This window comes from Carassius auratus, chromosome 6 (assembly GCF_003368295.1).
Source record: "Carassius auratus strain Wakin chromosome 6, ASM336829v1, whole genome shotgun sequence".
Taxonomy (NCBI): Eukaryota; Metazoa; Chordata; class Actinopteri; order Cypriniformes; family Cyprinidae; genus Carassius; species Carassius auratus.
The window spans coordinates 7105031-7309869 of record NC_039248.1 but is presented as its reverse complement, the minus strand read 5'-3'; the positions used below and the strand labels follow the sequence as shown (position 1 = coordinate 7309869).

At 37.1% G+C, this 204839-nt stretch overlaps 8 protein-coding genes and 1 long non-coding RNA gene across 22 annotated transcripts; 5 read left to right on the top strand and 4 right to left on the bottom strand.

Moving 5' to 3' along the window:
* Positions 1-1851: 1851 nt before the first annotated feature.
* Positions 1852-9128, bottom strand: mcm6 (minichromosome maintenance complex component 6). The gene is made up of 17 exons (XM_026259183.1): positions 8921-9128; positions 8443-8589; positions 8099-8209; positions 7505-7754; positions 7177-7342; positions 6950-7095; positions 6718-6868; positions 6021-6162; positions 5785-5926; positions 5430-5537; positions 4824-4979; positions 4602-4730; positions 4204-4365; positions 3322-3457; positions 2573-2761; positions 2294-2433; positions 1852-2178 (listed from the first exon to the last, which is right to left on the bottom strand). The coding sequence occupies exons 1-17, from the start codon at positions 9019-9021 to the stop codon at positions 2056-2058; spliced, it is 2499 nt and encodes an 832-aa protein (XP_026114968.1). The 5' UTR covers positions 9022-9128; the 3' UTR covers positions 1852-2055.
* Positions 9129-11164: 2036 nt separating this feature from the next.
* On the top strand, positions 11165-18920 carry LOC113088357 (uncharacterized). The gene is made up of 3 exons (XR_003285948.1): positions 11165-11418; positions 18283-18381; positions 18500-18920. It is a non-coding gene; the product is annotated as an uncharacterized LOC113088357 (long non-coding RNA).
* An 8787-nt stretch (positions 18921-27707) lies between these two features.
* cxcr4a (chemokine (C-X-C motif) receptor 4a) lies at positions 27708-29426 on the bottom strand. Its single transcript, XM_026259182.1, has 2 exons — positions 29298-29426; positions 27708-29201 (listed from the first exon to the last, which is right to left on the bottom strand). The coding sequence occupies exons 1-2, from the start codon at positions 29310-29312 to the stop codon at positions 28134-28136; spliced, it is 1083 nt and encodes a 360-aa protein (XP_026114967.1). The 5' UTR covers positions 29313-29426; the 3' UTR covers positions 27708-28133.
* Positions 29427-33927: 4501 nt separating this feature from the next.
* ical1 (islet cell autoantigen 1-like) lies at positions 33928-50519 on the top strand. 6 transcript variants are annotated; one of them, XM_026259152.1, is made up of 17 exons: positions 33928-34060; positions 38118-38159; positions 38691-38728; positions 38815-38986; positions 42234-42306; positions 42590-42713; positions 43967-44165; positions 44258-44383; positions 44483-44581; positions 44668-44753; positions 45407-45453; positions 45563-45631; positions 46062-46310; positions 47374-47625; positions 47738-47833; positions 47941-48057; positions 49149-50519. In XM_026259152.1, the coding sequence occupies exons 3-16, from the start codon at positions 38715-38717 to the stop codon at positions 48054-48056; spliced, it is 1722 nt and encodes a 573-aa protein (XP_026114937.1). In that variant the 5' UTR covers positions 33928-34060; positions 38118-38159; positions 38691-38714; the 3' UTR covers position 48057; positions 49149-50519. The 6 variants fall into 6 exon arrangements, with proteins under 6 accessions (XP_026114937.1, XP_026114922.1, XP_026114957.1 ...); XM_026259137.1 differs by lacking the exon at positions 33928-34060 and adding an exon at positions 37099-37193; XM_026259157.1 differs by lacking the exon at positions 33928-34060 and adding an exon at positions 37240-37399.
* Positions 50520-51947: 1428 nt separating this feature from the next.
* On the bottom strand, positions 51948-58752 carry fam117ba (family with sequence similarity 117 member Ba). Its single transcript, XM_026259181.1, has 8 exons — positions 58122-58752; positions 56843-56995; positions 56328-56411; positions 56124-56234; positions 55260-55403; positions 54020-54245; positions 53816-53936; positions 51948-52664 (listed from the first exon to the last, which is right to left on the bottom strand). The coding sequence occupies exons 2-8, from the start codon at positions 56861-56863 to the stop codon at positions 52376-52378; spliced, it is 996 nt and encodes a 331-aa protein (XP_026114966.1). The 5' UTR covers positions 56864-56995; positions 58122-58752; the 3' UTR covers positions 51948-52375.
* Positions 58753-59504: 752 nt separating this feature from the next.
* On the top strand, positions 59505-83603 carry LOC113093312 (bone morphogenetic protein receptor type-2-like). The gene is made up of 13 exons (XM_026259124.1): positions 59505-60509; positions 73702-73857; positions 73937-74107; positions 74370-74477; positions 74582-74673; positions 74818-75045; positions 75779-75893; positions 77307-77467; positions 77594-77741; positions 77824-77960; positions 78063-78232; positions 79275-80494; positions 81762-83603. Exons 1-13 carry the CDS (start codon positions 60434-60436, stop codon positions 82022-82024), a joined length of 3045 nt encoding a protein of 1014 aa, XP_026114909.1. The 5' UTR covers positions 59505-60433; the 3' UTR covers positions 82025-83603.
* A 718-nt stretch (positions 83604-84321) lies between these two features.
* Positions 84322-165637, top strand: LOC113093263 (dedicator of cytokinesis protein 9-like). 9 transcript variants are annotated; one of them, XM_026259097.1, is made up of 55 exons: positions 107675-108284; positions 116660-116776; positions 118845-118934; positions 122145-122227; positions 126324-126393; positions 129877-129972; positions 131038-131172; positions 133016-133190; positions 135612-135667; positions 136422-136496; positions 136585-136725; positions 137108-137314; positions 137856-137978; positions 138310-138392; positions 138481-138603; positions 139594-139673; positions 139834-140024; positions 140224-140289; positions 140495-140587; positions 141046-141157; positions 141388-141506; positions 142491-142577; positions 142692-142784; positions 142871-142986; positions 143081-143150; positions 143262-143387; positions 143490-143561; positions 143913-144059; positions 144220-144303; positions 145202-145313; positions 146115-146293; positions 147258-147365; positions 147446-147557; positions 147671-147789; positions 149104-149218; positions 149303-149369; positions 149474-149521; positions 151918-152054; positions 152510-152616; positions 152710-152847; positions 153295-153477; positions 153742-153855; positions 154233-154448; positions 154683-154740; positions 155729-155835; positions 156457-156579; positions 156707-156820; positions 157976-157981; positions 159346-159492; positions 160556-160766; positions 162117-162307; positions 163384-163484; positions 163577-163715; positions 164485-164492; positions 164595-164708. In XM_026259097.1, coding segments are annotated over exons 1-55 (6183 nt in total). In that variant the 5' UTR covers positions 107675-108092; the 3' UTR covers positions 164596-164708. The 9 variants fall into 9 exon arrangements, with proteins under 9 accessions (XP_026114896.1, XP_026114871.1, XP_026114889.1 ...); XM_026259111.1 differs by lacking the exons at positions 107675-108284; positions 164485-164492 and adding an exon at positions 84322-84816 and having other exon boundaries at positions 151987-152054; positions 164595-165637; XM_026259086.1 differs by lacking the exons at positions 107675-108284; positions 164485-164492 and adding an exon at positions 84323-84816 and having other exon boundaries at positions 164595-165637.
* Positions 165638-166687: 1050 nt separating this feature from the next.
* Positions 166688-177030, top strand: LOC113093248 (solute carrier family 15 member 1-like). The gene is made up of 22 exons (XM_026259056.1): positions 166688-167210; positions 167406-167490; positions 167625-167766; positions 168411-168530; positions 168718-168817; positions 169657-169747; positions 170073-170156; positions 170266-170348; positions 171303-171389; positions 171488-171577; positions 171692-171736; positions 171841-171873; positions 172037-172125; positions 172212-172293; positions 172525-172644; positions 174629-174757; positions 174911-174957; positions 175043-175150; positions 175318-175432; positions 175526-175663; positions 175738-175845; positions 175954-177030. The coding sequence occupies exons 1-22, from the start codon at positions 167148-167150 to the stop codon at positions 176182-176184; spliced, it is 2190 nt and encodes a 729-aa protein (XP_026114841.1). The 5' UTR covers positions 166688-167147; the 3' UTR covers positions 176185-177030.
* Positions 177031-177165: 135 nt separating this feature from the next.
* LOC113093232 (serine/threonine-protein kinase 24-like) lies at positions 177166-197007 on the bottom strand. The gene is made up of 11 exons (XM_026259055.1): positions 196320-197007; positions 192423-192653; positions 187676-187732; positions 187338-187446; positions 186058-186215; positions 185668-185853; positions 185309-185454; positions 181910-182027; positions 181758-181820; positions 178761-178906; positions 177166-178093 (listed from the first exon to the last, which is right to left on the bottom strand). Exons 1-11 carry the CDS (start codon positions 196359-196361, stop codon positions 178054-178056), a joined length of 1296 nt encoding a protein of 431 aa, XP_026114840.1. The 5' UTR covers positions 196362-197007; the 3' UTR covers positions 177166-178053.
* Positions 197008-204839: the final 7832 nt, after the last annotated feature.

Here is a 204839-nt window from a genome sequence, read left to right as displayed (position 1 = left end):
GAATAATTGATTGATTCATTCAGCACCAACTGATTCAATCAGGAGCCAAACACCATTGCTGTGTGCACATTTATGTGCACCATTAATGTTCGGAGACACACAACGGTTAACTTAGCTTTGGCTTCGTTTGGAGTTGAATTCTGTCCAAAATGTAAGTTTTTTCAATATTAACTTATGTTAATATTGTGTGAACTGGTGTTGTACACAAGCAATATTGGTCTAAGTTTCAGCATGGCTGCGATTATGTGGCCTGCAGCTTTACCACGCTTATGCTGATACTAAGAAAAACAACATTTTTGCTCATGTAATATCACTTAATAATTCCTCAGACTGATGGGATTCCCTGAAATAGTGGCATCTAATCAACCTACTACATGTGAGATTCGGAGTCTGAACAACAAGATTAATTTATCAGGGTTTCTGCAGTATTTTTAAGCTCAAATTTAAGACCTTTTTAAGAGCTGCACAAATAAAATTTATACCATATGAGCAGGGTTGGGCAATGCCCATAGTACCGTATTAAACTGTAAAAGCATAATTTACAGTACAGATTCAAGTTTTCACAAAAAGAAAACATTTAAAAAAATTGCTAAACGTTACATTTCAGCCTTTAAACCATTTTTAAGAAAACAGATGAGTCAAAAGTATTAAATCTTATATTAATTTGAACAATTATTATTGATAAATCAATTAAATAATCTAAATTCGGGATATGCGATAATGACAAAAAATGACATCTGATCATTTTCTGGGATTTTATCAAAAACGGTAATTAGATAATATTTTGCTTTATAGTGTGTGCTGATATTTTATCTCTCATTATGCTAATAGCTGAAATCCTGGATTTTTGGATATTCTGTGTACTAAGTTCACACCAATAATAGAATGTAATCATTTCCAACTAGTTTTATGGCCATTTTTTACCTTTAAGCTATTTAAGTTTGCACCATCTATTGAGTCAATTTCTTGCATTTGGGCTTTTACCAAGTAGATTAAATCAGTATCAACAAAAAAAAAATTGTTTATCTTGAACGGTTCTTTGCATACAGCTAAATACAAGTAATGTCCACGTAAATTAATGCTACATGAATCTCCTCAGTGCCTGCCAAGCTATCATTTGGTAAGGCACCAGTAATTCAAATTTGTAGCGGTGGTTTAAAAATATTTAATTAGTAAGGTAATAACGTACAGTCAACTTATTCAGATGTATCACGTTTATAAAGTGAATTAATCAATCTTATGTTCGCACGTTTACCTACCTTGCAAAGTCGACCTCATCAGGTTCCTACAGTGCGCCGCCATCTTTGTTGTGTAAGGAAGAGAAGCACGTTCACGTGACACTGACGAGCATTTTAGGGACCGCGTCCAATCCAATGCTAAATAATTTTATATTCATTTGTGAAAATACCCTCTTAAGTTTTTAAAAGGGATGCTGATCTTTAATTTAAAAATAGTTAATTTTAGAAATTAATGTTCTGTAAATGCATTTTTCCAACAACAAAAAACTAAATGAAATTTAGCCAAAATTAGCAATGTTTTTCTATTTTTTTTCAGTTTGTATTTTTATTAATATATGGATATTAATACAAGGGATTTGAACGAAAAATTTCTACTGACAACCGACATCAGTGATCTCATTTGTTTTAAACATTACATGTTTTTTAGCAAATAAACATGTTATTATTCATTGCATAATGAACACAACTTATAATAGAATTACACTTTGACAGCACTTAACAAAACATGATAAACTATATATGCAAGACACTTTATGCATGACAATTTCTAACATTTTAAAATGTTCTAAAACACTAGAATAAAAAAAAACATATTTACAAAAAAAATTTTTTTTTTGAAAGGTCACAAATCCTCATAAAAATGAGAATGGTTATAACCATCCTTACGAAGCAATGCAAAAACATTGTGGGGAAAAAGCTAAAAATTTACAAAAAGAGAAGGGACTGAAGAAGCACACCCCCACTTTCAGAATGCCATCTATAATAACATCCCCAACACTTTGAGTGAATACAGCAGAAAATGTCAAGGTCAAAAAGTTTAGTCATCAAAAGTGTAGTTGGGGTTGACCACCAGCGTGACGTCTTCCTCCTGGGATTCTGTTCCACTGGACTCCGCTGATCCTTTCAGCCCAGACTGTGTCAGCTCAATCAAAATGTAATCCTGATGAAGAGAACAGACAATACATATTATAACACTTCATGCAGTCTCTACACAACATATTCACAATAGAGCTTACACATAGAGAGATTTAAATCAAATGAAAATGTTTCCTTACATAGTGAACCAGTCTGTAGATAATTTTCTCTATCATTGCCTTCTTATTGATGAGTTCCATTTCTGAATCAATCTCGGATTCGATTTCCTTCAGATACCAGTTCACTACTTCACTCTTCTTAAGCGCAGTCTCGTCCTCGGCTAGGAGAAATGGCATAATGCAAATTAGATTCCTGCGGGCTGTGTTGTGTTGTCTGAGCATTTCATGTTGTAGTTTGTGTTAAAAGTGCATAATAATTGCTGAAATTACAGTTTGTTATGACTTGTACAGAGTGCTCACCTTCCTCAGCGTGACGCAGATGTAACACCAACAGGTTAGAAATACGTTTATACTCTGCAAATGACAGTCGCAGTGAGGGTTTGGCGCTTTCACCATTGACCCCGTGACCGTTAATACCATTTGTATGCTCGTGACCATTCGCTTCTCCATTAACATCTCCATTCACACCGTTAGGTGCATGGTCATGGCCTAAAAACAGCAAGAAAACAAAGAAGTGTGGTTAAAACAGTCATAATTTTTTACTCTAAGGCCCACTTTTGTTCAAAACAATATTCAAGTCTAGGCTTATATGTACATCTAGCTCTTCTGTTGTAATAAAAGAAACACTGTACATATTTTTTAAGGGTTAGTCAACCCAAAAATGAAATGCCTGTCATCATTTAGTCATGTTATGTCAAATCTGTTCAACTTTCTTTCTTCTGTGGAACACAAAAGAAGATATTTTGAAGAATGTTGATAACAAAACATTCAGTTTCAGTTTCCCAACATTCTAAAAATATATTTTGTGTTTCACAGAAGAATGTATATCTTACAGAATGTATATCTCAACATTACGGTGAGTAAAAGATGACAGATTTTTCATTTTTGGATGCACTATACCTTTAAGAAAGAATAATATGCCTAAATTTTGAAGACATATTGGGGCACCCAGTTAGAAGCATGTTGTACTAGACTTAGATTGATCAAAATGACTTTATTTAGAGGCTGAATGAAGTGTTAACACGTCTAGAAACAGAGAATGACTTTACCATTCATCTGATTGTCATCTCCTTCCTCCTCCATGGCCTCCTCTTCCTCCTGGTCCAGATTAATATCGGGAGTCTCGACCCGAATAATAGACTTGTTCAGCAGCCTGAAAGCCTCTTTGACATGCTTTGGCTGAACCTAAAAGATAGAAACAATAAAACAAAATTAAGGAATAATTGGTGGCATGCTTTTGAATTATTGAAAAATAACGCACACCCTAGATGGTAATCTGCGCCTCAGTTGTGTTCAGCAGCAGCGTCTCTTAGTAAAACTGTATATTTAACTGCTTTAAAAACAGTGATGATAGCATCTTACAAGTAAGAAATGTCTTGTAGCTTTACATTTGCAGAAAAGTCAACTGTGGGGCAACACTGAGAAGAAGTTTTTACTTTTCTCTGTGTGTCTGTACAGTACAGCATGCCTTCCATTGATAACAGGTAATTCAATTGGAAAAAATGGAAATTGTCTGTAAATTTTAACCTATTAAAGGCTAGTCATACTTGTTTGCTTAGTGAGTGGGATTTTTGGTTCATTTTCTTTTATAGGCTGAAAGGACCTTTGTACGGAGACCCACAAATGACATGTAAGAAAAAATAAATAAATTGTGCGCACGATTTACTAATTCGTGCCCTCAATGTACTAAAACGTGCACACGATTACTATTGTGTTCCCTCTAATATTTTTTCCTGCATGTCATGTGTGGGGCTCCGTACCTTTGAAATAGCTGAAATCATTTAGTGAATAGATATGGTTTTTTAATCCTATCAACAGACCTGGAATTATTCAATAGCTCATCACAATAAACAAACTAATATTGATATTTATTTTAGAGATAAGATAACTAAAATCATTTCAGAATTCTCTTTTTTTTTTTATATACACACCTCATCACAACAGTGCATCCTTGCCATGCTCTCAGAAAGACGAATCAGGCTTTCCAGCTGCCGTACTGTGATCCTCCAAGCTGATTTAGTGACTCCGGAGCCGTCCCGCTGTCTCAGTCGCTTGTACTGCTCCACAATGAATTCCTCAGACTCCTTTGAGATCTGATAGCACACACACAGATCGAGACACAGTTAAGAAATACCTGACATCGTGACAATGTAACAGCTTGAAGCCAAATACAAGTTCATACAAATTTGTAAACTAAGTGTCCAGGTGAGTAGATCTGAGCCAAATGCAAACAAGGAACCTTTTTGGTTCAAATCTACCTGAACTTCCAAATATTTTGTGGCCAGTGGGAGCATCAGGAAGAATGAAGATAAGTTGTCCTGTCACTCACCTTTGGTTTGAACTGGCGAGCAAACAGCAGGTATCTGCGGATCTCATCTAGACTGTAGACACGCTCGACAGAATTCTCAATTCTGGAGTGGAGATCCACTATACGTCTGGCAATGGCATAATCAGTCACCTGAAATAAAAGACAGAGGCATTTACTAACAACATCTAACAACATCATCTTCATATGCTGTTGCATTGTTGGTCAGAACACACAAACGCATACCTCATTGCAGTCATCTACCAGGATGAAGAAGAGATCAAAACGTGACATGATGGGTGCCGTCAGGTTGATGTTCTGCTTGAGAGATTTGGAGCGGTCATAACGTCCGTTCACTGGGTTTGCTGCAGCCAAGATGGATGTGCGAGCATTCAGAGTGGCCTACAATTTGACAAAATTAAATATTTTACGGTACAAGCATAAAATATCTTAACAGATAACAGTGTTCAGGGGTGTGCAATGAACTGGTAGATAAAACTGGTCTATTGCACTTACACTGACACTGCAGTGTTACATTGTCAAAACTATATTATTATTAATATTCTCAAAGTTAGTATATTTATGTAAACAGTTGGTTAGGTCTTAATTTAATGTTAACAGCTACATAAAAAAGATGTGCAAGTATATTAGATTAGTGCATTTAGTCTTAAAGTGACAGCAGCCTAATTTTCTCATCAATCCCAATAAATGCATTATTATAGGTCTTTAAATCCAAAGTAGGAATTTCCCAGGCCTAATCCAAACTGTTAGTAAAAATATATCCCAAATGCACTGATGAAAGTTTAAGCTAATATGTAACCTATAAATCTGCATTTTAATCTTGACTCTCACCTTGACCCCGGCTTTGGTGATGGAGATGGTCTGTTGCTCCATAGCCTCATGGATGGCTACTTGGTCTCTCGTTTCCATCTTATCAAACTCATCAATGCAGCAAACCCCCTATGGACACCAATGTCAAATCAATAGGGATTTAAATTTATGCATTTAGCAGGCTTTATTTTATTCAAAGTGACTTACATTGCATTCAGGCTAACAATTTTTCCTAACATGTGTTCCCTGGGATTCAAACCCCCAACCTTGCACTTGCTAACACAATGCTCTACCATTTGAGCTACAGGAACACAAAGGATTTCAGTGACTCAGACGTACAGGGACTTTACACAAATCATTTTTAAAGATAACTCACATTGTCAGCCAACATGAGTGCTCCGGCTTCAATGACAAACTCGTGTGACTCCTCATCTCTCACAACAGCGGCTGTGAGACCGGCCGCGCTGGAGGCTTTACCGCTGGTGTAGACCGCACGGGGACTGAACTCCTCAACATGTCTGAAAAACAGCCAAACCGGGAGAATTAATACATAATTACACATAAATCAAAAGAAAATGGAAAAACACTCTTTACAAGATAAACTAGTTTTACTTAAGGAACTGGCTCTTGGCTGTGCTGGGATCTCCAACGATGCAGACGTTGATGTCTCCTCTCAGAGATGTGCCCTCCATGGTGGTTTTAGGAACCCCTCCGAACAACATGAGCAGAATCCCCCGCTTTACCTCATCATTACCTGACAACAACAGATTTCGTATCAGAAATAATTGAACTGCATCATACAATGTAAAAAAATCTTTAGTCAAGACGACCTAAAATCGAAATCCATTTCGATGACTAAATCAACACAACTACAATTGGTTACACCGCTAATGGTTTTTTCAAAGGACAGATCAAGGGGTTTCAAAGAGTAAGTTTCCCCAAAAATGATCGGTTACTCATCCTCATGTCATTCCAAACCCATAACATCTCTGTTCATCCTTGCAAATAAAGACATTCATAAAAAGTTTACAAAGAGAAATCCACACAAATCAAGCGATTTCATCCAAGTCTTATGAAGAGACACATATAGACATTGATCAATGGGTAACTAATGACTTTTCATTTTAGGATTAACTATTTATTCAATGTAACAACTTCAAGTTTTCACTTTTTTCCTATGTTTATTTATCTGCATTATATCGGCCAAACCACTTTCCTGTCACTGGCCACTTACCACGAATATATGAATTCATTTTGTTAGCATCAATTTGTGTTTGTGCTCAACATATCAACGTTTTAAGTGTCTAACCATGAATGGTAGGGAAGAGGCTGGTGCAGAGGTTGTGGTAGAGGTTTTTATCTTGACTCATCTCAAACACCTTCTCCCACTCCTGTACCGTCATCTGTTTCTTGATACTCTCCGCTGTCTGCTCCTCATCCCGGATCTCCTTACCGCCAAACTACAAACAGAGACATCCCATTAAAATAATCTGGAATAACAGAAACGAGGCCTCCATGCCTACATCGGGCTTGACTCTTACTCTGGGATTGGTGGGGGCTACGTGGCACGCCAAGAAAGCAAGTTTGTAGGAAAGTTCTCTGACACCCAGCGCTTTAAGCCCACGGAGACCCTCATTCTCGTAACCTTGCACCCCAGCTGTACGAGAGCTGGTCTCAGAACGCACACCTGAAACAAACACAATTAATACTCAGACGTGCAACCACTGTATAAACATCAGTGACGGCTGACTGGATGAGGGGTGTGTACCTGGTGTGGACAGCTGGGATACATCTGGCACAACAATGAGGGAACCAATAAAGTCACATTTATCACCAGCCTGTGCCGACTCCACAGCCTCGGCCCGCAGAATCACCTCCATACTACGAGGTATGCAGCCCCGTGGCAGCTCAGCCTGTGTCTCCTGGATACGCACCTGGAATTAAAAGGAAGTAAAATGTCAAAATGCATTAACAACTCTTTAAGAACAGTACAGCAGTCGAGAATTGCACAGGGCTAGTATGATGAAATCTCAACTGAATAGGAATGATTATTAAAAATAACATTCTAAAATGATATGGTTTTCTTCCCGTCGTACCTTCTGGAAGTCAATGAATTTGGATTTGTTTGTATCCAGGAGAAATCGTCTACGGTTGTTGCACACAGGGTTGCGGCAAATGCTTGGCTGAGTGTATTTAAACTGCTGCTCCACGTCTTTTATCACTCCCTGACAGTCCAAACACAGGAAGGTGCCGCTCACCAGCTCAGGGTGAACCGGGTGAGTACGGACAACCTGGGCACTGATGCGCACAAGTGAGCCAACCTTCATCATGGACAGCTCACGGATCCTGCAGGAGCCCAGAACAGGATTGATTAGTTAAGAAGGCATGTGTTCAAAATAACAAGCAATTGACTAATCAGTTTGTAAGATATACAGCAAGGATAGGCAACTCCAGTCCTGGAGGGCCACTGTCCTGCAGAGTTCAGCTCCAACCCTAATTAAACACACCTGAACAAGGCAATCAGTGTTTTCGGGATTACTAGATATATACAGGCAGGTGAGTTTTTATGAGGGATGAAGCTAAACTCTGCAGGATAGTGGCCCTCCAGGACTGGAGTTGCCTATCCCTGATATACAGTATTTTAGTTTTAAATGATTCATTAGTCACACTGTCTTCAAAATTCTCTTTACTTGTGTCTGGTTGGTAGATCCTGGAAGGCCACATAGAATTCCTTTGAGATCGGAACTTCTCCATGATCCCGAGCAAAATTACGCACAGCACGGCACAGGAAGGGGTAAAGTCTTAAACAAAACAACAACAAGAAAAGTTTTGCTTTGTACACTTAGTTCGTCAACAAAGTTTAAGCAGTTAAATAAAGCAGTTTTTTGTACTTATATTTAAATGATAAGATGAATATAGCAAAGTATATGGTGACTAAATTAAAAAGCAATGTATGGAAACAATTTACAATATAAATAAATAAAAATAAATAAATAAATAAATAAATAAATAGGGATTTTCTTTTTTTTCACACCTATAGAACTCTTCCTGGATGGCGGTTGCCAGTTCTTGATTAAAGCCCTCCAGGTCGGTGAAACTGACCACGAGTGTGTTTCTCTCCGGCCGGATCAACTCCTCTGCGTCCCGCAGGTACTTCACTTCTCCATCACTGTTCTGAAACCTGCGGATCGGTACACAACAATATAGTGTACAATTATGAGTACGACCAAAATGTCTACAAATCACACGAAAAACATTTTTTTTTTACATTAAAGCAAAGATAATACATGTAACACGTGCACGGGTGTAATGTTCATGCGAACATATAAATTCTACCATTCCATATAAATATATTTGTAGTTTAACATGAAATCATAAGACTAATGTTAGTGTACAAGCGTGCAATGTTTCATAGGAAATATTGTAATTATGCTAACGTATACGGGTTAACGTTACCCATCGTGAAACTTTCATAATACTGAGGAACAATAAGAAGAACCGCATTTACTCACTCTTCCAAAAAAGCCTGGAATAATTTTTGGCATTTTTCCGCCAGTTCGTCCTTGATCATCTGACCAGCATTCGTATTTGTTCCTTGTTCCACAACATCCATTTTTGTAATTAATTGTTACTACGAAGTTATAACAATAATGTTCTCCCTGTCCCGTCAAACACAAGATGCACACGAGCTTTTTCAGAAGTTTTCGCGCGAAATGCTGTACCATGTGATTATTTTCGCGCCACCAGGATCCAATCAGATTCTCGCTTTTCGCTGCTGCCACAATGGCCAATCATTCTCGAGCTTTCTGTTAGGGGGGAGCATCATGTTTAGGTCTGACAGTTTTTTTAAATAAAGATTTAAACAATAGAGAAATATCAAAAATTTAAAATAGGAAAAATATTTGTTAAAATGAAATGATAAAATAGGGGTTACTCTAAACGGGCGAAGCGTATCGCCTTAGAAGTTTGATTGATCAGTTAACGTACAGTATCAGACCCATATAGTGCAAAAAAGTATAAACAATAACCTTGCTGTTTTAACAACCCCATTATGCACTTGTAATAAAGTGTCTAAAACTTTAAATTGGGAAGTTGTTGCGTGGCATTATGTATAAAAATGTTTCAGAGCGACAGTGTCACGTGATACATGTTACTCTTCTCTGCGCAGCTGAGATTGAGCCAATTATGGTACTATAATCTTACTACAAATAGTGTGAGTACTGAATGGGGCATTATTTAGCAATTTTATAGAAATTTGTATTTATATATTGTGGTAGTATTGTTGCCACGTTTAAAACCTCAAAATACAATAAACTGGCAGAAAGTATATAGCAAAACAAATATTTGTAACAGTTATTTCAGACATTACTTGCCATCCGCCGTTAATTTTTCACTGGTCTCGCTTCTGGTCATCTGCTCATTTAATGACTTAAAAAAAAAAAAAATTATTCTGTCTGTTACTTTTCAACATGATTTCAGCTTATTTTTCTTGTTGGCTCACTACAGTTTGTTTCGTCAGTTTTAATGATGTGCCTTGTGTTAACACTAGATGGCACAACTACTATATTATATGTAAACAGCCATATTTTTAGTCAAGCCAGCAGATGACGCCAGAGAGTTATGCATACAAATATGCCAAACATGCAATATAAATGAAAAATGTAATGTTATAAGGCAACATTAAGTATTTTTTTAAAATGTGATTGTTTTACTCACACAACAGCTAAAATCATAGGGCTTGTGGTAAAAACACTTCAATATAGCTTTCATTTTAATCAACAAATATTATATCATATTTAACAGATGATGAATAGATTGATTTCAAAATATACCTGTCAAGGCATTACATACTAAAACATAGCAACACCAAATGAAAGTTTCCCAAAACAATATCTAAATAACTATTAATCTAGTAATTATCAATTTCCAAAAGCCAAGCCATCTTCATAGAATTAAGTCATTTTAGTCAGAACTAGACATACTTTCTTGGGAACAACATAACAGATAAGTCATGAACAATACGGTCAGAAACATGCAAAAGTAAATTTGGTAAATTTTGCCAATGTTGGCCTGTTACTAATGATAATATAACTATTAAAAACATTACATTAATATTCTGATTTGAGGTTTTTAGAAATACAATCATTAAGGTTTTCAATCATTCTGAAACTACTTTCTAAAGTCGTTCTTCTCGACAAACTAATAGAGGTAACAGATGTTGTTGACATGTTTCTGTTATCAGATGTTGTGTAGCTGGAAGACTTTGTGGACAGATATCTGTATCTGAACCTGATAAAAACCACTTTTGCTGGTCGATCAACTAAGAACATGTGTATGAACGTTTGTGTCTGGGAGAGTTTTTAGTGTCTGTTAGGCGTATCCTGAGTTGTGGTCTCTATAAGTAGGTGTCTTTGTTTTTGTGGTTTCCGTCACAGCGGTTGATTTCATCCTGTGGCGGCATTTTTAAATTTAAAAATCATACTTTCATTGGTAGACAGAATGAAGACATGCAGGCGTCAAAGTAACACTTAATCAGCACATTATGTTTATTTGAATGGTTCAGTTCATTTGTAACCTCTATCAGTTTTTCTCTTTGTATGAGGGTGCATGTGTGTTTATGTGCCTTCAGCGGGTTTGAACCCAAACTAGTTTCTTTTTTAAATTTTTTTAAAAAAAATTTTTTGCAATCAGTAAAATCAATTCGCTTTAGACGTTACTCATTAAATATGATAAACATACGCTAAGGCATTGGCTGAATCACCACACACACCTGAGTCAGGTATAGCGTTAAGGCAAACGGTGTCTAGACGGTTTTGTCTGCAGGGCGTCTTCAGTACATCAGATGTTTTGTAACGTTTGGCACAGGAGTACAAGGACTTTATTGCATGCTTGCAGTTGCCAGTGTGTGCATAAGATATTGCAATAGTCAGAAGATTTATGTCTTTCACAATCCTGCACACAGCAGCATAACTGCCAGATCTCTCTAGAGTGAGGACAAGTGTTTGTCAAGGTTTGTAATATTTTAAACAAGTTATGACAGATGTAATTTTGAATGTCATAACACTAGAGAATATAGAGTTGTTGTTTTTTTTTTTGGTTGGTGGTGTAACTTTGATCATGTGTAGGCGCCCCCTCCTAAATGACGTTAGGTAGACAAAAGTAACTTGTTTTCTGAGAGATGTACTGAAGGCACTCTAGTGTTCTTGTGACTGCTTTTGTGAGAAAAATGCATTATGACTACATTATGATTTTTAAACGTTTAGACTAATATGTACATTTTTTAAAGTTATTTTTACGTTTTGCAAGTGAGCTTTGACAGGTATATAAAATGGCAGTGATGCATGCAGTGTGTAAGTTGAATTGTCTTGAATTTTTAGTTAATTTCGGAGAAAATCAGACCAAATGTCTTTCATGACCTGTGCATCTATGCCATCTACATCTAAATTTGTCTCAATGTGGTGATAGATGTTGATTTATTGATTTATAGATTTATAGATGTTGATGAGAAAAAAAGATACAGATACAGTTTTTACCAAAATTGATATAAGAAACACAAGAAATGAATACAGTTATTCAGTGTGGCTGCAATAAATTGATCAAAAGTGACAGTAAAAAATATATTCATCAAAGAATATGAAAAAATGCATCATGGTTTCAACAAAAATATTAAGAGGCACAACTATTTTTAACATGGGCAATAATTAGAAATCTTGTGCACAAAATCAGCTAATTGAAATGATTTGTGAAGGATTGTGTGACATTGAAGGCAACCATCACAGGAATAAATTTCAATTTTAATATATTAAAATAGACTTTTAAAATACTTCCCAATATTACAGATTTACTGTTGTTGTTGTTCTTTTTATCAAATATATGCAACATTGGTGAGCATAAGATACATAAAAATATTGTCTACATTTTAAATATATTTTCTAAAAAATAATAAAAATAAAACAAAATACTGGTAAGAAATATATTTGCTTGGCAAATTTTCTTCATTTACTGACCATAAAGGCTTGGCTAAAAGTAGTTTTTTGCATAAATATATCTAGACAAATAATGCTGCCTTCACATACCTCCACCAGAAGCAAGAGAGCAGAGTACAGATGTCAGAGGTCAAAGGTCCACACAAAAAAAAAGGGGTCACAGGAGCACTTAGAGCTCCGAGAGCTGTTTGAGGTCAAACAAAGTCTTTCGGTTAGAGTTTCCAAAGAGTGAAAATCCAGCAAGGATTTAATGGTGTTGCTTGCAAAAGCAAAAACCCCATAATCCTGTGTGTTTTAACAGGCTTCTATAATCACACAGGCTACAGATACCTGTAGGGACCTGCATGTTGAATTCATATAGGTCATGTGTTTGGGGTAGGTGTATTTGCACACAGTATGTGCACTTGTATATCCGGGGGAAATGTGTTTTTAAGCATGGGAATAAAATGGCATGTCTGTCTGTGTCAGCACCTGGATGTCTTAGCATCCCCCTCTCCTACTGTTTTGTATGTTTCTTGTTGTTTGTTTTGGGTAGATCGGTGGGAATCTCTGACTGAGCTGGTCTCTCATTAGCACATAGTGAGAAAACGAGTCCTTGGAGGAAGACCATTGTGTCTAGCAGCATGTGTGTTTGTGCGTTTCACACAAAGTCTGACAATTCATGCACTGTCAGTGCAGGCAGGGAGCCCATTTATCCATCGATTCATGCTGTTCTCTCTGTCTCTCACAGAAAGGGAAACGTTTGGGGGCTATTAGATTCTGTATTGTTTTTGAAAAAGTCTCTTATGATCACCAAGGCTGTATCTATATGTTCAAAACTAGTAAAAAACAGTAATACTGTTTTTATATTACAGTTTTAAATAACAGTTTAACTGTTATTGTGTTATATAAACTGCTATTATATTACAAATTATGTAAACAGCCATTACTTAAGTCTTCACATGATCCTTTAAAAATATTGTAATATGCTAATTTGGCACTCAAGAAACAATTTGTCATTGTTATCAATATTCAAAATAGTTGTGCTGTTTAATATTCTTGTTACTTTTTAATGGACTCTTTGATGAATATACAAAGAACAGAATTTATTTGAAATGTAAATATTTTGAAAAATGATAAATGCCATTACTGCCATTTTTGAATGCATATTTTAATGTTGAATAAATTATATTAAATATAAATTTCTTAATAAAACAGCATACTGAAAAACTACTGACTTTTTAATGACATTTCAAGTAATGTTCTTGTATATTAATTTACAGTGTTATGAATATGATGTTTACATGATACAATATTTTGATTAATGCAGGCACTTGTTATTTGTTTACATGACATGCATAATTGATCTCAAATGTGTATAATTTCAAATTCATATAATGCCTTTAAATTTCTTAGTTTCTTTGCCACCATCGTCAGTAATGGAGCTGTGACTTTTAATCTTCCAGTCTTGCATTGCTCAGGTGAATATAACTTCACAGTGGCATTGGTTGAGCCAGTGTTGCTGTATAAGGTAGGTCCGGATGCTCAAACAAACACATCAATGTTGTGATAGCACCCCAGAGCCACACCTGTAGGGAAATCAACTTATTAATGGCTTCCTCGTAGTTGTAAAGTATTTTGACATTTAGAAAAATTACACACTTCACCTTTCAATTAGGAAAATCCGGTAAACCCCTCGCCCTCCCCATTTTCCCATGGCTGCCTCAGGTATACCTTTAAGGGTTTGTTTTTGTTGTCGTGTCTTTTTGTCAGAAGTGTCTTTTGTTGAAGTTGGTGGTCTTTGTCAAGGGCGTAGAGTGCATGCTGCCGTTGGTTTCATGTGGACGTGTGAAAATAGATTCAGTCAATGAAGGACCTTTTTTCCCACCATTGTTACCCTAGACTCACAGGAAAGCCGATCACTGTTAGGAAGCGCAAACTGTTGCTCACTTACCATTGAGCTTGACCATGAATTTTGAATTATGAACACAGGCCCTATAACAGTGGATTAGTCAGAAAAAATAAAACATACCTGTTCATAAACCTATTTTCCAGTTACTTTTTTTCTAGGCTTTTCGCAGCAGCCATTTTCTATTGGTTTTAAACAAAATGCATTCGATGACTTCACCTTTCTATTTACATTCATTATTTTTTTTCTCTCAGCCAAAACTATATGTAGCCTACTTGCTAGTGTTGGGCGATATGCTCCATAGTCATAGTGTTCCTGAAGTTCAATTGGTAGAGCATTGCCTTATCAAGCGCAAGGTAGAGGGTTTGATTCCCCGGGAACACATGGTAGGTAAAAATTGATAGCCTGAATGCACAGTAAGTGGCTTTGGATAAAAGCGTCTGCTAATTGCATAAATTAAATTTTAATTTAGTCATATCGTCCCATCGTCAGCCTGTGTGATCGCAGAGACATGATATTATAATGCTAATTTATTTATTTACTTACTTAGATTCATAGTCAATGAGTGAACCAACTCCAGGCTAACGCTAAAAGCAGCCTAGTGTTGGTTTAATGTAATATATTAACTAAACTTTTCTTTTTAGTCAAGTACCACATGGATGTCATGAAATATTTGTAATATTACGGATTTTTGTATTTATCATGATCACAATTGAATAAAACATTGAAAGTTGCTAATGCTAGCATTTCCTTAGTTAGCCCAGAGCCATATAGAGAGATCGCTCTGAGTTAGCCTAGCTGCAGAAATTGAGTAAAGAACATTTACATTACCCAGGTCTAGCGCAAGTTCATTCACTTTAAAAAAACACTCCTGTTATGATCAATGAAACTATCTACACTGTATGATGAATAATTATACTTACATCGCACGTACATCACACACGGATTGTTGTTTATGATGAGAGAATTGGCAAATGCTCACTCAACAACAAAACTCCAGTGTTTCAGCGATGACTCCTCTGATTGGTCACTGCATTCAAAAGCTCAACAGATTTGTGTGTGATTGATTATAACGCTGTAAAAACATGTAAAAAGAAATATGATGGGACAAATACATGCAAATACATCAATAATAATAAGCATCTTTGAAATTGTCAAAGGCATTAGCCACATGCAGGTGATCTCTGACTGTCTTTGATACACGATACTGTAACCTACCTAACACATAGCTACAGGCCAATTTGAACATTTCGTTTTTTCTAAATGTCAAAATGCAACATAATAGAACACTGAATAACGGCCGTTTCCCACATATTGAGTTTATTTCCAGTCCATAGTGATATTTTCTGTTGTTTATCTTTGTAAACATTCGGTCTCACATCTTTAACAGCGTGTCGCTCATTACACGCCATTCTAAAAACGTGACGCACAAATTAAAATAAGTTGAACTTTAACATCTCAAGACTTTGCTTTCACATTTGTTTCGGAGAAAAAAACATGCTGTGTGTGTGTGTGACTGGCACCCAAGACATCAGTTTGCTAGATCAGATGTAGCTGAACGCCTACACAGGCATTAGTTTTTCATTTTATCTATCCAAAAGGGCACGACTTAAGAATAATTTTGTACTGTAATGTAAGCAAGGACCATGTAACATACTGCAGTGAATTCTAGTCGAGAGCTGTCATTCTTGATTTATAAAAGAACATTGTATGCCATCTGTTGTTAGTTTTTTTTTTTTTTAGGTTTTCATTGTTTTATGAGAATGGATTGTTTTGACTCATGCATGACGTGCTTTGGTAGTTTTAGTGCATTCTGGATGTGAAATTACAGCTGTGCAAAGCTGGTAAGGAGGACTGTGTGAAGAGTTTTGTGATTGTATCAACTGTAATAAGATTCGGATTTGGTAAAAAATGTAAAGAGTAAGAGAGGTTTTTTTTTCAAAGGTGAAGCTCACATCTTTCACACACTTATATACGTCATGAATACACTCACCTCTCCAGATGTGTTAAAACCACACACACATATAGACGAGCTCATACGCTCGAATCTCAGGTGTCTTTCAGGATGTTGTTGGACTTTTGAGGACATCCTCCACACATCATGAAAAAATGAGTCGATGAATGAGTCAACTGTCCCTTTGGTTGATCAGTGGCTTTGTAGAGAGACAGATGAGAGGACCTGACCTGGAAGGAAGCTATTATACAGCATAATCATATTGTGACGGACCCATTGTTGTATTTTTAGCATCCTGCAAACAAGTAGCCTGTGCGTGAGGGATTGTGTGTTTGGGTTCCAAAGGCAACCTGTTTCACACAGATGTCTGAGCTTGGATGTTTGGTTGTTTGTTTGTGTGCATCAGTGTGTGTTTTGAAGCATATTCTCTGTCATTGTATCACAACTGCATATGTGTTGGACCTTTTAACTTTCCTGAAATGAAGCGGAAAAGGCTTGTTCCTGTTGTGTTGCAGGCAGCTGCAGTAAACATTCTAGAAATAGAGGCTGTTGTTTGGATCAGTATGAAAGCAAGGCTTATACGTGTACACATACATGTCTGTTTGAGGTTACATTAATCATTTTATTTGGTGAAACTAGTTTGTTGCAGAACTTCAGTCTAATTCCTTCACATGGCAAAAACAAATCGTCTCACAGTTATACCTTTTAATTTTGAAATATGCCAAATTTAGTGTTTGGTATGAATCAAAGATTTATCTTTACTTTATTTAATCAAAATGATGGGATTTATCACTGACCCCTTCTGAAATCACCTGTCCTCAGACTTCATAACTCAATTATTATTATGTTATACTTTAAACTAATGTTCAAAAGTTTACGATTAGCATGAAAAAAAAAAGTGGATTTAAGAAGCGTAACTGTTTTATTGATGATAGAAAAATATTGATAATACAAAATGTTTCTTCAGCATGTTTCTAAATCAACATAATAGAATGATTTCTAAACATTTGACAATAAAGACATGAATTAATGGCTGCTAAAATTCTACTTTGCTATCACGGGAATAAATTACATGTTTCAATAAATTACAACAGAAAACAGTAAATTAAAATTGTAGTAATAATTTACAATTTTACTGTATTTTGGATCAAATAAATGCAGCCCTGGTAAATGGCAGGTCATATTAAACTGCAGATTTCTGTAATTTAACAGCCATGTAGATACATATTTTTACATAAAGAAATATTAAAGTCCCAGTATTCTAAAATATACTTTAAATACATTGTGTACTTCTGATCAACGCTAAGATTTATTAAAAATTTTTTTGAAATGCCTTTATTATGATGGCTTTTACTGCATATTTCACCTGCTATGAGTTCACACTAACATTTAAAAAATAATAATACATTTAAATAGTTGTTTTTATATTTCTTCTGTTAACCATGTCAACCTGGTGACATAACCTAAACAAATAATAATAATAATAATAATCATAAAAATCTTTGGGATTTCTAACATTTATTTTATGTCATTTCTAGTAATTTCTTCCAAAAACATCAACCAAAATTATTACTGTATTTAATTATGTTTGATGGCAAAATATGGTTATTTTGTCTAAAACATAAGATTTTCTGTTAGATGGTGATAACTGTCAGTCAACTTGCATTTATGTATGAAAGTGAACCCTAGATTTGTCAATATTTGTAATAAATACCCATATTTGACATGACATCTTTATTTTAAAATCGAGTGTTGATATATTGAACGATATTGATGGATATGAATGAAAACGTTTAGAAAATGTAAGAAGCTGCAGACAGAAAAACATAGCTGAATACCTATTAACATGTAAAAAAAAAAAATCGCTTTTTGGTTGTTTTGTCCCAGTACTCAAGATCAAGTGCATGGTTGTATGTGCCAGGCTTCAATGTGAGCATTTTAACGTCTTCAGTCATCATCTGACTGTTTCATGAAGTGTCGGCAGACAAAAAGATTAGTTGCAAAACATTTGGGACTTGATGACTTTATGACCCCTTGTCTCCTCAGGTGAGAAAAGGGGAAAAAATGCATTAAGGAGCAGCCACCTACATACACTTTAATCAAGCAGGATTCCAGAAACAAAAGCAGTGAACAGTGTCCTGACAGGTCTGTCCCAGTCAATACAGGTTTGCTGGAATGCACTTAAGAATTTGACTGTTATGATGACTTATGTTGTGCTTGTGTGTGTGTGTGCTTGTGTGTGTGTGTGTATTAACATCAACAGTACAAACTTCTTTTCTTTGTCAATGGAGCTGACAGAAGATGCAGTCAGACTGACGGACGTCTCCAGAAGGAAACGAGTCGGGGAACACATACCAGCACGTAACAAATCTGCAATCTCTTTGTAGAGTTATGTTCCATAAAATATAAACAACTTTATCATCTGGTTCTCACACCATCTGTGTGATGTCTGCACTGTACGTCATTTATTGATCTTTTTATGATACGCAAAATTAAGTTGGATTATTTTACTTGAGTCGTGTGTGTGATTTCTTGCGCATGATCAATGCAAGTCAGTGGACTCTAGAATGTCTCCTTTCGTGTTCCATAGTAACAATCAGTTTTGGAAAGATAAGCAAATAATGTAAACGATGACTTTTTTGGTTGAACCATCTGTTTAGTCTTGTCCAAAAGTGTATACTGCATTTTATGAAGAACCCATTTATTGGCTGTCTATATATATATATATATATATATATATATATATATATATATATATATAAAATATAAAAAAATATATATAATATAAATATATATATAAAAAAACATGTATTTAGACATGATACAGATTTTTGCATACTATTCATAGAGGTGAGGGCTGAATGCATCAATGGTTGTTAACCAGTTCTTTTCTTTGCTCTCTGTGCATTTAATTCATGAAACTTTCATAAATATATGAGTAAATTGCGAATAAAATGGTCTTTTCTCAAAACTCACTTTTGCAAACCTTAGATCTTATAGTTAAACTGTATGCTAATGATTTCCAATCACTTGTAAATATAGTGCAAATAAACATGCATTAACAATTAGCATAATCCACACACATGAATTACAGCTACTTGCATTTAAATTAATTATATTTCAAGTTTTGTTCCACTTTATTTCTTTATTGCATAAATGCACAAGAAATGAATTGTTTATTGTTAAAGTGTTAGGTTGCAAAAAAATTCTGCTGCTTTCATATTTATTTTTGATACAATGCAAGTGCAAAGCAGTGCTTGTAAACCTGTAAACACAATGACTTGCTGATATCCCTTCCAGTAGAATGGGCCTTTGTTTGAGGGAACACAAACCGAACCCTAAACACAGGAATCACAAAACAATAAGCATCCTCCAACTGTAACCTCCTCCTCCTCCCTCCTTGCCGTGCCACCTTTCCATTTAGACAGCTGGATTCGGGGGGCTGAGGAGGAGGAGGGGGAAGCCTCCATCTTTCAACCCTCTCCTCCGTTTACTATGCCACTATCCTTCCTTCTTCTCTTTCTTCGGCTAAGCCCTCTCTTCCTCATGTAGCTCAGCCGAGGCTGGACCGCAACAGGAAACCGCCAAAAACTTCTGAGTAAACTTCCGGGTTCTATTTCTCCCGCTTCCTGATGGGAAGTCTTTTCTGAATCAGTGGGAAAATGGTTTTCAGACCTTCACCCAGCATCTCAATGGTCAGATTCCTCTGTAGCTTTGCCCACAAAACCATTGTGTTCCACTGACATAAGGGGAAATGAGGGTTGCTCATATAAACATGATTTTGCTTTTGATTCACACACGCTTCTCTGTAAACTGGGCCGTCTAGGAGAAAGAGCTGCTGAAATGATTTATTCCTCCCAGAAGAGGTGTGAGGAGGTCAAATGACCGCATGGCTTCGTCTTTCATTCTGTTGACATGCGTGTGCACTCTCAGCCTTTATCTTTGCCTCCAAGGGAAGTTCTTATTATAAGCGGGAATTAGATTTACAGAGTTACAAGTTGAAAGTTCTCTGGTTAATTAGACACAGTGTCTGGGATTAATGGACCAATGGGGAGCACTAAAGCCACGAGGTTAATGACCATCATGTGAATGCTCAGCAAGAGAAGCTTTTGCTTTGTCTGATTTCCATATTTCAGTTTCATACATTTTATGTGTGCTTTGATTTCTGAACGTTAAAACATGTTTAGATGTGGTCCACTGAAATTTGAACCCTGTAATGAGCTAATATGTTTTCCCTTATATTTTACCGTTTTTTTTTTTGTTGTTGTTTGCTTGTTTTGAGACAAGTCTTGAACATTTACAGGCTTGAACCTTGATAAATATAAAAGTCTTCCAACTTTTTCAATATTTTCCCCATTCTTTCCCCCATCATCTTTTTTTTGCCGGTTTTCAAAATCCCATCATTTATGAATTTTATTGTTTTACCTTTTGAGACTTTCAATCATATTAATTCATAATTATTCATTAATAATGATTAAATAAATATAATCTATTTTTTAATACTAATACTGATTAAAAAAAGCTATTGAATTATTGCATGAGTGAAATTAGCATATACCATTTCAATATATATATTAAAATATTATATTTCTATAGTGTGAAAATTATAACTTTTTTTATTATTATGTACACTCATTTCTGTGTTGTTATTTCCACCCTACAGCTCCCTATTCTGGCCTTAATAAGTTGTTTTTAATAAGATTGTCATGCTTGCTTACCAATGAGAAAAGTGCATGCGATGTGTGAAGAAAACATCCCCTTTGAACAAAATATTTTTTATAGTGTGCTAATTCCAAATGTAATTCAAAAGTATGAAAATATTTGATTATTGTGTACTGTATATTTAGGAAACATACAATTCTAGCTACAAAATTAACCTTAGAAAAAGTAGTCTGCTATTTTACAAACGTCATTTTCACCACAGAATGCTGTTAAACACTGAAATGCTGAAAAAAACTGTTGGTGTTGGGAATTTCCATTACTTAAAGAGAGAGAGAAAGAGAGAGAAAAAACACAGTTCCTCTGAAAAGTGTTAATGAAATAAGCTAGTGAGAGTGTGATATTTTTATTTTCTAAAAGTCCACCGGGTCAAAATAGTCCATTGTTGAAGAAGCACAGTGGAACTGAATATGTTTTTGATTTCTTAGTCATGCTCGTCACAAAAAACCTGAGAAAACATGTGTTGTGGCCCTAAATTATGTGCTCTACTTTATAGCAGGTGATCTCATCCCGCCAACTCAGAGTTTTATTGCCATTTCTCTCTTACGTAGTAGGACTGACAATAAATTATCCTTAACCTGACATCACAGTCCCAATGCAGTCTTACAGTCAATTCAACAGAATCAACAAAAAGTAGGAAATTTAATGTTGTGAGCAAAGTTAGATGCATGTAGGCCCAAATGAGGAAGTTTGTGTATTGTGGGTATTCCCCGTGTTAAAGGGCTGCAGGTGGAGAAAGAATGTAAGTGAGTCCACTTGTGTACCAACTGGTGCCTAAGCACCTGCCCAGCTGTCAGTACAGTGTGTGTGTGTGTGTGTGTGTGTGTGTGTGTGTGCACGTGTCTGTATGCATGTCCGCGTGTGTGCTAAGTGAATACTGACCCGCTCACTTTGATACAAGCTCTTCTTTCCCCTAATCACTTGACGAAATCCTCCTCGGACCCTCTTTAGAAACATATCGTATTTCTGAGAGGAATGAATTAAGATAGTAATGAATTACAAAATTACTTCAAATGAATAAATCAGAGGAGCTGTGGTGTAAATAAACAGGTTAAATGAAAGTCCCCAATACTGGTACAGAATATAACATATAATTAAACTTGAACATTCGTAAACACACATGCACATCTGTATATACCACATCTAATCCCATCATTCATCTACAGCCTTTAAAAAGGGCAGCTGCCCTTCATCAAAACACACATCCCACAAGATCATATTTCCAACCATAGCCCCGGGTGAGAGTCGAGGTGCTCGTGTTTGCTGAGGAATAAAGGTTTAGTGGGTGAAGACAAAATAGTATTTCGGTTCTGGCATAAATAAGATGCTTTCAAAGAACCAAGCCGACTTTCTGCATTTTCATCTTTGACAAAAACACAAGTTAATCAAAGCTAATCAACATTCCAGAGCCCAAAAAAAGAGATCATTTCCTGTCTGATCTCACGCCAACACAAATGAGGAGGGTGGGTCTGCTTTTTGGAAGATAACACCAAGTCCTTTTACTGAACCAGTCAATATGTGGATGTTTTTGTTTATTTTTTTTGCCAAGTTTTATATGTCAGCCAGCTATTCATGTTTTATTATTATATACGACCCATCAGTACATTTGATACAGGCTAATATAAATCAAACTCTGTACATACGCATGCTACACCTAAAAAAACATAGGAGTGCTTCGATGTAATGTTATTTATTAATTGATTATTTTTATTAGCATTTTCTTATTATTTTTATGATATTATATAACAGTTATGTTAATATTTTAAATAAGTTTCTATTTTTTAATTTTCTGTTTTCATTTTAATCTAGGTGAAATTTTAGTTGTGTATTTTTGTCAGTTTTATATGTCGGCACAGTTTGTTACGCATTTTTATTTCAGTTTTAGTTTCAGTTATTTTAGTACATACAGTTAAGCTAATAAAAAAAGAGATTTTTTTTATTTTATTTCAAGTAATGAAAATGTGTTTTTATTGATTTAGTTAACTATAACAACTATGTTTGTATCGAACATTACCAGTTTATTATCACAAGGTATTTCATTATAATATCAACATAATATGCGCAGGTTAAAAAGCATTTCTTACTCTGTCATATATCAGCTGTTATCTGTATCACCTGCTAAAAAATGTAGTATTGTTGTTCTAGAGTGGTTTGTAGTCAGACCCCATAAGTATTTTCACAGCGGGGGCTGGCGTCCCTTTGGGTTTTCGGCAGGAAGCTGCCTTCCAAACAGCCACTTCCCTTAAAATAATACACATTTATCCATTTATCGCATAATGGGCTTTTGGTTGGTGAGATAGGAGAGATACTTGTATAGTGTTATGCTTATGTGTATAGTATCATGGATGTACATGATGACAGTGTGTGGGAATCAGAGTTTGTTCAAGTTATTTCAGAGCTCTTGCTCTTAATATCTGTCCGACGTCTGTTAAATTGCTTACTGATACAGTAGCATTTGTTTGGTCATTGTTCAAGCCCCCTGGAACTGCGATTCATTTGTAAATGATCTTGGTTTGACTGACCTATGTGGCTCCAGTCCTTTTGGGTAAACATGCTGAGGTTTTGGGGGTCAATGGGGTCGTAAAGTGTCTCTTTGCCCCACTAGGGTCGATCTTGCAGGAACTGTGAGTGGCCGCTAATGGTCCTAGACATGATCTCCTTCCTGCGCTATGGATGTCAATAGCTTTACCCTCTAACCCTCACCCTGCTCGTAAGTGAAAGAACACATGCAGAGCTGTGAAACAAAGCCCACAGTGGGGTTTGTGGACACTTTTACTCAGAGTTACAGGAATTGTTTCACCTTAAATTACATAATTTACTAATTTTCTTTCTTCTGCAGAACATGAAAGAAAATAATTTGAAGAATGTACAGCTGCTGTTTTCCATGTCATTACTACTGAATTAAACAAGTGAGGCCAGATTGGCGAACAAATCACTCAGAATGATTTCTGTGAACAGATTAATCGTAAGAATGAAACAGAAAAATGTGATCCTGGACCTCGAAACCAAACACAGTCACAATATTGTGTGGAGCGAGAGTAAGCGCACGACAAAGACATTTCAAACGATCTTTTAATAGAAACCCACAGACGAGCTGTTACTCCGACATAAACTCCAAACATCAACGTAAGCAACATTTATAACCGGCCGGGATGGAACGGAAAGAATTTATACAAAGCAAGAGAGGGACTAATGACATAAAACACAGGTGAACAGAATGAACTAATCAGGGCTACTCAGGAAAACTAGGTCTAAAGATGAGTAAGGTAGGAGAACAGGAACCCAAAAGTCTATATCTGTGACCCTCATAAGTAGTATGGGTATATTTGTAGCAGTAGCCATCAATACATTATATGAGTCAAATGTATTGATTTGACATTTATGCCAAAAAATCATTAGGATATTAAATAAAGATCAAGTTCCATGAATATATTTTGTAAATGTCCTACCATAAATATATAAAAACTTAATTTTTGATTTGTATGCAGTGCTAAGAACTTTTTGAACTACTTCAAGGGTGATTTTCTCAATATTTGTTTTTTTTTTCCTTTTTTTTTCACCCACATATTCCAGATTTTCAAATAGTAGTATCTCTGCCAAATACTGTTCTACCCTAACACACTATACTTGGTTTTACCTAAGAAAGCTTAATTATTCAGCTTTCAGATGATGTATCTCAATTTCCAAAAATTGACCAATATGACTGGTTTTGTGGTCCAGGATCATAAATGATTTGTTCACAAATTGGACATTTCTGCTTTCTAACGAATGAGCCGAGGAGAGCTAAATATCAGATAATAACAAGGTAAATTGGCTTATTCCTCACATTAAGTTATAATATGGCACCAGAAGATTTGGTATATAGGACATGGTTCATTTGGATTATTTATGATACTTGTAAGTGTTAATAGTTCACCAAAAAAGAAAAGAAAATGGTTATTATTTACTTACCCTCATGTTCCAGTTTCTTTCTTTCCTTTTTTTTTTTTTGTAGAAGACGAGAGGACTTTCTGAAGAAATAGTCGGTATTTCCCTTGCTATTTCAATGTTAGGGGACTGGCTTCAAAAAATTTACAAAACGCCAAAAACTGAAAAAACCTATCTGTAATACTCATATATTATTATATGTATATAGAAATCTATATTACTCATATTTTTTTATGTTTTCTGAATTCACTGAAAATATTCACATCTCCTTCAGTGAGCTGTTAGCTCAAGATCTGCATTTGAGCTGAATTAGATCCAAATCGGTGAGTTTTGAGAAATAATCGCTTTGTGAACTAAACCACTATAAACAGATTCATAGGAAAATTTGATTTTGTTCATGAATTGCTACTTTTCTAATGGATTTGCCAGAGCTGTGTTGATGTCAGCAAATATCATTTTATATTTTGGCCTAATTTTGAATGCAGGACATGGGTCATATAGGTTATCATAATAGTTTTATGCCAATGTTCTGTCTTTATGAAGCCTTAAGATATCATTTACCAAGAAAACCGTCATCATTTTCTCACGTTTATGTTGTTCCAAACTTGTATGACTTTCTTTCTTCAGTGGAATGCAAAAGAAGACATTTGGTAACATGCAGAATATGGCATTAATATGTGCTTTTAAGTACTTATATACAGCTTCATGCTAATAAGCAACTAATTCATATTGAATAGTTCCTTGATCTAAGTGTTACCAGACATTTTCGCCATCAGTTTCTGGTGAGCATTGACTTATGTACAAAAAACAAAACAAAAAACACTTCTCAGACTGTTCTTCTCTTACGTTCCACAGCAAAAAGTAATCAAACTATGCCTTTAAAAGTTCCTTCAGTTTCTGCAATTGCACAGAAAAGAGCAGCCAGTGCAATTGTTAAGAAACTCGCATTTTGTTATCCAAGGAAATTCAAGTCCAACTGGTTTGGAATGACATTAGGAAGAGTAAATGATGTCAGAGTTTCCATTTGTGAGTAAACAGATATTTTTTATTATTTAATATTACTCAAGATTTGGGATTTATACACCGAGAGATTACTGGATAGGAGGGCAGATAGATAAACACTCACTCACTTTCTTTATCTGTCTATCTCAATAGAGTGAGATATATTCAGATTGACAGGGTGAACTAGGGGGTTTAACAGCGAAATAAATGACCAGCTCTTTAGGAATATTCACTGACCACTCTCCTTTCTTGCAGCCCCCGGGGGAACAGAGGCCTGATGGGGCACTTAACACTCTCAGACATGCAAATCTTTCACACTCTGCATTAGAGCCCATTACTCTGACTCAACGGGCCGTCCAGTCACCGGTGTTAGTTTGTATTGTCCTTACGCATGGATTTAGCTTCTCAATGGGTCAACTCTCACACATTTCCACCTCTTAACACGGTGGCCTGGTTAGCAGCTTTGGCCATGCAGAGGTTACAGGCTCTTGTTTCTTCTAGCTCTACACTGCTGTGCACTTCTCTAATACTTTCTCGTTCCGTAAAGACCTCCTGTGGTTTTATTGTGGTTCATCCTCACCCCATCTGAACTGAATGCCACTGTCATGGATCACGAGTAATAAATGTGGGCTGCATACATAAAATCCACACAAAAGGATTTGCAAATTATCACTGTTCTTTATGAGAAAGGTGTCCACAAATGGGCAGCATTAACTATCCAGTCATCAGCATCATGAAACCATATAACTACAGTGAATCAACAGAACATGTTATTATATAGACAGTCTCAAAAACCGCAAAAGAAAGAGGTCTCTTATGCTCAACAATACTCCATATATTGTGCTGTACAATCATATTACATTAAAATAAAAATTCAGTTTGAATGTCTGAAAATATTTGTTTATTTCTGTAAAAGCAATGCTCCGTTTTCAGCAACCATTGCTATTTTCAATATAGCCATTTGTAATAATTGAACACCAAATTAGCATATTAGATTATTTCTGATAGATCAAGTGACACTGAAGACTGGAGTAATAGCTGCTGACAATAAAAAGGATTCGATTATTTACTGTTTGTATTACCCATATACATACGTTTAACATTTAACACACACTTTAACTCTAACTATTCTTGTCTAGCAACTGTGATTGTGAGCATGATCTCCTAAACCCGAATAGTGGGTTTTTACCTAAACTTCTGTGTGGTAACACACTGAACCAGTTTCATATTATTGTACACCATGCAAGATTAGATTTTGTGGCTCATACAGGCTATGTGTAAGACGGTCAATCATTGCCAGAGACATGGCAACATAGTTTTGCTACGACAAAACCCAAATAAACACAATATCTTTAAGGGTAAAAGTGCATTTGTGGGGGGGGGGGGGGGGGGGGGTTTAGTAGTAAACAGCAAGTGAAGAAGATTTGAACAAAAATTTAGAATGCTAACCAAAACTAGATGGCATTGCATGACTGCACTTTTTTGCATATAAGAAATTTCATGTGTGTGTTTGTTCACGGTTGAATGGATTCCGCAGCATGTTGGGGATCCCACCAAGAGGTGTTCCGTGTGTTTGGTCAGACCTGAGAGAGTTTACATCTCAGGGAATCCCCATTATTGACATGTATGCATCAGAGAGAGGAGATCACAGACTCCACATGCTTGAATAGCTTTGGATAAGTAACAGCACTCACCACAACGTCACATGTCTCTTTGCAAAGTGAAAGTATAAACTATGGGCATTGCAGGGGAACTCCATCATCATGGTCTATAAAAATAATGCTTCGCAGAAGTGGTCAAAAAAAACAACACACACACACAACTTTTTTTGATTAGCTACTCAAACATTTTATTAGGAAGACTTCAAATTGCAAAATCAGCTTTTAAAAACTTGAATGGACCCTAATTCATTCCTTTTATCATGTAATAAATAAATGCAATGGTCTACATAAGTGCAGAAAAAAAACATAAAAACAATCTATATACATGATATGTACAGTAAACATCTTGCACACTATATCAACACATTTGTATGTTCACAATACCTCTTCTCACTACAAAGAAAGATTTTACAGTAATACTGGAAGCAATGCAGTATGAGATGCCATACTGACAGATATTTACATTCTAGCAACTTTTCAATCAGCCTCAGTCTGTATTCTTCCTATACAAAGTAAATACAGCTGGTACTTTCATGCCATTCATCTAATATTTGGGAGCATATTCAGTCCAAGATGAGCGCGCTTGTGTTAACTAGAGTGAAAGCTAGAAGACTCGGATTCCGTGGATACGGATGACATTCCTCCTCTCTTCTTCTGCAGAATTTTCAGACTGGACCCCCGGCTGGGAGATAGAGCGCTGCGGGCGGACTTCTTGAACTTCACCCCCAGAAATGCGTAAAGAATGGGATTGAGGCAGCAGTGAAAGTACGCGAGAGCCTCCGTCACGAAGATCCAATTTTGCAGACCCTGCTCGAGCTCGCAGCTGTGGGGAATGACCTCCAACGTCATCAGCGTGTCAATAAGGATTCCTCCGCAATAGGGCAACCAGCAGACGAAGAAACACACGATCAGAACCACGGTGGTCTTGAGCGCCTTGCGCTTCTGCGTGCCCTTGGAACCGCGTGACAGCTTGGAGATGATGATGCAGTAGCAGATGAGAATCACGAGTCCGGGTAACACGAAGCCCACCAGGATGTGCTGGAAGCGGAAAGCGACCATCCAGGTTGTGAAAGACTCCTCTGGGTAGATGCGCTCGCAGAAGGTGCGGATCGAGCTGCTCTCCGCTTTGGCGAACACCAGATCGGGAACGGTGAGGAGCGCGGCGGGGAGCCACACGCCCACGTAAATGATGCGATTGGCCAGAAGTTTCCTCGGAACTTGGCTGTTCGTGGCGCGCACCACGGCGAGGTACCGGTCCAGGCTGATGAAGGCGAGGATGAGGACGCTGCTATATAAATTCACCGTGTAAATCATATGCACGGCCACGCACATGAACCCTCCGAAGTACCAGTCTTTGGCCGCGTCCACGGCCCAGAACGGCAGGGTGAGCACAAACAGAAGGTCCGCCACTGAAAGGTGCAGGCGGTACTTGTCCGTCATGTTTCTGGATTTTTTCTGGCAACCCATTACCAGCACAACCAGTCCGTTCCCGATAAGACCCAAAACAAATATGATTCCGTACACGGTTGGAAGAAAGATAATCTGGAAGTCGTGACTGACATCCACATCGCACGGAACCTCAAAGTTGGCTCCAATGTCCCCCGAGCCGAACTCAGAGTTGTTATCATTTGATAAATCATCGTCAAAGACAATGTGCTGCGAAAAAAATGAACGGGCAAAGTTTAAATACATTTGTAATTATTTAAATGCAATCACAAACTTAAATAAATAAATAAATAACAGTTGTCTTACTTCGTAATATGCCATCTTTAAAACACTCCTCCTGTACTCTCGGTCTCCAGTAATGCTGTGGCAGTGACTTTCTACAGTGTTCTGTGGAGCTCAGAAGATTTTAAATACCCCACTCTCGCGCGGAAGCTCCGCCCCTCACAGCACGAGCTCTAGCGTGGACTCTGCGCTCGCGCTCTCAGATGCATCTGCGCCGTCCGCTAGCACTCTTTTCCTGTTTTCGTGTTCATAGTTTGATGTGTGTTTGAAAAAAAACGACGTCCTGTGACGAAAATCTGTATATCAGCTGTATATCTACAAAATCTTCGCACAAAACCGGTTTACATTAACCACAAAACCAGTCATAAGGGTCAATTTTTTTTAAACTGAGATTTATACATGATCTGAAAGCTGCATGAATAAGCTTTCCATTGATGTATGGTTTGAAAGGACAATAGGCTATTGCTCGGCTGAGATACACTATTTGAAATCTGAGGGTGCAAAAAAATCAAATATTGAGAAAATAGCCTTTAAAGTTGTCCAAATTAAGTTATTGGCTATGCAAATTACTAATCAGAATTAAAGTTTTGATATGGTAGGTCATTAGAAAATACATTCATGGATTTTTAGTATAAAAGAAGAATCAATAATTTTGATCCCACAATTGTTGGTTGTTGATTTAAATACACCCATGCCACTCATGCTTGCAGGGCCACCATAAGTGTTTGGTAATGAATGTCAGTCAGGTGAATCGTGAGACGTTAAATTCCCAACGAAGTGGCTCACTCACTTAACACTTTCAAACACCTTTAAATGTCATTCAGCCAGAAGATTGCACACACACATACACTTGTGAGCTGTGAAAGTGTTGTCATACTTTGAGGTTGGTCTGTGAAAAGTACACACAAACACTTTCCATGTGAACAATAAATGAAATTAAATCAGAAAATGAGGGGTTTGAGCATAGAAACATACTGTATGTTAATCCGTTAAGTGCTGTTTATGTTTTGCATACACAGAATGGCTGTTTTATCACATTGAGGAGGTGCTAATGTGTGGGTGATCAGATAAAATCACAAAGGCAGTCGGAGTGATCTCAGATCATACAGTTCTGCCTTTTTTCAAATCACCCAAACAGCAAAATTAACTTAACTCATTTCTATGCATATATGCTGCTATGTTTACATGTATAGTGGGACAACTGCATACTGAGTTTTTTACAGTTAAAGAGTTGGATTCCCATGCTAAACATGGACAAAGTTTCAAAAATTTAGTTGTACGTTTGAAGGAGTATTTTTGGAACAAAAATACTCCTTCCGGTTTGTCACAAGTTTTGCTCTGTGTGACGTTAGATGGAGCGGAATTTCCTTATATGGGTCCTAAGGGCACTTCTGCCGGAAGAGCGCGCCCACCCGTAGAGTAGAGCAGAGACTTTCACTGATCAGAGCGAGAGCGAAATGTCACAAAAGAAGTGTGTTTTTGGTTGCCAGGGCAAGACAACCCTGCACAGATTACCAAAAAAAAAACAGCATTAAGGGACCAGTGGATGGAGTTTATTTTTACAGAGCATCAACGGAGTTGTGCAAGTGTTTTTGTTTGTTCCCTGAATTTCGAAGATGCTTGTTTTACAAACAAAGCCCAGTTTGACGCCGGAATTGCATATCCTTTATTTCTTAAGGATAATGCAGTGCCAACGAAAAAGGGTCACGATTGTGTGTTGGAACCGCAGGCGGTGAGTAAAACTGCTTCAAATATCTCTGTGTTGTTAACCTAAGCACATCAAGTAAACAACATGCGATGTTGTCATCAAACTGCACTTTCCACATGTACACCTAAAAAAAAAACAAAAAAAACAAAAAAAACACATAAAGTGGAACTTAGTCATTTTCCGAAACGCTAAGCAAATATATACAGTTTCAATAACTTACATACCATATAGAGACGTCCTGCTGTAGTCGTTGCTGCTGCTGCTCTTGTTAAATTTCAGCCTCTGGATCTGATTCTGGATCATAAATATACGGCTGAATCTGACTGTTAGCCATGGTTTGTTTTGGATATTTTTTTTCCTCACGGTAATGTCACAGTTTTCAGACGCGCTCTCAACGCAAAAGCCTACTCGTGCTCGTGATTCTTTAGCTCCGCCCACACGTCACACCTCCAGACGCTCGTGTTTTTCCGGGAAAAAATGGTACAGACTATCTTTCTCTTATAAATATAATAAAACTAAAGACTTTTTGAGTTATGAAGGATGTAGTACTACTCTATAGGTACTCAAGATTAACAGGATATTGAGTGAAAATGAGCATTTCACCCCCATCCCCCCCTTTAAGATTTGTATATAATATGCTCTATTTACTGTAGAGAAGATCTTTAGAAATGTAAAATGGCATTCTGTGAGGGGCTAAGCCATTTAACTTCGTAAACACAATTTACAAACAAATTATCACAAATAATTTACTGCTTTACCGCAAAGTAGAGAACACCCCATACTCTATTCTATAATATCTCAGTCATTCAATACTGGGTTGTAACAGGCACAGATGCTGCTTGGTGAACAGAACAGAGACGTAGCATGGTTGGGACACCTGGCTAAAATGAGAGGTCAGACCTATTGCTGGTTGTAGGGAGCATGGAAGGGCAGTTCTCAGAAACAAAAACCCTTTGGCAATGTGTATGTGTGTGTGTGTGTGTGCTTTCCTCTGGGAGAACATGTGTTTTCACCTGCCCCCAGCCAACGGAGATGGGTTCCAGAGAACTTCTCAAACTGGGAGACTTGTAAGGTGATCTCCAACATCTATTGCACTTCATTGTTCTGTTATAAACACATTTTCTAGTTAAAATGTATATTGTTGATGTATATGTCATAAATCAATTAATGTATCCAATTAAATGAATGCTCTTTGACATTTTTTTTTTTCGGTTACCAAGGCTGCATTTATTTGATTTGAAATACAGCAAAATGAATTGAATTTTGAATTTGAATCTTGAATTTTCAGTATCAATTACTCCAGTCTTCAGTGTCACATGATTCTTCAGAATTTCTAATATGCTGATTTGGTGCTCCAAATTTTTCTTATAATTAGTTGAAATAGTTGTAATAATGTTGAAAATCATTGCTGCTTATTTTTGTGAATAGAAAGTGTGTTGTACACATGTTGTTAAATAACCTCTTTCTAAGTCACTGAATGAAATCTTAAATCTTAATTAGGTCATGGTTTAATGGAACTTGTTTTCTTTTGAAGTCTGATTTAGTGTCTCAGAGATTTTCCACAGGAACATTAAGAAATCAGATTTTGTGTGTGCATTTATGTGTGGTTGTGTGCATGCGTGTGGGACGATGAAAGAAAGCTGCTGCAGTAAGACACAGACCGGGAGCCTTTTATGTCTGCAGAGAACACAGAGGTGTCAAAGTCGCAGAGGCATAAAAGAAGGCACGAAAGTGTGCGGAATTGATGCATTCGTCGTTGTTTTCTCTCGTGTCAATGCAGCAAAGAACTTGTCATCAAGGAATGTATGATTTCCTCGTCCTGTGTGTGCCACACTGATTCAAATGCAATGACATTACATCTATTACATTTAAATGGATGGTTAGCATTCATTAGAGTTTGTAGCGTGATTTCAGAGTACCTCTGAAACCCTCCACCTTCCCCAGTTCCACCTGTATAGATCTGCTAGGGGTTACTTTAAATGTTTTGTGCATTTATTTTTGCAGAAGCAGGATGTCTTAAATACTCAAAGAACCATATCGGCGTATGGCGTTGGCGTTCCACTGTGTAGAAATCATGTTTCCCCCTCGGGGGGCCCCCTTTCAGTGTTGGGCCTTTAGAATCGTCCTAACCATCCCCCCCTTACAGCACCCCTGACTGGCAGTACCAAGTTCCTGTACTTACTTTGCAGCAACAATAATCTACATCAACAAACAGCAGCACATGGCAGATCTATTCCACAAAAAGCAAATACATTAAAATTGTCTTAAACCATGCTAAATCTTTGGAGAATTGTCATGATAGAACTGCAGCATATAATATGCAGAATATAAATGTCATTCAGTGTGTATAAAAGTGAATAACACAAGTTCAGTCTTCACAAAATACAGTATGCCAGTTTGCTCCTTTAAAAAATAATCACACACACAGACACATACATGTCCCTAGTGCACAGGGTTTCCTCCCTTCTCCACAGGCCATGACAATAGCCCTCGGGACAGGGCAGAGAGGCTCTGATAAGAGTACAATAGGTCTGATGATTCCAGATAAGAATTTCTGGCCTTTCTGAGCTTCATTAGGCCATCTGTATGTGTCTTTCTTCCTATCCAACTTTATCTACTAATAATGATTTAAACAGCGATGAATTTAAAGGACAAGATTCAGATAAGAGCATGCTGCTTCTTAGACAGACTGTCGTGTGAACTACAGAAAAGAAGCTGAAAAGAAACTTGAGGTGTATTTGCAGATCTACCAGGCAGCACATTGGTGCCTTGAAGTCTATACATTGGCCACTAAAGTTCCAGCCTCAAGGCTACAGAAAACAAATCACTGTTTGGCCAGCCCATTCACAGAGGTGAGCAGAGGCATGGGGAAGAAAGAAGAGGTGGTATTAAGGAAAGAGGAGACACCTGTCTGAATGGCCCACTGCCCATGATCTTTTTTTTCTCTCTTTAATCCCAGCTTGTTCGGTCGTGGAGATGCTGAAAAGACTATTATTAGGGAACAGAGTCGGTGACTGACCCATTAAAAGCCATTGGAGACTAAGCAAAGACTGATTCACTGCTACACTGAATTTTACAGGTGAAAAGAAACAGTACAAAAGCTCCCCAGTCAGTGAGAGACCACTTTAATCAAGTGATGTTCTCATTAGATTGAAAATGGTAGTGTATCTAGAACATTTTAGATGTTTTATTTATCTTTAATAAAATATGGATGTAATATTCTGGGTTCACATATGGTAAGATTGTAAACTGAGTTTATACAAAGTTAAGATCATTCAACAGCATTTGTGGCATATTCATTGCTACAAAAAACATCAATTAAAATACAATTAAAATAATTTTGTCTTCAGGTGGTCATGGTTGCATTCATGTGTGTAAAGTAAGTGAATTAAGCCAATATATGGCCAATTTAAAAACAGAAATATGAAACATATATTTTTTAAAAGCTGGTTTTGTCCATAAAAGTCGACGTGGTCCATTATTTTCAAGCTCCAAAAAGACCTCAAACCTAGAAGGGGTCTTAAAAAATTAAAGGGATAGCTCACCCACAAACGAAAAATCTGTCATTACCCTCACTTCTCTCCAAACATGAGTTTATTTCTTGGGTTGAACAAAAAAGAACACAGTGTGAAGAATCCAAGGAAACCAAATAGCTGCTGATTTCAATTGTAGGGAAAAATAATCAGTGTGGACCAAAAACAGTTTTTTTAAACATCTTCATATTTGTGTTCAGCAAATTCTCAATTTTGGGTGAACTATCTCTTTAACATCAAGTGGATTTTGTACATGATCAAATGTCATGACATTTAAGAGGTGTGACCATTTTTGATGCAGATTGTGTATGTTTTCATTGATCAGTGTTTTGGCTTGATTAATAAAAGCTTACATTTAAATCTGTTCGATTATGTCGCTTTAGAAGGCCACCAAGGCCATATGGATTAATTTCACACTACCTTTATATTCTTTTTGGATCTTCAAAATGTTGGTACCCATTTACTTACTTAATATGGACAAAAACACTGGAATGTTATTCAGAATATCATTTGAGTTCTGCAAAGGAAAGAAAGCCATACAAATAGTATGTAACATGAGGAGGAGTAAATTATGACAGAATTCTCTTTTTTTGAGGGGGATGAACTATTTCTTTTAAAATTCTTGAATGATATTCCATCTTAGTCTTATCTGTCTGGCTAGAAATCTGACTCTGACTCGCTGAATGGGGCTGAATTGTGTTGCAGGTCTTTGAGAGGATTAGATGGGCTGATCTGAGGACTGATATGCCCTCCTGTTTGTCATTCGCACCCTTTGTAGAAGAACATCCTCTGCTCTGTGTGTATATGTGTTGTTTGGGGTGGGGGGTCTACATGTTAAATGACCAACACACATACTAAGAAACGTAAGTACACACTCTAAAGGCCACACACAGCACACTGGCACATTTTGTATGTTGGGGCAGAGTGATTTCCTTAACAGATGTTTAACTCATTTTTGCCCCACATTTGGTATGGCAGAGTCTCCTCATATCTGCATTTGGCTCTTTTTGACTGATAAGATTCAGCAGATTCATTACATGTTCATTCCGTCTCACCAGACTAATAAAAGGGGATTACAAAGCAATATACAATGATCTGACTTGAACCTTTGTCAGTAATGCGTGTAATTAAATTATCATGGTATTACAGTAAGCTGCAGTTCAGCGTTGTGACTGAGGAAGGACCAAGTCATCCATTGTCCTCACCAGCTGGAGGCTAAGAAAATCTTGATTGATAAAAATAGAGTAATATAGCTATAATATAGCAAACACGCCCAGGTTTCTGATCTTAGCGTGTCAACAGACTTCAGTGAACAGATGTTTGTCTGCCGTCCAGGTGTGCTTGAGCTTGTTGTTCACTTCTGAAAGTTTACCGCACGTTTGATTTGGCTCCTCAGAAGCAGTCTTTGTCTACCTGCCTTTGTTGTTTCAAGCAGGCCACATTGTTGAAGATGAGGGTCTTGGGGTAAAAGATTTGTGGTTGTGGCAGGGGTGTGGTGGTGGGATATGTCCGTCTGTGTATGAGTTATGTCTGTGTACATTAAACGTTTGTCTGGGTGTGGATGTGACTATATGTGTGAGAAGTTTGTGTAGAAAAGGCTAGGGTATGTATGCGACATTGGATCTGCTTTTTTTTTTACTCTGATAGCGTGCGACTCGGTGTACCAAGCAAAACCGCAGCTTCCTGATTTTTCTGACACCTATTTGTGTATATAAATCTCTGTTCTACAACTTGAGTTATAAATTATATCAGATATTATGTTATATATATCACACTATGAGGTGCCTCAATCATCTCAAATCTGTAGTTTAACTCTTTTTAAATATGAACGTTCTTATGATATCAATGATATCGAAATGTTATTTTTTTATGTATTTAATGCGTTCGTGCTGTATAATACGTTGTATTTTGTTTTACAGCCAAGACATAGTGTGTACCCACTGGATTACAGTTGTGAAAGTACAAATATTTGAGATGAACGGCATCACGCGTTTCCCTGTGTCAGTGGCGCCATCTTTTGGGCATAAATGGGTATTTGCCTCTATTTACTCCTGTCACAAAAAATAATAATAAAAATTGATATTTTTTCAATTAAAAGTGAACTAAATGTTACAAGTGAATTATGTTATAATTATTATTATAAAATAAGCATTTATAACTTACCTGGTTGGCAGCTTGACTCCCGGCCTGATTAGCTGAAAAAAAAAAAAAAACCTAAACCGACCACTACCTACTTTACCCATTAAAAACACTAGTCTGACCATACTGGAAAACCTAGTCCAGAAGAAACATGTTTTTAAGCAGAGCTATTGTAGCATACTTTACTGTGCACTTACATAAATAATAGCTTTTATTCAAAACAATTTACAAAATGAAAATACAACCACTAAAGGATTTAATTTAAAGGCCTACTATTGTATATATTGTAGGCCTGTTATATCTATAGTCCTACAATACATTTTGTTTTCTCTGTTTAATTTCCCACAAGGGAAGTTTCACTTGGCCAGTATACTCTAAATTAAACGTTTCTACAGAACAAGCTGAATATTTTCCTCAATCCATCGAGAACTATGAGCTTGTGTCTGAGGTGACTGGTTTGCGCACGCGCTCTCGCTGCCCTCAGCTCACGGGAATGACGTGCGTGAACGTTCCCATCGGTGCTCAAGGCAACGTCAGCGGGTAAGGAAATGCGATGCCCTAATAACAATTCCTTCAAATATATACACTCATATTTAATGAATGAATAATTATCAGGACCCGTATAGTGTCGGTTTCGAACTGCAGACTGAAGTCGCCATGTCAATTGCGTGCTCTAAGTTAGCAGGGTTATTATTATGGGGAAACGCAGCGAGAGCTCGATGACTCCTTATCTTGTTTGGGATCCGGTAACTGTCTCTTTACAATATTTATTCGTTTATCTTTGCAGAGAGGCGTCCTGGATACGCTAGGAATACATGGTTTAGTCGATTTATTTGACACAAAGTAGCAGTTGTGTACACTAAAATCTCGGGAAAATACAAGCGAATGTGATAAAAGCGAGCAGGCATTGCAACCAGACCCATGATGAGTTGCTGGATCTGGAGGAAGGTGCGATTAACAACAGCGTCAGCTCATAAACGGTGCGTTTTGTTTTTTTTTGCGGGAAATGTAGGTTTATTATGTATTTAGTGACACAACTGTTAAACAGCATTTGAGATTGCTTAATAATCACTAATAATTTAAACATAAGTGATGCTGAATGAATGTCAGGACAGGCGTTTGGATCTTATTATAGTTTCTTTTGACTTGCATTAAACGTTTGTATTTGTGCGTGTGTTTGGATACGGTGTTTGTCATTGGTTTTGGGATATTTGTGACCGTGAGAGACATGGCAGTCACTGTGAGAGCTAACAGCTGTTACCTCAAAAGAACAACAAGACGGTAGTTTACAAAGGGCATCACATTTATTTTGCCTTATTAAGTATTTATGTATCAACTGACTTTCCTCAAAGCTCAGATTTATTTATTATTCATTTAAATTGTCCAGCGGTGACACTTGTTTATAATATTGAAATAATATCATTAATTTTTATCGGTATTTTTTTTTGTTGGTATTTTATCCAGTTATTTCAGTGTCTGCTGAATGCCACCGCTGATTTTTGAAAAGTAAGTAATAAAATGTTTTAATTATTTTTTTAAGCATACATACGTCTATAAAAGTCTGAACAACTTCTCTCATGCTCACCAAAACTGCAGATATTTGATAAATGCAGTAAATATGTGATGTTGTGAAATATTATTACAGTTAAATAAACTGATTTCTATTTGAATGTATTCATATTTATTCCTCTGATGGCAACAGTTAATTTTCAACAGTCATCACTGCAGTTTTCAGTGTATGATCTTTCAGGAATCATTCTAATATGCTGATTTGGTGCTCAAGAAGTATTTCTTATTACCATCATCAATCTTGCAAACAGTTATGCAGCTTAATATTTTTGTGGAAATTGTGACTTTGATTTATTGTTATAAAATAATTATTATTAAATAACTTGTAACATCATAAAATATCAATTGAATCTATTCTTGATGAATAAATATATCAGTTTCTTAAAATAATGACTGACCTTTAACTTGGTAGTGTAGGTCTTGTGACCCAAGGCAAGGCATGATTCAATATTTCTATCCCATTTGCAGATTTAAGCCACACTCATCAAGAAGATGGACAGCTATGGGTTTGTATCTTGACTTTACCCCCTCCTCTTCTTAGATTCTGTTTTTAATAACAAGTATATCTGAAGAACATGGCATGCTCTTTTAGGTTCTCCAGTGACATGTTCAGTGGCAGAGCAGTTCTGGGGGAGGACAGCTCGGTCATGGCCCGAATGCAGAAGAAGTTCTGGAAGACCAAGCAGGTTCTGATCAAGGCCACAGGGAAGAAAGAAGATGAGCATGTGGTGGCATCTGACGCAGATCTTGATGCCAAATTGGAGGTATGAGCACCCTTGTAAATGTAGTGAAAAGAACTGTGGGTGAAAGTGAAGCATCACTGGGCCAGGATTTTCTTTCAGTGACTCATTCTGTTTTTTAATATCTGAAAGCAATTTATTTTTTCCGTTTGACGTTTGTTTGCCTGACAATGACAGAGAAATGACTGAAAGAGATGGAGGGAGGTTAATGGTGTACTGTCACATGATCACAGGGAAGAGATAAGATGAACAGATCTCTAGATGATGCTATACTTTGATCAACTGTGCTTGATTTACCACTGTGTTTGTACAGACATGAGTCTAAATGGCCCTGACACTGTCTCTGCCTTGACTGCCTTTCTTTTATACACGCGCACGCACACACACAAACACACAACTGCCCTTTCTTTTCCCTTTCCCTCTTTACATATTCAGGCAATGCATTCCCTATAAATCTTTGTCTTTTTTAACAGCAGTCCAAAGCAGATTTAGGTAGGATATACAGACTCACACTTAGGGGACACAAACTCAGCCAAGCTGTGTAAGAAATGAACAAGGTACTGTTCACTGCCATTTTGTAAAAAATAAATAAATAATGCTTTCATTCAGCAAAGGTGCATTAAATGATCAAAAATGATAGCAAAGGCATTAAAAAATTACAAAAAAATTGGTTATTTTTAACTTTCTATAATTTAGTTTTATTTTATAATTATGGTTTTCAGAAACATATTAATCTATACACTGTTTTCAACACTGATAATAAGAAATGTTACTTGAGCAAAAATAAATTCTGATGTATCATGTGACTCTTAAAATTGGAGTAATGGCTACTAAAATCTAGTTAATTCGTCACAAAAAGAAATTACATTTTAAAATATATTAAAACAGAATACATGTATTTTAAATTGTAATAGAACTTCACATTATTGCTGTTTTTTTCTATATTTTTGGTCAGATAAATGCAGAATGATGAGAACAGAAGAAACATCTTACCAGACCCAAAATTTTTCTACTGTAGTATACATTTGTACCTTGTGTGAGGGCGTTTTTATATAGTACGCAAAGTGATTCAGTTATATCAAATAAAGTGACTTTTTAACAATATCATGCATAAATTCTCCCTCCCTCCTGACAGCACTGAAATATGTCTCCTGAGACTCTTTGAACTCTGAGGGCACACGCTTTTGCAATTTCATGCAGAATCATTACTTAAGCTCATTAGGATGTTTCAGACTTAAACTATATAGACATAAAATAAATATTTAATAAAATGACAGATAACTTGACTTGTGGGTTGGGAATGATATGAGGGGGAGTAAGTGATGACAGAAATTTCAATTTTGGGTGAACTATCCTTTTAAGTGTTTGGGGTATTTGTAGCCCAAGCTTTGGTTTCTTTTTGATCTTTCACTCCAGGTTTTAGGATCTGAATACATGAACACTGATTTTATTGAGTCTGGATTTGTTTTAGCCTGGAAGTGTTATATTTGGTTGGCCATATGTGTGAAAGATTATCTACTTTAGATTAGTTGACATTTGGTTAATAGTTCTCTCTTTTAAAAAAAAAAGAAATTAGCTGATTTCTTGTAAACAAGAGCTGATCAAATCTGTAGACCACCACTCGTAGTTTAAGGAAGCGTGTGTGTGTGTTTGTTTATGTGTGTTTGTCAAATCATGCCCTGCCTCAGGCTGTTACACTTAAGCATATCCTGGTTTACTGGTCATTAGATGGTTTCCAGTGAAGAGGAGAGCAGAAGACAGACCACCGTAAGCCCCCCGGCTGCTCGCTTAATGAACCGGTGTATCCATGTTCTTTCTCCATTGAGCCACAGCTGCCCTTATGATCATGTGATTTGGCTTTTAGCCTGTTTAGTAACAAAGCACTGTTTCCTCTTAACTTGAAAACAATAATGAGTTATCCTTATGGTGTGAAATGGCAAAATTTTGAACAGAACCGTTTATTTAGCAGAGGCTGTTGTACAAACCTGATTCCTGAGGGTGTTGTTCTTGCGTGTTTATCAGGCCTGTGCACAGAGTTAAACAGTAACCTGAAAGCAGCCCTCACCTGCAGGGGTCACACCTTCATCAGCACACATGGACCTTAGTCTGGGTGGATGCCATGTTTAATTTGATCCACATGAATATACTTTATTAATACAAGAAATTATCACAGTAATACTTTTTTTCTGAAGTAGCTTCGAATTTTTTTTCTCCCAGACTATGATTGTTTGTATATTTTCTTACAAACCTGTTTAAACAGTAGTTGCGAAGGCTTAAGTCTGGTAACCGGAAGGTTGCTGGTGTGAGCCATGAACTATCACTATTATCTCTTGTAATAATTATAATGCAGTTCGCTTTTGATAACAGCATCTGCTAAATTACCAGCTACATTACCTTTCAATAGTCTGGGGACTGGAAGATTTTCAGCATTGACTCTTGTGCTCACCAAGGCTGTATTTATTTGGTTAAAAAACTGTAATATCGTGAAATATCATTACAGTTAAAAATCACCTTTCTGTATTTGAATACATTTTAAAAAGTGATTTATGTCTGTGGTTTAAGCTTAATTTTCAGCAGCTATTATTTCAGTGTTACATGATCCTTCAGAGAATGGTCTAATTTGCAGATTTGGTGTTTAAAAACAATTATTATTATTATTAATGTTGAAAACAGTTGCGCTGATGGATTTTTATTTTATTTAATTTTTTTATTTTTGGAAACTCGTACTTTTCAGGATTTGTTAACAAATAGAAAGTTCAAAAGAAAATCATTTATTTGAAATAGCTGTTATTTTCTATAGCCCAGTGTTTTCATGATCCACTGTTGAATACTGGAATTTGTCCTGTTCCTATATTTGGCTTCTCAAAGCTTTTGAAACTCTCTCTAGAACAAAGGCATGAATGAGTCATTTATATTATTTGTGTCATTTCTGTGAGTTTCTGGTTTCAGGTAGAGCACATTCTCCTGCTCTCTCAGACAGTCAGGGATTTAACCTCCTTTGTTGCCATGACAGCAAGACTGGAAATGCCATTTTTTGTGTTCTTATGTGTTCTTCTATTTTTTTGGAGTCTTTAGTGTGGGAGACCAAATCTTCTGTCGGAATATATAAATGATGAAAAGAATGAAAGATTCAGAGATATTTTGCTGTGTTGCAACAAACACAGAAGTGCTGCTTCCTTTTTCTTTCTTTTTTTTTTTACATTTGTAACAAAAACTAAAACAATGTATTAATTGTATTTGTCGATGATAATGTGTTATCTGTTTCCTCCAGTTTTTCCGTTCAGTCCAGAGCACTTGCACAGAACTCCTGAAAGTGATTGAGAAATACCAGCAAAGAATCACACGTGAGTGAGGAACATGATCTTCCACCCTCTGTGTGTGTGTGTGCAAACACAAAGAGTCTTGTTCAGCTTGTTTTGAAAGCCTTTGCATGCAGTGGAATACAGTGCACTTTCTCAGTTTCCATGAATGCTGTTGTGGAGTCAGTACACCATTTTAAGCATAACTCTACAAATGTGTTTTTGTGGTTTTCATAATTGATGATGCTCAGCACATATAATCAAGCCACATACTGTTATCGTCGTGGTAATAACCCTGTTTTTTCCTCCTGTGACCTCCTTACTTCAGACCTCTCTCAAGAGGAGAATGAGCTCGGACTGTTCTTGCGCTTCCAGGCAGAGCATGATAAAACAAAAGCAGGCAGTATGATGGACGCCACCAGTAAAGCCCTCTGCTGTTCTGCCAAGCAAAGGTAGGCACTCTTCTTCAAATATGACTGAATCAGGGCTTCAGATCATTAATGCAACTTATTTCATGATGCTTTGATAGTTAATACATGCATATATGTCTTGATTGAATACATTGAAACAACAACTAAGCAGTTTGGTCAGGATATGAATGGATACTGTGAAGAGTCAGCTGCCTCCTCCCTGAGTGGGTGTGTGAGAGAGGAGGGGTGCTGGATAAGCCAGGGCTGGTGGCGTGTGATGGGGCACACCTGATGTGAATGGAGCCTCATCACCGCTGCTGTTGAAAAGCCCAACGCGCCTCTCCTCGGGAGACCGGTCTCTTCCCCGTGCATGCACGCTGGTGTCCTCATGGGTCCAGGAAGGGTGCATTGAGGGACTCCCGTGCCACCAGAGACGTGAGCCACCGGACCCGCGATCCGGAAGAGAACCGCACCCGTTTACACGGCCAACAGGCCAGGATGCTGGGCTGTCCATCCCCGGCAAGCGCCGCGGACCAAAGAGGGGAGCGCGTGTGGCCACCGGATTCCGCCCCTTACCTGGACCCTTCCTCCGTGAACACTGCCCGACCCACATGAACCGCGTAGCACGACGAGGACACCAGATCCCCTGTTTATTTTGGACACTCTCCCCCTTTGGGCACTTTTATTCCCTTTTTTACTTTTTCTGTTAATAAAAGCCTCTTCGAGGCCTGACGCCATGGCCACGCCCACTGTGTCTGTCGTTGGCTCCTCCCGTGACAATACACAAGTGTGTATTTATATGTGTATGAATATTATGTATATGTATACACTCTTTTAAGTCAGAAATGAATACTGTTATTCAGCAAGGCTGCATTAATTTCACAAAAAAACATTTTATTTCAAATAAATGCTGTTCTTTTCAAAAAGAATCCTTTAAAAATGAATTAGTCTTCACAAATAAGCAGCATTGCCATTTTTAACATTGACTATAATAAAATATGTTTTTTGAAAACCACACACATACTTTTATTTTTTCATTTAATTATTAAATTGGAAAAATACCAAAATAGAAACTATTTCACTAGAGTTTTTTTTTGTTGTTGTCACTTTTGATTAATTACTCCATTATTACAAATCAATACAAGTTACTTTGGCAGCCATAGAAGGAATATTTCTATATTCTGCAAACACTAAAGACACACTAACATCTCTGTCCTTCGGTGCTACATTCAACAATGATATGATTAAGCCACTGGCTACAATTTCTCTGTCTTCTTGTCCTCTGTCATGCCCAGGCTGGCGCTGTGTCCCCCTCTCCATCGTTTGGAACAGGAAGTGGAGACGTTCCGGAGGAGAGCCATCGCAGACACCCTGCTGACCGTGAGCCGGATGGAGAAAGCCCGTACTGAGTACCGCGGAGCTCTGCTCTGGATGAAGGACGTCTCGCAGGAACTGGACCCAGATACTTACAAACAACTGGAAAAATTTCGCAAGGTCAGACAGAGTGAAGTGAGCAATCAAAGGGGTGACTTGCATCAATATACAACATGGAGGCTGAAGTGTTATCTGTGTGTGTTTGTGAACAGGTTCAGGCCCAGGTTAGAGGAACAAAAGTGCATTTTGATAAGCTGAAGAATGACGTGTGTCAGAAAGTGGTCATGCTGGGTGCCAGTCGCTGCAACATGCTTTCACATTCATTATGTACTTACCAGGTAAAATGTGTAATACCTTAATTTCCTTCCAACGGTCATTCTTTATTAAACACTCATATTTTTCAAACCTTTTCTCATCCTGTATTGTTTTTTCTGTAGACAACGCTCTTACAGTACTGGGAGAAGACTGCACATGTGATGTCCGGCATCCATGAGGCCTTCAAAGGATATGTACCTTACCAGTTCACCACCCTTAAAGTAGGTCTCCATGCACAAATCCCAGAAATGAAACTGTTATGTCATGAGATTTAAGCTCTTATATGACTACATATGGCTCATTACAGGAATTAAGGGACCCATTGGATCAAATTGTTTCCACGCAGACAGCAGAGGACAGCAAAGACGAGGAAAAGAAGACACATCCAGACAAGTGAGAACACAGTTAGACATAGTTTGGCCATTTTCATCTTCTTCGTTATGTTTTTTGTGTGTAGTATAATACATATCACATGGTCAATGAATCTCACACAGACAAATCTAGCAGTCTCAGTTTTCTTCATTCTTTTTCATCAAGAAAGCATGTCTTTTCCCTTGAAGGCACCCTGCTTGCCTCTCATTGTCAGATCTTTCATTCACTCTCTTTCCTCATTCTCTGCAACCCTCCGTGACCCTCAGATTAGGTCTCTTCAGGCGAGGGGCCTTTTTGAAGGCTCTGGTTACTGATCTGTGAGTGGAACATTGTAATTCTTTTAGAAACTCCTGCTACCTTCGTGAACAGGAAACACTGCTTAAAGTTCCACTGTCATTTCCTGTCTTGACAGCGGGAAATGAGACTGTAATTATTCCTCTGCCATCTGTGTTAGACATGCTGTTCTATAAAACTGTGATGACCCTCACCCGCTTCCTAGGAATATCGCTGTGAATCACTCCAATTTGTCAGTTTAGATTTAATTTCAGGTGTTTTGTAATTCTAATCTGATACTGTGTGTCATAGTAATGTGAATCATCTCTTCTCTGCATCCATTTAGCCATGCATCAGAGTGTCTGTTAAATTAATTTGGTGTTTGTATGTTTATGTTTCAGTCTTGTTTCACTTGAAGATGAACAGCTGGGCGAATCATCCGATACTGGTATGTTCAGCTTTTAAACCACATCTGGGAACACGCAGGATTGCCCAATGATTTTCTATTGGCTCAAGTTTCTTGAAAAAAGGTGCACTTTCTTTTGTGTTTTTAACAGTTTCTACTCCTGTGGTAGATGGGCAGAGTCGAGGATCTGACAGTTCTTTGTGTGCCAGTCTGGACTCTGGTAAAGTGTGTGTGTGTGTTTGCATACTAGGCCTTGCCCCAGTAATCATTGCTACTAATTGACTAGCCATCCATAAGCTGCAAATTATGTTTTAGTTATATTTAGTCAGATTAATTGTTATTAAAACCCTTAGATAAGCACATATATATAGAGTAATCAATTACATTTTATATTTATTTATTTATTTATTTATTTATTTGTTTGTTTGTTTGTTTAGTCATACCACTCAGCCCTAGATTTAATTTCAATTCAGTGAAGAGGCATCACAACTCAGTCACATGATCAGTTGACACAGACTTAAAGCATCAAATATTAATAGAACTAATCAACTTTTTGTTTAGTCGGTGCAACTCCTGGTGTGTTTGAGTAGCTATTATTTACAGTATGCCTGTTTGTATTTCTCATCTTCATCTCTGCCCCTGTACTGCAGCATTGACTGAACAATTTGGCCCTATTGGTGGAGATAGCACAGATGATGACCTCCTATTAATGACCCCTGAGCCTGGCTCGTCCCCTTCTCTCATTCCAACCTTGACCCCAACCCCACACCCATCCATGTCCGTTATGCAGCCTCAGATACTGCAGGAGGTCTCAAAGCCCCCTGTTGTTCAGTGGGGCGTAGGTGTATCACATGAGGAAATGCAAGATGCCTTTATCAGCAGTCTGTCACCTGAAATAGGTATAAATGCTTGGCTGGGCATCTCTTCAGTGCCCAGGGCTCCCTTAGCGCCTGCTCTTACTCTCTAAAACCCTTTGGATGTGCTTTAACAGCCTCATCTATTAGTCTTTGAGGTTTCATAAGAATTATTCAGAAACTATTAATGCTTACTGCTCTTTCAGATTTCCTTCTCCACTCTTAAAACTCTCCAGGTGTTTCTGTAAAACTTTTAAAAAGCATTTTTAAAAACTGTACTTTTCTCAAGGTTAATTTCTCTTCCCCCAGCTTTTTACATATGTTAAATTTTTATGCACTCTTGGAAGATTTTGGCAACTTGTTTTTCACCTTTTAAACCTATATTGACTTCTTATGTTTATGACGCAGCAGCCATATTTTTCTTGAAGCTTCTCTGTGATTCTTTTTACCTCACTTCTGTTTTGCTATACTACACTACTGTAAAAAGTTTTTACAGTCTCCATATTTTTGTCTTGTTTTCCAGTACAAATATCGAATTATTCTAAAAACCAAGATGCGTTTAATTGAGAAGCAAAATGAAATGAGATACCAAGTCTTGTTTTTTTGAAAAATTAGAACATCTAGTAAGAACATCTAGTAAGAAAAATAAATTATTTTCTCCTTTTAATTGCGTTCAGCAGATTTTGTTTGTTGTTAAAGATTAAACTCAAGCTATTAAGTCTTGTTTTTTTTGTGTGCTAAATTTACCAAAATTAAGTCAGTTTAGCCTTAAACAGAAAAAAAATTCTGCCATTATGGCGAGACAAATTGATTTGTTTTCCCTTTGAAAAAGGTATATTTTTCTCTCTTTTCTTTTTCTGACACCACTGGCAGATTTTATTTTCTTGTTTTAATAATAAGCTCACCTTATTTTAATACATTTTCAGAAAACATTGTTTTAATATCTGATATAATTTGCCTTCTAAAGTAAATTTTTCTTGATTCAAGTAAATGTTTCTTTAATAAAGAATGTTCAGATATTTGTACCAGAAAACAAGACAACAGTACTTGGGGAGCAATTTGCTTTTTGCAGTGTAAAAGCCTGATTATCTTCTTCTTTTTATTGTAGTAGGCAGGGATCTGTTGTCTGAGGTGAAAGAAGAGGACAGAGAGAGAGGTGACCTGGCCTTCCTGCAGGATCTGCTGAGTCCTGGGGCTGCGGGCGGCACTAGTGAGTTTAGTAAGGCATGGCAGGATGCTTTCGGCTGTTTCGAGGCCCCTCCTGCTCCTGATACTGCTCCTTCACAGGAAGCAGGAATGGTAAACACACCCACTGGCTTCCTGCCGTCACAGCTCCTGGACCATAGCCTTAGTGCCACAGGTTTGCACAAACTTTTATTTGCCCTCTACTGGCTGGAGGACAAACAACAGTTTTCTTTTGTATTCAGTGCAGTCACTGTGATGTTCATATTGATTCTCTTCCTGTTATTCAGGATGGGCGACTCCACCCATGTTTCAAGCCCTGCCCCTCCAACCACCTTCCAGTGGAGGACAGCCTACCCAGAATACTCCACACTCCTCTGCCAGTGGTAAGAGTTTTATATCACATGTCAACAATTAACAGATGGATACAGATAATCTTAGATGGTCTTTTTTTACTGTTTCTGTAGTGATTCATCTCTCTGTGTCTTTTTAGCACCTAAGGGAAACTCCAGGGACATGTCTGCCTGGTTTAACCTCTTTGCAGATTTGGACCCTCTGTCCAACCCAGATGCTATTGGACGCAGTGATCAGGAGTTCCTCAATGCCTGAGGTGTGTTATTGTGCATTTGTATATATTTATTACTGACAAATAAGTCCCAGGTTTATAAAAATGGTTAAACTACTTTGAACCACTGTACACTTTGAATTTAACATACTTGCAAAAAAAAAAAAAAAACTTAAATGTTTCCATTGCATAAGTATTCATTCCTATCTAGGACAGTTGAAATTTAGCTTAGGAGCATTCATATTGCTTGTAGATGTTACTACCATTCGAGCGAAGTTAACCTATGGCAAAATCAATTGGATGGATACGATTTGGAAAGGCACACATGTCTTAATAAAATATCTAACGGCTGATAATGCATATCAGAGACCAAAACCAAGCCCTGAGGTCAAAAGAACTGCCTGTAGAGCTCAGAATCAGGTTGGGATCAAGCCACACGTCTGTGGAAGAGTTCAGAAAACAATTCTGCTTCATTGAAGGGTCACAGAAGCATGCAGACTCTGTTAATCTTAATGGAAGAAGTTTGAAACAAACAGGACTCTTCCTAGAGCTGGCTTCCTTACCAAACGGAGCAGTAGATGGAGAAGGGCTTTGGTTAGTGTGGTGACCAAGAACCTGAAGGTCACTTTAGTTGAGCTCGTGATCATATGTGAAGATAGGAGAAATCTATAGAAGGATAAAAATCACTGCAACACTCAAGTGTGGCAAGACTCAATCCTCTCTTCAGTGAAGACACTAGAAAACACACTTTTTAATTTGCAAAAAAAAAAAAAAAAACACCTAAAGGACCCTCAGACTCTGAGAAACAAGATAATCTGCTCTGATGAACCTCAGTTCCAAGCATCGTGTTTGAAGGAAACCATGCACTGCTCATCATCTGCAGATTTCCCAAAAGTAAAGTGTGCTGGGAGCAGCCTCATGTTGTGGGGCTGTTTTTCAGTTGGAAGGGACTCATCAGAGTAGAAAAGTTGATCAGGACACAAGAAAAGTTGTTTCCTGAAATGTCTCACACACACACACACACATACACACACACACACACATATATATATATATATATATATATATATATACTGTATATATAATACTTATAATACTTAATATAGCTTTACTAAGTTGTCTTTTACCTCTCTCAGTGAAGGATGCTCTGGAGCTGTATCACATCCAAAATATTATTTGATGGAAAGGAGTGCATATCCCAAGCCTTTATTCGGAGCTGGATCACTACCTCTCCTGAAACAATTCAACTTGAGCCAAGGAAGCATCCAGAGATCTCTATCCATATAACACTGGAAGGTTTCTGAGATATGGGAATGTCTCTCTTTTCTCCATTCTTTCATTGTATGTGTGAATGTACTGTATGTTCATTAGGACACCTATAGTGTTGTTACCTGAGAGCGAAGTATCTGTTACTTTTGGAAGTGCACATGTTTAAAGGGACGTGAAGGTGAGGATTTGCCCATCTTGCATATGGGGGGATATTTTGCCTAGGACTAAACCTGCATAAATGTGTGTGTATATCTGTTTGCTTTGTACAACGTGAGTTTTAATGTCCAGAAACAGGGTTACAGATTTATAACATCTATGATAGATTATAGACTGTATTTTTAATTAAGACCAATACCTAAAGTGTGTGAAGTTGCGTGTAAATCACAAATATTTTTGGAGTCTCTTTCACTGGATTAGTTTAACCCTTAATGATAAAATAAATGAAATTATTTATTAATCTAATAAAAAGTGTTACTACTAACTACATATGCAAGTTGTGTGCTGTGCCATTAGTTTGGTGGGAATGAGAAGGTCACAGTTTAATGGAGCTAATCATAAGTGAGGCATTCTTGTTTTCGGTGACAAAAATGGTGAAACACTCTCACTCAGAGAAATTACGTCTCCTAAATGTTCTTCACTGTCACACTGTGATGCAAAAACTGGAATGAGTTTATATGTGATTTCATTTCGTTTGTCATCTTTAGCACGTTAAACTAAATATCCTACTCTAGAAAACGTTACACATTTAATTTTATCCCATGATCATGTTTAGTCTCATCAGGAGTGACCAATCGGTTTTCTGTTGCATTTCAGAAATCAAGTTATCGCTTGCACTAAACTGTCTCCGAGTCCAGTCTTGGATTGTTCTAGAATGTATGTCGTCAGTTTTAAGGATAGACATGTTCGTTGATCTGAATAGCTTTGTCTGTACATTTCGCACGGGATTTCACTACATATTTAACGGAGCACGTTTTTGTCTTTAAGTGGTTTAACATTTTGAAGTGTCCAAATTTTGTGTTTGGAACTATATTTTGAGAAGTTATGTACCACTTTTTTTCTTTTCCTTTAAAAAAAAGAAGAAAAAAAGAATGCACACCGCACCATTCTCAGCTGCTTTCATCTGTTTATTTTATGCAACTTGGCCTTTGTTTCAATTAAATAATGTACAATTTCAATGAAGGAAACTGGATTGAGAGCTTTTGTATCTGAGAGCAAATAAATCTGAGTTGAATCCCGTTTCTGATTGTTATTTCTCTCATTATTTGTCAATATAATCAATATAAAATCCAATTTTATCCTGTCAAGAAACCATGTTCCTCGTATTCACAGAAAGAAACAAATGTTGTAACAACTTAAATTCAGTAACAGGCACCAGTCTAATTTACACACAATTCAGTATTAAGGCAATTACATACCATTTTTTTCAGGATTGCCTAATTTCTTTCAGCTTTTTTCTTTTTGGAAGAAAGGAAGCTTTACGGTGTGATTGATAAATTTCACAGTATAAAGATGCTACAGTTCAAATCAGTTCACTATTAGCTAAAGCCATGCTTCCCTCTTAAATTCTTTGCATCCCTTTTCTTTCATTGTTATACATGACAAGTCTTTCATATCCAGTGTGCTCTGATATTCCGATCTATTTTCCTTCACTCGACTGAAATTACAGTAATGACACATATCTGTTGAACTAATCTTGAAATTTAGCAACAGAACTGACAAGTGCATCATAATCATAATACTGTCCGGTACATTTGATCTATGTCTCCTCCAGGCTGTTCATGTACCAACTTCCTCTCACCAGCAAATCACATTAAGCACATACCGGTTACATATAGGGGAAGGGCTCTATACATTTAAGGGGCGAGACTGGATGCAGGGACAGACGATGATAGAAAAAGGACTGTATGAAAATGGGGTCCTACGAACGAGTGGTGGGAGTCAGGCACATTTGTTAGTCCTCCTCAAATCTGCTACAGCATTTCTGGTTGTTCTGCCAGCTCTAATCAAACTGCATGTAAACTATAAGCAACTAAAACAGTGACCTAAAAGCTCCATTTCCCTAGTAAATCAAATTACTTAAATTTACAATTCAGGTCGAAAAGTTTGGAAAAATTAAAAATTAAAACTTTTTTTTTTTTTTTAAGAAGTCTCTTATACTCACCAAAGCCAGATTATTTTATTAAAATACAGTAGTAACTGTATATGTTATTTAAGAGAACTGGTTCTATGTTAATATATTTAAAAAAATATCATGTATTCCTGTGATGGCAAAGCTGAGTTTTCAGTATGCATTCCTCCAGTCTTCAGTGTCACATGATCCTTCAGAATTATTATTGGTACTCTGTTAATAACAGTTCTTATTATCACTAATGATGAAACGTGACTGTTTCTTTGATGTATAGAAAATTCATTTATTTGAAACATTTTGTAACATTAAAAATGTCTTTACTGTCACTTCTGATCCATTTAATGCATCCTTGCTGAATAAAATAATGCATTTTAAAACGGTTTTCAACAATGATTTTAAGAAATTATTTCTGTAGCACGAAGTCAGCACATAGGAATCATTTCTGAAGGATCATGTGATACTGAAGACTAGAAAAATGATGATGAAAATATAGTTTTACTAAATGACATTTAGAAAACATTAAGTATTATTTCACAAAATAACTGTTTAACTGTATTTCCAATCAAATAAACACAACCTTGGTGAGCTTAAGAGACATCTTTCAAAAATCTTAATTATTTCAAACTTTTGTGTAGGTTAAAGGATGCAGCTATACATAAGAAAATTCAAAGGCTTCATGGTAAAATGCAATAAATAGTTGAGAAAGTAAAAAGCAGTGCAATACTAAAAATGTATATACATACACCATCTTAAAAACCTCCTCTCGTTCATAGTTTAACATGTAACATTACCCTTAGAAAAAAACAACAAAAAAACTCATGTTCAAGTTTCAGACTGATATCTCTCGGAGTTGTTCAGAACCGTTTCTTGGATAAATTCCTATCAAAGCTCTGACTCTATCAGATGATACAGGAGTGGAGGAAAAATGGCATCTCTGTTCATCAGCTGACATTCCTCTCTTCCGTTTTAACCTTCTGGCTCCTCAAGATGTCGTGGGAGGCATGGTGACTGACGTCCACGGGACAAGATGGGACCCATGGAGGGGGACAGGCTCCTCACCGTGACCCCACCCAGAGGCACCAATGAGGGGGAGATGCTGTGGTATCCCATCCCGCTACGGAAGTTCAGCTCCTGGGTGGGCAGCAGAGGCTTCAAGATGCTCACCAAGCAGAAAGCAGAGCCGCTTTTGGGAATGAAGTTCACCTTGTTTCTGTCTGGGCAGAGATAAGGAGGAATCTCCTGGAGAGGCCTTGGCCTGGAACAGAAGATGGAAAGAACAGTTCATGGCTCTTTCGTGAAGATGGATCTTTTATACTGATAGAAATATGAGTGTTCCTGGCAGTTAAATCCCTCACAATTCTTTTTTATCTGAGGAAACTTTATTACAAAATAACTAAGTCTTGGTATTTTCCATGCGAGAGATACAGAGTGTAGCATCACTTTTCTTTTTTTTGTGTAGGTCACCACCTCAACAGTTCTTTTATCATAATAATAATAATAATGTTGCACACAAATTACAATATTAGTTGTATTCGTCAAGCTCAACTTTTCTATTCTGTTACCAAAGTTATTTTGTGTGAAAGCCCATTTCGGCCAAATAAGAAAAAAAAAATCTTGCTTCGCTTTGATAAATCATAATTATAACATATTTAGTCATAAATATGAGACAAAAATACAAAATTATGATAAAAAGATAAAAAGTCAATTATGAGCGAGTTTCAACTTTTTGTCATAATTTAGACTTTTTATCTTAAGATGTTAAGGTGTTTTGTTATAATAGATTTTTATGTCATAATTATGTCTAATTTACGTCATAATCTTGATATATTTATGACTTAGTATGTTATAATTTTGACTTTTAATGACATAGTTATGATTTACCAAAGCAAGGCGAAAATGGGCTTCTGGAATTTTTGGGAAAATTGATCAAACAAATATTTGTCTTTAATTTATAGGACATTTTTTAAATCAAACTACAAACATTTGATTCCAAAGTAGCTAGTCCATAATTACTGAAATTAGAGCTTAACTTTGCCTGGATCTACAACCCTTTTACCTAACGTTCTTAGATATAATTTATTTCTAAATGTGTTTTATTAAATTTTTTTTCATATCTATCATTAATTCATATATTTTGTATTCCGTTTATTTATTTATTTACAAAATAAAAAAAATCACAGACCTATTTTTTAACAGTATTCAAAAAAAATTTAGGTAACAGGGTTTCATTTTTTTTTTTTTTACAAATACAGAATAAAATAGCTCATAAAATTTTGGACAAATTACATTTTCTGAATTTCTGAACTGACTCTGTGTTGAAAAAACAAAAAAACAACAACCTTAGTTTCAAACCCTATATTAAAGACACCAACATACAGACCAAAAGTCTACAAAGCAGTTACTCACTGGTTTTCTTCAAAAGCTTTGACTCTCTCGCAGCCCTCCGGAGGCTCACGTTTGAACATATAGCTGTTGTTGGGCTTTGGAGATGAAGCATATTTGGGCAGAGGAGACCAAGGTCCTAGGTCTGAGACAGTAAACAGGAATATTAAGGAAGCAAATAGTTTGATGTTAGGTTATTGTGATGCTGATGCTGCATGTGCTTCTGACCTCTTTCTTTGCTCTCGTTGAGCGTGTCGTCGAGCGGGCTGTTTCCCACCGTGTCGTTGAGGATGCTGAGGTACGACGGTGAGACAGAGTCAGCCCGGCTGCTGCTGTTGCTACGGTTACTGCCGAGGCCGCCGTTGGAGGGCGTCTGTGTGTCAATACTGCGTGTGCTGCTGCTGCGCTGGGGGAGGGGCGGGGGCGCGCGGTGCCCATCAGGAACGTCCTGTGGCTAAAACACATAACAAACATTTGCTTCATTAGGATGCATAGGACAAAAGCAATTCTTGTTAATTGGATTCAACTGAAAATCACATTAGTATTGATTGTGCACCGATAGGCTTTATTATAGTCCCTATCCACCTTTTTTCTAATTAGGATGTTGCTTTTTAAATTATGGGAGGCACTTTTGGTTTGGAGAAGTACTGTTCAAATAGACTAAAACTAATAATTTCAAATCATAATCATATAATCTTTATCCATAGGTATGACTGAATGAACTGTACAGTTTCCTTTAGACGTCAGGAGAATAATGTAAGCTTGATGTTTTAATGAGACATGATATAACAAAAATATCTCTCTTGAGTCCACTGCATTCTTTCCTCCTTATTAATTTTGCTGTAACAATATGAAAAAAAACAAAAAAAACATGCTGCACATTTGCACTCTATTAGGTTTATGATATATCCCATGAATAATTCACTGGTATGCACCAAAAAAATCTTGTTTTTCTACCCCAAACCCTTATATTTCTTTCCAGTTTTGTTTTCACACCTCTCTTTTTTTGTAACAGTATTTACCTAAAAAAATAAACAGGTAAATATAAGTTTTTTTTTGTCTTGCAAAATAATAGAAATCACTTTGAAATATGATAACTCAATGTTCCAGATAATTATCATTTTTAATTAAAGCAACATGCTATATAATACTAATTTGTTAATGTTTTTACATCTTTAAATGTCCTTTTAATTAGAGGTTGAAGATTTAGTAGAGTAATGTCACCTTGATATTAAATAAATGATTAAATGATGATAAAAAATATATAAACTAAATTACAACTAGTTACAAATTATAAAGTTACAATTACAAAGTACATTTGCAGAAAGGACATTTCTTTGTGCTCCAAAAGCATAAAATAAGTAACGTTTGAAAAGTTCAAAAGTGGTATTTTGGACACTTAACTAGGAAATGTCCTTGGGTTCTTACGCTGATAAAAAAATAAAAATAAATGTTGAGATGCACTCACTACTATGATCTCATCTCTCTCCACAGTGTCCCGGATGATGATGCGTTCAATCTCCTGGTTGAGCCCCTCTATGCTGTTCCGAAATCTGGGAGGTGTGGACTTAGAGATGGGGATGGGAATCAGGATGGTTTTAGGCATCTGAGACTGAGAGTGAAAAAGAGGAAAGGGTACAATGCTTCTTCAGAAATGTGTGTATGGGTCTACAAACATTCCCGCTGTAGGGAAAACCAGCCTTCTGTGTAATCCTGTTTGAAAGACTCCCACACAGGCTGAGCTGAACCCACACATACACACTCTCTACAGTCTCTCCACTGCCAAAAAGCTGCTAAGCTCCATCATTATACACAAACCACCGACTACAGAGAGCGGTACCATTGAGAGCCCATTACTGCTGAGCTTGAGGCTGCTGATTCTGAGTACAGTGTGATGTAAGTGCTCTTTCTCAATATATTCTCCATGCTCTTATGATTTTAGTCATTTATAGTTTTGGATAGCCAGAATTTTGCCTTTTTTTATTTCTCTGTGTGTTGCATTTCTCAGAAACAAGCACGAGCTCTCTTAGCTTTTGAAATGTATTGACAAAACCTCTCCTTTCTTCAAAACACAAAGAAATATTCTAGGCTTGGTACGAATTAAGATTAATCTATGGAAATTGTTGCATTAAAAACTAGTTTCTACTTCTTCCTTACTTCTTTAGAAAAAAAAAAAAGCATAAATCTGTATTGCAGTGAAGCAAATGGAAGTGAATGGAGCCAATCTGTAAACTAGCCCAGGTTATGGAGGTATTATTAATGATGTAATGAGAGCCCTCCTGTATTCACACACAAGGAAAAATGGTGGCTGCTGGGATGCGATGAAGCCCACCTGTGATTGGATGATGGCATGGTTGCCATTAAAGGGGGATTTGCGGTCTTTGTCCCGGCGATGGCGGCTGCTGCGTTTGCTCCGCTGGAGCTGTTGTCGCAATTTTGCAATCTAAATGAAGTCAAAACAGAGATGATGAATGGCATAGATCATAAAAAGAGGAGGGTGGATTAGCACATGTTATAACAGCTCTAGATGTCTCACTTCTTTCAGCTGGTCAGTGCTGCCGCAGGAAGCCGATCGCTTATGAGAGCCTCTCCTCCGCTCATCTACCCAGGCCCTAGGGGTCTGACAAGGAAAAAAGAGAGAGAATGAGTGAAGAACAGAGACTGGACCAAACAATTCAAGCACTTACTGATTCATTCATACATTGGCACAAGGAGGGGGAAGATTATTCAGTCTTTTTTTCTACTAAAAGCTATCGTATGGCTTAAAGAACATGTAATTCATACGCTTCTTCTTAATCTTCTTTAAGCATAACAACCACAGTAACTATAAACTATCATTTCATTTATTGATTTTTTTGTGTGTTTTGCATACTAATATATATATATATATATATATATATATATATATATATATATATATATATATATATATATATACATATATACACATATATATTTAGTGTATGTAAGTGTATTATAAATATATATTTGGATAAAAGCCAAATATATATATATAGTCTGCATAGCATTTAAAAGGCATTAATGTCTCACCTGGGTGGCCTTGTCCCTCATTTAGAGGGTGTGGTGGGCGGAGCTCCCGTGCCGCTGCCAGGTCCTTGATAGGTCAGATCTTACAGGTGAGTTGAAGGGAGGAGGATCCCTTATTGTTTCAGCTGGAGGAAGGGCTTTCGAAATGACCAGGGACTATAAGGTAAAAATAGATTAAAAATAATTATATTTTATATAAAGACCCATAGACATTTATATATATAGCTAAATATATATTTATAATACACTTACATACACTAAATGATATATATATATAAAAAAATATATATATAAAATCATTATTTTAGAAGTTTAGATAATTTTTCAATCTTTTTTTATTCCGCACAGCAAAAACTGCTGACCAGCTGACCCAGCATTTACCCTCCTCCCCTGCACTAAAACGATCCTTATCTCTCGGCCTCTATCCATAATCTCTTGATCCATCATGTGTGGCTTCATTTTGTTTTAACCTTTGTTCCCCATTTATATTCTGCATTATCGCAATCTTATTATTCTTCACTACACATCAATTCTTTTCCCCCCTCTGTCTGTTCCTACCCTGTATAAACAAACAAAAACCTAATATTACTGAGGTCAAATTCATTCCATCTGTGTCCTGCTTTGACATTCTGTAAGATAGATTTTTATGCATTAATGTAAAAAAAAGTTAAATACAATCTACAATCAGCTAGACGGCTGGGTGATTGGAATGATTGTTGTTTAAAACGTAATGTTGTTTACCCACATAGTGCCCCCTAAAGCCGGTTTTCAGCCATGGCTACCAATTTAAATAAGGTTAATATTAATGCAATGCAGAGCATGCTGCAAGACCAAATTAAGTAGAACTATTAATACAATTAAATCTTTGGTGAAACGATTCGTCATTAAAATAAAATATCCAAAACATTAGGCTATATACATTTAACATAAAATGACTGCATCAATGAAAAAAATATTTTGCATACTTGTCAAAACTCTAACCATGCGTTTAAAATTGTTTTTGCCTATGGATTATTCAATGATCGCAACAGACGCAGAGTGGCATCGGTGTGAAATCTGCAGCACCGCACCCCGCGCGCAGCAATCACGAAAACAAGACGATGAACCGCGTGCATCTCTGTTTGTGCCAATGCTTTATAGATTACACTAGTAACATTATTCATAATCTACAACAGTTTCAGTGATTAAATTATTGGGCGTGCAAAAACAACATCCACAATAGAACAATAATATGCAGTGCATTGATAAATGCTCGCACGGTTTTTCATTTAACTTTACGCACCTTTGAATGGTGAGACAATAACCGCACAAGGCGCGTTCATGGTGCAATAAAGAGAAAAACTGAACGGTGTGATATGGATCCAGCGTTCAGAAGGTCGTCGGAAAGCAGGTTGGTTGTTGGTGGAGGGCGGCCGGTGTTGCTGGGTCAGAGAAACAGATTGAGGAGGATGCGCAGGGCCGTTGCTATGGGCGTTGCTGCGCTGCTGGAGGTCGATGGGATGTCGCTGTGTAAAGGTGATGCTGGAGCTGGAATATCGAAGCGAGGGAATTTACGAACTGGTCCTCGTCAGCTGAAGGACAAAAGGCTCAAAATTCTCTGGTTTATGCGGCTGCAGACATGTCTTTTGGGGAGGGGCGGTAAGGGTCCCCCTCAGAAGACAGCTGGCGTTGAGGTGCGCGCTCGGTTCCGCGCTCGTGCCCGCGCACACCAGACTACGTTACTGTTGCTGAGGCGCGTGGTGTTGTTTTCCTCCGTGCTGCTGATTTTCGCTCCACGACCAGAGTTGGGCGCTATCATGCTATATAAATATCAAAAGTCACAGGTACAATAGGCATATAGACTATATTCAGTAACACATAGATGTATGTATTCTTATGTATAATTACATTTTTTTTTTTTTTTTACAATTGATAACAAATGAATGAAAATAGACCAATAGCAGCATACTATTGATCTATGGAAATTTTGAAATTATGCACACAAGAGCAAAACAAATATTTACATATGCAAGTATATATATATTTTGCTGTAAAACTGTAATATCATATTTTTTAATTATTAAAATTTTTATAGTATATATGATATGATAAAATAATATAATTAAAAATTATATATATACCAGTATAATATAATTATAGTATTTTTTGTATTTATTTTTTTTATGGTAAAACAAACATGTTTGTCTATAATATAATTGTTTATTTTTTAACTAAATTATATTTCAATTATAATTTATATAATTAAGATATTTGTAAATTATAAATGGCTAAAAACACATCTCTTCAATATCTTCAATGGACTCTCTAGCGCTAGCAATCTCTTTTCTAACTCTATTTTATCTATTTGTTTTTATTTATTTAAAAAAACAACAACACTTGACCCTCTCTTGCACTCTCTATTTTATTTATATAGGCCTACTACTTTTTATATATTATAAAAAATGCCCTTTCAGCACTAGCTATTATTTTTCTATTCCTTTGACTTGTTTTATTCAATTTTTTTAAAGACCTAACACTTGTGTTCCCTATTCTTTTTTTCTATTCTATCTACTTGTTTACTTTTTATTTATTATATAAAAAAAACCTTGCTTACTGCATAGGCTAACTGAGACTTGTCAAAGCACTTACATATTATTGCTCTTTTGTTGATTTTGATTGCTTCTATCGTCCTCATTTATAAGTCGTTTTGCGTCTGCTAAACGACTTAAGATGTAATGCAAATGTAAATTATACTATATTATATTAGATATGTAAACTGATTTTTAAACAATAATTTTCTAAATGTTAAATGTCAGCCATATTTGCCTGTCTTCATATGGTGTCATTCTCTCAGTCTGCCGCATGAGGGCGCCTCGCCTCTTTTCTCTTATGAATCGGCCCCCACATCGAACAATCGGATCCCGGAGACAATCTGAAGACGAGGCGTTTCCAGTCGCTGTCTGGTCTGCAGCTTCCTGGCCGTCTGCTGTTGCTGTTCACCTTGTTAGGAGTACGGACGAAAAACGCAAAACGTACAGTTTCTCAGCTCAATGAATCATGGAAACAGAGAGAAAACCTGAAACGAAGATCAAAAGATAACGAACGCGAGGAGTATGACGACAAATGGACGTTTTAATAGTCGGGAGTCACGAAACGGATGTTTCCCTGTACCACAAACTGTGTGTTTCCATCGAGGAGACTTGCAGTCTCGGGATGTCCCATATAACTGCCCTAAACTCGGATTAGGCAAATGTACGTGGCGCCAGCTTTGGAACAAAGGGGGAAACAAAGTTTGATGTAATTCGTTGATTTGGTTTGTTACAACAGACACAGACTCTCAGTAGACAGATTAAACAGTCTTCAGCTGGTTACATTTGATGCTTCCTGCTGGAGAGAAAAAAAAGCAATGCAAGGGGTTAATGCAAGACCTTTAAAATAGTTTTAATTTATTTTATATTCCATTGTCATTCTAAAAGGAACAAATTTCTTTTGATGCTGTTAAAAAAAATGTGATGCTGGACTCTCCAAAGCACAAATATTCAGCCTAGACAGCTGTACAAGTAACCGAGAATAAATCCGAAATTGTCTTTGAAGAGGAGGAGAAAAGAAAAGAACATGGCAGATGAAGGCCGAATAACAATTCTTCACGTTGGACTGATTGCATTGGTGGTTCTTCTGGGTCCTGTGGCCGGTAAGTAATAGTTAGCCAATAGTAGCAATAGAAAGAACGGCAGTAAATATCATAGAATTACAGTAAAATTGCTGTTCCACACCCTAGTTTCCATATACCTCCTTGTCTTAATTGTACGCTGAGTGTGTGTGTGTGTTTGTGTCCTGACAGTTTTGTGGTTAATTTACTGCCACCCACATCCGTCAGTAACTCTTAATTTCCTGAGTGTGTGTTTGTGTACTTGTGGATAAGTAGCAAAGCGAGTAGGTGTGTGTGAGTCAAGAGATCTGCACTTTTTGTGTCCTCGTCTGTGTGGATGAGTATATATATAAACAGTTGTGCCTTTGTATCTGTGTTTATATGTCCATTTAAATATATCTCTCTATTTTATGTATGTGTGTGTGCTCTTTCTGGCACTGAGCTGAGCTGCAGAGCTACTGAGCATCACACAGATAAGATAAGAGCTGACCCTGCTCATGGTTCATGTGAAGGGAATAAAGGCTAAACTCTGATTAGCTGTCAAGACAAGCATGGAACGTAATTTCTCATCTTGCGGTTTGATGCTTAAATAGGCACATTATGGCTTGCAGATTGGCCTTCTCCACAGCTAACCCCGCAGTCTGACCATCCGGACTGGAACCAGAGCCAAATATCTGCTCGGGCACGTATCTGAGGACAGTACACCACTCTTGCTTATGTCCAGATTCACGCCAGCCTCAGATTTGTAGTTACTATGGTGCTATTAAAGTAGTGTTGTTATTGGTTGTAGAGCAGTATCAGACTCACTCAGTCAAAGTGTTTTTACAACCAGTATGGAGAACAATTTTATTTTTGCTACAGTGACACAATGATAGCTTGATTATTAGACTTCAACAATAAAAATATAAGCATTATGAATCAAGCTATTAGCTAAAACTATTTAAGAGTGTTTTTGGGTGGCGCTTTCTTCCACTTTGCTTCCTGTCAAGTATTTAGGGCTGCACAATTTATCGAATTCCTGATCGCGATTACAATTATGGATGCCACAATAACGTAATCGTTAAAAGCGGCAATTAATCGTTCAAAGCCCACTTATGTTATTCTGTGCTTAAGATGCTTTTTTTCTTTCTTTCTACATTATCTTAAGGGTTTTTCCTTTGTTTTAATTTTAGTTTTAGTATTACCCTATAATACTAATGTTATTACTAATGTATAGTTGACATTTGATGTTTTATAGTTGACATTTGACATTTAATGCTATAGAAAAGCACACGTTTTTCATATAAAAATGCGGCATGCTGTTGCATCAAACAGTGGAATAAAGATAATTCAGCGTAAATTGTGATAATCGTAATTAATAATAGCAATTGCAATTTCAAGGGAATAATCGACAATTCTGATTTTTGTCATAGTCGTGCAGCCCTATGTCCTATCAAAATAAAAATAAAAATGTTTTCTGTAATTGAAATAATGCTGAAATTTAAAATGTATTTAAATATTAGATGACACATGTAAACTTAAACATTAGAAATGTTGGCAAGCAGTAAGATTACTAAATGAAACATGGAAACAAAAAAACTAAATAGAAATCTATTGAAAACACATACAAATAACAAAGCCACATAACGAAAGCACTAAAACAACGTAAAATTAAAGTAAAAACTGGACATATAAAAATAGTGCATAAGTAAGGCTAGGCGATATGGCCAAAAACGTATCCTGATAATTTTTTCCCTATTAGTCCATATCCATAATTATCAGAAAAAAACTTGAGACTTGACAGAACATGACAAACACTTTTTGGGTTCTTTACACTTTTCCAACCAGTTTTCCTTAAAATAAATATCTTAATAGAAAATGTATTTCTTAATTTCTGCATGTTCTAATGAGTTATATTGTTTCAAATAAAACATTCAGTTACTCCTATATTTAATACATGTCTACATTGATAATATAATAAAACTGAATACAAATATCCCAAAGTTCTGTAAGTTAATGTTATAATTTTTGTATAACCATAATATAAAAATCATAAAAAAATATGCAAACAGAATGTAAAATATTACATTAATTTACCTGTAAAAACGTATTTAATATTTGAAATTTCTGAAATTTAATATTTTATAAATTTATAAAATCTTAAAATTCCCCTTGAAACAAAGTTATTGTGAAAACACCCTCTGATTTCCAGCTTTGCCTTGTTTCATTTTGACCTGGAGCATTTTTCCACTTTTGACAGTTTGTGTGTGTGTGCAATTTCCTCCTCTTTACTCTTCTTTTGTGTGCTTCCTTAAATATTCACTGCATTCCATAGTGTGGAATTGTCTTGGTTTATCATGTTGTTTTGTGAATGCATGCGTTTTTAAACACCATACATTAGAAATGATAAATCCCCAGCAGGACAGTAAGTGTCATGTTGGGGTAGGGAAGGTTGTGTATTTGATTGCGAGTTGAGAAGCACTAAGACAATGCCCTTTCAATTGTGTAGTTCTGATTTGTTCTGTACTCTCTGTAGTATGTTTATAAAGGTGTTTTATCTGTGCTTTGTCTACATACCAAGATTTAAAGGAAGATTTCAGTCCAGAATGAACAATTTGACATTATTTACTCTCTACTCTAATCTCATTCCAACTGCATGTTATTTTTTATTTATTTTCTGTGAAATAAGAGTGTTCTTTAAAAGAATGTAAAAGTTTTGATTTGAAAAATTGATCAGTCAAACAAATAAGACTTTTTGTATGTTAAGCAGACCCAGCAGTGAAACATTTGAAACAAAAACAGCTCCTTTTCATTCTGTTCCTTGCCTTGAAATTGGACTGATTGAAATGGTAAAGATAAACACTGAGAGATTTGCTTTTTAGAATGCACAATATAAGTGAAAGTGGTTCTGTGTTTTAAAGTTTGCTCATAATTCATGTGCTTTTCTTTTTTCGTTAAACAGGGAAATCTTCTGCAGAATATCAGAGTTCTTTTTTGGAAAGTGGATGATCAGTCAAACAGATTATTGGCTTGTCTGTATGTTTAGTGGAGCCAAAAGTCAACCTAGTGGAAAAAGAATACAATTCCTTTTTATAGCCATTCTGTGAAGTAAACACAAAGCTCTCAAAAAAGGATTTTAGTGTAGTCCATATGATTTGCGCACTATATTCCAAATCTTCAAATCTCATATCATAAATTTGCATGAGGAACAAAGTGATAGGGTATTAAAAATTAAATTGAATTGAAATTGAATTGACAATTGAAATATAAAAATTCTGTCTGATATTGCTCAGCCAATTATTTGTAAGGTATGGTTGATAATTGAATATGGCAGATATTAAACTCTATACTATTAGTGAAAGTGAAAGTGACATTCAGCCAAGTATGGTGACCCATACTCAGAATTTGTGCTCTGCATTTAACCCATCCGAAGTGCACACACACAGAGTAGTGAACACACACACACACTGTGAGCACACACCCGGAGCAGTGGGCAGCCATTTATGCTGCGGCGCCCGGGGAGCAGTTGGGGGTTGGATGCCTTGCTCAAGGGCACCTAAGTCATGGTATTGAAGGTGGAGAGAGAGCTGTTCATGCACTCCCCCCACCCACAATTCCGTCCGGCCCGAGACTCAAACTCACAACCCTTCGATTGGGAGTCCAACCCTCTAACCATTAGGCCACGACTTCCCCTTCTAATTTAAAAATTACTTCTAAATTAAAAATTAAAAGCTAAAATTAACCATTTGAACTGTTAAATTTTATGAATGTAGGCATCACGGTATTATAATAAACAGTATGAAAAATATATTTTTTATATTTGCTGAAGGTTACATTACAAGATTACAGATTAAGTCTCTAAACTAAAGAAAATTTAAAATGTTTCCAGCTGAAATGAAAACTGGAGGCAGTAAAAACCAATAAGTTTTATTCCTTCTCACAAATTATCATGGGGCAGATTACTGATTAATAAAGACATATTTTTGTGCAGTTGCACAATATTTAACACATAGTGCATGATTTGTAAACTAATACATTTTGGTGTTTGCATCACATAACCAGCTCCGTATTTATGGCTTTCCTGTAGTAAATAAACTTGCTTGGTTTGCATTCAGATACAATTCTTGTGAAACAAGAGTGACAATAAAAGTGCTCAAAGACATGCAGAAGATCTAAAATGGCATGGTTGCTTCAGCAAATGCATTTTTATTTTTATAATATCATGTTTGTTTTTACCTAACAAATGGTTAGGTTTAGTGTAGGTCACGAACATTAACCTCTTAGTGCAACTCGCTGGACATTTAATTTCGGAACTGTTTCGGGGGAAAATTTAATGCACTTTTTACGGTGAATAAATGTGATTATAGTTAATGTAATTTTACAGTAAAATACTGTTAAAAATGTTTTTTGGAAGTGGAAAAGAAAAAGTCACAGTATAATTTACAGTGACCATAATTTGACACTCTCAGAATTCCCTGCATGACACTTCATATTTGATGTTTTTTTCTTATCAGTTGTGTACATAAAGGTTTAATCTTATAGCTAATGTTGTTAAATTAATGTTTTAATGCATTATTTCAGTGTCGTGTGTCACCATGATGAGATTTAGTGTTTGTGTGAATGACACTGTGCAATTTCTATTTATAATAGGGGTGTAATCGGTACAGTAAGGGAAAGAAATGCAAACATTAAACTGCAGGTTGTTTATTACTATAAACTTTTTTTTTTACAATTTGTTTACAATTTGTCTTTTTTTTTAATACTTTTTAATAAAATATATATAAAATAAAAAAATAATAAGAAATAAAATACTGCTGCAAAGTTCTCCACTAAATAAAGTACTCTCAGTCTCAAACCAATGTCATATAATAAAATATAATGAAAAATATAAATAAATAACTGATTACAGTGCAGCATTACCAATCCCAGCTCATATTTATATATATATATATGTATATATATATATATATATATATATATATATATATATATATATATATATATATATATATATATATATATATATATATATATATATATATGTGTCTCTATGTCACCTACAGCAGCAGCAACTGACACGGAGCAGAAACGTCGCCACGCTCACGCCATGCAGCCAGTGTGTCACCGCGCTTAGAATCAGCTTCAGGGCGGGATTTGCGCTGAATGCGGAGACTTTGCCCACTTAATATGTTCGTTTGGAAACACCTATGTTCCGCATACAAAATATTGCATTCATTCATTCGTTACACACGTGCACCGTACCGAGAGCCCTGAACCAAAATGGTACGGTATGAATACACGTACCGTTTCATCCCTAATATATAAGTATTGCCCTCCTCAGCTCGTAGAAAAGCTGTTTGTGATTTGCTATGGTTCGTCACATGACTTTCTCATCACCACCAGTTTTTGATGGTTATCAGTGCATTACCTTGGTTCAAAACAGATATTAGGATTCAATATGTTGGTTTACCAGTATTTTACCGTAAATGTCACAGATTTCTTTTTTACAGTGCACAAATAAGTAGTGATTAATATGAATTAATAATTAATTAGCATGCATAATTTATTTTACTAATTACTATAGTAGGTACGTTTAACAAGGGCACTGAAAAATAAAGTTTCACCCATTTGGATTATAGCACAGGAGTTATAAGGACTGATTTTATGGTGCCATTGTTGAATTTGAATAAGTATTCACGACACTTCAATTTTTGGGTGAACTTTTGCTTTAGGGGATAAAACATTTGCTAATTTCATACAGGATGCATTCTTACAGGACAATGGTGAATGACTCCTATTCACCTCTGACTCACACTTTCTCTCTCACGCACATAAATATTTCTTATCTTGTAAGTATTTTAGTGTACTCAAACGGTTAGGCAGAGCAGCTGGGTGAAAGGATGGCTGGATGGACAGATTGGAGGAAAGGGAAGGGAGGGTTTCTTGGCTGGAAGCATTAGATGTGAATCAGTATGTAGGTCGTGAGCACATTGCTGTGCTTTGTAGTGCTGGAAGAAGTGGAGAGTCATGAATTATCCACTTCACTGAGTTGGATTTTGTTTGCAGTTATGCTACTGAAGTGCTTCATAAACTGGATTGCAGGGGTATCAGGTTGCCTGAGTTATAATTTAATAATATTTTGCAGCTTTTGGTGAGGAGGCAGTACAATGCTGGCATGGAGCTCAGCTACAGGAAAGCAAGAGTTCTTGTATTTAATTTAATGGAACAATGAAATGTTTTTAAGGCATAACATATATATATATATAATATTATATATATATTTTTTATTTTATTTTATTTTTCTCACTTTTCCTTTCTTACTTTTTTCTGTATGCTGGATAGTGTCTTCATTTTTCTCTACTTACCCTGTCAGAAACAGTCATCTTTGTGAATACACATACATTATATGCACACTCTTCCTCCCCAGCGTGCTTGTCACTTGAATACAGAGATGGATGAACAGACCACATTCATTATCTCGATATGTCAACCTGTGTCAGAGCTTCCCATTGGCTGAATGCTCATTAGGTTGATATGTCAGCCAGTGTCAGAAACCACCATTGGCTAATTGTATGATGAAACTGAATTAAGCTTTTAGATTCACAGAGTAATGTGTATGTACATTACAAATAGTAATGTATGCATCTGCACATTATTTTTTTAAATATCAATATTTTAGATTGTGTGTATGTATAAGGAAAATGCACGCTGTAAACTCTAAGGTCTTTTTCTTGTTGATACTTATTTAAAAGCCAATACTTTTATCCAACATGACAAATCACAATCATAATAGAGTTGTATACAATGCAATAATACAATTAGAAAAGTGCTTTAATAGAGTATTCTAAACAGTTTCTTCAGTCTAAAAAGGCTGGGTTGTTTCAACCCAACTTTGAGTCAAATATCAACTATCCCAGCTTTTGGGATACATTTTTACATTAAATTTTTGACCCAAAAGTTGGGTTGAAACAACCCCGCATTTTTTTTAGAGGGCATGTCACACCACATGACAGTGTTGTTGCACTGCAGGATATTTCAAGATATTTTTCCAACAGTTAGACTCCCATAGATGTCATTCAAATCCTGTACACTCACTGAAAAAAAGGTACAAAATCTACCATTGTGGTACTCTTTTAGAGGGTACAATGTTGTATCCTATTTACCCCTAAAGGGTGCTGGAAATACCTTAAAGGTACGTACTCTATTAGTACCTAAAATGTATATACAGGTTAGGGCTTTGCAAAAAATCGAATGCAATTTTCATGTACATCTCATCAAAGACGCTCCTGTAATTAGAAGTATATCTCCGGCACGTGCGTTCAGATCAGAGTTGCCAGGTTTTCACAACAAATCCTGCCCAGTTGCTTCTCAAAACCAAAACTGGCGCAATCGCGCTTCCGGAAGGTTCCCCGATAAAAAATTGCTTCCCGGGGTTAAAATATAAGTTTTTTAGCAGGGTTGCCTTGGTAAAATTCGCATTTTAGGGGCTAAATATCACATTATTTGTATTGGGGTCACTTTGACCCGCGGAGGACATGAAAAACAACCACAGACTTGGCAACACCGGTTGGCATTTACTACATCGAACCGCAATTCACTGACAATCTACACAAAATCAATGTTAAAATCGTAGGCGATTCTTTGTCGATTTTGTGTTAGTTGTCGGTAGACTACGGCTCTTGTGTAGTGACTGCCGCTCCACCTGAACCAGTGTTGCCAAGTCTGCGATTGTTTTTCATGTCCGCGGTTTAAAGCAACCCCAATACCAATAACGTGATATTTAGCCCCTAAAATGCGAATTTTACCAGGACAACCCTTCCAAAAAATGCATATTTTAACCCGGGGAAGCAATTTTTATCGTGGGAACCTCCCGGAAACGCAATTCGGCTAGTTTTGGACTAGTTTTAAGAAGCAACTGGGCAGGATTTGTTGTGAAAACCTGGCAACCCTGATCTGAATTCAAGTGCTGGAGATATACTTCTAATTACAGGAGCATCTTTACTGATGCATTCGATTTTTTGCACAGCCTTAATACAGGTATTTAAATTTTACATAATTGCACCTTTAGTTTAGTTTTGTTTAAAGTTTGACATGATAGGGTATTGGAGCACAAAACTCTGAAATGTGTCAAACATACAAATACTCCAAGACAATCATTACTTAGTATAAAATAAATAAATTCTAGCTTAATAATAAAATAAAAAATTAACGAAAACTAAAAAATAGTATATATGACCAACACAGATTCACAGAAAAGGCATCCTAATCAAGGACCTGTAAGTTATCCATACAACAAATTTAAAGCAATGGAATAAAGGAGAGTTTATGGCATTTAGTTTGGCTCCTGGGTACAAAAGATATCTTGTGCCGTAGAAAGAGAATATGTTGGTGTTGGAGCCATAGGCAGGAAAAAATGCAACGGTAATGAATTGTCTTTGAGTATTTTAGTAAGAGTATGTATGGTGGCTACATATGCCTATTCGACAGCATCGCTTTTGAATCCTCTTTAACTCCTCAGAGAGACCTTTAGGTAGACCACCCCATACTGGACTACCATATTCAAGAACTGGCCATATTAAAAGTCAAATATACTTGCACATTCTTGGATGCACCTTCGAAATCATGTACTTAATGTGGGCATCCCATGACAAGTCAGAGGATATTTGAACTCCAAGCAATTTAAAGGCGAGGGAAGGGAGGGAATGTTGTCCTCTCTCCTGGCACTAATTACCATGTCCACAGTCTTAACTCCATTCATTGACTATTTAAATTCCTATCACCATTCCACTACCCAAGGCCTTCTGAGTGAGTCCAGGTAAAGATCCCATTACAAACTCTGTGATTGTTAGATCATCAGCATATTCATAGGTATTACCGAAGGAGGCAAATATGAATCCAGGCTATTTATTCATATCACAAAAAGCAGAGGGGATAGAAGTTCTCCTTGAGGACCACCAGCTGGAACTGGAAAGGAGTTAGACACACATGACATGAGCCCCACTTCACCCTCTGCTCTCTGTTACTCAGATAGCTCCTTACAATACGCCAAAGGGGTCGTCTAACATGCAAGCCACCTAAGGAGTGTAGCAGTTGACAATGTTCAATTGTGTCTAAAGCTCGAGTGAAATCAATGAAAACAGCGTGTATATCCATTATAGGGGAGCTGTTAAGTGCTTCATTCCAGTGCTGCAGAATTTCAATCAAGGCAGTGTCAGTTGATCTGTTCTTCATAAAGCCATGGTTGTGATGGTTCGATCTTAGTAACTGTATCCTCCAGAATGGGATCTCTGAGGATTCCTTCAAACACTTTTCCAACACAGCCGAGTAGTGAGATCTGGCGATAATCTGCTGGAAAACTAGGCTTTGCTTTTTTAGGAACAGCTTTGACTATAGCCTCCTTCCATTGTTGTGGAAAAATGTTATTCTGGATGCATGTATTGAAGATGTCACATAACACCGGTGCCAACTCTTCATGAAATATCTTTAGCACCCAAGGAGGAATTTTAACTTGCACTTGGCTGCATTCACTTTACGGAGTCTAATAATAACTTGTCCAATACTCAAGAGGAGGTACACTACAATTTGGCAATTTGCAGGTAAATTCTTCCTCAGACAAAGAAATATGGCTCGCATAATTCCACACAGAAGCAAGGTGCCTAGCCAGAGTGTCACACTCACATTGCATATGTTTTGATCCTGAGACACCAAGTCACTCTTATCTCCTTCCATCCCCATTAAATTCTTCACTGTTTTAAACCATTGTTTTGGCTTAGAGCACCGCAGTACCTCCACCTCGTGCTGGAAATATTGTTTCTTTGTGTTCTTGATTTTTTTGGCAATGATTGATTTAAACTTTCTATAAGAGGTTTTGTCACCAGAACAAAAAGCATACTGCCTATCTTTTATCAGATCTTTAATTTAAACAGTCATCCTAGGCTTATCTGTGTTTGTGGTAGAGACTTTTTTAATGGAACTGTATTATCCAAGATAGATATAATAGTGGAATAAAGACACCAACCTTAGCCTCAGGATCCATAGCTTCATGAATGTGAGAAAAATCAGTGTTCATAAGGAGGACCAGATCCCTGATTGTCTCAGGGCTACATTTTCTGCAAAACATATGTTTAATAGGCTTGGTGGGCCAGTTTCCTGCATTTATCAAGAAAGTCTGATGGTCAGAAGAGCCAATACTACATGGAGGAAATTTTGGTAAATCTGTAGTCTAGTTGACTAGCCTTCCTTGTTGCTCCAGCCACAATTTATTTCAGACCATGTCTGCTGCAGATGGATTCAGAATTGTACTTATTTGTATCACCAAGTATGACAATTGCAACCTGCTGATAGTTATATTCAATATATCTGAGACAACTATCCTAATACTGTGAGATTAGTAAATCAGGTTGGGCTGATGCAGAAGAGCGTGGTGGTAAATATAGCACAGCAGCAATAATACAACTTAAACCTTGAGGAAGACGACTGGGATGTAACCAGACCCACAAAGCTTCATGCTCTTTCTCTTATATATTATATATGTCAGTCAAATTAGTTTGATGGTGTTACAAGCATACAAGGCAACTCCTTCTCCCCCACCCCCCTTGCAATCCTGCCGATGTATTGTATATCCATGAAAAATTACAGTTAAATCTGGGATACCAGATTATCATTTAACCAAGTCTCTGAAACGGCGACAACTGTTGAGTTATTATTCAGTGCTACACTGTGCAGCTCGTCACATTTGTGACGTAAAGAATGCACTTTAGAAAATAGAAAACCAGGCATAGATAGTATTGACTTGTGTTGGTTTATCTTGATATTAATTAAATTCTTAGATTGATAACAACAGTCAGATAAAAAATTTCTTTGCCCAGTTGGCTGTCTTTTAATATCCACAGCAGTTCCACAAGAAGTAGTTCCAACAATTGTACATATTGAACGAATATATTTTCTCCCAGCTTTCTTCTCCCTTGGGCGAGATCTGAGTCGAAGAATCCCATGTAACTGCAGTATGTTCTTAACTTCAGGAGCCAAAGGAGATGGACATCTTCTCTGACTTCTTCAAAAATGAAAATCACCTAAATGTCCTGGTTGTGCCATTGTAAGGAGAAAAGGGAAACAATTACTTGAATATGGTTTCCTCAATAGTTTCCTATCATCCACCCAGCTGTAGAAGAGTAGGATAGCATACCAAAATCCATCCATCTCCCAGAAATAAATCCATCCACATGTCCTAACTCCCAATTTAGCAATATAATCATACAAATAAAATATCTACCCATGAGTAGGTATCACCCTAGTACCACCCTAGTGACAGTTTTTGTTCCTTTTATTCTGAGCATTTATGGCTTTCTATTACTGCGGAACAGAAAAGATGAATGTTGGTAACCCAACAGTTTCTCATTGACTTCCATTGTATTTTTTTTATCCATATAATGGGAACCAAAAACCCATTATATGGAAAAAACATCTTTTATGTTTTCACAGAAGAAGGAAATTAATATAAGTTTGGCAGAACATGAGTGTGATGAGTGTGAAGTCGATATTGTCAGTATTGAAAAGTTTTTCACAGTTCATGATTTTAATGCATGAGAATTCTCACATTTTATTTAAAATTGATAAAATTACTCAATATAATTAGTCAATATTTGTGGACAATATATGGCCATTGACTTTCAGAACAGTAAAATTAAAAATGCTTTTTAAAACTTACTACAGTATATGTATGTATTTAGTGTGAACATACATTAATAATACCTGAAAAACGTGTTTATATATATCCATGAGTGTGTGCATGTACATGTGATGTGTTTGTGTGTGTCTTTGCACGCACTCTCAGGGTTAGTGTGTAGGTTTAGTAGAATAAAGCCCCCTGGGTAACTGCTCAGTTGTGTTGCTATCAGAAAACATTCACATCCTCCTCCACAAGCAGACCATGAGCAGAGAAGAGAGTGGGAGGGGAGAGAGACATGCCTTTATGGACATCATAGCTAAGGATGACCTTGGACATAATCTCCCAAAGCTGAGCTCCCTTCCAGGATACTTGTCATCTGCATTCCTCACTGATAGTGTCTTTAAACTGCAGCCCTTAAGAAAAAACAATCATCATGCACTACCCGCATAAGTTTGCTTCTCACAAAGCCTGTCTGACTAAGATATGGCTTTCTCAAAACAACTAGCCATAGAAGAACACCAGTAACAACCATACCCAGTTTTTAATTCTCTGCTACTTGCTAGATTGTACTGAGCACCTTTTAAGATATTATAATAACCCCCCTTTAAACCCAGACAGAATCCATCATGTAGTAAGACAGGTCTTCATATAGACCTTATGTAGAACCCTGCTGAAAAAACAATAGAAACAAATCACAAAAATTCTAATGGTTTCCACTATAGATACCCTTTCAAAGATTACAAACCATCTTTTAACCATTAAAACCACTATAGATACCATTACAAAGATTACAAACCATCTTTTAACCATTAAAACCATTAAAAATGGTTTCCTGTAGTGTGTTTTGGGACATATTACATTAGGTTTTAACAAGCCATCGTTATAGAATGCGACCAATTACCAGCAGAGACCAAGAGCCACCATTACAGTTTTCATTAAAACTATCACAATAACCCATATAGCCAGTAAAACCATTACAAATTCTGTGATGGGTTCTATATATTTTTTTTTTCAGCAGGGAAATGTTTTTTTTTATGTCATTTTTGCCACTTTATAGGGCTTGAACAGATAAATACACATACTTGTATGTGTCAAAATTCCCATCTTTGCAAGTATCCTCATAAACCCAGTAATTTAGGTCTTATGTGAGAGCAAACAGCTAAGAAAGAAAACACATGTGACAAAATACTGGATCAGGGCAGCTCTTAAAGTGACAGCAGTCTAATATTCCTGCTCTTTGAAATTCAAGAGAATTAAACAACAAAAGAGAGAAAATCTCTCATTGCTCTAGACTGAATAACTTTTGTAACTTTTGTTTTATAGGCTTGTTTTTACTGTAAAATGTATATTAATGCACCAAGCTGCCATGAAGAAGATGATCATATACAGTATACATTTAGGCCTATATATATATTTATATGAGAGAGCGGTAATTTCATTTTTTGAATACATTGGCTTTGAACAAGGCTCATCCAATCAGTAAATTTTTTACATTTTTATAATGTTATATTAGAAAAATATGAAAAATATATATTTTAGAATATTTACAGTACTTATATTTTGGAATATCTACCTCTGACTTTTTAGCTGCACAGAGTGAGCAGAGGGAGTGTGCGTTCACAGAAAAGCCACATGGAGAGGGGCGTGTCTTTGTTGAGAACTCCACCATTCGCTGTGATCATGGAGTTCACTGCTTTGGACTCTGGGTGAAAAAGAACAATGAAATTCTGCTGGAGAAGCAAGGTATGTAAATACATTCCTCGTGTTGACACACAAATCACTTTACAGTCAGTCTCACCTTGACTTACTCCATTTAAAACAGGTTGCTGGACAGGTAAACATCAGGAGTGCTATGACCGCTGCACGGTGACCAGCCCACCATCAATGGCCAAGAATGGAACGCTTCGATTCTGCTGCTGCAAAAAAGACATGTGCAACCTGAACTTTACTGAGGACTTCCCACCTCCTTCCCCCACCACCGTACAGCCTCTACGTGAGTGTATTTGTGTGTTTTTGTGTGTGTGTGTGTGTGTGTGTGGTTAAAAGACATACAGAGAGTGTTCCGCAAACGAAAAACAAATGAGTTTGAGTGAAAGATTGTGTTTGCACTAACAGTAAGTAAAAATGACAGATGGGTAAAATTATTTTAATTATTTGTAATTGCATTATTAATATTGATTAATATAATGAATACTTGTAAATCCTAGTTCATTACCTGATCCATGATCTAACGTTTTGTCTTTTAATCCTTCAAGATTCCCGCCATCTTTACAGAGAGGAAGCCATAGTTGCAGCATTAGCAACTGTGTTCATGGTTGCTGTCCTCGTCATTCTGCTTTTTTTCGGCTACCGCGTCCTAAGAGGTGCGTTGCTATAGTGATGTTATGATGCTTTTCATGTGTGATTCAATCCTGCTAATGAAATTAACCTATGTGCATGAGGATTTATATACCTATGTGTATTTCAGGACGCGGTAAACACTCTCTGCATACCCTGGATATTATGGAGACTGCGCTTTCCCCACCTTCTCTGGATTTAGACAACCTAGTACTGCTGGAGGTGACCAATCACAGCCTGATTCTTTTTTCCACCTCATTTAAGCAAATAAAATTGTGTATATAAACCCCTACAGAAAATGTGAGTAAAAAATCTCCCTGAATCCAAAGATTTGAACAGTGCAATATTTCTTTCTTTTCCTCACAGCTGATTGGCCGGGGCCGGTACGGAACAGTATATCGCGGTTCACTGGAGGACCGGTCATTGGCAGTGAAAGTTTTTGTTTCTGCTAACCGGCAGCAGTTTACTAATGAGCGTATGATTTATCGCCTCCTCTTGGATCATGAGAATGTAGCGCGCTTCTTAGAGAGCGAGGAACGTGTCGGTACAGAAGGCCGGACAGAGTTTCTCCTCTTGCTGGAGTTTTACCCGTATGTGAGTATCTCAAGAACACTGAGGAAGTGCAAACTCTAATCTAATTCCAGATTGCTTATTCTTTTCCTCCCAGCCATTTCTCAGTCTGTTTCTGTTTTTTTTCTCTCTCTCACATTCCTTCTTCTCAACAACACGGCTCCAAAAGTGCAAGCGCACGCATTTATTTTGTGGTTATATTTAGAGACCCGAGGGATCTGATGTCATGTTTGATCTTGTGGTAACAGCATCCCGCAAGTGTAATGCGATATCTTAAACCCGCTTATTCTCTTCCTTCAGTTTTGCCTTTTTCATCCTCTGGAACAAGGAAAAGGTTACAGTTTAGCAGAATATCCTCATTTTACCTCTCGCCACATACTCACACCCACAACACACTCTCTTGATATTATGGAGGAAGAGAGAGATTATTGACTGAGCTGAGAAGTTTTCAATTATTCATAACCGTGGGCTTTCAGCCTGTACTTCCTGTGGGCTAACCTCAAGCCAGGTTGCCACAGTGACAGGAGGCATCCCTGAGGTAAGGCAGGAGTGCATTAATTGTGCTACTCCTGTAATTTTGAGATACAGAACCGCTTTTCTTTTTTGCTCTGTGGTTAAATCTCATCCTCCCTCGCTTCTCCCTCCTCTTCCCCTCGTCTCAAACCCCCCCCCCCCCCCGCCACATTTTTCCTGTGCGCTCCTCCCTGTACTTTGCAGATGATTTCCTCTGAATAGAGTACTCCCTCTGTTTTCCCAGGGCTCTCTGTGCACGTATCTGTGCGGGCGGACTGTGGACTGGCTGAGCTGCTGTCGTTTGGCTCTGTCTGTCACCAGAGGGTTGGCCTACCTGCACACAGAGATACAGAGAGGGGGTGAGACGCACAATAACAAATAAATTCAGATTTCAGACAATTGTCGTTCCAAAGTTCTGTTAGTCCAAAGAGTTCTGTTAAATACAAAAGCTGAATTCTGATGAATATAGTGGCTACTCTTTTTCATACAGTTATGATATACAGTACACTACTATTCAAAGGTTTAGGGCCAGTAAGAATTTTTGGGGAAAGATATTAATATTATAATGCAGCAAGCACACATTACATTGATCAAATGCAAAAGTAAAGACATTTATAATGTTACATTTCAATTTTTAAAAACGTTTAATTAATCAAACAATCCTGAAAAAATAGCACAGTTTATAAAAAAATATTAGACAGCACAACTAGATTACCAGAGTAATGGTGGATACAATTTTTTATTCATAATATATCAATATAGAAATATAGAAAGCAGTTATTTTCAATTGTATACATTTTTCACAATTGTATTGTTTTTACTCTATTTTTGATCAATTAAATAGCCTGCTTGAGCATAGGAGCTTTCTACCATTTTTTTTTACTTGGATCTCAGGCTGTCAAGCTCTAAAACAGATCAAAGTTGTCAACTATTTAAAAAACACTTTTATATTTTAAGCATGGAGCATGGATGTGAGAGTGGGTGTGTGTGCTTTATTTATAGCTTCAGTCTGAGAAAGCAGGAAGGTAGCGTTGGGGCGTAATTCACAGTGCTTTTTTTTACTTTCTCTTTGTCTTTGTTTCAGTGTGAAAGGCTCTAAAAGTGTTCAGATTTTATTTAGTAAAAAAAAAAAAAATCCATGGAAATGAAAGGCATAAAGACTGCGACAGAAAGAGAGACTAAAGAGTCTTCATCTTCAGTGCAGTCATCCTGATATATAATGACAGATCCTTTTTTTAACTCAGAAACTGGCCAAACTTCAAACACACTCATATATGCTCTCATACACAGCATTATTATATAACAATGTGGTTCTAAAATCTGTTCGGATGGGCCACTTCCAAACCAATATTGGTTTTCAAACAGATATTCATTTCTGAAGATAGCGTAGGGTTTAATGACCTATATACCCATTTTAGTAATCAGTAAATAAATTCAATTATTTACTGATAAAACACATAAAAAATTAAATGATAAAATAAATATTTAATAAAATTGTCATTTTTTAAATTATATATTTAAGTGGCTTTTGTAAAACAGAGGAAACAAACATAAGCCACTCAAAAAAATTTTTTTAAGTGTTTTAAGTGCTTGTGCCTAACTGGACCAGTCACATTGATAAAAATCCCTGTTACATAGGTTATTTCTGGAGACACAAGTGAGTCCTAGTGCTCTCTAGCGGTAATGATAATGTAATTTTTCTCTCCTTGTCTCATCTCTCATCCCCCTCCTTCAATCTCTCTGTTCCTTCCCTCTCTTGTTCTCATTGTTAGATGTGTATAAACCGGCCGTGTCCCACCGGGATCTGAACAGTAGGAATGTGCTGGTGAAGACAGATGGCTCATGTGTGATCAGTGATTTTGGACTTTCCATGATTCTGACGGGAAAGAGACCGCCTGGGCACGGAGAAGAGGACAACAGTGCCATCAGTGAGGTCAGCAAACAGCAATTTAGCATGGTCCAGTCTGATCCAACCCAACAAAATCTACAGCAGACCAGTGTTTTGGACAATAATACCTCAGACTAATCATATGTTTTACCCCTTCATCTCACTCAATAGGTGGGTACAGTGCGATACATGGCTCCAGAAGTGTTAGAAGGTGCAGTCAATCTAAGAGATTGTGAGTCAGCACTGAAACAAGTGGATGTTTATGCACTGGGTCTGCTTTACTGGGAGACCTTCATGCGGTGTGCGGACCTCTTCCCAGGTACCACACACACATGTACACATGAAAATCTTTCCATTGCACAGCTGCTGTTTGTACTCAGTAAAAATCTCTCTTGCACTAGGTGAGACAGTTCCAGCTTTTCAGATGGCATTTCAGGCAGAGGTGGGTAATCACCCTACCATAGAAGACATGCAGGCACTTGTGTCCCGAGAAAAAGAAAGACCCAAATTCCCAGAGGCCTGGAAAGAGAATAGTCTGGTGAGAAATTAAGATGTTAACACATTCAAATGCAACTTATCAGCTCTCAGTGGACTAAAATAGATTTGTTGATGTTGATGTATGTGCCTGTGTATTCTGCAGACGGTGCACTCTTTGAAAGAAACAATGGAAGACTGCTGGGATCAGGATGCTGAAGCCCGACTGACGGCTCAGTGTGCAGAGGAGAGACTTTCTGAACTGCTCCTTATCTGGGACAGGGAAAAATCAGCCAGTCCTGCTCTCAACCCCAGTACTGCACTGTTTAACCACAGGTAATCAATAACCAGTATTTACCATACAGTCACAGGTAATCAAAAAACAATAATTATTGACCACTGACTGTATAAGCACAGATAACCAATAACCAATAATTACTGACCACTCAGTGTGCAACCACAGGTAATCAATAACCAATATTTACCATACATTCACAGGTAATCAAAAAACAATAATTAGTGCCCACCTACCGTACAACCACAGGTAATCAATAACCAATATTTACCATACATTCACAGGTAATCAAAAAACAATAATTAGTGCCCACCTACCGTACAACCACAGGTAATCAATAACCAATATTTACCATACAATCACAGGTAATCAATAACCATTAATTACTGACCACTTACTGTACAACCACAGGTAATCAATAACCAGTAATTATTGTACAACCACAGATAATAAATAACAAATACAACTACAGGTAATCAATAACCAGTAATTATTGTACAACCAAAGGTAATAAATAACAAATGCAACTACAGGTAATCAATAACCAGTAATTATTGTACAACCAAAGGTAATAAATAACAAATACAACTACAGGTAATCAATAACCAGTAATTATTGTACAACCACAGGTAATAAATAACAAATACAACTACAGGTAATCAATAACCAGCCATTATTGTACAACCACAGGTAATAAATAACACATACAACTTCGGGTAATCAGTAACCAGTAATTACTTACCATTCACAACTGTAGATAATCAGCAATCACTGATTGAACAACCTCATTACTGTACTGTATGACCACAAGCAGTAAATAACCAGTACTTGCTACATAATCCAACTTCAACAATGCATTGAAACAATTAATTCAGCCACATGCAGGTAATTATTAATTAATATTGCACAATGCACACCCTTAGTTAGTCCCAGATAAAGTCTGTAGAACTCCTGATACTTAATAATTAATTAGCACAAACTGTGACAAATCATGGTCTATTTGTTGTCATTTGCGGTGTGCATAAGTCTATGAAGGCCTTTATCTTACAGTAAGTGATTCTTATATCAACTTAACTTTTCTAGGAACTTCTCTGCTGGAAGACAGATGCCTAAGGTGGGTTCTTTCCTTGAACACTCATCTACAAACGCTGAAGACCATGAGGGCGCTGATAAACCCCTCCACAATGACACCTCAATGGACCCACCCTCGGTGGGAGGGTCTAACCCTGTAGAGAAGAACAGGAACTGCATAAACTATGAGTGGCAGCAGGCCCAATCACGACAGTCCGGGACAGAAAGCTCCTCCCCTACTCCTGTCTCAGATTCCTACAATGCCACACAGCCTCCACCAGTGGGCAACAGCATCCCTCCCTGTGCTCAGCTGACCCAGGAAGACCTGGAGATACCTAAACTGGACCCAAGTGAAGTCCAGAGGAACTTGAGAGAGAGCTCTGATGAGAGCCTGATGGAGCATTCGCAGAAGCAGTTCTGCTCTCCAGAAACATCCATCTCACGTGGCCCGTTCTACCCCCTCATGAAGATGGCTTCTGACGTTTCAGGGTCACAGGGTTCTGGTCGGCTAACTGACACCCCTATAACCATCCTCCCTAAGCAGCAGAATGTTCCTAAGAGGCCAAGTAGCCTAAGTCTCCATGTTAAGCCTTCTGGGAAAACACCCGCCTTGTCATCTTCATCACTGCGGATGAAGTTTGGGAAGCTTGGAAAGTCAAATCTTAAGAAAGTCGAGATGGGTGTGGCTAAAGCCAGTGCGGTCAGAGCGGCACATGAGGCCAGGCCAGTTACCGTTGCCAACAATGATGCTGCGGCAGCAGCAGTGAGTAAATATGCGAACGGAGCAGCACCAGAGTCAGCAGGAAGTGCAGCCAGTGCCACTGATGTCCGTTGGAAGGGCGCCATGAGTTCAGAGGACTTGACCTTTGGCCTCTTGAACACTAGCCCTGACGAGCAAGAGCCTCTTCTGAGAAGAGAGGCACATCCTGACAATGCGAACAACAACAACAGCAATAACAACAATGGCGAGGGAGAGGGTGAGGGAGACACTGAGGGTGGAGGAGAGGGAGGAGAGAACAGTGAGAATGTTGGTCCAACAGGAGATGCTCCATCAGCTCCTACCGTGGAGCCTGTCGCGCTGGCCGACCCGTGTCCTGCCCCAACCGTGGTTCCTCCACAGGCACAACCCCAAGCTCAGACACAAGGAGAGGCCCTGCTCAGACAAAACCGCGTGCGCAGACCTGAGAGACCCAACTCACTCGATCTGTCCATCACCACACTGCCTTTACTAGGTGAGTATCAATGCTTTCGGACCCACTTTATATTAAGTGGCCTTAACTACTATGTGCTTACATTTTAATTAATAATTTAGTACAATGTACTTATTGTGTACATACATGTTTTTACATTGTACTTATATTTGAAAAAAAAGACATGTAATTACATATGTATTTAATTTCTGTAATTGCATTTATAATTACACTGTTGAGCCATACTTTACACCTTAACCCACCCTTAAACTTACCCATACCTCCAACCCTCTCCCTAACCTTACCCCTATCCCACCTCAATAGCAGCAAAAGTGTTTTACAATACAATATGAACACAATAAGTACATTGTACTTATTTTTTTATGTAAGTACATAGTAGTTAAGGCCACCTAATATAAAGTGGGACCATGCTTTCAAACTAAATGTGCTTTTGAATGCAAAATATGTACTTTTTTTGCAGAACCAAAGAGTTTTTGTTTCAAGGGGTATGTGGAATAACTGGAGCTATTCATATTTCAGTTATCCAGTTATTTTTAGCTCATAAGTCTACTTTATATTAGTATTTTTTATCGTATTATCTTGTATTGTCCTAATTATAAACAAGCAGGTTTTTAGTGCATTTTAACTTTTTAAACCATGGCACCACTAGCTTTATCTCACTTTGTTATTCTTCTAGTTATTTATGCACAGTGGGGACTGAATTTGAAGTCTTGCACACTCACAGAAAATAGCTTTACTTTCACGCGGCAAACTAGGGTAATAGAATTTGTGCAACAAAAATCAATTGAGTTGAAGAATTGTGACATTTTTGGGCCTTTAAGACACTGCTCATATATTTTATGTAGCTTTATTTTTGTCTATTTTAGAGCTCTGAGAATATGTGTCAAGCTTCCTGTAACAGTGGATAATAATTCTTTAATATTTAATTATTGCTAATTAACATATGATAATAAAATATGATAACATGATCTAAAGTTACAGTGCAGTTATGCATTTAAGTACGGAGTAATATTAATTAACTACATGCACTTACTATATGGTTAGGGTGTACTAGCGTGTTATTATGCATAATTTATTGTTATTATAATAGTAAGTACATGTAACGTGGAACAAGAACACCTTAAAACAAAGTGTTACTGCAAAATGAATTGCTCTGTAAATTGTTTGAAAAAACTTTGTTTTGGAACAATTTACACATAAATACATTCTTCTCATGTTTCATGAACAAGGCCCATTGTTTTACATTTTGAAATCACGTTTTTGTTGTAATCTCTTGGTTTACCCACAGATGGCAAGTCTGTCGGTGACATGACCGAAGGGTCGGGAGATAAAATCAAGAAGCGAGTGAAGACACCTTACGCTCTGAAGAAGTGGCGTCCTGCCAGCTGGGTTATCACCACAGATACACTGGATGCTGAAGTCAACAACAACAATCGTCACGGTCAGAACCAGAATCAAGCCGGTACCAGCAGACCTAAATCAGCCTCTGCCGTGAATCTAGGTAGTCGGGGAGGATCTCGCTTCTCAGATCCCAATGACTGTGACTTTTGAACATAAACCTCACTTTGCTCTTGAAAACAAATGTCAAATCAAACTCTACAGCTCTACAAAGTCTAAAGTTTGTGGAGACAAGTGTGGACTGGACCATATAAATGTCTTAAATTGAACCCCAGTTGTAAGCACAGTAAGAGTCTTTACATTGAAAAGAGCTATGCAGCCATCTTTTAGTTTAATGTTTTTGTATGTTTCTTTTTAATGAAGCCACTTTTTGGTTGCACTTTTCTGCTTGAATTTATAAATCAAAATTATTTTGACCATTTAAAATGGTCGATAATATTAAACCAGTGTACTTAATCATCACATTCCCAAGGTCATGGAAAATGTTAGAGAATTTTGATTACTAGACCTGGAAAGAAATCGATTAATGTTATCTCTAAAATACTTCATTTCTCTTTGTGAGTGTAACCTTTATAAAATTATAAAAATCATGAAAACTCATTGGTAAGAATATGTGCAAATTAACACTTATTTACATTTGTAAGGTTATAAAAGCTTTCATTTTTTCCCCATGCAGACCTGCTGAATATGTTTACATTCTCTAATATTTTGCCATGCACGGTTTCAGCAGCTATGAGATTTATGAGACAATATAACTGGAGTTCCGTGTTTGGATATTGTAAGTGCTGTTGTGAGGTCTGAAAGAAGCCAACAGACTACAGAAACAGCAATTCAAAACATTTCACTGTGGTGGCACTATGTATATCAGCATCAGACACTCAAGACAATATTTAGAAATGGTGGGACTGTACAGAGAGCAAGGAGAAATCTGATATGATCAAACGCAGAAGACACACTTCTTGCTTTCTGGACAAGCTTTACTCAGAGACGCAAGACAAAGCTGCACTGTTCTGGATCCTGTTAAACTGTTTAATGATGCTTTGGACCTACTTGTTATTTACTTGTTTTTCTATGTGTAAGTGAGTGTGCCTAAGCACACAAGATCAGTTCTCTGTGTGTTTGTTCCTGTGTCTTTGTGTCTTGTCGTGTGAAAGGTTTTTGTGCTGCATGCTTGTAACTATTCCTATAGGGATTTGCATCTTTGTATACACTTACCTGTTCTGATTATTTGATGAACAAAAAATCAACAAAGGGCAAAGGATCGAATAATCGGATAGAAACCTGAGAACAGTCTTTTTTTCAAAGCACAGCACACAAGAGTGGCTTTTTTTTGCTATGCACAATGACATGAAGCAAGCAGCTCTGGTCTGAAATCAAACCTTATGTTACTAAACTGCTCTGGCATGTCAATGATAATGAATCGGATGCTGTTATTATAATCATATAAACAGAGTCCCATATTATCCTTACCTGAACTGGCACAAGATACTTTCAGCTGCGTCCCTAGTGTGTTTATGCACAAATATGTGCTTGCTTGTGCATGTATGCGTGGATGAATGTTTGTATGATGTTATTCTCCTGTTAACACAATCGTTGTAATCGTAGTGTCGTGGTCAATCATTTTATTACCCCTTGCTGAGACCTTTTGAAAATTGTGATTTGTATAAGATGGTGCAGACTGTAAAAGTGTATTGTTATTTGCAGATTTAAATTAAATTATGCTTTGCATTTGCACGGTCTCTGTTTATTATGATGAAAAGACATCTATCTCACTGTCATCAAACACTTGGAATTGCAATATGAGAGTTTCACCACTAGTCGGCGCGCTAAAACGTTATTTTAACCTTGACACTTTAGAATTGGTGCTTGCATTTTTTTATTTAAACTAGGCTACTGCACTCTGTCAAATGATTAATCGCGATTAATTACATCCAAAATAAAAGTATATATATATATATATATATTTATTTATTTATTTATTTATTACTCTGTAAAATTAAAATTTAGGATTTATATGTGGAATAGCTGGAGCACCTTTTATGAAGCCTGTTAAAAGGTATTCATAATTCTCTCTCATAATACACGTTGTACTGAGTGTTTTCATAAATAATTGAATCCGGAGATTATGGATACATCTTTACTATAATGACTGTACAGTTAAGACTATAATGTAAGTTCATATTTAAATATAATTTTTTTAATCTATTCCTTGAAGGTAAATAACAGGTAACGTATTGTAAACAGTTAACCTATAATATGGTTAATTAAAAATACTTTGTATTTTATATTAGTCTGGCTTTATGGAACCTATTGCCCATTATTTCCCTGTTGCTCTGCTGTTTAACAGAACTTGCCTTTTCGTGATGTCTTAAATTGCATAGCCTAATAAGTTTTATAGCGTTTCAACTGAATAAATACTAACACACATCAGTTCAATATGACACATGCTTTTACATGGAAGCAGTTTAGCTCCGTGGCTCCGCTGAGTTTCCGAGGGAAGGCGTTGCTGTTCGCGCGGGAGCTTCAGCACGCACTGACACGAACAGCGGTGCGACACTGGCGCGGAGCGACGCGGGACTCCGGGGAACCGTCGCTCACTATTGCAACAAGGTTTCCATCCGACGCTGTGAAAACAATCCGAAGTGTGTAGTTTGGTAGAGGACCGATGACCCACTCCGTGGTGTTGTTTACTGTAGTGACTGGGAATGCGTCGCTGCATCTTGTTGTGAAGGACAGGTCCCAACTGAGGACTTCCTCGCAGGACTGCTTACAGTTTTGTCTATAGACATGTAATCATAGAATTCAGCTTTTAAACACAAGAAGGTGCGATGGCCTCTTCGGCTCAGCCCGAGACACGCAAGTTCACGCGCGGTCTGAGTAAGCCGGGCACCGCCGCTGAGTTACGGCAGAGCGTCTCCGAGGTGGTGCGCACTTCTGTACTGGTGGTGAGTGAAGTTCAACCTTAAAGTCTGCGTTTGATACATGTCAACTTTATTGTGTTAGTGCCTTTCTGTTAACAACCTTTGTCATTTATTCACGTAATGACCTAAATATGAAATATGGGACAGGGCTATTAACGGGTTCAGATAGGGGTAACTAAAAGGTAAAGACAGAGCATCAGATAAATGTCAGTGAGGGCTTAGAAGTCTTTTAAAGCTCATAAATTGAGCACCTGCCACCTGTCACGTCATCATCATCTTTTTCGGCCATACCTCTTTGAAAATAATAGTTTTGCATCAGTGTCTTGACATTTCATTGGGACTGTATTGGACTGGGAAAAAATGGAAATTAAGGAAAAATTCCTTTTGGAAGGATTCTGCTGTGCTTTAAGCTGAAATGATTATAGCAGCCTTACTTAACAAGATGACATGTCACCTGCATTACTTCATCTCAGAACAGGAGAAGGAGTCTCGGGAGTGCTGTCTCTTTATCTATTACCTGTTATGCAAAAAAGGAGAGTTCCATCTGGAACTAATAGCCTACGAGCTGTCTGATTCCACCAGAATTCAGATGTTGCCTTACTGAAGTAAAACTTGAATACACATGAAAGCGCCAAACTGAAGTTTTGCCATCCTCATTTTGTGCAAAACACTCTTTTGTGCCAGGAACACCATTTAAAGATCAAGGAATTTCATGCACTTAAATGAATAGTTAACCCCAAAATTCTGAAAGTTGTTTAATACTTTCCCACATACCATTGCAAACCTATTACGATGTGGAGCACAATGTCAATGGTCTTCATCCATACAATTAAAGCTGAATGAAAAAGCTTTTAAAAGTATAAATATAACCATATTCACTACTTTTCAGATCTTTTTTTTTTTTTTAGCAAGGATGCGTCAAATTAAAAAAAAAATGTAATTTTTGACTATATAAAGACATAGCTCATGCATTGTATCGACTATTTTTATAATCTACTTTTTGTGCTTTTATGGTAGTTTTTGTCAATTTTAGACCTTGACAGCCCTGTCCATATTGATTCTTCAGGATATCTTTGCCTGTGTTCCTCAGTAGACGTCATACAGGTTTGGAATGGCATGAGGATGAGTAAACTATGACAAAATCTTTTTTAAGATGATTTATTGCTTTAAAGTGATGCTGAATTGTTTTAGTTTTAGTGATTGTTCTTGGCCTCTTAATTCACGTTCATACTCTAAAATGTTTTGTTGTAAAATCATTTATAAAAATTTAGAGGTTACATGCTTAATCTGTCACCATTATGATTATTAGCAAGCTACAAAACCCAAGGATTACATAAGAGCAACTCTTCCTTCATTTAGTGAACTCCCAAGTACTTTAAAATGCTGTGATAACTACTTCCGCAGTACATACTCTCTGTGTAGCCCTGTCCTGCTACTGGAAGGCTCAGTGGCAGTTCCCTAGATTTGTGGGTTGACCCACAAGGTTTTGAATCAGACCAGTGTTTTTCTGTCCAGCTAGTGTTGCCATGGTTACTTATGGTTCAGCGATTAGACTTTGGATTTAGCCTTTTGACATCAATTAAGTTTGGCTTTGTGACTTAGTGCTGTACATTTTAATGACATCTTTTATTATCATCCATGTCGAAAGACAGAAAATAAACAGATGGTTTATAAACTGTATGACACACACACACACACACACACACTGTTTCTTAAGTGTGTTTGTGGTAATGGCTGGTAAGCAGGAATGCTGGGGTCCGCTAATGGAACTTTGGGTCAATGGCTCCTAATTTGTTTTCACATATTTTAGCTCTCAATCAGAGGAACGTACTTTATGGCCTATTTTTCTCTTTCTGGTGTCTCTGTGATCATTTTTCCCTACTTTCTTGTTCAAGTGAAAACCCATCTGATCATTATTCTTAATATGTCACTCAAACAAGTTTAGAGGGGATGGAGATCAGGCCGTAAAATTAAATCCAAAGGATTTGTCTCCTCTGATGTTCCCAGGTCACTTGATCAAACAGATCTGCACAGAAGGGGCCTGGAAGGGTCTTAATTTGAACCTCCAAAGAGCACATTTTTGTGCAGGCACAAATGCTTAGCTATAATAATTTTCATGGATCAGTGGCATGATGCTCATTTTGTTTTTCTTAATCCAAGTTACTCAAAAATACATAAACATATGTTGCAATGGCTAATTCATCTCTTCTATGTTTTGTCTTTGTCTTTATTCAAATTCATTTTTTGGGAGAGTGTGAAGTGAAAAATGTCAGGGGGATACAACCCTCCTGATATAATAATGAAGAATAAGCCTAATTAAATAATTTAATTATAAATTTTTTTTAAATAAATCATAAAAAGTCTCTTATGCTCTTATGCTATGCTGCAGTTAACTGATTAAAAATACAGTGCAAGCAGTAATATTATTATTAAATAACTGTTGTCTTTTTGACATATTTTAAAATGTAATTTATTCCTTTGATAGCAAAGCTGAATTTTAAGCATCATTACACCAGTCTTCAGGGTCACATGATCCTTCAGAAATCATACTGATTTGCTGCTCAAGAAACATTTTTTTTATCAGTGTTGAAATCAATTGTGCTACTTAATGTTTTTTTTTTTTTTTTGAAAACTGTGATACATATTTTTTTCAGGATTCTTTGGTTAATACGATTTTTTGTAAAAATGTTCACTGTCCGTTTCTATCAATTTATTGCATCCCTGCTAAATAAAAATATCAGTTTCTTTTTAAAAATCATACTGAGACCAAACTTTTGAATGTTATAGTGTAGTTTGACTTAATAATTTAATTGCTATTTCTCAGGAGAAAGAAATATAAAACTGCTCTACTGCTTATTAATATTTTAAAAAAAACTTTTATCCCTAAATATGATTTTTCCTTATCTTTATTGTGGACACTTAATATGACAGAGACCATCCTGCAAACACATGCTTAAACTATAGATAAATTTAAAAGCTTCAGAGACTGATGAGTTCTCACAAGCTTGTATATATACACTGATTTAAGCTGCTTGTCATAAAAAGCCTGACATTTCCAATCACAGGATATATTTTGTGACTAATTGCTCCTTTTTTTCTGTGTACATTTACATTTGATTAACGCTGTGGTTGAAGATAGATTGTGTGACCAATTGCTCCTTATTTTCTTAGTTTCCTGTGTCTGTTGTGAGATCAGCTAAATGAGGATAGGTGGCCAGGGGCATGAATGTGCATTTGGATCGATATGAGGGTTACATTTCAATTACTGGCCTACGTCCTCCCCAACACATGCATCAGTAAGCTAGTGCAGTTCATTCAAAGTGGCAGTCACACAGCTGTCCATGTCTGTTTCTTTCATAACGTTTGTGTGTGTGCATCTGTGTTCTGTAACAAATATCAAAGGCCCTGCCCGTGGTGTCTGTTACCGTCCCAGATGGACTATTACTGGCCCTGCTTGTGGACAGCATACGTTAGATTGAACTCTCACTATTACAGATCAAGTTACTGAATAATCATTAACATTGGAGGAAATTGTAATATAATTGTCACCAAAAGCAATGTATCATATTTTGTATTTTATTTATAATCGGTACTGTAGTCCATGTAATACAGTGTGAACTGTTACAGCGTTAAAGAAGTTTGTAATACTTTTCGCTTGATCTTTCATTGAGAATACTAATTCTAAATGTGTGTAAAATGTAGTTGCCTGGCCTCATTAGTGCGTGTGTGTGTGTGTGTGTAGGGAGCAGGTGAGGCCTGCTGACTGGATATCCACTACCATTTATTATGGATGAAAGCAGCTTGGGTGTCTGTTCTATTTTTAAATGCTCTTTGTCCTGTGGGCTTGTTAAAGGACACTGAGAATCCAGTGATCATGTGATCTATATTGCCGGGATGGTATGTATGCTGAGCTGAAAGTCACAGAATGCTGAGTGATGAGAGGGTTGATGACATCTTTAATCACTTACTGTCCTGTAATGCAATAAGTTTATGAAAAAATAGCATATGTGATAACATAACAGAATATGTGCTTTAGAAATAAACAGCCAATATGATAATATCAAGGCATGCTATTTAGCAACTAGTTAATAGTGAGAATTGGTCTCTATACTAAAGTGTAAAAATGTTTATTGTTATCATTTGCTTACCATCATGTCATTCCGAATTCATGTTTTCTCTTTCTTACATGAAACACAAAGGAAGACTTTTTTACTGACTGTTGACAAAGAACACAATAACAGTAAATGAAAATGGATGCACTCAAACTGCAGTAATTGCAAAGAGGCAACATCAAAGTATCATTGTTTAAGTCACTTACCATAGTCACTTTGTGGGAGGAACACACCAATATTTAAGTCATTAAGTTAAATGAAAATCAGCCATTGTTTTCAGATTTGATTTGAGATCAGTGATGCTGAACACTGTTGTTGAGTTATTATCAAATAACATTTCACAATCCAAATTTTAAGTTTAAGTAATTTAAAATGTGGTTCAGCATCAGGGTCAAAATCAAGATATTGTGGCCATATTTTTTTGTTTGTTCTCGTTTTAATCAATTGTAGTGATTTAATTAACTGCTTCAATTATTTTTGGGGTTTACCTAAATTGCAAAAGGAAAGTGGATTGTAATTTGGAAATGTTTATTCAGGATAGTTTTTTTTTTAATTCGTAAAATCTTTGCTGCAAGACATCTTAGATACTCTATGGTTTCTGACGCCCCTGATGGTTCTGCTGAGGTGTGCGGCTGTCTTAACTTAGTTTACAGCAGGAAACAGGCTACAGCAAACGTCAGAGAGCAGCTCATCAGAGAGAACATCATTGCCTCCCTCTCATTAAATCCTGCTACTGCTGTAAACAGCAGGTCAAGCTTATTCTGTGTAATTGGTCCACCAAGAAATTGATGGTGTTTAGTTTGACTGCATTAGTGTGCTTGTGTTAAAATGTCTGGGTACACTGTGCTCTTAAAAGGCAAAAGGATGCAGTTTTTGTAAAAAACGAATAATGCTTAGTTTCCTGAACTTGCATTAAATCATAAAATGCTATTGTTTTAAATGCTGACAAACTTATATTGCTTCCTCTGTAAAGACGCATAGTTATTGTCATAGAGCTTGACTGTTTCCATGGCAATGTTCCCATCATTTTACAGCTGCCACCAATTACATCATTAACAACTGAAGAAGAAAGCTCTGGAAAATGGCTCTTCCAGACACTTCGTCTAATGATTTTCCCTTCTTTGCATGAACTTGTGATGTCTCAGTGTATAGTGCTGTGCTTTGGTGAAATTATTGAGACCTTTTTTTTTTTTTTTTTGTGAGACTCACAGATCCACACTCACCACACCACTGGAAAATCTATCAAGCCTGTTTTTTTATTGTGGAAATTTGTCTGACGTCCATGCTGAAAGTGAGGGAATGGAACTACTACTGAAAGATTGAATTCTCCATTTTTAGGAACTTCTCTCTTTTTCTCTCCCACTCATACACATATGTATTCTTACTTAATGGGATAGTTAACATAAAAATTAAGATTCAGTTATTATATAAATCACCGTCATGTCACCTTTTTTTCTTCTGTGGAAAATATATATTTTTTGTGTGTGTATCTTTACTAATTTATTTTTTGTAGTGACAGTTAATATTGACAGTGGTAGCTAAGAACCAAACATTAAAAAAAGGTTAAAAAAGAAAAAAGAAAATATTTTCTTAATAATAAATAACACTAAACGGATTTGGACCAACATGTGTCACAGGCTCACAGCTAATGCAAACAGTCTTTAATAAATCAGATCAGATGGAGGAAGGAGCCAAGGAGGAGACAGGAAGGACTAAGAGGAGGCAGGTGGGGCCCAGGCCACAGCCATAATGGTGGCCCACGGTGGACCCAACAGAAGGAGGAGCCATGGGATCCGAAAGGCCGTGATGGAGCAGAGTGACAGAGGACCAAGGTAAGAACAGAGGACCAGAGGGAAGAAGGAGCCTGGACAAAGCCAGAGGGATGGAGGGACGAGGTGTAGCTGGAGGAGTGGAGTCCCGAGGTGGCGGATGGTCGACGACAGACCAAATCAGAGCCAGAGGGACGATGGAGTCTGATGGAGCTAGCTGACTGATAGCCCATGGTGAAGAGGAGTGAGCTAGGAGACATGGTGGAGCCGCTGGCTTAAAGGGCAGAGGCGGATTCCAGTACTCGTTTGATGGAGGCAGAGGCTGAATTCAATTCAATTTTATTTATATAGCGCTTTTTATGATACAAATCATTGCAAAGCAATTTTACAGAAAATTTATTTTTCTATATTATTTAGTAGTAGCTTATCAGTGGAGACTCAGTTTATGTATATATGGCAGAAACAAATGGACAAATAAAGTAAAGACGTAATCAAACAGATGCCAAAAAATATTAATAGCAATTGTTATGATGCAATCAAAATTATAACAAAATTTGGTAGCTCTGATAATAAGATGCATTATTTGAATGCTTGGTTCAAATAACCAGATATGTGTCTTTAATATAGATTTAAACAGAGAAAATGTGTCTGAACCCACGAACGTTATCAGAAAGGCTATTCCAGAGTTTGGGAGCCAAATGAGAAAAAGCTCTACCACCTTTTGTGGACTTTGATATTTTCTTGACCTGGTAAGGACTTTAGCTGATGCATTTTAGAAAATTGTTTATCCCCTAGCAGTGCATTACAATAGTCCAGTGTAGAGGTCATGAATGTATGAATTAGCTTTTCTGCATCAGAAACAGGTAATGTTTCGTAGCTTGGCAATGTTTCGAAGATGGAAAAATGCTGTTTTTGTAACTTGGGAAGTATGATGATGATGATGGGAAGTTGCCGTCTAAAATAACACCCAGCTTTTTTACTGTAGAGGAAGTAACAGTACATCCGACTAGTTGCAAATTTTAATCTACAAGATTGTGTGTACTGTTTTTTGGTCCAATAAGTTATATTTCTGTTTTATCCAAATTTAATAGGAAATTTTTTTTAACACACTCTGTTAGCTTAGATAATTTGGAAGTTTCATCTGGTCTCGATGAGATATATAGCGGAGTATCATCAGCATAACAGTGGAAACATTTTCTAATAAAATTGCCAAGGGACAACATGTATAATGAAAATAATAGGTGACCTAGGACATATTCTTGTGGCACTCCATATTTTACTGCTGATAAATGAGATGACTCCCCATTTAAATAAACAAAGTTGTAGCAATCAGACAGGTAGGATCTAAACCATCTTAGAGCCTACCTTGAATACCTGTATAGTTTTGTAATCAATCTACAAGTATGTCATGATCTATGGTATCAAATGCGGCACTAAGATAAAGTAAAACTAGCAATGAGATGCAGCCTTAGTCTGACACAAGAAGCAAGTAATTTGTAATTTTAACAAGTGCAGTCGATGTGCTATGGTGGGGCCTGAAACCTGACTGAAAATCTTCATACAGATTTTCTTTTTTATTTATTTTTTTGCAGGAAGGAGCACAATTGAGCAGACACAATTTTTTAAAAAATGTTTGACAAATTGAATATTTGAAATGGGTCTGTAATTTGCTAGTTCACTAGGATCTAGTTGTGGTTTTTTAATAAGAGGCTTAATAACCGCCAACTTGAATGGTTTTGGGACGTGACCTAAAGATAACGTTGAGTTAATAATATTGAGAAGTGGTTCTTTCTCTTCAGGTAACAACTCTTTCAGTAATGGGTACATGATCTAATAAACATGTTGTTTGTTTTAGATGCAGTGATAAGTTTATTTAGCTCTTCCTGTCCTATAGCTGTATAGCACTGCAGTTTATCTTTATGAAACTGAAGTATTAGACGCTGTAGAATCTTCATTTTCTTCATCATCTATTTTATCAGTGAAGAAATTCATAAAGTCATTACTATTAAACAGTGAGGGAATATTTAGACTGGGTGGCATCTGGTTATTTGTTAATTTAGCTAAATAAAAACCTTGGATTGTTTTGGTTATTTTCTATGGGTTTGTGGATATGCTTGTTCCTTGCATTTTTTAGAGCCTGTCTATAGCTGGACATACTGTTTTTCAGCACTATTCTAAAAACCTCTGAGTTTTCCCCATCTGTGCTCAAGTCTATGAGTTTCTTTCTTGAGAGTGAGTATTAATGTTGTACCATAGCACAGTACATTTTTGTCTAACCTTTTTCAATTTGATGGGGGCAACAGCTACTAAAGTATTAGAGGAGATAGTGCCCATGTTGCTAGTCATTTCGTCTAGTTCATATGTGTTTATGGCATAGGGTACACAGAGCAGTTGAGATAAATCAGGCAGGTTATTTGTGTATCTGTCTTTGGTGGATTGAATGATAGTTCTGGCCAGATGATAATGCAGAGCCATATATTTAATATCAGTAATACGCAGCATGCACAATGCATGGAAAGGGCCAGTAACATCATCATTTTGAGATATTATATCTATATCAGTAAGATCGAGTCCATGCAATATAATTAAGTCTAGCATATGATTAAAATGATGAGTGGGCCCGGTGATATTTTGCTTGACTCCAAAAGAGTTTATTAGGTCAGTAAACACAAGTCTTAATGCATAATTTGTATTATCAACATGAATGTTGAAATCTCCAACAATTACTGCTTTTTATAAATGGTAACCAAAAGGTCTGAAAGGGAGATATGCAAATTCTTGAAGGAATTCTGTATACGGCCCTGTTGGTGTATACACAGTAGCCTGAGCAAGAGATACAATAGATTTATTTTGCATATCAGACTGTATAACATTAAGCAGAAGTATTTCAAATGAGTTAAACCTGTATCCTGTTTTCTGGGTAATATTGAGAAAATCATTATAAATTGTTGCAAAACCTCCGTCCCAACAAGTCTGATTGGGGCTCATGCTTATAACAGTTATTTGGTGGAGTAGACTAATTTAGACCAATATAATAATTTGGTTTTAGCCAGGTTTCAGTCAAGCATCAAATCTATTATCTGTGATCATTTCATTTAATCATTTCACACAATAACTGCTTTGGGTGTGAGTGATCTAATGTTTATGAGCCCAAACTAAGGCAGTCATGATATTAGATTTTTCATATCACAATTATTGTGGCCTTAAGAATTTACCATATCAATATATCGGGATACATATAGAAACCTTGGGGGGAGGGGGGAGATATCAGTCAAATGTTTACTGATTTTTTTTTTGAACATGAGGATACTGATAAACTCAGGGCACAAGACTCTGGCTTTCTCCATCTTTGCAGCATATGAAATTAAACAAGAGAGAAAATACTGTCAAGTTCAACAGTATGATGAATATTAATGGTAACACTTTACAATAAGATAGATGTAATTTGGTTACATGAATGTATTAACTATCACTAATGAAAAATACATTACACAATTTATTAATCTTTCTAGTCATCCGGGGCCTGGCTTGCATCCTCAGCGTCAGATGCACCCAGGGTCCGTGGTGTCCCGGTGCTGGAGTGAAGGACATCTGGAAAGATCGTGTCCTGGGTGCACCTGGCCTATGCAGAGAAACACACAGAGCAGAGGTGGTGAGACTGTTAGCAGCGAACTGTATACTTACCCTGTGAGCATCAGCCCTGGAGGTTTGCAGTGCGGCTCTCCGCTCTCTCAGCTGGTCCAGTGAAAGGTGAGGAGTGCCAGTGAAAGGTGAACGACCTTTGTGGTCGTTTCAGGGCAAGCAGACAGTCCAGGGCAGACAGATAGTTCCAGGCAGGAAGAGCATTCAGACGGAGGCGGGAGAAGAGGGGGCATGTCTGCATATACAGTATCCATATTTGATTTCACTGAGCTTGGCTCACCCTTGGCCATGGTGCAGTGGGTAGAGCTTCCCTCCGCTCTCTCGCTGTCCATGGTGCTCTCTCCTGTGGTGAGCACTGTAGCCAGCTCTCACACTTGGTCTGACATCACAACCTCTGACTCCGTGGTGATCCTCAGCTCTGTTGCTCTCTCTGGCAATAGCTCGTCGGTTGTGGCTGACTCTATCAACGGTGGGTTCAGGCTCTTGTTCCACACAGTGGGTTGATGGTGGGCTGGGTTCTGGGACAAGCAGCATTTGCAATCGGGGCCGGACACTCTCCAGAGGTCTCAGGGAGGTCAATGGGGTGGTGGCAGTTAGCCCCGATCTTAAACAGTGACTTCAGCATCTCGTCATCAAACGCGGTAGTGATGGCGAAATGGATGAAATCCCTCTTTGCGAAATCCTCGATATTCTGGCTACTCCGAGCCAGAGCATTGAATCTTGCGGTGCGCTCCATCAGAACAAAAACAAAGAGAAAAACTTTCAAAAATCGCGTATCGCTTATCGTAACTTTTGGGTCTGTCAATAACAGATCAATAACAGCATTTATACTTACTAACTGATATTTGAAGTACAAAGATGACTGCACTGACACAATAATTAAAAAAATATATACTTTCATGTCCTTCATGTCCCAAAAAATTAAAAATCTTTCTCTCACTTCCACCTGCAGGGTGACATCCTGTTCCAACCTTAATTAGATGTGATTAATTAGCATAATATATTTTTGGTGATATGAGTTGGTGGAATCTACATTAGATAATTCCGGGACGCATTCTGGGTCTGTTTCACTGGATTTTTGATAAACATGATGGTTAGGTTTGGACTTTTTTCATAGACATGGGCTATGTTTAAGTTAAGGTTAAACTTTAAAATGTTAAAAGGATACCAGTTCATTTTAATTTCTTGACATGCATGCTGCTGCAGCTGCCATTACATAATACTCATGATAGGGACATGGCATCAAATGCCCCATCAATTATTTTCTACTCTATGAAGTTCATTTTCTTTGTTTGTATTGTACATGAAATCCAGCATGAACTTCTCTTTACACACAATCTGCTCGAGCAAAACAAAACATGTAGAAAAGAAAAACTATTATTAAATCCCACAACTTTAACCATTGTCATACTTTTTGGTGCAGCAGAGTTAGCTGTGGATTTTAGTGTGAGGTGTCATATTGAAGTTTTTCATACTGTTGTGTGTTCTCCTCTCACTCAGCCTTTTGAAAGAAGAAAAAACCTAGTTACAAAAAGCCAGTTGACTCAGGCAGGCCTAAGTGAGAAACCAGGCTGCTGAGAAGGGGATTTCATCTGATACCCTGTGAGGTTTGAAACAGTCTGTCAGATGAGAACAGCTCTGTCTCTGGTTTGCATGGACACAAGCACTGCACGTAAGCGGTCAGTTGAGCTGTCATTTGTGGTGAGAGCTGTTTTTCTTTTTGTTCCTTGATTTGGACGTTTTGATGATGATATTTACCATAAACGTTGTATCTTTAGTTACCTCAACAGCTGTTAAAGGAACACTCCACCCAAAAATGAATCTTTTACTCATCCTCATGCCATCCCAGAAGTACAGTATGTAAATGTTTTTGTACATATTTCTCATTGCACTGTGCATGATTCACTGGGACAGTATTCCAAATAAGAAAAGTCTGCCTTCATAATATTTTTTGGCTGATGCACTAAATCCCTCTTACATTTTAAACCCTTCCCTGCATCCTGGCTCCATGTTTTATGTAATGCCCACTTTCTGCAATGAAGGAAATCCACTTACATTTTTCTTTTTAAATATCTAGATTCACTTGGAAATATGATTGTGGGTTATAAGAACATATAAGAAATAGCGCAGCAGTCGTTAAATGTGTGTTTAAACTGGGCAAGTACTGCATCTTAGGAATGGTAAAATTCAATTTCATACCATGTGTATTGTACATGAGGATAACTGTGACTGATAAAGATTCCATGTTTGCTGAGGAGAGATGGTCTGCAACCCTCCTCCTCTAATGGATCATCCCTGTGTCAGTGCTTGCCTGTTGTGAAAAGGATTTCCCATGATTAAAGGAGTAGATTATCTCTCGAACTGGCGCCCTATATTTGTACAGTGTACATGGGTGTAAGATTAAGCAAACCAGTTAGTGGGTCAGACTGGGCTCACTGACTGACTGATTCTGGCTCTCTTACATGGTCATCTCTCATTTTATTCATTTATCGTTAACTTTTCATTCAACATTAGCTCTATGACATCCATTTTATAGTGCAATGTTTTCTCATTTTCCATCTGATTCTGAAACCTTTATTTTAGAGGAAAAGAATAGGGTCAATAGGTCAAATAAAAGAGACACAACAAGATGGAAGCAGAGATAAGTTTATAAGTATAGTTATCTTGAGGCTTTTGTGTACTGTCTTCAACGGTGTGTGTACACAATATAAAAAAATACGTGTAGAATGTAGTCACACAAGTAGAATTAGTTTCTGGAGTGTTCACCAGTGGACACTTTGCAAAGAGACATAATTATCAAAGTTAGAAGGTGGCTCCTTGTGGTTAAATTGCTTTTGTTTAATAACATTGTGTAGTTTTGTTGTCACAAATTATGTAAGTAGAAGAAGATTTTTTAAATTTTTAATTATCATCCTCTAGGTTTCTGTTTTGTTTTAAAGGGTTAGTTTATAAAATTTTCAAATTTTCACTTACTCCAGAGGCATCCTAGGTGTATATGACTTTCTTCTTTCAGACAAATCCAGTTGGAGTTGTTTTAAAAATGTTCCTGGCTATTCCAAGCTATATAATTGCAGTCAGCGAGTGTTGCAGTGCTTCAGTCCAAAAGAAGTGAAATAAAAAGTGCCTATCCATAAAAATAAAAAAGTGTCTCACATGGCTCTGAAGGGGTGAACAAAGTCCTCCTGTAGCTAATCAATGTGTTTTTATAAGAAAAATATCCATATTCAAAACGTAATAATCACTTTAGCTTACGCTCACTGTTGTAAATGGAAGTAACGCTGGTGTCAGGCGAGAAGAGAGAGGACTCAAACGCAGAGGATAAGTGAAACAGTTTATTTGTACAACCGTGAATCCAAAAATAATCCAATGTGTGAAGACACACATATGAACAAAAACCCAAGTGTAACAACTCCAGAGCCTTACAGTCACCTGCAGACACAAGCTGTGGAGACCACCACTGGTGCAATGTCCAACGGGACATGGAAAAAACAGGACAGAGGATCTCTGGCACACGGCCAACGTAAGACTCCTCATCTAAACGTCCTGAGCAACACAGTAGAAAACAGGTAAGGAAACAGACACACAGTACTGTTACAAAGTCAGCATGAAATCTACTGACAACAAGGGACAGAAACAGCAGGGAATATAAGGGAAAATGGGAACAAGCGACAGGTGAGAGCAATCAGCTCGTGATCTTCACACACCAGCGCCGATGTATCGGGTGAATGTTCTTAAACTGGGGGGTTAAATTGAGTCAAACCGACACCGGACTGAGCACCTTAGAGATGGCAAAAGGTCCAATAAATTCGGGTCCCAGTTTACGTGAGGGGAGTCTGAGAGGAATGTCCTTGGAGGACAACCAGACCTTCTGAACGCACACATAAAGTGGGGGCTTAGCACGGTGACAAGCCACTGACGCCTTGTTCCTGTCACCAGACCGAGTGAGGGCTTCTCTGGCAACCCTCCACATACGGAGGCATCTCTGAATAAACGAGTGCGCGGATGGAACAACGGCATCAGATTCTTGGGAGGGGAATAAGGGTGGCTGGTGGCCTAAACAGCACTGGAAGCAAGACAAACCAGTAGATGAGACCAGGAGGGAATTATGAGCATACTCCACCATAGTTAATCTGGAACTCCAAAATGACGGTTCTGCGGACGCCACACAACGGGAGGGGTATAAAATGTGCGGCCTTCAAGAACCTGTCCACCACATTATGGACTACCGTTTTGCCGCTAGACGGAGGTAGGCCTGTGACGAAATCTATAGCTATGTGGGTCCAGGGTCTCGAAGGGACAGGCAGCGGTTGGAGTAACCCTGCTGGGGGTCCATTGGAACCCTTCCCCGCAGCACAAACAGGACATGCCGACACGAACTGACGAGCGTCCCGTGCCATGGAAGGCCACCAGAAGCGTTGCTTGATTCAACTACAGGTACGAGTCGCTCCTGGGTGGCAAGCTAGTACAAATGAGTGACCCCACTGTAGGACCTTAGTTCAGACCGATTCTGGCATGAACAACAGGCTCTCCGGGCAACCCATGGGATCTGTGATGTTGCGCAGAGCTGAGCGGACTCTGGACTCCAACCCCCAGGTGACCATTGCTACTACCCGATCGGGGGGCAGAATGGTCACCGGAAGGATGGATCATGGTTCAGCCTCAAAGATCCGCGAAAAAGCGTCAGGCTAACCATTCTTGGACCCCGGACGGTAGGAGATGTTAAAATTGAACCAACCGAAGAATAGTGCCCAGCCAGCCTGTCGGGAATTCAGTCGTATAGCAGTGCGAATATATTCTAGTTCTTATGATCGGTCCAAACTAAAAAAGGTACCTCCGCCCCCTGTAACCAGTGATGCCACTCCTCCAGCGCTAACTTAACAGCCAGTAACTCCCTATTCCCGATGTCGTAATTCCGTTCTGAGGGGGTTAAACAATGAGAAAAAAATGCACAGGAATGAACTCTGTCATCCGAAGGTGACCTCTGAGACAAAATTGCCCCTGCTCCCACCTCTGACGCATCCACCTCCACAACCAACTGACGAGACGGATCGGGAGTTACAAGAATGAGAGCCGAAATAAAGCGACTCTTTAAATTAGAGAATGCATCCTGAGCCTGCGGCAACCAACAGAAACGTCTACGAGTGGAGGTGAGATCCTTCAGAGGAGAGGCAACCTGGCTTAAATTTCGAATGAACATCCTGTAAAAATAGGCAAACTCCAGAAATCGCTGGACCGCTCTACGACTATCTGGGGTGGGCCAATCAGCAACTGCTTTTACCTCAGCAGGGTCCATTCGGATTCCTTCAGGTGAAAGAATAAATCCCAGGAATGGAACCGACTGTGCGTGAAACTCGCACTTCTCCACCTTGGCGAATAAACGATTCTCAAGCAGCTGCTGGAGTACTCCCCTGACGTGTTGGCCAAATACTCAAAGTGCCCCATGGGGGTGTTAAAGGCGGTCTTCCATTCATCCCCCTCCCTAATCCGAACTAGGTGATAAGCATTGCGAAGGTCCAACTTCGTAAGGATGGTCGCCCCCTGCAAGAGCTCAAAGGCTGATGACATCAACGGCCAAGGATAACGATTCTTGACTGTGATGTCATTCAAGCCCCAATAATCTATACAGGGACGGAGCGATATATCCTTCTTCCCCACGAAGCAGAACCCTGCCCCAGCTGGAGAGGAAGAGGGCTGGATGATGCCAGCTGCCTGAGAATCATTGATGTACTTCTCCATGGCCTCCTGATCTGCAGTCAGCCAACCCGTGAAGAAAGTGATCCCACTGCACTTTAGCATTCCAACCGCATGACACGGCGAGAGTGCGGAACTCGATGGAGTAATCCGACACTGACCAACCTCCCTGTTGCAGCAAAGATAACGCCCGCGCCGCCTCTGTCCTCCTAGACTAAGGCTCCTCCGAAAATTCCTTAAAGGAGTTGCAACACTGATGTTCATTGTCCCACATGGCCGTTCCCCATTCTCTCGCTCGTCCGATTAAAAGCGTGATGGTGAATGCCACTCTAGATCGCTCCGTGGGAAAACAGGAGGGCTGGAGTGAAAAAGTCAGTGAACATTGTGACAGAAATGAACGGCATGAGTTGGGCTCACCGGAGTAAGGAGCAGGTGGATTGAGACGAGGTTCTGCATGATGGGAAGCCACTGCCTCTGGTTTGGATGGAGGTTGGACAACAGGAGTCGCGGGAGGAATAATCTGAAGCCGATCAAGCTGTTCATTGAGCTGGGTCAGTTGCAGTAACAGCTTCGAAAATGTGTGACGTGAAGCGGTGATCTTCTCCTGCTGTCTACCCATCAGCCTGCCTTGCTGTCTGAGGATACGGAGGACATTGATCTCCTATGAGTCCATAATGGTCAGTAGATTCTGTCAGGCTAGAAGAGAGAGGACTCAAACGCATAGGATAAGTGAAACATTTGATTTGTAATCCAATGTGTGAAGACACACACACAAACAAAAACCCAAGTGTAACAACTCCAGAGCTGTCCGTACATTCACCAGTCACCACTGGTGCAATGCCCAACGGGACGTGGAAAAAATTAGACAGAGGATCTCGGGCACCTCACCAAGGTAAGGCTCCTCGTCTAGACGTCCTGAGGAACACAGTGGAAAACAGGTAAGGAAACAGACACACAGTACTGTCACAAAGTCAACATGAAATCTACAGACAACAAGTGACAGACACAGCAGGGAATATAAGGGAAAATGGGAACAAGCGACAGGTGAGAGCAATCAGCTCGTGATGTATCAGCGCTGATTGCCCAGGTCACGAGCTGCAGACAATGACAGGACACAGACAACAGGGAAGCACCCTGAACCGTGACACTCTGGGAGAATGACTTATGAGGTCGGCTTTATGCCTGCGCCTCTCAAAAGGGATGCATGCAGAAAAGCATTGGCCAGATCAAAACAAAACAACAGTCTCTAACTAGAAGTAAAAAATTAGGATTTGTAAAGAAGAATGTCAGAGGATTCTGATAAGTAATTATAAACTGTTTAATTTAACCAATTTAGGCCTTGCTTTTATTTCAATTCTTTTGGACTGAAGCACTGCAACACTCACTGACCAGGATTTTTTTTAAATACAACTCCAACTGGTTTCATCTGAAAGAAGAAAGTCATAACTAAGATGCCTCTTGGGTGAGTAAAACACAGCCTAATTTTCATTTTCAACCCTTTAAGTTTTGAAAGCAGGACTTTTATTTGAAAAGAGATGAGAAATGGTACACCAGAGCAGAGACATCCATTTGCTCCTTCATTTGAAGCTCCATTCCATCATCCCTTTCTAAGTTAGTTAAAGGTTTCGACTTTAACAATAATAGATACATCTCTATAATAGTCCTATAGTCAGCATTTATGAAAATGAAACTAGTTTTTGAATGTCTAATACAAATTAATTCTACAAACCATGGCAAGTTCAGCCAGTAGATCTAAATTGTACACAGCATTAGTCTGTAAAAAATAAATAAATAAAATAATAAAAATGACAAATTCCTTCCATACCCTCATATTAACTGTTTGTCACGGTCACTCAGGCTGGAAGGAACGAGGAGACGCTGGAGAATACGTTGAAAGAGTTTTATTCAGGAAACAAGGAGACAAACACTGGAACATCGGGGATGACATTTAAGATCTTTAACATTTAACCTTTGAGCACATAGACATTCAACAGCAGATTAGGGAGAACAGAAAGGGTTAGAACTAAATAGGGCAGAGATTGATAACGAGACCCAAATGGAGATGAATTCACATGACAAGGACGGGCACAGGAAGGACCAATCAAGGTTAAAGGGAACAAACATGTGAAAGTGTGCCTCGGTCCAGGGTATATGCCCCCCCGCCCGCCAAAAAATTGGGGAAATCTAGGTACTTTGATGGGCACTGTGGGGCTGGAGCCGACACTAGGCTTAATTGGGGATCAGGAGCCCTCCCAGGGCTCAACGGGGAATCAGGAGCCCTCCCCGGGCTCAACAGGGAATCAGGAGCCCTCCCCGGGCTCAACGGGGAATCAGGAGCCCTCGCCGGGCTTAACTGGGGATCAGGAGCCCAATAGTTAGTATCTCATAAAGAACAAGGTTTAAAGGACAATGCCAACTTGGTGGATGTAGTGTGTCCTTACATACTAATATATTACACACCTGTACAAAGACAGGCTTAAGTACCATGAAAAAAGGTGCTGTTCCTGGCAAAGTATTAATATTAATTTTAACTATTTCTAACCTAATAGTCTCACCCCAGCATGTATTAATTTTCATTTTTATGTTAAAGGTCTATTTGTACACGAGAAAAACATTATATCCCTGTCACATAATTACAGTATATCTGTGCTGAGCAATGCTTGTTTACGACTGATTGCTCTTTAGAGCTTTTAAAGCCTTTGACAGAATTAATCACAAATTCAATTTGTCGTCTGACACGTTAATGATATGTCATTACTTTTCCTCTTACATTATGAAAATAATCTCAAATGCAAGATTAACATGCAGTTCACTCATGTTTATCTGATTCACTGACAAAATCAGACTATGATTTATTGTTTTGTGGGGAAAAATATCAGTTTTTTTTTTCAATAACCACACCAGTTCTTGGGAACTGTCTGATTGTTTCTGTATGCATCCATTAAATTTGAATACATATCAGTCATTTTACATAAAGAACAAGCTGAGATTTCCATTTTGCTTTTTTCCTTTGTTACTCTAATGCATGCACTTGTATTTGCATATGTGAGAGAGTAAACTGAAATCTGAGTGTAGTTTTCATTAGATGATGCCTGCAGCTTTTGTATTTATGACTAAAGATTGAATGTAAAATCAAACTTCTTGCCACATCAATACTTCACTACTGTATATGCACACAGAAATTAATGTGTTGATTGATTAAGATTTTATGTTGTGTTTTTCAAACCATCCATTTGAAGTTTTGAGGGTTAGACAGATATGTGAAAAACATATTTTGCTAATGTTTGCGGTTCATCACATAATATATTATTAATTGGTTTAAGCGCCATGGAATGTTTTAGAAATGCAACCAAGGGGACAAAAGAGCCACAAGATTTTGGAAATATTTAAGTGCCAAATAATTTCTGCAATATAATGACCTTTGAATAGCCAAATTGAAACTTGTTTCTTTATGAACCACCCATGGAATAATTTGGTTTTCATCACACAGTGAATAATCATGATTAATAAATCTGAGCTGGAAAATTAGAAGTCCGATCTTCATTCTTTCTCCTGTCCAGTCCACATTCTACACAGTGAAAGTTCAGAGAGGGCCTGGTCTCTGCGTGCTACATTTCCACATGAAGAACAATGCTAACACTGTCCTGTGTTCTGATTAGCACTGTGCTGGATCAGTGTTAGCGATGTGTGAGCATTGCCAGAGCCTGTGGCCTCCAGACTTAAGCCAAACTCCAGTCCTGTGAGAATCTCTTTCTGTCCTGATGTAACCTCATAAGTGCATCACATCGAACATGTACTCACTAGATCACTTTCACAGCTTTGTTGTGTTTATAATCACATTTTCGCTAACTATTCTAACAGAGTCTTTACTCTGAAGCTTAATGGTGGTGATGTTGAAGTCGATAATGAGTCGGTGGTGATTATTTTTGACGATAATATTTAGGCTTTAAAATCCATGAAGTTATTTGCTGATGAATTTTATCATGATTAACAAACCATGATAAGTACTAAAAACTTTTGTTGGCCACAGAGTTACTTTCTGCAATGATACAAATGCCAGTGGAGAAATCCTGTTGCGTTTTTGTAGAGGGAAGCAGAGTGATGCTAACTTCGTGTTGGCCAGCAAAAATACATCATCGCTGCAGCACTATATATTCTTTAATCTATATTTCTACTAGTGGAGGCACACCTTCTCCATAATACTGTTTACTAACAATCAAAATGCTCAAGAATATGTTTTGCCACAACAGTATTTTACATTTTAGAAATGGCTTACACAGTATATACAATGTTTTGCATATTAAGCAAGGATCTATTTTAAATTTGAATAAAAACCATACATGTCCTGAATATCAATGACAGTGATATATATAAATCTGAGATGAACTGCCTGAGAGATATAGAAACAACTGATCTGCTGGTATTTTCTGGTATAGTAATCCAAAAGCAGTATGCTTTATGAAAGCACTTTGTTTTGTGCCTGTAGATGGCAGAAGAGCCCAATCATGGCATATGTGATGTTTTCTGACTATTGACTGTCTGAAAAGTATTGATCTGAGCTAATAGCGTGCTGACAATCCTCAGCTTTCGAACCATTAATGCACTTTTAACGTCCTGTTCTCTTTCTCTCTCTAAACGCTTTTCTCTTTCTTTAATTTTCTCTCCCGTGAAACACCTGCTGTTTAATTATTCAAGTTGCAAGCGAATTTTCTCATTTTTTCCTACACCAATTAGTTCCATATGCGCATACACTGTTATATGGATTTGTTTTCAGCCATATTGTGTGCTTTGTCTTTTGTGTGTGTGTGTGTGTGTGTGTGTGTGTGTGTGTGTGTAGAGGTTAACAAGAATGAGTTTTCAGCCTCATATAATAATGTCCAGTGCTGAGTATCACAATATTATCTCTATGGCAACCACACACATTACATCATAGTTTTGCACTGAGTCACCTGGACCACCAGGCCTCTGACGTCAGTAACCCTACGACCCAGTCCAGCTCTGAAATGAAATCCAGACGCAAACCAAAACAATATGCACAAAACGTGCCCTCAAGGAGCAAAAATGAAGCAAATAAACTTCAGGCTCCAAGTAACAAATGTTAGAAATAGACTTTCATATGAGCAGACTGGACTCACATGAAAGCAGAACAGCTCACACTGAAATTAATTGAACTTTAAAAACATAATGTAAAAATGTGTTTGAAACTAAAGCTAGCAAACTTTCATGTTATTTCTGTAATGTCTAATTTGACAGTTTTTAAATGAGAATTTGGTGGTTAAATTACTCTTATGAATGTAAGATGTTTACATTTTGTGTAGAAAATGATGTGTTCCTAAATAAGGTTTTGTGGGTGTTTGACAGGGCTTTGCTAGATGGTTTCCAGCATGTTCTGGGAGTTGCTTGCTGGCCCAGATAAGTCTACCTACGTCCTCTATGAAATTCTTTGATAAGTCTCCTTTGGACATTTTTTTCTGAAACGTGTCATTTCTCGTGTCATAGTTCACAACAGACTTACTGTGGGATTCCCTTACATTCACAACTCGACCCTCTCGTAAACACAAGTACAACAGTTGGGTGGTTTAAGAGTTAAACAAGAAGAACATTTGTAGTATTATACTATGTTTTTTTTAAACACCCCTGTTTATTATGTTCTTTTGGACATCCATTCGCTTGGAAACATTTGGATGGATTATTTTTGTAAAACATTTTGTTTGTGTCCTTGTAAACAAAAAATGTCAAATGCATCTGGAATGGTACAAGGATAAGTAAATGATGAGAGAATTTAAATTATTGGGTGGACTATCCCTTTAAGGCCATACATATGCTCAAATGGAAAGTTCACTCAAAAAATATTGTCATTTACTTATCCTCATATTGTTCTAAACATGTATCCATCACTTTTTTTTTTTCAGCTGAACACACACACACACACACGAAAGGTATTTTGAAGAATGTTGGTTACCAAACAGTTGCTGGTAGCCATACTATGGAAGTCAGTGGCTACCAACAACTGTTTGGTTACTGACAATATGATTCAAAATATAGTTGTGTGTGTGTGTGATCAGCAGAAGAAGGAAAAACACACAGGTTCGGAACTACTTCAAGGTGATTAAATGATGATAGAAGTTTTATTTTTGAGTGAATTATCCAGTGCACATACTTGCACACATTTTTCTGTGTAGGAAGCCACCCTTACATTACTAGAAGCTAATAACTGAATACAAGTACATCCAGTGACCAAACGCTATTCACACACTTGCATGAAGTTATGTTTCTGGTCCAAGTATGAGCAACGGTGATGTGTTACGTTACTTAGCAAGGAACACTGCATACTCTTACATTTTTGGTGTTAACAAGTCTATTTTCACATGCATTTGCTGGAAAATGAAAACAAAAATGCTGGGCATTAGTTGCATTTGCTTTTTTTTTTAAGCAGCTTATATATTTGTATGATTTCCAAAATAGAAAAAGGCTGTGTAGAGCATTGGTTTTATTTTAATGAATCTTAATAAATATTTTAATGAATCTCCTCTTGAGGAGTTTGGTGTGAGAGACTGAAAGACAAAAAGTTATCAAAGTGTGCATGCTTTTGATCTTCTCTGTGTCTGATACGCTGTCATGAATGTGTGTGTGTGTGTGAGCAGGATAGAGCTTTGAAGCTGAGCAGTGATGTGTCTACCGAAAATGTCCTTTTCTTTGTGTTCATTCATTTTGGTATTCTCTTTGGTCAAAAAGAGCCCCTTGTAAAGAATGTTAACCCCACATTGCAAGAAAATATGCTCACATGTGTTCACACATCACCCCCATTCTTCAGATCTTGCAGCATGCCATCCCTGATATGTCATTTTTAGAGTCATTTACGCTAAAGTAGGTGACTGTGTCAGTGCCCAATGAAATATGAACACACACTGACAGAAAGGGCTTTTCTGCACTTTCAGCTATTATTACAATGATCATCAATATTAGTTTTTGCAGCCTACATTACACCACATTTTGTTCACTTGTGCCAAAGGTAAAATTACTTATTTTAGTAATAATATTCAGTGAATGTTATGATACGTCATTATGTGATACTGTATTATAATACTTTATGTGTAAAAAGCAGAAATACAATAATTAGTAATTTAAAAGAATTAAACCAGTGAAATAATAAACTGAAACATAAGAAATAATTATAAATTAAATTATAATGTACATTCTTTTTAAAGATTATCTATAAATTAGATATAAATATATCTATAAATTAAAAATTTCTGTATGTCAATTCTAAGACAATAAAACAAATTGTTATCAATTATTAATTAATAGCAATAATTTATTGCTAACAATAAATAATTATCAATATCTATCTTTCAATATCTATATTTCTAATGGTAATGAAATCTGTTATGAAAGTTAATAAATGATGCTCTTATATTGAAACATGCGCTCATGTTTGCGTATGTGTTATAGTTAGCGCATGAATGAGTGCTGTTCTGCTAGATATGGGTCAGGAAACACAGAGAGCAATGTTAAAAGGAGAACGAGAGGGGGGTGGGAAGAAGTAGAGGAAGCACAGAGTGAGCATGGCATGGGAGTGAGATACAGACAGAAAGAGAGAGAGAGAGATGAATAGATCAGCATCTCCAGGCAGTGGAGAAGTCGACGCCCAGCACTGACTCCAGAAGCAGCTCATCACTCACTCCTCTGTCTCTTCCGTCCGTCAATCCTCAGCCTTCCTCTCCCTCATGTCCTAGATTCACTGGAGCACTTTTCTCCTGGGGAACTTGCCATAATTACATCCCCAGGGCGGTTTTTGATAAAAGCACACTTTTAGAAATCCGGCAACTTTTAATCTCCCTCATTTGAATGGATGAAGTGAGTCTGCTGTCATCCTTGAGGAGGAAGCTTCCTCATTTCCCTTCCGCTCTGATCCTGGTTCAGGATGGGTGATGGAGTGATGTGTCTCAGGACGGAGAGGTTTGTGCTGGGGCTGGAGATCTGAGAGCTGGGTTGGTTACGCCTAGGCTTCGGACCCGTGTCTTTTGGCAGACTTTGGAAAGCTGGCTGAAGAAGTCACATCTGATCGGCTCACAGAAGTGTGTGTATGTTTCTGGGACCGGGTGCAATGGGTTGCACTGCGAGTGTGATCCTGTTTGAGGGACTGCGGCGTGTGTTGCAGAGGAACTGTGGATATGTGTGTAAACCAGAGCTGGAGGCTGAGGAGACAGAGGAGGAAGAAGATACTCTCAGCCGCAGAGAATCACTGGCAATCACACCATCAACAGCTGCATCATTGGTACTGTGTGTTTGTGTGAGTGTGTGTGTGTGTGCTTTTTGTAAGTTTAATCGTCCTGCGTTGTGCTTTAGACAATATAACTGTGGTTATAACAGAGATTTGTATGTGTATACCTCATGAATTGTTTACAGAGTTACGGGCTTTCCTCTGACAGTATTACTCAGCAGCCTCTGAAGTAGCAGTTTGCTGAGCGGAATGTTTCTTCAAGTGTGTGTGGGTGTGTGTGGAAGTGTGCCTGTGGGTTTATGTATTATGCATCTCTCCGAAAGTCGTGTAGTGGTTATAAAGTATGCCTGGGTATTCCTTCAGGGTGATTTGAGTTACTCGACAACATAATGAAATCAAAAAATAAATATATCACATGTGGCTCAAATACACTGTATATGTTCACAAATATGTTTACAAATGAGATTAAGGCACACACACACACACACACACGTGTGCGCGCACACACATTTTAGGCTGGTTTGAAATAGACAGTAGGGATAGAACATATTAAGGTGAGAAGGACGGAGAATGGGATTGATCATGACAACTCAGTGTTAAGTCATTCAACATTGTAAATTGTATTATATATAATACACAATTTTCCAAAGCTTTAGGAAGAAAGGAGCCCAAGGAATTCTAAATTACCTGCAGAAACTCATTGCCATTCAACTCAACAACTGCGAGTTGCCATTGACAGTGTCATATTTTTTATCCTATTTCCCAAAGGAAACAGCTTTTAAGTGTAAATTTGAAGTGCACAAATCTGCAGAAAGTGAATTTGGACAATGTTTAAGAGTATATTAGCATATATATGGCATCACACAAGCATGGTTTAAAATCTTGTAAAATTTTGATTTTATCAGATCTAAATGAAAGTCCATGAGTAAATGTTAGCTAAATACAAAAAAATACTCATAGTAGTAAATGCTAGATAGATACATGCTCATACATGTATACATCTATGTATTATATAATATTTAAAATAACATATACAATAATTCAATATTTAATATTGCATTCTCAAGTAATATAATGATTAAAGGGAAAGCATTGGAGTCCATCCTAATGCAGTCTGGAGGGATGCAGCAGTGGCCAGTGATGTATTCCTTGCTGTCTGGCACCAATAGACTGTAACTGGCAGTTAAGTGTGGCTCTGTAACACAGATGAGAAGGAGATGTGGAACACGAAGCTGAAACAACTTGTCTGAAGCATGTGCTTAACAGCAAGACTATGACTCCAAGTACCACATAATCTTGCAATACAGTGACAACATGGCAGTTTTTTTCCAGAAAGACAGATGGGGAATGAGAGTAGAATAACACCACGTTTGCACATATTGATTAGTCTGAGCGACCCATCTATTCACCAATAAAGCTACGTGTAACCAAGGCTTGATCACAGGTTAATCTTTCCTCCATATTGCAGGAAACATAATCGACTTTTCCATGATCTACTATAGTTGTGTGAGCCTTCCTCTGCTGGGATCATATATCACACATGCTTTCAGTCGGACGTGCTCAGCTCATCTCTAGATAATGTGCTCTTCTCCACAACTTATGCTTTCACTAAAAGGTGTGTAAACCCTGTAAAATGCTCTTATCACACTGTCAGCGGCTACGCAGCACCAGCTGGCTGAAGTTCAGGCCCGGCCATGAATCTCCCACTGTGGATGGGTGTATACAGTGAGGTCGGGGCTTTCTGGATGTGTTTTTTTTTTCAGTCAGTGGTCCCCACCCTGGCTCCCTGCCCTGACCCCCTTTGGGAATCTTCCCAATTATTACGTCAAAGTGGGATTACGCAACTCGCCCAAGATAATGTCGTAGCTCAAGGGTGTGGGGAACAGAGTGCTTATGTATGTGTGTAGGTCATTAATGTGTTTCATGTGTTTGATGTTATAAAACGTATATAAATATATAAAGATATACTATATAAATATCCAGTGATGTTTGTTAAAACAAGAAAGATGCTTATATCATTAATACTAAGGATTAATAGTAAAGGATGTCATAACATCTGAAATTAAACTTTCCTTTATCTTATCACATATAAGAGGTCTTTGTACCCTTAAACATCCTGAAAGTTTCGTAGCTTAATCTATTATAAAATTAAAACCCTGTGATCTCTTACTTGCCCTCAAGTTGTTACAAACTTTCTTTTGTTAAAACAATTGAAGATATTTTGAAGAATTTTGAAAATCAGGCCCCATTGACACTAGTGCGATTTCATTTTAAAATGCATAACTTTTTGCTACGGTTCCTCCTGTTGTTAACACTACTCGGGCATTTTCCATGTTCCACTTTAGAAAACACTGCTGACCCCATTTCAATTTGAAAACTCCGGGGCTGCGTTTCAGTGTAAACGGACCAAAACGGAGACTTTCGTAAACGATGGCGTGGCTGCCCATGTGATCTCTCCGTATCCTTGACAACCGTGTAATCATATCATGAACAGTAATCATGCGCATTGTTGAACCTGCCATAGACTAGCAACCGACTTCTTTGTTTACACTTTTACATGCATGAAGGTTCATGTGACATGCGTTTCTTCGGTTATTTAGTTTAGATGGAGATCTAAAACACCAGTGTAAACATGGATCATTTTAATTCAAAAACACATTTGTATAAACGGGGCCTCAGACTGTTGCTGGGTTCCATACTGTTGAATTCTGTGGCTACTGTTAACTCTTGGATTATTTTGGGGTGAACTATCCCTTTAAAACAACCTCCGAAAGCATTTCAACTGAGCTCCAAAAATAGTTTGTTTGGATGTTGTAGGATCTGTAAGGTCATGTAGGCTAATATATTTCCATATGGCTTTCTTCAGAGCAAGACATATTAATATTTATTTAAGTCAGGGGCCATTTGCATAAACTTAGCCACCATGTTAAGACTGTGTCTTAAAGGGATAGTTCACTTTGAAATTAAAGTTTGGCATGTTTTAGATTACATCAAGGGCAACTAAGATGTAAGTGTCTTTGTTTCCGCAGTAGTAAAAAATTTTTTTATATATTTTTAGGTCAAACCGTTCTTGTCTGTCAGTCATATGCAGGTCTATGGTTACCACCTCAAAGAGCATGCACACAGAAGTCCAAATTAAGACACGATACGAGCGGTTTGTGTGAACAGTGTTTATATCGTTTTTACCTCTTGTACACAACCACGTCCAAGTGAGGGCACGCATGCTTCCTGGTGTGTGACATATGCGCGTTCTGGCTCAGTCTGCGCAAGCAACGGAAAGTGCTGGAAGTGATCTGTCGCGCGTGTACGTCACTCATTGTTTACACAGAACAGAGATTGTAGGTAAGACGGCTAATAGAAATGGTACTAATTTGCGCTTATCCGGGATGTTTAAGCCAACGTAAAAGAAAAAAAATCCAAGAAGTAACTTCGTAATATTATTGAAATATTAATTAGAAATGTCTTTCTTCATTTAGGCTATTGTCTGCTTTCTTGGCCTTCCTAATGGTGACCTTTGACCCCAGAAATGTGACTACAGGAAGTGTGTGGATGTGTTGGTTTACACATGTGCTCCTGTTGAGTTTCTGAATATGAATGGATGTCAAGCTATGTCGGACGGTCGCCTGTCCTTTTCTGAGAAGTGTTGGTCTGGTATAGATAAGCAGATCTGTAATTCTGTCTTATCCTGCTGTGTGAATGTATTTAAAAGGAAACGAGCACTCTATATGGAGTTCAAGAGACAGATGAATGCAGGCTAATATTTAGGTGTTTTCACACAGATCAAGATTTGTGTCAAAAAAATTGTGTCCATTTGTGTCCATATATGCTTGGTTGATAACTCATATTGCACAACACAGATTTTCCCCACACAAAACTTTGTCTGTTTCATTTGACTTTACTGAATACATCTTTTTTTCATACATTTTTTTCAATCCATGAAGTAACTTTCATAAACTTTTTCAACCTAGAGTGTTATTCTTTTGGTAAAATCCATAAAAAGAAGGAATTTTGTCTCTTTATTTGTTCTATTCTGTGTTCAATCGTGGGCTTTGGGTGTTACTCTCTGGCAGGTGAAACAGACAGTTAAGATCTCTGTTTCAGTGCAGAGGGAGGACAGATGAGCGTGACATAACACATTAGTGGACATGGACAAACACACATACACACAGACACTCCCCCATACCAGAACAGCTGTGTGAAGGAGTGGTCCTTGCTTCTCACAGAGAGAGAGCGAGCGAGCATGGGAGGGACTTAAGTGATAGAGGAAAAAACTCTTGAGAACTCCACATGGTAAAGTTCAGAAACAGAGAGGAGTGGAAGAACAGAAAGAGAGCCTTCGCAGAGACGAAAGAATACCCTCGGGGTGTGCAGGCTGTTGCAGAGCTCTGGTGTTAGTTTGACTCTAAGTCCTGTGTGAGACATAGCCTGGTTTACAATTCTGCGACTAACGTTGATTTGAGGCTTTAGCTCTTGGTACTTTTGGAGAAAGTGAGTTGTGGATCATGCAGGGCAGGGCTGGACGAGCCGCCCGTAAGGATGCAGTGTGTGAAACACCTCAGCAGGGCAGGAGTGTGGGGGAGATGGAGATAGAGGGGGAAACAGCAGCGCCTGTAGGGGTAAGTTTCTAATGTGACCATTAAAAGCACAGTGAACAAGTCTGATGTACTATACCATATTAGTATAAAACTAAAACAAAATAGATTTTTAGATAGTTTTTTTTCCCTATGTAAAAAGTCAAATTAAGATTTAAGATTAATTGCACTTTAAAAATGTATTTTCTTTTCAATTAAGAACATTTCCCTTCAAATTCTTATTACTGTGAAACAGACTGTATACTGACTAAATACTATATTTTGAATAATTATCTTTAGAATTATTTAGTATTCTGAAAGAAAAAAACAACAACCCCAAATACTGTAAACAATGCAATAATTTTCATGAACAATAAATGCTTCTCTGAAAGAAATTTGATGTACAAACAATTTGAACTCTGAAATTGCTACATTTCACAAAACATTTACAAAGAAACAGCAAATAGAACATTAATAAAATGTGAAATATTGAAGTAGAAAAAACGAAGAAGTATTTAATTGTAAAACATAATACAATCATCAATGTTTTATTTGCAACTTCAAAAAATATTTGTTTGCAGTGTTTACACATAAACAAGTTTGGTAAAACGTTTTCGCTCAGAAATTACTACATTTCACAATTACAAAATAGATAAATCAATAAAAAAAAAAACAGCAGGTAGAAGTTTGAAGTAGAAAGTAAATTTTCTTGTAATACATTCTCCAGTAATATTTATTTACAACTTGTCCTTTTTTTTCTTCACTGTGTACCATGTTTGAATGCTTAATTTTAATAATAATTTAGGAATAAATGGTAAATGGTTTACTGCATTATTTTGATGAGGAATTGTGTGAGAAAAGTGCTTATCATTCAAATAAAGTTATTAAAATAAAGTTAAAAAGCCTAACGCTCATATTACATTTTGTATCATTTATTTGTTGATTTTTAGGGTATAGTATAATCCTGACAAGTTTTGTGATTCACCAAATAAGTAAAAACTAATTTACAGTGTTGAGAATGCATATGTACAGTGTTGAGTGCATATGTACAGTGTGTGTGAGAGTGTTGATGTACTGTGTGTGTGTGTTTACAACTGTTGCACCTGTGTTGGAATACGCCCTCTTTATAGTGAAGCTCAGATCTGCTCGCAAGGTTTCGCTTTAAAAACTTTCCTGATTTATTGAACTGTAGAATGAAATTGTGTGTGTTTTTTCTGTGTGTGTATGGTATGTGCCCATGTGTCTGTGGCAAATCAGAGCAAGAGTACAAGGATTTACAGCCTAGTTAAACAGCGAGGGTCGTCTGCTCCTACCTTAAGATCCTCCCTCGTCCTGAAGGGAGGGAGACAGTTTAATAAAATTCCCTTTACCCTACTCTTCCTTTTCAGTTCCAGTTTGACATTTGACACAACACGTTTATGCAGTCCTGCACACAAAAACACATGTGTGCAAATGAGTGTGCCAGAAGGTTGACAGGATGTTCTTCAAAAAGAAGCATCAGCATCTTCCAAATGTGTGTGTGTGTGCAAGTGTTTAAAAGACTGTGCCTAGCCTTGGCAAGTTCCTAATTAGTCTCATATTGTATTCATTAGTAGGTGTTTGTGTTGGCTATGTGGAGTGACCTGTGGGAATTGCGGTTTAGCCTAGCTGCTGGCATTCATGCTCGCACGTTGGCTGCTTGTGTTCCCAGAATATTGATTATTTTTTTTAAATCCATGCAAAGTGTAAGACTTAAACACTTCTTAATGAAGGAGTATGACAATTCAAGGAGCGCATAATGTATTGAATTTTTTTTACATTTTGTAGGCTTATGCATGTATGTTAAGAACAGATATTTTTGTTAAATTGAAGTATCTGAGGAATGTTCATCTGAACAGAGGCGATGAGTGGACTGAGTTGTAGAACAGACCTGATAAATTGATATTTGATGTTTAATGGGCTTCTATAATGTGTTACATGTGAATTTAAGCAAGAACTGTAAACGTAACACTGTAAACGTAAAGTGTAGTACTAGAGCCCATTCCTCAGCAGGGAGTCCCTGTCAACGCACGCAATAAGTGGATTATGGCCAAGAAATTCTCCACACTGGTTTAAACCCAAACGGATTTTTATAAAGACTTAATGGAGATCTCTGTTATACTATTTTAATATTGTCTCTTAAAGTAAAATAAAATAAATACAAAAACAAAATAGATTCATGTGAAAGTTGCTAACATCACAAGAACAGCTTATGATTGCATTGCAATTTCTTTTTTTTTTTTGATTCTGACAGTCATTTAAATGTGTACAGCTCACTTTTTGCACACTAAAATATGGAAGAGATTGACATCTCAATATTAAATGTGTTTACAAAGACATATTGTACATCAAAGGCATATTGTGTTAAATATGTGCTTACTTGATTGTCTGAACACATTTCATAGATTGTTGTGGCAAACAGCTTTATGAAAGTCTGTGTTTGTGTGTTTGACAGGAAATAGTTCTCCCCAGAGGTTAGCATCTTTTCGATGATATGTCAGACCATTAGAGCCTGAGGCCTGAGTGCCTGTGTCCCCATACAGCAATGATGTCACAATGGACATTGTAACAGAGACCTATTCGCCTGTCTTTATTGGATGATGTAGGCTTGTTGTTGCTGACTATAGCCAATCATAGCGTGGGTTATGGGAACCAGTGTGTGAACTGCCTGGTACAGTTCAACACAATCCTCATTCACAATTCTCTTATGCCTTCACTTCTCTCTCGCTCACTAACAAACAGAGCAGAGTATCTGGGCACAAAGACATTCATGTTTAACTTTGGTTACTGACTGTTGATGTTGTCACATCATTGAATACATTGTATTTTAAAATTATGTACCACATTATTTCAGTATTGTATTAAAAGATTATATGCTAAAGATAACGCAGAGGAGATTTCCTGACAAACAGAATGCCTTAAAGGGATGACATTATCTCTGTGACCTTTTGAGATGCTAAAGTTTATTGTTCATTGAATTAATACTATAACATTCAGATCTCCAACATTTTCCCAGTCCCTAGAGACTAAGATAAAAAAAATGGCTTGTTCTCAGCATTATGACTTCTGAAATGAATTGTTCTCAGCTTACTTCTGAAATAAGAATACAAACCCTGCCTTTGAATATGCATACATACTTATACAGTATATAATAGATGAAAAACTTGTGAGATGAGTAGTATGATTGAACCCATAGTATTCACAGATGACTTTCTACTTCCGGCGAGATTGTAAAGTACACATCTTATCAACACTTTGCTTTTTCCATGAGGGTACAGAAGATGTCAGTTTGGATTTGTCAACGCAATTGATGCTTCATGGGTAACATAAATGTGACAATGTGGCAGATGAAGTACATTCAAAATTATTTCATGCTACTCATATTCATACAATATACACGGAATATTTTTTAACAGTCGAAGTATGAAATAATATACATTATTCATAAAATTCATATAATTTTTCATATACATTCATATCTTAACATTACTATGTCAGTAAAATGGATTCTTTTTAAATTTTTGTGGAAACGATGATTTTCCAATAGAATACATTTTACGAATGATTAACACAGTAAATTAAAAGTGTTCCTCAGAAAAAAATAGTATATGACTCTCTTAATGTCCCAAATTAATTCAGAGGAATAGATATAATATTGGTAACACAACATATTGGTCTGACGATCTGCAGTCACTTAACAAAAGCAAATGTTACATAAGCCTTTTTAACTGATGATCATCCATGGTTCACTTGGTTCCTTATTTAATTGCATTGTCTTGAACATTAGATTTTTCTTCTGGTTTAATCTTGTTAAACTTGTGTGTCTTTGTTTTTCTACAGGTAAAACCAAAAGTGATCGAGCCGTTGGACTACGAGAGCGTACTTGTCCAGAGGAAAACGCAAATACTAAGTGATGTCCTCAGAGACATGCTGCAGTTTCCTATTGATGACTTTCAGGTAAGAACGTCTGTTTATCTGTACACATCCAGCTCTCAGACCATCTGCTCTCCCCTCAGTATCCATTCCTTCATTCTTCTGCAGTTTATTTTTCTCTGCTAGAAGCACCTGTACACTTTACTTCTGTCAGTATTTTTTGATCTCTTCTTATCTGAATTCATGCTGCGTTTTCCTGAAATTGTATTTTTCAGCTTGATTCTGAGCACTGAGTAACCTGTGCAGATGTTAGTTTTCCCAGTCTTTCAGTGGTGTGTCTTGAGTTTTCTTTCCTTCTTCGGCTCACTAGGCATACATCACTGTTCTTTCAGTGTTCACGAGGGCCTGCTTTCCATCACAACATTCAACAACCCTCAAATAACATTACAGTAACATTGTCTCATGGGATTTCTCAAGCTTCTTCTCTGAATGGAACCATCTACTTGTTTTCCTTTAGAAAAGGGTGTGTATGCGAGAGATCATTGTTATGGGCCTTGGTTTATGAGGAACAGAAACAAAACTGTGTTCTGCGAGCAACAGCTCAGTTAGCTGAAACCAAACAATTCAATTTTAGGATTAGTGTTAGGAAATGAAACCTAAATCAATTAGAAATTCTAAATCTAACTGTAAAAATGTATATGTTAAATATCATTCTCAACCTCAAATCACACATTTAGTTAGTCTTAATAGTATTATGAAGACTGGGACATTTGTGTGTGCACGTATGACATGTACTTTACTGTATGTGGTCACACACACACACATGCACACATGCACAAACACACACATACTTAGGCTCTCATGCAATGCTTCAGCAGTGAGTAAAGTCATGCCCAGTCCAGACAAGGCTAGTAAACTGACTTCATAGCATAACGCCTCAGACTGGTTAGGGATGAGTGCACCAAGATTATTTTCAATGCATAGTTTGCTTATTTAAGATTTTACAAGCACACAAGCTGGTTAAAATGAGCATAGGGCTTTATGTAAAACCCAGGGCTGTACAGCAATGGACAATTCAGCTTCATGGTCATTATTGGTTTCACATCAGGCCTCAGGATGTATAGCACAGAGATATTCACATGTGTGCTGGAGTATGAATGCAGACTGAGATGTGTCCTAGAAAAGGCACATCTGAAACTATATAATGAAAGGGTCAGAGACAATAACCTGTATATGCTAGTTATATTAAATCAGTCCATGTCCTCACTACACTGGGAAATAAATATACTTTGGGCAAACTTAAAAATAAAGAAATAATTGTCATTAGTTGACTACTGAATTAGTTTACTACCTAAAAATACATATGAGCAGCAGTGGCTCAGTGGTTCATGTAGGTTGTCTGCAAACCAGAAGGTTGGTGGTTTAATCCCCGGCTCCACCTGACCAAGTGTCGAGGTGTCCTTGAGCAAGACACCTAACCCCAGCTGCTCCTGATGAGCTTTATGGCGCCTTGAATGGCTGACACCGCAGTTGGTGTGTGAATGAGTGTGTGAATGTGAGGCAAATTGTAAAGCGCTTTGGATGGCCATGTGGTCTGTTGAAAGCACTATATAAATGCAGTCCATTTACCATTTAATACAATATTCATATGCAACTTCGAAAGACATTAATGGTTATGGTGATGTATTTTTTTATATGCATCATATTTTGAGTTATGTACTTTAAAAAATACAACAAAAAATAAACCACACAATTATTTCTGCAGTCAGTAGTGCTATCCAGTACGTGTTCTGCACATCAACACTCTGAGGTCAAGCGAAAATACTATTTCAGTTATTACTATTTCACACATATTTCATTTCATTTTTGTGGAAACTATAATTTTCCATTAGACTAATAAAAAAAAAAAAAAAAGCACTTTAATGAAATCACACAACACTTTGACTTTTTTCAATGTTTCCAAATCCTCCTGGTAACCTATTATGAAAATGAAAGCTCTTTGAAAGCCCCTCTTTTGTTCATTGTCCAATATGTTTCATTTTTTGCTATTAGAAATGTCAAGATTTACAAAGAACTATTTGTTTATGCATGTTCATGTGCTCATCTCTGTATGTGAATAGTATCTGAAACATTTCCATCTGTGTCGATGTAGATCTCCACTTTGAAGCGTCAGGGCAGAACTCTGTACTCTTCAGTACCAGATGGGGCAGAAAAGAGAGCCAGCAGCCTGCTTGTGCAGGAGGTAGGACCTCATATACACTTATGGATCAGATCGAAAAGAGTGTGAATTATTAATGAATTGCATTCATTGATAGCGTTGTTTATTTGTACATGTTGTATTGACTTAGCATATACGATTCATTAAAGGAATTATGCAAATTGGACTGCAAACCCACCCAATAATTTTAGTGCCTAGTCTAATGCTATTTGCATGCTGCTACAGCATTTGCATTCCACAATTTAAAGGTCGGATCTGAGAGGATGCAGTGGAATACCACAATCTGGCACACTTTACTGAAACTGCACTACATCACCCAATCACTGCAGTCCAAACACATGAATCATCTCTTAAAAATGCACTTGAATGCGTGTCTAGATATATGCCTGGTTACGGTTCTCTTCTCAGGCATTTGATCATCACTTGATGAATTACTGCTGTTAGATCAGACAATGCACTCAAACGTCTTGCCTTCTACTGGCAGTAATAGTGCAAAGCCAGTTGTGTTAGGCAAATAGCACTGAATTCTGCAAACAAGTGCAATTTAAGCTTGCTATTAAGCATTATTTACATTCAAATGAGATGGGTTAGTTTTTATAAGAATAATATGACTGAATAATATCAGTCTAACCCTATAAAGCTTATATTATCATATTTGATATGCAAATTTCTAAAGCCTCTAAGTGGCCTTATCATCTCTTTAACATCTCTTTCAGAAATGTTCACCTTCAGGACGTGATACACACTTCTTTTTTGCCATGAAATCTTTACTTATTTTTATAAAATAAAATAAGAATTACATTTATATTGTTAGTAATATTTCAAGATGAATGCTTTTTGCAATGAAGCAACTTATAATACTCAGCAAATAAATACATGTTTACCACAGACTATCATTAATCATTTTGGAAGGAATAAGACCTATATAAAACCAGAGCAATCTATTGAACAAAAATACATTGTCAACAGGTCAAAACAGATTCCTAGAAGTTCCACAATTATGCTACTTCTTCAATAATTCTATTATATGTGCATATGCATTTGCATTAGAATAAACCATATGTGTGTGTGAGGTCTGCATCAGGCAATAGGTTGTGTGGATATCACAAGCATTGGGGATCATCAACAGGGAGAGTAAAACAATATTTCCTCCCGCTAAAGAGCTCAATGACATCATCAAGGACAGCTAGGCCAGTGCCAGGCAGTTTTTCACAAATAAAAACATCTGCCTTGGCCATTAGTCATGTGCACACTTCCGCTGTACACCCCAGAACAGTATGCATTCTGAAGGATTGTTCTATTAAATTTGCACATAATTTCTTGGAAATAACTTTGTTTGGCATAAAATATTTGCAATTGAGTCATTGAGTAAACATTTATCATGCTCCTACTTTAGAGCCAATCTCATTTTGTTTCAAAATAATTGTAATTAAATCTGATCCACAAGTGAAAGCAAACAAGTTGAGCTGCCCAATAACTTTTCTTTATTTTCAGCTTTTTCTTGTAATATTATAAGTGATCAGTGTTGCTGGTTTTGGTGGTTTAGTTGACAGACAGACCCTCCTTTTACACTTTGTACCGTGGATGTAAATGAGAAATGTAAAAATACATATTAAGTGATAAAATGGGCAAAAAAAAAATCCTACAATGAAATACAATCAGAAATTGAGAAAATGCAAAACTCTTAGGCTACCAGCTTCAGGAATTTGTTTAGTTTACTCTAATTAAGGAAAAAGCAGCCGTATAAATTTAAATTTGGTCAGTGTTTTCCACAAACAAAGTAAAAAAAAAAAAAAGCCATAGGATCAAAGGTAATCCTAAATGGACCTAATTTCGGTAAGCTGTCAATTTGAAGTAAAATGGGTTTTAATTAGTATTGTATGTGGTTGATGTAAAACTTTCTTATTTTGACAGACCTAAACAATGTGAATCTGCTTAATTGTGCATTATGTAGATTTATTATTTAGGTTATTTAGATTTATCTCTATGTCCCTGAACGATTTTGTAGAAATTGATGCTATGAAATTGAAGAAATGTCACCAATGGAACATTAATCACACTAATGGTGACTTACAATAAACATAACTTATTTTAACAAAATGTATTCAAAACTAATTCTGGAGAATAAACATTTTCATGTGTTCATAAATTCCCATTCTTTTAACCAAAAACACCAATTATTCAAGTGCAAGGAATTATGGATGATCACTGATCTGCTCAGCAGCCTGTTAGGCTGTGTTTACATTTGGCATTAACATCCAACCTGTATTGGGATGTTGTCCACATACACATTGAAAAGACAAGTGTAAACACACTTCTGATCGGAATGTTATCCGATCAGCCTGTCCTGGTCCAGAGGTAGTCAATGATGCATTGTGATTGGATCGCAATAGATTGCGCTGTGTTCTGATTGTATGATAATCCGATCAGCTTGATTGGATCACGCCGATTGCATGTTAATGCCAAGTGTAAACGCAGCCTTAGCTTGAACCTCTCCAAATTTTAAGTTCTTGCTTTTTAATGTTTTAAGTTGCTCATAGTAAATGGCTTTAAAAATTACTTAAATAGTGTGTTTATTTATTCAGTGTCAACTTTGTACAGTGTCAACCACTTTAGAACACCACAACACACACACACACACACACACAAATAGTGATAATGATAATGTAAAAATATAGTTTATAGTAAATCTAGTATTTTTGTTTTACCCCAAATGAATAATAAAGCTAACTGATGGAGTACAGAGAAAGATAGTTTAGAATAAACACTTGAATGCTTATTTCAGAACAGTCTTAAATCTACTTTGTCAACTTATCTACTCTCTCGCTGACTTTCTTTTTCTTTCCATTAATTGGATTTAAAATAAGAAAGCGTTTTAGAGTCTTTTAGTTTCATCTTATCCCTTTAAGAACTGCTGAGGACTGAATGCTTGCCTTGCCAACAAAGCAAATAGAATTGAATCTGCTTTAATGTAATGCCAAGAGGATATATGAGTGTCTGTTTGTGGTGCAGTGTGGTGACAGCTTTAACAGTGATTAGAACAGGGATACAGTCAGGAAATTGTTTTCTAAAAAGCTGTTGCCACAGATTGCTTTGGAAAACATGAGTCTTATTAGATTACTGGTAGTGTACTAGTCTTTTAGGGATTTTGGGTCCTTGTGTATGTGTGCTTGCTGTCATATTTGTTTTGTGCTTTCTGTATGTCAGTAGAAAGAAGATTTTTTTCTTTTACAGTGCATCAAGACCTACAACTCAGACTGGCATGTGGTGAACTACAAGTATGAAGATTATTCTGGAGACTTCCGCCAACTTCCAAAGTAAGGACCACAAGACTGCTAAAAGTGATCTAAAGAAAGAGAAAATCAATGGAAAGAGGCAAAGAATGTTATTTTAAGTTATTTTAAGTCCAGCTGTTCTTTGCACATCACAAGTGGTTGACTAATTTTAAAATTTTTGGCATCTGATATTTTTTAAAGATTTTATGTTTTGCCTACAAGTATCAGAAACAGTGCTTTTAATTTGAGAACACCAGGACCTTTATTTGGGTAGTGCTATTTATTTGGACAGTTCAAAAAATTATTAAACAGAAATGTTAAATGAGGAAAATAAATGGAAATTACATTTTTATAGCCATTCCATTTCTATTATTAGTAATACTTATCTTCATAATTTACAAATACACACACACAAACACACACACACACACACACACACACACACATACATACATTACAATTTTTATTGATAATTTAATATACATTTTATTTTAAATTTGATTAATGTATGGAATTGAAAATAAATATCAAATTTTGCATACTATTATGTATATTCTATTTATTATCTTTAAATTATTATATCACCAATTAGCCACTATGCACTTTTAGATACAGTATATCGGTTGACCTCTACTTAGAAAGCAGCTGCTTATCCAGGTATTTGACAGCAAGGCAGCTCTCTAGGTGCTGGAACAGAGCTCAAGAGTCATTCTTTGCTAACAGTTTGTGTTTTGTGTGCGTGTGCAAAAGAGAGAGATGTTGTTTTACTCACTAATTTTATCAGTTTCCTCATCCTGTCCTGTCCTGCCTCTGTGTTGACAGCAAGGTCTTGTCAAGAGCTAAATCGGGTAATGTGCCTTTTTTTCACACAATAACAACAACCCATTAACAGACCATTCAGCCCATTTCCTTCTCTGTTTTGCTTTCTCTTCCTCTTTCTTTTGTCATTCAGTACATAAATACTCCACCTGCTTTAGGACAGGGCAGCAACCACTGATGTCACTTCCTGTTTCAACTAACTGATGGAGCAATTATGTTTTAGCGGTCAATAGCTGCAAATCACATTGTGAAGATCAGGAGACAGCCAGTGTCTGGCATTTGGTAAAGGTCGCAGAGGAAGCAAGAGGGATGATAGTGATGGAGGAGACAGAGATAATGTGTGCTGCGTACATGAAGCTCCATCGTCATCATTATCATGAGCAACATTATGATGCAGCTACTCCTTCATGAAAGTTCGCTAATGCAGTTTCCTTACACAAGGGTTCCCACGGGTCCATGAAATTCTTAAAAAGTTTGTGAATATGAAAATGTTTTAAAGACCCTGGAAAGTTTTTGAAAATAAACATACACTGATACAGGTCCTTGAAAGTGCTTTAAAAAATTCCATATGATTCCCTCGCTAATGTGTTATTTCGCCAACAATTCGTGGCCTATGCATACAAGCTTGCCTGATTTACATTAGTTACACACTATGTTAAGTGTTTCGCACTATAAGGCATTTTGTGTTGTACGTTGCCATGACATTAGAGTGACAATATTTCCTCTTTTTCCTGGACATGTCCTCTTTTTGGATCTAAAAACGGGATTTCTGAATTTCTTTTGCTTTCTACAGTCACCAGTGTGTTTTTGTATAAGAGCGCTGCGGACTGTTTTCTTAATACCGCTCCCACTGAATTTCTGACCATTATTGCCCACTCCTGTGATTTTTGTGTCCAATCCCGCTTGCTCCCTGCAAACATTCTAATATTGCATAATTTTTGTGCATCAGGGAGCTGATATCAATACGCCGAGTATTTATACCTCTTTTGAATCAGCCATCACTCTCTCCTCAACCCGTGATCAGTCAAATCTGACTCCTGCAGCTCTTGTTAAATGCAGGGTTGCCATTTTTTCCCCTATGGCTACTTTTTGTTGATTTTTCCACATGGGTTAAAGGTTTGAAATATTGCATAATTACATTTGACTAAAATGCTTGTAGTGAAACATTTTGCATTCTGCCTATGATAAAACTGTGCTAGATGTTGTGTTTTGTGAAGGAGGGCCATTGGTAGGAAGCTTTTTAGCTGTGTTTATGATCAATATGTATAACAGTGATGGTAAAATATGTATTTTAGTTATGGAAATGACATTTTCAGTTTTGATATTTGGGATATGGGCATTGCACTACTGTGGGCACTACTTTAACCACCAACCAACCACACCCCAGCCCCCCGCCCCGCCCACACCCACTGTCCTATTTTTGGAAAACTAAAATATAGTCACCATACATGGCATTCATGCATGTACAAAACTACTAGGATGGTACCTCTATGTTTTACAGACACACCTGGAAATTAATATTGAATTGCTTTGCTTGTTAAGATAATGTAAATGTTCTTACCCATGAGGTAAGAAAAACTTAACAGCATATTCATATATCTTAAAACTTCTGGTTACATGAGCCTAAGCGCTTTTCAATAAAATCCATGCAAAAGTTAATATCAGATCATTTTAGAATACTATATAGGATGTGCTGAATATTCTTTAGTTTTATGCAAAACAGAAATACAGTACAACAAATAGAATATCAGATCTCTGTCAAATGGCAAAAAATAAATGAAAAATAAAGAAGCTTTTTTGCATAGTTGTGTTTGACACATGAAAGCTGTAACAATGTATCTTACAAGATAACACGATGTAACATCGCTCTCACTTGAAATGTGTCCACCACATTAACACTAGAACTACCAAGGCAGTCATTTTGACCGTTTTAAAGATTTGCAATGTAATAACTTTGTTGAAATAAAACCCATATAACTACAGTTCCATGACTTTTCTTAAATTAATGTACATTTTATTTTAACATTGTTATTTCATTAAAATTACAAAACACAAAAGAGTTCTGAGTATTTCTACCTTGAATGGCCATAGCGGTCAATTTGACCGCACATATTACAGGCGTTGTATCTCCTCAGCGCTTTTTCCCGCCGTTGAAGATGTGCGTAGCTGTTGCCTAGCAACCTTTCTCTGGCAGTTTTGTATGCTTTTGCTAAACTAAAACTTAGCTTTACCGTCAAAATGGCAACAAGAAAGAAAATGACTCTCACTGAGGTTTTATCCTTGCTTGAGAACATTGATGATGCAGAGTCTGATGGAGGAGCAGAGAGCGATGTCTCTTGGTCTCTTGACAGTTCGTCTGACACTGATTCTGAGAGTGATTCAGAGATAACTCCGGTTCGTAAAAAAAGCAGAGTGGACACTTCAAATTCGAAAACTGTCATTTCATCTGCTACTTTGGGTATGTTATCCATACTATCCTGGCTGTTATCAATAATTACCCACTTCAATATTATATTGAGATAGCCTCTAACAACAACAACAATATTATTATTATTATTATTATTATTACATTTTGACTTTCAAAAACAACATTTTAACTGCGGTGAAAAACTTTGATCTCCAGCTTGCCGGATGCAAATTGTGGAAAGCAAATTGCGGCATGCACTTTTGTGGGAGGTCTAGTAGCTCTTACACAATAATATCATGAACATATTATCTTATGTATGCTTAAATTTTTCATAAAACATTTTTCATAAAACATGACCATAGAAGCTTTGAAGTAAATATAACTTGACAAAAATGACATTCACTGCTGTCTGGTATGAACAGTCAAAATGACCGCTATTGGCAGTTCTAGTAGTTATAGAATTCCGGTAGTGCTAGTGTTAAGTCCCTGAATTTGAGGGTATTGGACCTGGAAAGTCCTTAAAAGGTCTTAGAATTTGAAGTTAATCCAGGTGTGGGAACGCTGCTTACAAACACACATACAGTAGTCAAATACTCGCACATGCATATGTGCACACTCATCTGTGTTTTGCATCAGCTGTGTGAGTGAAGAGCAACAGTGTACTTGAGTTATAAGCACTGAACCTTTTCGTTAGACATACGATATGTGCTAAAGACCTGAATTATCATTTAGCTTGTTGAGATTTTTAAGTTTACCTAGAAACCACATAGGCACCCACTAAAAACCACTCAGCACTCAGGCACCCACCCCTCAGTACACTAGCGTTGTGATGTTGACCTTTGCACAGGCAAAACATGTAAAAGTGTACTGTATTGGTCTTATGTTTGTTTTTTGTATTTTGTTCCTTTACAGTAAAGTTCCTCGGCCAGAGAAACTAGCTAGTCACGTATTTGAGGTGGACGAGGATGCAGACAAGGAAGAGGTAAGTGTCAATTATTCCTCACTGTTTTCCATGGAAAAACAAACAAACACTTGTAGCACTTGAATAAAGCAAATCTGCAGGACTGGACAGTTTTAGCAATGTGGTCTGAGAAAGTCAGCTGATCATCAATCATAACTCCAAGGCTTCTAGCTGTTTTTGAAGGAGTTATGGTTGATGTGCCTAACTTGATTGTGAAATTGTGATGAAACGATGGGTTTGCTGCAATCACAAGCAGTTCTGTCTTGGCAAGGTTGAGGTGAAGGTGATGGTCCATCATCCAGCAAGAAATGTCTGTTAGACAAGCTGAGATGGGAATAGCTACCGTTGGATCATCAGGATGGAATGAGAGGTAGAGTTGAGTGTCATCTGCATAGCAGTGGTATGAAAAGCCATGTTTTTGAATGACAGAACCTAATAATGCCATGTAGACAGAGAAGAGAAGTGGTCCAAGAACTGAGCCCTGAGGCATCCCAGTAGTTAGATGTTTTGACTTGGACACCTCACCTCTCCAAGATACTTTAAAGGACCTTTCTGATAGGTAAGACTCAAACCATTGAAGTGTGGTTCCTGAGATGCCTTTTGCCAGTAGGGTTGATAGGAGGATCTGGTGGTTAACCGTGTTAAAAGCAGCGGACAGATCAAGCAGAATAACTACTGAATATTTGGATTCCGCTCTTGCCAGTCTTAGAGCTTCAACAACTGAGAGCAAGGCAGTCTCAGTTAAATGTCCACTTCTGGACATTCTAATGACTAAAAATAGAATTAATTCAAGATTGGTTGCTGTCAAGGAGGTTGTTGTGTGTATGAAATGTAGAGACTTGGTTGAACACAGCTCGTTCAAATGTTTTTGCAATGAAAGGAAGAAGGGAAACTGGTCTGTAGTTCTCTAAAAGAGATGGGTTGAGGGTGGGTTTCTTAAGTAGTGGAGTTATACGAGCCTGTCTAAATGATGAGGGAAACACCAGTGTGGAGGGTTGGTGATTTGAGTGAGTGCAGGTACAACTGCAGGAGAAATTGCTTGAAGGAGATGAGATGGAATAGGATCAAGCAGGCAAGTAGTAGGGTGATTAGAAAGGATGAGTTTTAAGACTTCTGCTTCATAGAGTGAAGAGAAGGATGTAAACGAGTGTATGTTTGCTGGTGATATGAGCTTGACTGATTGTGGTGTGGAAAATTGTGCACTGATGTGTTTAATTTTATTAATGAAAAACGTGGCAAAGTCGTCAGCTATTAGAGATGAAGCAGTAGGGGGAGGAGGAGGACAAAGAATTGAGTAAAATATTTTAAAAAGCATTTTCGTTAGACGAAATGTTAATTTTGTTATGGTAGTATGTCATTTTAGCAGTGGAGACATTAGCAGAGAAGGAAGATAGGAGTGACTGATACACATTAAGGTCAGTAGTATTTTTGGATTTGCGCCACACCCTTTCAGCAGCTCTAAGCTAAGAACGGTGTTTAAGTAGAACATCAGATAACCAAGGGACAGAAGGGGTGTTACGGGCTGGCCTAGAAGATAAGGGGCAAACAGTGTCTAAACAAGATGTAAGAGTGGAGCAAAAAGTATCAGTAGCACTGTTAGCATCCAAAGATGCTAATAGTTTAGGGGAAGGAAGTGAAGATGAAACCATTGCAGATAGCCGTGAGGGTGAAAGTGTGCGTAAGTTACGTCGAAAGATGACATGTGTATGGGTAAGTGATGTGTCAGGGACCATGTTGAGGTTAATAGTGAGGAGGAAGTGATCTGACGTGTGCAGTGGAGTAACCAGAACATGATCAGTAGAGCAATGTCGCTTATAAATAAGGTCCAGTTGGTTGCCTGATTTGTGAGTATCAGTAGTTGACACTCGGTTGAGATCAAAAGAGGCAAGCAGAGTGTGGAAATCAGCATAAAGAGGTTTATCTAGGTGGATGTTGAAATCTCCAAGCATAACTAGGGGAGTACCATCGTCAGGAAAGGTTGAGAGCAACACATCTAATTAATCTAAAAAGTTATCCAGTGGTCCTGGGGGTCGATAGACAACTACAAGATGTATTTTAAGAGGGTAGTTAACAGTAACTGAATGAGATTCAAAGGAGCTGTTGATACCCAAAGATGGTAAAGAATTAAATATTCAATCATTAGAGATGAGCAGACCAGTACCTCCACCTCTTCCAGTCAAACAGTGGAAGTGAGAAAATTACTGGAGAGTGCTGCAGGTGTAGCAGTGTCCTCTTGTTTGATCCAGATCTCTGTTAGAGCCATGAGATTAAGCTTTGAATGACTAATAATAGAAGTAATGAAATTGACTTTGTTTACAGCAGACTGGCAATTCCAGAGACCAATAAAAAAAAGAAAGTAGTGTATTAGCAGATATAGGCAAAGTGCGAAGGTTGTTAAGATTGCGCTACCTACATTGTATGTGTGGTTTGCGAGTGGTAGTGATAGTAGGGATCTGGAAACACATTTTACACTTGTGTAAAAACAAAATTACACTTTCAGTCTATAAAGCTATGAAAAAATTGATTATATAAACATAAATTATTATTATGATGGAATTATTATTTTTATTATATTAAGTGTCAGAAGACTTTTATTTTGATAGTGCCTAAGAATTGTTAACCCAGAACCCAGATTTATGTTTTAAATTATGATAATAAAGAGCAAAAAATATTAGCTATTATCTATCTATCTATCTATCTATCTATCTGTCTGTCTATCTTATTTTTAACTCACAAATATGCCATTCATATGATTCAGAATGCAGCACTGTAATTACAGTGATTAATGTCATGCGGACAGTAATTTGATCATATTTAGCTGTTTAAACTCACTGTGTCTAGACCTTTGTTTGATAAACTTATGAAAGCGCATAAAAAAACTCATGTGCTATTATTTCTTTACTCTACCAGTTTCCTTAGTATGGGGACAGGCAAAGGAAATGGTATTCACCATATCTACATACATGCTCCATACTCCTTCAGCCTATTACAACACATGATTTCTCTCGCTCTTCTTCTCTCTGTTCTCACAGGCTGAACAGCAGAATAAATAAATAATAAGGAACTTACAGCTTATTAGTAATGCTTTGTGCAAAGCCTCTGGGACTACATTAGCCTTACAGAAAGAGCAGACGCAGGACTCTGTCTCTGAGCTATCAGATTCCCTGATTGGGTTTCACCTACATTTCCCAGAATTCCAGCTCCATGTCTGCCATTCTGTCTGAGCGTTCACTCAGGGATGGAGTTTGTTTGTACAGTTTGAAGGCTGTTCCATCTAAGGATGAGACAGAACATAAATAATTGAGGGGGTCAGGTGAAAATGGACTTCTTGTTGAAACATGTAGGAGGGCGTCCAGAGGCTCTAATGACGGAAACTGCGTTAGATATCGAAATGTTTTTGTATAGGCTTGAGGAAACAGATGAAGTCATAGTGTGTGGGTGTATGTCTGATTGCACCAGTGTGTTCTTACATGTGCTTGTTATGTTCTCTCCTGGTTCCTGAAGGATGCTGCCTCATTGGGCTCTCAAAAAGGGGGCGTGTCCAAACACGGCTGGCTCTATAAAGCAAACTTGAACAGTGCCATCAGTGTTACCATGAGGGTGAGTTAGCAATATACACAAGCCCTTTTTAGATTTAATGATGATGAATTTGTGATTGAGATGATCACTATGTTCGAATAGAGCACAGTTTATTCTTTATATTTAATATAAATATATATATAACACAACACATTATGCAAAGATAAGCATTTTATAAATTAGTCGGCTATATTGTTGTCACCACAATGCATGCTTAAATGGAATCTCTTCTCAAACCTGAGAATAAAATCAGTTACACAGCTGTTATTCATATGACCCCAGTTGATCAATCAGTGTCTTCTGAAGTGAAACAATTTATGTGTGTGGAAATTTTTTTTTTTTATGTTTTCATTAAAGGCATGGTTTAAACAAAAAATAAAATACGTCATCATTACTCACTCTCAAGTTGATCCATACCTGTATGAGTTTCTTTCTATTGTTGACACAAAAGAAGATATTTCCTGCAAGTTTTGTTATCAAAACAGTTGATGGTAGCCATTTACTTCCATGGTATGGAATAAAATACTATGCAAGTTAATGGCTACTAGCAACTATTTGGTTACCAAAAAAGAAACTACAGGATTTGGAACAGCTTGAGGGTGAGTAAATGATGACAGAATCTTTAAGTGGCATTCACAGTAATTACCTCAAAAATCATGTTTATTTTATTCAAATAATATGTTAAAATGTTTGAAAATGGTTGATATTACTTTCAGTTCAGTTGTCACACCAGGTAGAGGGGTCAGGTAGAGTGCATTGCATTGTGGGATATAGTAATGTGCTCTAGTTGCACACTGCATGTTTTAAAAAATGTTCATGCAAAGAGAAGATTTTCGTATCTTGCATTCTCTGCATACTGCACACTGCAAAAAATAGTAGTATGGTTGTGAGTCATTCCGAGCATAGCCACAGACAGCATCAAGTTTTGATGTCATACTTCCACTTCTCACTAATCCTTTTTCCCATGGTCCCCTTACACTAGATGTTATTTTTAGAATGGTCACTAGTTTAAAATCTAAACACAGAGTCTTTACATCTGCTATTTTCATTTAATGATCTTTGCGTTGTCTCTTTCTTTCCCTTTAGTCTTTTAAGAGAAGGTATTTTCATTTGGCCCAACTGGGAGATGGATCATACAACTTGAACTTCTACAAAGATGAGAAAATATCTAAAGAACCTAAGGGAACCATCTTCTTAGACTCCTGCATGGGTGTCATCCAGGTAACTACCAGTTTAAGAATCCATGACATGTTTAAAAATGCAATTCATATATGTATTGGCTCAAATGGACCTGTTCTATAATAAAAAAAAGTCTCCATGACTTATATATGTATATCTATATCTATCTTCCATATATATATATATATATATATATATATATATATATATATATATATATATATATATATATATATATATATATATTGTTTAGTTTCAAATAAAATAAATATTTTTTACATTTTCTGGGGATGTAAAGTAAAAAAAAGATTAATAAATAAATGGTTATGCTGTCCTTATGTCAAAAAAAAGGCCTGCCCTTAAAACATGTGTGAAAAGAAAACTACATGTAAACTACTAAGTAATTTTTTAATACTAAATAAAAATAATAATTTGGTTCAACCAACCTTTATAAAATATATATTTGTATATATGTATATGAAATACTGTATGTATTCCAGCAGACCTCTCATAACTCATAACTCTGAAATAGATATGACCTTTTTACGACAAGGTTACTGTAGTTCAGGTTCTAAAATGTCATGTGGTACAACTCACCTAAAACATATACTGTATTAATAATAAATATTTAAGTTAATATTAAGTTAAATATTAAATATTAAGTTAATAATATATAAAAAAACTAAAACATATTTTTTATTGAAAAATAATGATAATTAGATGTGCACAAATTTATTCTGTGTCTAAGGAAAATTTTATTTTTGATTATCAGTTTGTCACTTCTATTGTAACTCATTATACTGTAATTGACTGTAATTATTGCTTTTTTTATTGTGGGATTGAACCAAGTTAACATGATACTCTGTAGTACTCAACATTCTTCCACAAATTTTATCGATGCAGCTTAACTTGTATTGAACTCAGAACGATCCTTTTAAAGTTCTTAAGGGCGCCAGAAGAATAAATGCTTTGTTTTGTGTATTTACTGCAGCACAAATCAGTTTATAGAAGGATTTCAGATCTCTAATAACATCCTCACGAGTCCCTTCCTTTGTCTTGACCAAGAGGGGATATCAGTGTTTGAATGGTCAGTTCCTCAGATGAGGCTACTCAGGGTTGCAGAGAAAGAGAAAAAAATAAAAACAAGTGAGAGGCACAGAGGGAAAGATGAGGTCCAGCCTAATTCACGCATGATTTCTCCCAGGGTCAGATATTTCCATTTTCTCCTGTGGTGCGCACAGTGTGTGTGTAAGTGCAAATTTGATCACATTCCTCAATTCACCCGCCCTCCTGAAAGAATAAAATACTTCTTTGCTATGCGTAACCTGTTTTGTCTATTTTCAACATCTGTTTTTTGACATTTTGTCTGTTTTCCACATTTCAGACAAAAGAGAAATAGTTAAAGTTATTTCTAGGTCCGAAACCTAAACATTTCAACAGGTGCACATGCAAAGCAGCCAGATATTCCTCAGCAGGCGTCTGGGAATAAATGGCTTTCAGCTTCTGCTGCAAGATGGATATAATTTCCAGAGTCATTTCTGGTGTAAATTCATCATAAATTCATAAAGTGTAAAATCATTCCAATGCCTTGGGTGTGCTCACATCTCTATAGGAAAGAAAAGTGAAAAAAGAAGAACTTGTGTCTCTGTTGTTCTTTTAGACAGCAATGAGCTTAAATGGAGATCAAGTAAAGATTGTACTTCTCAGAATCTATTGTTTCTCAGAATTTTCTTTCCAGAGCAAATACCTCACTAATACTGCAGTAAGTTTCATTGGAGTTTCATAAGAGATCAAAAAATGTCTAGAACTTTCCAAGATACTCATCAAAAGTCAATTTCCACTTTCAATAAATAAATTTAAAAAAAAATTCTCTGTCGCTCTGCAGAACAGTAAGGTGCGTCGTTTTGCCTTTGAGCTGAAGATGCAGGATAAAAGTACGTATCTTCTGGCGGCAGACAGCGAAGTAGAGATGGATGACTGGATCAGCACCCTCAACAAGATCCTCCACAGCAGCTTTGAGCTCGCCATGCAGGAGAGGAGGAACGGAGAACTGCACGATGGTGTGTGTTTGAGTGTGTGCACCTCACAGATGGGTGTGTCTAATTTCATGTATGTTCACATTACTCTCTCTCTCTGTCTCTCTCTCTCTCTCTCTTTCTCTCTCTCTCTATATATACATATACAGTATATCTATATTGTGGTGAAGAGTGGAGGTTGTGCTTGGGTTCTGAATAGCTGTCATACACACGTAAATGTTCTACGATCGTTAGATTATGAAGAGTAGAAATACTGACAATATAGACTGTGTAAATCCACAGGGTCAATACTGCACCATAATGGTAACCTAAAAAATCTACATAAACTCTTTTAAAATGTCAAAAATAACTAAACAACAAACTTGAATATGTCTTTCCCTTTACCAAAACACATTAAACAGCACTTCATTTCAACATTAATTCTCCTAGTCTATACCTATGCAAAGCATGCTGGGAACTAGAAATCCACTGCCCAGTTTCAGTCAATGCAACGTAAATGATTCATGTAGGCCCAACTTAACTTCAATGGTTTAAGTTAAGATTTTAAAAATGTAATTTGCAAATGACAACTGAATAAAAACTAAAGATTTATGTTTTTTTTAGCTTATTTTATTTAAGTAAACTGAGCAAACAACAAGAACAATTAATTTTTTTTGTGTAGTTCCATATACCCAACACTCCCGAAGTGACGCACACATCACCATGCACAAACAGTAACACTTAAGACCTCTTAAACCCTTTGGATTTCACAAAGGAGAGGAGGTTGGGAGTCTTTATTTACATTTGATGAGTTTCACAGGACAGCACATTCCTTTCATCTCACCTCGAATAAAACAATAAACACTTGTCGACCAATCAGAATGCAGAACCAAATATAACTAGTCACTTCTAGAGCTTGCCAAGCGAGCATGACTGTTGCTATTAGTCATACTTAGGGTTTGAGATTAGAACAAACTTGTCTCGCAAAGTTTGTTATACAGTCATGAAAGATACCTCAAATCATGTTGAGAAGATGTGTGCTGTTACAAAAGACAGATTAATACAATAAAATGGGCAAAGAATCATTTCGACTTGCCTTAAGGGAGGAGCCCAAATCATATCTAGGCGCTGGAATATCTTGGGAAAGAGAGTAACAACCCAGAACACCATAGAAACCACATACTGAACATATTAAGCCTAGGAACCCCTTGCAGCCACAGAAAACATCCTAGAACCACCCATAACACTCTAGGGACCCCCTAACAGTCCATACCAGATATATGCATGTGCAAGGGTTAGTTCACCCAAAAATAAAAATTCTGTCATGAATTCCTCATCCTCATGTCGATCCAAATCTGTAAGACTTTTGTACATCTTCGGAACATAGATTAAGATATTTTTGGATGAAATCTGAGAGCTTTCTGACCTTGCACACACAAGGGAACCACCATGTTCAAAGCGCAGAAATGTAGTAAGGACATTGTTAAATTGTCCATGTGACATCAGTGTTTCAACCTTCATTTTATAAACCTATGAGAATACTTCTTTTGTGCAAAGAAAACAAATAAAGTGGCTTCATTCAACAATTTCTTCTCTTCCGTGTCAGTCTTTGACGTGAGTTCATGTAAGAACCATGACGCATATCTGTGATGCTGCTGTGTTCTAGCTCTTTTAATGAAGCTACAAAAAGCATTCTCATAGCTTCATAAAATTAAGGTTGAACCACTGATGTCACATTGACTATTTTAACAATGTCCTTACTACCTTTCTGGGCCTTGAACGTGTCAGCTGCGTTGCTGTCTATGCAGGGTCAGAATGCTCTTAGATTTCATCAAAAATATAATTTGCGCTTCCAAGATGTACAAAGGTCTTAAGGGTTTGGAAAGACATGAGGGTGAGTAATTAATGACAGAATTTGTATTCCTTTAATCATGAACTATTCCTTTAAAGCCACTCTTAAAAGATTTAAAGACTAGAAACTGCATAGTTAGCATCCAAACACTCCCTCGCAATCACCCATAACACCCTAGAAACCATATATGACATATAATCATTTTTAAACCAATTTGGAATACCTTAGAAGCTTCAGATTAATGCCTTAGTAACCACCCACGATACTCTAGCAACCACCCAAAACACTCTAGCTTTGATCACAGGAATAAATAACATTTGAACTTTGGATCAAATAAATGAACAAAAGGTTTGGTGAGCAGAAGAGAATTCTTTAAAAACACTATAAAAATCTTACTGTTCAAAAACTTTTGAATGGTGGTCTACTGTACATCCAACAAAACAATAATGTTAGTTTGATAGCTTTAATGTTTGAGCAGCCACATTTTTGTGTTTGTTGTTATGATTTGACACTGCTATCTGACAGTTTTCCCAGTCGCTACACGTTGATTTATAGACATCAGGACTAATGACTGTGTTTGCTGGTTTTGCGTGTGTTTTTTTTTTTCTCAACAGATGATGAGCTGAGCAAGACAGACATCTCGCCGGGGAATTTTCAGGACAGTTTCCAGGTATTGTGAACACACAGACGCACATATAGACATGCATGATCTCTTAATTAGCTGATTATATAAACAATCATCTAGAGTTTCACAGGGTGTGTGTGTGTGTGTGTGAAGGTGAATACTGGTCTTCGGCTCCTGTGTCTTAACTGTAGTATGATCTCAACGCTGGCGTCCTCGCTGTCTGCCCTCTCTTTACACATCCACCGTTTTTCCACACACTTAGTCCTCCAGGCTAATGTTTTCCAACCATTCCACAATGAACCACCCACACTTTGGAAGACACACACACACATCCCATTTCTATCTCGCTCTTTATTCTCCTGTCTGCCGTCTCTCTCCTCCCTGGAATCAATCGTCTAGGCGCCTCGTCTCTAAAGTCAGAATATTTTTCTCACACATCCCATGATATCTCACTTTAATGATGTTGAATACATTTATACTGTTTCTTTTGTCTCATTTTGCAGTGAAAATATCTAAACATTCATAAAATGTGATGCATACTTCACAATTAACTGTAACACTGTTTAATATATGGAAAAAAAAAACATGGCATTTTAATCTCAAATCTAATTAAATTTAGATTTAAAAACATTTATTTTTCAGATATATTTTCTGAAAATTAGGTCTTTTATATTATTTTACTTCTCTTGTAAATTAATCTTGTTTTAAGTATTTTTAGATATTCCACTGAAAACAGCTGAAACAGGAAACACAATCATCTGGTAATTAGCAACTAGCAACCTGTTTTTTTGCTTTTCAGAGTGCGAGAGACATTGAGTCCAAGATGAGGAGTGAAACTCGTCTGAAACTCTTTACTCTGGACCCTGACACACAGGTGAGCCACAGCTCTGATAATAAATAATTCATTAAATCACAGGGTGAACTACTGGTTTTAAGCTATATGTGTATGTCTTGGCCTGTAGAGGCTCGATTTGTCTGGCATTGAACCTGACGTGAAGCAGTTTGAGGAGAAGTTTGGGAAGAGAGTTCTGGTCAGCTGCAATGATCTGTCCTTCAACCTTCAGAGCTGTGTAGCAGAAAATGAGGAGGGTCCTACTACTAACGTAAGATTCACACACACAATCACAGTTGCTCTGTGGTTATAAAGCTCTTTTCTTTGGCTAAGTATTACTGTTTCTGATGAGCGATGTGTTGTGGCAACCAGCCAAATTCCATGGGAAAGGGAGAATTGTCTGGATATTGATAGTCAGCCCTGTATACGATTACATTAAGGAAAAAGTGTAATTATTTCAGTGTTGAAACAGTTTCTTCAATTCCAGTTTAATCTGCACACACATTTATAAGACTTCTCAATAATCTTTAAGTGTAAATATTGTGCCTCTGTGGTACTTGCAAACATTCCTCTGTTTGTGGTTCAGCATGTCAGTTTGTTGCTTGACCCACACTCCTGGTACAGATTAGATGCAGCTTTACTGTTTTCTTCAGGTGGAGCCCTTCTTCGTGGTGATTTCGCTGTTTGATGTGCAGAACAGTCGAAAAATATCTGCAGATTTTCATGTGGATCTAAATCACCCACTGGTCCGCTCCATGATCCCACCACCCAGCGCGCAGATAAACGGAGGGGTGGACACACCTCACGGAGAAACGCTGCTTAGTGAACTGTCGGAGGGGATGCTGCAGTATCCCAAAAAAGTATGAGGAGTAATCTAACTGTTTATTTTCAGAGGCAGATGGATGAATGGATGGATGGATGGATAGATGGATGGATTGGATAGACTGGATAGATGCATGGATGATTGGATGGGTCGATTGAATAGAAAGAGATAAAATAAACAAACAGATAGATAGATAGATAGATAGATAGATAGATTAGTTTTTAGGGGGGCATGGTTGATTCTTTAACTTTTATAAAGAATATCTCTTTGGATCTGGATCTCTTTGTAACTTTACAGATTTTATTTATGCACCAATAGCTTGTAAAACTTCAAAGAGAAAGAAAAAAAAAAAACAATTTTTAATTGCATCGTATGACCCCTTTCAAAGTAAGAGAAGTTACAGAATGAAGTGTGTGAGTGTGTTTACTTAGCTATACTTTGGGGACAATTTGTCCCAGAAATTATCTATATCTAACCTCCCTTTGGGGACATCTGGAGACATCCTCATTTGGAAAAAGGATGCATAACTGGCATAATCTTTTTAGTAAGAAAAGTCTATGTGCTGATTTGTGTTTCAGGGTGTCTTCTCTGTGACGTGTCCTCACCCTGACATCTTCTTGGTTGCACGAATCGAGAAAGTTCTGCAGGGAGGCATTACTCACTGCGCAGAGCCCTACATGAAGAGCTCCGACTCCAGCAAGGCAATGAGCCTAACACAGCTACACACACATACATAAACAAAACATCTGACCCAAACATGCACACACTCATATACCAAACAAAACAGAAGAACCAAATACACACTGTCAATCAAAACAATAAGTGGTTATTACAAGGATAAGGAAAGATTATCAGGGGCTAGGATTCTACTACATCCCACAATGACCCCTTCAATATCCTGCCTAAAAATACACAATGATGCCATCCAAAACCCCTGCAAGACTGCCAGGAACGTGCTTTCTGCCCAGTTCACTGTTAATAAAATGTCTCTGGAGAGGTTGTGGGGAACAATGTGTGTGTTTTGCTTCACAGGTTGCTCAGAAGGTTTTGAAGAATGCCAAGATGGCCTGCAGCAGACTGGGCCAATACAGAATGCCTTTCGCATGGGCAGCCCGGTGAGCCAAAACAGTCTGGAAATGTTCTGTTCTCCTCTCTCTGTGTTGTGTTAATCACAATATTTAATCTTTTTGTTCTTTTCCACAGGCCTTTGTTTAAAGATGCCTCAGGGACTTTGGATAAAAGCGCTCGGTTCTCCGCTCTGTACCGACAAGACAGTAATAAACTCTCAGAAGAGGATCTTTTCAAACTGCTGGCGGATTTTAGGAAGTCAGTATTCACCTCATATCATCTAGAGACTAGCGATTCCTGTCCCTTTTACAGTATAGCAGATTCAGTATATTAAAACACTGGACTTTAAATGTAAATATTTTCTGAAAATCATATTCTGTAGTGTTTTTGCAGCTGTGGACGGCCCCACCGTTAGGAATGTGTTTTGTAGTACCTCTCAGAGGGGAAATTTTTCAGGTCTCCTACAGATATATGAGCTTCTAATATGAATGTACACTACCTGTCAAAAGTTTGGAATGATCAGATGTTTAAATAGTTTTGAAAGAAGACTTTTATGCTCACCGAGGCTGTATTTATTTAATAAAAAATACAGTAAAAGAGTAATATTGTGAAATATGATTATAACTTAAAATATATTTTTTCTATTTTGATATATTTTAGAACGTAATTAATTCCTGTGAGGGCAAAGCTGAAATTTCAGCAGCCATTAATCCAGTCTTCAGTGGCACATGATCCTTTAGACAATGTTATAATATGTAGTAATGATGCTAACTGTTAAAACAGGTTTTTTTTCAACAAGGATGCCTTAAATTTATCAAAAGTGACAGTGAAGATATTTATACAAATGTTACAAAAGGTTTCTGTTCCAAATAAGTGCTGTTCTTTCAAACTTTTTGTTCATCACAAATTATCACATAAATATTAAGCAGCAAAAATATGCTAAACATTGATAATAATAAAAATCATCATTAATAGAGCACCAGTAATAACTGATAATACCTGACAATTAAATCAGCATTTTAGAAGGATTTCTGTAGGATCATGTGACATCTTATAATTTTTACTGTAGTTTTGATAATTAAATTTAATAAAAATAAATTAAATTGGTGAGCTTAAGACTGAAGAATTTTTTTATTATTTAATGTTATTTATGCTATATTTATTATTATATTTATTAATTGTATTGGTAAATTATTTAAATAATACAATATTTTACCAATAATGTGTATGTCAAACTTGTATCCACAGACCTGAAAAGATGGCTAAACTACCTGTCATCTTGGGTAACCTTGACGTTACCATTGATAATGTCCCTCCAGATGTGGCTAGTAAGTCTTCAAAATATTTGTTAATGTAACCTTAACTTAACATAACTTTTCAGATTTTCTTCTTCATAATTTCTACCCTGATCTCCTGAAACGATGTGCTCTCCTTATGTACAATGAATTGGTCACTTGAACTCAGATTTTTTTCCTCACCATGGGCTAGATTGTGTCACTCCATCCTACATCCCAGTAAGGCCTTTTGAGAGTAATGGGCCAATCGACGGTGTTCTGTTGGAGATGGAGGAGTTTGTTCCCTGTATTGCCAAGTGCTCTCAGCCTTTCACCACCTACAACAATCATCTCTATGTCTATCCAAAACATCTAAAATATGACAGCCAGAAATCATTCGCCAAGGTACATTAGCATTATCAGCTGAAAGCTTCTTGCTTTTTCCATTTTCTGGCAAAAATTAGTGCTCTCTGCCAAAGGTATTGACATATGAGATGGTCAGTGTAAAGAAGGCTCACACCCGCCGCTCCTAAAATATTCCCATAGAGATTCAACGGTAAGTAGTTTTCTGGCTCATGTTCAGTCTTTATGTTATCTGACTCAGGCAAGGAACATCGCAGTATGTGTGGAATTCAAAGAGTCGGATGAAGAAGATGCCCGACCTCTGAAGGTACAAGGCTACCCCAATCCCGTTCTCATATAGAATAAATAGATAATATACAATAAATACTCAAGGTCTTTTCTTAACCCTGTTCCCCTCTCTCCTATTCCACAGTCTTCTGTTCTTCCTTGCATTGCCCTGTTGCAATAAAGTTAAAAGGCCATATAACTTAAACTTAAAAACTGCTCTGTTTATGTGTCACTGTTATGTATAGTGTATCTATGGTCGTCCCGGGGGTCCTCTCTTCACCAAACATGCCTATGCAGCTGTACTGCACCACCAGCAGAACCCAGAGTTTTATGATGAGGTGATGCATGGGACGTGATATATATTTAATAGGGGGCCAAGTGCAAAGTAATATACCATAAAGACAAACAGGAGTTCAAAATTTAAATCTGAAAAAGATTTATCTTTAGGTTTTGCACAGATGACTTGAGTAATACCATCAGTAGAACCACATATTAACCAATCAAATACTAAGAAGTTCTAAAATTCAAGTTTTTACTCAAATTGTTGTATGCTCATGTAATATTTTGAGGAACATGTAATATTATGTATATACAAGCAACCTGATCATTGTACACTGAAATGTACATTAATATATTTAAATTATTTATTAATTGTTGTAACCCCTGATAAAATGTTTTTTTTTTTGTGTAAATATTGAAGGTACTGATCATTTTTCAGACCGATCACTTCATATCTTAGATTTGTTTTGGATTTTTGTTTTCTTTACATCATGTTGTGTGTGTTTTTGTACTGCAGATAAAAATTGAGTTGCCCACTCAACTTCATGAAAAGCATCACCTGCTCTTCACTTTTTACCACATCAGCTGTGACAGCAGCACAAAGAAGCGGGACATAGTGGAGACCCCAGGTACAGAATGCTGGGTAATTGGGTGACTAACAGTGTTTATATTTTGAGGCACAGGGTAGGGCTCCAGGAACTTGCTTCTTTGTTTTTGTTTTAATATTCATAAAATGTTTGCAGCATTATCAGAGAGAGGCATACCAATCAACCTATCACAAATTTGTAAGTTCAGTCATTGGATGTGATGAACATTTCCTTCCACACATACTCTCACTGTCTGTCTGTTTCTCTGTCAGTGGGCTCTGCCTGGCTTCCTCTGCTTAAAGATGGTCGTGTTGTTATGAGTGAGCAGCACATCTCTGTGGCATCCAACCTACCAAATGGTTACCTCAGCTGCCAGGAGGGTGTAAGCAAGGTAAACCTACTATGCGCAGTCATAACAAAAACATGAAGTGCTTGGCATAAATTTCAGCCATTTGTTGAGCAAATGTGAACCTCTACCTTTTCTTTGTACAGCAATTGAGCCTGTGTGTGTGTGTGTGTGTGTGTGTGTGGTCAAATTTGCTATACTTTGTGAATATCTACATCTAATAATTATTGATCTTTAGTCTGAGTGGATTGTATACCATACTATCACTTTACACAGGAATAGGTTGCTCTTTACTAGCGCCGGAGACTGTTTCGTTGATGAATCAACTTTGTCTAGGAAAAATCACTTTATTTATCATTTGGCTTTGCTGCTCCTACAGCCAATTACATTGCATGGTCAACATTTAAAGTTGTTTGGTTCAGTGTTCGCCTAAGCTGATCCTGCAGCAAACTATACAGTTCCAAAAAACCTTCAACCTCCACCAGCTCCACCTGGATTTACTGTATGTATGCCTATTCATGCAGCAGCAACATATCTTACATGCTTGCAGCAGCATATGTTTTTATCTCTTGGCAGTATCATGTCCATAATTTCTCTACAGCAATTAACATTGTTATATCCATAACATGCTAACTCTATTCAGAGAATTAGCATTATTTAAATAAAGGTAAGTACAAATTAGTATGAGTATTAGTATTTATTATTATTTAATTATTAGGAGTATAGAAAGCTATAAAATGTATGTGGATATAGTAGCTCATTGCGATCTCTGACTTTATTCGGATCTCTTTTAAAACACATTAAAACAAACACAAAAGATTATTTGGCTATTTTTACATGAAAATGAAATTAGGAAGTATGAGAAGGCATAGCTTTACAACAGGCATGGTACAAATTCAGCAAAAGTCTCCATCTCCCTTCATTTAATCTCATTGCTGTCTATGAGAAAGACATTAAATAGATCTTTCAGTGGGCGATCTGTCAGTATAATCAAAATAAACTGTTGTTTTATGGGTGTTGTGTTTACAGCACTCTAGTCCTGAGATAAAGTGGGTGGATGGAGGACGTCCTCTTTTTAAAGTGTCTACACATCTGGTCTCTACCATCTACACTCAGGTATGATATATATACAAATTATGCTCTTATTAACACAGGGAATAAATGTCAACGTTGTCTGAATTACATAATGTACTGTATATTTATTTAAACATCTCTTTTTCACCTCCTCAGGATCAGCACCTGCACAATTTTTTCCATCATTTCCAGAGTATGCAGTCTGGTGCAACACGTCCAACTGAAGGCGAGCTTGTCAAATACCTCAAGGTGAGCATAGAGAAGATAGAGAAGCAGGATTCTTCTGCATTTATTATGGTGGTTTCAATGACAAAACATTGCTCATAAATCCCCAGAGTCTCCATGCTATGGAAGGCCATGTTATGATCAACTTCCTGCCCACTATTTTAAACCAGCTGGTTCATGTTCTGACCAGCGCCAGTAATGAGGATGTTGCTGTAAACACCACCAGGTGAGAGAATAGGACCCCCCAAAATCAGAACATACTGTTTTTCTCGTTCATCTATCTCACATGCCCCCGTGTTGTTCATCTGTCTCCACTACAGGGTCATGGTCCACATTGTTGCTCAGTGCCATGAAGAGGGTCTAGAACACTACTTGAGGTCTTATGTGAAGGTAAATCAAGTTCTGAAACAGTCAGCCAAACTGAAATGTACACTGTCATAGTTTTTTTTTTCAGTTTCTAAAATAGATCTTGTTTACATGATTTTCTTCCTGTTATTCCAGTACGTGTTTAAAACAGAGTCTTATTCAACCAATAACAGTAAGACGGTGCACGAGGAACTGGCCAAAGCCATGACATCCATTTTAAAGCCTTCAACCGACTTCCTAACCAGCAACAAGCTTCTCAAGGTAGTTTTGTTTTAAAGTTTCTGTTTTGAAACTCTTAAATGCAAGCAAGTTTGTTGTGAAATCTATTTGTCAGTGGTTAAAATGTTTACTTTGGTGTTTCAGTATTCGTGGTATTTTTTTGAAGCCCTGGTGAAGTCAATGGCACAGTACCTGATGGAAAGTGGAAAGGTCAAGGTAAACACAATTATATTCCTCCATAAACTCTCCTTTACTAAAAATGTAACTTTACTTTACTAAAAAAACTACCATGCTAAGTAACCATAGTCCCCCCCCCCAAATATCCTGAGTAAAAAAGTGAAAACTTGGTATTTGCCTTCACTGTTATCAACAATGAAAATTTACCAAAATAAAAATATTCTAAAAGCTTTTCACTATTCTGAAAGAGACGCTCTATTAAGGAAACCGTGGATTTTGGAAACTGTTTTTTTTTTTTTATATATATATGGTTTTTATAAGGCATACTGTATTAGGTAGTTTACTATGTTTCTTTTATTAATTGTCTTAGCTGTTTTGTTGTATGTGTAGTTGTCCAGGAACCAGCGATTCACAGCTTCATTCCACCACGCTGTGGAGACGCTGGTGAACATGCTGATGCCACACATCACACAAAAGTACAAGGACAATCTGGACGCTGCCCGTAATGCCAACCATAGCCTGGCCGTCTTCATAAAGGTACAGCCACTTTGTGTTATATCACCAATATTTGATTGTTTTGTCTGCAAAGTGGACTCTGGGAGACATCCTGAGTTGTAGAGAGTTGTATTTGAAGGCTTGTATCATTAATGACAATTTGAGTTCCTTTAACAGTGTCTTCTTGCTATCTGTCCTACAGCGCTGTTTTACTTTTATGGATCGAGGATTTGTCTTCAAGCAGATAAACAACTACATCTCCTGTTTTGCACCTGGAGATCCCAAGGTACACATAACAGCATAGTTACTGTACATGAAATTATATAGTTATATAAAATGCTAAATCATAATCTATAATTTAATATGAGCACATCTCATTATTAACTCTCTCATGTTCAAAATTGTAATCTAATATGGTAACACTTTATAAAAATTCTCATCAGTAAATCATTAGCAAACATTATTTAATTCTTAACAGATCACACACAATGTATTTGTTAATGTATTTTTCAGTGCTAGACAAATCAAGTTAAGATTATTTATAATTTATACGTTTATAAATGTTTAGTAATCATTCAGTACCTTTATGGGACTTTTAGCTACTGTAACAATATTTGTGTAAAAGGTGTTTAGTTAAGTTTAGCTAAATGCTTGCTAAAGACACAGCCAAGGCTGCATTTTTTCTTTTTGAACCAAAATACATTTAAACAGTACTATTTAAAATGTATTTACAATTTAAAATAACTGTTTTCTTTTTTAATATATTTTGGTGGCAAAGCTGATTTATCAGCAGCCATTATTCCATTCTTCAGTGTCCCAAAGCCTTCAGAAATCATTAAAATATGCTGATTTAGTGCTCAAGAAACATCTGTTATCATTATCAGTGTTGATTATTAACAGTTGTTCTGCTTGATATTTTTGTAAAAGCCGTGATATTTGTTTTTTTCAGGATTATTTGCTAAATAGAAAGTTCAAAACCATTTAGTTGAAAAAAAAAAAAGTTTTTAAAATTATATATATATATATATAATTTATTTTATTTTTTTTACCTTTGAGAAATGTAATGTTCTGAATAAAAATATAATTTATTTAAAAATAATCTTATTAACTCCAAACTGTAATGTATTATAATGTAATGTAATTTAATGTAATGTAATATAATTGTGTCTCTCTGTGTATTGCAGACGCTGTATGAGTTTAAGTTTGAGTTTCTGAGGGTGGTGTGTTATCATGAACACTACGTCCCACTCAATCTGCCCATGCCGTTTGGGAAGGGCCGCATTCAGAGGTTTCAAGGTAAACATACAGCAGTATTCTACAGCATACTGTATTTGAAATAGTCAAAAAATGTCTGGCATCTCTCTTGAAAGGTTAAGTTGTTCATCAGGAGAATTCGATTTAATAGAATTCTTCTTTCCTCTCTCTGTGGCTTCTGTTCTCTGGGCTTTCTGTACCCATTGCTCATATGATTGTCTTCTGCCGTCCCTTTCCACTGTTTCCTCTTTCTTTGTGTGTGCTAGCTTTTCTGTGTCACATTAAGAAGACTCATTTGAGAAGAGTAGGTGAGCAGTCCTGCTTGCCAGGCACTGAACAATGTCTTAATGACACAGTCCATGTCTCTCTTCAGTGTCATAACTGCTATGATGCTTTCGTTCCTGATGTGGAATGGACCTACTCTGGTCTGTCTTACATAAGTTGTGCGAAAATAAGCTAATTCATTCATGAGTCTGGATGATTGATTGAGTGTTTAAAACAATTGTTTACGTTCGTTTTGTAATAACTGTCTATAAACTGGCTTTTGAGTCTGTCTGTGAAATATGTGTGTTTATTGTGATTTGCTGTACCAGTGAAATTGTAATTTGAGGTGCATAAATCAAATCAGTGCTCTTGGTTTTATTATAAAAAGCTGTAGAACTGTTTTTGTTTGAGGCATTGTTAAATACAAAACAGCATTTTTCTCAGCTAGTTGTCTTTGGTCTTTTATGAAGGATTTTTGAGGCGAAACTTTGAAACACAGTTTTAAATTATCTGGTGGTTACATTCAGTGTTTGTGGTGTAATGTCTTTCTTTCTCGTTCTTTTCTCTGTGTCTTCATAGATCTACAGTTGGACTATTCACTGACTGATGATTTCTGCAGGAATCACTTCCTAGTTGGTTTGTTATTGAGGGAGGTGTGTGGGGCCCTTCAGGAGTTTGGGGAAGTCCATCAGATCGCCATTCAGGTTCTCAAGAGTCTGATGATCAAACACACATTTGACGATCGCTATGCCTCAAAGGTCAGTGCACAGTTGCAATAAATCCCTCAAGTTAAGAAAAATAACTGTTTTAAAATTAAGGGTGTTTGCAAGGCTTTTCATAATTTTGCAACTGCCTTGCGAGATATAGTCACAATTGTAAGAAAAATAGAAAGTCAGAATTGCGAGATATAAAGTCGCAATTACGAATTTTTTTCTCGCAATCCTGCCTTTCTATTTTTCTCACAATTGCGAGTTCATATCTTGCAATTCTGACTTTTTTTTCCTCAGAATTACAAGTTATAAAGTCAGTTCCAAGGTAAAAAAGTAATAATTGTGAGTTTATATCCGCAATTCTGACTTTATAACTGGCTATTTTGACTTTTTTAACTCGTAATTGCTGGTTTATATCACACAATTCTGACTTCATAACTCACAATTGAGAAAAAAGTCAGAATTGTTAGGTACAAAGTCGCAATTATCTTGTTTTATTTTTTATTTAGTGGCAGAAACGGGCTTTCATACTTTAAATTTAAAAAATGTTAAATTAAATTAAATTTATGCATTTAGCAGATGCTTTTATCCAAAGCGACTTACAGTGCATTCAGGCTATCAATTTTTACATATCATGTGTTCCCGGGGAATCGAACCCCCAACCTTGCGCTTGCTTGCTTGCTAGTGCAGTGCTCTACCAGTTGAGCTACAGGAACACTTTACAGTAGCATAACAAAAAAAATATATATATATATATAATACATTTGGAAAAAATTATGAACCCAAGCTTTTGAGTGGTAGTGTATTAAACATGATCTTATTTTGTATATTTTAGTTCTTTCCAAGTTCAAGTACAAAGGAGCTCTACTTGTACGCCAATTGCCTTTTTAAAAAACAGTGCCTGGAAGCACTTTCAAGATTTCCACTTGTGGAGCTGACTTGCCTTAAACAGACATTGATTTGAACTGGTAAATATCTACTGTAAGTCGTGTATCTGTGTATGTGTGCACAGAGTCAGCAGGCAAGGTTGGCGACGCTTTATCTACCCTTGTTTGGGTTGCTGCAGGAGAACGTTTACAGATTGAATGTGAGAGACACATCTAATTTTAACACCAACCAGGTGAATCATCTTTCATATCAGTCTATTATTCACATTATAAGCAACCCTTACATTTCTCCTTATTTCTTATTTCTCCTCAGAATGGGCGAGATGAACATCTTTCCAGCATCTCTACAGTAACACCTCAAAAGCCTGTTGGCAACCTTGACAACAGCCTTCATAAAGATGTATTTGGGGTCATCTCAGGAACTGGTGAGGAATGAGCAAATCAAAAACTACCAGCAACTCAGGCCTTTCACCTTTTGGCATTAGTGAGATTATCTGTGAATGATTTCTTTATGTGAATTAATTTATTCTGTGCGCAGCATCTCCTCACACCTCTACGCCTAACATTGGCTCTGTGCGTCACGCTGACTCTCGAGGTTCTCTGATCAGCACAGACTCAGGAAACAGCATCCCTGAGAAGACCAGCTCCCTCGATAAGGTAAAATAACAGTTGAATAACAGTTACGATGTCCATCAGGCCTGAAATAATCTCTTATTTGCATTGTATATAGAATAGAATCTCCTGCTTTCATATTATGTACTATGAAAAGCACTTTACAAAATTAAAATGGACTTGACTTTGTCTTTTAAAAACAATGTTAAATGGATATATTAAATGTTCAGGGGGAGTTCCTTCCTCCTCCAAATGTGCCCAGGGGGCCTTTAACTGGAGCTGTGATGTATTCACTTTTCCACATGTGTCTAATACATTACATGAACATGTGAGGTCATGAAACATCTGTTATGCTGCATTTCTCTCTCCCTGGGTCATTTCTAGGCAACGCAGCCTAAAATTTTCAGGGTTTTTAAACATCTCAATTGAAGTCATATTTACAGATTTGTCTTAAGTAACCTTAACTGAAAAAACATGCATTATTTCAAGAGTTTTGGAAGATTGTAAGTTACGGTAGTACCACAAGTTTTCCCCCATTTCTTATTAAATATTACACTTTATGTAAGAGAAACATGAAAAAGAATTAACATTGAAATCATAATATTTACATTTAGGTTTATTTTTTTGTAACCAATTTAAAATGATGTTATAAGGAATGGGTACATACTGTACAAACTGGCAAATGTAATCTTTAAAATATTTCAGGTTTAATATTTTTTTTTTTTTTTTTTTTACTTAATAAACAAGTTTTAAATATATTGAAATATCATAAGGACGCACATGGCACCATCACTGCTTTAACTGAGCCTCAGTTTTATTTAGCAGCATGTAGTCGTTGCTAATAATTTCCCCTTAACCATTCCTCTTACATTTTCTCCTCTTACCCTTGACCTCTGACCTCTTAGCCGAAAGAGAGGTTTACACGTAGACACACCCTCACCGTGTTGCCCCTCCCCCTGGAACCAGAGGACTCCGCCCCTCTCAGCTGGGCAGCTAAACGTGTCACAATGGATTTCTCACTGCTTTCAAGCCCTGCCCTCAACGATAACGACATTAACAGAATTACTGACACCATACAAGTAGAGCAACCCTAGAGTGTCCCCATCTGGGGAGTGTGTGTGCTTCACTCTCTATAATCTTTTAAGCATCATGAAGGTGTTGCATGTCTTTCTCATATTGTATATTTTCAGCTCTGTGCATGTAGTGGGGTGTTTTTTGCGCACTTAAATTAATTTAAGGTTGAGCCATGGCCCGCAGTGTGATGTGATATTTTGATGGGTCTTCCATTATATACTGTACTTTATCTGTGTGTGTGTGTGTGTGTGTGCATGTGTGTGTGTGTGTGTGTCTGTACGACAGATCCAATCAGCCTCAGCTCTGGGTAGCTCTATGCTGCGCTGTGATAAATTGGACAGAGAAGAAGTCAAAAACCTGCTAATGTGTTTCCTCCATGTCTTAAAGAGCATGTCTGAAGGTAAGAACATGCACACTTGGCTTTAATTTTCAAAGTCCACATACTTTTGTTCATAATTGTCCTCATTTTTGATAATTTTTCCAGATGCCTTATTTACATACTGGAACAAAGCCACAACCTCTGAGCTGATGGACTTTTTCACTTTAGTAGAGTAAGTCATCTAGACTGGTACTAATCACATCAAAGCCTCAGAGTACCGAAGTCCTGTAACTTAATACTGAGCTCTCAGTTTATTTCTCTCTCTTTCACACACAGAGTCTGTTTACATCAGTTCAGGTATATGGGGAAGAGATTCATTGCCAGGTAAAAAAAAAAAGTTTTCTCCTACCAATATAAGAATTCTTAGAAGTCTTTGAATTTTGGTGCTACAGTAAATCATACATATTTCAGCGGGAACATAAAGTACTCATATTTATGTTAAACAGGATATTTATGACAAAACAATAGAAGAAATATGTATCCTGATTAAGACTTTCAATTTAATTTTGTGGGAAATCAGGGAACATTAAGGACATTTTTTTTTTTTTTAATTGAACAGAATATTTATGCAAAAAAGTATCATAATTCATCAAATGCATCAATGTAGAACTTTTATTGGTATAATAGATAGTACTACATTATAATATATTTTTAAATAATTAAATAAAATGACAGTATTTTTATGCATAATGTATATTAGATGTATTCTATGTATTTACTGTATATACATTATATATAAATGTATATACTATATATATAATATTGGATATATTTATTCAATATATTATTTAATATAATATACTTTATGTATTTTATATATATATGCATTTATTCACTTACTAAATAAGGTTTTTAATACTTTTTTATCGTGATTTGTTGTTTTAAAATATATTTTTTTATTGTTTTGTTGTATATTATTTTCTTGTCATTACTTGTTTTGTGTATATTGCTTTGCAGTATTACATGTAAGCATAATAATGTCAATAAGGTACTTTAAATGTATTAATGCATTAAGAATTAATTAATTTGGGCCAGTGCTGGGTTTAACATTAGTGACTTGGAAAAAAACAAAAACAATATAATTATCTGCATGGCCACTTTTTCCAATGTCTGTTCAAAGATTTCTTCGTCTGCCACTACAGTGTTGCCTAATGTATTTGAATTATCCTCATTTGGTGGTAATAATTAGTAATTATCAATAATATTGTGTTTCTAAATTATTCATTGTGAATCATTTTTATTAATTATCAGTTATCATAGATTCCAAAAATAGTAATTATCTGGATGTCACGAATGATGAATTCACTTACATTTCTTTTAATTAGTTGATAGCCCTAGTACTAATTTTAACACAAACGATTTTGTCAGTTCTCCTCTATAAAACCAGACATACAAACTCAAGACCACCACTGCTATCTCATATCTATCTGTCTCCCTCTAGCCTTTAACATGCACTCACACATACATGCATACATGGCATCAAGTCCTACACTACCTTGAATGACGCTACTCCTTTATGTGTGTATATGTTTTATTGGCTGAAATGCTGGCGAGGGTTCAGTTAGTACAGTGATACTGTAGCATCCTGGCACCCCTGCACAGGGTAAGAGCTATTTGTGCTTTTGAGTGGCCTTCACTAACAGCATGCTGACTCATTCAACTAACTCACTGCTCTGTGTGTATGTGTGCTGAGACATTTCCACATTCATGCTTTTTCAGTAGTCAAAGAGCAAAAGGTTTTGTGGTGTCCGTTTAGATATTTATCACTTGCATGTATCCATTCAACACATCTAGTACAATAATATGCTCACACCAGTGTCCTGCTCTTAGTCCAGTGGATAATCAGTAACATGGCTAATGGATGCCAACATCTAATGCACTGTATTAACATCTTCTATAAACCATCTACAGCATCAGTTTGTTTATGAGCAGTAATACAGGTGCAACTTTGTGGCATATCATATTTATATAATATAATGTAGGGAACATACAGTGTCAGAAAGAGTAGAAGTCAACTGTGGTGAATACAGGTGTTTTATAGCTTTCGTTGATATTTTGAAATAAATTTTAACTTCAAAATGTCCTCAATAGTTTAAAAGCATCTGTTGAAACTAATCTAGAAATACAGTCCTTGGTAATTTGAGTCCGACCTTGATAGTTTGTGGATTGCACATTTTAGCATGGGTTGTTTTGTGAACCTGTCCTAAAACAATGCAAGCTTTGCAAATAGGCTTTCATTGAACAATAGACAATGTAAAATATATTGACTTGTCAGCAAAATTGCTGATCATAAGCTGCTGTTACTCATTTCATGTTCAGAGAAGCTGTTTTCATAAGTCTTAAGGGTACACTGCCAATCAAAGATATTAAGCAGAACAACTGTTTATAACATTGATAATCAAAAGAAATGTTACTTAAGCTCCAAATCAGCATTTTCGATTTCTGAAGTATTATGTAATGGCTGCTGAAAATTTAGATTTATTATTATTTGAATTACATGAAATTACATTTTAAAATAATGAACATACAAAACTTTAAATTGTAATAAACCCCAAACTTTGGGAAAGTAAAGCTGGAGAGTGTGGAGCATGGTCTAAAATAACAATATAAGCAGACCTCATAAAATCTATTACATGAACCCTACATATTAGCATTTTTATACTGTATGTACATGACTGACAGCTTACCAGATCTCTAATAAAGGCTTTGTTTTCTCTCAGATGCCAGGATGGGGTAGGGTTTATGGCTCCAGACAGGAAGTCGTTGACTCTTCCTGTATCTCGTAACAGAGGGAGCATCATGCACACACGCTTACACCAGCTGGGCAGCTTGGAGAACGCGCACACTTTCAACCACAGTAAGACACATTAACACGCATTCATTTCTTAATTACTCCTCATCCTTCACAACCTCTCTAAGATGAACATTTAGAAGAATTGAATGTGCTTTGACAACCATGAAAGTTACACTCTGTGTGTGTGTGTGTTTCAGTCTGAGAATTTGTTCTTGGGATCTTTGTAGACTAGCCTGTTCTTCTTGGCTTTCAAGGGGTCCAAAAAGCATAGTGCTATGCATATTCTACATGTCATCCTTTGTGCCATCTTCAATGCAGAATGAATTAAGTCTTGTAGTCCATTGGTTTTTCAATCCTGGTTCTGAAATACTCTTTGCAGTCTTCCAGGACCAGGTTTGAGAACCACTGACGTAGTCCAAACAGAGACAGCAAAGCAATACTGAGTGGCCAAAGCAGCTTATGTCACCTCTGTTCAGTTATTAAATGATATGATCTTTCTTTTCCTCGTTCTCCTCCAGCGTATTGCCATGGCGATGCTGATGCGTGTCTCCTGGAGGCTAACGTCTCAACAGAGGTGTGCTTGACTGTGCTGGACACGCTCAGTATCTTCATTATGGGCTTTAAGGTATAGAAAACAAGTGGAAGTGTGTGTTTATTAGTACAAGTCAAAGCTCAGTTCTTCCTTTTAGCACTCTCATATTGAACCATGTATCCACAGAACCAGCTGTGTGCAGATTTGGGTCATAATCCACTGATGAAGAAGGTTTTCCAGGTGCACCTCTGTTTCCTTCAGATCCCCCAGTCAGAGACAGCACTGAAGCAGGTCTTCACCTCTCTACGTACCTTCATTTACAAGGTAATCAAAAGAGCTACCCTCACTGTTGATTCATGGGATATGAGGGAAGAAAATCCCCAATGGAGACCCTGACAGTTTACAGTTAAAAATTGTTTATTTGTGGATCAAACAAGCAAAACAGTAATTAAAATATTTAAAATTCTATATATAATTCCTTACCAGCCCTTCAAAGGGATAGTTCTTCCAAAATTGTTGTCATTCTTCGAGTTTCTTTCTTCTGTTGGTTTCCAAACAGTTGCTGGTAGCTATTGACTTCCATAGTATGGAGAAAAATAATTATATCGAATGGCTCTGATTCATCAAAACATCAGTCAATTTACTCTTCCCACCATTGATTTTAGTCATTAAGATTGCGTAATTGGGTAATTAAATGTCTGATATAAGTGTACACATAATGAAGACATAAGTGTTGTTCATTAGTCTCGTGTCTTTTTCTGTCTTTCTCAGTTTCCCTGTACATTTTTTGACGGACGGGCGGATATGTGTTCCTGTTTGTGCTATGAGATCCTGAAGTGCTGTAATTCCAAACTGAGCTCCATACGCAGTGATGCCGCCCACCTGCTCTATTTCCTGATGAAGAGCAACTTTGAGTACAATGGCAGGAAGTCCTTTGTCCGCACACACCTGCAGGCAAGAGAGGGATAAGAGAATAATGGGAGGGGGGAGAGGGGGGGTCAAAGAAAGTCCAGGAGTGTCAATCAAATAATTTTTTTTCTAATTTTAAGTCATCTTGCTACCCCCTTGGAGAATTGATGAGGCCCTCACGGGGCCATTGTTTGAGAACCACTGATCTAGAGAGCCCTTTTGCAATCTAGATTCAATACTGGTCATTTAAAAAAAAAAACACAATCTGGCTGACATACCTGGCGATTTATTTGAAAACATTTTTCTCAGGTGGTGATTGCAGTGAGTCAGCTGATCGCTGATGTCATCGGGATTGGAGGGACACGGTTCCAGCAGTCCCTGTCCATCATTAATAATTGCGCCAACAGTGATAAAACTGTAAAGGTAAAATGAGAAATTTCCATTTATACAGTATATAAAAAATACATTTTATTAATTGTATGCATTTGCAACCTGAGTAAATGCTGGAATGGCATGCCCTTCATGAGTTTCAATGTGATTAACAAATGAATAAGCATCATCGCTTACAGACTTTATCCTCTGAAATCATAGATGATTTTTCTATGAATTTGGTTACATATGAGTGCCCAAAATTTCTACACTGGCTATTACTTTCAGCAGATAATGTCAACTTCAGACTGCAAATTGGGACAAAAATCTGGGCAAAAAGGAAGCATCTACATAAATTTTCAAATCAGTGTATATGTCTCATCAGATGTGACTGTTTTCCTGTTATGCACTCTCTCTTCCTGTTCTTCCAGCACACTGCTTTCCCATCGGATGTGAAGGACCTTACCAAGCGGATCCGGACAGTACTGATGGCCACTGAACAGATGAAGGAACATGAAAAAGACCCAGAGATGCTGGTGGACCTGCAGTACAGCCTGGCCAAATCCTACACCAGCACCCCTGAGCTGCGCAAAACCTGGCTGGATAGTATGGCTAAAATCCACGTGAAGAATGGAGATCTGTCTGAGGCAAGCTGGTCAAATTATACTAATTAATACATTTTAAAAAACTAAATAAACTTAACCCAATTTAGTTACTTGGCTAATTAAACACATACTGTTACTTTTATTTTTTACTCCTTAGTTTTGGTGTTCTTCTCTCAGTATTTGAGTTAACAGTTCATTCAGCATCAGTTTGTATGGTGATGTAAGAAAACAGTTGTTGTTGGATAACGTTACATCAGTGGCTTATTTTTTCTTTAGGCAGCGATATGTTACGTGCATGTGGCAGCACTTGTAGCCGAGTATCTGAAGAGGAAAGGTGAGGAGTCCCCTAGGGGGCACAGTAAATATAGATTTCAGTAAGAAATTACATTTTTGTTTTAAATCAAGATGCAATATTTTCTCACTGGAATGGATATTCTGGTCCATTACTGAAAACAGTTGGTGTAAATACTTAACTTGAATCATTACTTGAAGAAACTTTCACATTTTGAACAGATTTTGAACAGATGTGGCTTGTAACCGCAAGTATACAGAAGTATGATGCATGAAATACAGCACAATGCACGAGATACAGTATATGAAGTTACGTGACATTCAGCCAAGTATGGTGACCCATACTCAGAATTTGTGCTCTGCATTTAACCCATCCAAAGTGCACACACAGCAGTGAACACACACACCATGAAAACACACCCGGAGCAGTGGGCAGCCATTTATGCTTCGGCGCCCGGGGAGCAGTTGGGGGTTTGACGCCTTGCTCAAGGGCACCTAAGTTGTGTTATTGCCGGCCTGAGATTCAGACCCACAACCCTAGGGTTAGGAGTCAAACTCTCTAACCACTAGGCCACGACTTTTTTTTCAGACTTATCAAATATGCTTTGTAAGCTTATCTTTAGTAAGATAATTGAGCTTATATTTTTAGTATACATGTAAAAGCTGATTTTAATTTTCATTCCATGCTTGAATGCACGCACACACAGAGACAGATTTATAAAGGCATCTTGTTCAAGGTTCAACTCTATTTTGTAATCTATAGTTCTTTGTGAATTTCTTTGACAGGAGGTAATTTGATAACAGCCCTAATAATGCAGGGTCCGGAAAATGAACACATGTATGCACAAAAACACACACATTCACATATTATGCAGTGTTACGCAACATTATTTATGGAGGAAATTACTTCTCGAGGTGTGATGTTTCCCTTCATACCTAGTGCGTGTCCAAATGCCTGGTATTTTGTAAAGGTTTTGCAGTTTATTGAACCTGTTTAACCTATTCTGCTTACTATTCCTTCTTCTTGGCAGGAATGTTCCGGCAGGGCTGCTCTGCATTTCGTGTGATCACACCCAATATTGATGAGGAGGCAGCCATGATGGAGGATGTGGGCATGCAGGACGTTCACTTCAATGAGGTTCAAACCAGCTCACTCCTGATCTCATTATAACCACATTCCCCCTTAATCCTGCCACTCTTTCATACTGACCCTGCATCAGCACTGGACTGAATTCAAAACTCTTTTTTAATAACAACGTCAGCAATAATCCATGGTAGAAAATGCTCTCAGAATTCTTATCTAATCAGTATCAATTGCCCCTTTCCAGTGGGTGTGTTAGTACAGGAAGTCCAGATAATGAGCCCAGATTAAACCTGAGAGTCCCTCATACTGTGAATAATCAGTTTGCATGTTTAATGAACTCTTTGTGTTATATTTACATGTTGTTCAGTGCTTATACTTGTGATAAAAGATCATCTCTGCTGCTGGACTTTGTCCGGTTCTTTTGGACTTGATTTTGAGTAACTGAGAAATCTTGTAGGAAACCCCAAAAAGGCATTTTATGAACCATTGTTCCCTTGATCAAGATACTTAGATTAAAAAACAGATTAGTTACCAGTAAATTACTTAGAACAGCCGTTTTGTCCGTAGCATGATTTGTTGAGAGAATATAGTTTGCTGTATCTGGAGGTGTTATGAAAGTGAGTTATTGCTAAAATGGAGTTGAAACAGTAATTATTTATGCATGTTTATCTGCAGGAGGTGCTGATGGAGTTGTTGGAAGCTTGTGCTGATGGTTTATGGAAAGCTGAACGTTATGAACTTATTTCAGATATCTACAAACTCATCATTCCAATTTACGAACAGCGCAGAGACTTTGAGGTGCACACATAAACACACACACACACACAGTTTATGTGTCCTTGGAAATACAGCATTTACATTTTGCCAGAAATACAGTATATACTGTATTTGGACAGTATGAATGTATTTTTGTGCTTTTGTGTAGAAACTGGCCCACCTGTATGACACATTACATCGGGCTTACACTAAAGTAATGGAAGTGATGCATTCTGGGAAGAGGCTACTTGGGACCTTCTTTAGAGTGGCATTTTTCGGCCAGGTAAGACAATGCAATGGTGCAGTGGTTTTAACTAGTCCAGCAAACACAAACAGTTTGACTGAGGATTGAGCTGCATTATAGCAACAATATATAACTGCATTTCATTTTAAAGAGGTCATTGCATGAGGCATCAAATTGAGATAAAAAAGATCGGTGTATTATGAAAACAGACTTTTTTTTTACGGAAAACTTCCTCCTCAGTTCAAAAATAATGACCTTTGGGACCATGTTTTGAAACTGAGCTGCTAAAATATTGAATGTCTGAAGAAAAAAATCTAACCCCCAGAATTATAGAAGAGTGTGCACACTTATACATGAAGAATGCTTATTTGTTTATCAAAAACTTTTTCCCACAACATTCTTCTTTGTGCACATCAAAAGCAAATTTAATTTTTTGCACAGGTAGATTACATACTGTACATAGTCAATGCAAAGAATAAGAGCGATTTAGGCGACGCGAATGCGGGAAAGTGAAATTCACCTCAATCACGTCTTCTGCATGTTGAAAATTTTCAACTTGAGTCGGAAATTTGCACAACACTTTGTTGTGAATTTAACCTTTGCGAAAAATTTGTCGGAACGACATAGAAAGCAGACGAAACACAATAAATGCGATCATTGCTTTTATGGATGCCTGCTGTGTGAAAATGCAGTTGTGTACGACAGTTCTGGGAGGCAATAATACAGAAATACTTTGACAGACTTTGCTCAGGCATTTCAGAATAAACATAACATTTCAGGTTATGTGCAACAAGATCAGTTCGCTGGTTAGTGAGGTTATGCCATCCCATAGCGCAAAGTCAAATGACTTTTCTGATGCACATAGAGGAATTTGTTCGGCAAATGCGTTTCCATCTGCCATTATTCGCATTAACACCTTTTCGCACAAGACAAAAACCACATCAAGCGAGTGTAACAACTTTTTTGCAAATAAACTTTAACAATTTTTTTTTACTAAATTCAAATTTTGCACATTAAAATTAAAATGAATCATGAAAATGTGTGATGTGACCTCTTTAAAAATGGAAAGGAGACAGGCATTCCTGTATGCATGATAATATACCCTGCATGATAGCTAAAGTATTGTTTAAAGCATCTGTAAAGCATAGTGGGTCTCGGTTAATCAATATTTTCTGCTCTCTTTTCTTTCCTAAGGCTGCGGTAAGTGTTGTTGTGAACTGTGTGTGTGCTGTTTTACTCATTGTCAGGCAAGTTTTGCTTTGACCATAATAGTCTCACTAAACTACTGTTTGTTTGTCTGCTTGCATATTGCCTTTGGATTAGAAAGAGCCTTTTTCTGTGTTCTGCTAGAATCCCTCATCAATCTTTAAAACATCCTGTCATCTGAACATCCTGTCATTTCTTCATCCCGGTTGAGCTAGAGAGCACTCTGACTCTTTGTTTACTGAGGAAGTCATTGTTAAATGGGTTTGGACCATAAAAATGAGCTTGGCAACACTTAGAGAGCTCTTTCGCTATACGCTGTGCACATTTACCTCACAGAAGCCATGAGGTTTTATTGCTTGACCTGTTTCAACAAAAATTCAGTGAAAGCTTTGTGTACTGCATAAGTGCTGACATCTCAAAATTGTCTATGTTGGCCAACAGAGAATAAAAGATAGCACAGATTATTAAAAGATAACATGAATTCTCTAAAGTGCAGGAGACGTGATATTGATAGTCTGAGCTCTGCCACGATGTGTTATCATGAAATCCTGAATACGCTGTTTTTTTCAGAAAATATCAGAGGCTACATTCACACTGCAAGCCTTAGTGCTTAGTTCTCCGATTTCTATATAGCTGTTCACATTGTTGTTTTAAATGTGGCCAATATCAGATTTCCAGTGTGAACAGATCGTGGTTCTGACCTAACCCGCATGCGCAAAAGAGCGAAATGAACAAGGTTTCCAAATTTTCACAACAAAATCAGCCCATATCTCACAACTAGTCCTAAACTAGCCCAGTTGTGTTCAGGGAGGTTAGTGGGGTTTAAGTTGAAAAACACACCACAGCGACAGAGGAGAAAGTTGCCATATTCCATTGGGAAAATGTGGATTTGGCAACATTTACGCAGCATGCCGTCATACAGAAGTAAACAAGGAGGATATAAAGTAATCGATTATGCGTTTATTTAGAGTGTGATCTGCTGCAGAAGCCAGCTAAATTACCGTTCACACTGCGGTCACATTGCAAAACATCTGAAATGGATCAGATTTAGTACCACATATGGAAGTGGCACAAATCAAAATTGAAATGATCAGATTCCATGCAGTTTGTGCTGTTCACACTGTCATGACAAAAACAGATCTGAGTCACATGTGTGCAAAAAAACATTCGCCTGCGGTGTGAACGTAGCCAAAGTGTCTATTCATATGTCATAACTTTTCATTTCCACCTGTGTGATGTAGAGGTTTGTTGATTATGGGATTGAACCTAGATTGTGTTGGCTGTACATTAATAGCTTCATCAGTTTATACATACTGTATATCACACAAATTGTGACTGAAATGTTGTGTGTGTTTCAGGGTTTCTTTGAAGATGAGGATGGAAAGGAATATATCTATAAAGAACCAAAATTCACTCCTCTATCAGAAATTTCCCAGCGTCTCCTCAAACTTTACTCTGACAAATTTGGCCAAGAAAATGTGAAAATGATCCAGGATTCTGGCAGGGTAAGACAATGCACACTCATATTTGATCATTATTCTGTGAATAGGTAAAAGCTCAGGAAATCTTGAATATCTGAACACATGTACACAGATTGCACTAGTACAAAAGTTCACCGTAAAAATGAGATGTTAATAGAACGTAAAGCAACAGTTTACCCAAAAATAAAATATTTGTCATCATTTACTGTGTGACTTTCTTTCTTCTGTCTAACATAAAACAAGATATCTCATATAATTGAAGTCAATGGGCTCATGTGTTGTTTGGATCCCAACATTCTTTGGAATTTCAATGTTTGGAACCTCATAAGAGAATTAGTTTTTTTTTTGGAGTGGGGGTTGTAGTAACATTTGAAGCCCAAACTTTGCATGACTTAAAATGTCAAGTTGTCATCACCTAAAATTGTTTTAAAAATTAATGAATCTAGCTTACCTGCTATGCTTGTTGGAGTTATATAGTATATATTATAATAGAAAAGCTGTATCATGATTATTTACTTGATCCAAGTAAAAGTTTTACAGTGTATACACAAACACACACACACAGACTCACACACGCATGTTTGTTTTTGTGAAAAGTGGGGACATCCCATAGGCGTAATAGTTTTTATACTGTAGAAACTGTATATTCTATGGCGCTACACCAACCCAAACCTAACCCTAACCCTCACAGGAAACTTTGTGCATTTGTACTTTCACAAAAAACTCATTCAGTATGATTTATAAACGTTTTGAAAAATGGGGACATGGGTTATGTCCTCCTACTGTAAGTCACCCTCTTCTTGTAAGAGCTGTGTCATACCCTTGTCATTATACAGAGTTCGGTCCTGATATGTCACAAAAACATGCTCACACACACACACACACACTCACTCACTCACACACACACACAAGAACAGAATTACACCATAGATGAGATCAGTTTTGACAACAGACCTCTTGATATGTGGAGTTTGCAGTCAAACCTTAACCCCAATGCACTTCCTGACAAGAATTTTGTTTTTTCATGTTTTATCAGTGTCTAACTGGTCTCCTCCCACCCTGATGTATCACATCTCATCTATCTCAGGTCAACCCTAAAGATCTGGAGGCAAAGTTTGCCTATATCCAAGTGACGCACGTGACGCCGTATCTAGAGGAAAAGGAGCTGGAAGAGAGAAAGACAGACTTTGAGAGGAGCCACAACATTCGGCGCTTTGTGTTCGAGACGCCATTCACTGAGTCAGGAAAGAGGCACGGTGGGGTCGAAGAACAATGTAAACGGAGGACGGTGCTCACCAGTGAGTGATCACTATCACTGACCCCAGAACAGATACTGCAGAGAATACAAAGAACACACATAACAGAAGAAGTGAACATTTAGGTTTTTTCATGCTACAAAACTTAAGTTAGCAATAAAACCCTTGTGTCTCTGTTTGTCTGCCATCTAGCCGAAAGGTTCTGATCATGGTGAGGAATGGTTCCAGTTACATTTCCACTTTAGCATGGTTAGCTAACTGTGCTTATCCATGCTACTGGATCACTTGTAGTTATGTGATGATGGCTTTCTAGTACTGTAGTACAGTATTTTTCTACATGCTGTTTTCATTAGCCTTAATGAACATGCACATAAATGCACACTACGAATCAATCACCAGTTCTAAAATACATTGTAATTCTGATTACCAGGCACTGAATTTGAAAAAGAAACTGCAACCAGTTCAGCATGGGTCATCATGATTTCGCAAAGAGTTTAATGTTTTGTTAGACAGACAAGCCTATTAATATATTTATTAATATTAATATATTAATTAATCTAAGTAAATTTAAAACACACAAAATGATTTGAAAGCACTTTGAGAATCAATTCTGTATGTATTCATTACATGTACACAAAAGCTCCACACATTTGATCAAAAATACAGTAAAATTGTAAAATATTATTAAAAATGGAATCCCAACCTTGCATAAAAAATTACTTTTTGTGTTCATATTGTATTGCAAACAACTGCTGCTGTTGAAGGGTTTTTCCTGAAAGAAAGAAACTTTTGAATTGTGGAGTACATGTAGTTCCTTAATCTGTAACTTCCCTAAATCGTTAGTGTATTGCATTCACCATATAAGTGAACCCGTTCGCAGGGAAACAAGACTTCATGAACATATGTCCTCGGCCTCCATATGGTGTAATCCATTGATTACCCGGCTATTCTTTGAACACTAATCTTTAATGATTACATTTTAGTCTGTATTTACTGTATTAACCCTGTACACCCTGATCTTGAGCTCTGGGCTACAGTTGTTCAAAAACAATTAATCCATGACTTTGTCTCAAGTTGTAAGTGTTGTTTAGTGTTGCAAAAGCAACCAGGAAAATTCAAAGTTGAACCCTGATCTTCATCCTGTGTTAATTTTTCCTGGCCACTGAGGCAGAATGACCTTCTTAGAAAGTGTGTTCTAAATAAACCACTTTTCTTAGTTTCAAGGTGTGCCATCCGCATGGAACATAAATCCTGATTACTGCACAAACATGAGTAGATTTCAGCTGGGTCCTTAATGTGTTTGTTCTGACTTCTAGCCATCCCTTCTCTGAACTTAGTATTGCATTCACTTAATGTTTATTTACTCTGTCTTCTCCTATCTCTCTGTTTCAGCCACACACTGTTTCCCATATGTAAAGAAGCGCATAGCGGTGATGTATCAGCACCACACAGACCTGAGTCCCATCGAGGTGGCAATAGATGAGATGAGTGGGAAGGTGGCAGAACTCAGAGCCCTTTGTGCAGCCAGTGAGGTCGACATGATCCGCCTGCAACTTAAGCTGCAGGGAAGCATTAGTGTACAGGTGTGTGTGAGACGCATATGAACACACATCATCAGCCTGTTCCAAAAGCAACCTAGACAACACTTTTAGGCATTGTGATGCAGAGCCTGTGACAAAGATACTTTGTTTTGTTTAGGCAAAACACTGTACCATTTGATTCCAGAATGCCCTGCAATGAATTTATCAAATATTACATTCAAGATACAGTATGTCTTAAGAAATTTGTGCAAAATGTCAATTTTAAATTAATTTTATTCATTATTAAAAATGATCAGTAAAAAAAGTTTCTTTTGATTAAAGTGTACCATTTGAATCAATATTTTACCCATTATTTATATGCACTTTTTTTTGGCTTTTTAGTATATACATGTAATATAAGCAACATGCTTATATTTAAACTATTAGCCAATGAGAAGATATATAAAAAAAATCCAAGTGGCATGAAAACTTTGGAAATTATGTCATGTAATCATTTTATTTTATTTACTTTTTTTTTTTTCAGAAAAACATCTATTTTACATATTTTTTATGAAATAAAAATGAAATAATACTTTTATTCAGCAAGGATGCATTATTTTATCAAAATGTCAAAAAAAAAAACATAGAAAATATGTATTAATTTTTTTTAAAGCATCTTATAGACCCCAAACTTTCAAGTGGTAGTGTATAATTGTAAAAAACTATATTTATATTTAGTTGTGCAGCCCACCAAAAATATGGAATTCAACAGTAGCAATGTCTTCTTTAGACTAATAATGCAACAACTTGGTGACCTCTAACAATAAAATCAGTCAGTAAACAAAAGACAACAAGAGACCACACTAGATGTAGAAACAAAGCAATTGTGTTGATTCACACTCACATTTTTACCCCAAGTTTGGCATGTTTAGAATTCACTTAAGACATTATTGAGTTCCTTTCTTCCTTGTAGGGCAATTTTGCATGGATTTAAATTTTTGCATGAAGACCTTTTTAGCCATTTAATTCCCACAAGAGCAGCAAGCCTTCCCCCAAATACACTTTCGCCATTATATCACACACTCAGGTTTAAACTGACCTGTAAATGACTTTTTTCTGAAATACTTCTTTCTCTTCAGGTCAATGCTGGGCCACTTGCATATGCCAGAGCTTTCCTTGATGACGCCTGCGCCAAAAAATACCCAGATAACAAAGTCAAACAGCTTAAAGAGGTCTTCAGGTAAATGAACACCATTTGAAATGCCTTCTAAAAATCTCCACACAAGCACCAGCTTTCTTATCTGTGTGTGTATATGGTGTTTGTGTGTGCAGGCAGTTTGTTGAAGCATGTGGCCAGGCTCTAGCTGTGAACGAAAGGTTGATCAAGGAGGACCAACAGGAATATCATGACGAGATGAAAGCCAGTTACAAAGACCTGGCCAGAGAGCTTTCACACATCATGCATGAACAGGTAACCATACACAGTGGCACATCGCAGATCTTCTTTCGCTTATGCAAGCAGAAACACACTTTGAAAGTGTGTCTTTAAAAAGAAGTCTCACCCAGGCTACATATACTGAATCAAAAATACAGTAAAAACACTGATGTTATTAAATATGAATACAAATGAAAGTAACTGTTTTCATTTTGAAAGTATTTTAAAATGTAATTGATGACAAAGCTACATTTTCAGCAGCTTCAGTAATTAAACTAATATGCTGATTTAGTGCTGAATTATTAATAATGTTTAGTATTATTACTGTATTATTATAATATGAAATTTTGCCTAATATTTCATCTTTTTTTGTGGAAACAGTTTTTCAGGATTCTTTGGATAGAAAGTTTAATCACAGCATTATTTAATAATATTTTTTGTAACATTATCAATTTCTTTATTGTCCATTTTCATCAATTTCATGTCTATTATTTTTAATGTTAAACAATGGTAATTTGTCATAGTTTCCATAAAATATTAAGCAACAAATATATAAAAAAATAGTTACTTTAAACTATAATATTTCATAATATTGCTGTTTTTACTGTCTTTTTTTTGTATTTATTTTTATTTTTAATCAAATTAACACAGATTTGGTGAGCATAAGAGACTTCTTTAAAAAAACATTTAAAAATCATAATAATTCCACTTTTTTGCCACAATTACACTAGTAGGTTACCCTGAATGTTTGGTTCATTTTTAATATTCATGATATTTGTTCTCTCTTTTGTGCTGGCCTCTGTAGATCGGATGGTAATAATGCACACAATTAATCAGACATGAAAAACAATACTGTAGAGTTCAAGTGTGAGCTTGATCTGTTCTTTCTCACCCTGCACTCTTCTTCTACATCAGATCTCCACTGTGGAGGGCGGAACCAAGAGCTCTCTTTCTGATTCGCTGCATATTTTCAATGCCATCAGTGGGACCCCCAGCGGCACCACCCTCCATGGCATTCCTAGCTCCGCCTCCACCGTGTGACTCTCACCCCTGGCCTTAAACTTCTGACCCTGCCCACAGACGTTGAAACAAGCAGACTGACTGAAATGCATCAAAAACAAAAGAACAAGGAAAGAATGGAATTTCATTGTCTGACACTCCTGAATGAGTCGAGGAGTGTCCATCAATCAGCATCCAGGACTCTGGGATACAGCAGGTGTGTCCAGTCTTTGGAATGTCTACATACTATCCCCATGTGACTCGTGCAGCTTTTGTTCTTCTCTCATCCACTCCAGTCCTCCATTCACAGGAGTTTCCTGTGGAGACTCTCACTTTTATTTCTTACACAACCAGAACAACTTGAAAAATCTGCACATTCCTTAAACGTAATGCTTCATATATTTCGCAAAAAGAAAATATTTCCATATATTCCGCAACTCTGTATTTTTTTTTGCTGCTCTGTGCTAAAAGAGAGTCTTCGACATCACTTCCTGTGTCTAAAGCAGCAGCCGTCCATTGAGTAGTTGAGAAGAGAATATAACTGTGCTTAAGTGTAGCAGGAAGTTTAAGCTTTACTGTACAAAATACCCACGATCACCTGAGCCACTCAAGCTTTTTAACACACACATCCATCATTTTTTTCCTTTTATTCATTGAAAGCCAAGAAACAGTTGCTGTTTCTTCATAGCGGAGTGCAATAATTCTCTTTCTTTGTCCTGTTTTGGTTCCTGAAGATCTCTTGCCAAAGTGAAAAGGCTAGATGTGAAATATCTAAATATATATGGACAAAACAGATAAACAGAAAGATTTTTATAACCGTTTATGTTTGTTTAAATGTAAATTGTTTTATATCGAGGGTTTGAAATGGAGGAGGGGAGGGGGGGTATTTTTATTTAAAATAATCTGTTCTGGAAACATATTAATGTTCCTAAAATCTCTGAATAAAATGTATTATCTTCCATCAGTTTTCGTGTGGTTTTCATTCTTATCAGTTGCTTCCATTAAACATACTTTATCTCCGCTACTGTGAACTTTATTATTTACCAACCGTGAGATCATTAAAACCTGATCTATACAACCTCATCTATGCAATATTTATGGTTTTTTTATGTATGGTTTATGGCCGAACACACTGCATTATTTTTACCCCTGATTGTGAGGCATTTAGCATGACTGGAAATACATACAGCCCATCATTTATGCTCTCATATCCGAATCCTGGCAATTTTAAATCACCATATATTTTATATAAGGTTTAGAAGAGATAGACAATATTGACAAAGTATCAGATTCAGTTTTGTTTTTAAAGTGCGTTCTGAATAAAACCTGCTGACTTGCTCTCAGTCTACACACACACACACACACACACACACACACACAGACTCGCTCACGCCGTACTCCCCTACTCTCTCCACCTCTGTCGCCATTGTATCGCAGCAACATCTCTGTGTGGATGAGGGCAGTGTGTTTACCTCTCTCTTCCAATGATTTACAGCTCTCCAAACTTCAGCTTTCCAGCTCAAGTGAGTCATTTTAACATTGTATATCAGCTGACGATGTGCTTTCAGAAAGTGTCGTCCACATCTCTCCAAATTCACAGTTAGTACATTTTTACAATGTAAATATAATACTGTTTATATATATATATATATATATATATATATATATATATATATATATATATATATATATATATAAATGTTTTATTAAATTCAATTACATTTAAATTTAAATTAAATACAAGTATAATAAATCATTTACCATTCATTAAGTATAAGGTTTTATTAGATAAACACAGGATTTTATCAACCCAGTAATAATTCTTACATCAGGAAAGTGACTTGAAATAGTTTTTAAATAAAGTTTATTTAAGAATACATTTATTTACATTGATTTAAAAAAAAAAAATTTTTTTAAGGAAAACAATGCCATTTTGCACGTTCACATTATTTGATTTTCAGTATAAATTGATAAGACTGCCATAAATAACTAAACTGCACCCACTCATACACACATTTTCTCTCATTTTAACCCAGGGGTAGCCGAGGATACATTTTATTGTCCAGAGTCTATAAAACCCTGTTACCTGTCTCTCTTAGATTACAACTCAGTCTGTCCGGGGTCGTGTGTGTGTGTCTGTGTGTGTGTGTGTGTGTGTGTGTGTGAAAGAGAGAGCGAGTGTGAGTGTGTGTGTCTCTGTACTAAAGGATATTCTTTACGAGAGGACTAGAAGACAGCCTCAGGCAAAGCGGTAATCATGACAGGTGAGTAAACCTAGATGTTGATATGGAACAATATAATAATAGTTCTCCCTTTTAACTCTGGGTTAGTACATGGAGAGTAAATGTGTGTGTTTTTTGCATATAAAGGGCAATGCACAAATTGTTCAGAAATGTTACAGTGTGACAATGTTTGAAATAGCATTTGAAGTCAGTTAAATGAAACTGAATCCATGTTAGAGCTTTTTTAATGACATTTCACTTCATTTCTGCAGACAAAGAGGAACAAAGGACAAAGAAGATCAAGAATAGTGTAAGACTTAATTCTGTGCTAGTGACTCACAGAATTACTATTTTTATTTTGTTCAATTTAAGCATTTATTTTTAGTTGCATAATAAATATGTTATGTCAGCACAATTAGTAAGAATACCAAAATATACAGAACTAATTTGGCAAAATACAAGTTATTAGGAATGATTTTAATTGAGCTGTGGTTTTTTGTTGTAGCCAAGTTGCTTGGGATATCCTATCAGTATATTTTTCATTGTGGTGAATGAATTCTGTGAGCGATTCTCCTACTATGGCATGAAAGGTGAGCCCAAACACATGAAATGAAGTGAAATTTTGGCTCTGTTTTACTTGTTCTTTCACATAGATCTGTAGTTCTCATTCTTTACTTCTTAGTACGTGTCACTCATCTCTTTTACTGTGCTCTGTGTGTTGCAGCGGTGCTGGTGCTGTACTTTAAGTATTTTATCGGTTGGGACAATGATTTGTCCACCACCATCTACCACACCTTCGTGGCTCTGTGCTACCTAACACCCATCATGGGGGCCATCATTGCAGACTCATGGCTGGGCAAGTTCAAGTGAGTTTTAGGGCTGGGAAAATGTTCACAATAACATACTATTAACTAGGACCCGTATTTTTCGGACTATAAGTCGCACCTGAGCATAAGTCGCATCAGTCCAAAAATACGTCATGATGAGGAAAAAAAACATATATAAATTGCACTGGACTATAAGTCGCATTTATTTAGAACCATGAACCTTACCACCTCCAGCCGCGAGAGGGCGCTCTATGTCTTCAGTGTAGACTACAGGAGCACTGAGCAGCATTAATGAGACGGTAATGTTTTCTATTGGTTCATTTCTCTTGGTTCATTTCTCTCGGTTCATGTCAAATTAATTTTGATAAATAAGTTGCACCTGACTATAAGTCACAGGACCAGCCAAACTATGAAAAAAGTGCGACTTATAGTCCGGAAAATACGGTAAATGCAATACTGATCCCAATCAAGTCAAGTCAAGTCAAAAAAAAAATTATAATCTTTTCCTCCTGAAAATTTATTTAGCACCACCTTGTGGCTTCCTGGCGGTCACCGGACCCCAGTTTATGCACTTGTATGAAGTACACTGTCACCCAGTCAAAATGCTTAGTTCAACAACATTTTTTTTTTCTACTATAATAAATATATGTATTAACATGACCTCCATTCTCCACATTTCCCAGGACTATTGTGTATCTGTCCGTAGTGTACACCATCGGCCAGGTGATCATAGCTATCAGTGCCATCCATGATATCACAGATACTAACAGAGACGGTACACCAGACAACATGACCTTCCATACGTGAGTTACTGCTTGGGAATTTTTTTTTTATTATATCATTGCAACCCAAATAACCTATTAAGTTAAAAGTAGCATACTCTTTATTAGGTGCTACATCGAGCAATCATTTTAAATACTGACATTGTTATTATGTGATTTCTGACAAATTATTTGGTGTGAATTTGAATTTCTTCATTTTTATTTTTAGTGCCATGTCCATGCTGGGACTCATGCTCATTGCCTTGGGAACTGGAGGTATTAAACCCTGTGTGGCAGCGTTTGGAGGAGATCAGTTTGAAGAACATCAGGCATGTGGACCCTCACACACACACACACACACACACACACACACACACACACGCACGCACGCACACACACACACACACACAAACCCTATTAAAGAGGATCTACTGCATTCAAGCATAGCAGACATTATTTTGTGTAAATCAGCTTTTATCAGTTAAAGGTAAGTCTGATATTAAGTGTTAGAGATGAACAAATGGAGATACTTAGGTGAGTTTTAGCCCCCTCCATCCCTGCCACAGGGATATAAAGTCTAAGGGCCAAAGGTCAAAGTGTAAAATCTGAATATTTTAGACTAAATGTTACAATATGATTAGGGTAAAAAGTTAGAATTCCTCTTATTGTAACATTTTTTCCATGTTTTCAGCCAGTAGAAACTTCTGAGGAACTCAACAAGTGATGCAGTCTTAATGGCTTAATATCATATTTTTATTATGATACATACAGGTTTATGAAATATTTTATTGTTGTTTAAAGGAAATAACACTTTATTCAGCAAGAATTGATCAAATGTATCAAAATTCATCAATTCATTCAATGTAGCATTGTCATCACAAAAATATTAAGTAACACACATATTTTCAATATAAAAAATGTTTCTTAAGCACCAAATCAGTATATTCTGAAGGACTGTAAGACGCTGAACACTAACTTTACTGTCACAGGAACAAAATAAAATCTATTAAAATTGAAGCCATCACTTTACAATGTAATAATATTGTAATACAAATAAATAATTAAAGAGTAATAATAAAACATTTAAAAAAAATGGCCTACCCCAAATGTTTGAATAGTAGGGTATATAATATATTTTATATTAATAATGATTTTTATTTGATTTCAGGAAAAACAAAGAAGTACTTTCTTTTCCATCTTTTATCTGTCCATTAACGCTGGCAGTCTTCTCTCCACTCTCATCACACCCATCCTGAGAGGTATTTACAGCAATTACAATCTGAACAGCAACTTTGGTAACACTTTGTTTTAAGGTGTCCTTGTTAAACAAGTTACATGTACTAACTATTGTAATACCAATAAATTATGCATGATTACATGCAAGTAACCCTAATCCTAACCCTAACCATATAGTAAGTACATGTAGTTAATTAATATCACTCAGTACTTAAATGTTGAATTACACTGTAACAAGGACACCTTAAGATAAAGTGTAACTGCATCTTTTACTTTTGTTGGTAATACATGGTAGATTGGTAAAAATGCATATGAACAATATGTCTTGTCTTTGTGTGTATTTGTCAGCTCAAGAGTGTGGTATCTACTCAAAGCAAAGTTGTTTCCCGCTTGCTTTTGGGGTCCCTGCAGCTCTCATGGTGGTTGCCCTCAGTGAGTTGAAACTGTTTCGGTCTACTTGTATTTATTTTAAAACGTGCAATACCTTTGATGACCACGCGGTGGCAGCCGTGACCGACTGAGGCTCTTCTTCTCTCTGCAGTTGTGTTCATCGCAGGCCACAGCATGTACATTATAGAGTCCCCCAAAGGCAACATCCTGCTGCGAGTCATGCAATGCATTGGAGTAAGAGCACAGACAAAACTATGCTTTCTTTAAGAAACAGTATTACGTTTTTGGAAAAGGGGAGAGCTAAAATGAGCCCAAATTACAATTCACTTTCCATTAAAAGACAGTGTAACTTGCAAGCTTGATGAACAATCAAAATTTAGTATTCAAATATTATAGTGACTCAATATACTCCAAACATTAGGCCAACGAGAGATTTTAAAACGTAACATTCTTTTATACATAATGTAGATGTAGTATAGTATGAAAATCACACCTTGTGACCATGGACCACAATATATTATAATATATTTTTAGCAATAGCCAATTCATTGTATGGGTCAAAATTATATATATATATATATATATATATATATATATATATATATATATATATATATATATATATATTTTATGCCAAAAAGGATAAGATTCTTTTTATGCCAAAACTAAAACGTTATGTTCTATGAAGATATTTTGTACATTTCTTTCTTACTGTAAATATATCAAAACTTAGTTTTTGATTAGTAATATGCATTGCTCAGAACTTCAGTTGGACAGCTTTAAAGGCGATTTTCTCAATATTTAGATTTTTTTTTTTTTTTGTACCCTCAGATTCCAGATATTCAGATAGTTGTATCTCGGACAAATATTGTCCTATCCTAACAAACTATGCATCAATAGAAATATTATTTATTCATCTTTCAGATTGACCCTTTTGACTGGTTTTGTGGTTCGTGGGCTCATATATGCTGGCGTTATGCACAGTAACTCCATTAACGTAGCCTATATTAACTTCTTGATACAAATCAAATAAATGCAGTCTTGGCGAGCAGAAGGGACTTCTTAAAAATACAAAATAAAAACAATCTTACTGTTCAAAAAGCTTTGGCTGGTAGTGTAATTGATTTGGTAACATCAAGTCATGTGGAAAAGTCTATTTGCATGAGAGTTTTCTTTTATCTTCTATAGTTTGCAGTTAGGAACCGTTTCAATCACCGCAGTAAGCAATACCCCAAGAGAGAGCACTGGATGGACTGGGCAGAAGAGAAGTATGATGTATGTTACACAAACCATCATGATTAAATGTTTTATATGTGCACTCAGTTAACTCTTCAATGCAGTAAGAAGTTCACAGACATTCTGTCTTTTTACAGAAACTCCTGATCGCTCAGGTGAAGATGGTGTTGAAGGTTCTGTTCCTCTATATTCCTCTGCCGATGTTCTGGGCCTTATTTGACCAGCAGGTCAGTGTAGAAACACAATGATGCTACAAATGCCATAATCAAATCTGCATTCTTGCACAAACACTAATCTGTCTTTGGGCTTGATGTTAAATGAGAGTGTTGTTGTCTTTCCAGGGCTCCCGTTGGACTCTTCAAGCTACCACTATGGATGGTAACTTTGTAAGTTCAAATTTTTGCAGAAAACTACCGAATGCACATATATCTGTCCAGTTATGTTGTCATATTTCTTATGGTACATCCCTTCTTTCTTTCTATCATCATAGGGAGCGTTTATAATTCAGCCAGATCAGATACAGGTGAGACTGATTTATTCTACACACGATTTACTTTGTGTGTCTATACTTGTGTTTTACTATGATTAACAGGATATGAAATGATCAGGACACTATGTGATGATAATATTGTACATTGTAGTGTACATACAGTGCATTTGTACTCATTATTTACATTCTGGGGCAGATTGTGAACCCCATACTGATTGTGATAATGGTGCCAATCATGGACTCTGCAGTGTATCCGCTTATCAAGAAGTGCCATATTAACTTCACGTAAGTGCTGGATAATGTTTACTGAATTTGCCCTTGTGATATGATGTTATTTGACGGTGTGATTTTGTGTGTGTGGTGTTTCCCAGGCCCCTGCGGAGGATGACTGTTGGTATGCTGCTGGCCGCATTAGCATTTGTGGCTGCTGCTCTTTTGCAGATTCAAATTGACGTGAGTAACTGATACCTAGCAGTCTAGTAGATACTGTATGTTGCAATGATGTCTGAGGAACATAACCTGATGCTTCTTTTAGATTGGTATTGTTACAGCATGCTTATTGGCTTGCCTTCTGCCCTTAGCACTCTGGTACAATGATTGTCGCAATGCATTTGATATACTGTACATTCACAGCGAAGAAAAGAAATTGTATGTTTCTGACATGCTTGTCTTGTAATCCATCAGAAAACAATGCCCGATTTCCCATCAAGCTCTCAAATCCAGGTGAAGTTCCTGAATTTGGAGAACACATCAGTTCCTGTTGTAGTAGAGGGGCAAGAACCGTTTGCTGTTTCTGGCTTTGATGTAAGTTCACACAATGAAACATCAAACTTAAACAGTTTTTCAAAGAGTTGGAAAACCATAATTAAAAGGAAGTAACAAGGAAGTCTTTTAAATTATGGGAATTTTTGGCACTATGAACAACTTGGAAACGTATACTCAGAAAATGTGAAAATTTTACTAGAACTATTTAATATTTTTTCTTAAAATTTGGAAAATAAAACCTCAGATGAACATCACATGACATCCACTTTCACCAGCAATAACATTTTTCTATATGACTTTATCGAGATTTTATTAAATTATCACATCATTCTGGAGGAATTTTGGCCCACTGTTATTAATTGATCCAGCTTATTGAGGTTTAAGGGCATTTGTTCATGCACAGCTCTCGCCACATAATTTCAGCCAGGATGAGGTCTGGAATTGAAAAATCTTGATTCTATACTTTTTAGCTGTTAGATTTTGCTGGTGTGCTTGGGATCATTGTCCTGTGGCATGACCCAATTGTGGCCCAACTTTATCTGTCGGATGGATGGCCTCACATTGACTCTAGAATACTTTGGTATACAGAGGAGTTCATGGTTGAATGACTGTGAGGAGCCTAGGTTCCATGGCTACAAAACAAGCCCAACATCATCTGCCCTGCACCAGCATGTGTGACTTTTGGTATGAGGTGTTTGTGCTGATATGCTCTATAGGTTTTCACCAAATGTGGCACTGTGATGTACGGTCAAACATCTCCACCCTGGTCTCATCGGTTCAAACTATGGTTTGTTCAGATTCAACTTTGCAGATCTAAACCGTTTTGTTTGTTTTTTTTAGATAGAAGAGGCTTTCTTCTGGCAAGCCCAATAAACATGCCAAGCTTGTCTAATATTTTTCTAATTGTATAGGATTTTTTCCTGAAAGGAATAAAAATTCAGACCGTACTGTTATTGCCACATCTTAAATTACATATTCAGTAGCATTCTGTGATGGAAATGACACTTTTGGAATAAAATAGCCTACTTTTTCTCAAGGTGGTTAATTTCATAGTCATGTATTTAGAATACATAAATGCTAACAAATTGACATTTCACACGTTTTTACATAATTTGAAACCTTTCCTTGGTAACCAAGTACAAGTACACTAACTTGTGAAAAAACTTGATTTGGGGCAAAATTGTTTGTTATTGTGGACAGTACAACTTTGACAAGCAAAATTTTGGAATAAAAGGAACAAAAACAAAAAATAAAAAGTATGATTAATTTTTTAAAGAAAATTCATGAAAACTCATCTCAAAACAGAAATAAATGAATCAGTTTAATTAATCATCTAAAAATATAGGTTCTTTTAAAATGTAGTAATATTTGACATTGTTATATGGTTTTATTGTAATTTTGATTAAACAAATGCGGACCCACTTTATATTAAGTGGCCTTAACTACTATGTACTTACATTTTAATTAATAATTTAGTACAATGTACTTATTGTGTACATATATGTTTTACATTGTACTTATATTTTAAAAAAAAAACTACATGTAATTACATCTGTATTTAATTTCTGTAATTACATTTATAATTACACTGTTGACCTATACTTTACACCTTAACCCACCCTTAAACTTACCCATACCTCCAACATTCTCCCTAACCTTACCCCTATCCCACCTCAATAGCAGCAAAAGTGTTTTACAATACAATATGAACACAATAAGTACATTGTACTTATTTTTGTATGTAAGTACATACTAGTTAAGGCCACCTAATATAAAGTGGGACCACAAATGCAGTCTTGGTGAGCAAAAGAGAATTCAAAAACATTAAAAAAAAATTGGACTCACCCTAGCACTGACCTGACACTTCATAACAGCAGTGCATGTATAAAAGAAAACTTTTTCATAAAAATCAATCCCTGGGACATAAAAATGCTTTTAGTTGAGGAAACATTATGCATATGTGCTGTATGTTATCTGTACATAATCGTCTTACAAATTCTTTTATGTTGTTTTGCTCCCCCAGTCTAATGATTATATGACACTTGACAGCGAGAACGTTACAGTCTCTGCTGGAGAAAGAAACGCTACAGCTTATTTCCAGAAGAAAACAAGGCACACGGTTTTGATAAATACTGATGGAATGCTTCAGACTGTGAGTGCTGCATTCAGTTTTTTTGTTTTTTAATCATGGTATTTAATTAAATATCTTAAATGTGTCAATTATTGTGATCATTTTAATGTCATGAGTATACAGTAATTATTACTGTAATGTTGAGTGTGTTCTGATTCATTGTTTTGTTTACAGCTTAATGACATAACCGAGAAACCAAACCAAGGCATGAATGCGATCAGGTTAGTGCATTTATTAATAATGTTTCGAATATTTTTTTCAAATTGTTATCTATTCAAACTGATTAACAGCAAACATGTGTTGTAGGTTTGTGAATGGCTTTAGGTCTCATCTGAACTTCACAATAAAGTCTGATAATCTGGGTCTCATCGCTCCCTTACAAGGATCAGGCTACCTCAATGTTTCCCACGGCAAGTATGTGTCGTGTTTTATGTATTGTGTATTACAGTTACTAATATAAATATATATTCATATGCATACACATGGAGCTGTTTTTACAGATGAAAATTGCAAACCCAGAAAGCAGTGTAAACCCATTGCTAGGCTGCTTTTCTACACTGATTTGATGCCCCCCTTCCCAGAGCCAACTTTACTATTGTGAATGAAGAAGGACAGATGTGCCACTACATCCTGCAGCTGGGCTTCGGAAGCTCCTACACAGTCCTGATCCCAAGCACCTTTCGTTTTGGAGAATCTGTAAGTCATGTTTTTACAGTCGACGATTATATTATGAACACTATTAGGAATAGTTAGAATCTTATATTACCATCGGTCTGGATGTGTGTACAGTGTACCGAGAACATTAAAGCAATACAGGATATTGAACCCAACGGCATCCACATGGCCTGGCAGGTCATTCAGTACTTTTTGATGACCTGCGGAGAAGTGGTCTTCTCTGTCACCGGCCTGGACTTCTCCTATGCACAGGTATGCCTTGCTCCGAAAAATACAACTGAGCTCTTTAGTAATAATTCTCTCATAATTTGACTGTTACCTTTTAGGCACCAAGCAATATGAAGTCAGTCCTCCAGGCTGGATGGCTGTTGACTGTTGCAATGGGGAACGTCATTGTGCTCATCGTGGCTGAGGCAGGCTCACTTCCAGATCAGGTATACCACATGAACTGCTCGATTAGATTTTGACGAAATCCTGGTCAAATGTCAATTACTGTTGCCATCCGTATTGCTGTAAGCTCATCTGTGTTTATGTTGTTGCAGTGGGCAGAATATGTGTTGTTCGCGTCTCTCCTGGTGGCCGTGAGTATCATCTTTGCGGTCATGGCTTACTTCTACACCTACATAGACCCGGCGGAAATTGAGGCTAAATCTATGGAGCTTGAGCCAGAAGAGAAGAAAAAGAAAGAGCTTGAAATGACGGCCAAAGACAATTCGGTGTATTTAAACAACAAGATGTCAAAGAACACAGACGTCAACCAAACGAAGATCTAGATTCATCACTTCTTTTTCACTTGATCTGTGCTTTGAAAGTGTTGGTGTTCCCTTTACTATTGATCGAAAAACTGATTCACCATTTTTTAGCGAAGCTGGGTTTGGGATTTGTTATGCAGTAGCACAAATACAACACAACCCTAAATCAGCCCAAGGGAAGCAAATTCTACATGAAATTGAATGGTGTGCTTGGGATGACAACCATGGGCAGAAGAGTTGGTTATGGTTAAGATCAGCTGCACTGGTGCCTTTGCAGGTTGGATTTATTTATGAGTATATGATGTTATTATCAATAAATGGATGAGTTAAAGAGGCCCTCTTTTATGGACAACATGGAAAAAAAACAGTTTAAATGGAACCTAAAGTGTAGAATTACGTCATACTGTTTTTAAATGCTGTTTCCCTCTTGTACTTCAAACAGCACGATCCTGTTTGTGCTTTCAGAAAATATTCTAAAGTGCGTCTAATGAATTTTTATTAATAGCCATTCATCTACACCAAGTAATGGGTAAAACTAAAGATTTGAACATTTTCAAATAATTCATTTTCACAATAGTAAATGCAACTCAATTTGCAATATTTAAAGGGGTTACAAGAAGAACGTGCCATATAACTTGCACCAGCTACGAGCATTAGAGTCGTTTTCTTCAATTAATTTTTTTAATTATTTTTTCTACATAACACTGTAAATGGATTTTAAACTATATTGGGTCCAATAAGCTATGAATGATTCAATTATTGATGAAGTGCTTCAATAAAATATATATTTATGCCTCACAATAAAAAAAAAAAATTTGCCAGTAATCATGATTATTTTGAAATAATTACATTTATGCATATACCAGATGCTTTTATCCAAAGCGACTCACAGTGCATTCAGGCTATTTTTTTTTTTTTTACCAGTATGTTACTATTTAAACAGTAGTACATTACTACTATATAAGATTGCTTTTGCTCACAAACAGACAAAAGAAACATTGGTAGGTTCTCAAACCTTGAGTAAAACCCTTTAATTTCTTATTAAAATGAACAGAGCACCCCCAAAAATGTACATTTGATAAAAAGGCAAGGCATTTCAGTAATGGCCATTTCAGAGGCTTGGTTTTTAAATATTTACCTTTTCTTTTGTTTCTAACAATATCTACAGAAGCTCTTGGCCATCTGTACACAGTGATTCATTTGCAAAAATCCATCATCTCTTTTAAAGGTCTGTAAAATTGAGACTATATACACAGATTTGTACACAAATCCAAACATAGCGCCCTCTGTCTTCCTGGATGACTGGTCTGCTCGTTGCAGATTACCTGAGATTTCAGCGTGAGAACTGCAATCTCCTTCACATCAGGGCTCGGATGAGCGCACACACTCCGACAGACATCCGTCTTCACACATGCATTTTGTTCAGAGTCATGCACACTATCTTGTATTTTGTTTAGGGCGGAGGAGGAGGAGGTGGCAACGGGCCGGGCTCCTCACCCTGTGATGGCATACACTTAATGCATTCTTCCAAAAGCTTGTGTAAGATAACGCAAAATGACCAGCCTCCATCTCGCTCTGTGCTTAGCCAAAGGAGTTACATCTACACTTTGTCCATTGCTTAAGCGGTCTCCATTACAAACGCACTATTACGCATACACACGCACACACACACACATACGCTCACACTCCAAAGAGTGTTCCAGGAGATTGAGATTATAAAAGAAAAGTGACACTAGGGGAAGCTTGAGGAGCTTGATAAGTTCTCTTGATAAGCTAGTGAAGGACAGTTGGTCCTCCAGGGTAGACGTCACAGAGTCTGCTGGTGTCAGGATTCGCTGAGCTGATGCCAGGGGGCGGGACTGAAGAGAGACGGACAGGCTAATGGAATAATCACTGGTGCGATGAGGATGATTTTCTTCCCCTAGAGAACCTACAGGTAAGAAAACGAAAGCTGAAGAATCTGTGCATGAAGGAAGCTTACGGTAGATGTTTTATTTATTATTCAGAAATTATTTCTGACCATTACATCAAAGCAAGTACTGGCTTAAAAGCACTGATATGTTGCTGAAAAAAAATAAAAATAAATAATAATAAATAAAAAAAATTATATATATATATATATATATATCTCAAGGTTTAGGGTTTTTAAGTATATAATTTTATTCAGCAAGGATACACTAAATTGATCAAAAGTGACAGTAAGCTAAAATAGTAGTTATTTAAATTGTAATACTAATTTATAATATATGCTCAACATTCTTTCAAAAAACATTTTAAAAAAGGAATAAAAAAAAAGATTTAAAAAAGATTTTAAATGGTAGTGTACATTTTGAATGTTTCATATTCACCCTCACTGCAACGTCTATTTGTTAATGACATTTAAGTTAAAATTAGTTGCTTTTATTCTAGAGAAGGCACACGTCAAAATTATTCCAACTGTGAAGTCTACAACAACAACAAAAAAAAAAATGTGAGTCATTTTCTAATGCAACTAGGTTGAGCACAGTTCAGTGATGACAATTTTATTTTTGGGGGGCGAACTATTGCAATAAAGAGCTATATGAGGTTTGATCAGTACTGCAGTATGCTGTCCTTACCGCTGTAGCCTTTGAATAAGTTGGGAGACCATGACATCTGAGATCCCTGGATATGCCTCCTCAGCAAGAAAAATGGCCTCTCCCAGCTGCTCCAGAACCTCAGGTTTTACCGTCGCTGCTGCAGCATCTCCCGCCCCTTCCTTCAGCTGAGGACACACAGAATTTGACACGCAGCTGATGCCTTTATCCAAAGCACACTTATCATAGAGACAGCATCCTTGGCAGTGACAGCAGAAAGAGACCTTAACCTGCAACCTTACTTATACCAACTCAGACCACTGCAACAGTAGATATATTATGGTACTGTGACAAGCCAATACAACATGAATAACAATTAATCCAGTCACTGTGCCTCCGCATGAACTACACAGGCCTGATTTCATCTTCATGGACGACAATGCCAAAGCTCATCGAGGTCGCATCATCAGGGAACGACTGCTGGAGGCTGGGATACTACAAATTGTGCGGCCTGCACTTCCTCCAGACCTGAATCCCATAGAAAACCTATGGGATCAGCTGAGTTGTTGTGCAGAGGGTCATAACCCTGTATCCCAGAACCTCAGCGACCTAAGGGCAGCCCTTAAAGAAGTGTGGAACGCCATGCCTCAGCAGACAGTAAGTCGACTTGTGTACGGCATTAGACGTCATTGTCAAGTTGCAATTGACGATCAAGGACACATGACAAGTTATTGAGACATTGACTTCACCACTGTTGATAGTGTTCTGTGATGAGCCTGGACCACAAAACCAGTCTTAACCTCCTGAAACCCGAGAGATTGCCTGTTGTGCATTTTATAATTTTTCTTGCTATTTGGGATATGTAGGACCTAATAAGTATAATACCTAAAATTTGTTTTTGTACAGGAAGTAGTTTTCCCAGAAAAAAGATGTCCTCATGTGAGGACAGTGGGTCTATCATGATGTGAAATGCTGCAAAGCAGTTTCATTCACTTTGCAAGCACAGATGCACATTGCATGTCATGCATCGCACACAGGATTTCCCAGTGCAGCCTTGTGCTCTGCATTCATGCATTTCATTTATAAAGTTATGTTATGTCCTCGGCAGAGGACATCGGGACTCAATTTCTAAAAAAAAAATGAAAAGACATGAATGAAAATGCATAGGCAAAAACAATAGATTTTTTTAAATCACCAATAAATTTTTAATGTTCAAGATTTTTTTTTTTTTTTTTTACCAAACTTTGTATAAAGATGATTCTCAACTATGGTATAACAGAATAATTCAGTATAACATTTTTCTTTCTGCAAAATGTGTGTAAAATTACCATTAATGGGTTTTCTAATTATATACAATGTATCTATAAACTAAATCTAATTTGCATATAAATGTGTTTTTGGGGCAACATGTAATGAAAAAAGAAGTGTAATAATGTGAGTAATAATTGTCAAGATTTTCATAATAATATATAATATTTCATAGAATATTGAAATATAATTTCTTTCTCTATTCATTTGTTATGTCTCCAAAAATGCGTCATAAGCATGCGTTTAGTCCCGGTGTCCTCATCTGAGGACATGTATGAAATCAATGTCCTGTTTAGTAACAGAAAGTCATATTTTGATTTGAAACCCCATAACATATTTCTGAGATGTTGATTTATGACACAGAATTTAAAAATTAGACAGATTTAAATGATAACTACAATATATTATAGAAATATTATCATATTTCTATAAGAGTGTCACTAAATTAATTTCAGACATTTTGATGACCAAGGAGAGGGAGTGGTCATGTGAAACATCCAATCATTTGGTATCTCTGAAAAGCCCTGAATGTGCTCTGTACAGGACATCCAGATCTAAAACTGTGGCATGAACAGACTCAGAGAAATTCACAAAAATATAATGTCCTCATATGAGGCCACAGGGTCTCAAGAGGTTAAGTGTCAATTTTTCTAAATTGAGATTTATACATTATTTACATCATCATTATGATCCGACAATATTTGGCCAAGATAGAACTATTTGAAAATCTGGAATCTGAGGGTGCAATGAAAATCTAAATACTGAGAAAATCGCCTTTGAAGTTGTCCAAATGAATTCTTAGCAATGCATATTACTAATCAAAAATTACGCTTTGATATATTTACGGTAGGAAATTTACATGCAACATGATCTATACTTAATATCCCAATGATTTTTGGCACAAAAGAAAAATTTTGACCCATACAATGTTTTTTTGGCTATTGCTACAAAGATACCCCAAGCGACTTAAGACTGGTTTTGTGGTCCAGGGTCACATATATGGTGAAATTCATGTTCTATCTGATTTAAATCTGGAAATTGACTTGGCAATATCACTATATTATTTAAAAATATATTATAAACTTTTGTAAAACCAAAATGTTTCTCTTTGATAATTGTGTTTGGAGTAATTTTATTTGTCGATTGTTTTAAATTGTGCTGAATACATAGAGATGGAGAAAAATATCTTTACCGTTCAACATACTTCTATTACATAATATGTATCATAATATGGCCTACTCTAAAAACAATCATCTTGTGGAGTCAAGAGTCTAGACTACAGTGCACTGCACTCTCATGAAGAGCATGACAGGAAATGGAAGGATTTAGTCCTTGAACGAAGGAGAGGGTGGAACAAATTAGTGTGCAGTCACTTGTCCCTGGGCTTTTTTCCCAGCATCCCTCTATTTTCCGCTCTCCGCCTCAAATACCTCATTGCTCCATACTGATTAGTAAGAGGCCTGAGGGAGTGACGGTTGCCTTTAAATGATGCTTTTAAGACATAATAAAGCATTCAAGGGCCACTTTTAATCTTCACGCTGATATCTTTTTTTTTTATACCGGTGCTGAAGCTAGAAATCCTATAGTGAGCAGACACTGGTGAAATAAAGAAATGAGACCAATGTGTGCCTCACTGCTGGTAAGTACAAATACAAATCAGCATTTAAACATCGATGGATTTCTGATTTTGGTTTTGAAGGTTCCCCTGTGGAGGTGATGGATATGTCTTACCTCAGTTAAGACTGGAGTGATGACAGTGGACAGACTCTGGGACAGAGGTCTCTTATTGGGCTCCTGTGGAAGCAGAAAACATCACACGGTGAGATAAAGAAACCGCTTACACAGCACAACAGTCCGATGTGGCCTTGAGCTCAGTCACCTACCTCCTCTCCTGTTGGACTGGCTCCGTTCTGCAGCTTTTTTGGGTCTTTCTCTCGAATGGTGAAGATCCAGTCATCACTGCCAAAGTCATTCCCACCAGACGCCTGGCCATCCGGTTCCCTGAGTGGAACAAAGACACAAGAGAATATAAGAGGGATCCATTGAACACAAATAAAAGAAATACAAATGAAAGTTGATGCAACAGAAATAGGGATGTTATTTTTCCTAACCGACAACTGACACCCGTTAACCAATTATTATCCGTTAACTAACGAGATTATTTTAAATTAGAATTGAATTAAATTAAAAAGGATGCGTTTCTGTGACCCTTTAAAAATACTAACATTTGTTTCCTGGGGATTCATTTACATGCGCAAAAAGCAACAAACAGAACATGAGGATTCTCATGGTCTTCATATAACATCATGCACTTGCAGCTCTTCTGGGAGAGCGAAGAAAAACAAAATAAAGCTAGGCTATAAATAGTGAATAAATAGGCCTATATGACAATTTTGTGCTGCGCGAAAGGAAACAGACGGCAGAAAGCGGCATTCCTTTTTTTCTTTAGGCTTTTTACACACAAAGATTTGTTTTTATCGTGAATGTACATAAATAAAGGCAAACCATTTACAATTCTGATTATCTTTATGACTAAAAGGAAAAGCTGATTCCATTGTTGGGGGGGAGGGGGTCAAATGACTGCACTGACGCCGAATGCGCGCACAAAGTTAAGCTTTGCTACTTTGACAATGCAGTCTGTTCATTATCATAAAATATAAGGAGAAAAACACACTGCTCAGTTTAAATAAATCTGTGCTGTTAAGTGTTATCACTGTAGCGCCATGATTTTATGCAAAACATTTTGTTTTATGTGGATATTGGAACGCGAGTAAAGTAGGCTATAATAAATAATAATTTGCCATTAAAATACATTGAGAATACAGAAATATTTGATTTTGCGTCGAATGAGACGTTGGTTTTAGACTAAATGAATTAGTTTTGGCTTGTCGTTTATGTTGCTATAATTTCTTATAGGCTATTTTTTATTCTTGTTCTTTTTTAAATCGGCTACTGCTAATTGAAAGGATTTGTTGTGAAGAGAGGGGTATTAAAATAGCATAGCTATGTTTACAGTGTTTATTATAATGTTTGTAAACATTTAGCATCGGCATTAGGCCTATTTCTGAATGAAATAATAAAATGTGATGACTTAATAGGCTACACAGCATGTTTTTTTTCTCTCTAAAAAAAAACTTATTTTAAACGTGTAACGTAGCCCATTTTTACAATGCAAACCTTTTTAAATATTTTGATAAATTACTGAAAATAAATGAATGATTTTTTAAACCGTTTAACTGTATGTATTAATCGGTAACAAACTTTTTAGCGGTCGGTTAACGGTTAAAATAAACATTCCTAATCAGAAATGTATACGCTTTTAGGAGAGGGCCAAACACAAGCAGGGGAGAAAAACTTTCATGATTGTCCAATCTAGATCATATTAAAGACAATTATTTAACTTGTTTGATTAGTTAACTGAGCCACTTTCTGTTAACTGGAAGCTGTTAACTCTTGTTGACTCTTTAACCTTGGAATAAAGAAATCCCAGATTATGTTCTTAGATCTTCCACATTTCACACTCTTCATATTTGTAACTAGTAACCTTTACTGGGTAGTAAAGCTTTAAAATTTCACACTGTATTTTGGTTTAACCTTAATGTTTTCACACACACATTCTTGCTAGTTGCTAGGGATGCACCGAAATGAAAATTCTTGGCCGAAACCGAAAACCGATAAAGAGAAAACCAAGGCCGAAAACCGAAACCGAAACACCGAAATAAATTATGCCAATTATTAGTACCATTGCATTTATTGCTATGACCGTGTACTAACTTTACTAAAATTAAGACATTGCAAATGCATAAATTAATATTAAAGTTTCAAAGATAATTACAGTTACATAACTTATTAAAAAAAAAAAAAACATAAAAATACATAATTACAAATTATGTAAATATTTATTAAGCACATTGCAACAATGCACAGTATAAAATAAAATTCTAACTAAATATTTATCCCACTCATGTGTATATTTAATAATAATGTACAGGCCTACTGGCCTGCAGAAAGGTTTTAAAATGAACAGTTCTCTCATAAAAACAAAGTGCATTTAGGTGAAGTGCATTTGAAATTGTTCTATGTAGGACTAGAAAGTGCATTACTTCTCCAGTTGGCAAGACTGTTATCACTTCTGGGGATGGGGACTTCAGACAGATAACCATCTAGCTGTTGAGCAGTTGAGCTTGTCATCTGCCTGACATTTGATAAATATTTGAGAGAGTGTATTTAAATAGGGCCAGGGCATAAATAAACATTTTTATCAAATTAAAGCAGAAATCTAGCAGAAAATCTAGCATATGGCTACAATCTGATATTATGTATGTATATATGTTTTTTGTGTGTGTATAAGAACAAAATAGCCAACGTATTATTATTATTTGAGGCACTTTCTTGCAGAATTCCACTGAACATATCAGACAACGAGGGTGCATGCCACTCATCTGGTGCAGAGACCAGTCTTTTTTTCTGCGCTCTGATCTGTCTCCTGCGCTTGGCGCTACTCCGTCTCCACGCGGGTTCTCCGTATACAGAGCGGCCTGGATCATTTCTCATGTGCGCTGCCTTATTTCCACATCCAAGTAATGGTCATTATAAAGCGGATCAAGCACATTCGCGATGAAGTGCAGAGGATACGAAAAGATCTCAGTGAGACGTGTGCTAACAGACTCTATAAGTACTTTTCTTTGTTTTTACTTCGTGGTCCGTCTTAATCTCTTTGTTAGGAGACGTTTTAGTGCTGCAAATAAAGGAATACGAAGAGAGAGAATGTTTTCACTGGTGTGAAGTGAATGTCGCGGGGAGCTCGTGGTCTTTGCTATGCAGGTGCACGTGCAGGTCGCGGTTTCTGTTTGCGTCATCACAACATTTCGGCCGTGTTGTTTTGGTGATAAAAGTCTATCGGCCGAAAACCGAAAAGGCCATTTTCGGCCGAAAATTTTCGGTGGCCGAAATTTCGGTGCATCCCTACTAGTTGCATTAACCCAGGGTTGAAAACCAGCTGAAAATAAAAATTCTGTTATTATTTCCTCACTCTCATGTCATTCCAAAACTCTTGACTATGTTTCCATGTTTTTTTATTTATGCCAATACGATACAAGTATTTGAGGTCAATTTTAGGTAAATAAAAAGGTAAATATCCTTTTATGTTCCACAGAGGAAAGAAACACACACTGTTAAGGAACAACATGAGGGTGAGTAGATTATGACAGAAATATTTGTTGGGTGGATTATTTCTTTAACATTTCTAAACAGCATTTAAAGTTGTGTTTTGAGTTGCGTACGAGTCAGAATCATCGGAGCTGGACTCCGCTCGGGACTGTTCGGCCTTCCAGCGCTTGTATCTGTCGATGAGCTCTGTCAGATAGGATGTTTTCTTCGCATAGCGGACGATGAGCTTGTGTTTCAGCAACTCTTTGGCTGTCGGTCTCTGAGAGAAAGATTAAAAACTATTAGATGGGTCCTTTCAGTCCCAAAACTTCAGTTTTGTCTTTTGATGCAGATACAATTATAGTACATGCCTTGATAACCATGAAAAGATCATGACCCGAGTAGCAGAAATAGAATAAACTGTTCAGCCAGAAGGATCAGTGAACCAGACAGGAGGAAATGACCTCTGGGAATCCCTTACGAGCATACTCACAAAACTGGGCTCTTTGTTTAGACAGGCCTCGACAAACTCTTTCAGAGGTTTGCAGTAGCTGCCCTCCAGTGTAGGGGGGTTGTTCTTTGGAATGAGGAACAGCACCTTCATGGGGTGCAGATCGGAGTGGGGCGGCTCGCCTTTAGCCAGCTCAATCGCCGTGATGCCCAATGACCAAATGTCAGCCTGATAGGAAAAGCAAAAAAAAATTATGTGAACGGGCAATGCTAGGTCATGTGGAAGAGGAACAGTCATCGCTCATCTAAATGAATCATATGGAAAAACCTGACAAGATATTACAATTAGCACCAAATCCAGAGCCAGGCGTCTGGTGCGATGATGGATTTGTAGCTAGCAAGTCAGTCTTGGCATATCTACAATGACCCTCACCTTCGAGTCGTAGGCAGACTGTTTGATGACCTCTGGGGCCATCCAGAAGGGTGTGCCCACAAACGTGTTGCGTTTGATCTGCGTGTCTGTGAGCTGACCGGCCACACCGAAATCTGCCAGCTTCACCTCCCCTTGCTCTGACAATAATACATTTGCAGCTGAAAGAAAGAAACAAGGAAAGGAGGTCAAGTGTGCAGAGTTAGTTAGAGTGTACCAACAAACAGTGGGGTCTGGGAATCCCTCAGAGGGCCCAAAGGTGTGCTGAACAATAACATTTGACATAATGCACTTTTAAAGCCTTTATAGTTGTAACATTTCATACCGGTAATGTGTAAAATATTCAATTGTTTTTACTGAGCAAATTCGATATTATCCATTTATTATGATTTCTAAAGAATAGTCAGAAACCAGAAAATCAAATCTCATTATGGTGTCGACAGAACTAATTTTTAACAGTTCTGTGAAAAAAAAAAAAAAAAACTAAAGGATTAGTATTACATTCTGTCAACTTAAAAGCAAATATTTATTTTACTGTATGACCAGATATATCTTAATATTTTTTACCAGCTTGCTTTAGTACAATGCCAATATAATTTTGGAAATGTTTATTTCATTTTGTTGTTTTAATCGTTTATGATAAATATCTGGATGACCAATACATTTTAAAATATCTGTACTTCAGCCTTTTAACATGCTGAACCCCCCCACACCCCCCCACACACCATAAATGCCAGTTTACACCAAAACAAACATTTGGTGTGACAATTCGATGCAATAAAATTTTTAGTTTAAAAGAACTGCTGTAAATGACTCGGTTCAGACCAACCATACATTTGCATGCCATCATACAGGCAGATTTTCTTTTCTCTTTTATTGCAAAAAACAAAAAAACTAAAGTGTGTTCTAATCTTTTCCATCACACTGTGAAGAAAACTGGCCGACCAATATTATCTGCATTTTAGTCAAATGTCAGAGCAGCTGCTGTTACATAAAATCATAACAAACTATAAAAGCAGACTATTTCCATGAATGAAGTTGTACAACTGATAATGTATTCTTGCTAATAATTATTTATATATGTTGCAAACCCAGACAAAACCTCCTCAGAAGTGTTCAATGTAGAAGCTTGGTACTTTGCATCTTGGTGGACTGATAAAAACAGTGCATCCCGATTCCAGAAAGATGCAAGGAGAACATAAAATGTTCTCTTCCATTTCTGTGTGCAATATTTATAAGATGGTCATTTAAGGTCAGGATGACCTTGATTCCACCATCCATACCTTTGATGTCTCTGTGGATCTTCTTCTCAGAGTGTAGATACTCCAGGCCTTTCAAGATCTCTCTCAGGATAGTGGCGATCTGCGTTTCGTCTAAAGCACCAGGCTCCAGCTGAAAGTGAACAATGATTAACCACAAGCCCTGGCTGATCACGACAACAACAAAATACATATAATATTGTATAAAACAAAAAATAGTGATATTAGGTTCAAACCTAATGTGTGTGTTTTACACTTGTGAAACCACATCTTTAAGAGGAAGTCATTTCAAACATCACAAAAGCTTCATAAAAACATTACGTTCTTTAAGGTTGATCAAGAATAAAAGTTCTGCATCGTACCAAATCCAAGGCAGATCCACCACCTAAATACTCCATGATGATCCATAACTTTGTGTCCTACAGCAAGAGAAAGATAAAGAGGAATTGGATGTTAAAAGGCGAGAAAAACCCATCAACTCACATATAAGCAACAACAATTTTTCCAGAGTCGAGGCTTTTGCTAGTGAGAGGGTAAATGTGTAATCCTAATCTCTCCTTTAATTTGGGATTAGCTAGACTGAGAGAGAGGGAAGAGTGAAAATTGGGTTACATACCTCCCACCTCACATGATGAGCTTAGAGTGAGAGAACGTGAGCCTGTGTGTGTGTAGAAACTGAAAACGAAGAAGCACGCCGAGAGCCTCTTAAAAGTGAGCGATTAATTTATTTCACCTAATGGTTCACCACAGCGCAGCTACAAAGTTCTGTGTGCTCTTTCATCTTTATGTGCAGAGCACTTTTTTTGTGTCTCTCTCACTTTTGCACCTGAAATAATTAATTTATGCTCTACTGCACACTGCAGTGCTCGCCAGTCACACTGAAACTAAGATGCAGACTTTTTATTTTGGTATATGCTCATACGACCCGAATCCTAATTACTAAACTTCGCTGCATATCTCACACCAGTGATGGGTGATCTTCCTAAAATATCATATATCAATCTTCCAACACAAAAATAACAATCTGAATTGTAATCTTCCCAATTTTGAGATGTGCTATTGAGAATATCTAACAAACCTGATGATTTTTCTTTTTTTTTTTTTACCCCCCGGCTCTTAACGCATCGTATTTTCCTCTGGAGATTCAGTGAATGTTTTAACCTTTTTTAAAAGTTGTGTTTGAGTCCCTCAGTTGTCCTCAGTGTGAAAATTCTTCTGAAGAACAGTGCTTAGTTTAACTGTTCAGAACAAAGAAGGGACTTATGAACAATCATCACAAAACTGCCTCCCGGTTTTCATCCAAAATATCTTAAATTGTGTTCTAAAGACGAATTCAGCTTTTACGGGTTTGGAACGACATGGAGATAAGTGATTAGAGACAACATTTTCGTTTTGGGGTGGAGTATCCACCTTTAATGAGGCTATTTTTTGTCTTGTGGATTAAATGTAAACAATTTATGTAAAATATCTTACTCAGGACAGTACCAAATAAAAAAAGAACATCAGGCTATATGGGTTATTTTTCTTCAACTATTAAAGTTTATTACGGAAAGTTAATTAAAAAAATATGAAAATTGTGAACTAAAATAAAATTGTGCAAAAAGGACTTGCTGTTTGAAGCGGTTATAAAATACTGCAAATTTCAGTGGTTAAAATCCAGGAACTTCAAGTGGAACCTATGCAATCATTCTTTAATACAAGCAGCCATAAAATGCAGCAAATTTGGTCGTCAAAATCCAGTAACATTAACTGCAATTTACATAATCAGGTATTTCGCACATGGGTGATACATTTCCCCCAAGCAGATTTCGCAGCAAGTTCAAGTCGTTCACGCAAATTCGCCGCATTGACCAACAGAAAGCCGCATGATCGGACTTGGAATTTACGTAATCAGGAATTTCACACATGGGTGAAATATTTCCCCCAAGTAGATTTCGCAAGAAGTTTAAGTTGGTCACGCAAATTCATCGAGTTGACCAACAGAAAGCCGCTTGATCTGAAAGTGCCTCCTGTGTGAACTGACTTTAAAACACTGCAACAATACTGAAAATAAACAACAAACCTATTTTTCCCCAAGAAACTTTTACAAATTGAATAAGGTGTGGTCTTTTTTTTTGGGGGGGGGGGGGGGTTGTCATAAGAATTATTGTACTTGTCCTGCATTGCAAATAAAGCTACAGAAACTTCAGAAGGTGGGATCTTTTAACGTGGGACAGTAAAAAATGCACCTAGAAACCACACAAAACATCTAAACAAACATCCAGGATATCTTGGCAAGATCCTAAGCCATTCGGAACAACTTAGCAATGGATTAGCAAACACTGCCACAGTTAATTAACAGTGAGTTTTGCACAGGCAGGAAAATGTACCTAGTTTAAATCTAAAGAAATAAAAATGGTAACATGCTCTACAATTTTAACCAGTTATTTCACTCCCTGTTCATCATTACAGATCTTCAAAGTAATAGCTTACGCCAAGCGCTCTGTTTCTCTCCCAAAAATACATGTCGTGTATTTCCCCAGGCAGAAATTACAGCTGCTATCCATGCTTCTCTCTTTCTGGCTAGCAGCTTTAAATACACAACAAAGAGAAATGTGACTTCACTATGGTTCCTTTGAACTTGAGCATTCATTTTCTGCTTCCATTTGTGACACTGGGGCTAATTCAGCTTAAGTTTAATGTTGAGAATCACAACTCCACATGGGGCATCAAAGATTATGAACATTTGGCGCATGCTGTGGCCGAGGAAGAGAGACCGTGAGACAAAGGCTGAAATGGTTTCAAGGCTGATTTAAAGAACACCCACACATGTTAGTTTTACACTTCTTCACAGTGGGAAGTGGACTGATCATGCCGCCTGACGGCCTGCCAAATAGTAATAAGGTCATCGGTGTGAGCTCAAGTCATGTTGATCTGTCTGAATTTTACATCAACCAAAAACAGCTTTACTTTACAAACTCTGCATAAAGGTGCCATCACACACAGTAATGTAGGCCTATGTAATACAGGAAGCACATTTCTTTAATTTTGCTAACAAGCATGGAACAAAACATGGTCAACTTCTCATAAATATGAACATGAAGCACAAAAACATTGCACATCAATCTCCAAATATAGCTGCAATATTTTTAACTAGGAATTGTAGTTATATGGTACCAAAAATGTCATTGAATTGACAAAATTTCATGAACTCTAAAGTTTCAAGTGTTCATGCCATCCCTAATTCAAAAAGATAACTTTTGTGATATTTTATATAATCATTTTCAATAAAGACTTTGAGTAAAACATTTATTTTGTGGTGGCACCATAGATTCAACTTTTTGGTCAATTTAACAGGGTTTATGTGTGAAAGGATAAATACTCGGCTTACATAAAATATACAATTCAAATATTTTGAAAATCTATGCAACATTAATATATTTATTCACTAATGTTCAAAATGTTAAAACTAAACTGTTCAAAGATTTCAGTAAAAATAATGTCACAATGATTGTTTTTTTTTTTTTTTTTAAATGCTGTATTCTTTAAACTTTGTTGCAAATTGAGGATACTTGAGTGAACAATGACATCTGGGCAGAACTTTGGCACAAGTTTCTTAATGAACTGACTTTCTGTAGCACTTCACATGGTTTTGATTGGCAGTTCTCACAGATCTGAGGATCAAATTGTTCCTATTTCCTCAAACCTAGTTTCAGTCATCCGTAACCCTCTTCTCTAATCATTTACTGTCCGTCTCGAAGTTACCATGTTTTCTTATTTGCAAACTTCTGATGAAGCTTCTTCTTTTTCTTTCTGTTTACAAGGCCCACAACCAAGTATGCTCTCCACAGTTTCAGATGAAACTGCTGTTTGGCATATACTATTGAACAAAGCTGCCAGCTGAGGACCTGAGGGGTCTCTGTTCCTCAAACTCTGGTGTCCTCTTGCTGGCATGCATCTGGGCCATCCCTTTCTCTCTGTCCTGTTTAAATCCAGTATGCTGTTTTGATTCAAGACAGTATTGTACATTTACAGATGGAAAGGCCTTCATCTCTCTAAAGAACAATAGACCGATGAGCTTCTAGAGAAGCTGATTCTTTGAAGCCAAAATTGGACTATAGAAATGTCAGTGTACTGGCATCTCTTCAGCAATAGAAAAAAGACATTGTGTTGCCAATTCCATACTTCATTAAGTAGCACAACTGTTCTCAACTGTGGTAAGATAAACATGCTTTCTCTAGTTCCTAATTAGAAACTGAAAAATGACTACTTGAGGATGGAGGGTACAGTGTTTTCTTATGAGCTGGAGTAATGAGGCTTTGAAATCAGAGGTTAAAGCTGAACGGTTCACCCAAAAACGAAAATACAATCATCAATTACTCACCTTCCTGTCATTCCAAACCCATATAAAACCAACATCATGCAGTATATGGCAAACAGCAGCACAACTGTATTTGCTTAATGCACAAAAACAAACCTAAATGGTTCTTGCGGAGGCTCCAATGTGCTTGCATGACATGCAAGAACAAACCTCATGTCAGGCAAGCACTTTAGAGATTCTGTCTATCATTTTGATGTGCTCTATGCATGTCCATTGATCAATGTTTATATGTGATTAAAAGACTAAATTAAATATGCTCATCATAAAAAACGATCGTGTCTCTTCATAAGACTTCACGAACTGCTGGTTTCAGGTGGACAATATTCTTATGAACCTTTTGATGCATCAAAATTTTGGACAATTGAGGGACCAAAATCTCTCAGGTTTCATTAACAATATCTTAAAGGGGTCATTGGATGCCCATTTTCCACAAGTTGATATGATTCTTTAGGGTCTTAATGAAAATTCTATAACATACTTTGGTTATAATTTCTAAATTTTAGTGTAAAACAACACCAGTATTACCCTGCCAAAAACAGCTCTTTTCGGAGCAAGCCATTTTCTTGCATGCTGCTTTAAATGCAAATGAGCTCTGAATGAAGCCCTATGGGTTCCAGCCTGTTCAAGTGGAATTCAGTTAACACAGGAGATATCACTTCTCCTAGAGTCCTCTGTGTCATCATGACCTACATCCTTTAGGTCACAAGGCATGACCTCAAAGTGCCTTTTTGTATATGCTGGCCACTCACCTTTAGGTAGGAACCATAGTATTTGGTGACAAAGGGACTGTCGCACTGGCTTAACACTGTGATTTCCTGCTGAATGTCTTCAATCTCATCTTCAGCCTCTTCCAGATCGATGTTCTTGATGGCCACAACTTTCTGTGTGCGATTGTCGATGCCCTTAAACACCTCTCCAAATGAACCCTTACCGATTCTCTCCAGCTTAGTGAACAACTCCTCAGGATCTGCTTTTAAATTCTGGAAAAAAAGAACAAAGACATTGCAGTCTGGGCCTTCAATTAGTTTTAAGCAGATTAAAAAATTTACTAATTCATGCAGTACTGATAAATCAGATGAAGTGGCATTTAAGGGTAAAAATTCCATACAGAAAAGAGCCTTGGGCCTAGTTAGTTATGGTTACTGCAGTGGTTCTTCTGACCAATCTTCAAATAGGCTTTTAGAATTGTTTGGTTTGACTAAAAGTTCTCTGAAATGCTAGAACCAGAGTACGTTTGAGAAATGAAGCACATCTGATTGGGACCACAGTTCCCAGAGGTCTCAGCCATGACCCTGAACTTCTCAGATTCCAGAGGCCTTCTTAAAGGAAACACAGAGAGAGCTACAAACAGTGTTGACATTATTAGCATGAGGCAGTTCGTTGCAGAGTCAGCAGTGGTTAAACTGAGCAGCACTTGAATAAATAACACCAGAACTAACTAAACCTCAAAACTGCTCTGGGTTTAACACTTGCATGCTAACTTAAGCCTCCAAAAACCATCCCAAACAGCACCAAGATCATTCGAACTGAGCAAAACAAACCATGCTAGACTAACCATCAGTGGGACCAGAATTTAAGACAATCCTGAACTGCTGCCGTTCACATCCCCAGAGCACGCAAAAATTCACGACCTTAAAATCCTCCAAATCTCTTTTGCTAGCATCAACTCTAAACCTACCGAACGCAGAGTTACATTGATGCTGAACGCAACAGCAGAACAGCTTGCCCAGTTGAGTATTAGAGGCGCTGCGGGAGACACACACAGGCAGGATTTCATGGGGACCTCATAAAAGTGTGAAATCCAGTTAAATGGATGACGACAGAACCGATCGTCCACAGCAGTAGAGCGCCAAAGATACAAGATGAAAGAGAGCAGATTTTGCCCACAGCCTAAAGTACATTATTCTAATGCCTCATACCTCAGGGTACCGTGAATAAATGCAAATCTGTTTAGGGATATCTTGATCATGCTTTGATACAAGGCTGAAAAGGCTGATTACCTCTAGCAAAGGTTTAGCGAGGTGATTGAAGATGTATTTTCCATTTCATTTTATACAAACAGCATTGGATTATTTATTTAAGTGCTTCTGAAACGGTTTCATTCCAGGATCCAGATTTAACCTTTTGACCCAATACTGTTTAACATCAACACTTAACAGTATTAAAATGGGAATCATTTTCATTAATGTGCCAAATTATCAAAACAACTCATAAGCTGGATAGAAAAACTGATCATTTAGTTTTAGTATCAAATAAATGCTGCGCTTTTGAAGTTAAAGAATTATTCAAAACATATAAATCACAATTTCCACAAAAATACACGTGTTTTAATTGCAATAATATTTACCGTATATCTTACCGTATTATTTATACCGATTAATTCAGCCTTGAGGAATTTTAGCATATTTTATTCATTATTTTCATGGATAAGACAGTCTGTCCTTGCTCGCATCGCTCTAATTTGGCTAGATATTACCAAGGGAATTTACAACAAAATGACACATTTTGAATGGGCAGACACATTTTTTTTGCTGCTATTCTGGGTAGTTGCATTTTTTCCTATGCATTTCTCAGCATTTGAACCTCCCAGAACAAACTCAGCTGAGGACCACTTTAAATAACACAAATCAACCGACTCGAGCACAACAAAGCAATACATCTAAAAAGATGACAAAACTCTTCATGAAAGAGGGAAAGAGAGGCCAACAGTAGTGATAAATGACGAGTCCTGACAAATATCTTGCAGACCCATTGCCAATCTGCCCTGTCAACTAGTGATGCTATCCTATGAACACACACAAATCGATTTTCTCATACACAGATGATTTTCGCACGCCTTTCCTAAAAGCGCACACACCCACAGAGAAGCCCTTTAATGCATCACTCAGAGATTCATTAGCTGTCATCTACTCGGCCCATCCGACTTTGCTCCCTGATTCAGCCCTAATGCTGATTGCTCGCCTACACTCCCAGCTGATCTCTGTAATCCTGATCCCGATGCACACTGACAGGTGTAACAGCCTACAAATTCTTTCAGAAGGCCACGTCATCCCTTGGCTCCCATCTGTGTTTGTGTTTTAGGGAGCTGGAAACTCTGAGGCCGGCCATATGAAGTGTGTTACAGCCAGGTGAGAGAGCATGCGGGCTTCTGAAATGTTCCTAAAGGATGACCACCACAATTCCTCTGTGACCCATAAGGAAATACTAGAGAATGAAAGCTTATTTCATCACTACGATCTCAGAACTGCTGACTTGTGGCCCTCTTTAGATGTATGTGACCTCCTAATTCCGGTTTTCCTCATCTCACATGGACTCTCTTTGGGTTTTAAGGCCTCTTTAAAAATGGAGGTTCTTGGCCAACAATTGCTTTCTGCATTTTCAACCTTAAAGAACGATAAGCCATTTCAACTACACGGCATGGCAGATTGCTCTCCTATCCTGAGGGCAAACCAGTCATATGGCCCAGCATGTATAGAGACCCAACCAAGTGACCCAGTTATGATGACTACTCTCTGGAGACATCTCTCCATCGCTCATCGCCCTCTTTCCTTTTGTCTCTAGTCCTCCACTTCACGTTTTCCTTGCTTTCTTGATTCTTCACTGGAACTGTCCCACTTCATACATGATCACGGTTCATAAAGGACATCCCAGAAAGCTTACAGTGGTGCTAATGCTCTCTAGAGGGCAAGAACATGAACATTATAATAGAATGACCCTGAAAAGGGTCCTACATTTGGTACTGTCCTACTTCATACATGATCTTGGTTTCATAAAGGATGTCCCAGAAAGGTGGTGTTAATGCTCTTTAGAGCTAGAACATAAAAATGTTAATATTTAATGGAAATGCTTTCTAAATTGTTGCCCTCCAAGCTTTCACGGATGATGAAGGACTCAAAGCCTCTTCTGTTAAGCATCATATTCGCTGTGTTTCTCAATATATATCTGAAATACAGCAAACCACATCTAATCAAACACCTCCAGTCCACTAATAAATGGGTTTTTAAACTAGCAACCAAACTGTTAGAAGGCCGTACATTAATAAGTTTAGAGAGAGAAACAATATATATACAAATATATTATTATTATTATTATTATTAAGTAAAAAAAAATTTAAACCAAACAATACAATAAGATTAAATGAAATAAATCACTAAATAAATGTATTAAAATAAAAATAACTTAAAATAAAAAATGTGAAGAGCACAGTAAAGCAGTACTAAATAATTTAAAACTGCAACAATATTTCAGAAAATTTTGGCTAATAATATTTTTCATAAACTTACTAACAATTAAATAATTCACAGTATAAATTGTTTTTTTACGTGTGAAAATACATAGCTGCCTTTTACATTATTCGAATGGCACATATTATCATATTTGGGGTTCCAGTGGCATCTACAAGACTGAAAACCACTGAACAACTACATTATTACCCTATTACTTCACCAATAATATAAATACTGAATTACACAAGTTTATATTTATTTAACAAGAGAGAGTCAAACCGATTTATGATATTCTGAAACTTATCAGAGAGTGGAAACTCTTAAGCATATGAAAGTGAGGGATATTACACTTTAAAAACCGTAATATGTCTAACAGTAGACTTTAAATAAGAGATGGTGTGTGTGTGTGTGTATCATTACCTGCATCCCAGGCAGACTGCCCTGCACTGGAGAATGAGCCATGGCGTCACTTTAACCACTAAAACTGGCCAGCAAGTCAGCAAAAACACTGTTTCCGGACAAAATACAGCTAATGCACCCCAAGATCCCGTTTGTCAGAGTTTAATACGGTCTTAGATATTTTACAGCTGGATAATGGAGCGAAGAGCATCCACGGGAGGACAGAAAGTGCATCTGAAAGATGACTGGCGTGAAAACCTCTCCTCCACTTCCGCAGCTTTAATGAGAACTGCTGCTCTTTCTCGCGGAAATCACCGCGAACACCGATCAAAACAGCGTCGATCGGACTGATCGCGGAGCTTCAGTCGATGTAGCGTGCGATCGTATTTTGGAACGCTCTTTTGATGACTCCTGGAGCGGGTTTTGGAGGTTCATGCAGGCCAGATCGCTCGTCAAGAGTTGATGGTCCTCTTTGCGCAAACGGATTTCCAAAACATAGCGCAAAAACATGCGCGCGTTTGCGTAAAAATGCCCCGGTTTCGGCTCCTAAAACAAATGCACGGAACATGGACTATACTGCGGATTGATCGGGGAGACGGGTGGTGAAAATCCCTACTTGTATGAACTGAATAAATGATGTTGACATCCTCACTTCACTTCCCAGCTGGCCGCCATCTTGTCCGTGCTGTCACCGGGACATCAGGGCGGGTCCGGACGCGTCAGATCCCGCCCCTGCAGGAGAGGGGAGGAGTCTGTTACTCTATATGTGACCCTGGACTACAAAACCTTTCACAAGGGTCAATCTTTCAAAACTGATGTATTGCTTTCCATTGATGAACTGCATGGCTTGTTTGGATAGCACTTTTTTTTTTTTTTTTGGCTGAGATATAACTATTAGAAAATCTGGAATCTGAGGGAGCAAAAAAATCTAAATATTGAGAAAATCACCTAAGCGAAGTCTTTAGCAATGCATTTTACTTTTTTGCAGTTCACATATGTGCATTACTTTTAGTGTAAATCTATTTGCAGTGTTAGGAAGGTTACTTCCAAATGTAATAGGTAACAGATTACAAGTTACCCTATTTAAAATGTAATAATTAGCCTAGTGTAAACAATTTAAATTTACTTTAAAGTATAATGTAACTGATTACATTTGATTATTTTTATTACTTTTCTAAATTGCTAACAAATGTTTAAAAATTATTTTCAAACATTTGAAGCATGTAGGGTGAACCTTACCATCACTGATTACTGTCAGACTATCAAAATCCTTCATCACTTGATATATAATAATATTACTATTATAAGTAATAATACTTATAATATTTAAATTTTAAAGCAGCCACGACAAAATCAGAGTTTAGCCCTTCTTTTTTACTTTGATATCATTCTGTGGTTAAAAGCAGATTTAAAATCATAACAAGAAACTGTTTAATAGCTATGGTGTTTTTAAAAACAAATCTTTGCATAAACCGTAGACACTGCATCTAACAATGCCTTGGGGGGGAAAAAGGCTAATCTTAAAAAATAAAGCATATGCATTAGCCCAAATAGGAATAAGTTATCCAGTTATCGAATAAGCTATTCTGTGTCATAATTTCCTGAAACACTGGTGTACTGCAACTGATTATAGTTACATTTAATTTGTAATTAAATTACATAACACTGTTACATGTATTTATATGCAATTACATGTTACTCCCCAAAACTGTCTATTTTTGACATTTTATTTCTTTTCTACGTCATACTTTAGGGACTAATTCTCACTATTTACTAACTAACTATGGCTTTTGCTTAAATAAACTCCTAATTTGCTGCTATTGCTAGTTAAGTTAGGTATGGGTTTAAGGCATCTAAAATATGGCGATGCAGAATAAGGCAATAATATGTGTTTTTCAAGGTTTTTTTTTTAACATCCAATATGCTAGTAATATGCATGCTAATAAGCAAGTAATTAGAAAGAATTAGTCCCTAAACTAAAGTGTCACCTTCTACTATTCCTTAAATCACATTGAGAATTAGCGACACCTTTTGGCGACAGAAGAACAAGTACTTTAAAGCTACCACACCAATTATACCACTAGATGTCGACCGTGGTTTATTTTTTAAATTGATTCCCCATTTCTTCACATAATTCTGTGATTTAGCTCATCGTTGTGTATTCAGATATGAACTATATAAAACCTTATAAGTCATATTTTTTTCAAAGAATCACATGTGAGCATTCCTCATTGTAAACACATCCTTTGCTCTTTTATGTTTCGATTATTTGATTGATTCTGGATTAACACATGTGAAGATGAAAACTCCCCCCCCCCATATTTCAGAATATTATTTGCTTTGCATAAAAGCTGAACTGTATGCCAACTCACTTTATCCAAGTCCATAAGCTTTTCAGTTCAACTCTTTATCTTCAGAATCTCTATTTACTGGAATGCTCGGCTGAGCTTCACCTCCTGAGGCATCAGATACTTCTTCAACCGGGCCTTATGCTGAGAATAAAAACCTCCTAATCCTCAAACACTCTCAAATTCCTCCAGAGGGGTTCTTCATCGCAAATCTGCTCAATTTTCTTCAAAGCGCACCCAGACCTGGGAAAATTGGGTGGATATTTAGTGAGGACCGATCAAAACAGGCTTCAAGTGCACCACCCTCGACCCATATACCTCCCGCACACACCTCTAAAGCAGCATGTGGATCTGTAAAATGCAGTTTTACAGGCCAATAATAAAATGTAAAGTTTCCCACAGGCTGGGGTGTTATGTCAATCACTGACAATGTTTACAGACCAATTCCCTGGGTGCTGCTTATCTACTCTTGGGCCTGAGCAAAACGCTTCTATTCTTCTCTTTCCTTTCTACACAATTTCCCTCTCTGCCACACACCCATAAGATGCACCCCCTCTTTGTGCGACAGTGGCTGTGCCCATTTAAAGAAAATGGCTGCATTTAGACCAATCATGTCTCTATTAGATTAGGGACATCTATAAAGTTCCATTTTAGACCCGTTCACAGGCATCACAAACAACAGAATAGGTATCAGAGGTTAATTATATTTTTGAAAGGAAGCATGAGGTAAACACTTCACTTGAACGTCTCGGTTACATACATAACCCTAGTTCCCTGATGGAGGGATGGAGACATTATGTCGTGATTACATAGGGGGTTCACTTGGGAGCCCCAATCCTCTCTGACTTTTGAAATTTGGCTAGTGGATTTTGCATACCTGAGCCACTCCCCATGCATACAGGAATAAATTGGCGTTAGGTGTAGATAGGTTTTATGCTGAGGAGCCGAGAACTTGTCCCTGGTAACCAGCAATAGTTTGAGGTTGTGGCATGGGGAAATAACATCTCTGTTTCCTCCATCAAAGAACGATGGTTATTTACGTAACTGAGACATTTCCTATCTGTTGGTCACTACGAGTTATGTCATGATGACATAGGGGGTCCATGGAAAGCACCACAACCTGAAGTCCGTCAAAACACTATAGCGCTGCAAATGTTGACAAGTAGCCGCATTTCAGACAAATGCTACGCAAAGGCCGTAACATTCCCAACTCCCCAGCACAAATTCGCTGACCTTGGTGCTCGTAGGGACCAAAAGGTGAGTACATCGCTGGAAATAGCTCAGCCGCTGTTTCTATGAAAGACATTTTTTTCTCACATTTACATTTAGTCATTTAGCAGACACTTTTATCCAAAGTGACTTACAAATGAGGACAATGGAAGCAAACAAAAACAACAAAAGAGTAATGATTTATAAGTGCTAAAACAAGTCTCAGTTAGCTTAAATGCAGTACATGTAGCTAGGGTTTTTAAATAATATAATAAATAAAAAGAAAGAAAACAGATAGAATAGAGCAAGCTAGTGTTAGAGGTCTTTTTTATTTATAATTATAAAATAAATGAAAAGAAAATAGATAGAATACAAAAAGATAAGAAAGGTAGTTAGATTTTTTTTTTTTTTTTAGAATAGAATTAGAATAGTGAGTGCTAAAGTTAGAGGGTCAAATAAAGATGGGAGAGATGGGTTTTAAGACAATTCTTGAAGATGGCTAAGACCTCAGCTGCTCGGATTGAGTTGGGCAGGTCATTCCACCAGGAGGGAACATTTAATTTAAAAGTCCGTAAAAGTGATTTGGGATGGAACAATGAAGCGACGTTCACTTGCATAACGCAAGCTTCTAGAGGGCACATCATTTTTTTTAAGAGAAGGGATTTTGACCTTCATGACAGGTGCTTCATGCCTTTCCGGTTTGTTGTTTACAGCTTGGCAGTAATGAAGGGGACGCTAGCCTTCCAGAGAAGGGTGCTACGGAGACCACATCCTGCTCATAGGGAGGTATCATGTGGAGACACTGATATGGACTGACCCAGACCTGGGGCAGAGCTACATATGGAATTGGTCTCTGAGGAAGGACCTACCTAGGAGTAGGGAGGAACTGCTGCCAGTAGACACTGGCAGAGTGGTCTGTCAAAGGGAAGACACGGGTTCACAGAGAGAGAAATCTTACCGTGGAAGAATACACATGTGGGTTCGCCCGCAGGGAATCAAGCCTTATAGACACCTAGCCCAGTAAAGGGGCTGACCGGAAACCTTGGCAAGCTAACACAGATACTGGGCCTGACATCAGACTGCTCCGCCCAGTCTGACTATCAGGGGAGCTGGAGGATACTCAACCAGGGATCGCTGACCGGGGGAACTTACTGGAGGAGGAAATGTAAAGCAATATATTCTAAAATAATGGTTGACAAAAAAAAACTCACAATGGGCTCAGCTAGAATTTTTTTTTAACTCACATGTGAAAAAGTTGGGGGATGCGACAGGGAGGGGCTGTCGCGAGGACCACGAGTTCCCATCAGCGTGATGGTCATGCGGAGTATTCCGTGACGCCATGCCCATCTCGGGACTCGGGAGTGTAACCAGTGATGAAGTGGTCCCATATAAAGCAATCCAAGAGACGTGACTGCAGCTGCACATGCCATATGCCCCAGGAGACTCTAAAAGTGTTTCGGAGGTACCACACTCTTGCCTCTGAAGGAACTCAAGCTTGCTGGTAAGCCACGTGGCATCAAACTCATGGAGTCTAACTCCACACTGAGAAAAGAGATCTTCTGCATGGGGGAGAGTTTGCACCACTGCTCTCTTTACTGGGCCATGATGAGACAGTCGTTGAGGTAGTTAAGGATCCTACTGCCCACTTCCAATAAAGGGGCAAGGGCACCCTCTACGACCTTCGTAAAAACATGGATGACAGGGACATCCCGAAGGGGAGCACCCTGTACTGCCATGTCTGACCTTTGAATGCATAGGACCCTAGAACAGGCCAACCTGCGAGATGGGAGCATGAAGAATTTTTTTTTGTCAATTACACTCATTTCAGCAAGGTTGAGCCAGAGAAAGCGCTCTTGGGCCACTGACATGGACATTGCCTTGCTGAGGGACCGGGCAATCATGGCCGCCAGCTCCAGGTCCGATTCAGCGGTGGCAACAACACCTGAGGGGAGCAGTCCCGTCGATACTTCATCCTCGAAGAGACAGAGGGTTCTGCTCTGTTCCCTGTGAGGAGAGAGAGGCGAGATCGTAGCGAAGCTATGCTTATATGCATGCAATGAATGCATGAATCATCCACGAACACAGCTTCAGTGGGTTGGATGCCCAGACTTTGGCCTTTTCTCTTAAAGTCAGAGAGGGCTAGGGCTCCCAAGTGAACCCCCAATGTAGTCACGACATAGCTTGTAGTGACTGACAGATAAGGAACAATGGTCATGAACACGACAGATGTGGCTCTTTAAAAATACAAAATCATACAAATATATACAGTATAAAAATAAATAAAAAATAAATAGAAATAGAAAGTACTTTTTTATATGCATATGTGCGTATACAATGCCATTTAAAAGGTTTGGCTTGAGATTTTTTTGTTTTTGTTTTTCTTATGCTGATGCAACCAAGACTGTAATATTATTACATTTTTAAACTGTTTTCTATTTACATATACTGTATTTTATGTGATGTATTCATGTGATGTAAATCTGTATTTTCAGTATCATAATCCAGTCTTCAGTTTTACATGATCCTTCGGAAATCAGTCTAATATGCTTATTTGGTTCAAAAAGAAACATTTCGGATTATGATCAATGTTGAAAACAGTTGTATTGACTAATATTTTTGTGGACACCATGGGGATTTTTGTTTTCAAAGAACAGCATTTATTTGAAATTGGAATCTTTCATAACATTATAAATGTCATGACTTTCACTTTTGATCAATTTAATTTTTCCATGCTGAATAAATTTTAATTTCCATTAAAAAAAAGAATGAAAAATAACACATAAATGCATAAATAATAATAACAACAAAAATGCTTAATTTTTATTAATTTATATTAATGTTGCATTTTGCAGACACCTTTATCCAAAGCCACTTAAATTGCTTCTTTTGGGTGCAAATCTTTAAGATACAAAAGGTATCACATTATATTTAATAAATATATTTAAGGATTTATAGTTTTTTTTTTTGTATGTACTATGGATATTCCAATAAATAAATAAAACTGAGAGGCAGAAATAAAGCTTTTTCTTATACATGTATCAAATCTGTGGAACTGGTCTGAAACACACAGCTGATGTTGAGTTCTTTGCTTTGAGCTCATACTTTGATGTGTATCTTCCATCAGTCCTGTGACCCAGAAGTGAAACACAGAGTGACCTCAGTCACAGGAAGATCAGACACAATATTCTGTCACAATTCTAACATAAAACAGTCTTCCAGCAGTAGAATATACTCTGTTAAAAAAAAAAAAAAAAAAAAAAAAAAAATATATATATATATATATATATATATATATATATATATATATATATATATATATATATATATATATATATAGTATGTTACAGCACACCAAAAATAAAAAAATTATATATATAATTTATTTGTATTTTTCTTCTTCTTTTTTTTTATATTTTTGGTGTGCTGTAACATAGTTCCACAGAATTTAATTAAAAATTCTCAAAATATATATATTTTTCCTATTCAATTAGGGCTTTATTTGTTTGTGTATTCTCAAAATACGGTGTTTGCTTTAAAAGAGGCAGAAAAGCCAATTCTTTATATTCAGAGATTAGCCTTCCTGTTCTATGCGTGCTTAATTGATCTATGGTGTTACGTTGTGGGCCATCAGTCTTCAGCAGAGCCTAATTTATAATGTTTGTGTGTGTGTACGTGTGAATGCATCCATGCATATGTACAGAAGTGTCTGTGTGAGTGTGCAAGATAAGTCTCTTACAGACACACTGCACCATGAATCACTGTGCTGCTATGCCGAGGATCAGAGATGTCATTGTAATTAATGGTAATACAAGGCAGTGGAAACAGTAGCAGCCCTCCGAGCTCTTTAATTAGCTGCAGTTATGAAGGAAGACACAGAGCAGAACAAGAGGCTTGCGATGGTGATGAATAGGCCGATGCTAGGAAACACCTAAAGAGCCGAGGATCCAGAAAGATCCCACCGACCAGTCGTGTTGCACTGACATGCTCTAGACATTAGAAAATGGACAAGACACCCTGGAAAAGAACAGAATCTCTGGGTCAAAACAATGTGTTATTTTTCATAAAATTATAGTTGTGCACTAAGGCAAAGGGAATTGGGAGAAAAAAATTATGGCTGCCATGGTGGTATTTTGCTCAACAGAAGATGCACAGTTAAAGGGCAGCGGTACCGTTGTCTTAGCATGCTCATCTTAAGAGGCATTTGTCATTGCCAGGGTCCTACAAATTAATTAAGCTTTCAGAGTGGCCCTCCCATGGAAGTTATAGTTTAATCTGAACCACACTGCATTGGGCCTTCTACCATCCTGGATTACACTTCAGTACTTACAGTCAGAAAAAGCCTACTGGGAAATGTAGTTCTGATTTACCCAGAGATGCTCACAAGTCTCTGAGCTAGAGTCCAAGTCAAGTCTCAAGTCTCTGAGCTAGAGTCCAAGTCAAGTCTCAAGTCTCTGAGCTAGAGTCCAAGTCAAGTCTCAAGTCTCTGAGCTAGAGTCCAAGTCAAGTCTCAAGTCTCTTTATTATATTAAGTCTCTGGTTATAATAAATGTTGCATCACGTACAGCGACCCATCCAAGCTGCTTAGAACACTGCATAGCTATATATAAGGAATTCAAAGCATGTAATATGTTATTATGACAACTCTATCTATTAGCATACAATATCAACTTTGATTTTGGTATATAATCAGTGTAAACAGGCTATTGCAACATGACAAAAACACCAAGAATGCTTTACTTTTAAGTTAATATCTGTATTTTGCATTTATGGATTCAGTAATGGCCTTCTGTCTGTCCTGGCTGTATAGCCGCACACCTCTTGTCTGGCTTAAGAATGAACAAAGCTACGCTGACTTATGTTATTCATACAATACCTATTCACAAATAAATATCAAAAACAAAGCCGGCTGCAATGAATTTCTGTGCAAAACAGCTTTTACTACAAACACTTCCACACAAGAACATTGTTATCACACAAGAACATT

Excerpts from the sequence above, each read along its gene's own strand:
- LOC113093232 (XM_026259055.1), bottom strand. The coding sequence starts at position 196,361 with ATGGCTCATTCTCCAGTGCAGGGCAGTCTGCCTGGGATGCAG. Across the intron at positions 185,455-185,667 it reads TAAACAAAGAGCCCAGTTTT|AGACCGACAGCCAAAGAGTT; the intron begins GTGAGTATGCTC and ends TCTTTCTCTCAG. Across the intron at positions 178,094-178,760 it reads CTTATTCAAAGGCTACAGCG|GTTCTCTAGGGGAAGAAAAT; the intron begins GTAAGGACAGCA and ends TCTTACCTGTAG.
- mcm6 (XM_026259183.1), bottom strand. The coding sequence starts at position 9,021 with ATGGATGTTGTGGAACAAGGAACAAATACGAATGCTGGTCAGATGATC. Across the intron at positions 5,927-6,020 it reads GCCAAGAGCCAGTTCCTTAA|ACATGTTGAGGAGTTCAGTC; the intron begins GTAAAACTAGTT and ends GCTGTTTTTCAG. Across the intron at positions 4,980-5,429 it reads TCACCAAAGCCGGGGTCAAG|GCCACTCTGAATGCTCGCAC; the intron begins GTGAGAGTCAAG and ends GTCAAATTGTAG.
- LOC113093263 (XM_026259059.1), top strand. The coding sequence starts at position 108,093 with ATGTTTCTGGGACCGGGTGCAATGGGTTGCACTGCGAGTGTGATCCTG. Across the intron at positions 135,668-136,421 it reads ATTTTCAGGACAGTTTCCAG|AGTGCGAGAGACATTGAGTC; the intron begins GTATTGTGAACA and ends TTTGCTTTTCAG. Across the intron at positions 140,025-140,223 it reads GCCAGAAATCATTCGCCAAG|GCAAGGAACATCGCAGTATG; the intron begins GTACATTAGCAT and ends TATCTGACTCAG.
- fam117ba (XM_026259181.1), bottom strand. The coding sequence starts at position 56,863 with ATGAGGGACAAGGCCACCCAG. Across the intron at positions 56,235-56,327 it reads GCACTGACCAGCTGAAAGAA|ATTGCAAAATTGCGACAACA; the intron begins GTGAGACATCTA and ends GACTTCATTTAG. Across the intron at positions 52,665-53,815 it reads AAAGCTTTTGAAGAAAACCA|GCCAAGGCCTCTCCAGGAGA; the intron begins GTGAGTAACTGC and ends CTTCTGTTCCAG.
- LOC113093312 (XM_026259124.1), top strand. The coding sequence starts at position 60,434 with ATGGCAGATGAAGGCCGAATAACAATTCTTCACGTTGGACTGATTGCA. Across the intron at positions 74,478-74,581 it reads CGGCTACCGCGTCCTAAGAG|GACGCGGTAAACACTCTCTG; the intron begins GTGCGTTGCTAT and ends TGTGTATTTCAG. Across the intron at positions 80,495-81,761 it reads CACCACACTGCCTTTACTAG|ATGGCAAGTCTGTCGGTGAC; the intron begins GTGAGTATCAAT and ends GTTTACCCACAG.
- ical1 (XM_026259152.1), top strand. Across the intron at positions 44,166-44,257 it reads AACTGGAAAAATTTCGCAAG|GTTCAGGCCCAGGTTAGAGG; the intron begins GTCAGACAGAGT and ends GTTTGTGAACAG. Across the intron at positions 47,834-47,940 it reads TCCACACTCCTCTGCCAGTG|CACCTAAGGGAAACTCCAGG; the intron begins GTAAGAGTTTTA and ends GTGTCTTTTTAG.
- LOC113093248 (XM_026259056.1), top strand. The coding sequence starts at position 167,148 with ATGACATTTCACTTCATTTCTGCAGACAAAGAGGAACAAAGGACAAAG. Across the intron at positions 171,390-171,487 it reads GGGCAGAAGAGAAGTATGAT|AAACTCCTGATCGCTCAGGT; the intron begins GTATGTTACACA and ends GTCTTTTTACAG. Across the intron at positions 175,846-175,953 it reads CAGGCTCACTTCCAGATCAG|TGGGCAGAATATGTGTTGTT; the intron begins GTATACCACATG and ends ATGTTGTTGCAG.